This window comes from Engystomops pustulosus, chromosome 2, assembly GCF_040894005.1.
Source record: "Engystomops pustulosus chromosome 2, aEngPut4.maternal, whole genome shotgun sequence".
Taxonomy (NCBI): domain Eukaryota; kingdom Metazoa; phylum Chordata; class Amphibia; order Anura; family Leptodactylidae; genus Engystomops; species Engystomops pustulosus.
Genome location: NC_092412.1, coordinates 71,781,034 through 72,053,556, shown reverse-complemented (window position 1 = coordinate 72,053,556; position 272,523 = coordinate 71,781,034). Strand labels below are relative to the sequence as shown.

At 40.3% G+C, this 272,523-nt stretch overlaps 2 protein-coding genes across 9 annotated transcripts; both read left to right on the top strand.

Moving 5' to 3' along the window:
• The first annotated feature begins 29,351 nt into the window (after positions 1–29,351).
• Positions 29,352–166,153, top strand: DGKH (diacylglycerol kinase eta). Of its 6 annotated transcripts, none has more exons than XM_072135273.1 (31): positions 29,352–29,614; positions 48,008–48,169; positions 94,846–94,956; positions 102,614–102,694; positions 113,656–113,760; positions 114,964–115,096; positions 119,058–119,164; positions 119,933–120,058; positions 120,855–120,957; positions 121,994–122,156; positions 122,550–122,658; positions 123,513–123,652; positions 125,257–125,344; positions 125,690–125,781; positions 126,032–126,131; positions 127,753–128,032; positions 129,364–129,492; positions 130,743–130,877; positions 131,293–131,410; positions 135,421–135,531; positions 136,703–136,799; positions 137,908–138,015; positions 140,497–140,610; positions 141,567–141,701; positions 146,716–146,873; positions 147,801–147,906; positions 148,855–148,947; positions 149,988–150,107; positions 150,418–150,526; positions 152,644–152,774; positions 162,617–166,153. In XM_072135273.1, exons 1-31 carry the CDS (start codon positions 29,558–29,560, stop codon positions 162,704–162,706), a joined length of 3,711 nt encoding a protein of 1,236 aa, XP_071991374.1. In that variant the 5' UTR covers positions 29,352–29,557; the 3' UTR covers positions 162,707–166,153. The 6 variants fall into 6 exon arrangements, with proteins under 6 accessions (XP_071991374.1, XP_071991375.1, XP_071991373.1 ...); XM_072135274.1 differs by lacking the exon at positions 29,352–29,614 and adding an exon at positions 47,694–47,796; XM_072135272.1 differs by lacking the exon at positions 29,352–29,614 and having other exon boundaries at positions 47,869–48,169.
• A 40,362-nt stretch (positions 166,154–206,515) lies between these two features.
• Positions 206,516–237,931, top strand: AKAP11 (A-kinase anchoring protein 11). Of its 3 annotated transcripts, none has more exons than XM_072135270.1 (12): positions 206,516–206,718; positions 212,856–212,954; positions 216,306–216,416; positions 219,361–219,408; positions 219,624–219,749; positions 221,968–222,232; positions 222,800–227,102; positions 228,037–228,192; positions 231,111–231,194; positions 232,310–232,356; positions 234,324–234,484; positions 235,621–237,931. In XM_072135270.1, the coding sequence occupies exons 2-12, from the start codon at positions 212,892–212,894 to the stop codon at positions 235,753–235,755; spliced, it is 5,499 nt and encodes a 1,832-aa protein (XP_071991371.1). In that variant the 5' UTR covers positions 206,516–206,718; positions 212,856–212,891; the 3' UTR covers positions 235,756–237,931. The 3 variants fall into 3 exon arrangements, with proteins under 3 accessions (XP_071991371.1, XP_071991370.1, XP_071991372.1); XM_072135269.1 differs by having other exon boundaries at positions 206,516–206,819; XM_072135271.1 differs by lacking the exon at positions 231,111–231,194 and having other exon boundaries at positions 206,516–206,819.
• Positions 237,932–272,523: the final 34,592 nt, after the last annotated feature.

The window sequence follows — 272,523 nt, the reverse complement described above, 5'->3', positions numbered from 1 at the left end:
GGGATTGCACGGCTTTGACAGGTATTTAACAGGTGTCTGCGCTGGGATTGTATCGCATATGCAACTACGCTGGCTACGGTGCGTGCCTTCGTGATCTGACTGACTTTAATAGAAATGTTTTCACTTATGGAGCTTTAGGAAATGAAGGACAGCAACAATTGTGTTGTATATACAGTACTAAAAATCTTTAGAACCGCTAGGGTACCTATTATCAAATAAAACAGTTATGGCCTTCTTGTGTACCTGATGGTCTTGCACTTTCTGAAGTATGATGTTTTTGTTATTTTATACCATATCTGCCCAGTTTTTTTCATACTGCAGTGGTATTTTTATGATTTAAAGGGTTTTCTATAGCTTCTAAGGAAATGGTTCATCTTTTTGTCATCCTTTAGCTCTTAGCAGAGAGACCATTCAATGGCAGAACTGTCATCATAGTATCTGTGTAAACATTGCAAACAACATTTAGCCCAGTACTTTAATTAAAATGTCATAACATGATGGTTGGAATTTATCATGGCTTGTATTCCTATTTTCTAGGGTGTACAACCTACACCAGTGATGGCGAACCTACGGCACGGGTGCCAGAGGTGGCACTCGGAGCCCTCTTTGTGGGCACCCAGGCCATCACCCAGCACAGAGTTCACAATTCAGGACTCAAGACCCCTCATGCAGTACAGACTGTCCAGGATGTGCCACGTTCAGCATTATTTTAAAGTGACTTAAAGTGCAGGAGTAGCGAGGAGGTGTGGACAGAGCTGGATTATGATTGTAGACCATTCTCCGGACCTGTGATTCATCCTATTAAGGGGACCTTAGTGGGAAACTACAATAATAATCCAAATTTCTCCTTCTTTCTGCCGTATTGGTGTTTTCTGGACGCCAATACGTTTGAAATCTGTGAAAAACTTATGAAAAATATGTGGCTTTTGGTTGTAGTTTCGGCACTCAGTCCCTAAAAGGTTTGCCATCACTGCCCTACACCATACCCTGGCCTGGTGCATTTGCTATAGGGGCAAAGGGATTATCATGACTGGTGTTTATACACATATCAATTCTTTGTAAGACAAAACAATACTATTATGTTATGTTAAAGGGGTTTTCCCACAAATAAAAGTTAACTTGCTGATCAGTTGGGGTCTCAGTGCGGAGACCCCCACAGATCATGAAAATGAGGAGTTTGATGGGGTCGCATTTACCTCAGTCGGACCCCTCGTTGCTCCGTCAGACTTTTGGCGCAGACGGCCGCACATGACCATTCTGCTCCATTAATCTTTATAGAGCTGACGGAAATTGCTCAGAGCCGCAGACCCCTGGTCTGATCAGCAAGTTAGGCCTTATCCCGTGGATAGGGACTAACTTTTGTTCTTTGGAATACCCCTTTAATATAGATCCATTTTCTGACTAATATAAAATATCAATAAAATACATTTAATTCTGTAGCAGTAAAAATTAGGAAAAGTTTAAGGGATGTGAATACTTTTGTGACCCGCTGCATACTACAAAAGAAAAATGCAATGCATAGTTTAGAAGGAGTTAAATTGATAGATCTTTTCACTTAGGTTTGAGGCTGCAATCACTCTTGAGAGGGCTGTTAAAGCTTTATTCCTGTTATCTCTAGCCATTACTGGTGCTGATCTGCATCTGAAAGCTCTAAGCGGCTACAACACTGAAAGCATTTTGTCTTGCGTTAAGGGAATATAAGATTTCCAAGCGGCTATTGGAAATGGCTGGATGAAAACCTTTCCATTGCCCGTCTACAAAGGGCATCAGTTCAACACTGACATCACTTCATAATAATTTCAATCTAAATTATTCACATTACTCTATCATGAATGCTCATAGCAGTTTTCATATTACTGTAGTACCACAGTTGTCAAGCTTTCTCTATATTTTGTTATTCCCATCTTTGAACACACATTCTTGCTTTAGAAGTTGACAAACTTTGAAGTTATGTTGGTCTAATTTTTTAGTTTTATTTGGAGATAAAAACATTTTTCATATAAACTCAAAATGAACATTATTAATGAATTCTACTTGTTTTCAGTCGTTTTGATATATAATATGCATAGTCTCAGGTAAACGGGGTGACTATGGTGATGTTTTTCGTAGTGTAGCTGGGATTTTTTTTATTATATTGGGAAATGTAAATGTATCTTTCTGAATATTTATTAATAATTTTTTGTGTGTGTATCTTTATTTTATATGTCCCCCATGAGGTCATAAAAGATCCCTGGGGGACATTTTCACAGTTTTCTTTTTAAACACTCATGTGACTGCCAAGTCTATAGAGCCGGCTCTGCTCCTCTCTGCAGAGTGGAGAAGAGGTAATAAACCGCATCTCCCTTGGGTCCCTGGGTGTCACTGACACCCAGAGAACTGCTCCTGCGACTAGAAAACTGCAGCAACTAAAGACGTCACTGCAGACTCCGGCCCTGCGCCTGCTGACTTCTAGTGACAACTAAAGTCAGCGGGCAGTCTGAAAGAAGTTAAAAAAACAGTCACAGTTGCTCTATTTGTATACAAGTGTTATCTACTTTGAAGATGAGTGTACCAAAGTGTGTTTATTATGCTGTTATATAATATTTTTCTGTTTAAAATAAAATTTATAATATATAGAAAAGTCACATTTTGGTGACAAATTCTGCACCCCCCGTGTCTACACTAAACTACACTACTGGCTGAACTTTGCATCCTTGTATCTACCCTGTTTCCCCTAAAATAAGACATCCCCCAAAAGAAAGACCTAGTGCAATTTTGCTCTGGCTTAGAAATATAAGGCCTCCCCTGAAAATAAGACCTAGCGGCAGTCATTGCAAGAGCTCCCCCCATACCACATATTAGTATTAGGAAATCTTTTAGATGCTGCAAATGGTTGTGACATGGGGAAGAATTCAATCACCGGCTGTTACGCTTAAAATGTGATTCCAGCAGCTACCAGGATAAGAAGGCGTCATTTATGGAAAGTGCTTTTACTAAACATGAGAGATTGGGTCTAATGATTCTAAAAGTAATGGAGTCACAAGAAATACAGAATGAAATTCAGAGTTTGGAGAGTTAGAAGGATGTTGGAGAAGTAGATTTTTTGTTCAACGATAAATGTAAATTCTTATTCATGGAAAAATAAGACATCCCCTGCAAATAAGACCTAGTGCCTCTTTACAGCCAATCCCGAGTGTGGGGAGTTATTCATATATTTGAAAAGGTCACATGTTTCCCAATGGTGAGGGGGAACTGCTCCTTTCCAGCCCCTCCCAAAAGGCAACTGCCTAGTCACACAAAAGATGCTAATGAAAGGTACAATATAACATATCTTTTTTTTCTGTAAAACCAATTTTTTATTTAAAAAAAACGCTTTGGCAGTGTATGTACTATGCCCTATGGGGACTGGGGGAGTGCTAAAAATGGGTCTCCTGGTGACAGGTTCCCTTTAAGGTTAAAAAGTCTGACCTGGAGAGGGTATTCATTTTTACATCGGTGCACCAGAAAATGTAAACTATGTAGAAGAACCTAAATAATGCAGTGAAAATGCTCATGGGCATAGGCAGCATTTACTACTTCTTCATGCATTTCCACTGCGATTTACGGACATTAACTTGCTCAGGTTTCACTTTTAGGGGATAATTTAATGAAGCTCAATCTGCTGTACAGACGTTTATAGGACGAACCCCTGCTGATTTAAGTGACTGTTTCCGGCTGATAACATCCTGTAAATCTACTTTGGTTATTATTAAATTACTCCTCTACTGTAGAGGAGACACAGGTTTTTTCCAGTTACACATGACAATACTAATTGAAATCAAGCTTGATACATGAGGCCTGATGACAGCCTTACTGATTTATTTGGATTCTAGTATTTACATGCAGTCCTCAGGTTCTTTAGGTTTGTTCTTAAGTTGAATTTGTGTGTAATTGAGAACTGATGTATTTTTTAATTGTAGCTCTAGACAATTTTTTGGGGGCAACTGGTTTTTCTAAATTTGCTGCTAAGGGTGCGTTCACACGTTGCAGTTAAAACTGCATCGCAATCAGCTTTGAGGTGGTTTTAGGTGCAGTTTTGTCAATTGAACAGGTGAAAGACATGACTTGAATGAGTGAATGACATTTGTGGAGCAGGTTTCCACTTCAAAATTCACTCGTTCAGTTCATATCTTTCACCTGTTCAATTGACAAAACTGCACCTCATTGCGATGCCGTTTTAACTGCGACGTGTGAACGCACCCTAACATGGAAACAAGGATTATCAGTAAAACGTAATTACATACACATTACAGCTGATCAGTGCAGTCTGAGACTAAAGCAAACCATACAGAGAACTTCACAAGAGGGGTCGTCTGGAAGTCGGGTGTTCTTAAAGGACACCTGTCATCAGGTCTGTGTCACTAGTCCTGTCACTACTTCCTGTTGGAGCAGCTCACAAGGATCCCATCCCAGCCTTTATCTAGTCAATTCATACATTAATCATTGTAAAATCATCTTTTCTTTATTATGTAAATGAGGCTGGTCACATGGTCAGGCAGTGATGTCACCCCTGTTCCCCCTCCCCTCTCCTCCCCCTGCTCATGTCTGTGAGTAATGTATAGTAAAGCATTGCTGGTGTCTGTGCTTTATCTGCTAACATGCTGCATCCTCCTAATACACAAACATCAGCTACACAAGTACCTGACATGTTCTGCTATAACATGGCTGCCTGCAGCTGTTGCATCTCTCCTATACACATACAGGCTGCAGGGGGCGCCAGCACCAGGAAGCACATCATTATACAGCCTCACGTCATTATACAGGCTGTCAGTCATGCACTGGGGGTGTGGCTTTGCCTCCCACTCATGAATAAGCTGGACAGCTTGAATATGATAATGACTCATTGGACATTTCACAGGTCATTTGCATACAGCTTTAGGACCTCATTGCTTAGGTTTACAGGCATGTAGAGGGACAATGAAGGGATAGAGGCAATGCTTAGCTTAGGGGGTTATTTTGCTTGATGGGTTCTTTTTAAGTTGGGGACTATTTGTATACATTGTGTATTATAATGCACAATTTCTACTTTTTGTGATGTTGTATGGCAATTCTGAATTTACAAATACAAAAATGCTTGGGCAACGCGTCACACGGGTACTGGCTTGGGTTTTAGGGACAACTGTCACAGTCGCAGAGGGTACTAGGGAGTACCAGGATAAAGAGTCTGTGGACCCTCTGGTCCACCATGGGAAATGAGGATGGTACTAACCAACACCCGGGATTGGAGTCTAAGTGGCACCTGATCTTCACCAGAGCCCGCCGCAACGGACTTGCCCACGGAAGTGAGCTGGTAGCTTGGACGCGTCTGGAAACACAGGAGCCACCAAGAGCGTCTGGGACACTGGAGACACACAGGAGTGTCTCGGAATGCTGAGGACACAGGAGCGTCTGGGAATCATACCAGTTCAGGAACAGCTTAGGGAAGCTTGGTACGGAAACCATGGAAGTTCCTTTAGGCACAGAAGATAGGGCTTTCACTTACAGGGAACAATGCTGAAGATCCGACGAGGCAGAAAGGGAGGTGCCGGATTATAAGGGCTGAGCCGGATAATCCAATGCCACTCAGGAGGACCCTGGCTCTATAAGGAAAGTAGAGCCGGCGTGCAAGCGCTCTAGTGAGCAGGGACGTGTGCAGCCTAGTTGGGAAACAGGAGCGCTGGAGAGGGCCGGGGGGTAACCGTGCCACATGGAAGGGCACGGATGTACCCACAATCCGTACCGAGGATCGCGGGTGCAGCCGTGCGGCAATGTACAAACATTTTAAGTGCCCATTTAAGTAAACCAAAAAACAAGAGAGCTAGCCAATATAGAAAACAAATTCACTTTATTCAAAAATACCACATACAATATCAGTAGACCACTTTCAGGAGGGATTCCTGGAAATCAGAAATATAGGGGGAACAAAACAGTGTCCCAGATGGAAGTGGGACAGACACCTGTTGGTGTTCCTGTTGGCCCTCCCCCTGCCTGCCTCTGAGCCGCCTATACAATGCCCTTGGGTAAGTGTGGCCTGTTTTTCTGACTTTGTTCCTTGACTTGGTGTGTTGGCACCGGATGGTACCTCCGGCTGAACACACAGTTATTTTGACACATAGGTCCACTGCCTCCTACTATAGTCCTATTTTCGGACATTATACATTTTCGGACACATAACAATTTTTTGGCACAATTTCTGGGGCATATACAGGGTAGGGGGGCCATAGGTTCTCTGTGTCTGTCCCACTTCCATCTGGGACACTGTTTTGTTCCCCCTATATTTCTGACTTCCAGGAATCCCTCCTGAAAGTGGTCTACTGATATTGTATGTGGTATTTTTGAATAAAGTGAATTTGTTTTCTATATTGGCTAGCTCTCTTGTTTTTTGGTTTTTGTCAGTTTTGGATTTTAGAGGGCGATTTATATTATATATAGGGGTTCTTTTTCGGTGTTCCCATTTAAGTAAACCCCTGTACATCTATGTCTCTCAAATTTCAGATGTTTTATTGTATCAAGGGACAGATCAGTTCTGCACATATAAATTGTCGGAATTGTACATCGGTAGACAATGTGTATACACCGGAGATCAAAATTAGAGAACAACATACATTACTAAATGTCAAGGTCATTGTGTAGTCCTATGTGAATATGTGTAAAATTAGAGAACACTTTGATATTCTTGCAAGTTATTGGTGTTCATCTGGCACCTGGTGCTATATTCCTTACTTATCTGACATTCCCTATTTAATTAGCAGCCCAACTTTCCAGTGACTTTGCAAAGATGGTGTGCCATTCCAAAGTGACCAAAACCCTCCAGGAGGTTGTCTCGATGAAGGCCAAATGGGCAACTCTACCAGCCTTAGCAAGAGAAGTTGATCATTCCAAGTTTGTGATTTTTAGTATATTGCATCTTTACAACAACACAAACTCATTTAAGTCGCCCAAGAAGGCTGGTCGCCCTCAAAAGACAAATGCACAAGAGGACAGGATAATACTGCAGCTGGAATCGCCAGTTCAGTACTTAACATGGTAAGGATCTGTCTCATCATATAGCATCTTGACGTTTAAGAGCATTTGTATAGACAAAGGAGGCGTGATCCACAGTTCACTTTATTGATGAAAGCAAGTTAATTTATTTGTACCTGATGGGAAATATTATGTTCATTGGCAAATTGGAAAATAACTGAACCCAAAGTTTGTAAAGAAGTCAGTGAAAGGTGGGGGAGGTAGTGACATGGTTTGGGATATGTTTTCTACAGCAGGAGTTCGACCTATCATACAAGTATATGGCAGAGTGAATGCAAGTGTGTATCATAACCTACAACAACATATGGTTTCTTACTTGCATTATTTACTCAATTAGTCAGCAATTTTCATCCAGGACATTGCCTACATAGTCACATAGCTAAACAGGTAAAACATTTTAAAGAATGAAATGGCCAACCCAGAGAAAACATCTTGACAAAGTTAAGGCCAAAAAAACGCAAAACATATCAGCCAAAATTTGCCACTAAAATGAAGTACAACATGTGGAGAAAAAACAATCTCAGAATAGACTATGATAAGTGACACAGTTCCAAAGTTATAACCATATAAAGAGACGCTAGTCAGAATCCAAAAAATGGGACTGAGCCTTAAGCTAGAAATGGCTGCGACCTTAAGGGGTTAATCGGTCTCACTCACTCATTAATTTATTTATTAGGCATCACTGATATTGGTATAGTTGGAATTATCTTGCTAGACCCTGAGTAATCAATGTTTTTATTTTACCTAACAATGTATTAAAGCCAAGCAGTAAACTCTAGCCTGGAACCACCCATTTGACAGTAGAGAGCCCCTGAATTCACGGGTGCTCCTCTAATCCACGACTTTAATCTGACGAGCACCTGCCACCATTCCTATGAGTTGGACACGTTTATGTGCATGCGGCTTAAGTCATAGTCCTGTTTTTGTTTCCTTAGTACATATAAAGGGAACCCATCACCAGGAACGTCATTTTCACTAAAGACAGGTTGCAGAAGCCCATTTACCTTGCTTCCCCAGCGGTTGGCTTTGGTTTGCATGCATTTAAAAACAAAACGCAACTTGTCTGTGCTGCAGGCTCCTCAGCTCTCGGGCTCCATCTTTTTGCTCCTGTACAACTATTCCCTCCCCTACTGATGTCTGATCCCCATGCTGTGGGTGAGCAGCACAGACAAAGCACTCGTTGTTTTTTGAAATGCATCCAAACCAAAGTCGACCACTGGGACTAAACAAAGGATTTTGTTAGGAAGCCATGTAGGTTAAAACACACAATATATATTATATTGTAATGAAAATGCTTATAGAAATCAGAATAGGCATATTTGCAATGCAGGTTTGATTGGCTTCTGCAACCTGTTTTTATTGAAAATTAGGTCCCTGGTGACAGGTCCCCTTTAAGCAAAGCGAACCCATCACTACTCACAGGTAGCACATGAAATATCCTTTCTAGCTTTACCTTTTTATGTTAAATCTCACCCATTTAGCTATAAAGAGTTGTCTCAAAAATCACCTACAAACAAGTTGAAAAGAGTCACTTTTTTTCTCAGATGAGACCCTTCTAAATGCTGCAAGGGGAACATCAATTTAGAATTTGTAGCAGATTGGGTTTTGTAGCAGATACTCTCATCCTCAGTGCGCTGTTAGTTTAGTGGTGCAAAAGCTGGTGACAGGTTCCCTCTCCCTTTGTAGTTGAGCAGCACTAGATATTTTAAGCTTTCCCCCCAATTCACTGTGTTTGACAGCCTTACATACAAATGAGTAATATTTCCAATAATGCTAGACTTAGTGAAATGCTTCTGAAAGCATTTAGCTGATGGCACTATCAAGAATAGTAGTGTAGGACAGCACTGCCAAGGGATATGCCTAGTGCCCATTGCTCGCTTCTATTATTACCACTCTAATGCGGATTATATTTCTAACATTATGTCATTTCAATGATATGTGAGTTTTTACAAACAAACATGAGATTATAAAGCTTATTTCAGATGGACTCTATATAGTGTATATATATATATATATATATATATATATATATATATATATATATATATATGTATACTGATTCCAACAGCAGATAAATGTAATATCTCCCAGCAGCAACGGCATAAAATGTGGGAATATTATTGCTTTTCTCCAAGCTAAGGTAATTCAGTTAGATGTGCTTTGTTGTTATTATGAATGTTTCTTCCAGTAGACTTGAAAGCAGATAACCTCAAATCTTTTTTATAAATATTATATTAATATTATTTTTTTCCCATTGTTTACAGATTTTATGACTTTTCTCCAATGTTAAAGGAAACCTACCATTTCAAATGGTAGGTTTAAGCTGTAAACACCGAGCACCAGCTCAGGGTGAGCTGGTGCCGGTGCTTAGTTTCGTTAGTGTTAAAACCGCGGTATCGCGGTTTTAACACTTTTTAAACTTTATAGCATAAACTGCTTCGGCGCTGCGTGCGCGCAGCGCCGAAGCGGCTTCTGCTATAAAGTTTAAAAAGTGTTAAAACCGCGATACCGCGGTTTTAACACTAACGAAACTAAGCACCGGCACCAGCTCACCCTGAGCTGGTGCTCGGTGTTTACAGCTTAAACCTACCATTTGAAATGGTAGGTTTCCTTTAAAGAGAACCTGTCCTCAGGAGTCCTTTATCTTTCTCATGTCCTCATAGAGAATAGTTTGATAATAAAACTGGCTCTTACCAATAAAAATAAAAGATGGATGAAAGTTTTCCTTTATCTCTGCAGAGCTGTGTCCCATGGGAGTGGCCAGTGAAGACTGCCCCCCACCCTTGGGAAACCACTCCGTCATGCGTCTATCTCAAATAGGAGGGATGTTGGCGCTCTTTTCATTTGAAATAGACTCATGACGGAGTGGTTTCCCAAGGGTGGGGGGCAGTCTTCACTGGCCACTCCCATGGGGCACAAAACATAGCTCTGCAGAGAGAAAGGTAATCTTTCATCTAACATTTCTTTTTATCAGAAAGAGACAGGTTTTTGTGTGTTGTGCACACTATTCACTATGGGGGCATGATGAAACCAGAAAAATAGCTCCTCATGACAGGTTCCCTTTAAGGCATGTCATAGCTGTTAATATCTTTAGTGTGGCATTATGGTTAGTGTTGGGTGGCAACTGTATCAGCTGTATCATTGCCGCCTACCCTGAGTACCTGCCTGTTCCCAACCTCAGGACTGCCTATTGTTTCTGTACCTTTACTTTGGTTGCCACCGTGGACAAGTCGCGCCTGTGGAACGACCTGGTGGCACCACGCCGCAGCAAGACCAGCCTGCTTTGCGGCGGGCTCTTGTGAAGACCAGGTGCCACTTAGCCTCTGGTCCCAGGTGTCGGCTTGTGTCATCGTCTGCGGTGGTCCAGGGGGTTCACTACCCCAGAAGCCTGACACCATTTTCCCTAGTTCAACTTTTCCTTAGTTCCCACTAGGGATTCTGGGCTATTTACCTCAGTCCAGGGCAACATATATGATAGTAGACAGTCTGACTAGCACATTAAGTAAAAATAAAATTTGGAAAATTAAAAAAATTAAGTTCTTCATGCATTCACAGTAATTGATGGCCCTGCAATCACGGACCACACTACGGCAAGGAGAGCTTGACTGCAGGTTTGAACTCTCTGCCTCCATGACTTTATACAATCAGTATACATCTCATTTTCTGGTTGATGCCACCACGCTGGGACATGAAAGAAATGTGATCCTAAAGGTGTTAATTTACTGCACAACATACTTTTGCAGTGCCAGGCTCTCTATAATCTCACAATACACGAATACAAAGAAGCCAAAAATTTTCTTTTTTATCTCACATTAGTGACATAGAAAACAGCTTACAAAGTTCGCAATCACATACCTTCCACAAGGAACTATTATCTCTTAACCCCTAGGCGCACCAGGACGTTATAGTATGTCCCCGGGGCTAGATGTTTAGCGCATGGGGACGTTCTATAACGTCCTGCTTCTGGCTCCGGCTCACGAACGGAGCCGGTACCAGAAGCAGCGTCTGTCAGCTGTCTAGTACAGCTGACAGCCTGCGCTAACACCCGCGATCGGAGCCGGCTTCGATCGCGGGTGTTAACCCCTTACACGCCGCGGTACAGCATGACCGCGGCGTGTAAGGGTGTTTGCGCTGTGGATCGGATCCCCCGTGCCGCTTACCGGGGGATCCGATCCACTTCTGGGCAGCTCCGAGGACTGGCATGTGCCCCGGAGCTGCCCGGTCTCCATGGCAGCCAGACCCCTTCCGGGTCTGACTGCAAACTGTCTGAGCATGCGCAAGCTTGCTCAGACAGTTTACACTGCTCTACAATAAAATAGTATTGTAGAGCAGTGTATTGAACTTAAACCAGTGATCAGAGCATCACTGGTTCAAGTTCAAGTATGTATAAGTAAAAATATGCAAAAACACTTAACACTACACATTATAATAAATAAAAAATAAATACATAAAAATATAAGCCCCTAAAATGTCACTTTCCCATAAAAACACTTAATAAAGTATAAAAAACACAAAAAACCCCGCATATTTGGTATTGCCGCGTCCGTAACAATCTGTATAATAAAACAGAATCGTTACTGGACCCGCACGGTACACGCCGTAGAAAAAAAACGCAAAAACGTTCCGAAAAAAGATAATTTTTAATTAATACCCTATAAAAAAATGCTCTAAAAAGTAATTTAAAAAATGTTATGCAATCCAAAATAAGCCCACTAAAAAGAACAACTCTTCTCGCAAAAAATAAACCCCTAACTAGATTTGTCAGCCGAAAAATAAAAAAGTTATGCATATGAAAAGATGATGATGCTAAAATGAACAAGATTTTCTCCAAATTGGTTTTAATTCAGTACAATTGAATAAAATACACAAAACCCCCACATATTTGGTATCCCTGCGTCCGTAACAATCTGCATAATAAAACTAAATCGTTATTAGATCCGCAAAGTTAACCCCGTAAAAAACAAAACAAAAAAAGCTCCAGAAAAAAGATCATTTTCAATTAATACCCTATAAAAATGCTCTAAAAAGGGATTTAAAAAATGTTATACTCTCTAAAATAAGACCACTAAAAAGAACAATCCTTCTCGCAAAAAATAAGCCCTTAAACAGATTTGTGAGGCGAAAAATAAAAAAGTTATGCATATGAAAGACGGTGATGCTAAAATTAACAACATTTTTGCCAAATTACTTTTTATGCACTAAAAATGGGAAAAAAATAAAAAATCTATATAAATGAGGTCTTTTTGTAATCGTGGCGACCCATAGAATAAAAATAATATACTATTTTTATGGTATGGTAAACAGCCAAAAAAAAAAACCCATAAAAATCTTCCTGAAAAGTGATGATTTTCATTTCCTCCACCAACAAAGAGTTAATAAAATCTCACCAATTAGCCTATAAATTCCCCCAAATTACGTACCAGAAAAGTGCATCTCATGTGGCAAAAGAAATAAGCCCCTATAGGTCCACATTAAAAAAAGAAAAAAATTATAGCCTGTACAATGTGACATAGCAAATCTGATCTGGATGGCGCCTCCTTCCCTTCTATGCCCGGCCGTGCGCCCATACAGCAGCTTACCACCACATATAGAGTATCCGTGTACTCGGGAGAAATTGGGTAACAAACTTTGTGGAGCCTTTATTCATTTAATCCATTGTAAATGTTTAATTTTCCACCCAAAATGAGTGTATTGTGAAAAAATATTACAATTTGCAGACTGCACCTCCATTTTGTTTTAACCCCTATAAAACATGTAAAGCGTTAACAAACTTCTTAAAAGTGGTTTTTCATACGTTGAGGTGTGTAGTTTCCACAATGGGGTATTTTACGAGTCCCACTATTATTTAGGCCTCTCAGTGTCATTTAGAATTTGAGCAGGTCCATCTAAATAAGGGTTTTGGTGATTTTACAAAAAATGTGAAAAATGATACCTAAATTCTGAGCCTTATAACATTCTAGTAAAATATGTGGAATCTTAAAAAACCATGCCAACATAAAGCAGACATTTGGGAAATGTAAGTTATGAATTTATTTGGGTGCTATGACTATCTGCATCAAAAGTAGAGAATTTAGAACGTTGAAAATAAAGAATTTTTCCAAATTTTTGCCAAATTTAGTTTTTTTTCATAACTAAGCACAAAAGATATCATCCAAATTTTTAAACTAATTTGAAGTACAATGTGTCACGAGAAAACAATCTCAAAATCCCCTGGATATCTCATAGCGTTCCAAAACTATAACCACTTATAGTGACACAGGTCAGATTTGAAGAATGGGGCCGCGTCCTTAAGGCCAAAAGAGGCTGTGTCCCCTAGGGGTTAAAAATTAACTATGTAAGTAATAAATTGGAGAATATGATAAACACTTCTTCTAAAAAAAAACAGCCGACGTTATTTCTTTTAACATATCTGATAAAATAATGGCTAGAAGGGTCCAAAAATATGTAAGAAAGTCTGTACCACGTATATATAAGAGACGATCCTACTACCTATATACATTACCCAGCAAACATAGCAAATAGATTTTGCTAATTTTAGAAAAAACTATATGACCTCCATTATGATAAAAAAATCCCCAACCATCTGCAAACATCTCCAAACAGAAACAATTATTTCTTGTTTTGCTAACAAATGTACCTACAGACCACTGGAACCACTATGGGAACAGAAATGGCACTGTGTGGAAAACAGAATGGTGCCTTACAATATGTCACCGCAAAACACATACCCCACATACTTTCAACCTCCAAAACATGAAAGTGACTTCTATCCTTGCTTGAATCCTCAATCCTGACAATTACTTGGCCTACTGCTGCTACATTTATGTCATTTTAATAATCTGGACACATTATAAACAACATACATTTTATGAAATATCACAGAAAACATCCCACAGTAGTGACGTTTCGTCGTAAATCAACCTTTATCAGACTCAGTTTGCAGAAGGAGAAACCAGGAGATATTGCAATGGGTAGCACAGGAAATTGTCAGTATGGCGGAGATATCCGCTTGAAAAAAGCGATGGCCAAGAATTTTCCGTAAAAATATTTGCACAGCAACAGTGTGACTGGAATCACAATTTTTACAAGTTTAAGTTTCCAGAGCACCTGTGAAATTCATCATAGTTTGCAGCGAAAATCCCTACAATAAACAAGACATTGAGCTTATCTTACACAAGAATTGTCTTAGTGGACTCAACCATAAAAATTCTGAACAATTTTATGCAGAAATGTCACCTAGGAAGGGACAGCTTTTACCCTAAACTTATCAAAAAGTACAAAATCAACAGTAAGGCCATCAGATACAATTGTATATGTTTTAGTTCAACAGACAGGGACACACTAATCTGTCAGGATCAGGAGTAGTGGACCCACTGTACCACCCCGAGCGATGACGTAAGCTGACACCTGGGAGTCCCAGTGGCTCCCGGTTTACACCAGAGCTTGCCGCAATGCGGGTTGGACTTGCGCCAGCAGGATACCACTGAGTCGCTCCACAGGTGAGACTCTGCTCGTGGTGGGGGCCAAAGTGAGGTACAGAGTTGTATGGCTGAGACGGAGTCATGGATAGGTAAGAAGTCAGGACAAGCGGCACAGGATCGGAGTCAGGAACAAAGCAGAAGGTCAGGGCTCGAAGCAGAGGAGTGTAGTCAGGAACGGAGTCAGAGTCACAACAGGAAATCACACTAAATGCAGTAGGAAGGGGAGACAAGCTTTCTCTAAGGCACAAGGCACAAAGATCTGGCAGGGGACACAGGAAGGGGCTGTCAATTTATCAGGGCAGGTGGGCGGCAAGTGGCAATCATCGCTTTGCTAGCCCGATAAATCTCGCGGGGCGCGGGGACCGCTGGCGAAACAAGGAGATGTGAGCGACGCTGCAGCCGGGCACCAGGGACAAGGATTGCAGGGGGATTGGTGACATAATGTTCAAGGGGTATTCCCACGAAGACAAGTTTCTTAAATGTACTCAGGATAACAAAATAACACAGTCTCTAATTCACTGTTATTTACAAAAATAAAGCATTTCACAGATATAAGTCCAACCTGTCTCTATCAGTCCTGGTGTACACAATATTAGTGACCCCTACACGACCCTGTAACTTCTTACTTAGGGTCGGGCAGCCATCTTGGATTCCTGTTTGACGGCTGTGCAGCTGAGATTTCTGTCTCTCTCAGTTCCCTGCATTCTAACCCCGCCCCCTGCAGTCCAGGACGGAGCTCACAGACATCACTCACTTCCAGCCAGCAAACAGCATATCGTGAGGAGAGAGGATCTGCAAGCTATAGGCAGATAAGTTAATAGTATGAGAACTATTGTTGCAGAGCTGACAGTGTGTAATAGGCATCTCATGGATCTCATCATCTCTCACCTCTGATCTGTCTCAACTCTCTTTCTATGTGTCAGATACTTGTACAATGTCAGAATCCAAATGAAAGTGTATATAAACCTTGTACCCTGATAATCTAACCATATTGTCAGTTCACAAAACTAGATGGATCTTGAAGTATCTGCTTAGAGAGTCCCAAATCAACAGACCCACCAGTATAAACAGGAATAATTTTCTCCATTACAAATAAAGCAACCTCGTAAAGCAACCCATTACCATAGCATTTAATAGAATAGCGGAAAGGTGTGTGGGGGGCTCTAATTAACCGGTTAAGGACCGGGACCTTTCATGTTTTTTCTTTTCCATTTTTCACTCCCCACCTTCAAAAATCTATAACTTTTTTTATTTTTACACGTAAAGAGCTGTGTGATGGCTTGTTTTCTGCGTAACAAATTGCACTTCATAGTGATGGTATTTAATATTCCATGCCGTGCACTGGGAAGCGGGAAAAAAATTCCAAAATGGTGATAAAAACGCATTTGCGCCATTTTCTTGTCGGCTTGGATATTACGGCTTTCACTGAGCGCCCAAAATGACATGTCTACTTTATTCTTTGGGTTGGTATGATTACGGGGATACCAAATTTGTATAGGTTTTATAATGTTTTCATACATTTACAAAAATTAAAACCTCCTGTACAAAATGTTTTTTTTTATTTTGCCATCTTCAGGCGCTAATAACTTTTTGTACTTTGTTGTACAGTGCTGTGTGTGGTGTAATTTTTTTGCGAAATTTGATAATATCTTCAATTATATCATTTTTAGGACTGTACGACCTTTTGATCACTTTTTATATATTTTTTAATATTTTTCAAAATGGCAAAAAAGTGCCATTTTCGACTTTGGGCGCTATTTTACGTTACGGGGTTAAACGCATTGAAAAACTGTTAATATATTTTGATAGATCAGGCATTTTCGGACGCGTCGATACCTAATGTGTTTATGATTTTTACTGTTTATTTATATTTATGTCAGTTCTAGGGAAAGGGGGCTGATTCTAATTTTTAGGTTTTTTTATTATAATTTTTTTTACTATTTTTCAGACTCCCTAGGGTACTTTAACCCCTTCCCGACATTTGACGTACTATTAGCCGGTGCCAGAAGCTGCGGGTGTCGGCTATATATTATAGCTGACACCCGCGATCGGAGATTTCTCCGATCGCGGGTGTTAACCCTTAACACACCGCTGTCGCACTGACAGCGGCGTGTAAGGGGCATTTAGCTGGAATCGGACCGCTATCCCTCTCCATGCAGCGGGAACCGACGGGCGGGCGTGAACAAGTTAAAGAAAAGCTGACACAAAAATGTATCTTTCTCACAATAAAGGAAGATTGGGAGGTTAGCAGAAACAGGCCATATGCCCAGCTGTGTAATAAGCTGGGCCCCATACGAGACTTTTCCATGGGGCCGCCTTAGAAAATATACATATTTGTATAGTCACACATGCTAATACAATCACATACATTTAACTGTTACACACATATCTACATTTATACACTAATACATACAGTATATGCACATACATACAGTATTTACACATAGAAAATATACATCATATTATTACACATGTAGTATATACACGAACACCATAAATACACATCTATACAGTATAAACATACATGCATACAGCATATATGCACCATTTACATATACAGCACCACATACAGACACATAGCATATGCACACACCTACAGCATATACACCTATAGAGAATATATACATAATTTTGCTCCCCTCCTTTAAAAACCCATTACTTTTTTAAACTTTATGTTGCCTTGTTTTCTGCATATCAAATTGTACTTCCTAGTGGCTGTATTTGTATACTTCACGCCATGTACTGGGAAGCAGGAAAAAAATGTGGTGAAATTGACGAAAAACCGCATTTTATGTTTCATTTTCTTTACGACTTTCATTGTGCATTCTAAATGACACCACCTCTTTATTCTGTGGGTCTTTACGTTCACAGGGATACTAAATTTATATAGGTTTGATTGGGTTTTAATAGATTTTTAAAAATGTTAACCTTTTTGCACAAAAACAATTATTTGTTTTGCTATATTCTGAAGCTAATAACTTTTTCACACTTTGGCGTACAGAGTTGTGTAAGGTGTAATATTTTAAAGGAAGGACATTTTCATTTCTAACATTTTTCAGACTGTACGACCTTTTAGTTTCAACAAAAACAGATTGGTGTCTTACAATAGGTCACGGCAAAACACATACCCCTTGCAGGGGGAATTCACAGAGTTTGGTATGATACATAGCCAGCTACTGTATCAATCAAAAAGAGAGAGAAAATGGCAGGGTAGGGGTCACAGGGGGGTTGGAAACCTGGAAATAGGATTAGTACAAGATCAGTATAGTTGTATATGTGTCAGCATAGATAACCGGAGTAGCCGTGTATACAGATATACCATGTGGGATTACTAAAGTTATTAGGGGGATAGAACTAAAGTCCTCTCAAGGGTTGGCGAACAATGTGCTGTGATCTATGGGTTCCAAATAACTTCAAATAGGGGTAAGGTGTAGGTCCTGGTTGCCTCTATCCTTTCAAACAACATCAGTAAATTGATTCTATTCTTGACCGCTGTGAATGATAGTTCCAGTGACTTCCATTTTGCCGCTATATGGATTCTAGTTCCTTTTTTCCCAGCCCCCGGATTTTAACTCGCAACCTCCACACTCCACCTGCCATAGAGATAGAGAGCCTCTATCCACTAGGCTAGACTGTACAACCGTTTGATTGGTTTTTATTTCTATTTTTATGAGATGCAAAATGGCAATTGAAACATTTGGGCACAATTTTCCTTTAAGGGATTCACTGCTGGGAACATGTGTTTTTATATTACGTTAGATCAGGACTTTTGGGAAATGGCAATACCTAACATGTTTATGATTTCTGCTTTTTTCTTGATTAATACCGTTAAAGGTTGGACTTGATAAAAGTGTCCTGAAAAGTGGTCTGAAATAGGCAACAACTATTTTTCATTTTGAAGCATGATAATGCAAATCCAAAAGAGGATTTTAGAAATTTTTATTTATTTGTAGATCTGGATAATTAGTTATTGATAAAAAAAAAAGAGTTCCTGAAGAAGGGAAGAAGGAAATCTGCAAACTCTAAATTCTGAGTTACCTTCTCTTTTTTGTGATCCATTATTAAACATCACATATATCCTTGCGATCATTGCAATACTAAATAGCTAGATTTATTGCACCAATACTCCTCTTTTTCATTACAGTCTGTTAAGCTGCACTGAATAAGACTGCTGCCAAATCAGAGCAAATTAATCAGGCTTAATCCCTCTCAGCAAAGACATCATGTCACTGACACTGTCATTATTTTAGTTAATGGAAATGGGACATGGAAGACATTCTTCAATGTAACATTACATTGTACTGTTGTTGCCTTTGATCTGTATTTTATATTTCACATAACATCTTTGAAATCCTAGCTTTAAATTGAAGATATATTACACCACAATGGGGATAGATTGGCATTATTAGGTGCATTGGTCTACAAAATATTTGCAGATTTTTATGCATATAGATTTTTGTAAGAAAACAAAAGAAATCACAACAAACAAAACTGTATGAGAATTAAAGGAATAACCATAGCTAATTGTTGCAAGTTGTTAAGACATACCATTTGTTTCTCACTGGTGCTTCTCATGACTACTACAAACCCAACCTTTTGTATGTTTTTTTCTATGTGCATAGCTGTGTGAGGACTTGTTTTCTATGTAACCAATTGTATTTCCTAGTGTCCATGTTCATGCTCTGTACTGGGAAGCTGGAAATAAGTCCAAATGTGGTGAAACTGAAGAAAAAACGCATTTATGACATTTTCTGGTGGGCTCTGAATTTAGGCTATGCACTATGCAGGGGGAGTGTCTAAGATTACCAAAGCAAAGTGTGAATGCTCATGGCTGGTTTTAAAGAGAAGAACAGGATTCTTTTAGTAACCGGGGAGTTTTATTGAAGCATAACTTAACTTATGAAGAAATGTTATAAATCAATACTTCTTATGAGAATAGTCAGCTTTTTAATATACTTTATTTAATAAATATGTTTACATATCCTCTTTCCTTTCTTCCTTCTTTAAGCATTTTGTGTAAATCATCTTTCTTTCCTTTACACCACTGACAACTTAAATCTTAACAGTCACTGGAGAGTCTAATCTCCTCAGACAGTAAGGGAAATATATTATGGTTATGGAGTTAATCGTTAGCCTCCTTATCTGTCTGAAGTGGAAGGAGCTCTGGATGCTTTCAGATATATCGTTACTGACAGAGAAAGAGCAGAAAAAAGACACAGAGAAGCTACTTTCCTCAATGAAGAATATTACCGTCATGAAGTTTACTGTTATGACCTACACTATTCATTTCTGAAATTAAAAAATATTTATTTTAAAAATTAATTTCCGTTTTTATATTTCTGAAGCTGGTGTCTCAGCTGATCAATAGGTTAGAAACAAGGGACTCGGCAAGTGTTTCAATTTGCTGGAGATATTCCTTGGAGACCCTAGTGTGTGGGTAAGCATTATCAGTTTGGGAAATTCAATTTGGAAGACTTGCCATGATGGGAAACATTTGACCGTCTGGGAGGTACCATGTTTTTGATTCTGGCAATTATTATTGCTATTGTGCGCGGCCCAAATACAGCACACATTTTTGTGCATGTAGCCTTATTTTTTAGGTTTGCTTCTCGTCTTGGCTGACATTGTAAATGTGGCCAAATTTAAACAGGTTAACTTGAAAAGAAAAATACAGACTCCGCCAGATTTTTCATACCTGTGTCTGTTGCTAGGTAACAAATTAGGCTGTTTATATCATTAAGTGGGTGACAGCATTGGATTCCCTTCAGTTGGCGTCACTGATGCTGTTACCCATAAATCTGCTGAAATACAATTCTCAAGACACTTATTAGTGAAAACAAATCAATATGAACATTTATCATATTGGTTAATAAGATTCTCCAGTTCCTAGAAGGATACAAAAAAAACAATTGCCAATTGGATTTTTTATTTTATTTTAGGAAGATAGGGATAGGAATTGGGTTAGAGAATTTTTTTAAAGGATAAAGAAAAGGGTTCTCATTTATTGTAGTGGCTTTTTTCTTTCTTTTTTTTTTCATCTCCTGGGTTCACTCTTTTCTCATTGTACTGCAGCACACAGGTTGTACATCTCAGCTGTAACTCATATTTTAAAGCTGTTGAAGTGGTAGGGGCAGCCATACAGGATAAGTCATCTATAATCCAGATACTGATAATATGATACCTTGGTCTTAAACAAGAATATATTATAAAGACTATAAAGCGGTACTGCTAGCTCCTCCTTCATGTCCTGGAAAATAGTGGTGTAGCTGGATGTGGGTGGTGTAATGTCTTAGGAAAAGTATTACACAGAGGTCTACTGGAAAGAATGTGGCATAATATATCAACAGGAAACACTTATTCCACAATTGCACAGTTTTTTTTTAAATAAAGATGTTAGAAATAAATAGCATTTAGTGTAACTCTCATTTTCTCTGAAAAAAATATTTTGAAATTCAAAATTGATAACATTCTCAATAAGACATGGCAATATGGAGACAAGAGGGACGTCTATATACATTATGTTGCAGAGGGGATAGTTGGTACTAGAGCAGAAGTCATAGGTGAATCAATCGAAGAAATCCCGGCACTCGCACAATTCTGATGCTGTGATTATTTAATGTTGAAAGAAGATATACATCAGTGCAGTAACAATAACTGGGAACGCGTTTTCGGCTCCTACTATGAGCCTTTGTCAACCATAATAACACAACTGACATGAAGACATTTAAATACAAAGTGATACCTCACTAGCCCTGCCCACTGACGTCACATCCTTCCGGAATCCCGAGATCCGAGGTGTGACGTAGTGACATCAGGTGTTCATATCGTTAAGATTACGTTTCTAAAAGGAAAATGAGATCAAAGACAGAGAGTTAGTGTTGATATATATCTAAGCAAAGAACAAACAATATGAATTATAATAAGCCGGAAAGATCATAATCTCGATTTAACCCTTTAGGTTCGAGTGTCCCAAGTATATGTATCCAATATGCCTCCCGGCGCCGGAGCAACATTTTAACATTCCCACCTCTCCTTGGAACTTCAATCTGTTCCAAAACTTGGAATTTCAATTGGGCGATGGTATGTTTCCTTTGGAGGAAGTGGTGTGGAATTGGTAATAACTCATTTTTGCATCTAATAATAGACTTGTGCTTATTGATACGTGTTTTGACTGGTTGCATCGTTTCACCAATGTACAAATAACCACAGGGACATTTAATAGAGTAGACCACATTCTGTGAGTTGCAGGTGTAATAACCATGGATTTTAAACGCTTGTCCCGTGTGGGGATGGTGCACAACATCACCTTTAAGTACATTGGAACATTCAGAACACGTCAAACACGGGAATGTCCCTCTTTTCTGTGTGGCTAGAAAAGTTTGTCGAGGTAATTTTCTATTACCCCCTATGTCCGCACGTATCAGTCTATTATGCAGAGACGGTGCTTTTTTATTGCTGATCAGAGGTGGATTGTTAAACTCCTCTATGTCAGGATAAGACGTCCTGAGAATGTGCCAATGCTTTCTCACAATATTATCAATTTTGGCATTAAAGGGATGGTATTGATGGCTAAAGACAATCCTCTTATTGCTATTAGTTCTAGATGTAGTGGTGCCCCTTGTGGCTTCGTTACGGGTTTCTTTCAATAAATGAAGTGGGTAACCCCTATCGCGGAATCTATGTTCCATTTCGTCCAGTCTAATCCCTTTGGTGGTTTCATCTGAGACAATTCTACAGACTCTTTGAAACTGTGATTTAGGTACAGATTTTTTGGTTGAGTATGGGTGATTACTTCTATAGTGCAATACACTATTTCTATCAGTACTCTTCCTAAATAGATCTGTACCCAGTGTGCCATCTGCGTTTTTAAAAACCATTGTATCAAGAAAATTAATTTGATTGTTATTACTTGACATGGTGAATTGCAATTCAGTACGAATCGAATTGAGGTGCACCAGAAACTGGTCTAGTGTCTCATGTGGCCCCGCCCATACGCAAAAGATATCGTCTATAAAGCGACACCAGAGTTTGGCGTATTGGGTAAAGAGGACATTATTAAACACATGGTCTTCTTCAAAGGCTATCATATAGCAATTGGCGTAGGGCGGGGCCACATTCGACCCCATGGCCGTTCCCCTCTTTTGTAGATAATAATCATCCTGTATCAAGAAATAATTTTCTGACAACACTATGTCCAACATTTCAAGTAGAAATTGTCTCAGTTCCGCTGGAACGGTTGAATCATTGCGTAGCATTCTTTCAACTGCCTCACTACCCAATGTGTGTTTAATTGAGGTGTATAGACTAACAACGTCAATCGTAACCAGTATATCGGACGGTTCGATATCACCTAGCTCCCCAATAGTATTAAGGAACGAGGTGGTATCTAATAAAAAGGAGGCACTGCGTTTCACGTAAGGGGTAAGTATCTTTTCCAATATTTTTGCAGGATTAAGGAGAGGTTAATGACTTTGGCGGATTCAGGTGTGCAAAAGGGTTTGATTGATAATAAAATAGCCAAATTCATGATTAATTATGATCCAGTGGTACCTGTACTTTATATTTTACCTAAAGTGCACAAGACCTTGGTCAACCCTCCGGGGAGACCCATTGTGGCTTCCAACAATTCTATTCTTACACCTCCTGCAAAAATATTGGAAAAGATACTTACCCCTCACGTGAAACGCAGTGCCTCCTTTTTATTAGATACCACCTCGTTCCTTAATACTATTGCTGAGCTAGGTGATATCGAACCGTCCGATATACTGGTTACGATTGACGTTGTTAGTCTATACACCTCAATTAAACACACATTGGGTAGTGAGGCAGTTGAAAGAATGCTACGCAATGATTCAACCGTTCCAGCGGAACTGAGACAATTTCTACTTGAAATGTTGGACATAGTGTTGTCAGAAAATTATTTCTTGATACAGGATGATTATTATCTACAAAAGAGGGGAACGGCCATGGGGTCGAATGTGGCCCCGCCCTACGCCAATTGCTATATGATAGCCTTTGAAGAAGACCATGAGTTTAATAATGTCCTCTTTACCCAATACGCCAAACTCTGGCGTCGCTTTATAGACGATATCTTTTGCGTATGGGCGGGGCCACATGAGACACTAGACCAGTTTCTGGTGCACCTCAATTCGATTCGTACTGAATTGCAATTCACCATGTCAAGTAATAACAATCAAATTAATTTTCTTGATACAATGGTTTTTAAAAACGCAGATGGCACACTGGGTACAGATCTATTTAGGAAGAGTACTGATAGAAATAGTGTATTGCACTATAGAAGTAATCACCCATACTTAACCAAAAAATCTGTACCTAAATCACAGTTTCAAAGAGTCTGTAGAATTGTCTCAGATGAAACCACCAAAGGGATTAGACTGGACGAAATGGAACATAGATTCCGCGATAGGGGTTACCCACTTCATTTATTGAAAGAAACCTGTAACGAAGCCACAAGGGGCACCACTACATCTAGAACTAATAGCAATAAGAGGATTGTCTTTAGCCATCAATACCATCCCTTTAATGCCAAAATTGATAATATTGTGAGAAAGCATTGGCACATTCTCAGGACGTCTTATCCTGACATAGAGGAGTTTAACAATCCACCTCTGATCAGCAATAAAAAAGCACCGTCTCTGCATAATAGACTGATACGTGCGGACATAGGGGGTAATAGAAAATTACCTCGACAAACTTTTCTAGCCACACAGAAAAGAGGGACATTCCCGTGTTTGACGTGTTCTGAATGTTCCAATGTACTTAAAGGTGATGTTGTGCACCATCCCCACACGGGACAAGCGTTTAAAATCCATGGTTATTACACCTGCAACTCACAGAATGTGGTCTACTCTATTAAATGTCCCTGTGGTTATTTGTACATTGGTGAAACGATGCAACCAGTCAAAACACGTATCAATAAGCACAAGTCTACTATTAGATGCAAAAATGAGTTATTACCAATTCCACACCACTTCCTCCAAAGGAAACATACCATCGCCCAATTGAAATTCCAAGTTTTGGAACAGATTGAAGTTCCAAGGAGAGGTGGGAATGTTAAAATGTTGCTCCGGCGCCGGGAGGCATATTGGATACATATACTTGGGACACTCGAACCTAAAGGGTTAAATCGAGATTATGATCTTTCCGGCTTATTATAATTCATATTGTTTGTTCTTTGCTTAGATATATATCAACACTAACTCTCTGTCTTTGATCTTATTTTCCTTTTAGAAACGTAATCTTAACGATATGAACACCTGATGTCACTACGTCACACCTCGGATCTCGGGATTCCGGAAGGATGTGACGTCAGTGGGCAGGGCTAGTGAGGTATCACTTTGTATTTAAATGTCTTCATGTCAGTTGTGTTATTATGGTTGACAAAGGCTCATAGTAGGAGCCGAAAACGCGTTCCCAGTTATTGTTACTGCACTGATGTATATCTTCTTTCAACATTAAATAATCACAGCATCAGAATTGTGCGAGTGCCGGGATTTCTTTGTTTGTACTTCTTTGGCTCTGTCCGTACCCGGAGCACCGCCTGGTCCCAGACGTGCCGTCCATCTGCTTTATTTTGACTATAGGTGAATCAATGACTGTAGGTCCACAGATCCTCTCCTGGGCCTAGATGCTGAAATTACAACTGGAGATTTAGAAACTGACCCATGATGGATGAAACTGAGATAATGGTACAATCATCATTGCTGTCACTGATGACCATGGGAGACTCCTGCTACCCTGTTTCCCCTAAAATAAGACATCCCCTGAAAGTAAGACCTAGTACAAGTTTGTTCAGGCTTAGAAATATAAGGCCTCCCCTGAAAATAAGACCTAGCGGCCGCCATTGCAGCAGCTCCCCCCACGTCATACACTAGTATTAGGAAATCTTTTAGATGTTGCAGAAGGAAGTGACATGGGGATATGAAGGATAAGAAGGGTCCTTTACGGAAATTATTTTTACTAAATATGAGAGATTGGGGGCAATGATTCTAATAGAAATGGAGCCAAAAGAAATACAGCATGAAATTCAGAGTTTGGAGAGTTATAAGGATGTAAGAGAAGTTGATTTTTTTTGTTCAACGATAAATGTAAATTCTTGTTCATGGAAAAATAAGAATCCCCTGAAAATAAGACCTAGTGCCTCTTTAGGAGCAAAATTTAATATAAGACACTGTCTTATTTTCGGGGAAACAGGGTATGTATAGGCATCATGAGTCCCTATCTGTCCATGTTTTTAATAATAGAAAATATGTATGTATTGATTATATAATCCATATTGTGGCTTCACGATTATGCTATACATATCTATTGATGCAAAATAAAACAATTGTATGATAAGATTATTGTGAAATTTGAAGGTCATCTGGATCAATGAGAAATATAATGAAGAACATCACACACAACTATCCGTCAGGAACATGGGCACACATAATGAGATATCGAATTACTTCCCTCACCTGTGAAAAGTCCTGTATTATCAAACTTCGTAGCGAATCCTGGAGCCTTTATTTTTCAAATATTCAAAAAGCCCATAAATATGGTGCAATATTCTGATTATTTTTAACAGAGGTAAAATGTAATGCATATGTCCAGTTTTACGCAATATAATAAAGTCCTGCATCAGAGCACTGTACATGCTTTATTAGATGACCGATGGGATGTGAAGCTTCACCGAGGCTTAGCAATCTACGGTTGGTTTCTTCCATGGATATTACTGGAAATATATACTGTCTGCAACCAAAGTTGTAAAATGCATAAAAAGTCACAGCACAGACACCAGGAATGGAGTAGAGTGACTATACATGTCATAAAGTTCCATGCTTTTGCGATAGCCGTGCTTCTATGGTCAAGCCACTATATTTAAAGGGTGTGAAAAGTCCAGTATGACTTTTAAGCAGTAAAGAAGTAGCAAAGACGCAAGCAACAATTTTTATGCATAAATCAATGATAATAATAGTAATGTCACTATCCCTACACTGAGTGCACAGAAAGATGACAAAACACAGAGGAACATAACAACAGATATATACATGTGGCATATAGCTGCTTTAAATGTAAATTTAAAAAGGAAAAGCTACTCCCTGATTTATGCACAAACTATAATAAGAGCACATTGGTCTATTGCCTTGGGTCTTTGCCATCCAGAATAGAATACATTTTGTTCTGCATCCTAGCCACAAGCAGCATCAATAGTCTATTATATGCATATTGAGGCTGTATTCACAAATTGGGGCTTATTTACTAAGGGTCCCGCAGCCGTATTTTCGTCGGATTTCCTGGGGATCGCGCCAGGGATTGTGTCGCAATCGCACCGGCTTTCATGCGACACATATCGGGGGCGAGCTGTCGGACAATCCGAGGGATTCAAACTACGCGCAGGATTTAACAATTCAATTTGTGTCGCAAGCCAAGCACTTACATACACCGGGAAGGAGATGGTGAACTCCGGCGGACCTGATCAGGGAAGCCACGCATGCAGGAAATTGGGCGCATGATCCTCATGAATCGTGGCAGATGGGCATTCCGGCGGACATTCCGGATCGGGGATCGCGCAGGGACCAGGTAAGTAAATCTGTCCCATTGCATTTAGATTAGGTTTAGAAACCCAATGCATGTGGGTGAGGTTCAGCTCGAACGCATATGCATTTCCATTGAAATGCATGTTAATGGCAATTACCACCATGTAAAAAAAAAATAATAATAATTAAAAGTCCCCTAATTGGTACCAAAAGGATCCTGACATTTGTTATTTTTGACATCAATAGATAATTTTGAAAAAGTGTAAAGCCAGAACAAAAAGGTTTCAGGGTAAACTACATTTCGTGATAATATCTTTACATGACACTTATTGCCACATATGGCTCGAAGCTGGATACTACAACAAACTAGGTGGAAGAATGAAGGGCAGCAGAACTAGGCTAGGCAATACACATGTAAAAGAGCCAGAACTGACCTTGGATAAAATCAGAAGCAGCGATCAGCAGTAGGCCATGGACTGAACCAGGACTTGCCAGAAACAGACTGGGTTACATCACAGCATAGGGAGATGCTCAGTGTAGCTTGGGGGTGCACAACCTTTATTAGTCCAAGGGCCTCTTTGTCATTATTATCTGCTAATGATCAGTACCCTTGAAGCGCCAGCAAACACAATACACACAAAACGCACTCCATGGCATATGACAAATACTGGAGACCCCTGAGACATACTGCGTCCCGGATAGAAGGCAAATATTGGAGATCCCCAGGGCAGAAAGCATATACTGGAGACCCAAGACCAGATGTATACTGGAAATCCCCAGAACATCTATAGACTCGAGATCCCAGTCCAGATATACACTGGAGTCCCTCACATCAGACATAAATTGGAGACCCCCAGACCAGACAAAGTAAACAAATAAATACTCACCTCTTCTCCCACCCTATGCCATAAAGGACTTTATTTTAACCTTAAGACACTGCTCCGTTAAGGGTCCTGAAGTTTATAGTATGCACTGGCGTCAGGACCTAGAGCAGAAAGCAATGCCCAGAGCAAGAGAGCAAGCAGGAGAGTGAAGTACAAAACACATGACAGATTCTCATTGCTCACAGCGCCTCTCCTGCTCTAGGTCCTCATGCCGGCACATACAACCAGCAGCAGAAGACCCAGGAGTGGTGAGTATTTGTCAGCTGTACTCACTGCTCTGGCCTCCTGCACTGATGAGAATTTCCATCACTGCAGGGAGCTCTCATTAGTCTGCAGGACTGCAGGTTGAGGGCTACAACTGGTGGCGCTGCGGGCTGTGGGTTTTGACTCCCTGAAGTACATTTTTTCAGCCTAATTTTTGGCTCAGGTCATGTCGTGGATGATCATTGCCACAGCAGTCAGTCATTCAGTAGAGAAGTTTAATGTAAATGTTTTTATCAGACCCAAAGTTCAGGTTTGGCTGTGCTACCCTGACACATTGCCTGATAGGTGGACGGATAGCCGGACTGACGCCTTAACTTTGATCGGCCTGGGGTGTCCTTCTGGGGTTCAAGGCTATTGGTGGGTCAACTTACTGAAAGTAATTTAGCCAGCCCTGCACCTGACATACACGTAGCACACGGCTCAATTCACACTATTGTTCCTTACCCCTAAGTAAAGAATGGAGCTTTAATGTATCAATTAAAATCCCATTGTAAATTTTCTGTCATTCGTTATGGTCTGTTTTGCAGGAATCCGTTATCCATGCGTTTTTTTTCAAATGGAGGAAAAGTACTGCAACCTCTGTCCTTTTTTCCATCCAAAAAAAACATGGTTAACGGATACCTGCCTAAACGGAACGTTACGGGGGACATAAAATTTACATTGATGTCAATGGGATTTTTAATTGATACATTAAATCTGCGACAAACCTCAATTCTTGACTTTTTTAACGTAGGTAGGGAACGGTAGTGTGAACTTAGCCTAACAGGGTACACAAATATGTGTGGCAGCTCACAGCACGTTAATGTATAACTTTCGTTATGGCTCTATTATTTGAGAGGTGCAAATTGACACAAATGGAATCCATTAAAAGTCTGTATACATCTTTGGACATTTTCACAGATCCGTTAGTCTTCCGTTATTATCATTTTTGCGTCGGAATTTAAAAGCGCAGTTGAAACGCAGGTGTGAACTTGGCCATATCCTAGATATATGCTGACATTGTGATCTGTAGGTGTATACTATAAGATGCAATGTCCGGTACATGCAGAGACGATGCCCTCCGGTCATGTAGTGGTCAGTGACTGGATGGAGGAGGGAAGCGGCAGACAGTGCTCAGGACTGGGGCGGGGCGGAGGAGGAGGGAGGAGGAAGCAGCAGCCACTGGCGCTGAGGACTGGGGAAGATGAGGAGAAGGAGTGTCAGCAGTGGCTGGAGGAAGGAGCGGGAAGCACGGAGCTACTTCTAGCGCTGCCCTCATCTCCCCGGAGCGGGTGATCACCGGAGCCTGTGCCCTGCACTGCGGCCACTCTCTGCGCGGGACCCGCCATCCTTCTTTCTTCCTGACACCTTTTGGCGACTTCCTGGGGGGATGATGGAGAACACATATCCTTCCTACAGCGGCCGGAGCCCGGTGTGGGAGGAGATGGTGGGTACGGGTGACACCGGGAGGGGGGTCTGGCTTTAGGAATTTGGGACTGACTACTACACGGGACGCGGCTGTCAGGGACTGTGACTGGGGGTGCGTGCGGCTTCCGTGACCTAGTTATGTCTGCACAGGAGCAAATGTATGACATGCGTCCCGACTGCTGCCATGGGGTGTAGTGCTCTGCCACACTGGTGTGCTGTAGTGGGCAATGCTCATTGGTTTGTGGGGACTGTTATGGCATGGAGGAGGTTAACTGGCTATAGTAGTTGTACTCTTATGTTTATACTGATAAATCACACATTATTGTACAATGGTAATTGAACTAGTGCAGTGTGACAGCTCATAGGACTGATACAACATGCATGGTATATACTGAGTATAGAGGTTATAGTGGACCGGTACATCACACATATATATATATATATGTGTGTGTGTTATATTGGTCTAGAACCAGTACTCAGCTGGTTTCAAGTCTTGGTGTCACAGCATATTACAAAGATCTGCCATAGAGATGAGGACTGACTGCCAGTCACTTGGTTTTAACCATGTAGTCCCTGGCAGTAGTAATAATGGGTCATCCACTCAAAATATATCTTCTGCCAATGAAGTGGTAGACTTCCTACCAAATTCTGGGCAGCCTAGAACATTGTATGCTTACACCCATGGGCAGCCCGGAGCCCCGCCATTACTGGGCACTGTAGTATGGAAATACGTGTATTATGGGAGAGCACATATTTGTGGATATGCAGCAGTGATGTTTTTTTCCCCTAATTTATATACCATTGGGTTCTGCTGTGATAACTTTGTTACTGGGGCTAGAATTCATTGTCTTTCTTTTCCATCTTTGAAATTCAATACCACAAAAATGCCAAAATATGGGTGAGTTTGCACCATTGTTACAGCATTGCTAAGCTGTGGCAAAACCAACAGCATATGGTTGTATACTAGATGCTTAGAGCAATCTGTGCTGTGCGGTTTTATTCCAGCATCTTAATGAGACCCCATCAATTATTTATCCATTTAGAAGGTAACCGCTCCTTAGAATTGCTCTTGGCAATGATCTAAATATTGCTTATATTGTGACCAATCTCTGCTGTATGTAACGTAGCTACTGAAAGCTTGTGATGGCATATGGATTATATATATATATATATATATATATATATATATATATATATATATATATATATATGTGTATGTAATGCCGCCAACAAATAATACCGAGCGGACACTGCTTTTGTCTTTGTGCAGTTTGTTACTTTTTTATGGCCAAACCTGTTGCTTTCAGCAGAATCTTTCAACTAACTTTTCTATATGTGGGGGTTCTGACTCTCCTCTTACATTATCTATGAAAATGATGGAGCATATTGACTTTTTAGTGCCTGATCCATTTGTTTTCAAAGCAGATTATTCCCAGTCACAGGTGTCAGGCTATTGGAAGCATATGCCAGAGTGATAGTGTTTAGGGGTAGTCAGAATAAAAAATTGTTGTCAACAGAATACATTTGGCTGCAGATATACTATTAGGGGTTTGCCTTGAACCGGAAACCAATATGGGGCATTTTGGCAAACCTAATTTCAGATTGCATTTTTGTGACTCGACAAGTGGGTGTGGCTTAGTGGTTATCTAGTGTGACAAGAGGTTATATATTCTACCACAATTTATGTATAAAGCTCTGACCTAATAGTTGGTATAAACATAAATTAGACAGTGTAAAGATGCTCCAGATTTATTATCAGCCTCTGGAATAAATCTGCTGTAATTCAACACTATCTCTCTGTTTATACTTTCCTAGTATTAGTAAATGGGGGGCCTTAATTTAAAAAAAAAATATTTGTGACTTTATGCTATTAATAGTTACATAATGTTGAGGACACAGCAGTTTATCGCCACTAGCAGATTCTAGTTTGCAGATACCCTACACCTTGTGTTTTTAATGCACCCGGATAGTAATACAAATTAAACGGTTGTATAATTATGATAGATGAGAACCTTATTTTTCCTTAATGATAGTTTTAGTTGTTTTATATGTAGAAGGCATGTCTGGTGGATTCATCAACTGGGAGATGATTGATGATTGCACATTATGATAATCCAGTTTATAATAACAGATCTGTCATTTTCATAAAGGATCAGAAAGTGCATAGAGCTGATATTCATGGTAACAGTTGTTGATGGGAACTTTCTGAATGTTCCCATTTTATTGTTTTATAAATTAGTAACCAACTTTATAGTTGTTATAGAGCAACAAACTCCAGCACAACGGGTATTCAGGATAAAACTTTTATATTCTTTATTAGTGATCCATAAACGTCTTTGGCAGTTACAGCATGGTACAAGTACTACGACCTACACGTTTACAGTTGTTTGGAATGTAAAATCTATTGTTTTGTTATTAAGAATGGCTGAATATAGAGCACGACAGCAGTGGAAGATATTTGTCAGTAGGACAGCGAGGGACACTTGCATTTACATTATTCCACATGTATTTAGCTGTTTTACACCTGACCTATCTAGTGCCATCAGAAATTTAGAGGGGTAAAAACGCCAACATAGGGAATCTGTATTAATGTGTCGGTCTTTAAACCAGTGTAGAGTAGAACTAGACAGTTCTCTGCTGCGCCAGATTAATCATTGTGTCTGTTGATGGATGAGTTGTACCTTGCACCTCCTATTATTTGGTCTGGATTTCTGCTCCACAATATTGAATTTTCCGCTGCACAGACTGCATTACCGGGAAAAACATTCTATTTTGTGTGCCGATTACGTTTCCCTTTTTTTGGGAGGAGTCAGAAAACTGCTTAAAAATGGTCAGTAAATGTGGTGCACTGCAAATTACTCCAGTTTTTTTTTGTCCAGTAATTATTGGGGTAAGATGGATTCAAAACATATTTCGTACTTAATCAAACGCAATCAAAGTCATTCAGCAGTTTGATATTATGGCACTTGAATAATCAGCATTCTAGATAGTAATTTGCAGTGCACCAACTAGAGTTGGTTTGCTGTGGCATAATATTGAATTTTCCGGCACACAGGCTATTTTCTGTCCGGGCACACCTGCTAGATTTGGAGGAGTCTAAAACCTTTAGTAAATGTGGCGTAGGGCATTTCAGGTGTAAATTACTCCAGTTTTCTGACTGATTGCTACATCTCCCCCACAGTCCCCTTAAAATTACCATGCCCTCAATGTAAATGCTGATGGCTCTTGTCTGTAGTCACTGGTAATAGAATTGGAAAAAGGGGATATTAGGTAATAGTTTAGTTTATGCAGTTCTACGATATTTTTGTATGGTTCCTTGGAGTCTATAATCCTCCCTGTGGATCTGCTGGGAAGGGATTGCAGGGAACCCTTATTCCTGCACTTGTGATTGGCGGATGTCTTGGTAAACTTTCAGTTATTACTTATCATGTGGGTTGTTAACTTTTCTTGTGGGTCATTGCTGGGGACAGTGGACTCTGAATTGATGAGTGTAAGTAAGCCTTTTGGAAAATGCTATTGGCTCACCATGTTGCTATACAGTAGCGGCATAGTGGATGGCACTATTCCACTGCCTTGTTATATGCCGGCGATGAAGATTGTGCTCCTTGTTTCAGAACTAGAACAGTTCTCTGTGTACTTTCAATGGTCATATAAAACTACCGAAGAATAAACAGAGCGCATGTTAGGTACAGCTAAGCTTCAATTTTCTTCCTTTGATAAGAGATATACAAACCTTAGAACGCTGCTCACTGACAAGGTCAGAGTGAAATCACAAGAGGGTCTCAGGACTGTTATAATCGCCATGTGATCTTAGTATTTGGCAGGATTAGCTGCAACTGCAAAATCTGGAAAGGATGAAGCCCGGTTATGACTTGCACGCACACATTTTGTAAAGTTGAATTTAATATATTGCTGACAGAGCTTAGTTTTAAGCTACATGGAATGGGATGAGAGTCTGTGTGTGTCAATATTGTTTCTTCAATTGACCAGAGTCAGAAGATTTACGGTCGGAACCAGGGCAACCAAAATTGTGTACACCAGGACTGATAGAGACAGGTTGGAATGATATCTGTGGACAATGAATTAGAGAATGTGTTATTTGGTTATCCTTAGTATATTTAAAAATATCAAGCATGAAATATATTACCTCTAGCACCTTACCACAGTACTGGCCAGTAAAATAAATTGCAAATTTGCATGTAATTTTGAATTGTTGTAGACAGTTGGAAACCTGGTTAAAAATAGGTTAAAAATCATAATTGAGAAAACCACAATAAAAGTAATGAAATCTGCATAAAATGTTAAATTTTTTGTCATATTTTCTAGGCCATGTAGAAATCTAACCACAATATTAGGGCAGGTTTAAAGAGGACCTGTCACCCACACTACTAGCGTTATCGGAAACCTCTGATAACGCTAACAAACACTGCTGCGCTGTACACTACAAACGTCGGACTGTGCTTGAAGCGGTCCAGGGTGTTCATGGGGGGGGGGGGGTAGGTCCAAGGCGCTGCCTCTTCCCCAGACCGCCTCGGCCACTCCATAGCCAGTCACCCCCCCTAAACTCTCCCCTTAATGAATAGTTTGTAGTGCACACCGCGGCAGTGTTTGTTAGCGTTATTGGAGGTTTCCGATAACGCCAGCAGTGTAACACTGCTGCGTTTGTTTTGGCACTAATTTAGCAATCTACCTATTAAAGGCAACCTGTCACCAAGAATGTAACTTTTAGCTGGTGACAGGTTCCAATAGCCTAAGCTATACTGATTTTAAAAATGCCTTTGTCAGCATTCTAAATTATTTCAATAGTTTATTTCACATTGCCTGGCTTTCCGCCAGCAGCGTGTGGGGAATCCTGGGGGCAGCTGCAGCAGCCTGTGTGTGCCTAGGTCTCCCTCTCCTCCACACCATCCCTCACCCTAACCAGGAAGAGGGGGAGGGAGTTGCATGAGTGTGGAGGAGTGAAGACATATATAATGTGTTCCTTGAAAAATAATAAAAATTTATATCACCCCCATTTCCCTAGAACTGATATAAAACTTAAAAAGCCGTAAAAATTCCAAACTTGTTCGGTATCGCCGGGTCACAAAATGCCCCGGTCTATCAAAATATAAAAAACGGTTATTCCTGGCGGTGAACCGCGTAACGGATAATAACACATAAATGTGTAAAACGCCACTTTTACACCATTTTACAGCACATAAAAATTTTTATAAAAATTGACCAACAGGCTGTTCAATCTTCAAAATGGCAGCAATGAAAACATTGGAATACATTTTCAGAAATTAATAAAACCTACATAAATTTGGTGTCACTGTGATGCTATCGAACCAAAGAATAAAGTAGACGTAACATTTGGAGCGCACATTGAAAGTTGTAAAAACTGATCCCATCAGAAAGTGACGCGAATGTGTTTTTTTTTTTTTTTTTACCAATTTCACCACATTTGGATTTTTTTTTCCGGCCTCCCAGTACATGACATGGAATTATAAATAATGTCACTGAGAAGTAAAAATCGTTACGCAGAAAACAAGCCCTTACACTGCTCTGTTGTACATGGAAAGGTATAGATTTTTGAGGGTAGAGAGCGAAAAATGAATGAAAAATGCTGCAATGTGGGTTAGAACTATATACGACCATGACGACTATATTTGTATGATTGAAAATTTCATAGTCCTCCTCAGCTAAAACTACTCCTCAAAAATGATGAGGGGAGTATTATTACCCTTCTGGTAAAATGTTAGTGCAACCTCTGCCTGGGGCCAGGTTCGCTGTTAGGTAAATCTGATGGTAGGTTCCTTCTTCCGTTCTTAGCCTTTACCATGACGGGCAACGAGGCGGGACAGCAGAGGCAACTGAGCGAACCTGAGGCGGCTCTGGGGGCAAAGGCTACTCCAGGTCCCCAGTAGCCGCTTAACACCTGCCTCTCCCTGCTCGTGTTTTGAAACTTGCGGTGCGTCTCTGGCAGAAGCAGATCTCTGTGCAAACAAATAGCGCATCGCCAACCGAAGAAGAGGTGTTAAAGCGCGTAGCCTACTCCAATGCCGGCGCACCACCGGCCGAGGTCTGTGAGCTATCACACAAGCCCAGAGCTCAGCATAGTATGTTTTAAAACGCAAGTGGGGAGGCTCTGGGGGTGTGGTAGCTTTCGTCCCTGTAGCGGTCTTGGGCTACTCCATGCCCTCAGTGGCCTCTGAAACGAATTTGCATATTCAGCAATAAAAGTTTGTTGTCAGCAGCTGCATCCAGGCCAAAAACGGGATGCAGCTCCTGCAGTAATAGGCAATATGCAATGGGAACTACTTCAAAAAGTAGTTTTCAAACTGTGGATTTCCTTTTAAGGGTTCACTATACGTTGTCAATTGATGTTTCATAAGGAATATGTGAGAAAGTATATACTAAAACTAAATATAGGAGCCAGAGGGACGCTGCTAGTATGCTATAGACCCATGCTGTACCTCTAGCTTTATTCAAAGATTTTCTCAGATGCTGTGCAAATGCATAAGATGAGATGCCAGAAAAAGCAACTTGAAGGGAACGTACATTAGGGACTTATTGGTACCAGTGTGCCATCATTCCCAAGGGCATGAGTCCATTTGACAGAAAGAGCTGTATTTATTCGGAGTAGTTTTGAGAAATCTCAGAAAGATTGCAGGAAAGATTTCATGTACATGCCATCACTTTCAGATACACATTTTTTTCTGGTAATCTAAATTAATTGCATTGTAGCATGACTGACTTGTACAAACAGCACTAAATAAAGGTGCTGGCTACACAAGTAAATCAAACTGTATAAAGCAAACAGAGTGTAGTCAAGTATGTCAGCGGATTGCACTGAAGGTTCACATATTTACCTTTTACAGTTAAATATATTCTTGGAAATATATATATATATATATATATATATGTCTATGAAGTGTGTTCTAATATATTTTGAATAATAAATTATAAGAATAATTATATGGAGTACCTAACGGGTATGATGATGATAGATGAACAAAGCTTGACTTTTCTTATCTGGGAAGAATAGTTATCATATCTGGATAAATCGGTACCTTTTTGTAGCCAATAAAACTGAAAAACCACATGGATCCCAGTGTGATGAAGACCAGATAAGAGTGCTGTCACACAGTGCGTTCTTGATCCATTCTTTGTACGTTTTAAAATGTGTGCATTTTTGCATGTTTACCATGCGTTTGGCTGGTTTGAATCTGTTTTTCTTCATTTGTGGATATGTAAGCAGCTGTGAAAATATTCATACCAGATTAAAATCGCCCAAATACGTGGTAAACATACCGCACCAAGAACGCATCGTGTGGCAGCACCCCTAGAAGTCTAGAAGTGGCATAAATGATGCTCCGCTGATATTTGTCAGTTTTAAATGTTTTGTTTTTGCTCCTTACCTAGGTTACTATTCTGTTTTCCCTATATATACTGACTAGCTGTAGCTTCCTGCGTTGCCCGGGATAGTAAATAACCCATAGAATGGCTTAACAAAATATGTATATTATACATACATATAATATATGTATTGGTCTCAGTGAGTGTCTCTAAGTGAGATTGCGCCTTGCCTTAGTGGATGCCTTCAGGCCTTGTTCTTTTACTTCTTTATGTGTTGCTGATTTACCTGCAGCAAGCAGAAGCCATCCAGTCAAATAACGGAGTAATATAAACCTTTATTCTCCTTGTAGTTTTTCATTTTTATGGAAGTTCTATGCAGAATCCTGTGTTGGTGGACAAGTTTCTGCGCCTTGGCACAATGAAGCTGCTCTGTAGAGTTTTGACTTGTTGAGCTCTTTAATTATGTCTAATCTTCAGTGTTGTGAACGTCTTTCGTAAATCCGGTGTGAGTGAGACAACGTGTCAGGGCTTAAACACTAGTGCTTTTATTCGTCAAATACCATAATTTCTGCTTCCTCATAAGCTTTTTCCACATGTAAAAAGCATACTTCCTGTAGCCCAAATGGATTATAATAAGAGGCGTTGCTTAGACATAAGGAGTTCTTTTAGAGCCAAGGAATTTTACTGATTAAATCACAAAGACTGTACAGAATAAATAGTGTGAATGTATGTCGTGTTAGAATATAGAAAATAGATTTTTAGTAAAGATGAAGTCCATACATGCAAATGTCAAAAGTAGCTGCGGAAATCCTGGTAACCTCTTACAGCTTTGCCTTACATGTATTAGTGTATAACCCCTGGGCACATAGGGAAATATAGATTTAAATTGGTAAAAAGGAAAAGTAGAGTAGTAAGGTGTAATTTGATTGGTTGGACGCAGGCAAGTTTGCTATGGGTCAGCTGCAGTGTAATAGTCTTTGGCTAATTTGCAGAAACTTGCAATAGCCGCAGAATCAATAGTTTTTTTTAGAAACTGTGTCAGCCTGATACCAAAAACTTTGCTTTTAGCCTTGGCAGAAGCCACTGGTTTCTGACGTGTCACCAGCTCTAAAGAGCCAGTTATCACTAGATATCCAGCAATCGGACAATTTTTCTGTTAGGGGATATGCTCAATCTATAGGCAGTTTTCCACTGCATGATACCTGATTATTTTGGGTCTCTTAATCGCTTTGGATGCTTGTCCATTGCAAAAAAGGAAGGAAAAGTATCCGGTAGCAGGTACTTTATTTATTCCTACTTCAAAGTAAGTACCAAGTACTCCAAAGCGGTACTATTGTGTCACATATCCAAAAAGTTTTTTAACGCTAGCTATGTCATCAGAGGGAGCAGCAAATATCTTCTGTAGTGGAAAACAACCACATAGTACCTGATCCAAGTTGAAACTTTCCAAACCAAACAGCATTGATAGTGTCAAAGTCATGAGATGGTATAAAAATAGTTGGAGGACTCTAGATAGATGAAAGACTTAACAAGAAGGGCATCATAACGGCATTACATTATAAGTGGTGGCTACCGTAGAGAGATGTATTTACTGTCTGAGTTACAGTTTACTAATAGGAAATATGCAAATACATTTTTCAGTATGGAATAAGGAAAGTTTCGGATCTGTTCCTTTAGAAATAGATATACTGGTTTAGCTTTAAAGGACATCTACCACCAGGATAAAGGATTGTACACCAAACACGCTGACTTACTAGTGTGTGCCCCCTCTGGCACAATGAGATTTTCTTTAAGCTTCTTACGCCCTGGTTTTAAAAACCAAGTGTTAATGGACCCTGGAGCCCCTCAAGCTAATTTGCATAATTTTAAAGCCTTTTGCTGTGGGGAACATACCAGTATGTCAGCGTACATGGTTTACAATCTTTCATCCTGTTGGTAGATGTCCTGCATCAAGTGATTCTTCTTAAAAGTCATGCTTGATGTTAAGGAAGCTAACTTACAAGGTACTCAAAAGAGGCAATGTTTTCCTTCTACCATCCAACCATCTTCTACCAATGTGTTTGCATATTTCCCAGAGTGGATTATCACTACAGGCCTGCAATGCGGCATTAATTGGCAAAGTCTCCGTAAGGAGAGCTCTTACTGCCCAACCCACAATCTACTTAATTATTGAATATAACATTTCCTCCCAATTCTGCCCAGATTCTGCTTCCTGGGTTGGAAATTATCATTATAGGTTTCAACCTTGGCTTTCAACTTTTGCAGTGCAAGGGGTTATACCTGCAACTAGAGATGGGAAGTCGGGCTCTTAATGAGCTGGATCATTCGCTTACTAAAAAGAGCCGTCTCTTCTGGTTCCTGAATTGCTCCCTGTGTATGTATAGTATAGTAGGGAGCCTCAGTCAGCCATTCACCCACTCCACACCACTTTTAACCTTATATTTACGGTATATTAGTCCTGACGTTCCCTCGGAAGAGCCGGCTTGTTTGCAAACGACCGATCACTACTTGCAATAATTCAGCATATCTGTTACACCTTAGCAGTTTTATGTTTGGTCTGCTAAATCCCGCACATGCTCAGAGTAAGTTTGTTGGACTAGTATGGACCAGTGAGTATGTTTTGGTCAGTATAAATCATTTGTTTGCAGTCATAGTGTCATCCAAGTTATGTCAGATTTTTTCATCTGAGCTACTAACCCCCCCCTTTTCATAGCATCTCATAGCAATGCATTTGTGAAAAACTAACCACATTAGGGTGAAATCGGAGTGTTTTTTTTTTTTTTTAAGCAGCCGTTGACATATGACTAATGCATTCTGCAATTTTAACAGATGATCAACTGACCATGCAAAACATAGTCTGCTGTGCTATGTGCACATCCTATCAATGGGCTTCTTTGCCAGAAAGCTACCATGAAGAGGGGGCATGGATGGCGGAGAAATACATACTGAGCTGACACCCTGCTGCATACAGCGGGAGGCCTATGCCTCTTGAAGTATCCAGAGCGGTGCAGGGATTTCATCATACCCTGGCTCAAAATAATCTCCCCCCAATAAATCAGGGTAGACTGACGTGAAAATCGTTTGTGTTGCAGGCCTATACTTGTGGTGAACTGAAACTTTTTTATAACTTGCATTAGACTTGCTTGGATGGACGCTACTCTTACATCACCCTTCTATATTAACAAACTTAAAATTAGCACTGCAGCCCAAAAACAAAATGGAAAACTTTGACCAATGTTAATAACAGTGTTGTGTGAACTGGGCTTTAAAAATGTAAATGAATGTTTACTTTTGGCTGACAAAAATATTTTAGTAGTAATCTAGGGATTTTGTTGAGTTTGTAAGTTTTAGAACTTTATGATTTTATCTCTTTAACATCTCTATGTTATAGATTTTTTTTCCCCTCAACAGACGGCAGTTGTTAAATGCTTAACTGTTGTGGTAATGATCACATACCACCAATTTTGGTTTTCCTCAAGGGAAACCCTCCATCAACACTAACTGAAGACAAATACTTGTTTCTTTCCAAAAGGAAGTACTGTAAATAATTTTGTTGCACATTGTAGAAGAACAGGAAATACAGGTTGCCTGCTACAGGAAAAAACTTAATGCTCTTAAACATTGCTATAATTGTTATATATAAAAAGCCCATAAAGATATATGCTGCTAATTTGAGTTTACCAACTCATGTGCAGATGTGCAGATATGCACATAGTTTAGGGCAGTGGTGGCGAACCTATGGCACTGGTGCCAGAGGCGGCACTCGGAGCCCTCTGTAGGCACCCGGGCCATCGCCCCAGCATGAAGTTCACCGGACAGGACTCAAAGAATCTAAATCCTAAAATGATAGGTGAATTTGCTCTCCTCCTTTCAACTGCGTTGTTGTCTTTAGGAGGCTGAATGATTGAAAGTTGTCAAAGAACAAGGAGAAATAAATTACTGCTTAAATTGCTGTGCTGGCACTTTGCAATAAATAAGTGGCTTTTGGTTGAAGTTTGGGCACTGAGGCTCTAAAAGGTTCGACATCACTGGTTTAGGGTATTGAATGTATAGCAAGATTGTCAGCTCAGAAAAAAATTAATGCCATGTAATCTATTGGAAACATAAACCTCAAATTCAGAACCCATAAGGAATATATAGGGTCTCCTGCCGGTGCTCAGTGGGAGAGAAAAAAATTCTGTGAATTTTTTTTTTTTTTTTTCTGTGGAGTCATAAGAACATACATCTCTTTTTATTCATAAGGAGGCAGAAAATTGACAAATTCAAAACGGAGGGACCCAAATTTATTAGCAGATGAAGCTGAGACAGAGTTTCCATTGAAAATGGATGAGTGCATTTGAATCCATCCAGTGTTTTTCATAGAGTGCAGTTAAACTAATTTTCTTATGCATTTAATGCACTATAAGACACACCCCATATATTAGTCATCCCCAAAAAAAAGACAAAAATTAATTTCACACCATTTAACAATTTCTTGTTGGTCACATACAAGTACAGCACACACATTTACATGAACACACACAACACCTACCTTTTCTTTATACGAACTCCCAGTTGCAACTTTTTCTCATTAACTCCTCGCACATTCCTAACTATGTACAGGCAGTTACATACAAGATGGGTTGTATGTAAGTCGAAACTGTATATTTGTAGATCCAGACAAAAAATTTTTTTGTCCCAGTAACAATTGGAGTTTTAAAAATTTTTTGCTATATTTGGACTAAGGATTATCAATAAAGCTTTACAGCTGATCATTGCAGTCTGGGACTATAGTAAAGCTTCCAGAGAGCTTCACCAGAGGTCACAGTGGGCAGTGGGGTTAGTCTGTAAGTTGGGTGTCCTTACATAGGGGACCGCCTGCATTTAGTCATCTTTATCTCTGGTGGTGTAGCTCACAGAACCACAGCCCTGAAATTATACACAGGCAGTCCCCGGGTTACGAACAAGATAGGGTCCATAGGTTTGTTCTTAAGTTGAATTTGTATGTAAGTCGAAACTGTAAATTTTATAATTGTAGATCCAGACAAAATTTTTTGTCCCTGTGACAATTGGAGTTTCAAAATTTTTTGCTGTAATTGGACCAAGGATTATCAATAAAGCTTCATTACAGACGCCTTACAGCTGATCATTGCAGTCTGGGACTATACTAAAGCTTTCAGAGAGCTTCATAAGAGGTCACAGTGGGCAGAGGGATCCGTTTTTAAGTATGGGTTGTCTGTAAGTCGGGTGTCCTTAAGTAGGGGACCGCCTGTATTGTTTTGGTTTTAAATGATGTCAGAATCATGGTTCTAGGTACAACAGAGCCCAAGATAGGGGTGACGCTCCCCTTTCAGCTTCTAAATATTAAGGTAGTTTCACATTAGCTTCTGTTGCGTTTTGTCTCAATTAGCATTGCTTTAAAAACATCTCGCCTAGTTTTTCAGCCTCATTAGTGAAAAAAATGAATGTTTCATCAGTTTTATTTTGCGGGCACAGACTTATATTGCCTTCTGTAATCTGTGAAAACAAGAGGACATATTTGCTAAATTTTTTTTACCACGGATGGGTCAGTGAAAAACCATGGCTCTGAGAGGTATCAATGGAATCGCTGAAACACGGACCTGAAAAACAACGCCAATGTGAAAGAGCCCTTACTCTTCTCATTTTTAATTTTTGAAATGTGTAAATGGAGATGAATTTGTCATATAAGAGGGAATTCTAGAAAGTATATTTCATAACCTGTCTGAGGATGCTGTTAGTTTAGTGGTGTAAAAGCTGATGAGTGATTCCTCTTTAAAGGATTAACTGAATCTTTTTATTTTTTAATAACAGAAATATAAGAATCTTTTCTTCAAACTGCAAAGGATCTTTGAAGTACAGCCTGCGGGTATACTTGATCTTGAAGGTGCACTCACGGGTCTTAAATATTATTTTAAAAAACTGCATTTTTAATACCAGCCACAAACTTAATCTTTTACAATAGAGTAGGTAACGTTTGCAGGGAGATAAAGTTCCACTAAGAATGTGCTCTCAGGCAGCCATATGGTGGCAGCACAGAGATCACTTTTTAAGCTGCTGGCTTCCTTCTTTTTTAATGAATTACGGTAATCTAAATGAAACCTAAGCACAAAGCATACAGAAAAGTGTTTTTTTATTAAGAAACTTATACGTTGTTTACAAGCTCCATACTTGGCTCAAAATTTGAGTTCTGCTTATAACTTTTATCTTATCAAGCTGTATCAGTGACTAGTCAATCACTCAATCTCAAGTCTCTAACACTAGGCCTGAATGGAATTAATTCAAAGCATTAAATATTTTTTAAATAAATGATCATGAAAATTATGCTTTGGGATTCCGTCACATGTTTTCAAAATGCAGCAGGTTTCTCCCCGCCCAATGTATAGAAAACAGGTCATTTTCTGGTGATATCTTTAGCAGAGCATCTTCCTCATTTCAAAGAGAAGAAAACAAAAAAACTGAAAGCACAACTATTGTGTAGTATTTCTTGGGTTGTTTCCTTAGTCTGTATAATAATAGTTGTATGCTCAACTTCTCAGGTTGTGCAATAGCCACAACCAACTCTTTCAGCTTGTAAGTCAATCCACGGGGCAGCCCTGGGTATTTCCCACTGTCACAAGATTCAGTGGGTGAAGTATATCCAAAGAATGTGAGTGTATAACTCATCAAGAAAAAATACTAATTTTATTACCGTATAAGCCGAGTTTTTCAGCACAAAATGTGTGCTGAAAAACCCTAACTCTGCTTATACTCGAGTCTATATTAAAAAAATGAACATTATACTCACCTTTCTGACATCCTTTGAAGGTCCTCTTCTGCTTCCGATGCTCCGGTGCCGCCTAGGGTCCTTCGGATCCTCTTCGGGTTCTTCCGCTCCTCTTTGGTTCCCCTCGCGATGCCAGCGGCTCAGAAACAATGACGTCGGCAAGAGGCTGACGTCATTCGTTTTGCCGGCTGAGCGCAAGGACCCGAGGAGGCACCGGAGCATTGAAAGCAGAAGAGGACCTATGGGGGACGTCGGAAAGGTGAGTATACTGTTAATTTTTATTTATTTTTTTATATACTGCAAGGGGCTGGCGGGCTATACACAGGCGGTCTCCTACTTAAGAACACTCGACTTACATACGACCCCTAGTTACAAACGAACCTCTGGATATTTGTAATTTATTGTACTTTAGTCCTAGGCTACAATAAACAGCTATAACAGTTATAATATTGATTCTTATGACAACCCAACATTTTTCAAATCCAATTGTCACAGGGACCAAAAAAGTTCTGTCTGGGATTACAATTATAAAATATACAGTTCCGACTTACATACAAATTCAACTTAAGAACAAACCTGCAGACCCTATCTTGTATGTAACCAGGGGACTGCCTGTACTACAGGGGGCTGGCTATATACTGGGAGGCTGTGACCAATGCATTTTCCACCCACGGCTTAGAGTATATACGGTACTTCTTTTTAAAAAAATTGATTAAATATTACTAAAAACTATTTAAAACCGTTTACTCTACAGGTTAGAAGATTACACCACCTTAGAAAACTCTATCATTATATCCACTATTGACAATGTCACAGCTTATCAAAACCTTGTAACAGCAGACGGCATAGAAAACACAGGTGGCAGTCCCCATAGATATGGACAGAGAAGAGAAGAAACAAAATATTTTGAATAAACAAAAATATTTTAGAAAAAAGTAATACATTTTGTTATCTGGATTTAAAGGAAACCTACCATTTCAAATGGTAAGTGTAAGCTGTAAACACCAAGCACCAGCTCAGGGTGAGCTGGTGCCGGTGCTTAGTTTCTGCTATAAAGTTTAAATAGTGTTAAAACCGCGATACCGCGGTTTTAACACTAACGAAACTAAGCACCGGCACCAGCTCACCCTGAGCTGGTGCTTGGTGTTTACAGCTTACACTTACCATTTGAAATGGTAGGTTTCCTTTAATGATTTAAAACAAATTGGCAACACTTTCCCCATCCATAAAGAAAATCGGCTGGGAATTTACCTGTTTTACATGGACAGGTATGGCCGGCTTTACAGTATATATTTTTAACACTTTATAATCTCGCATAACTAATGCACATTAATGTTCATTTAGTTGCGTAATGTTTTGACTGATTTTATAGTTTATTTTGATTTCAGTGACAGCCATTACAGCAGAACATGTAGTATAAAGAACCAGTAAGCCATATCCACAAGCTGGGGTGAGTTGTATCCATTTAGTTCATTAGTAAAGACGCCAGTTATGATAATTTCGCCATCCTGGCTCTCTGCTTTCTGAGAGATGTCCTGACTGCATTATTGCAGAAACCTGAATCAATATGAGATTTTACCACCATACATTAAAGTGTTGATCAATAGAAGTCTGTGATAAGAACCATTAGATATTTGAGCCATTCTAGCTCATAGCCTGAAACTACAGCATAGAAAATGACTGGCTTCTGTTAAAGTGCCCAGTTGATGATTACCGGGTAGGGCCCGTACATGTTTCCATTATTTCATTAGCTTTTTTCCATTAAATTATTTGGAGGCAAAACCACAAGTGGTGTAACATGTGCAAATCTTTCCTATAAAATTCCTCTCTAGTCTCCACTCTGGTTTCGGCTTAGATTGGTTGTTTTGATGTTGTAGAAAGGGGGGGTCCTGCGTCACACTCATGGAGTTGAGATTCGTTGCTTCATATCGATATATATTAAAAAAGGGTCACGCCCATTTTCCTAGACAAAAATAAATATGAAACTTCTGCACAAAGACATTTAAATTAAGTTTATTATATGGAAAGTAAAAATTGTTCAAAAGCCGACAATATTTTACTGTGTAGCCATGACTTATAGGGGCAGATTTATCATTGGGGAGGAATTTTACTCCAGTTTTTTTTTTTATTTTGAGCTTGCAGGGCCAAGTTTACACCTTTTTTCTGTCACTAAAATAAAAAATAATGGTAGTCTTAATGATCAGTTAATTGATGCCAATTAACTTTTAATTGCTTCCGTTAGTGTCCGTTTGCACCACTTCCAATTTTTGAGAAGGAAAATTGGAATGAAGCTGCAGTGCTATTATTTCCTGTCTCAAATAACGGAACCACTAATGCAAATGTTGCAGACCGACACTAATGGAAGCCATGAGTACTCAATTGAACATCAATGGACATTTTAAAGGAACCATTAAACTTCTGTTATTTTCATTCTAGAAAAATCCAATATCTGCATCCAATATGTACAATTTTTTTTTTTACAATCCCTCTAAAGCGCTTTCACATTGCCGTTGTTTTTCACTTCCGTGGTTCAGGCTGAAAAAAACCCCCAGGTGTGATGTTTTCAATGCAATGTTAAACCTTCATATTTTTTTTTCTTCCACGCGACTGATACGCAATGGAAGCTGAGCACCAACGCCAATCAGAATGAGGGAATTTTGCATGAAAACCACATGCTAATGCAGATTTCCACTCTCCTATAGACTTCAAAACAAACGCAAAAGACAAAAGTGACTTGGTCATCATTCTAATCTCCGCACTGAGCAACATTTGCACCTTAATTATGACTCCATCTACTACATCTGGGTTCATGTGATAAATCTGGAGTAAGTTTTCTGAAGTGAAAAAGGGGGTGTGAAGCCTCGCTGTGGGCGATGTATCAAGGGCATGTCCTCTGTGTGTGTATGTATAATATACCATGCGGCAGAAAATTCAATATTGCGGGGCAGCAAACTAGACTAGAGGTGCAATATGACTCCCCAGACTTATGGTTGGCGTTTTTTTTTTTTTTTTTTCGCATCAGGGATTTTAGTTTATGGACACATACTGATTGTTTTTCTCTTCTTGGCTTCAGCGATTTTTCACTTGTACAGATTGGTTCAATAACGCATATGTCCATAAGCTAAAATGGGTTCTGTAAAAAATTACTGATGGGGAAAAAAAGGGTCAGTGTGATAGTCCCCATAGATGCCTGTGGCAATCCGGAGGTGGTACACATGTGTGGCACCGTATATGTGCTTTATCATTCCCATTGTTTGTGGGTGTGCCGCCCTATTTCCGATGGAGAGGGGAGGGGTGAGCAGCGCTTCAGGGCCCCGACCCATGTTCACCAAAGCTACGGCCGGGCGAGCACACGTTCGGCTATGTTTGTCTGCATGTAGCCTTATACTACACCAGATTGATTATCCATCATCCAGCAGAAAACCTTCTAGTAGAGATGAGCAGACCTGAAGTTGCTGGGCTGAACCTGAACTGATAGTAGAGGTCCACTCCTTTGCTGTCTAGTTGTGGCTGTAGAGCAGCACATTACTACATCTCCCTCATTGATCATCAGGTGTGACTGCTGCATCTCCTGGGATACATCCCTGACATAGTATGAGGAGTGTCAGTGTAATTTCCTCTGGGCTAAGGACATGTTTCTGCCAGCACCTCACCTGTCCCCTGTAATACCTCCCAGGTATGTGTGCAGCACTGGTGTTAGAGGAAAGCAGCCATGTCTCTCAGCCAGTACTCGGCTTATTACCACACACTATCAGCTCTGTAAACTTTCTTAGCTAAGGGTGTCCTAGTGCAGTGATGCGCCCTGCACTGAGCACACATGAGGTGCTGAGGGGAGTGCGCACTCAGCAGTGTGAGGCGCCTCCCGGCTGTGACTCCGCTCAGGCTATTTATAGACACACACTATTGACTTTAGAGATGCCGGGATCCGGGGATAGCCTTGACATGGGCGGGGTCGGGATGCTGTGTGGGAGGAGGGGGTGACACTTGTCAGGGCTGCTGCTGCCGCTGTGCGCCCGACAGAGAAGTGAAGGGGCGGACGGCTCGTGTATGAGGAGGCGGTGGGTGGTCGGGTGTTCGCGGAGGAAGGGGCGGGCCCGGCGGTGAGTCCGGGAGGAGGGGGCGGGGTCGCTCCAGGAGGGGAGGTGTTGGGTGGTCGGGTGTGATAGTACGGGGAGTAGTAAGAGGGGGCGGTGTCGGTGGAAGATGGCGGCCAGGCGCGCCACTGTACCCGGCACCTCCACTCTGTCCCCGGCTGCTAGGACGGGAGCTGACGGCCTGGCTGACACACATTGGTTTGTTTTTCCCCGGCAGGAGTGTGACAAGATGTCCGGGGGCGGCATGCTGAGGGACCCTCCAGCCGGGACAACTTCAGGGACTGCTGTGGGAGACGAGTCCTCAGACAGCGAGGGCGAACACGAAGGACCCCAGAAACTCATCCGCAAAGTGTCCACCTCCGGCCAGATCCGCAGCAAGGTGAGACCCCTGCCCCCCAATGTCATGTCACATACATGTCACCTGCACTTGTGTCATGTCACATACATGTCACCTGCACTTGTGTCATGTCACATACATGTCACCTGCACTTGTGTCAGCTGTGCTGTCCATGGCATCACCTTGTCAGTCTGAACTGTGCCAACTACCAGCACTGTGCCAACTGGAGTGACTGCACTGTATCCATGTGCTGGGCACTGTACTGTGCCAACTGGCTGACTCTCATCACTGCACAGTATTCATGTGCCCGGTACTGTACTGTGCCAACCGTACTGACTGCACTGTATTCATGTGCTGGGCACTGTACTGTGCCAGCCTAGACTGACTCTCCTCACTGCACTGTATTCATGTGCCGGGCACTGTACTATGCCAACCTACACTGACTCTCAGCATTGCACTGTATTCATGTGCCTGACACTGTACTGTGCCAGCCTGGACTGACTCAAAGCACTTCACTGTATCCTTGTATTGGGCCAACTAGGCTTACTCCACTGTATTCATGTGCCAGACACTGTGCCAACTGGACTGACTTTCTGCACTGTATACATGTGACGGTCACTTCACTGTGCCAGCCTGGACTGACTCTCAGCACTGTACTGTACCAACTGAACTGACTGCATTGTATTCATGTCCCGGGCACTGTACTGTGCTGAGAGTCAGTCCAGGCTGGCACAGTGAAGTGACCGTCACATGTTTACAGTGCTGAGAGTCACTCCAGGCTGGCACAGTACAAAGCCAGGCACATGAATACAGTTCAATTCTGTGCCAGCCTGGAGTGACTCTCAGCACTGCACTGTATTCATGTGCCAGACACTGTGCCAACTGGACTGACTTTAAGCACTGCATTCATGTGCTGGGCACTGTACTGTGCCAACCTAGACTGACTCAAAGCACTACACTGTATAAATGTGCCGGGCCAACTGGGCTGACTCTCGGCACTGCAATGTATACATGTGCTGGGTACTGTGCCAACTGGACTAACTGCACTGTATTCATGTCCTGGGAACCGTACTGTGCCAACCTAGACAGACTCTCAGCGCTGCAGTGTATTCATGTGCCCAGCACTGTGCTGTGCCGACTGGACTGACTGCAGTGTATTCATGTGCCAGGCACTGCACAGTGCCAACCTAGACTGACTCTCGGCATTGCACTGTATTCATGTGCCCGGCACTGTCCTGTGCCAGCCTGGACTGACTCTCAGCACTGCATTCATGTGCTGGCACTGTCCTGTGCCAGCCTGGACTGACTCTCAGCACTGCACTGTATTCATGTGCTGGCACTGTACTGTGCCAGCCTGGACTGACTCTGCATTGCACTGTATTCATGTGCCAGCACTGTACTGTGTCAACCTAGACTGACTCTCAGTACTGCACTGTATTCATGTGCCAGACACTTTTCCAACTGGACTGACTTTCTGCACTGCACTGCATTCATGTGCTGGGCACTGCACTGTGCCAACCTAGACAGACTCAAAGCACTACACTGTATGTGCCGGGCCACCTGGGCTGATTCTCAGAACCGCAATGTATTCATATGCCAGACACTGTGCCAACTGGACTGGCTCTCAGTACTTCATTCATGTACTGGGCACTGCACTGTGCCAACTGGACTGACTGCACTGTATTTATGTGCCCGGCACTGGACTGTGCCAACCTATACTGACTCTCAGCACTACACTGTATTCATGTCCCGGGCACTGGACTGTACCAACCTATACTGACTCTCAGCACTACACTGTATTCATGTCCCGGGCACTGTACTGTGCCAACCTGGACTGACTCTCAGCACTACACTGTATTCATGTGCTTGGCACTGTACTGTGCCAACCTGGACTGACTCTCTGGACTATATTGTGTTTGGGCACTGGACACTGTTCTGTGTCAAGGTGGTTTGATTCTCAGAGTTGGCGGGGCGCTGTGCCCAGCACATGAATCCAATGAAGCACTGAGAGTTAGCCCAAATTGACACAGAATCACTGCCAGGCACAAAATGAAGACCTTAATACTAGACAGCAAAGCCCAGTACATGGCTTATAACAGTCTAGACCTGTTTGGCAGCTTAGGTTGGTTAAGCTAAGTATCCAGGGCATCATAAAACTTCTTGTCAAGCCAGGCTAGAGGAGCACATCCCCCTCCCCCCCCCCCCCCCCCCGTACAGTACTGTGCCGAGCATCTCAATGCTAAACCAATACAATACAGGCGGTCCCCTACTTAAGAACACCTGACTTACAGACGACCCCTAGTTATAAACTGACCTGTGTTAATTGGTAATTTACTGTACTTTAGCCTTAGGCTACAATGAGCCTCTATAACAGTTATCACAGGTGTCTGTAATTAACCTTTTATTGTTAATCCTGGTTCTTATGACAACCCAACATTTTTAAAATCCAATTGTTACAAAGACCAAAAATAGTTACAATTATAAAATTTAGTTCCGACTGTCTATGATGGCACAACACCATGCCTAATACAGTACTGTACTGAGGTGCTGTCTATGATGGCACAACACCATGCCTAATACAGTACTGTACTGAGGTGCTGTCTATGATGGCACAACGCCATGCCCCATACATGATATAGTACTGTATTGAGGGTGTGTCTATGATGGCACAACACCATGCCCCATACATGATATAGTACTGTATTGAGGGTGTGACTATGATGGCACAACACCATGCCCCATACATGATATAGTACTGTATTGAGGGTGTGTCTATGATGGCACAACACCATGCCCCATACATGATATAGTACTGTATTGAGGGTGTGTCTATGATGGCACAACACCATGCCCCATACATGATATAGTACTGTATTGAGGGTGTGTCTATGATGGCACAACACCATGCCCCATACATGATATAGTACTGTATTGAGGGTGTGTCTATGATGGCACAGCACCATGACCTTTACATGATACAGTCCAGTCCAGCACTGTGGCCTGTATAAGATTAGTATTAATGTACATAGTACTTTACTGTGCATCTATCCATGATGGCACACTAGTGTAGATATGAATGTAGGATGCACAGCCTACTTCTCAGCACATAACTGTGTGTATCGGTCCAGGTTTGCAGAGTGCTATGCCCAGCAGATGAATAATGTCTCAGGTCTACACTGTTATCGTGGTCTGAGCAGTGCTATGCTCTCTGTCCTCAGCTATAATAATGGTGGCCTGGCACAGTTTGCCATGTTCTGTGAATAAGGATGAAACAGTCAGTCTGGCTATGCAGAATTATACATTTATTCATCAAAGACACGGATTTGTCATGCAATACTTTGGATTGGTAGACTACTGTAGGTTGGACCTCCTCCCACTTGACAGTGTTGGTATACTTTGTGCTGGTGCCATGTGCCACCTCTGGTCCATAAGGCTATATTGTACGTCTGTGTCCTGCTCTAGGAGGGGTATGCTCGTTGTCAGATGATGGTTCTGGTGAAGCTGCTTGTTTCCTGCTCTCTGATATGTTGAGCGGATTACACGCTGTGAAATCTAGCAGCAGGGCTGGATGCCCTTTTAAGCTGTGCACAGCATCCAGGGTTACAAGCATTAACATAAGCTTGGGTAGCTGTGTTGATCCAAGAGCAAATCCAATTCACAACTGGATGATGGAAAGAAGTGGTTTTTTTCCCTTCTCATTTTTCCCTTCTCTTTTACATGTGACTTGTCATGTATAGATTAATATAAAGGTTCAGTAAATATTCTGTATCTAATGACTTGTCCTGACGTCGGGGCGCAGCTTGTTTTTTGTTCCAGAGCTGCAGTCGCGGTTCTTCTGATGGTTATTGGAAACGGCAAGCGTGTTGATAGTCCCATCCGTGACAGCTTTGCTGAACTCCTGTAATGCAGCAGGATGCTTAGTGTTTTTACATGAGTCCCTGGTGTATAGATTACACTCAAATTAAAAGCTTCATAACAAGGTATAGAAATTTTGAGGGATTTAATATCTGAATTGTGGAAATGGTTCTGGAGCCTTGTGTAAGGTTACATAACTTTTCCTGTACAGGATAAGTTTTTAATATTTTTATGTAGGCTGCTTTATTTTACATACATTTATTTTAAATGGGGGGCACCCTTGCTGCGACCATTAATGAGAACTGGACCGTTGGGGTTCCAGCAGTAGGACCCTCACGATCTGTCTTGTGAGTAAGGGATAGCTTGCAAAAGTTGGTACAACCCCTTTAATTGAATAGAAAAGCAATTTCAAACTAAAGCACAGACTTAGGCTGGCTGCAGATGAACGTTTTTCGTCCCTGAAAATGGAGGTTTATGCCAGCTGCGGGAGTCCTTGCATCATCCAAAAATATGATGGAAGGATTCCCTATCCTCTAGCTCAGTGATGGCGAACCTTTAATGCACTGAGTGCCAAAACTACAAGCAAAAAAGAGATATTTTCATAAAGTGCCAAATGCCAATTTAAAGTAATTCACAGGTTTCAAACGTATTGGCGCTCTGATTACACCAATACAAGAGAAAGAAGGAGAAATTTGGATTGTTAGTGTATTTTCCCTCTAAAGTCCTCCTAACAGGATGAATCATGGGTCCGGAGAAGAGGCTACAATGATAATCAAGCTCTGTCCACACCTCCTTGATTCAGGTCTTGAGTCCTGAATGTTGACCTTTGTGCTGGGCAATGCCCTGGGTGCCCAAAGAGAGGGCTCTGAGTGCCACCTCTGGCACCCGTGCCATAGGTTCGCCACCACTGTTCTAGCTGAACTTTGGAGCTGGTATCTTAAGACCTGTTATAGTTTGGCTGTCGGACAAGGAGTCCTTGCATCATATTTCTGTATGATGCAAGGACTCCCATCCTGTGAAATGTGTTCAGTCAGTATGAAGATACATGGGTTGAACACGTACTTCTAAGGATGTTTTAACATCTGCCCAAATTATCCAGACCGATGACCGCATAAATTGGCATGTAAATGCCCCATTGACCCCACATCTGCCAGGGAAATGATTTGTCGTATCTGATACTTTTATTTTTCTGATTTTTAATTCAAATATATATTTTTTACAGTTTATAATTGGGAATATATGGCAAATACACAACAAAAGTTGCTGGTCTGAACTACTTTTTTTCCTCAAAAATATAACAAAAAAGTGTGTGAAACCATCGTTGAAGTGAATTTCTTTTTGTTAAATGCACATTTATCTATATAGTTAGTAAATGAAGAATGAATAATTCTAGTTTTTGTGTCTTTGTGTTTTTAATTTTTTTTTTTGTCTTTTATAAACTCTGCCGCTTATAAAGTTGGTGATACCCTTGTTTTGCTTGATGTAGTGTTTATTGTGTACAGATGTGGATAAGCTGGTGATTCAATTCATTAAAGGGTTTTCAGATTTATAAACCACTACAATGAATTAGGATATAGAAAGGGCGGAGGGAATAGAGAAACAAGGTATAGTATATTGATAAATCCACCTCTTTGTCAGTCTGTATTGATCTGATCGATGTTGATGGGTCATCTACTTAATGTGACTATTGGTTTCAACCACTTCATAGATGGGGAATCAGGACCCTTAGAAGTCTGTGACTGTGAGAGTGTAGGATATACTACTATAAACCCAACATCCACTTTGTGCCAAGACCCCAAAATACACCAGAAGTTAGAAAACGTCTTTAGAATAGTTGTTCTAGAATCCCCATTTCCTTACCGCAGACGTGTTGATCTGTGTCACCACTTTAGATTCCCGTTTTCTCTTTATCTGCTAAGTGATTATTCTCTGTGTAATATAATAGCCGGCACGTCTGGTTATTCAGCAGTGAATACGTCTAAGCTTTTTCTTCAGGTTATCAATGTCATGAGTACAAGTCAGTCTGGGTACAATGCCGCACTGACTGAGGTTATCACTTCTAGTTCAGGGCTTGATCACAAGTGACCTATACTTGGCACTGTGTGTTGACCTGTACCTGCCCGCAACCTGTCACTTGAGGTTATAGTTATTATACACCTTGACACACAGACCATTCTTCCAAGATCCACATTAGTCTTTAAATCAACTGACTTTTTTTTTTTTTACATAAACAGTGGATTAAATATTTTCCTTTTATATCTGTGATGCCTAACACATTATTTTCTATTCTTTTCTATTCTTTTCAAGGTTTTTTTAAAGTGTCTTTTTTTATATTTTCTATGTTTCTTTCCCTTGAGTTCTGAAGGCTGTAGATGTTCTTAATCAAGGACCTAGTTTTACAGTGCAGTATTCTGAAGATTGTTACCAACCTCACACAAAAAGGCTGCTTATATATTTTTGTATATATTCATTTATATTGTATGTTTTTAAGTCTGTTTTATATTTCTGTAATTTCATCAGTTTTTTTAAATTTGTTTTGCATCAGTAAGGCTAAATTCACACTATACTTCCCTTGTTAGGGGGGTGCGGAACGGTAGAGGTTTAACGTATTGGTTCAAAATACCATTGACAATGATTGTAAATTTTATGTTGTCCATTATGGTCAGTTTCGTCATGGATCTGTTATCCGTGCATTTTTTTTTCAAATGGAGGAAAAGAACTTAAGAGCGTCATTTTTCCTGTCCAAAAAACACATGAATTATGGATACCTGCCTAAACGGAACATAACTGATGATATAAAATTTGCATTGATGTCAATGGGCTTTTGAAGCGATATATTAACCTCCGTTAAACCTCATTCTTTTTTTTAACTGATTTAAGGAACGGAGGGAATGAACGGTAGTGTGAAATGCTAAAACTAGTTTTGGAGATGTTCACCTGTTTTTTGTGTTTTATCACTCCTGAGTTTAGTTCAGAATCTCTAAAGTAAAAAATAACTGCAGACCCCACTCCCCACCCCCACTTTTTCTTATCTAACTTATGCTGTAGGATTTTTGAGCACACACAGAATAAAATGCAGGAGAAAATTTCATGTAGAATGCAAAAATGAAAACAAACCTGTCGCATTGAGCATGGTGTCTGCTGGCAGCATTATAATGAACAACGGGAGCTAAGCAGAATGCTATATACAGTGGGTACAGAAGTTATTTAGACCCGTTTCACTTTGTTTCATTGCAACCTAATGGTAATGCCCAGTTATGTACACTCTGCACCGAAAGTACAGAGTCACAGAAATGTAGATATTTTTTTCTAATTTATTAAACAAGAAAAACCTGAAATATCACATGGTTATAAGTATTCGGCCCCTTTTGCTATGACATTCATATTTGACTTGCATGCAGTCCATTTTGTCTGATCCTCAATGCGATGGTTCTACTCCTTCATTGGAGTCCAGCTGTGTTTAATTCAACTGATTGGACTTGATTAGGAAAGGCGCACCCCTGTCTATATAAGACCTCACAGTGCATGTCAGAACACTTGAGAATCATAAGGTCTAAAGTCAAGGAGCTCGGAGCCAGAATTGGGGCAAGGCACAGAGCTGGCCAAGGTTACAAAATAATTTCTGCAGCACTCAAAGTTCCTAAGAGCACACTGTCCTCCATAATCCTTAAATGGAAGAAGTTTGGGACGGCCACAACTGTTCCTGGACCTGACCGCCCAGCTTAACTAAGCAATCGTGGAAGAAGAGCCTCAAGACCACAGTGGCTGAGCTCCAGAGGTGCAGTAGGGAGATAGTTGACTTTGTGGAACTTTCTCCTACCACTGCATCCCTCCACCAACTGGGGCTTTTTGCAGAATGTGCGTCATTCCTAAACAGACTCATGGCTGTACTAGCGCAAAAGCTACTTCAACTCAGTACTGAGCAAAGGGGCTGAATACTTATGACCATGTGGTTTTCAGTTTTTCTTGTTTCTTCTTGAAGTATCTTCCCCTCTTGTTGAAAGGGTAAGAACCAAGGATAGTTGTTAATAATGGGACATAAATTCAACAATACAAGTAATTGTCTACAGGTCTTCTCAGTAAATTCAGCCAAAAGTTAAGGCAATGTGACAGGTTCCCATTAAAGGAAATCTACCACCACGAACCAGTAATATAAACCAAACACACATTACATATGTTGCCCAGCTCTTGAAAATTCCTGTGGAATTGCTGAGAGCCGGTCGTGCGCTGTTGAGCCCACAGCGCATGCACAGGAATTGCCAATAGCTGGGCGACAAGGCAGTACTTTGGCGGAGGGGGGAGGTGGGCAGTAAACCTGCCAAGAGCAGTCCATAATTGATCGATGACTGAGCCATTAGGCTCATTTGTATAATTTTAAAAATACTTTGGGGGGTCTAAACGAGGACTTAACCAGCACGTAAGTATGTTTGGGTTTATATTTGTGTGCTTGGTTTACATTACTGGTTCCTGGAGGTAGATTTTCTTGTGTTCCCAGTGGGTAAACAATTTAGCAGGCATTATCAGACATTTCACTGCTTCTGTTTGATACTTTCCTTGTTCCTATGTGTTTTTTTTACATTTTGGAAACAAAGGAAATTCTACCGAACTTATCACTGGCTAAAACATATATGAAATAGGGACTCTCGATCAATCAGAATGGGAAGTTATAGGTGAGGTAGTCCCTTGGATCTCGCTCAATAGAGGACACTAGAGCTTTAGTACTTATATAGTATAGAGCTCCCTTTTACATTACATGTAAAGAAAACTAAATCATATTATATATTAGATTAAAAGCTCAGAGCAGCAGATGCATTTGCTGTATAAATATAATAAGCAGTATTGTCAATACCTGAAATAGCCGGTATTGATAATACATCTGTTACAAGGATGCACATCCTCTGGAATGAGGAATAAAGGAAGTAAAAGAATTAAACTGCAAACAAACTTCCTGAAAGTTTTGTTCAGTTCTTTACCCCACCCCTCCGCCTGCTGTATGTGTTGTGCTAAAGATTTACTCAAGAGTCCTTCTCCGTTCTCCATCTGTCTCTAAGTACAGAAATGTTAATTAATATAAACACTTTAGTAAAATAAACTAATTTGGCAGAGTAGATTTTATTCAATTTTTTTCTGAAGCTAGAAACAAAAAATCCTTTTAAAACACTTTTTAAAAGACAATTTCACTGCAATCACTTTACATAGATCAAGTTGTAAAACAGTAGAAGGTTTTTTTTATACGTCAGACTTGCCTTAAGACTAATACTTGCTTTTATTTATTTTAGTCAGATTTTTATTCAACAATTTACAAGATATATGAAAAGAAAACAATAACATAACAATACAGACAATCACAAAAAAATAAAACAACCTCCCACTACCCATCCCAAAGAAGTAGGCAAGTGGAGACCATCTGGCAAACTGTAATAGAATAAGTTGATACGTTAGGGTAATGATGCATCATACAGACTTATTTTGCAGAAGCTCAGTACCTGTGTGAGAACAAAAATGCTAAATGTGAGGAATGGAGAGAGCCATAGACTTTCTATACCGAAGACTCATACATAGATCTAGTAAAAGCATGGCTGGGTTAATCCAGGGTCTCCATCCATCTCCCCCCACAGTAGTTAAAATTTCTGTGGAGTTTTGATTAGACTCAAACATAACAATATTATTCACCTTATCAATCTATTCCTGGATTCAACCTAGATCCATCTGGTCTCAGTGGTCTTACTGGCCATATATAGTAAGTTCTGCTTCCACAACTGTGCTGTTATTTTTAAGGTTTTTCAACCACAGTCAAAAGTGGTTCCAGCAGGAAGGAGAAGCAGAAATCCTTCCTATTGATCCCATTTCTTTTGATGGTACTTCTGGCTGTGATTCAGACAATACTGTAAGGTTGCATTTACAAGAGCGTATGAGGGACTTGGCCGCAAATTTGGGGCGGTATATTCATCCCACTTGGGCGTCTATGGCGCACTGGCACAACATATGCTCCATCTTTGGCTGTAAGAACAGCCGTGCGGCATTATTGTCTATGGAGAGGAGAGGGGTGAGCAACGCCTCTTCTACAGCGCCTGACCTGTGTCCTCCTTAATGTGACTCCATGCTAAAAATATGTCCAGGTCTTCATGCTAAAAATGTTAATGATAGAATAGACGACAATCCTTTCGATGTTTACACATTTTTATGTCAGTATTTATCAACATGGTTGTCCAACTACTAGAAAATCAGGTCTGAGAAGGATACGATGAACAGCATTTCACCGGTTTTGTTGAAACTGTGGTTTACAAGTTATACAATAATCACAACCCTAACTCGTTGTACAGCTGAAGCGGCACGTCACAGGCAAGTCTCACAATTTCTGGTTGCACAACTCTACATGCCGTGTGCTTATTCATGGCACTTGAGTCTTGACGTTTGGGGCCCCTGGGAATATTCTAGAGCTGTCTGACAATTCTAGATTGAATGTCATGTTGTTACTGGATTAGCAGAATTTTTGGTGAACATGAGCAATATTGAGAAATGTAATTGTGAAACATAGATTTACTGGTGGGAACACATCAAGCAAGGGAAACTGTACATTTGTATCCATAATTGAGGCGATTCATCTCCGTGCTATCTTTTTTACATTTTGGAATGCTCAGTGACAACAAGTCCATATAGTCCTGTGTGGTCCGGTGTTGTCACCCAATTTACTCTGTTTTCATGTAAACTTTGGTTATCAGTCCTAGTGCTATCTGAGTATCCATTTTTGTAGTCCACGTGTCATTGAAGTTGTTAGATTTTCACAGCAAAACATCATGCACCCACTGACTTCAATGAGGGATTCTGGTCAGAGTAGTGCATGCTGAGATTTTCTCCGTTAGGATCAGATTGGCTCAATGTGCCATTCAAAACATCAGATTTGTGCGTAGCACAATCGGTATATATTGACATGTCTGCTCTGTCCTATGAAGAGTCGGACAGCACGTGGACTTGAAAATCAATCATGGGCAAGGGAGCTAATGTGGATTAAGATTGACGCTACATACATTACCTGAGCCAAGTTTCACAGGCTGTCTATTTAATTTAATGGTAATCTTTCAAAATTAAGCATGATAAACTAAGGACACTTTCTCATAGATTCTGTGACTCTGGTAATCTAATATATGTTATCCATGGCCCCCTTCCTTCTAAAATCTAATTTTAAAATTATGCTTATGTGTCAGGCTCTGGGGTGGTCTTACCTGAGTCCCTCTGTGCTGTAGCTTCCCAGGCTGTTACACTGTGCAGGAGCACTTTCCTCTCCCACTGTGTGAGATAGGTGGTGGGGGATGCTGAATCTGCAACATGGAGGGCCTCTGGTAACACCCACTTCAAGACCATTAGCATAATTTAAAAATTTGATTTTAGAAGGAAGGAGGCCATGGATAATAAATGTACAATTATTACCACAGTCACAGTGCCTGGACCTATGAGCAAGTGCCTATGATTTATCATACTGGTAGATTGATGGTAAATTTTCTTTATCGTAATAGCCCAATTTAGTCCATTGGTCATGTAGGGACCCTGCTACTTTTGATACTAATGGTACATGTAAATTATGTGGAACAGGCCATAGATTTGTGAAAACAAGATTGCAAGTAATTGTTGAGTATTTTGCATCTGGTCACTTTTAATTTTGTATTTGTGTATCTGATATGGTACTTCTTTATCCTCTCCTCTACTTATTACAAAATACAAGATAGCGCTTTGTAATTTGTACCCAGGAAACTGATATTTAGATAAAGATCACGAAACTCCGATCCCATTTCATTTAGTTGGTGCTGAGTGAAATCCTAAGCAAACATTGCCTTTCACTTTAGTTACAAGTTGTATCCATTCCATGGAATTAATAAGTCTTTTAAATAATGCACTTGCACTTTATTTTATAGTAGCCAATGAATTATTTAAAGATGTTTATTCTTAGGCAGACAGTTCCTGGTCATGGCTGGTGAATGCTATTGTATTGCCTTTTCGGCATAAGTGGATACATGAAACCACCAGTAAAGCAAAGTATAGCGACTGGAGAACCTCTCCACTTTGTTAGTTTGTAAAGTTTATTTAGACTTTTATTTTATAAACTTGAGATATAAAAAATTTCTATATGAAACTTTGGCATTGGATATATCCGGTTCTGTGGCACGTAACAACATAATCCTGAGATTCTGCCCTGAAAATGACCAGTTTGTTTCTAGGTCCATGGTTGGGAAGATCTAGCCATTTGCAGTGGGCCACTGTCTATACATGTACTATCTGCTTGGGGGATGTGCAATAAGGGCATTTATAGCCGTCTAGCAGTCATGAAGAGGTTAAGGGTATGTCAATAAAATAAGAAAAATGGTGCGATAATAAATGTGGGAAAAATGGATATCCTGGGAAAATACAGTAATGTGCTCACCTCCTGATGTTGTGCAGGCACAACACTGTCAAATGCATGTAGAGTGCTGCCTCGTCCTTGCCTCCGAATGTAGGCAATATACGGTGACCTGAGGTGAAGATGATATACTCCGATCCTTCCGTGTAGTTCAAGAGAAAAATGGACTTGTGTTCCGGCGCAAACCCATACATTTTTTTTAGTCATTTAAAGGATCTTTAAAATGCCATTTTATTACAAAAAAAGGTTAAAAAGATAAAAGTATACAATAAGACAATATGTTTCGCGTCACACAACTGGACGCCTTGTCAGGTCTATCGATCTATGATGATAGACCTGACGAAGCGTCAGCTGGATTTGGTCTACCCATGTTTATACCTGACAGAAATACTATAGCCTGTTTGTAACATAATGCCACTATCCTTTGTCGGATGGAATTGATGCTCACTAAATCTTATGGCAAACTCTTTTCTCAGAAACTCCTCAAATGACAATACATATACATATCTTCACTCATCCGTGTATATTATAATGTGAAAACCTCCCATTTAGTAGCAGTGCTGTTAAGATGAAATTCTATTCACACTGATCAGAAATCCCCCCCCCCCCCCGATTTTGTAGAATTTACATAAAAATAAACAAACATTACAACCGTGTCCCAAAATGTCCAGTCTATCAAAATATGACTATTATTTTTGGCGTTTAACCCCGTAATGGAAAATAGTGCCCGAATGGTCGAAACGCCACTTTTGCGTCATTTTACAACAACATTTTTTTAATGAAAAGTGATCAAAAGGTCATACAGTCCCCAAAATGGTAGGGTTGAAAATGTTAGCTTAACTTACAAAAAATGACTTGTTACACAGCTCTGTACACCGGAGTATGAAAAAGTTATTGGCATCAGAAGATGGCAACACAAACCATATTTATTTATTCATTTATTTTTTATACACAAGCTTTTTAAATGTATTAAAACACAATAAAACTTGCTAAATTTTAGTTTCCCCTTCATTGTACCAAACCAAACAATAGTCTGCTTTGTCCTTTCTTATATACACAAATGGGTTTCACCAATTCAATGGGTTTCTGTCCTGAGGTATGCCATTGTCCTGGGAGTGGTGTGTTGTTCATTTATGCATTCATATTTTTATTTCCGAGTTAGTGTTGACCAGAGTTGGTAGAAATGTACCGACTTTGGCTTCTCTGCTGTTATTAGTTGTTGCCACATTTTTCACAGTAGTAAGTTCTTCCTCTAAGACCAGAGAAAGAAGGTTTTACCACTGGGTATACCTGTAGTCATACCAGAACTGCTAGAACTTTTGGTACTCTGGTTATTTTTTCCTATACAAAACTGAGTGTTCATTGCATGTGGCTTTGCTTCTGCAAATAAATGGGGAGGAGCTACTATAAAAACAATTTTTTGGCAGCTGTTTAAGTTGAGGCAATGCATTGGATTGGAATCATCAGAAAGGATGAACAGAAGGATAAGGAGAAAAAAAGAATGCGGTCATCCTATCACATCCTCACTCTGCGGCCCCTGTTATGAGCCATTTACCAAACCTTAAGGTTTTTCTCCTTGCTGAGAATTGTCCAATCAGTATTTTCATGGACCCATTTACTTCATTGGGAGCATAGGTCTCGGGTCCAGAAGTCACAAAAAAAAAAAATCCCTATAATTTAATTTTTTTTGGCTCCACCGCTTATCACAGTGATGAGAGTTGATTGTACCTTTTCTTCTTTGACACTTTTTTTTCATGAGCTAAAACCCTTGTTTAACAGTCTTTTGAGACTTTTATTGTGTTTTTTTTTCCCCACCAGCCTTCTTTTTGGAGGGCTCTGTAGGTTTCCTTTAATTTACTACTAGAAGCTGTGGAGTCTGCAGTGTATAAGCAGACGGCTCATTCCTAGAGAGTTGCTGGCAGAGCAATGGTTTTGGAATTTCTTTAGCAGGTAATTAATCATCTAACCCTGCTTTTTATACCTCTAAGGAAAATCTTCAAGTGTCTATTGCCCTGGAAGTCTGGCCTGTCTGTGACCCTATAGTATGCTGCCTGGTGAGAAGCTTCGATGTGAAATGCTGGGATTTTAAAAAGTTGCTTGTTCAAATGATTGTCTGCCGAATTTGTGGGGCTTAACCCACATCATTGTGTCCCTACTTTGATTCCTGCAGTATATATCCATATGTTACCCTAATGTAATCAGTTAATATTTGTGCTAAATGTAGATTCTGTTAATTGTATATCTGGAAGTGTTCTTATAATGGAGGGCTTGGTTACTAAGGGAGGCTCTGTTATCAGGTTTTCACCATTAAACCTAATAACTAATTCCCACAAAAGTCTTAATACTGTACCCATATTTTATTTGTATAAAAATCCATAGTTCAGATATAGCGGAAAACACTGAGGGAGTCAGGAATTAGCGAGCTGAAGGCAATGTTAATTGACTTGGCGGAAGAGAATTCCTGAGGGAAGGGGGAATGAGGGGCTAGGGAGACATTGGCTGAGTCACACAAATATGACTCTTCTCGCATGGGAGCAATGCCCAATGATCTTTGCTTTCGCTGTCAGGCTGAAGTCGGATCCTTCCTGCATTGTGTCTGGTCCTGCCCTAGGGTTCATGTCTTCTGGTCCGAAGTGCTGGAGTTCCTAAATGTACACTTTGATTTCCCACGATTACTGTCTCCCTCTGTGTGTCTCCTCGGTATCATAAATGAAGTCATCAATGGCCACTATGACAAAATCTTCTTTAGGTTTGTATTATACTACGCCCGAAAAGTGGTGGTGATGACCTGGAAGGACCAGGAGCCCCCTCCATTAAAAAGATGGATATTACTTATTAACAGCGTCATTCCCCACTACCGGTCCCTGTATGTCAACAGGAAGTGTCCCCAGAAGTTTGACCGCATCTGGTCCAGATGGTGCGAGACTCCCCATACAGCCTTATAACCACATGTGATATATACTCCTCTCCATGATGACGGAGACTGAGCGTGCTGGTATGTGTGTGTGTGCGTGACTGATTGTCCCTGTGTCAATAGTTATTTGTGTTGTATCAAGATGTCTGGTTACAATATCTGCTGTCACTTATCGCGGTACATCCCTTAGTTAATATTGGAACGCAATAAGATCCTGGTCATTACCACGGATGCTATTCAATAATTCTGTATTGTGGGGAAGAAAGTATGTAACAGACAATCTTGTTCTTTGGTTTGTTTATTGCAATTGTTAAAAAAAAAATTTTCCAAAAAATTTGCAAAAATAAATACTTTTAAAAAAAAAAATATGACTCTTCTCATCCCATTTTCAAATGAGAGTATTCAAGTTTAGTGGGTGCTGCGATAGTGTCAATTCAGAAGTTGTGAGCTACAGATCCAGGGATCTAGAAACATATCTGGAAATGCAAACTACAACAATCCTGATGCGATCTGAAAGAGTAGAACCATTAAGTTTATTTTTTTTTTTATAGGTAAACAGGTGAGATTTCACATAAAAGAGGCAACACTAAAAAAGGCGATTTCATACCAGTTCTGAAGACATATCACCAGAACTTTATCCCTCACACTAGTAATACCTGCTGGTAAAGTCATATCACTGAAAATGATCTGCCACTGATGCAATGTACCATAATTAGAGCTGTTTTTCGGATATGCAAATGAGTAGACAGTTCAATTTCTGAATAGAAGAGTCATGTTTTCTCCAGGCTGCCAGTGAACCATGCCTCGTTCTTTTGATTGACAAATCTGTGTCTCTTCAAATCTTAACCTGAGTAGATAGGAAGTCCTCTTCCTGTCTACTTCCTGTCCTTTTCAGAATGCTGTTCCTCTCACTGAATTGTGAATTTAGCAGTGAGCACTGTGGGTGAAACTGCAGATCTTCTCACCTTTTCACTCACCACGCAGTGGTCGAAGCCAACATAGACTAAGTCAGAAAAAGTTTTTTTCTCTGGAGGAAGATTGCTTGAGGAGATGCAGACACGCACAGGCTACAGCTAGCCCAAACCTCACACACACGCCGAATTTGCCACACGCTAGTGGCAGGGAGACAGGTAACGTGAATTAAACCTGTATAAACTACTATAAAGATTCAACATGCTGACAAAAGCATTTTTATATTTAATATAGTTTATTCAAAGAATATTGAGGTTCGTATAGAGAAATCAAAAAGTCAGAATCATTATAGGTCGCGCAGGACCTGAGCAGTGCTAATGAGAAGAAGCGTCCGTCTTATACGTGGCTATACCACACAATGATGTTTGACAAAGGCATTTTTAAAATCTCCATCATATAGGCTATTGGAACCTGTCACCAGCTAAATATGACATTCCTGGTGACAAGTTCACCTTGAAGGGGGTTTCCCATCTCAATCCCCTATGGATGTTAACACAATAAAGATAATTTTTAACCCTTTACTTCACAATTTTACTTAGGAGCTAAACAGCAATAAAACTATCATTCCCTAGGCTGGTCATTAAAAATTTCCAGAGTGTGGGCAGGGACTTTCTAAGCAGACACATTATGATCCATCTAGTTCTGGAAAGAGAACATGTGGTTAGATTATCAGGGTACAGGTTTATATGCACTTTTATTTAGCTTCTGAACTATTTACTAGTATCTGACACATAGAAAGAGAGAAGAGACGGATCAGAGATCATGAGATCCATTAAATAATAATAATTCCTTTATATAGTGCACACAGATAACGCAGCACTACACAGAGTTTGCCAAATCGATCCATTAGATGCCTATTACACGCTTTCAGCTCTGCTATTCCATAACACACTAGATGTGTAGTGCTCTCCTGCCGTCCCTCCCCAGATAAACAACTTAGCTGCCTGTAGCTTGTTGTCCCCATGCTGCTGCGGTTAGGACCTCAGATTCTATGTATGTGTGCAGAAGTGAGTGAGCTCTGTGCTGACTGCAGGGCGCAGAGACAGACAAGCTCCGTGAAGCCTCAGGCAAGATGGTGTACCCGAACCTAAAGTCAGAAGTTAGAGTCGTGTCTAGGGGCAACTGAAATTGTGTACAGCAGGACTGATAGAGACAGGGGGGACTTATATCTGCGACATGCTGTATTTTTGTTAATAACAGTGAATTAGAGTGAGTGATTTTGTTATCCTCTGTACATTTAAGAATCTTGTCTTCATGGGAATACCCCTTTAACCTTTTCAACAAAGGTTTATTGTGTCTGTTTTTGAACCGGTTCCCCTTTTAAGAGATCTGACCAATGGATTTCTATACAAAAAAAAGTATTGAGCACAGTATGAAGCTTTCTGTTGGAATCTGTCATGGTGAAAAGCTGATGACAGGGTCCCTTTAAGATGAAGCAGTGGGGGGTAACAAGGAGCTTCCATGCTCTGAAGACCTAAGCATGTTCGTAAATTAGCTCTTGTATTTTATGAAATGTGAGCAGAAATATCTGCATAAGCATAGCATATAATGTTTTCTATTGATTTTAATGTTTCTCTGATGATTGTCGGCTGTTTGCAGACGCGGCTGTCACATTAGGATATTTGACAGAAGACATGTGGGTTGGGCATAGGCTTTGATCATGGCTCTGCAGATTGCCCCTTCTGGTGAGCCCTTTATGTTTCTGATGGACTAGAGCTGCTATGGTTCGTTCCACAGATGGAGGAGTAGATAAGGGCTGGAAAAGTTGTTATCTCCATCATTTGCTACTACTAACAATTATGGAGGAAATGACAGGCCGTCTTTCCCTCACTAACAGTGTAATTTACCATATTTCAGGATCGATCCCATCTAATTACAAACACTGTCTGTCTGAACTGTAAATGGTGTAAAAGCTTGTTTAATGGACATTAGGAAACTCCAGGTAAATTCAATTTGCAAATTACATTTACTCAGCAGATCAAATGTACACAAACCAGATCTAAACGTCAGATGATGGCAAATTGGATTTTGGATACGATACCCATCTTGTGGCTACAGCTCCTGATTTGGGTGGAAGAGCTGAAACCTTGTATTCCCCATAAAGCTCCCTGCAGATGAGAGTGCTTAGTATTAGCTTCTATGCTTTGCTCTGGGACTCTTGTTCCTTCCCATCTTGGTAGTTTGCCAGCAAAACTTCGGTATGCAGAAGACTCCTTCCCTTGCCTCTTCCATAAAGTACTTGGGCACTGACAAGAGCTCCTCATAGAGCTCCGACCCTGGGGCATGTGTAAATGTGGGATCAAGCTATACTTTTCTGGAATTCTTCCACCCAGACAGTAAATGTTTGTCTTGAGGTACGTACATTACTGTATGGTGACTCTTGATGAATGAGAGTTAGTGTCTACTTATTTATAGCTAGAATACATCCTCCTAGTAACTTTGCTGTCATGTTTTTGTAGTTGCAGAATATTTTTCCTTTTTTGTTTGTTTGATTGTAGTGATACTCTTAAGTGGCTTTACTTGTCTCGGTGAAAAAATATATCTGCTTAGATCCGCAGCAAAGTTTTATGACTATTAAGGAAACTTTGAGTCAAGTTTCTGGTGCTGCTGCTTTCTTTACTATAGTTTCTTGCATAAAAATATTTTACATCTATCTCGATCCCTTTGTGTATGTTGGATACATTATAGAATATAGCTAAATGATATCTCTCCACGCTTCAGGTTTACACACAATGTAATATCCCTTAAGCCCTAGATCACAAATCCAGTAGCAGAATTATGTTCTACCATCAACTGTTTTACTGATATTGAAGTGTTATCTAACGTCATACTTTGTTAGGTTATTGGATTATATCAGGATGTCATTGTTAGCTGTTTCAATCAATATTGCAATGTTATCAGCATTATGGATTCACTCTCTTATTGCTCCAGGACAGGATACTGATCCAGGATCACCATGGATGGACCCATGTCAGGGTCTTTTGGGTGTGCAAATCAATTACATTATAGAGGCACTTGTGCTTTACATCTGTATCCACTCTATTGAAGTTGCGAATTGATCAATTTTTGTGCGTATGTAGATGTATAGTATTGTTTACTTCTAACTGCCTCCAAATGTTATTATTGTAGCTATTAGGCTTTAGTTCGTTGTTTAGTTTACTGTCGGATTGTTCCATGTTTGGGAATTCTTGCTGCGCATAGCATGCTGTATAATATTCACTATTCTGTGCACAGTCATTTCATTTTTAACCAAAAAGTGAATTAAGAGAGAATTGGTCTATAATATTAGGAGATGTGTTGTACATATTTTAGTCTGATAGTGACTGTGAATACCAGGTGGAGGATGAAATCTTTCTAAGAATGTTCTGTGTACATAATTCAAAAGAATTTGAATTCATTGAAGAAGATTTTGACAGTAGTAGGTGTCTTTCCAGATGAGGACTCTTATTGTAAAATGTCACCTGTTGAATAATAATAATTCCATTATTTATATAGCGCACACAGATTACGCAGTGCTGCACAGCGCTTGCCAAATCGGTCCCTTTCCCCAATTGGGATCACAATCTAATCAACCTACCAGTATGTTTTGGAGTGTTGAATGTTGTTTGGTTGGTATTGTCAATTTTCATGCACTTTAAATGATGTATGGCTGCCTTGACAGATCTATAGTTATAATTTGTAGCTTTTATTTGGGGGCACTGCCTTCCCTGTGCTGCTGAATCGCAAGCCACCAGTTAGGGCAGGAGCTTGTAGGTAATCTGGCACTACTTTCCTCAAAATTTTGTTGTGGTTGGGTATTACATACAGCTAGGGATACGGCTGACCCCAGTTATCTGCTTGTAACCCAAACCCATCTCAGTACATTAATGAAGAGATCCCCATAAGGCAGTGCTAGAAGGCAGAGGATGGAATTAAGCAGGGTCGGTAAATCGTTCTGTAAAAACACCAGTACATTGGCCAAACAGAATTTTATTTATTTTATTTATTTTTTTTTTGTCATTGTTTTTGGAAACTACAAAACATTGCAAGTCCACAACAAAGTGCAGTGTTTGGACTTAACAGTTGGTGTTCATAATGCAAATTAATAATAATTGTATTAAAGATTTATTAAGTTTATACACTTTGAAGAAATATATGAAAATAGTTTTTAAGTCATAAAATGTTGCTCTCGATCAAATCAATTGTATGGTTTTATATGTCAATAGAGATTTACTGTAGATATGCCCATCTTTCTCTTTTAGTCCATTATGATAAATTCTGTGAAGGGACTTTCGCTTTGTTCCTCACCCCCCTGAACCCCGTGGATTTCAGCTACTTTCAGATAAACATCCAGATTTCTATTTAAGGAAGTAAATGGTAAAGTGATGGAAAAGTACTAAAAATAGTAACGGCTAAAAGTTTTTCATCCAAATACAGATGATGCTGAAAACTACGTTTGCCGGTCGGTCTGGAGCTATGGGAATAAGATTTGACAGCGTATAGCTATCTATACATCAAACAACAAAGCAATGATTAATCTCTGTGGTGGTGGTTGCGGCTACTCCAAGACATGTGGAATATGTTATTATGTACATAAGATTAATAGGATTCTTTGTGAAACTGGTACAGTCTTTGAATTACAATAGATTTGCTGTAATATCCTATAAAGCTGTATAAATCCTTAAAATCAATCAATACAAAGAGCCTAAAAATACATTAACCTGCAACATAGTCTACATAGGAGAGAAATGTGCCTACAGATCTCAAAGCCTGTGGCTAACCAGATACTGAGGCGGCTTCTATCTCCGAAATGAATATTTAGGGGTTAATGCACATAGTTTAGTGAAGCCATGTAACTGTTCCAGGGGTATATATTTACTGGATTACACATGCACATAATTACAGAAGTGGAATACAGTAGATTTCCATGATGTCGGCAGATGTCTTAAATAAAGAAATTTGGTGATGTGCCTTTTCTTGTTTCCTTCCAGCAGTTTTATTCTCATGACTTATTTTTAGAATGGGCTTGTTCAGTACTTTCAAAATGTTTTAAATTAAATAACCCTTTTTTCCTCTTCTTGGGTAGGTGGTCACTTAAAGAAAAGTATTCTGTTATTCGATGATCCATTTTGGCCCCTCTCAAGGAGATTGTTTAGTGGTTGGTTTAAATGAACTCTGCCACCAGCTTTTTTCCCCATTATAGAAAATCTACCATCATGGATCTACCTAATAAGGTAGATCCAAAGGTAGGTTCTTGCTCCTCATATGCACAGTAGCAAATGAATCCGGTTTTCCCACTGGGTATGGCTGAAACAGATGCCATAGAGGGGGTTACTTTATGTATTTGGCACGCAAGTCTATCGTGGCCCGGTGGATACAGACTTGGGCACCAAAGGGCAGGAGTTCATATATCATATTAGAATGGAGATTAGAATGAAGGGTATACTTAAAACAAAAATGTCCCAAAAAATGTGAAAAGCTGTGGGGGAGGTGGCTGGGTATGGCAGGGCTCCCGAGTAGATCCCTGGTGGATCTACAAGTCGCAGGTACCCTGTAATTTCATATTTCTCTCTGTGTGGTTATCAAGATGATTATACTGAGATTGTATGGTTGCATGTATGTCCCTTACTTTTTAGGTATGATTTTTATGGATTTATAGACTGGTATTCGTAGAAGGATAAAAATTGGACTCCTATCTGTATGCCGTGGGAAGGAAGGGGGGGGGGGTGTTGGGTATTTCTGTATTGTTCTGTCTATATTTTTTGTTGTTGTTGTTTTGTTACGTGTGTGTGTGTGTGTGTGTGTGTAAGTGTTTAAAAAAAAAAACACAATAAAAAAAAATGTTTTTATCAGAAAATAAGGGAATGGTACGCGGATCAACTCTGGTACTAGGGCGTGGAGTTTACTCCAGCTTCACGACGTGGCTACACCATGCCCCTGTAGCCTCTGCTGATCATTTACATAAAACAAAGGTAACATTTTATATGAAATTACTGAATGTCAGGCTTATCCAAAAACTTGGGGTAAGAATTAGAGCAGGAACCTGCCATCGGATCTAAATTATTAGGTAGGTCAGTGATGATGGCAGGCATCCTATAAAATAATAATCCCTCAGGTAGGGTATGAAATGCCTGTTCTAAAATCCCTTCTTTTATGCGAGCCAAATTTAGAGGCTTTGGTTGTATAGTACCTAGTAAAAATATTCTAATGATCTGCCACTGCTCGATGACATGGATTTTTGTTTGAAATGTCAGATCAGGTGAATAAAAAACGCATTTAAATCCACATCACAAACTAACACAAATCTGCAGCAAAAATGCACATAAAAACTGCACTTGTATAAAGCAGATTTTGTGCAGATTGTCATGCAAACTTTCCACATGACAACCGGCAAAGTGTGCTGCAGCAGAATTGTGACATTTTTCACATCAGAAACAAGACAATTGCAACTGGTTTCTTGTGCTTTCATATTGGATACAGGATTTCTGCTGGGGTAAAGGTTTCGTGATCATGTGCCTGATACCCTTCGTGTTCACCAAGTAAGTGATCATGTGCAAGTCCTCTTGTTTTCACTGACTTTACCCTTAGGCCACTTTCAGTGCTAAGTGTTTGGTTAGACTTTGAAATCCTGAAAGTAATCCAAAACCTAGATCTCTCCATTTATTGGGGTCTCCGGTCTGGCTTTTGCAAAGAACTAGCTAAATACCGAATATGTGAAGATTGTGCACCAACAGTGAAGCGTCTTTAGAGGTAGATTTCTCCTTGTGTGTTGCCTAATGATGAGTGAACTACTTATTTCTGTTGTAAGGAATCGTGTCTTGTTACTTTACTATTAGGCTTTGTTATGGTTAACTCTTTCATAATGGAAACGATGTAGGTTCTCCAGTCTATTTATAGCACTGTTTATGGCAGTATAAATTGTGTAATCCTGTTTATTTTTAGCAGCTATTATAACATTAAAGAAATAGAAATCTGCCGGTTCTGCTTATTCCTTGTCTTCCAGCAGCAGGAGCAGCTACTTTTATCTTGAGCTGTAATAAGCTTTTCCGCTGGTTTCCTCTTTTGCAAATCTTCCCGAGCAGTGTGACAATCTGTGACAAACACACATGGCTGGCTGGGTACATCCCTTGTATGTGCTGGAGGAAGACGCACCAATGTCCTCCTCCTCTGCCCACAAAGAGATTTCCGTATTTCAGAAGGCCGGCACAGTGTAGACCATTTTAGGGCTGTGTATTTTATCGCTCAGGCACAACACACCACGCTTTGTTATTAATTTAGTTTGATGTGAAGGAAATTAATTGTACTACTTTTCCTTCCAGTTTCTCTTATTGTCAATTTGGCAGACTACCAGGGACTTAGGAAGGGTGGTTGCTTAGGAACAGGTTGCAAGCCGTAAATGTTAATTCAGCGTTCTTAACCCTTTTCCTACCACCATATATTAAGTTTTAGGGCGGAGAAAATATATTTAGTTTGACATTCAGCTGCTGGAGTTTTTTAAATATATATATATATATATATATATATATATATATATATATATATATATATATACCGGTATATTTTTTTTAGCCTGACAAATAACATCTTTTGGTAAATCCTAGCGGGTTACGATTGGATATTTTACTTGGGGCCATATTTAATGAATCGATGTCCCAGCATCAGGGTTGCCTGCCTAATTTTTGTTTTGTATACATTAGAAATCTATAAATGCAACTTTTATTTCTTAAATAATAACCTGCTTGCAGTGCAAGTATAAGCAGCCTCTTTTTATATTACTACAGTTTCCTCCTACACACTTTTTCAGGTCAGAACCACAATGGAAATGTGAGACTGGGACTTGTATTTGTTCTTAAAGTTTAATCATCATCTCGTGTTGAACTGAAGAGGACATATAATGGAGGGCATTAAAAAGGTGGCACTGTGTAACCAGTGCGGCTGAGGGCAGCTGTCTACAATACTGCACCAATTGTCTTCCTGACCATGGTGAAGGGTAGGTTAGACCTACCCTGAAAATACACATTTAGGCTACATTCACACGAACGTATGATTTCTCCAGTCCCGTATTTACGGGCCGTATATACGTGACGTTTTTCATCCGTATACAGCACGTACGTAACCTGTATTTTATACGTCACCATAGACTTCTAGGGCATACGGAACTGAAATACGGGAGAAAATAGGACATGCTCTATATTTTTATACGGCCAGTATACAGTACGGTACGGAACGGAGTTAACAATGGCAATATAAATGGTCAGACGTATTGTCAATTGAAATGAATGTGGCCGTATGTAATCCGTAAAAAAACGGTACGGTACGGATACGGCCGTTTTCATACGTCCGTGTGAATGTAGCCTAACACTGTAAGCTCCACATTGAAAATAATCCTAGTTACAAAATGAAAAGTTTAGCACAATGTCGCCTAGAAACTCAGTTCTGGGGTTATTTTAAAGTGGACCATCTCCCTATAAATTGTGGATATTGGCATTTTTCGGGAACCTAGAAATACAGTTTGAGGTACAGTTAAAAGAGCAATTTTCCTATACAGCTCAAGCTCCCAACTATAACTTTAACTGTGGATATCTCCTTGTCTGTGGTGCCTAGAAACAAAGTTAGAGTGCCTAGAGTTATGATTGTTATTTTTTTATACTAGGATGTAGATTTCTGTTCATGTGGGGAAAAAAAAGACATCCCCTGAAAATAAGCGCTAACCCATCTTTCCATCACAAAATGTAATAATAGCTAAAAGTATAGAAATCAGAACTCTGTAACATTGAAAATAATGTATATAATGTGTGAATAGTGCATGGACTAAAACAATGTACCAGTAGTATCAGAATGAGATTTTTCACTGCAGTTTGCAAAGGAAGGAAATGGATGATGTTGTGATTGTGTTGCTCCTTATGTATTCTCGCTGTATTATTGTTTTATAAAAGAGACCTCAAAATAAGTGAAAAACATGGTTGCCTAGTGGTTATCACTGTTGCCTTTCAGGAGCATTGTAGACCTAGGTTTTAAATAGACCAAGGAAAATATAATGATTGAGCTTTGTTTCTTTATCCTTCTACCTAACAATAACCTGAAAATTACACAGATAGCATTCTGCCCTCATTTGGAGTCCTGTCTGTATGTGCTCCAGCAACCCCAATTATCAGTATCTTCACTTCCTTACACTGTACTACATAGTTTTACTGTGAATACATAGTAATATGAGTTTACGTGCATGTGTTTTTTTTTGGGGGGGGGGGATTTCATAATGATTTAACTCCACAAACTGCCTCCAATCTATTTATCTATGGCTGTGCCTAAAGATTAGCGTACCCCTTAGGCCAATGGTAGCCATTATAAGGGGTGTCAATTTGCCGGCAATATGTCAGAGTCAAGCAGCCGAATGGGAACGTTTGGTCCGCTGTTCTCTTGTTGTGACCATAGAACAATTTGTCGTCTTTTCTATTTTGAAGATTCGCCATTACACAGAAAACTCACTTTAAAGAAAAAATATATATATATATATATATATATATATATATATATATATATATATATATATATATATATATATATATAATATTATAATATATTTAAAATGAGTCATTAAAAGGCAATTAATTGGTTATTCTTTACTCTAGTGGATGGCAATGTCTTTATTATCTTAAAGGGGTATTTTCACGAAGTCAATCTCAATCACTGATCTGTCTCATCCCTATTTGTGTCAGATAATAGTACAATGTTCAAAAGCTAAATGAAAGTGTATATAAACCACATTGTTGGCTTATAGAACCAGATGGATCATAATGCGTCTGCTTAGAAAGTCCCCGCCCACACCCTGGAATCTTGCACTGAGCAGCCTAGAGAGTAATAGGAGCTAAAATAGCAAAACAAATGAGTAAATTGTGACGTAAAGGGTTAAAAATGATCTTTATTGTTTCATCATCACTAGGGAATTGCAATTTGAGAATTTTCCTTTCGTGGGAAAATCCCTTTAAGTATTGGCGCATTCCCCTTAAAGGTTTTAATAAAAATATGCAGATGAACTGCAGGTGCATTGGCTATGACATCGGAATGCCTCTTGATCCATCTGATTATTTATGCACGCCCTTGCGCCGTACTTTGCAACCCGGTCCCGGGTGTCGCTCAAGCAGACATCCCGTGACTTCATGATCGACAGGCGGGACCAGGCCGCAGCTGCCTCCCAGCCTCAGAAGAGGGACATGACATATCAAGTGTTCTGTATTTCTAACTCTCCAAGAATATTGGAGCACATCAGTGTGAGTCTATCATGGATTACAGGTCGTGGGGGGTTGTGGGCCCAAATCCTTATGACTGGTTATACACATATACAGTAGTAATGATTGAGCTATCGCACCATCTTTACTCCTGTATTACATTCTGGCCTGTTATAACACCATATAATCTAATTGTATAAGTTGTCTGTTATTTTACGTAAAAAAAAAAAAAAAAAAAATCCATACATGCAGACGGTAGCTCATAGAAGGTGCAGAGTCTGTACAGGTGATGCCTGACTGTGAAGAGCAGTTATACTTTCCTTGTTTATTTACAGGGAGGCTTGGCACCGAATACTTGAATCTACAGTAAACAGCGCCTTTTGTTATACTTGGTTTGCATGAACCTTTAGGTAAAGCTGCTATTTATAGCCATAAATTCCGATTGCATTGGAATGGAAAGGGGTTCAGTACAGGATATGATCCAGCAGAGAAAGCGGCTGTGTTCCTCTTGGTTAAACTGAACGCCTGCAGACTCTTTCCTGTCATGACATCAGAACAGGCTTTATTTAACCCTTTGCTTTCCAGCCATCCCACCCTTTCAATGACTTGTAAAATCCAAGCTCCCATCTGCAAAGATATTTTTTAGTAATGTACTTTAAGCATGCTCCCCAATTATTGTTGTTGGATCCTGTCATATCAGAAATTCAGGTATTTTAAAAAATTGTTTTACTAAAATAATGGCACAGATCGCAAATGTAAACGGCTTTAATAGTTCGGTAGGCTGGATTATAGTACTTAGATTTCATGCAAAAGTATTATTATTAGTATTATTTGCTATATTTGTACAAGGAGGCATATAGAACTTTTTCGTTTTCGTTTTGTGCGGCACGCACATATCTTTCTGTTTCCAGCAGTGAAAGGCTGAGGTAGAAAACCTAGTTCCTAATTATAGGTTTGATGTTAATTCTGAAGTGTGAAAATAACGGGTTGTCATGAATAGTTGGAGACAACACTGTGATCTGACAAGATATAATTGCTAATGTGGGATCTAGCATTCGGCAGTGCTGACTTTACAGAACAGGCTTCAGGGCTGCTCCAGAGCTGTGGCAGGCTCTCCTGTGCCATGGTCATCTTCTAGCTTGGCTTTAATAATTTTGGGAGGTAGGTGCATTGTCTTGACATCCTAATTTTGTACACTTCTCACTACTAACCAGCATCTTTCCTACTAAACTTTTATTAATCCTTGTAGTAGTAAATCCTTTCTTTTTTTTCTGAGTATTTGGGTTATTGCAGTTGGTAAATGATGTATGTTTCATCAAGTAAAGGATAAAGAATGCATTTTACTTTACTTTTAGAACTTTTATTCCAGTTTTAAAGTAATGTAGACTTGTATGAGAATGCCGTATCTAACCCCAAGTTACGTAACTGGAAATTATTTATAAAAAGCACTGGTTAGACTTGTGCATGTAAATATAATGAGATTATAATTGTACACCCACTAGCATATGAGACTGAACTTATCCTGCAGTAGGCGACACAGACTTCACTGTTAACTTGATGCCTGCGGATGAGTTGGCATAAAGTGGAGTGTATTTTTTATTGTTTACTATATCCTTCAAGTTCAGAGTTGAAGACTTGAGTGTTCCCTGGAGTCCAGACTCCTTATAAATGCATGCTCACTGTCTCATGTTACAACAGGTCACATTGCAACCTTGGCTCCCTGCTTCCTGTGACCGCTGTGACTTCAGCAGCAAAGTGAGGATGTTTTATCATCCTGTCATATCCCTGCATTGCTGGCAGACCTCCAGCCATGAAGGATCTGCTTCTAAAAATAGACCTTGCTGGGGTTTGTTTTCCCCACCGGGATATGACAGCAGAGGCTAGGTCATGCCAAGCTGTCACTCTCCTGATATGTTTTTATTCACATTGTCCTAATTAGGGGGAGGCAATGGCGAGTCTTACTGATACATAGCTGGATGCCACTGAGAGCCGGCTGATCTATTTTCTGGATTCCCCCGGTGAAGGATTTGGGGATATTTGCATTAATGAACACACACTGCGTTTATATATATTCTGCTTTAATTACAGCTAATTATTTATCCTTATGTATACCAGATATAACATCATAATTAAAATGTATGTGTGGCATGAGTGCTAATGATATAAGTACATGGAGTGCACACTGCTAGCTAGCAGTTGTTTCCTGTGGAAGCAAAAATAGACATTTCAGCAATGTGTGGTCTTGTAGGAGACCAAATTGTATCCAGTCCTTATGCCATAAATTTTCAGTGAAAAAAAATTGTTTACGGCACTCTGCTAATTTATACTCACACCCGTTTTATTTATATACAGTTCCACTAATTTATTTATAACAACCCCTATATACACATTCCCAAATTAAATTATATGCAGAACTGCATATAATGCCACACAGTTTAATTAAAATCCAGACCCTATATTCAGATCCCCCATAGACAGTATATAGAGCCATGCCTCCCCCAGTAGTTACATATACACAGCCATGACACCCCCCAAAAAAATTAAAAATAATGGTAATAATAAAATATAATATTTATAAAAATAAAAGGTGCCACTATAATGAATTTTTCAGGTAGTATGGACTTGCCCGCTTTTGCCAAGTCCATACTACCGTTGGTGATCTGCCGCCCTTCTCAAGGGTCCACGATCTGCCTCCTGAGGCGTGATTTTTATTCAGCTTCATGGCACATGTGGCCCTGTTATCAAGATGAGCTGGAGACATGTTATCAATGGTTTTCTGACTTACTAAAGTATAAAAATGAGTTTGAGAATTGATACTTTTCTTATGCTGCTTTGACAGTGTCACTGAGGAGGAATAAAAAGGTTCCCCCGACTAATAAAAATAACAATTCCATAATCATTTTTTTGTTTATATAAAAGTTTAAAGTCCTTTTCATCTCCTGCTTTCTGTGTTTGTATATTAAAGAAGTAATGTTTATGTATCAGTAATTGTGTCTAGATTTAAAATAAGTAGTAGTAATATGGTAGCATTAACTCTTTAACCCCTTAAGGACCAGGCCCTTTTTCGTTTTTGCGTTCTTATTTTTCACTCCCCACCTTCAAAAATCTATAACTTTTTAATTTTTCCGTGTACAGAGCTATGTGATGGCTTATTTTCTGCGTAACAAATTGCACTTCGTAGTGATGGTATTAAATATTCCATGCCGTGTACTGGGAAGCGGGAAAAAAATTCTAAATGCAGTGAAAATGATGAAAAAACACATTTGTGCCATTTCTTGTGGGCTTGGTTTTTACAGCTTACACTGTGCGCCCCAAATGACAGGTCTATTTCATTCATTAGGTCAATACGATCACGGGGATACCAAATTTGTATAGGTTTTATAATGTTTTCATACATTTACAAAAATTAAAACCTCCTGTACAGAAAAAAAATTCTTCATTTTGCCGTGTTCTTGCGCTAATAACTTTTCCATACATTGGTGCACAGAGCTGTGAGTGGTGTCATTTTTTGCGACTTCTGATGACGTTTTCAATGCTTCTATTTTTAGGACTGTGCGACCTTTTGATCACTTTTTATAGAATTTTTTCTATTTTTCAAAATGGCAAAAAAATGCCATTTGCGACTTCGGGCGCTATTTTCCGCTACGGGGTTAAACGCAGTGAAAAACGGTTATTATATTTTGATAGATCTGGCATTTTCGGACGCGGCGATACCTGATGTGTTTATGATTTTTACGGTTTATTTATATTTATATCAGTTCTAGGGAAAGGGGGGTGATTTGAATTTTTATGTTTTTTTAATATAATTTTTTTTTTTTTACTTTTTTTTATTTATTTTTTTTTACTATTTTTCAGACTCCCTAGGGTACTTTAACCCTAGGTTGTCTGATCCTACCATATACTGCCATACTACAGTATGGTAGTATATGGGGATTTTGCATACCATCTATTACAATGTGCAGATCGCACATTGTAATAGATGGCCTAAAACATGATAGCCTCGGATCTTTGTGTGATCCGAGGCTGTCATGGCAACGGATCGCCGCTCCCCGGTGACGTCACGGGGAGTGACGATCGGAGCCAAGATGGCGGCGCCCACGCGCCGCCGGCTCTTTAATGCCGCCGGCAGCTTTGCCGGCGGCGATCAAAGGGTTAACACCCGCGATCGGTGCAAGCACCGATCGCGGGTGTTAGCGACGGGCATTTGCTTCATTATGAAGCAAATGCCCGGTGAGTATGAAGAGGGCTCAGCCCGTGAGCCCTCTTCATACTCCCCCATGCGCAGTAAGATGTAAGGGTACGTCTTATTGCGCTATGGGGTTAATGACGTGTGACATATTAGTAGATCACAAAGCTGTTATGGGAGTATAAAGAGGGCTCACAGGGCACTGCCATCTTTGTTCTGATTGTCACTCCACTTGATGTCAACGTGGAAACCATACTTAGATATTTTTCTTACGTTTTACTAAATTTCTCACAATGAAGCCTAATATGGCGAAAATCTATATTGTTTTTGTATGCAGAGCTGTTTTTTTTTGTGGGACATGTAGTACTTTCCAATTTTTTTTATGCATTTTTTGTGGGATGAAATGGCTACAAATCAGTTTGTGTGGTGAATGTGTTATGATTTTGATATTTTTTACATTTTATATGTCATTTTATGTTAATGGGAATCTTGGGCATTTTTGTTGATTTTTATTAATTTTAAACTTTTTTATTAGTTCCACCATTGGACATGAACAGGCACTTATCTGGCAGGCACATTAAAAGCGGTTGCAGTGCATCCAGTATGGCCAGTGTTTTGGTGAGACGTCATCTCAGTGAGGTGATGGCAGTTACACATCATTACTATGGTAACAGAGCAGGACAGTCTGTTACATCATCACTGGGAGCAAAGTATAAGCGAAAGGAGGAGTTACTGAGAACTAAAGGCTCATGGGACGTGTAGTTTCTAGTTGTGCCCATTTTGGTGATAACTACACCTCCTTTAGAAACCTCATAACCCTTTTGTGAATCATAAAAGCAAACTATTTAAGTTCAATTTTGTGACTGACATTGGGTTTTGTTAGAGTCCTGTATTTATAGCATTATTTTAGCATTTTATAGGCTTTTCTATCAGACATTCATATTCCTGGAATACCCCTTTAAATAGGAGTGTCACAGCAAAGGGTCTGAATACTTATGACTATGTGATATTTCAGCTATTCAAAAATATCCACATTTTTTTTTATTCAAGATGGGTTGCAGAGTGTACGTTAATGAGCAAAAAAATAACTTTTTTGATCTTGCCAATTGGAAAATTATAAAATTTAAAGGGGTCTGAATACTTTTTCGAACCTGCTGTTAATAAAAATAACAACTGCAGTAAAAATGCACATAAAACCATGCGTGTTTGATGTAGATTTTCCATATGACAATATAAAAATAGGGTTTTTTTCACTGTGTTTAACCCCGTAATTGAAAATAGCGCCCAAAGTCACAAATGGCATTTTTTGCCATTTTGAAAAATATAAAAATTTCAATAAAAAGTGATCAAAAGGTTGTGCAGTCCTAAATATAAAAGCATTGAAAATGTCATCAAAAGTCGTAAAAAATGACACCACCCTCAGCTCCATACACCAAAGTATGAAAAAGTTATTAGCGCAAGAAGATGGCAAAATTAAGATTTTTTTTTTGTACAGGAGGTTTTAATTTTTGTAAATGTATGAAAACAGTATAAAATCTATAAAAATTTGTTATCCACGTGATCATACTGACCGAATGAATGAAGTAGACATGTCATTTAGGGCGCACAGTGAAAGACGTACAATCCAGGCCCACAAGAAATGGCGCAAATTTCTTTTTTTCATCATTTTCACTGCATGCAGAATGTTTTTCCCATTCCCAGTACAGGCGGTCCCCTACTTAAGGACACCCGACTTACAGACAACCCATAGTTACAGACGGACCCCTCTGCCCACTGTGACCTCTGGTGAAGCTCTCTGGATGCTTTACTATAGTCCCAGACTGCAATGATCAGCTGTAAGATGCCTGTAATGAAGCTTTATTGATAATTCTTGGTCCAATTACACCAAAAATTTTGAAACTCCAATTGTCACTGGGACAAAAGAAAAAAAATTGTCTAGAACTTCCATTATAAAATATACAGTTTCGACTTACATACAAATTCAACTTAAGAACAAACCTCCAGACCCTATCTTGTATGTAACCCGGGGACTGCCTGTATACGGCATAGAATATTAAATACCATCACTATGAAGTGCAATTTGTTACACAGAAAACAAGCCGTCACACATACATGGGAAAGAAAAAAAAAGTTATAGATTTTTGAAGGTGGGGAGTGAAAAATAAAGATGCAAAAACGAAAAAGGGCCTGGTCCTTAAGGGGTTAAACACCTATATGCTGGCGTGTGCCTCCTGAAACAGGATGCATTCTTTTTGCATCTAATTGCTTGGTATTTGAGAAAAATGCTTTGGATTTATTTAATTAAACTTTTTCCTCAAACGTTTACCATGTTTTATATAGTACCATCATTCTGCAACAATTTTGGATTGTGGGATACAAATAAAAACAAATCGGGCCCTTACAGGTAAAGATGGTTAGATGAAACAACAGGATTTAGGGCCCTGATTGCAAGAGCTTACAGTCTATTAAAATCATTACACCTCATTGATTGGTCGTGCTACTATGTATCTAGGGTACAGAGATTAAGATATACTTTTGTGTTTGTCGTTGATGCCCAATGACATGATTGTGAGTCTTTCCATCAGGCATGGTATACTTGGAATTTGTCATTATTGCTTTTTAGTTGTCCAGTAAACGGTATCTGTGTTTGAATGTGCTCAATTTTATCCCCTCAAAACGATATATGAATTACGAAGGATTTGTTCAAAATGAGAGATCTTTATTAAACAAACAAAACCTGCTCTGAATTATTTTTTTCATTGTATTGATACAGCAAGTCTATTCTATTGAGAGTCTGTATAGACTGATAATTATTCATCATAAAAAACAGAATACACTTCGTTGCATTTGTAAATGAGTGTGACCTTCTGAAATGCTGGAGGAGGGGACTGTGGCAGGAGGCATGTTGCTTTATTTAGTATTCTATCCCTGAATCTAAAAATATGCGTAATTCAAAACATCTGCTTTTTCTTGTTTTGTGGCTTAGTTTTCCAGATTTAAGCAGCTACATTATGTAGTTACAGTGGTAAGAGACCAAAATACCTTCCAGACACTGAGAGACTCCCTCCAGGGTAGACAGTGTTTATTCTTGTTAAATATTTTAATGTGTTTTTTTTTTTTTTCATAATTTTTGTTCCTTTTCTTTTATAGAAAAGATCTGCACTGTTACATCTCTGGTCTATCAGGTCACTGGTTACTCTATTGATGCACTGCTTCACTTGCTTAATCTTCAGCTTATTTTATTGTTGAGATGCGTGAAGTAGAGCATAAAATGAATGTCGTTACACTATTCTATACTAGGGGTTGCCTACTGGAGGCTTTGCCACCTATCCATGGGGACCCCCCCATGAGAGTTTAGTGTCCAATACTTGTTTGTAGCAGTTGACACAAGTGTGCCAGAGATACAGTAGGAAAATACAGTGGTGGCCAAAAGTATTGGCACTGCTGCAATTCTGTCAGATAATACTCGGTTTTTTCCAAAAAAAATGATTGCAATCAGAATTTCTTTGGTATTATTATCTTCATTTAATTTGTCTTCAATTGAAAACCACAAAAATAATTGCCAAAAAAGCCAAATTGGATATAATTACACACCAAACATAAAAAAGTGGATGAACATAAGTATTGGCACGGTTTGAAAAATCATGTGATGCTTCTGTATTTTGTGTAATTAACAGCACCTGTAACTTACCTGTGGCACCGAACAGGTGGTGGCAATAACTAAATCACACTTGCAGCCAGTTGAAATGGATTCAAGTTGACTCAACCTCTGTCCCGTGTCCTTGTGTGCACCACATTGAGCATGGAGAAAAGAAAGAAGACCAAAGAACTGTCTGAGGACTTGAGAATCAAAATTGTTAGGAAGCCTGAGCAATCTCAAGGCTACAAGCCCATCTCCAAAGACCTGAATGTTCCTGTGTCTACCTTGTGCAATGTCATCAAGAAGTTTAAAGCCCCTGGCACCTGCGGTCGCACTAACGCCTCACCACGCGTCATAACGCGTGATGAAGCGCCATTACACCCCAAAATAATTGCCATGCTGCAAAAGAGGTAAGTGTCTGTAGCGCGATCACAGCGCGCGCCGGGCCGCTCAGCGGGACACGCGACACAGTGATCTGTGCCAGCAGCGCTCCAGAGCAAGAGCGCAGGCCCCGGGGGAGACATGTGGACAGCGGGGCTGCTGCTCCCTGTCCTGCTCCATCTCCCTACCTGCCCGCAGCTGCCTGCGTTTACGTCGGGACTTAAGAGCAAGGCCGGGTGAGTGTGTGGAGTGTGTGCTGTGTGAGTGGAGTGTGCGCAGTGTGAGCATAGTGTGCACGGCGTATTACCAAAATTTTCATACTCCTCCTCGGGTAAAAATACTCCTCAAAAATGGTGAGAGGAGTATTTTTACCCTTCTGGAAAAATGTTAGTGCGACCTCTGCCTGGCACTGTGGCTAACCTCCCTAGATGGACGGAAAAAAATTGACAAGAGATTTCAACACAAGATTGTGCGGATGGAGGATATAGAGCCTCGACTAACATCCAAACAAGTTCAAGCTGCCCTGCAGTCCGAGGGTACAGCAGAGTCAACCCGTACTATCAGTCGGCATCTGAAAAGGTACTGTATGGTAGGATACCCAGGAAGACCCCACTTCTTACACAGAAACATAAAAAGCCAGGCTGGAGTCTGCCACAACTTACCTGAGAAAGCCTGAGAAATTGTTTTGGGAGAATGTTCTCTGGTCAGATGAGACAAAAGTAGAGCTTTTTGGGAAAAGGCATCAACAGGGAAAAAAAGGCCTTCAGACAAAAGAACATGGTCTCTACAGTCAAACATGGCAGAGGTTCCCTGTTGTTTTGAGGTTGCTGGACTGCTTGACCGTGTGGATGGCATTATGAAGTCTGAAGACCACCAACAAATTTAGCAGCATAATGTAGGGCCCAGTGTGAGAAAGCTGGGCCTCCTTCAGAGGTCATGGGTCTTCCACCAAGACAATGACCCAAAACGCACTTCAAAAGGCACTAGAAAATGGTTTAAAAGAAAGCACTGGAGACTTGTAAAGTGGCCAACAATGAGTCCAGACCTGAATTCCATAGAACACCTGGGGAGAGATCTCACAATGGCAGTTTGGAGAAGGCGCCTTCAAATCTCAGGGACCTGGAGCAGTTTGTCAAAGAAGAATGGTCTAAAATTCCTGCAGAGCAATGGAAGAAACTCATTGGTTACCGGAAGCGGTTGTTTTGTCTACCAAATTGTGCTACCAAATATCAGGCTGAGGGCTAACGGACTTGTCTTGAAGAACGGACTTTACAACCACCATTGTTATAAGCTCCCTTCTACGACCGTATGTGGCCAAATAAACGGCAGCTAGCATGCAGCCTCCATATAAGTGCATTGTTCATGGCACATGCGTGTCACCGTGGCGCCGCCAGAAAAAAGATGGAGTGTGCCCTATCTTTTGCCCAGCTGCACTTCTCCCTATGGAGAGCACTCCTAACCCCCTTAAATATAATTAGTACATTTTTTAATAGATCTTTGTATTTTTCCACATACTGTGGATCTTCATAATTAGTTGTTTCAGCTTTGGTGGTGTGCTCTCTGTGCTGTATGCTATATTTTGCTACCTGTCATGGTTCCTATCTTTTTTTGATAGCCTCGTAGAACTTTATCTGTGAACGTTTTTCCATTGCTAATTTGCATATCTTGACTAAGTACACATCTGGTTGAACAATGAAACTTGTTATTGCCATGTGAAGTGTATTGGCACCAATAGTAAAATCCTTGAGACAGATATAACATCCCTTTTGAAGGCAACAGTATTCTATCCACATTCTTAAAGAAAGGAAACCTGCATATACATGGTACATGGTATGCCAATGATTGCTTTCACTTTTATAGACTAATGGAGTCTTTTTTTGACTTGTATTTAAGGTGCATTTTAAGCAGTGACAGTTGTTTTCCTTATATACAAATGTAACCAGGATATTCAGAAGAATGACCGATGAGCAGTATTCATGGTCTGAGGTTAATGTGTTACAGAAAGTATGAAGTGTTTCTTTAAACATCCCATTACAATTTATTGGCCGGTCGTAGATTCGTGGACTCTTAGAACTTCATGCCAAAACACTTCACCAACTGTTGACAGCTTAAGCTAATAATATTTGAATTAAATTTAAAACATTTATAAAACGCAGGGCAAGGACAGCAAACAGCCCTTTAATCTTAAAACATTAACTAGCATTGCTTCTCCGACTCCTGTTTATAAAGTAGTGCATCAACACAAATTCTCGCACTAATGTATCCCATGACCTGCTCATCAGCTCTTCTTATTATGTGCTATATGGAAGACATCGGATGGAAACTGACAGGATGTAAATATACAATGGTCTTGTTTTCCCACACAGTCTGTTCTAGATGAGCACCCAACGTTCCGAAACCATTGTAAACAGCCTTGGTTCCCAGGTCGTCTTGTAACTGTCTCCTTGTATCTTTCGATCACCATAGCTGGAATTTTCTAGACACCTCATGTCTTCATCGTCAAGATTTTGTATTGCTTCTCTGTCTATATGTTGGACTTGCACAATAACCACCTGCAACTTTTAGTTGAAGTGCGTTCAATCATACCCCCATCTTGTTGCTAGGGATACCAGGAATATTCGCCTTCTTGTCTGCTTAGTCTTTCTGCCTGGCAACAAAGATTAAGTATAGCACTTCATTAGTGCGGAAAGTTTATCCAGTTTTATTACATGAGCGAAACTTGTACAATCCTTATTAGATATCTTACTCTAATTATCACGATGCATGTAGAAGACTGCAAGTTTACATTCATGTGTCTGTATGCTTATATTTGTCATAATTTCCCACTTCTGCTGCCTTATTAGAAACAATGAAATGCATGGCAATTAATGATCAAGGCTTATCAGCTTCTCTGCTCTCCACGTTCGGCCAGTAGGACTGATAATATATAATTTTTTTTCTACGTTCGGAAAAAGACACCTAGATTACACTTTGTGCCAAACACAAAATTTAGTGGTCAAATAAAATAATCCAAGCACTCCTTTTGATTTTCGGATGCCAGAAAGTGATATTTATTTACAAGAACGTGATCAGTTGGTGATGTTTCGGCCTATCACAGGCCTTTGTCAAACACGATCACTGAGATGATGCAAGAGAGGGCTGGCTGGTATGGCAGGCGGCTGGTATGGACACTGTGTGTCTGTAGGAGTGCTTGGATTATTTTATTTGATTACATTGGGGTGGGAACCCTAATCCTTATCAGCACCCACTGTCGATGTGCGACCGCACAAATCAGACAAAATTTAGTGGTAATTGATTCAAAATTTCCTGTGTAGGATAATGCAGATGTTCTATTATTCATTGGTTATTAGACCATTAGAAACTATAAGGATGAATCTTTGTACATAATAGTCGTGTCAAGAGCAAGTGGATTTGTCTTTTCTGGCAAGAACAGTTTTCTGCACTAATAAAAAGGATAAGTCCGATTCTTTCAGAAGCTAAATCTCCCTTTGCTGAGTCGAGGCTCAGAGTACGTTTACAACGTAAAGATATGTTGGGAGGATGTATCCTTACAATGGAGGGCTACAACATATCCCGCTGTAAGCCAAAAGTGAGAGGAGTGAATATCGTCTTCTTGCTGCGTTTTTTCATCCAATGTTTTCTGCTGGATGCAATGTTACTGTGTGGACGGACTCTGCATGCCTATGGACAGGTTTAGCATGTACGTCGGGAGTTTTCCTGACATGTCCTATCCTATGTGGCATGGCCTCACTGCTCACAGCACCATGACCCGGTGCCTTAGAACTCTATTGAGGCCGTGATTTGGTGCGGCCAGGCCACAGTAGTGTCCACGAACTACTGCTGTAGCAGGTGCCCTGCTTTGGGTCTGCACTGTCGGACTCTGTAAACAGAGTCTAGGATTTCTGTCACCTTTTTTGTTGAAGGCGAGCGTTCCAAATGATTATGCTTCTGTTATTAATATCGAAGAAAAAAGATGCGGACCTCTGTATTTTTTTCCTCCGCTATTAATTATGGAATATGTAACAGAATCTGCCAAACTCAATAGAGAGCTTAGCCTAAAATGGAGAATTACAATTTATCAACAGCAGCCAGTGTCCCCTCCCTGACACTCATCCCGAGCTCACTCCTCCTCCTGTATAATCCGCTACCTCTATGCGCTGCAGGGAGAACAATTTATTAGAGATTTTAGGGGATGTGTTAATAGGGAGTAGGATGGATGAGTAAGTAATTACAGAAAGTTTATAGTAGAGTTTTTGATACTGACCTGTAGTATTTTTGTTTAGAGATTTATATTTCTCTTTCTTGTATTATGAATAAAACACACTAACCCATCCTGTCACCTGCTGACTATAAGCAGGCCACACATGCAGATCTAAGCGTGCTCTGTGAGTTACCAGCTACATCAGCCATGCCTTCTCGCTGCTCACTTTTGTTAGTTTGTCAAATTGCTATTCCCTTCTCTCACCCCATTGGCAGTAGATGGTATTTGTTTGTCTGCGACCATTTGTAGAATGTAATAGGTGACATCTATAACAGCGCTTCTCCTTTCAAGCGCTCTGCATTGCATTGCTCACACAAGAAGCGAGCCTGTGTGAACGCACACAGAGAGATTTCTGTGGTCGTATGAAGTATTTGCTAATTATGTGTGAGAGCGTCTGTCTTGCTCCAGTCCTGGGATAGTTATGAAGGTCAATACTTCTGATTTATTAAATGTCTATATCTGAATATGCTTAAAGGAAGCACTTGGTCAGACTGTATTTACTCTGTATTTTATACTTCGTATGAGATGTTAGATTAGTTAATTGTTCAATATATGGCTCAGATCAAGTACATGGGTCTCAAAAGTTGTCCTTCTTGTCTACAGTGTATTTTCCTTGTATGAGGATGCAGGTGTATTCAGTACTAAATCCTGGATCTCATTATTATCTCTAGGTTAATTTGTGGATTTATAATAGAATAGAGAATTCTGAGCTTATTCAAACAGCAGATTTTGTGAATAATACCTTTAGGGCTCAGTACACTGTTTATTACTCCATCAGACTCTGTGTATGTGGAAATATTGTCCCCTAGCAGCCATGCTAATATGGCTCATTATATGTATTACATTCTGAAACCATCTGTCTAGGCAAGAGCAGATAGAGCATAACAAAATGTCTTTTCCATATGATCCATGCAAAATCTGACAGCAAAATCCTCCATATGCCTCCATGTCATGCGTCTCTCTGGATCCCTATTACTTGTATGTATAGAATGGAGGCATAACATGGCTGCGTGCATGAGCCTTAAAGATCATGCATGTGTAAAATTGTACCTATTACATGCTGTAATGTTGTAAGTATGTCCTTGTGCTAAGTGTTGCTATTACGCCTAGTGCTGCAGGAGCTGTATTACCTCATGAATTCCTTTTGTCTTGTTAAAATCTAGGTTTTAAGTGTTTTTTTTTACTCTAATGGAAAGCGCACAGAACATGTTTTTCCGGTAGTGGTCTGGCCACTTTATAATATTGAAGTTTGACTACTTTGTGTCATTTTTAATTCATATGAGCAGACCTGCAGTTATCCACCTCTACCACTACATAGGGAATGAAGAAATGATTCCAGCTACCTTCTCTGTATGTCCCGGTGCCAGCTACGTAAAGCTGAATGGTGGGCATCCTCGAGTCCTACTCGTCTGATCTTAATGATTTATCCTATCAATAGATCATTTATATAAATTACCCCAGAAAACCTTTTAATGACCATTATGTGTAAACTTCAGCAAAGGTGTTTAAAAGTAATAATTCTACAGGGTTTTTTTTAAATACTCTTCCCCTCCGTTTGTTTTACCCTGAGCGGGGGCGTTTTTCTCTTTTTTTACTCTTCTTTCCACGTGCCATATATTCTTTTTTATTTTTTTTTCGTTTGCAGAGACATATGAGGGCTTTTTATACGCGGGACATATTGAACTTTCTAGTGGCAGCATTTAATATTTTGTTCAGTGTTCAGGGAAGATGGAAAAAGATTCCAAATTTGGTAGAATTGCCAAAAACACAGTTGTACCATGTTAGTATGGGTTTCGTTTTCTTTTCCTGGGTGGTCTAAATAACACATCAAATCACAGAGATACCATATTTACCAAATAATGCTTTTAGTATGTTTTAATACAAAAAAAAAAAATGCAAAAGAAAATTCTTAGTTTTGCCATAATATTTAGAACTGTGTACCTCACCTCGGGAGTTCTTGGAAAGACTCTTATTTTGTCTTTTCAACCGCTCCTGCTTTTGCCTTACATTAACTCATGCAAATAACTGAAGCCCTAATGGAGATGTGAATTGGGCCTTACTTTATTGATCTATTTTCTGGCTCAGGGCCCGGGTCAAGTAATGCAATCTGCAGTCAGACTTGTGGATTCACACTGTCTGTTATATGTGAATCTGAAGCAAACTTGCCTGCTTATTTTCAGAATAGTCACTTTCAGCATTAGAATGGAGGAACTGGCACACACATAACAAGCAGTTCACATCCACAAATCTGTTTGCCAATTGTGCAACGCGGCCAGTGACTGGATTGAGCCAAAAATAAAGAGCAACAAGCATTACACCACATACCAAAATTGCCTTCTATATCAAAGCTGCAAATATGTTGGATTTCCAACAACTTGCGTTGATGGTTTGTGTTTTGTCATTCACTGCCGTCCATGTGTATGAATGATGGTTTCGGTTTTTCAGGATATCAGTTTGTGTATCTAACATTTACACAGTAACCTATAAAATGTTCTATGTGAAATTGGTTTTAGCCTTGTGTAATATGAAAAATGTGTAAACATTTTTCTTAAACGGCCGCTATATTTGGAAATTGTGCATATCACAATGTGATTTTTTTTTTTTTTACCCAATGTGCACACTATACTGTTGCTAAGATACAAAAAAGTTCTACAACGGAACTCATTCTTCACCAGAACAAAGGACACATTCCCAGAGCTTGTTACAAAATTATTTACCTGTCCCATACCTAGATCGATGGCTCTCTCATCCCCCCCCCCCATTAATTAATAATGTGGCTATAGCAGACATATAATGCAGTAAATATGACACAACTATTGTCTAAATGCTGTAACATCTGGAATGTATTTCCTATCAAAAGAAAATAGCATATTCCTGCATAAATCCTTTATATACAGCACACATATGTAAACTCCCAAGCAAGGGTAGATGGCAGTATATAAAAAGCATTTACATGAAATGCAGTTAACAGAGCATGAACCTAGGACCCAGTGTCACAAGCACGGGTGCTCCTGAGACCCATATCCCGTACCGTACCATTTTCAAAGGGTAATGTTCAGTACATTGCGAAAGTATTCGGCCGCCTTGAACTTTTCTACCTTTTGTCACACTTCAGGCTTCAAATATAAAGATTATTGTAATAATTTTTGGTGAACAATCAATGAGGGGAATATTTTAAACTTTTGTAAAAAATAATAAACTGAAAAGTTGGGCATTCAATATTATTCAGTCCGCTTAGGTTAAAACTTTGTAGTGTAGCTTGGGGTTTGTCAGTTCTGAATATCGAGATACTAAAATTCTTGCCCATTCTTCCTTGGAAAACAGCTCAAGCTCAGTGATGTTGGATGAAGCAGTTTTCATCTCTTTCTACAGATTCTTAATTGGATTCAGGTCTAGACTTTCACTTGGCCATTTTAATACCTGGATATGTTTATTTGTGAACCATTATATTGTAGATTTTCCTTTGTTTAGAATTATTGTCTTGTTGGAAGAGAAATCTCCATCCTAGTCTTAGTCTTTTACAGACTCCAACTGGTTTTCTGCTTGAATGGTCCTGTATTTGGCTCCATCCATCTTACCATCAATTTTAGCCATCTTCCCTCCCCCTGCTGAAAAAAGCAGGTCCAAACTATGATGTTGCCACCACCATGTTTGGGAATATGTGTTCAGGGTCATGAAGGGTGTTGATTTTTTTTTCACGCCAAACACATCGTTTGACATTGTGGGCAGAAAGTTTGATTTTGGGTTCATCTGACCAGAGCACCTTCTTCCACATGTTTGATGCGGCACAGAGGTGGCTTGTGGCAAACTTTAAGCAAGGCTTTTTATGGATATCTTTGCGAAATTCTACTTGCCACTCTTCCATAAAGGTCAGATCTGTGCAGTGTAGGACTGATTGATTGTTGTCCTGTGGACAGACTTTCCAACCTCAGCTGTAGATCTCTGCAGTTAATCCACAGTGGTCATGGGCCTCTTGGCTGCATCAGTCTTCTCCTTGTTTTGAGATGAAAGTTTAGAGGGACAGCCAAGTCTTGGTAGATTTGCAGTTGTCTTGTGCTCTCCCATTATGATCGCTTGCACAGTGCTCCTCGGGATGTTTAACCCCTTAACGCTCTGCGCCGTAGCTCTACGGCGCAGAGGTATAAGGGATGTATGAAGAGGGCTCACGGGCTGAGTCCTCTTCATACAGAGGTGGGGGTTTTTGCATTTTGCACAAAACCCCCACCGCTAATAACCGCGGTCGGTGCTTGCACCGATCGCGGCTATTAACCCTCTAAACGCCGCCCGCAAAGTCGCGGGCGGCGTTTAAAAGACAGCGGCGCGTGGGCGCCGCCATCTTTTTTTCGATCGCCACGCCCCCGAACGTCATCGGGGGGCGGCGATCGGTTACCATGGTAGCCTCGGGTCTTCTCTTGACACGAGGCTACATGGTTTATGCAGGTTCGTTACAATGAGCCAGTGGCTCATTGTAATGTAAGACCTGCAAAAACGCCATATATTGCAATACTGTAGTATTGCAGTATATGGTAGGAGCGATCTGATCATCTAGGGTTATTGTACCCTAGATGGTCTAAAAAATAGTGAAAAAAAAAAGAAAAAAAAAAGTTTAAAAAATAAAAAAAATTAATAAAATATTAAAAGTTCAAATCACCCCCCTTTCCCTAGAACGGATATAAAACATAACAAACAGTAAAAATCACAGACATATTAGGTATCGCCGCGTCCCAAAATGCCCGATCTATCAAAATATAAAAACGGTTACGGCCGGCGGTGACCTCCGAGGCGGGAAATGGCGCCCAAATGTCCGAAATGCGACTTTTACACCTTTTTACATAACATAAAAAATGAAATAAAAAATGATCAAAATGTCGCACAGACCTCAAAATGGTAGCAATGAAAACGTCGCCTCATTTCGCAAAAAATGACCCCTCACACATTTCCGTGCGCCAAAGTATGAAAAAGTTATTAGCGTCAGAAGATGGCAAAAATTTTTTTTTCTTTTTTGTACACATTCGTTTAATTTTTGAAAATGCATTAAAACACAATAAAACCTATATAAATTTGGTATCACCGCGATCGCACCGAACCAAAGAATAAAGTAGGCGTGTTATTTGGAGCGAAGAGTGAAAGTCGTAAAAACTGAGCCCACAAGAACGTGACGCACGTGCAGTTTTTTTTCAATTTTTCCACATTTGGAATTTTTTTTCAGCTTCGCAGTACACGGCATGTTAAAATAAATAACATTACGGGAAAGTAAAATTTGTTACGCACAAAATAAGCCCTCACACAGGTCTGTACACGTAAAAATGAAAAAGTTATGGATTTTTGAAGTTGGAGAGCGAGAAATGAGCCGGAAAACCCTCCGTCCTTAAGGGGTTAACATTTGTGAAATCATTTTGTATCCAAATCCGGCTTTAAACTTCTCCACAACAGTATCTCTGACCTGCCTGGTGTGTTCCTTGGTCTTCATGCTACAGAACCCTGAGACTATCACAGAGCAGGTGTATTTATATGGAGACTTTATTACACACAGGGGGATATTTCTCATTATCAGTCATTTAGGACAACACTGGATCATTCAGAGATCTGAACTTCTGGAGTGAGTTAGCTGCTCTGAAAGTAAAGGGGCAGAATAATATTGCACGCCCCACTTTTCAGTTCATTATTTTTTACTTTAAAATATCCAATAAATTTTGTTTCACTTCACAATTGTGTCCCTCCTGTTGTTGATTCTGCACAAAAATATTACAATTTTATATCTTTGTGTTTGAAGCCTGAAATGTGGCAGAAGTAGAAAAGTTCCAGAGAGACAAATACTTTCGCAAGGTACAGTATGGCCATATTCATTTGCCACATAGAAGTCAATATTTTAAAATATGTGCTACATACAGTTGTAGACCGTATACTGCCGTATACACATGCAGTACACAGAAAGTGGGAGGTGCATTCTGTCAGCCATCCAGCAGCCAGCTCACCGTATTTTATACGGATACAGTGACCTAGGTGCACGTGCCGAGAAAAATGTCAAGTATTCATACAGCACATAAATTGAGGGCTGGAGAAATTATACATTTGTATGAAAGGGGCCTTAGGCTTATACTAAGAATGGCCTTTGTTGCATATATCAACCAATCAGAGCACATATTATTGACCTGTAGCAAAATGGAAGCTGAGCTGTGATTGGCTGCTATCTAGGCCAACTGCCACAACAGACAATGGCTCCTGTAAGTTGGTAGTTAAGCATATTTTGGAAAGAACAGTGTTATAATTTCCGCTCAAGACATAGTCTGTGACGTTCTCTAAATCACAGGTGGTCGTGTGCAAACTTGTGATAGTAAATGCAATGGTGTGTATTCTTTCAGCCGGCATAAGCACACACGCAAATGCACACACCGCTGGCGGTCACTTCTACCTGTGCCATTGGTTTCAGACTGTAGCGAGTGCGCAGGTGGGGGGCAGAAATGTCCTATGCCTGCCCACATGAAACAATTGTGCACTGGTTCTCCCGTCCTTATTTTCCCAGCTCTGAGCATGATCTGTTCTCCTTGTCTTGTGAACCGTACCAGGTTATTAATGAGGTGAAGCACCCAGGGTGCACTCTGCTACGGCAAGGCTTATGTCTTAGTTTGGCTAGCAGCTTCCAGTCTAGTTCATGACTACAGCTCTCCTCCCCGCCGCGCCATCACTTATGTGAGCAGAATAAATGTTATGACACAATCCTATTTCAGCTAATTATAACTACAGCTGTCTGCTCTGTTTTTAATCACAATGAATAATAAAAATCATTTTGTTAGTGACTGTATTACATGTACATTTTTGCCGTGCGAGTGGTTTAATGTCTTATGTATGTTCTCAAAGTGTTACTTGCGTAGATTACTGCTCTCTAAGGTAAGGACTTGGCCCTTAGCTGTGATTGATCTGTAACTATAGCTCTAGTGGATAAGGCACATTACACAGGGTGCCATTACCATGTTGGCAGTTTTGTCACTGTATTTGAGTTTTCATTTTACAGGTGAAAGATGAAATAAATTCACTGAAAACTGCAATAAAATCCCCAGCTCAGGTCTTTAAAAATATATAGAGTTTTCCTTTGCAGTAAAAAGATAATAAAAAAGTTAATGTATTGTACAAAATTCACATTCCAAATTGTACCCTCTTATCCTTTTATCAAAGGATGGAATGCAATGTAAAAAAAAATAATTTAATGTGAACATAACCGAATGCAGTCTCTGGGAACTTTTTGCCAAACATTTAAGAATAAATAATTGTAAATTACCTTTTTTTTTTTTTTTTGCTTGTCATTTTAGTAGAGGGGTTGTTACATAAATATACATGAATTAACTTAACCAAATGTGTCGATTTCTACTACTAGTTTGTGGACTTCCATGTAGGCATACCTCTTAGCTTCCTTTGTGTTTGGGCTTCACCTTTTAAGCAGGTTTTTTTCATCTTTATTGATATGTCTATATTAGTAAATACTTGTTTTCCCCATGAAGCAATAATCCCACAGAAGTTGCTATAGGTGGGGTTCTCCTCTTCATTTAGTTGTAGTTAGTAGTAGTATCAGTCTCACATGTTGCAGGGTCATCTCCACATTGTATCATTGAAGCTCAGGATGATGAATCTAGATCCTTTCACACTTTAAAACCACTGAAATACATGGTTTATGAGATACATGAGAGAATTTAAATCTCTCACGTGATGGACATGTTTACCATGTTTGTTTTATTCTTGTTTTGGTTTCATCTTCTGATTTTGGCCATTCTGAAAGTTTGGAAAGTGATTCTTGTTGGAGCGTGTAACATTCGCTCCATGCTGTAATACGCTGCTGACCACTCATACTCTGGAGGCAGAAGAATAATGTGCTCATTCCTTTTTGACAATTGTGTTTTTTTTTCTGTTTACTTTCCAGACAAGTATCAAAGAAGGATTATTACTGAAGCAAACCAGTTCATTTCAAAGATGGAAAAAACGCTATTTTAAGCTTCGGGGCAGAACCCTTTACTATGCCAAGGATTCAAAGGTAAGAGAATTGACATTTGAGTATTTTTTCCAATAAGCAGTGTTTATATGTGAGAACTTGGCTGTATAATCCCATTGCTTTTTAAAGCTGTTCGTCAGCCGCTCTTGTTGGAGCTTATTAAGTTTTATTATGTAGTTAAAAATCTACTAAAATATGAAAGTATGATGCATGGGGCTTTTCTGCTTCCTCTCCTCACCCTTCCATACATTAGTTTTGCTCAAAGTGACATAACTACATACTGTGCATTTGGAAAGTCTTCAGACCAGACCTCTCATTAACCCCTGTTGTTTGCTCTGGAGCACTGAATTTGAGAACTGTGTATTTGTCTATAACAGAAGCCAACTAATCTCTGCTGTAGTTGCTGCAAAGAAGTTGTATGTACGCTAGTGTATGACTTCTATAGTATATTTTAAGAATTATAAATGGCCAATGCTCAATGTGCTGACTAATGCCTGGGGCTCCTGGCTATTAGGTCTCTTCCTTCTTGCTGTATCCTCTGCCTCTGACACTAAATGACCATTCTCTATTACTACAGATCCTTTGTTCCCCTTGCTGTCACTGATCTCATCCTTTCATGGATCTCTTCATACCTCTCCAACTGACCAGATTTTCATTGTTTCACTTTTACACCCCCTCTTCACCGCGCACCTCTCTGTTGGAGTCCCCCAAGCTCTTCTCCATCTATGCCATCTACACCTAGGACAGCTCATTAAGTCCCACAGCTTTCAATAGCACTAACCTCTAATAATATTTCCCTCCCACCGCCTCCATCTCAAGAACATGTCTTGCATACAATCCTTCCTCAACCCAGAATCTGCCAAATTGCTAGTCTGTGTCCTCATCATCTCCCACTTAGAGATACTTTCTGTATCTTGCTGTCATTCTATAGAAAGCTTCTATGTTTACTATCAGTGGACAGAGAGTAATCAGAGCCGTGTATTATAACGAGCCACACACCTGTGTGACCATGGTCACAATCAGAGATGTGTGATATAACGAGCCACACACCTGTGTGACCATGGTCACAATCAGAGATGTGTGATATAACGAGCCACACACCTGTGTGACCATGGTCACAATCAGAGATGTGTGATATAACGAGTCATGCACCTTTGTGACCATTGTCAGATTTCTCTCCACTGGAAATGAAGATAGAAGCTTTCTATAGAATGGCAGCAGATAGAGATCTAGAAAACTGTGAGAAATTGATACAGGAAGTATATTGGAAAATTGTAAATTTTTTTTATAATACAGACAATAACATTCACTTGCTGAAATGGAAATACCCCTTTAACTCTGCTGCCCAGATAATCCATCTTTCTCCTTGCTTCTCCTCTGCCTCTCCTCTCTGCCATTCTCTCCAAGGGTTACCCATTGTACAAGGAATTCCATTAAAAAAATTAACAATGACTTGCAAAGCCATTCACGACCTGTCCCCTCCTTACATTTCTGAACTCATCAGCCAATACCATCCTACACGTAATCAGCTTTCCGCACAAGACCTTATGCTTCACTCTCTTACCATGCGATCTGCTCTGCTCCCTCACGTCATGTCTCCATCTTCCCTCCCATAAAATATTATTTTATATATGGGGAAATGGGTGATTTTCTTTATGGTGGTTTTTTTCTATTTCTTTTAATTTTTCTTTTAATTTTAATCTTTTAACTTTTTTTTTTACTGTCCCGCTATGGTGGGGATAACTTGATCTCTTAGAACATAGATTTCTGTATTGCAATGTATTTGTCAGTGTATTACTGATGGTTTGACTATTAGGAAGGGAAACTTTTTTGGAGAAAAGTGGACAGACTATTAATAGAAAAAAAACGTGACACTTTCCTACAACTTTTTACAGTGTGATTCCTTCAACCTCTTCTATAATTGTAAGCAGCAAATTAATAATTACTCAAAGCCTTTTTGGAAGCCTGTTAGTGGTGTAGCATAGCATGCAGCATAGATGAGCTATGAAGCTTTTTGTATACTTTAAAAACCTCTTCAATTGCCTTTGTGACATGATTCCCTGTATGCTATAGTGCCACACTTTGATACTTTGATTTTGTCCCCACACACATTGCATATGAATATGCTCCGAGCTTTCCAGTTCAGAATCATCTGTGCTCTGGGAGGCTTGGAGAAGCCGCACATTTTTTAGGGTTTCTTATTTTAGTATCTTTTTATGCAACTCCTATGGGAAATGTTATTTTGGCAGCACAATTGCAGATTACCACACACAGTACAGGCACACAGTGTATTTCATATGAGGCAGAAACCTGCACTATTTTTACTCTCACTGTTTGACGTCAAAGAGCACTGTAGAGCAGAATTTCAGTTTCACAGTTTTTCAGCATTAAACCAAATAAGGCAGTTTAACCAGTCTTTTACAGCAAGTCTATGGCCTAATCCCTAAAAATGTAAATTGTCAGCTCTACAATTATCCATTTTAAGAAAAGCATTTTTTTATTTTTTTTTTAGACAAGCTCACTTACAATTTCTAGATGTTTCAATACTAAAAAACCCCTGACATTTAATTGATTGTACTATTTTAGTTTTTCAGTACGTCTTTCCCGTTATAACCTGATCCATCTCCTGGTGGGAGAACATTCAGAAACTCTCCATAATTTATTAGTGCTAGTGTTATATCTAGAAAGTATGGCCTGGATTATAAATTTACATGTAAAAATCTGGATCCACACTAAAATAGATAAACTGTGGGTACGGAAAGTATTCAGACCTCCTTAAAATTTTTCACTCTTTGTATCATTACAGCCGGTTGGTAAGATCAGAAATGTTGTGTTTTTTTTTTTTTTTTTTGCTCATTAATGTACACTCTGCATCTTATCATGAATTAAAAAAATAGGAATGTAGATATTTTTACTAATTTGTTAAACAAGAAAAACTGAAATATCACTATCAATATTCAGATCCTTTGCTCAGTTCTGAGTGGAAGCACCGTTTGAGCTAGTACAGCCATGAGCAGAGGCCGCACTAACATTTTTCCAGAAGGGTAATAATACTCCTCTCACCATTTTTGAGGAGTATTTTTAGCCGAGGAAGAGTATGGAATTTTCAGTAATACAAATATATAACTCCAAGTTGTATAAATTGTTAATAGCCAGCCCCAAACCCCCTACCTCCCCACACTGAGCAGGCTGAAGCTGCCGCCTGTAAATTTATTTGATTTATTTTTCGGGGGTTAAGGGCATAACTTTTTTTTTTTTTTACACTGTTTATTTTTTACTAGATAGTCCTTCCCAAAAACATAAGCCTTCTGACCAATGCACTTGCGTTCACCAACTAGCAAGATGTGTTTGGCCGCGATAAAGTTGCTACTTACTGAGCACAAGTGTTTTAGTTCAGAGAGGATTTTTTCAATAGAATGAGTCTCAAAAGAATGTGAACACAGCCTTAGGGTCTTTATTTTATCCCTTATTTGAAATGCCTGGATCATTGTACAAGCACTGTCACCTCCTGTGCCTCCTCCTCCTCATAGATTGTAAGCTCTTGTGACCATTGGACAAGCACTGTCACCTCCTGTGTCCCCTCCTCCTAATAGATTGTAAGCTCTTGTGATCATTGGACAAGCACTGTCACCTCCTGTGCCCTCCTCTTCCTCATAGATTGTAAGCTCTTGTGACCATTGCACAAGCACTGTCACCTCCTGTGTCCCCTCCTCCTTCTCATAGATTGTAAGCTCTTGTGACCATTGGACAAGCACTGTCACCTCCTGTGTCCCCTCCTCCTTCTCATAGATTGTAAGCTCTTGTGGCCATTGTACAAGCAATGTCACCTCCTGTGCCCCCCTCCTCATAGATTGTAAGCTCTTGTGACCATTGTACAAGCACTGTCACCCCCTGTGTCCCCTCCTCCTAATAGATTGTAAGCTCTTGTGATCATTGGACAAGCACTGTCACCTCCTGTGCCCTCCTCTTCCTCATAGATTGTAAGCTCTTGTGACCATTGGACAAGCACAGTCACCTCCTGTCCCTTCCCCCCTCCTCATAGATTGTAAGCTCTTGTGACCATTGGACAAGCACTGTCACCTCCTGTCCCTTCCCCCCTCCTCATAGATTGTAAGCTCTTGTGACCATTGTACAAGCATTGTCACCTCCTGTGTCCCCTGCTCCTCCTCATAAATTTTAAGCTCTTGTGACCATTGGACAAGCACTGTCACCTCCTGTGTCCCCACCTCCTAATAGATTGTAAGCTCTTGTGACCATTGTACAAGCACTGTCACCTCCTGTGCCCTCTCCTTCCCATAGATTGTAAGCTCTTGTGACCATTGGACAAGCACTGTCACCTCCTGTGCCCCCCCTCCTCATAGATTGTAAGCTCTTGTGACCATTGGACAAGCACTGTCACCTCCTGTCCCTTCCCCCCTCCTCATAGATTGTAAGCTCTTGTGACCATTGTACAAGCACTGTCACCTCCTGTGTCCCATGCAGTCCACCCATGCATAGAACCTCAATCAACTATTTTGTATTAAATACATCTTGTGTCAGGCTCGGGTAACCACTATAAATCAATTGAACTCCCTGGGAATAGGTCAGTCACACAAACCTGTGAGAGCAACCCAGCAGGCACAGGTCCCCCACCACAGATGACAACAAACACCTTTGAAATCAAACGCTCCCCCACTCTCCTTCTAGCTTTCAGACTTTGCCAAATCTGCTAGTGCGCATGTGCAGCTGTATCTATTAGAACTAGAGACGGGACAGGAGGGGAGGAGGAGGAGGAGCAGAGACCCCAGTAAAGGTCACATGTCCCGTCCTCCTGCCTGTGCCTTGCCCTGCCCCTTTTTAGTGTAATGTGATTCCCCTGCTGCTCCCTATATGTTAAATGACACAGGACACAGCAGCCTGGAGAAGACAGTGACAGGCAGCAGAGAGTTCTCAGGGGGCGTGGCTTCAGCTTCCCTTCTGCAGGCAGAAGCAGAGACCTCTCTGCAGTGTAGTGGGCTCTGGCAGGAATGGTCAGAGTTGTTCTGAAGCCGCTGCTTTGTTATTTTAGCTGTGTGCTTAGGGTATTTGTTTTGTTGGAAGGTGAACCTTCGGCCCAGTATGAAGTCCAGAGCACTCTGGAAGAGGTTTTCATCCAGGATATCTCTCTACTTGGCAGCATTAATCTTTCCTTCTATTGCAACCAGTCGTCCTGTCCCTGCAGCTGAACCCTCCCCCCCCCCTCCCTCCCCCCATAGCAGGATGCTGCCACTACCATGTTTCACTGTTGTGATTGTATTTTGCAGATGATGAGCAGTGCCTGGTTTTCTCCATACATACTGCTTAGAATTAACACCAAAAAGTTAAATTTTCGTCTCATTAGATCAGGAAATCTTATTTCTCATAGTCTGGGAGTCCTTCATGTGATTTTTTTGGAAACTGTATGCAGGATTTCATATGTCTTGCATTGAGGAGAGACTTCCGTCGGCACACTCTGCCACAAAGACGCCACTGTTGGAGGCTGCAGTGATAGTGATCTCCCTTCCTGTATCCCCGAAGCTCAGCAACAGTGATTGTGGGGTTCTTCTTAACCTCTCACTATGGGGAAGAGTTGTGGTCGCCCCAAACTTTTCTATTTGAGGATTATAGAGGGAAATGTTCTCTTGGAAACCTTGAGTGCTGCAGAACCTTGGCCCGATTTGTTCGTTGCCACAATTCTGTCTGAGCTTCTTGGGCAGTTCCTTAGACTTCACAATTCTCATGTGCTCAGACATGTACTGTGAGTTGTGAGGTCTTGTATAGACTGGTATGTACCTTTCCTAATCAAGTCCAATCAGTTTAATTAAACACAGCTGGACTCCAATGAAGGAGCAGAACCATCTAGAGGAGGATCAGAAGGACATGGACAGCATGTGAGTTAAATATTAGTGTAACCGCAAAGGGTCTGAATACTTAATCATATTCAGATATGTGATATTTCAGTTTTTCTTGATTAATAAATTAGCAACTGGCTGCAATAAAACAAAAGAGTCTGAATACTTTCTGTACCCATTGTATATGTTAAATTGGATCTGTCACCTAAGTATGTTGCCATATGTGTGAGAAGATATGTTTGCACTACTAGTTGCAAAGATGGTATAAAAAGCTTGTGCCAGTTGGCTATTTAGTGCTGAAAGGTTATACCAAACGGTGCAAAGTGTAGCCTTGTGGATCTAGTATACTCGATATAATCCATATGCTGCAGTCTTCTGAATAATCTTTTACTAGGAGGACTGAAAGAATACACTGGACACACAGTCTGGCCAATATATTTATAACCACGGTGTTCTGCCATCCTTGAGGGCAGGGAATCATAGGTTTTTATTTATACAACCAAACACACCAGTCAATGCCCTGAGGAGTGGAAGGTGAAGCTCTCCTCATGAATACAATGGACTCATAAACTTTGGTAACAACAAATTGTCTTTGCTTGATTGGCTGCTAATAGTACAGAACTGTAGCTGAAACAAACCTGCCTTAGCACACTTTAATAATAACATGTATGCATGACATGACATGAGACCTGTAGTTTGTGTGCAATGGATTAAGTTTTTTTTCTGATCTGCAGTCAGGCTTGCCCTGGAGGTAGTAGAATAATAGAAGTAAGTTTTCTAGCCATTACATGACTGTCCATTATATTTTCCTCACACCACTGCACATGAGAACAGATGAGTGGGAAAAGTATTCATTGTCTAGTAACTTGTGAAGTGTGAGTCTGTGTTGTTCTTGGATGTACCATGGGTGATTTGGAGCTATAATTATTTTGTTAATACATGCAAATCCTTTACATACAGCATGTTATTATGGGCTATGATTACAGGGGAGTGGTGTATTTATACACCACAATGCAATCTATTTGAGTATACATCGACAATGAATGACCCTTATTGCACAGTGTATTAAAGGGGTATTCTTATTGCAGCAAATTAATCTCATTCTTTTTACTATAAAAAGTTATAAAATGTTCCAATATACTTTCAGTATCAATTCCTTACAGTTTTCTAGATCTCTGCTTGGTGTCCATTTTATTCCAACACGCTGATTTTCTGTGAGTGTTGTGTATATGTCTCCACTGATGGATACAAATACACCAAAATAATCTGAAGGTTGCATGACCAAAAATGTTAACCATGAATTTATGCATAGGTGGTATCAAAATCCTTTGCATTGCATATGGGTGTCTTTAGTTTCCCTTATATATATTTTTGTAACAGTTTTCCCCAATGGCGCCTACCAGGAATGCAGCATTCAGTATAAATCCATTCATTGCCCTGGCTAAGATGGAGCATCATCCTGTGTCCAAAAAGCTAAAATTAGGACATTATTTTTGCCAACAAAAGATCCAGCATGTGTAATCCACAGCTAAACCATGTATTTATGTTATGCCTATTAAAAGTTTAGATTAGTATAAACTGTTTACATGTTTCTGGCCCAATATTCAGAAAAATTCAAAAGCCTGCTTCTAGATCTGTGTTATTGTATTCTATGTGCATGTTCAGATGTCTGTATTTTTCATTGAGCCTCTCCAATTGTGATGATCTTGGCATATATCTAGACATTCTAGTCTTTGGTTACACTGTCTAATTCTTACTGGGAAAGATTTATGAATTCTACTTGTTTTTTTTCCATATGCATAATCAGCGATTCAATGACCTAAACATACACTTTTTTTTTCTTTGCATAGTCTCTAATATTTGATGAAGTTGACCTGTCAGACGCCAGTGTAGCAGAATCCAGTACAAAAAATGTCAACAACAGCTTCACGGTAAGATGCGACTTGTGAAATATCTGAAACACTGAAAAGCTTATTTGTTAGGTACAAATGCTAAGCGTCAAGAGTGGGAGAACTTTTAAGCTTTGCAGTCATGTGGTTTAAAAGGTTATTCAAATTTTATTAATCTACCATGTTCATACATTACTGTACTTCAGTTTAATGTTCCTAATAAATAAGGTATTCAGTTGGTTCCTTAAAAAAGGAGGACCAGTATTCTTGGATACGACCACTGCTGCTGGAGTGATGAAGAAAGTAAGAAATTATTTTTACTTATTAAATGATCATGAGATGCTACATAGCTGACCGTCATCCTGTGGTAACAAACACGGAATCTTGGTGGCCATGCCTCAATAATTCATGAATGGGCACTTCTGGAAGAGCGCAATGTTGGTCGTATCCAAGGACAGCTATCATGTTTCTAAAGGATAACTTGGCAACCGGTTCTTTTTTTTCTTTCCATGCAATTGAAGAAATGTATATATTTGGCAGACAAATTAAATTAAATGTATATGTCCAGGTGGGACCACCCCTTTAAAGATAAATGAACAAAAAGAAAACTGGAGGATGCCTCCTCTGGAGTACAATTAACCCCCAAAATGTGCCTCAGAAAAATAGGAACAAATTACATAGAAAAAAATCGCTGGAATGACAATGCCAATTATAACACCAAAATGATCATGTATAAATATAGTATAGTAGCAGAGTCTTTACTATTCCATCCATAAAAATTGTGTTGATATATCTGCTGTAAGTCTAAATGGGTGAAGTCAAATATGAGGAGGTAGAAGAAGTAGGGGGCTTCTTTCCAGGGAGGGATGTTTGGTTTCATTATCATTGTCTTTTTTTATGAGCAAGAATTTCCATTTATGCCTGTAAGTTTTTAGTATGTTTTGGTATATAATACATTATCAGATTATTCCATGAAGATACTATTGTTAGAGAAAAAAAAATCTGAGTAGAAATTTAAGTAACAGGGTTTTTACATCACAAGGCAAAGAAAAATATTAAAATATAAAAAATGTTATTTCACTTGAATAAAGCCGTAAACCTCCGTATCTATTTATATATTGCTTTATGGATTTGTACAATCTTGCCTTTTATATTAAAGTTAATGTACATGTCAAAAGGATTAGAAAATTGAGTGCTGTAATGATACACGTTTAATCCGATATCCCCTAGGCTTCATTTATACAGCTAAAATGTGTTCACCCTTTAGCTTCCACATTTTGACCAAAAATCCCAAACTGACCATTGTTGTCTGTAGATGTTACAAAAAAAGACATTTTATCCTAAATCAATCTATTTAAAGTGATAATATTTTGGGACATTCGACCATCAGCATCCTCTTCCCTTAAGGAGGTACAAAATAATTTACTTAAAAGACAGCCTCGTTATAGGCTTACCAGCTTCTGCATTGCATTAAAAGTGGTGAACAATATGGGATCATTTGAGTTTTCAGAAATAATGTAATCTCTATTGATCGACTTTTGATGGGGTTTTGGTAAGGGGTACACCATGCCACAAAATTACCAAACTACATCAACATAGAACCTTTATTTAAAAAAAAAAAAAAAAAGCAATGATCATAATTAGTAACAGACTTGGAACAACCAACTTTTCTTGCTATGACTTATAGGGTCACCCCTTTGCCCTTCATCTGCACCATCTGCTGGAGGGTTTCAGGCACTTTGTAAAAATGATGCCATGATGCAAGTCAGTGAAACTGGAAAGTTGGGCTGCAAGTTAAATATAATTTGTCATATAACTAAGGAAATTAACACCAGGTGCCAAAATAACACCAATAACTTACAGGTATCTGAAAATGTTCTATAATTTTGATCTGTGTTCTTTTTTGTTTCTCATTTACAGTTTTATTCTGTGCTTTTGAATATATACAATTTATGAAATAAGCTTAAAATGCTGCTATTTTACTCATGTTAGGATATATTCATATAGGACTACACAGTGACCTTGACATTTAGGAAATAGCATTTTCTCTAATTTTAATCTCCAGTGTATACATAGATGTGTTCATATACAGTAAATCACCAGCATCCAGAGAGCTTCCTCAGCGGCCCTAGAGGTCCGTCTGTAAGTCGGATGTTCATAAGTCGAATACTGCCTATATATTTGAGATAGATGGATATATAACTAGGGCATTGCTAAGAGTTTTCTATGTTTTCAGAAATCCTGTGTTGTCTTTGGCGACTTGAATTTGTTTTCTAAAAACAGATGGACTTGTAACATCCTCCCTCGCTGCCAGTTCAGTGGTGTAAATGCCTCAGATCTGCATATGTTGCTGTGTGATGGCAGACAAGATATTTTTGGAGCGGAGCAGATTGGATAAGAAACTGGAGTCTCATGACATCAGTTGGAACGATTCTCCAGATTTTGACAGTTTTTTTTTAATGTTAAAGGGAAGTGAATGTGTGCCCATGGGAAAGCTTCATACTGAAGGCTGTATAAGTAGTCGCTCTGTGTTTCCAGGCTTACTTTTGGTCTAAACAGCTTCGCATCATCCGCTTTATTATCACTGTGAACATGTTCTATAATAATGTATGTCATATGGTCTTGCAATGAGAAATGTAAATGAGGATAATACAGTGGTAAAAGCTTTGCAGTATAGGGGAAAGTACTTGCGGTATATTAATGATGATTGAGCAATTATTTTATAAAGGGCATTTACATGTTCTTGTGCCTTTTTCCTGCTTTCCAAATATTTCAACTATAAATTCTCACTGTGTAATTAGACTCTGTTAATGTGATGTCTCACCATTGATTTTGTGAGGGTTTTTTTAATAGGGGTTCTCATGTAGATTAAATCCTTTTGATAGCACAGTTTAACTTGCCGTGCACAGCATACACAGTATACCCTTCTCTATAGTGGAGTGTAATGTACCGTGTCCAGTGTATTTATATCTACATATGCTGCACGTTGCTTCTGCTTATTACTCAAGTCGCTCAAACAAGACACTTGAGAATAATGTTCATGTTAGCCAATAGTTCCTTGTATATGACGTTAAACCAGTGGATTTATACTTTTGCTCCCTTTTACTGTCTGTAAGTTAGTGTGGAGACTCCGTGTAGGAGCTTGCTAAATTACTTAGTGCAAAGTTGTATATACTCTTTATTTTTTGTTACTTAAGTGGGTTAATTTTGTTGACTCCAATATTGTTTTGTGGGTTTAATGGAAACCTTTCACCAGCGGCATCCCTTTCCAGTGCCTTATTCCTCTTATCTATATAGCAGTCCTATAGCATTACTCCTGAGCATGTACATGAAGTGCAGCCACATTCATCTCAACTTAATGGGGGATCAGGGGTGTACAAGCCATACAGACAGGCCACATGCAACCAGTCAACCATGAGTTGTTGTCCGCACACTGCTGACAGTCCAATGAGCACTTCCAAAACTGATGTAACATAACTGATGGAAGTGTTTATTCGTGCAGGAGGCCAGGTAGCGGTGAGTGCAGCTGAGAAGTTCTTCCTGCTCCTGGGTCCTGACATTGGATGTATGTGTCAAGGTATTAGTTATATGCTCTGGGGGTTAAAAGTATTTGTCTTCTCTGGGGGTCTCCAGCATTAGTAGTTTTATGTTCTGGGGTCTCTAGTGCTATTATTGTCTGCTCTGAATGCAGTATTTGGTTTCTGGTGTGGTATTTAATACTACACTGTAGCATTTATAATTTCTGGGGTGACATTTTGTGCTGTACTGTAGTAGCTGCATCTAGGGTGCTGTTTTTTTACGTGGCCCCTTAAAGTTGATCATTATAAAAATATGGCCCTAGGGCCAATAAATGTCGGTCGCCCCTGGCCTTAATCCTTAGTTCTGGAATAAAACAGACATTTAAAAGAAATTTTTTATAATTGATCATATGTTTGCAAAGTCAGTCCGACTGCACAAAAATTGTCACCGACTCCAGAGCCCTGTTTAGAGTTGGGGCAAAATGCTACGTCAGCACTTCACCAGATCTCCATTACAACGATCAGGAAGATGTAGCGGTGCTAAAACATCCTGGTTTTTGGACTATAAGACACAGCTACTTTTTAGCAAAATTTTTTCTTATAGCCCCCAAAAATACACAATCAACTTTAACCTATTCATCACAGGCAGTAATGAGACTGCTTCTTCAACTCCTCAATTAATAATGTCAATTTTTCACTTCATATCTTATATACTGTAAAACCATCTTTTTTTCTTTTTTTTCCCTCTTACAATGGAAAGCATTGCCTTTGGTCCATCGTCTCCTTTTTTAATCAAATAGTGATTTTAAAAAATATATTTTGGCTTCCTGAAAATTTGTTATGGATATAGATGACTTTGTTGCTCCAGTATTTGTGATGTGAGGAGGACTACGTGTGTCGGCTGTGAGCCAGTGACTATAAACCCCAATATTATTGGGAATGGCAATAAAACACAGTCGTTTGTGGTGCACAGTTTTGCCCCTTAAGGAGCTACTCACGGTATAAGACCGGTCCACACAGTCTTTGAAAAAGTCCACAAAATAGAGAAAAATATTTTCACTATGACCGGAGCTCCAAGATTTCTAAAACTTCGATGAACAGCACCAATCTTCAATTTCTCCTGCTGAAAGTATGTCACCATTCAGACTAGCACCATCACGTTCTCATTCTCCTCCTTTATTATATTGTAACTGGAAGAAAATATTCAGGCAGATGGTGTGGTACGTTCCAACAAGGTTAAAATTTATTCCAGTTCATTATACTCACAAAAATCCAATAAAAATGCGCATATCACAAATTCACATAACGGGACGCTAGCTTTCTCTCCGCCCGACCCAGGGTTTCGCCGGCAAGGCTTCTTCCGGGGCGTCGCCCCGGAAGAAGCCTTGCCGGCGAAACCCTGGGTCGGGCGGAGAGAAAGCTAGCGTCCCATTATTGGGAATGACTGATTTATATTGTCAGCGCTATTTGTCTTCTGTATTTCTCTCCGCTGCTCTGATCCAGGCCGTTCTCCAAGCTGTCAATGAAACCATAGCAGTAAATGTTAGTCGCCAAGTAACAGGCATACAATATAGCAGGCTGTGCAGTGTCCTTTACAACCTTTGAAATGGAAATCCCTAAATTTGGCAGGGTGATCTTGTACAGTACTTTGTACTATTTACATTTTAATGCCAGCTCCAAATAAAACATGCTTGTAGTATTACAGCTAGATCCCTATTTGGGCTGATAGTTCTTACGGAGCAATAAAAATGATTGTAACTGCACTTCATTATGTTATTATTATCACTTCTAATATGGCCTGTCGTATTCCAAGAAAGCCCAGAAATTGTTCCTCAGCAGTGGACGTATGAGAGCACATTAACTACGTAACTGAGGATGCAAATAAACCATTAAAACAGTAAATTTTAACTTTTTCACGTATTGAAAATGACACAACTGCCGTATGTATGTGATGTCCTCTTTTCTGCTTTTTTGTAAACCACTTTATTACCTAGTGATGTCGGTGTGTGTTTATATATGTATGTATACTGTAGCATCTACAGTATATTCACTGTATATATACTGTATTTATACTTGCAGACAATACAGCAGGTAGTATACATGCCATTGGTCGTTTGTTAGCTTCTGAGTTGATTTGAATGAATTCTATCATGTCTTCCATAGACAACACGTGGAGAAACTAGAAATACTTACATTTTCTCTCTAATTTATAGAAACAGAATAGAGGACATTATACAGCAGCACTGACCAGAATAAACCATAAACCTGCATTTGTTTCTGCTTCAGCTTTTCGCTGCTCTTCATAGACCTCTGTGTACTGTCAGTCTGTTTCCTCTAAAAAGCCCATTTAGCAGATAATATGAAGTAAGCATTAAGGAGCCCATTAAGTAGAGAAGAAATATTATTTTCTCCATTATGCCTTTGTTATATCATGGTTCTTGTATGGATTTAAACCCCTAAATTACGTGTTGCTTTCTCATACATTAAAAACCCTTAAAAATTTTTTTTTGCAGTTCTGGTCATGCCCCGTGCCATAATTATTCTGCAGTGCTGGCCATGCCCTTCTCAATTTGTAATATTGCTCATACCCTTCTCCCATGCACCCTGACAGAATCCTCTGTGTAGTCCTAGGGGTTGGCTTTGGTTTGGATGTATTTGAAAAAGAAAAAAAAAAAAGGGATTTGTCTGTGCTGCAGACTGCAGCCCCCATCTTTGTGCTCCTGTATAGCTCCTCCCTCCCCCACTGATGTCAGCTCATCAGGCTGTGACCTCTGTGCAGGAGAAGGAGGGAACGCTGTACATGAGCACATTCTGCAGCACAGACAAATCACATGTTTTTTTAAATGCACCCAAAGCAAAGCCCAACCCTAGGACTACGCAGGATTCTGTCAGGCTGCAAGGTAAGTTATAACACACAATTATATTGTACTGCAAATGCTTAGAGAAAGCAGAAAGATATATATTTGCACTGCAGGTGTAATGGGCTTCTGTAACCTGTCTTTAGTGAAAATGAGGTTCCTGGTGACAGTTTCCCTTTAACATCTTGGTAAGTATAGGGAAAGCTTTCCACATGACCACCTACCTCACTTTCCTGGAAGACAGCTAGGTGTTTATTTTTCAGTGTTGTTGTGCCTTGTGGTTTTATACTGTCACATTCAAGAAGTCATTGTGTATAAATGTTTTCTGTGTCTGGGTGACATGTGGTGTTTGGCTGGAGCACGGGGCAGGGAATCCTTTACATGATGTCATCCTTGTCCATGGATGACAGTGTTAAACATTGCATTCTCATTAAGGAAGCGGGATTAAATTGTGATTTAATGACTCCTCTGTGTTCTGCCTGATGAGCTGCCCATTGGAAAAAGAATAAGACTCAAGTCATAAAGCATACATTTGCCTCTCATCTAATGAGGAAAAAATGTTTCTTTGCATTAACAATTTATTGGTAAGAAACACAATCTGCTCTTATTTAGTTGAGCCACAGGCTAAATGCAGACTCAAATAAGTCATTTTTGAAATCCAGATGAAGAGTCTCTTGTAGTCTTCATATGCTTTTGTTTTACCCAGTGGTAAGCAGCGTGACGTCTTAAATAATGTGTCTATCCTTTCCTGGAAATGCTGACCTTATTTCCTGGATCTTTAAATAGCAAGCATATAAGCGGCTACTAAAGTGTGTAGTTTACAGCACTAAATAGACCTGAAAACCACTTCTTAATATTTTAAAAGCCACAACCCCAAAACATTTGTGTAATAGCTTTCTGTACTTCCTATGACAGTAACTACAATACAATCATTTTGGCTTCCTCCCTAGAGAAGAGCTTGCTGTGAAAATGTAACCCTTCTATCACAGATCGTCTATAACACCTATATTCTGTCATTCCTAAGTGTCCCTTTAAGAACTTTTTCACCTTCTAATCTGTACAGGCCAGTGCTGCCTTCTGGTCCTACCTGCTGGGGTTTGGTTACATGGCTGCACTGGGGAGATGCCTTATACACACCTCACTGCTGCATCCACTGGCCTCAGCGGTGGGTGACAAAACACCACTGAGGCCAGTGACTGTCTTCAGTATTGACATCTGTGTATATAGACGCTGCCCTACAGCAGCCATCCAAGCAAATCCCTGTTGGGAGGGGGGGGACCACATCTTTGCTTTACTGGCAGAGTAAGACTAGTGAAATTTAGGGTTGTAGCCAAAGTGTATTTTTTTAGGGGTATATTGTGTTGTAACCTCTTGTAAATACTTATAGAAATGTAGGCGAGCAGGTTGTGGCGGGTGGCCACATGCTGACAGTATTCCAGAAGAGTCCCCTGCAGCCCTTGTGCCACCCACGTTTCTATGCATCTCAATTAGCTTTTACATGATCTGCTTCCTGTTATGGCTGTAATGAGCTCTCAGCTTTTCACATTACACTGCACATTTACCAACTCTATTATTTCCGTTTCTTCACTTTCTCAAAAAAAAAAGTGTGATTTTTTTATTTCTTTGGCCAAACAGTGATTCAATATTACAGTTAAAATAATCATAAATGTAATTATTATCACTGGAGACTGTTGTTATTCTTTTTACATTTTAGATATAGTTTGTCCTCTTTCTTCTTTAACTATCTGTTAACCTTTACTGCATGCTTTACTACTCTTACTTTAAAGAATTACGGTATGTGTTGCTCTTATATGAGGTTGTAAGTGTGTAATCCTTATAGGCAAGTTACTCTGAGGGGAAGTTCTCTATGAGTGACACTACAACATGTGGATGTTTAGACATTGAATGCATGGATCATCTTTTATATCTTATTTTTCATCTTGATTTCTAGTTCACCTATGGGACATCAGCACTTTCTAGTATTCCAAATAACCATTGCTTATCCATTACAGATATATTTTTCACTATTGGTTAACCTGTTCCCAAACCACCCCAAAAATGTGTTTTTTTTCTTGCATGGTGCTGATGATTTAGCAATTTTTAAACATATGATATAGAAGTATTTTGGCCCTGGACACCAAGGAGTGTCATATTGTGGTGTCATATAAGGATCACAAAGTTTTAAAGACTACGGTAACTAACGAATAAATAGAACAGGTGATAATAAATTAAATTACAAAGTTTATTTTGAAGGATAAAAGGTTCTCTGTGTCTTTTTTTTTTTTTTTTTCTATTACTTTTTTTTCTCCTTTGTTGAGAAGTGTTTCTGATAGCCTTCTTAGGTCTATACACATCAGATAGATAAGGACAGGCTAAAGATGAACTCTTTTCACATGTAGATATTATTACCCTTGATAATTCAGTTCTGTAAGGAGATAAATCTATCAAGCTCTGTAAAGACCTAAGGCTATTCAGCTCTGTAAGGAGTTAAGTCTTTCCAGTGACTGTCATTGCAAACTTCTTGTCAATCAGCTGTCAGTGGAAGAACTTGAGAGAAAGCAGATTTGGAGAAAAAAAATGGAGCATTTTTTCTTTCATAAAGTTATCATCATCTTCGTGGTTTATTATTGAAGTTTTGTTAATGGTACAAGGCTAGGCAATTAAAAGTTTGGCATCTTGCTTCTTGGAGAGAATTTATTACAAGAGCTGCCATGCTAGGCTCTGGGTATGTTAATATTGATGTTGTTGTAGGGTTTGTTATTACTGTAGGCATTTTATGGTTTATGCCTAAAGGTGTGTATATTGATGCAAATATTTTTATGACGGAAATCCAATCTGTACATAAGTACAGGGTTATTTTTGCCGATTTCTGAATATTGTTCCATCAGAATCTCCCACGCAGTTTTGATTCAGTCCCCCATGCCACCTTCCAGTGAAGTAACCAATTTAATGTGGTTATAGTCTGTGACACAATGTACAGAAAACCCTCTCTTTGTGTAATATCAAGCATGGAAGCTTTTTAAAGTTTCTATTTCTATTTTTACTTTTTAGTATTATTCAATTGATGGTTTCAGTTCCTTCACTATGAAGATAACTGCAAGCAAAGAGTATGAGACTTCCTAGTTTTTCATGAAATGGTTTGACTAGAAGGTATAAATGTAACTCTATCGTAAAGAAAACTCCATAGCCATTTCTTTTTCCCTCCTATAATTTCTATTATGGTGCATTTTCCACTTAATAGTAACAACCTACTGAGCCTTTCAGGCTAATTAGCATAATTTTAAGAGTTGGAGGCCTTTGATAACAAGTATAAGAAGTCACTATTTAAGAACTGTCCCTGGAATATCATACTTGATTTTAATGTCAGAGTTCCTTTAAGTGTTGAGTGACTGACTGCAAGCCGTTCTTACCAATCCAAAGCACCGATTTAGCACCGTCTAAGCTCAGAATAATGTAAATTAATAAAATACAGGTTATACTGAATCTTTAGTGGGGTATTCCATGAATAAGCATAATTCATATTCAAATGGATAGTTAAATTATAAACTAATATTTAATTAGTTGTTATTTAAAATGTTGCTTTCTTTAGCAAAAATATGTTGTGGACATACACTATCATGTACAATTGAAATGCTACTGGCCCCTTCTCGAAAACTTAATAGCATATTTTCCCAGAACCCCCTACAAGTCTCCACACTCCTACATGGCGGCCTTAATTGGCAAACTCTCCATAAGGAGAAGTGTTGCTTCCTGACCCTAGTCAAAAGCCTCTCACTCAAACCTGTTCCCTACGCTGTACTGAAGAGACTCAACCAGGTCTAAACAGCGCTGTCTACAGTTGGGAGTCTGTTCCTTCTGGAATAGATATACTGGTTTGGTTTTAACCCCGCATCCTGCCATAAGTGCATAAGAATACACTTGATGCTGTTGTTCCTCACTGCGGTTACAGTCTCACAGGTTCAGTACTAAGAGATGCTGATGAGTGATTGCTGATATAAACAGGGCGGATGTAGATGCACTGGGAAAGTCCTCCTTACAGGGATTTTCTGACCCTGAATCCCTGTGTCACTGTCACAATGGCTCTAGGTAGAATTGTGCAAATTGTGCCTGCTAAAATTGTTAATAATGGGCTAAAATAGTGCTCAGTTTGCTGGCTAAAAAACAAAACAAAATTGCTGGTCCCTGTATAGCTGAACATCTCCGTGTAAGTATACAGGTTATGTCTGCTTTATGGTATGAAGCCATTTGTATCCAGGAAGCTAAGTGATCATCCAGCTTCTTCCATCATAAACCTCTGGAGTTTTATCAGGGAAGACTTTTTTTTTCCTTCTGTAACAAAATCTTTTAAATGAGTCTGCCGGGATCAGGAAAAGTCTTGCTTGCGGTGGTTTACAATGAGATGAAAGTCCCCCCCACTCCTCACACACAGTATTTTTCATCAAGACAGTATGCAAAGCTTAAATGATTATGCAGCTCCGAAGAACATCTGATCAGAGCAAGCGAAACCCGTTCCCTGGATCTCCACGCGGCTTTCACAGCTCTCACACTCTCTGTTGCTTAGTACAGTTACATCTGCAGTTTTAAAAATTTAGCTTTTTTTTTTTTTGGCTTTGTTTTTCTCCCTTAGATAATAACTCCTTTTAGAAGACTCATATTGTGTGCGGAGAACAGGAAAGAGATGGAGGATTGGATCAGCTCATTAAAGTCGGTGCAGTCCAGAGAACATTATGAGGTAGGTCATTTACATCTTTATGTAGTCAATGGAAACTTGTGTGATAGATCGAGCAGAGACTTGAGACGGTAATTGCCATTTTATATGCATTTTGTGGGAGCCTGATCATCTATCATCTATGACCATAGAGTGGCCGGCCAGCTGCTTTACAGATTACAAAGTCCTCATTTTGGGAGATTGAGTTGAATCCTTAGGAATATCTACCAGACATGTGAAATAGCCAATGTTATTCCATAGAAATTATTTCAGCTTTACTGTTTGCCCAAGAAAATGTCACTTTTATTTACTACTGTGATGGGGAGAGAAGAGCCCAGAATCTTACACATTGGACTTTTTAGGGTTTAATATAGATTTTGTTAATTGAAGAAACAAAGAAATTAACACCAAACATAGAAATACTTATAAAATATTTTGTTCTAAAGTCTCTGTGGTATGAAAGATTCTGTATGAAGGCTTGTCTTGGAAGCATTGATCTGTGATACCTGCATTCATCTCGCCTCATTCAGGGTTTGTTCACATGTGTATGAATGTTTGTGTTATTTGTTTCTTAAACCTTCCTATGTATCTTTTTTCTCGTCCATGTGTCGTCTTCTCCTTTGCTATTTTTTCAGCATTGCTTAGCAACGGATCAGTGAAAAATCGGACGGCACACAGAAGTCATCTATGTGCTGCCATTTTTGTGGATCCATTGACTTAAGTGGACAAATTCTGTCAGCAAAGTAACAGCTGCTCCTTTAAAAAACAAAAAAAACAAAACAATGGTCATTATGATAAAAGTGACTGGAGATGTATGACTGAGTTTCTCCAATGCCTGATGAAAATTATGAATATCTGAATAAACCCTGAAGTTACATCCTGACTGTCCCCTTCATATTCACACATACCGACATTTACCAACAAAATACAAAGAACATTGGGGGAAAAAAGTTGCATAATTATAAACTACCTTTTACAGTTTTTCATTGTTGTGAGCCAACATAAGCCTTACCTTTCACTATAAAATATTAGAATGAATATTACAATTATAAATTTACAATTATAAAATATAAAGTTCCGATTTAAATTCAAATTAAGAACTTATCCTGTACATATCATGTTTTGTGACGTTTCCTGCTGATAGTGTGCATTTTAGATTGTCAATGAATAGAATTGATTTAGCTGTAGCTGTACTGCCAAATTTTGTCTCAACTTCTCCCTTGTTAGACCGCACAGTTTAATGTGGAACATTTCTCAGGAATGCATAACTGGTACGCCTGCTCCCACGCCCGGCCTACTTTCTGTAATGTGTGCCGAGAAAGCCTCTCTGGGGTCACCTCTCATGGACTGTCTTGTGAAGGTAGGTAACAACTTCATTAGTTTTGGTAAGGAATCTTAAAATGGTTTTATTGATTTATGATTATCTGCCAATCCCCCTGATAACATGATGGGGAACCCACCTTTAGAACCCTGACTGTGAGATTATAAATCCTCTTCCCCCAAATGAATGGAACTACAGGTTGATCATGCATGCTCTCAACCCATTCACTTATAGTGTCATAGAAAAAGGCCTGAGCCACCATTCACACTTGTTCCCTATCCACCATAAATTTCTAAAGGACCTCACAGAAAGTTTTCTTCCGCAGCCCCATAGACTTTAATGAAGTGCTAGTTGACCATTCACACTGATGCTTCATCAATTGTCTATTGCACTGCTAAATTAATGTCCCTTCCTTAGATCATTAATGCAGCAGTCAGGCTCATGCTAGACGTTTCACTTGAAAGTGAAAATCCCTCCCTCTGAGGATGAGTGAGAGCTCCAGTTGTTGGGGATCCTTTAAAATCATAATGGAACCCCTTTTAAGTTCCTCAGAAATATTATGTAAGATTTTTCTACCCTTATTAGATAGAATATACTGGCCATCTATATGTGTGATGTGCATTTTGAATTCTATGTATTAGTTAAAACAACCCTCCAAACAATGATCCAAGGCTATTTTTTATTAGTATATTTAGAGAACCAACCTCTGACAGTCATCATTTTTTCCCCAAGTTGTTTAGTATTCTGTATTGTAGAATAATATTGCCCTTTCTGTAATTGGTATAATCCTGTGATCTAATTGTATAATGCACCACAGACAACACTGCCTGGGGTAAGGGAGAAGCCAGCAGCCTCAAGAAATGGTACATCTGACTACCTTAGGCACTTCTAGCTAAGTGGTAGTCACAAATACAGCCCTGCCCTATTGGAACTTGGGAAATGGCAGCCAAGAACAACTACTGATGAACATACACTGTAGGGAATCCTTCTCTGCTTTTATGCACTTGCATTTTATTTGTAGGGCCTGTCTGTAACACTATGTTTTTACTTCTTATAATGTGCTGAGGTATGGGAGGGTGATGGCCTGGGATATGTCCACTTGACTTTATAATGGATTTATCACTAAAAGCTCTCTGATGTCCTCAAGCAGCAGAAGTCTTGGCCTATAGAATGGAAGTATTTGAGTGCTTTTCCATATTGGCAATAAATGGTCTTTGGATTTTAATAAACTGATGTTTTGATGAATGACTTCCAATCATGTAATGTACCTAGGTAGTGATTGAGACAAGACCCTCAGATCAGAGGCTGATAACTTTATTCTTTCTTAGATAGATATATATAAGAAGGCTACAGGCTAATAGAATGAATGGATTTCTTGTAGAAGTTTCCTTGTTTGTTTTTACACCGCTGTGACAACAGTTTTATCCTCTATTCCACTAACTATAGATAAAACCTGTTTAGCTAAATTTTTGCCTTCATGTTTTTCTTGGGGAAATTTCCGTGCTGTCAATCATTGGCTATAAATCTTGATCTTCCACATTCTCTACATAAACTTAATTGTCTAAAGTTTGTCTATTTCTATTAATGGTACAAGGGAAAGTACAAACTATATAGACGTTAAGCATGATGTGAGCGTTAGTGTATTTTAGTTTTGAAGATACGGTAGCCCATACTTATTTCCTTTTATGTTGATATATCACACATACAATTCTTGTAATATAAAATAAATCCAGAAATTAGGATTTATCATGTTGTGTTTCAGCATGTCCATAATTTGTTGGCAGGTGCTGGGCTACGAACATAAACTTATTATGGTGTCATCAAAGTCCGCTCATACACGGAGTACATTTGAAAAGATTGCAGAGCCACAAACTTATGCAAGAATAGGATCTGCTCTGAACTTTGGAGTTTGGGCGTTTGCCTCATACACTGGGCCATGGAAACCACTCTGCATGTTTCAGACCATAGAAATACATCTGCTGTCTGTTAAATCACATATAGCACACAGACAAAAATAACATTCGTATACAGACAGTCTGTTGGTCAATGGCCATCTATGAGGTTTATCACAAACTTTTATGCTTAAGATGGCCAAAAGCAATGTGGGCCCCAGATCTGGGTCTAAGGACTTGCCCCAGAAGTATATATAGGTAGCTCGCACACATGCCCCAGCAGTATATAGGTAGCCACTAAACATGCCCTGGCAGTACATAGGTATTCCACACACATGCCCCAGCAATATATAGTAGCCCCCACACAAGCCCCAGCAGTATATAGCAGTCACCACACATGCCACAGCAGTATATAGTTAGCCCCCACATGTGCCACAGCAGTATATAGTTAGCCCCCTCACATGCCTTAGCAGTATATAGTATCCCCCACAAGTGCCCCAGCAGTATATAGTGGCCCCCACACAAGCCCCAGCAGTATATAGTGGCCCCCACACAAGCCCCAGCAGTATATAGTGGCCCCCACACAAGCCCCAGCAGTATATAGTGGCCTCCACATATGCCCCAGCACTATATAGTGGCCCCCATTCATGCATCAGTTATAGAATAGCCCCCACACATGCCCCAGGTGTATATAAAGGCACAGTCCAAAAAAGCTATACTTACCTGCATGCGCTCCCTGCAGCCGGCTCCGTGGTGCAGAGATCATTTTCTCCATACAATGGGCACAGGCAGTGGTATTGTCGCTGCCTGCATCCAGTGATCACAATGTATGCGTCTCAAGATGCACATCGCTGATCACTATGTAGGGCTGGGACAACTTGCCTATAGTTCGCCTGGCTCTGGGGCCATGGGTTGTACACCCCTGCCATAGAAGTAAATGTGTGCTGAAAGCTGAGAAAACGGCTAGTAAACCTCCCCATTTCACTTTTGTAGGCAGTGGACCTTATTCATAGGAAATCCCCTCAAAAAAGTTTGATTTCCTGGATATTTATAGAAAGCCATTAGTTATATTTTGTTAACAAGTAAAAACTAATGCAACTTTTAATGCTTTTCGTTTGTTACTCAAATCCATCAGATTGATGGAAATGTACAGTTGTGAAAACAGCCAGTGATTCATTTGTGTTTTGCCATTGATCTAATCTAATTTTTCCCATTATGACCGATGCTTTTCACCCCTGTGCTGAGCCCGATACAGGTGAAATGCATTTAAGATTTCACAGTTTAAAATAATTAAGTATCAGTTTGGCATTGCTTCAAACATGAAGCATTTCCATAGAGAAAATCCAATTTTCTTAAATGTTTACTATGTTGCAACCAAATGAGAATGTGTTTAAAATGAAATATAACAAGCTGCCGCTTGAGAGAGCCTGTTTATGCAATGATATCGGAATCGGTGAGGCAGGAAAGCCGCTATCTGTACACAGCCCATTACAAACCCAGCCCGCTCCAGCAGATAGCTCCAAAGTAATTGCTTGTCACTCTGTCTCTCTGATATATGTGCACTGCAATAGAAAGCCTTGCCTGTAGCATCCCCTATGGATTCTTCAATAGTCCCTCATGTACCTGTTCACATTACACATATTTGTTGAAGTCTGAATAGCTGCTGCTGGAGTTATACCACAATATAACTGGACAAAGTTTGTTATCTTTATATCTAGCCCTAGAATTCTTTATAGTCCTATTATATTTTTATGGTGTTTTATAAGAATTTTGCTTCCCATGTCTGTAAATAAGAGTCCTGCTCTGCATATCTCCTGCACATTGTCCTTTACAAGGATTGTAGTGTTCTTGTTGTAGTCATTATTTGTAATAGGAAATGTTCTATGAGTCTTGTAGCATTTCCCCAGTGCAGTGCATCTCTGCAGGACAAGACAGATTTGTTGTTTAGTTACGTAATGATCCTTACATATGTATGCCTGGGGCTAGATAACAAACAGCTGGATCGGACGTAGCAGTAAATATTTAATGTAGCATTTCGTTTCCTTTATGGGATGAATGTAAGTGAATCGTCTTGTACTAATATTGTTTTTTCCTCTCCATGTTTTTAGTATGTAAATTTAAAGCTCATAAGAGGTGTGCTGTCAGAGCGACAAACAACTGCAAGTGGACTACATTAGCTTCTATTGGCAAAGATATTATTGAGGATGAGGATGGTGTGAGTATAGATGTTTGCTTGTGCCTTTTGTGTAAGTTTAATGTTTTCTGTGTCCCGCAAGCTCTACTGAGGAAAGCGTTTTAATTTTGGAGATATAGCTCTTTTCCAGTAAAATACAAACTGAATAGTGCGTCTCAAAGAAATATACCACGGTGGTAGACCAGTTTTCAACCAAATACACCTACTTGCGGACCTGCTGTGCCGGACCCCGGGACATATCTTGAAAAGTCCTGTGATTGCTGTATACTGGAGAAAAATTGAGTTTTAAAACATGCCAATTAGCACAGGGCACTCTTGTGTACCTCACACACATGGCCCGGCTCTCTTTTGGTTACCAATTATGCATGCCTAACATTGCCAGCCACTCCCACCCACGAGCGCATGTGTCTGCTTGCATTTGCACAGAGGTCACCGGCTCTCCTGCAGGGGGTGGGAGTGGCTGGCAATTTTAGGAGTGCATAATTATTAGCTACAGGCTTGCAGGTCGGTTTATTTGGTTAAAAACTTGTCTACCCCAGTGGTAGATTTCCATCTGCAATTTTTACAATTCAAAACCGTTAGCATTAATAATTTTGAACTATATGTTTTGTTTTTTACACATGGCATGGATGTAATTTGTACAAATCCATTCACTGTACTGTGACTATGACCAGCTGTAGGTGGTACCAGTTTCTCATATTTGCTTGTCCTTTATGGATGTCATTTAGTGACTAGAGCCAACTTTACAATATTAACATGTTTTTCTGACCTTTTTTTTTTTAAATTCAGATAGCAATGCCACATCAATGGCTAGAAGGAAACCTTCCGGTCAGTGCCAAATGTGCGGTTTGTGATAAAACGTGTGGCAGTGTGTTACGCCTACAGGATTGGCGGTGCCTTTGGTGTAAAGCAATGGTGAGAAATATTCATACATCACTTTTATAAATAAAAACATACTATATTTTACAGCTCATGTTTAAAGCAAGATTTTGGACAACAATCCATTTAAAGTTTTTTTCCACTAAAAATGTTATTGCAGATTGCATGTTTTCATGTTCTTCATTCGTTTCATTTTCATTTTTTTTTTGCCAGATGTGGAACTGAATGCCTTTAATCCTATAATGATTTTTATTCAGTCTAGGAGTCATCCCTTATATCTAGATCTGTCAGACACTAATGCTTTCATTATCTGATCACCCCCCTATTCTAAGGCCTTATATTCACTTTATACCTAGCCTGTGTGATGTCTACCACTGCGAACTTATGAGCAGATAAAACATTTAACAGGGTTTTCCCACAAAGAAAAGTTAGGCCATATCCATGGGATATGGCCTAACTTCCTGATTAGTTGGGGTCTCAGTGCTGGACCCCTCGTCGTCTGTGAGAATGATGGAGCAGACTGCCGCGCATGACCATTTTGCTCCATTAATCTCTATGAAGCTGATGGAAATTGCCTACGTCAGCTCCATAGAGATTAATAGTGCAGAACTGTCATACACGGCTGTCTGCTCCATTAATCTGACAGGGCGACAAGGGGTCCGATGGACCACTTGTTTTCGTGATCTGTGGGATCTCAGCACTGAGACCCCCACTGGTCAGCAAGTTAGGCCCTATCCTGTGGACAGGGCCTACCTTTTCTTCGTGGGAAAACCCCTTTAAAGAAAACAATGCTAAGAACTCCATAGGACTATGTATGTTTTATGTTTTTCAGGTACACACTGCTTGCAAGGACCAATACTCTCGAAAATGCCCCCTTGGCCAATGTAAAGTATCTATAATACCTCCTACAGCACTGAACAGTATAGACTCTGATGGTATGTGCCTACAGAATGGAGTTTTTATTTATTCCTACAATGTATACAGTGTTTAGCAATGCATTAACAAAGAAAATCTTCCACTTGGAAAACCACTTTTTAAATCAAGCATACATATTTGTATCAAATCATACATTATTGTTGCTATTTGTACCCTTATACTGGATCTAATCTTGATTAACCATGGGTGACCCCACCATATCTCAGGAACTTCAGAATGTGAGAGTGTATTACACAGCATGAAGGAGGCATGCATAATTAGGAGCAGAGAGAGCGCCTTGGGTAACATGTGAGGAACTCCTGGGCATAAGTAGCAGAATTTAAAAACAATTTTTCTCAGAAATGAGAAGGTTTTATGACTAATAGGGATAAGATCTGCATCAGAGTACAAATGGCGGTAAGTAGGTGTGGTTTAAGTGGTGCTTATCCAAATGTTAGATTTCCTTTAAGGTCTTATCAGTAAAGAGTATAGAATATTTATGACTCCTAAAAATACAAATAATAGAAATATAATAAAATGGATGAACCCCAAAAGAGTCCAAATAAAAACTGCAAATGGTCCTTTAAAAAATTTAATTAAATGAAGTCTTGATATGATGTTGAAATATGATCATGAATTATGTGTGTGGTTTTCAACATGAAAAAGTAAAAAAAAAAAAACACAAAAACTTTTCAGAACTGCTTTACTTTCACATTTTCAAAAAAGTTAAATCAATTAAGTTTAGAGGTTAATGTTTATCCATGCATTGATATTGACCTTTAAATGGTACCATAAAAAAATAAATCTAACCCACAGAAACCGCCTTCATAAGATAAAATTTTTTTAAAATGAAGGCTTTTACTAGACAAGAATAAAAAAAAAAATTTTTTAAAAAGTACAAAAAGTGCTTTGGTATTTTGACCCTTAACCGGCTAAATTCCTAGGGGCAAGTATTTAAAGTTTTAATGTAATAACGTAAGCTGCCTGTATGACAGACACACACTTCGTACACATTACAGTATTTGACAGATTAACCGTACATTTTTCTTGTGCCAGGGTTCTGGAAAGCGACCTGCCCTCCTTCCTGTGCTAGTCCACTACTTGTCTTTGTGAATTCAAAAAGTGGAGACAACCAGGGTGTGAAATTCCTCCGAAGATTCAAACAGTTGTTGAACCCTGCTCAGGTGTTTGACCTGATGAACGGAGGACCTCATTTAGGGTAAGAAGCTACAGGATTAGATTTTCTTTACTGAAAGGAAAGTAATAATTACTCTTGTAAGATATTTCACTTTAAATCCCTTGTGCCACATTTTTTAAGGGTTTTAGACCACTTTTGGGCAGGTTTTTTGCCTACAAAAGTGGGTGTGCACCAGCAAATTCAGCTGGAGGATCCCCACCAATCCGTATGTTGTGACTTATCTTTTGGCTGTTCCTTAACATTGATTAATGGGAAAATCATCTCCCGCAATGCTACATGGGTAGGTTAGGAGTATTTCTAGCAGCCTAGCATAATCTCTATACATGACATAGAAATCTAGCACATAAATCTCCTTTATATTTTACTTGTATTGCTTGATGATCTTAACCCTCTCTATCTGTTTTTATTTTAAAGTTTACGATTATTTCAGAAGTTTGATAATTTCCGAATTCTTGTGTGTGGTGGTGATGGAAGTGTTGGCTGGGTTTTGGCTGAAATAGATAAGCTTAGCTTGCATAAACAGGTCAGTATCTAAACTTTCCCAAAATATTGCCACATTGTTTCTATTGGATAACTTCTACAGTATGGCTTGTGTTAACATGAGTAATATTTTTCTATTGTATTATCTTCTAGTAAACGCCTACTAAAAACTGCACATTTTCTGATATCCAGTTAAATCCTTATTGATATGCTGACCTCAAGGGCATCTTTCCTATGAAAGTGGGGTTAAAACCACTTGGAACATCATGAGGGAGATTTATCATACGCAGCGCCTGATACATCAAAGTGCTTAGGTCCTAACTGGCATAGTTTTGCGTAAAAACAACAGTTTGCTGTATTTTCAAAAGAAAGCATGCCCCTTCTCCTGGCCGCTGTGCCCTGACCGTGCCCATATGGTGTGGAGGTGGCGTATTCACAATTTTAATTGTAAATTCTTTCACTGTGCAGGAATTTGCGATTATTTTACAGCTCCACGTCAGAAAACTGGTGTAGAAGCAGTGATAAAACTCCCCCCATGGACCTTGAATTACCTTTTTAGTAAGCCTTTTTCTATCATGTTTACTCACAATTACAATGTTCCCACCTCTACCAATCATGAGAACAGGGGTTCTCCTATGAGTAAACATAGCAATGTTGTGCAGACATGTTGTTGCTGTATACATTCACATCTCTGAAAATCCCTTTATAGTTAAATGGAGCAGTGGTGCATCTGCATGGCTGTCACTCTATTCAGACAGGGTACAGGGAAATGCTATTCTGATGAGCCGGGCGGCTTGGGTCAGTGAATTTACTGCTGAGATATCTGCATTTAGAAGGCTGCACTGCTATCTACTGTGTTACATAATACTATATCCCGCTTTACACCCATAACTATAGTGCCAACTAGGAGTCCTTCCTCTGGGTACTGGAAATGACCTGGCACGAGTTCTTGGTTGGGGTGCTTCATGTGATGATGACACACAGTTGCCTCAGATTTTGGAGAAGTTAGAACGTGCAAGCACTAAAATGTTGGACAGGTAAGACTTCATTTTTTGGAGCAGATCAAAGGCAATTTTGCCCCCTCGCTTCCTTCTCCCAAAGACCCTTTTTTCTTCCTTTTGTATTAGAATTGTATCAGTCTTTAATACAGGCAGTCCCCGGGTTACATACAAGATAGGGTCTGGAGGTTTGTTCTTAAGTTGAATTTGTATGTAAGTCGAAACTGTATATTTTATAATGGAAGTTCTAGACAATTTTTTTTCTTTTGCCCCAGTGACAATTGGAGTTTCAAAATTTTTGGTGTAATTGGACCAAGAATTATCAATAAAGCTTCATTACAGACATCTTACAGCTGATCATTGCAGTCTGGGACTATAGTAAAGCATCCAGAGAGCTTTACCAGAGGTCACAGTGGGCAGAGGGGTCCGTCTGTAACTATGGGTTGTCTGTAAGTCGGGTGTCCTTAAGTAGGGGACCGCCTGTACTTGAATGACTCGCCCTTGTTTTAGCTTAACATTCTGCACAAACCAAACAAATGTCAGGACATACATAGTGGCACTTTTCATGTTCATATCCGCTAAAAAGAACATTGCTTGTATGTATTTCATGTTTTGTACAAACAAAGTCTGGAAAAATCACCAAGCCAGGTTTACTAACCCTTGGTAATACTGACACAGACTAGAAAGACCGAAAATAAAATGCACCAGCCGGTCTACATATATGCGGATTATTGGTTTACTTTTAGCTATGCTATCACATCTTAAGCCATGTTCCTTCCTTCCTTGTTTAAAATAGTATGTTTTTCCCAAATTTGAACATCTCATTAAACGTGTCTTGACAGTCTAATCGAAAAACCTTGCCTATTTTACAATGGATGTATCATTCTTGCCAAAATGAAAGTAACCTTGAAGATGTTCATCTTACTTCTAGGAAGTATATGTTGTGCTTCTTTCGCAGACTTCTTTACAGTTCTAGAACATGTTAATAGTGAATGTTTTCTGCTGCCTCTGTTGTTATGAAGGCACCATAGTCTAGTCTTGTTTGTATGTGTGTTTCTCATTAATCATTAACACTCATTGCTACTGTTTTGAGTTATACTTATTGATTGTATTGTGGCCACTTTACATTAAATATTAAGTGCCCCTACACACAGCTCTTCATGGGTTACATTTCCTAGTCTTTAGTGAGTATGGCTTTTACAGTAAAGCAGACTTTCTACAGAAAGCAACGGCAAAAGTAGTTGCTGCCAGAATGTGCCCAACATGGAAATCCTATAATACATTATATTAACTGCAACAGTTTAAAAAAATATATATTATTTGCTACTCTGCCTTTGTCATTTGGTTCAGTACTTATTATAAATAAAACTAAATAAAACTATATATACTAGTTTTCAATCTAATTAATATATTGCAGCATAGACACCTGAAAAAATGTTTCCATTGACTACAAAAAATGATATACACTTCTAGGATTATACTTTAGGTTATTGTGAATGCAATATAATATGTGTGTGTAAACCTATGTGAGTATTTTGTCCTTTATCCAGCGTCTCTGACAATATTCCATATGTTAGCCTGTGCCATACTGTACATTTAAATATGCATTAAACATTGTTGTCAATTTTCATAATTAATTGCAGGTGGAGTATAATGTCGTACGAGTTGAAGTTACCATCAAAAACCTCAATACTTCCCATATCTCCAGAAGAGGAGTCTGAAGATTGCCAAGTAAGGCTGCATCTATCTTTTTCTTTGTTTTTTACTGTATTGTGAAAAATGTTGCATGTAATGGCCATTGTAGGTAAAGTCTATGTTATATACGGTAGTCTAAATTATTTGTTAAAGAAACATTTTATTCAATCCACGTAAATGTCTTAATGCTTATGAAAGTTTGTAAGGAAATATGTGAGGAGAACGTGATGTATTGTGCTGTGGTCTAGCAACGCTGGAAGGGTCTACCCCATAATAATGAAAAAATAATATATATATACACACACTGTAAACGTATATATATATATTTTTTTTGTGGGTGTTGAATATTTATTGAACATTCATGCCTCCATTTGTAACTAGTTTCAGATATCTGCATATGAAGACTCAGTAGCCACTCATCTGGCCAAGATTCTTAATTCAGACAAACATTCCGTAGTCATATCTTCTGCAAAGTGAGTTATTTGTACATCCGTTGATAAATACTGTACTAAAATGTAATCTAATTGTGATCTAATGTATATGTGATATAATGTAGGCTTTAGTGTCCCTCAGAACTCCCAGATGAAATTTATAGTTGACCTTTTGAGTTCTTAATTGTGTTTTTGATATTTGTGCTTCCCTGGTTTTGGCTTAACTGATGACTCTTCGTTAACCTTTTTGCGACCCCTTTTTAATTAATGGTTCATTGTATTCTTTTTCAAGGGTTTTATGTGAAACTGTAAAAGATTTTGTGGCAAAAGTTGGAAAGACATATGAGAAACCACTGGAGAACTCAGAGGAGGCAGAGGTGATGGCAATGAAAGTAAGGATTGTTTTCCATTTAATGGTCAAAAAGTATAATGAAAAGGTATTAATAAAAATAACACCGCCCACCATCTAATCTTCATATATGATGACAGGCTGAGCTCTCTGCTCTTTTTACTGTCTTAGTTGGTTTTCCTCGAGTGTTTTTGCTATTTGGGATGGAAAGCATAAAGTAGTAGAGTATACAATTATAACCAAGACCATTTTAATATATTTGTGGGTCCTGTATAAAAATTGGGTTCCTCCTTCCCCAGGGTGAAAACCATATATACAGGAGAAGGGTAGTATTACTGTGCTATGCCTGTATATACAGGATAATATTTATGTGCATTGTCCATTTATACAGTATACAAGTAGAAGAGCAGCTATACTATATACAGGCAGTCCCCGGGTTACATACAAGATAGGGACTGTAGGTTTGTTCTTAAGTTGAATTTGTATGTAAGTCGAAACTGTATATTTTATCATTGTAGTTCCCAACAATTTTTTTTTTTTGCCCCAGTGACAATTGGAGTTTCAAATTTTTTTGCTGTAATAGGACCAAGAATTATCAATAAAGCTTCATTGCAGACAATTTTAAGCTGATTATTGCAAGCTGGGACTATTTTAAATTATCCAGAGAGCTTCACCAGAGGTCACAGTGGGCAGAGGGGTCCGTCTGTAACTATGGGTTGTCTGTAAGTCGGGTGTCCTTAAGTAGGGGACCGCCTGTACAGGATAAAAGTAATACTGTGCAGTGCTTACAAGATAGGTGTAATAGTACTGTACTCTACCCATGCATACATAATAAGAGTATACATACTGTGCTGTGTACAGAATAAGAGTAATAATGGTGTCCAGTGGTTATATTTACAGCGTATGAGTAGTGGTACTGTGCTGCTGCCTTAGTCATACGGCATACAATGTAATGCTTACGTATACTGAACAGGGGGAGTACCTTACTGTACCCAAAGAGGATAGAGCTAGAACATTGGTAGTGCATTTATTTAAAGGTACGGTAAGCATTTTACATATGCTTGATAAGAGTAGTATGATAAAATCCCTACACTGTATATGACAGGCCACCTGCTGCCAGGGGCTTGCTACAGCAACACCCTATCCCCTATGGTTAAAATGACCCTCACTATTACGGTCAATGACACTGAAAAGCTTACTTTCTTTCTTTCTGAAAAATCTAAGGGATCTGTTAGGCTTCACTTAGATATATTTCAAAAAGTTCTGTTAAAGGTAAAGAAATTGTACCAGTGTGAACAAAGCCATAGTTAACTAACATAAAGCATTACACAACTAAATTTCCTATGTTGGTATAGTCGACTCTCAGATAGGAGTAGCAAACAGAAACACGGTTATTATAGACGTCACATGTCATTAGTGGAAACCATTATTTGTAGTCATTCTGAATTATTCAGAGAGGTTAAAATGCTAAATAAAATCTGATAAGGTTGTGTAGGTGAATACATGCCATGTTGTAACCCAACAGCAACATGATATAGTGACATTAGAATATAGTACTGATAAAATATTTAACATGTATAATTTACAATATTGTTTATAATATGCAGAGTCTGGTCGACTTCATACAAACGTTAATGTGATGTGAATTTATGTTTGTTCTCTAGTGTTCTACATTGAATGAAAAGCTTGATCTGCTACTTCAGACGCTTCATGCAGAAGCTCAGGCAGCACCACTGTTGGCACATTTAACACCGCCTATTGTAGAGGAGGAGGTTGAGGAGGAATTCTCCAGTGAAGACTCCCTCTCCGAGAGCAAGGAGCAGTTGACTGACAGCATTGCAAAGTCTTCCACGCCAAAGCTCTTCAAACCGCGGGAGCAACTCATGCTGCGAGCCAACAGCTTGAAGAAAGCAGTCAGGCAGATCATAGAACAAGCTGAAAAGGGTGGGTGGTGTGTTGGGTCTAGATTAATATGACAAAATGTGTCATGATTCATTAGAAAAGCCAGGAATATATTTTAAGCTACTCTGATATTGGTTTTCTGCTGTATTGTTCTCATTCCCTAGAGAGGTTGCTCCAACATCTTCTATTCAGCTTTTTACAATAATGGTTTGGTTATTGCAGCAGTGTTGATTAGAAATGCTCCCCAGATTAATGTAATTATAGAATAAAGCAGCGTTGAATATTCACTGTTATAACGGGTATCACAAAATACACTCCAATCTGGGGCAACCCGGGTATGTGGGAACATTACCAAGTGGAAGGGTTTGAGTCTTGGATGCAGAAGGGAGCGCTCTGTATTGCTCAGTTATATCAGAAGGATCTCCTAAAATCTTTCTAGCAACTGCAGTCTGACTTTGGGCTTCCACAAATTTTACTGATATGCGCAGCTGAGACATGCCGTGGAGGACTTCTCCGGAGCTGCACTCGTCCTCCATAGACAGATACTCCGTTTTATTATACCTACATCACTGGTGGGCTCCAAGATTAATGAGCTAGGGACAGTGATGGACTAACTGACAAGGCTTAGAAACGTATACTGGAAGCAGTTTCTACTATAACCCTGAATGTAGCCCTGTAAGAGTTCTCTACAGTTTCTAGCGCACCATGTGTAGTACTCCTGTACTCTTACACAAAATGTCCCCACTGCCCCGCTGAGCTAATTGATCTTATGCACATGTTCTGGGCTTGCCCTGCTTTACAAGATTTTTGGAATCAAGTGTTTAGTCTTTTACAAACGTTTTACTTCTACCATCCAGCTGTCCCCTCTTGTGGATATATGTGCATATATGTGTTGTATCAGATGCATCTTCTTGTAAATATCAAGAACTGCTAAAGCATATTAATCAAACCATAAAAATGGAAAAATATATTTGTTTCAAGTTAATTGCATTGATAAACTTTGAGGGTCACTGAGGCTCTCGGTTGCGATCTGCTATTTTGCTTAGGAAAATGACTCTGCTATTCTTCAGATTTCAGAAGCCAGCCATCTCTAGAGCTGTCTATAGATGGAGAAACATATGCTGAGACTTCTAGGCCACACTGGGAAGGTCCCAACGGTCTGGCTCAGGGGTGGTGTAGTTGCAGATGTCTACAATATGGACACTTGCTTTGGAACCTATGATGTTTAAACCTTGCAGAGATTTGTCGCTAATTTTTTAATACATCTGAATGATGCCTACTATATATCTATATTTTAAAACCAATCTGATGTGGATCGTTTTTGCATATTCAACCTGTAAAGTGCAATATAGTAACATCGATCTCTATCCTAGTGGTGGATGAGCAGAATGCACATACTGAAGAACAAGAGAATCAGGCTGCAGAGGAGTACAGGAAAGAGTTAGAAGAGTCAAAAGAGGAGGAAAAGGATGAAGACACCAAAGAACTGGATTCTCTATCAGGTGTGAATACATATGCATAGACTAAGTAAGAATTCATGTCTTCAGTAGTTAGGAATTCTGAGTTAACTTGAAAGCCAGTGACTGACTGCATAAGGATTCTGTTTGGCCAAGATTTAATTTGCAGAGGAGAGCGCTGTACTTTTAGACTGTTTCATTACAGCAATTCATCTGAGATTCTGTAACCCATTTCTTTGAGCCAACGGCTTTCATCTTCTCCCTCTGTGATCTCAACACACAGTCCCAGTACTGTTGACCTTTTTTTTGTATTTGCTCCACTTAAGAGATGATGGAAGAGCAGATTCCAGTATTTCAGAGCTGGAAATGTTATAGAGCAGAAGTCTTCCATGTATTTGTACACATAAGAGCTGCCAGTACAAGCTGGTGTTTCAAGAGGAATAATGAAATAATATAAAGTCAGGTACCTGCAACAAGACCTCATTTTCAGTTATTAGGACTTTGTTGGTTTTTATCAGAGCATGAACAGCAAAAGGTTATTTTTAATGTAGCCTAGCCCCAGGAGTCCCATCTGTCATAATAAAGAGCAGCTGTTATACAGCGTACGCTTGTTTTGTCACGGAGTACAGATGAGGCGAAAGATGGCACTTCCAAATCCTGAGTGACAGTGTAGTACAAAGGTTACAATGAGAGTGAATGAACGCTTCAGTTTTCACTTCCTAGTTAGTAAAATAATTACAAGACCGTGTAGCCCACGTGTCACAATGTCACTAGAGCTAGTCACCTGGACTGACCGCTGTATGCATACATTATAAAGAGTGATGTGGCGGTCAGTATCTGAGTACTGCGCTTTAGAAAATAAAAGAATATTAAAGGCAGAATAGCAGCAACTTGCTGTATTTTTGGAATAAGCTGAGATTCTCTTGTTTCTCTCTGAGATTCTTTCAAATACTGCCTTTGCTATTGGTGTGCCACCAGTTTTTTTTTTTTTTTTTTTGAAGCACTATACTCTTTTATCTAGGCTACATTTTCACACAGCAGTTTTGTTGTATATTTATAGCATAATCACTGTAGAACACAACATTTTTTTCCCCAAAATTTCCCAGTAAAGCTGCAGTAAAACCACTGTGTGAAAATGTAACCATAGGGTCAAATAGGGCATTGCCTGTCCCACCAATATCCTCCGTTAGGCCCAGTTCACATATCTGTTTTGTTTTTTTTTTTAGAAGGAGAGCTAATTTCCATCTTATGCTTTAATACATAGTTAATTAGATGGTGTATTCTTGTCACAACAGTAAAAGTTGCTCCACGATCTCCAGACAGACGTGCAAGTCGCAGCGCTCACTCCCAGAGCGGCTCATTCTCCAGCCCCCCTTTGGCATCCAGTAAGGAAAATCTCCCTGTGTTAAACACAAGAATTATCTGCCCAGGTAATAAACCAGAACGTTTCAGTGTTGTTAGGCTGTCTCTATGCTGATATAATATATATATATATATATATATATATATATATATATATATATATATATATATATATATATATATATATATATATATATATATGTATATATATATATGTATATATATATGTATATATATATATAATATTGGACGTCATACAGTAATAGCTGTCTGTTTCCTTTTTGTTGAGGCTTGATAGGTGTCAATGACACATCTGTTTTTCGGTGGTTGTGGAAGGTGGGTAGCTTGAGGTGTAAGGAAAAATTAATTTGGGGCGTTTTAGATTAAGACTGCCAGGAAAATGTATTTTTATTTATGTAATATTTAAGCCTCCAGGTATATTTGCCTACAAATCTCACATAACATATTTCTTATGTTTAACAGGTTTAAGAGCAGGATTGGCGGCTTCCATAGCAGGCAGCTCAATTATTAATAAAATGTTACTGGCAAATATGGATGCCATTGGTGCTTCACCTTTTATTGATCCAGATTTAGACTCTTTGTAAGTAATATGTAAATCACTGTTTTTAAAAGCTAAAATTGGTAGCAATGGGAAGAAGCTTGCCCATGTAAATACTGTCTGTTGAATTCTAGTTTACGGCTGAATTTAATGTTATAAGTGGTTTCAATTTTCGGCTACACCTTAGCAATATATATAGTTATGTTTTGTATGTAACTGTACATGGTAATAATTCAGTTATTGCCCGATTATTTAGTTTTTTCCCTTTCAGTTGTATCAAATGTCACTTATAAGAATGTACAGTATTTCAGCAGATTTTGCGGCATACAATACAATTTTATACATATTTATTCCAGCTATTGTCGAAAATTAGGGACTGTGCCAAGTTTACATGATAGTCCCTTTCCACTGGATCAGTGAGGGTTTCAACTGCTGTAACCCCCACTTATGGATCCACAGTGGATCCTCTGAAATCCTGAGATTAGTCGTCCCAATCTCACTAATTGGAGAAGCAGGTTAAGCATTTGTCATTCTGCTTTATTCAATAGTAAATAGAGTGAATGTCGGAAATTCATGAGCAGAGCGCTCGCCTATCTCCAGCACTCCCAATCGCTGTCTTGTGAGTGCTGGAGATTGCCATGCGTATCAGCTATTTTCAGGACACTCCTGTACTGATGAAAGGAACGTCTGAACGCGTGCTCAACCTGCTGATTCAACTCAAAGTTGGACTCCCCTTCTTGAAATTGCTCCATCTTTGTGGGGGAACTGCACATCTGCTTCAATTGAGTACATTTAGGTAGGCCTTATCAGTGAGTGTATTTTAAATATTTTTCATGCAGTATTTTGAAAGCAGAACCAAGTGTGAATCATGGACGGAAAAAATAAAAATACATATACAGTACATACCAATAGTTTGGACACATGTTCTCATTCAAAGAGTTTTCTGTATTTTCAGGACTATAAAAATTGTAGATTCACACTGAAGGCATCAAACTATGAATTAACATGTGGAATTATATACTTAACCAAAATGTGTGAAACAACTGAAAATATGTCTTATATTCTGAGTTCTTCTTTGATTACTGCTTTGCACACTCTTGGCATTCTCTTGATGAGCTTCAAGAGGTAGTCACCAAAAAAGGTTTTCACATCACAGGTATGCCCTGTCAGGTTTAATAAGTGGGATTTCTTGCCTTATAAATAGGGTTGGGGCCTTCAGTTTTGTTGTCCAGAAGTCAGGTGGATACACAGCTGAAACGAATTTGTATTATGGCTAGAAAAAAAGCAGCTTAGTAAAGAAAAATGAGTGGCCATCATTACTTTAAATGAGACAAAGAGTCACCTCTGCGGAGGAGGAGAAGTTAATCCGAGTCACCAGCCACAGAAATCGCAGGTTAACAGCAGCTGAGAGTAGAGACCAGGTCACTGTCACACAGAGTTCTAGCAGCAGACACATCACTACAACAACTAGTAAGAGGAGACTGTGTACTGCAGCCTTCATGGTAAAATAGCTGCTAGGAAACCACACTAAGGACAGGCAGCAAGCAGAAGAGACTTGTTTGGGCTAAAGAACACAAGGAATGGACATTAGACCAGTGGAAACTGTGCTTTGGTCTGATGAGTCCAAATTTTAGATCTTTGTTTCCAACAACCGTGTCTTTGTGCCACGCAGAAAAGGTAAACGAATGGACTCTCCATGCCGGAGTCCCACCGTGAAGCATGGGTGAGCAGGTGTGATGGTTTTGGTGTTGACTCTGTTGGGGATTTATTCAAAATTGAAGGTATACTGAACCAGCATGGTTACCATAGCATCTTGCAGCAGCATGCTATTCCATCCGGTTTTGCGTTTAGTTATACCATCATTTATTTTTCAAAAGGACAATGACCCCAAACAAACTCCAGGCTGTGTAAGGGCTATTTGACCAAGAAGGAGAGATGGGGTACTATGCCAGATGACCTGGCCTCCACAGTCACCAGATCTGAACCCAATCGAGATGTTTTGGAGTGAGCTGGACCACAGAGTGAAGGCAAAAGGACCCACAAGTGCTAAGCGTCTCTGGGGAACTCCTCCAAGACTGTTGGAAGACCATTTCAGGTGACAACCTCTTGAAGCTCATCAAGAGAATGCCAAGATTGTGCAAAGCAGTAATCATCCAAAAGGTGGCTACTTTGAAGAAACTAGAATATAAGACATTTTCAGTTGTTTCACACTTTTTTGTTAAGTATATAATTCCACATGTGTTAATTCCTAGTTTGGTGCCTTCAGTGTGAATCTACAATTTTTATAGTCATGTAAATACAGAAAACTCTGAGAAGGTGTGTCCAAACATTTAGACTGTACTGTAATAATTTTTTTCCCCTTTAGTTGATGCCTTTTTGACTTCAAAAAGGTGTCAAACAACCTGAATGTGAAAACTTATAGCTTAATAGACTATTATGATTCCTAGATGGTCAGAAATCTCAGTTTTGTCTTGAGATGTCTGGGCTGCTGCTATACACTTCTGTTTCCACTTTGGTTTACACTACTGTTACTTGTGCTTAAATTGACTGCTGTTAATAAGCTTTATGCTGGCTTTTAATTGACTGGATAGAATAATTATAAACTACAATAAGCTAAACCACCAGTTTGTAAAAGATAATTATTGGTTAATAGTCACACACACAGTGCAGCAGATGAGCCTTAGTGATGGCACATTCATGCAGCTGTATTTTCAATCAGTCTGTTGGTTGCCAGAAAAGGGGAAAGTCTCTTATTAGAGGATTACACTTACAGCAAACAGACCCTGTCAGTATTGGTGAGACCTGACAGAAAACCTAAGTTGTTTTTTTTTTAAGTCCACCTTTCAAGAATTATTCAAATAAGACAACCCCTTAAAGGAAATCTCAATCAAGCATGATAAACTACTGGCACTTACTCTTCAAAGGAAGCACATCTTCCCTCTGTTCCCTTTGCATGTCCCCTTCCCCCAGCCTTCTGTAAGCTCACTGCAGCAGATAAAGTTTCAGAACACAGTGGCAGGCGGAGGGAGGCTTCTACACAGTATAAAAGCCAGTGAATCTGCAGCACATGGGGGCTCTATCAACACTTCCAGAGCCCTTCTGGCTCATTAGCAAAATTTTAAAACTTGATCTAGGGAGGAAGGAAGCTATCGATAACACATATAAGAAGATTACCACAGTCACAGTGAATGAATCTATGAGTAAGTGTCACTGGTTCATACTTGATTTTGATGGTAGATTTCCTTTTAAAGGGGTTGTCTGAGACCTATGAAAAACGGCTATGTTCCTAAAAAAAAAAAAAATAAAACTTGTATTTACCTCCACAGTCCCTGGGTGTGCCCCGTGCTGCAGTCTCTCTGGACCGAGCCCCTGTTTGTTTACAGGGGCATGGAAGCTGAACTCAGACCAGCTTCAGGTTGGCCATGGCCATCTAACACCATTCCCAGCACTGTATCGGGCAGCCTCCGGCTACATATCTGTTTTTTTATAGGTCTCAGACAACATCTATAAAGTGAATAGACCTTTTTACTTTTCAGTTTCTACTTTGGAAAACATATTACACTGCTATTCCCTTGAATAAAATTCCTTGTGTCATCTCTGAAATACATGATAATGGCCAGAGCATAAATACACTATAATTGTCTAAAAAGGACCTGCCATTGTGTCAAATCAGTAGGGATAGAGGCATACTTCACTCTCGCTATTTAATTGATTAGTATATTTTTTTTATTATACTTTCCCCCCATCAACCCTTCAGTGTAGTTTGCTTTGGCACTCATGGCAATAGTTATCCAAGTGCAGACACTACTGCAAACCACACTGATGGGAGGTGGTGACAGGATTGGAGAATATGATACTTGTCCCAGACCCTGAGCATATGGGAGGTCACTCTACATTTTTACTTGGTTTCTTTTTATTATCATATAATCATGTTTTTTTGTTTGTTTTTTTTAATTATTCTCCAACAGTAATAATTTATTTGTCATAATAAGTTATTTGTGTTGCCTCATTTATTTTATAGTTAGGTAACTCTTCTCACCTTTCTTCAACAGGGAAGGATACTCAGAAAAGTGTGTGATGAACAACTATTTTGGTATCGGTTTAGATGCGAAAATTTCCCTAGAATTTAATAACAAACGTGAGGAGCACCCAGAAAAGTGCAGGTAATAGGAATTAATTGCTTTATACATACAAAGTAGGGAATTTATAAACCTGTTTACTGTAAAACTGCACCATATTTATCCAAAGGTTTAAGAAACTTTTGCAACTGGTGCACCAAACTGGTGCTAAAAGCAGGAGTGGCCTAAGATGTGTCATAAAATCTAGACAAAAATGGTAAATTTTCTGCACCAAGTAATAGGAGGCTCTAAGTACAGACTACTAAATCTGTCGCAGCAGAAGACTGTCTAAGCTTATGGCATTTTTGATAAATCTGCCCTAGTAAGTTTTGATTAACTGCATAAGTGCAGTGAGGCAGATACCAATCTGTCTTATAGTTAAATATTGTAAAGTTGGACAACCTACCAAATGCTAAATCCTAGTGACTCTGTGGTGCACCTCATATGGTGTATCTTTTAACCTGACTGAATTTTCAGCATTTATTCGACTTCTTATTTTACTTTAAAATATTTTTATTTATTTTTTATATATTTATTTTACATTTTTTTGCATGTAATGCTGCATCTAAATCCATGCCCCTTCTAAAACAATATAGCATAAAGCAGTGGTGGAGAACCTATGGCACGGGTGCCAGAGGCGGCACTTGGAGCCCTCTCTGTGGGCACCCGGGCCATCACCCCAGAATGAAGTTCACCAGACAGGACTCAAAGAATCTGTCTGCAGAATCTTCCTAAAATGATAGGTGAATTTGCCCTCTTCCTTTCAACTGCGTTGTTGTCTTTTAGGAGGCTGAATGATTGAAAGTTGTCAAAGAACAAGAAGAAATAAATAACTGCCTAAATTGCTGTGCTGGCACTTTGCAATAAATAAGTGGCTTTTGGTTAAAGTTTGGGCACTGAGGCTCTAAAAGGTTAGCCATCACTGGCATAAAGCATGCACATCAGAATTCTTTGCTCAAATTGCACTAAAAGTGTTTCACATTTTCTACAGTAAACTGTTCAGATTAGGCAAATAAGCATTCCCTGCATAATAATTTCTAGTAGTATAAATACAAGCATTCCAGTGACAGTCCCCAATATACTCTACACGACTACAGGTTGTATTAGTGAGATTAATTTATTTTAATACTGCTAAAACCCAAAATCTGTGACTTCCTCTAAATTAGTTTAATGATTATTTCATATAATGACTGCATATTTTCTTTATTTATTACAGAAGCCGTACAAAAAACATGATGTGGTACGGAGTCCTAGGAACCAAAGAGTTGCTACAGAGAACTTATAAGAACTTGGAGCAAAAGGTTCAGCTGGAGGTAACAGGGAGCGGATCAATCTTAAAGGAAATAACCAATTGTGCCAGAACTTTGAAGTCAAATTATATGTAACAAGGAATAAGTGGATGAATTTAATGAAATCCTCAATTTTTACTTTGCAAAAAATTTGGTAGGATCCCCGGAGAGCTGTTTAATCATACATTTTGTGTGTTTTGTTTACAGCAGCAGAACTGTGCTCTTTGCTCTCTACATTTAGCTGTCCTTCTGCTTTTGAATACTTCAGTAATCACCAGGGGAGGTATAGATTTTTAGAGGCGGTTTGACATTGCCTTTTCTTCACTGAACCCATTTTGGCTTATAGACACAGAGATTGGTTTCCTCTTCCTGGCTTTAGTGATTTTTCATTGGACCATTCTTTCCAATGTACTTATTAACAATCCAGTTTTTCTCCACTGAACCTGACCTTTTTGTGTGAAACAACACATTCAAAAGAATGAAAAATCACTAAAGACAGGAAGACCAAATAAATCTGTGTGTGTCTATGAGCCAGAATGGTTTCAGTGAAAAATGATGTGAAAAAAAACGCCAATGTGAAAGAGCTTTAAGTCAGAGAGCTAAGAACACAGCAGTGTGAGCACAATGCAGGTGCACTTGTAATTCACAGTACTGTACTGCTGCTAGTAACAACACACACAAAGGTTACATAGTTTCCCAGGGCTGCTGATTTACTTGTCTGTAGTTTTACATGGTTAAAATCTTGAAAGATTATATATAAATGTTTATTTGGCTTATTGTAATTTGTTTTAGTTTTATGGCACTTTTTAGTCTGACCTCACACTGCAAAGTGCAGAGGAATCAGTGGTTTTCATAGTCAGAAAGGGCTGGCTGCTGGAGAAATCTTTTTCATTCCTCGCTATTGGGAACATTAGCATGGTGTAAAATGTGTATAAAATATGTACTGTACAAACACTATACAGTGTCACTACAAAATGTAGCTGTAACAAGAGTAACTTTTTGCTGTATTTCTAGGGGTTAGGGTATGTGCTTCATTTTTGGTCTACTTACGCTATGCATAGTCTGCAAGACCAGAATTTATTGAATGCACAGCCTCATTTGTTCCTTTTCTCCATTGTTTTATGCTTGGCAGTGTGATGGTCAGTACATCCCTCTTCCAAGTCTCCAGGGCATTGCAGTGTTAAACATCCCTAGCTATGCTGGCGGCACCAATTTCTGGGGTGGAACTAAAGAGGATGATGTAAGTAGAACAGAGGAAGACTTTATCTTTTACATGGCTTTTTCATGCTGCGTCATTTGAGATCTGGTTACACTTTACTTTCCTGTTGGTATTCTTAGTCTAGTAGCTTGCTGCAGATTCCACATACTGGGGCTATTTTCGGCGTGGGAAATTCTATGCCTGCAGAGCAGGAATCTTGTCGTACTAGAAAAAAACTAAAATAACAATGACTTTTCCTGGTCTCATGATGACGTTGTAGTTTTATAGCAGATTGCCCAGTGATAAGAAAACTCTTTATGAATGTCCTGTAATGTGGTATTCGATATACGTCCCCCATACACTCTTATGGGCGCACGGCACCCTACGGGAGCGGTACGGTGCAGCACGTGTGCTGCACCGTACCGTTCCGTACCCGGGAAAAAGATAGGACCTGTCCTATCTTTTCCCGTAATACGGGGCCGTGCGCCATAGGTTCCTATGGAGAGGGGCGGGGGTGAGCTACGGTACGGTACGGCGGGCAACGGCAGTGTGAATATAGCCTAAGGGTTTTAGATGTCTGCAGGTTAAAAGAAGCAAGGGGCAAGCCTATAGCAGTAGAAAAATGGACCAACCCATTAACTACGAACAAAGCTTTACAAATCTAAATATAGCTCTGTAATTGTATGCCTTATGGTATCATTGGCTTCCTTTGTTAATAATGAACTTTTGTCCTTTTGACTACTTAAAGCCGCCCTTATTTTGTGGTACTGACAAAAGGTGTGCTAATGAGGTAATTTGTTCAGCAACGTTCTGTCCTTGGCTCCTGGAGCACTGCTATTCCGGTCAGATTAGCAGGAGATTTGTCATAAGGTGGCACAGGAGTAAGAGGGAAGTTACGTATTTAGGTTTGAATAGCAGTGCTCCAAGCGCTGAGAGCCTTAGTGCACCAATTGCCTCATTGGCATTGGGATTAAAATGGGAATATCTCAGAAATAGAATAATGGACAGATATAATACATGTATGCTAGAAATCACATCGCATTTCTTAATAACATGCTGACGGCAGATTATAACTCTTGGTGAAGGTGGTAGACTTCCTTTAATTAGGATTAGTTGCCTCTTCTAGCTTGTTTTTTTTTTTTTTTTTTTTTTTTTGGAAAGTGCATCTTTATATCATAGGACATTTTCTGCTTTGTGAGCCGATCCACTATCATTCCTCCTTTATATTAATTAACTTTATAAGGAATGTTAATGTCTTGTCATTTTATACAGAAATAACACAACACAAAGTGAAAGACACAATTTTAAGAAATGATTATCAGAAAGTATGGATTTTTTAATTATAAATACATACTATTATATTAGCTTGTGAGCTTGCTCCATTTCTCTTATGATTTCATGGCTCAGTGTTTTGCTATAATATGACACATCGCTTTAGTCATCTATATGCTATGTCACATATTTATAGTATCAATCTGAGAATAGTTTACTCAATGAGTAATTACATTTATATATTTCCTGTTCCTTCCCAGCATCATTGTTATTATCATTCATCACAATTGTTGTAGAATGATATAAAATTGTATATAAATATCTCCCAAGTTTTAAGACTACTGCCCATTATATTTTGTCCTCTCACTGTCATTTTCTCAAAAGATTAGTGAAAATGGGTCACTAGTGCTGACAATTTAATGACTGCTTTGTGGAGGTCCAAAACATGAAGCGATGATTTGATTCCTGATGAAACCACTAGTTTCGGCTCCATTCACACATTCCAATTGGGGCCTGTGATCATGGCGTACAAATTGTGGTTAGATCACAGCCCCCACAGAGGACTATGGCAGCGGGTCACTCCATGCTGAGCACAAAGGCCCATATTTACTGCAGTCGTAAGGAAGACTGCACTACATGCATTTTGCCTTACTTACTGTGCAGCGAAGACACATTCATGAAGACTGGACCAAAGTGCAGGAACTCTGTGCACCAGATTTTTTCAAGGGGCGTGCACCACATTTCTGGTGGACTTGCCGACATAAATTTAGCGCTCGGTGCGAATGCGCAGCAAGACACCCCTTTCTGTGCACCGTATTGTGCATAGTTCAGCCGCGACACATTAGCGCAGATACTTCCTAAATAAGTTCTGGCGTGGACTGCATAATAAATGTGCCCCAAAGAAACTCGCCACACTGTGACCGAGTTGGACAGCAAAATATAGAGAAGGTCCTATTGCGGTAGGTCCCAATAAAAGGTTTTTCCTTTAATAAAATGACAATTTTTCTACTACTGTATATTAAGTTTGAATATTTAATTGAAAATCTAATTCTTATTTCAACCTCCAGTTAGATTAATGATACAAGGATTTCTTTTTGTATCTTCACAATTAACCTTTTAATGGTGCTCCCTGCTGCTAGCTGTCAGTAAGGGTACATTGCTCTCAAGGTCCAGAACTAAATAAATTGGTAAAATCTTTGAGAATGTTGGAAAATATATGTGATAAAATACATTACTTTTTGCTCACCCCAGATATTTGGTGCTCCTTCATTTGATGACAAAATCTTGGAGGTGGTGGCAGTATTTGGGAGCATGCAGATGGCGGTATCCAGGGTAATCAAGCTTCAGCATCACAGAATAGCTCAAGTAAGTGGGTAAAAGGTATTAACATGCTCATATGGAGATTCTCGTAATCTTCATAGCTAACCTTCCAGAGATGAATGTACCCTGAAGAAACCTCAGTTAGATAAACTTTCAACTCAGTATTTTCACACTCTAGGGCTTTGGGTTTTTCATAAATCGCTAAATATTGGATGCAAATTATCTTTGGAAAATGGTGGTGAAAAGCCAGATTTTATCATTTTATTAGCAGGCTTCTTCTAACTCGCTGCATCCTTTGTTGTGTCTTTTTGCTTTGACTTCACCAACCATATTTTGCATACAGCCCCTGTGAATCTTTCCCATCGATTAAAGCCTAGAGAAGCGCGTGGGTCAACTTTGTTAATTTTGTAGGGACTACAAGTAAGGCTAAGGCTCACAGAGTGTGTCTGGGCTTTAAGTTACACTCTTATTTTAAGGAGAGTGTAATAGAAAGTGAAAACTGTAACCTTCTGCACTTTTTTTTCTGTTAATAATGGAGTATGTAATCTGCAGGTGTAAACTATATAGAGATACTAGATTTAAATGGGATTTTGGAGTTTTGGGGAGGCATGCTCCAATAGGATGGACATAGAGACAGGGATAGATTATAGGGAGGTCTCCCCGGACCCGCCCCCATTTTATAAGGGGAATCCACTAGCAAAGTTTGACAGTCAGCTCACAGCTCCGGGATGGAGGGGCGTGTGGGACTGGCCGCTACCACGAGTAGTTGGTACTACTGTCACTGTGCCAGTTTAGAATGTTAATGAAAATTTAGAATGCTAATGTGTACCACTGTCTGGGCTACATTCCCCAGAGTTTGTACAAGGGGTCTCCACCTACCTTAATTCTGCCCTTTATGAATATAATCTGTCCTAGAAGCATTGGTTCTATAGATAGATGGGTAGCCCCATACAAGTTACCGTAGTACATCCGTTATTTTACTTGGTTGTTTTCCCTTCCAGTGTCGATCAGTGAAGATCACAATACTTGGAGAAGAAGGTGTTCCTGTACAGGTTGATGGAGAAGCTTGGATCCAGCCTCCTGGGGTGATTAAAATTGTGCACAAAAACAGGGCTCAGATGTTAACTAGAGACAGAGTAAGTCCATAAAATGTCATTACTCTCTGTGATAAATATCTGTTTCATTACCATTTTTTATTGGTTTGATGGTTATTAATCTTCCTTTAGCTGGATTCTCTCAGTTTTGAATAATGCCGTAATTTCTTGTCTCATTCTAATATCCAAGGCACATAATTCATGAGATAATTTCGTTCTGGAACAGGCTTATGCCTTTGCTTCCATAAATGGATAGCTAGTACTCTTCTGCTTTAGTTAGCAATCCATAATTTGCTATGTGATGGTGTAGATATGTACCAATATGGCATCAGAAATTCTATACATTTCAAATATATTGAATTTATATGTTCTGCTACATTTTACCACTTTTCATAAAATGGATGACAAATGTCCCAATCTAACTGCGTTTGGGATATCTAACCTGTTTAATGGGGTTTGAAGAGAAAGAAGGAGTCAAAATGGCCTAAAAACCGAACACGGTGCTTCTTCAATCCCTGTTTTTCCTACTATTTTTTTATTGAAAAAAAAAATTGTAACCCTTTTGGACCTGCATTATATATTTTTTTTTTCTTCTGGAAAACCCATTTTGAAATAATTATTCATCAGCACACTGAAATATAGTGCCAATCAGTTAATGTTAAAGGATTTTAGAACCCAAACCTATCTACTAAGAAGTATTTTCCTGTATGCGGTTCCAGTAATTGAATCTCGCAGCAATGTCATCAATCAATGTGAGATGTTATTTTTCACTCTGCGTAGTTATAGACCGCTGAGCAGTGACATCTGTCACAACGTGTTCAAAACACTGACGTCTTGCATCACTGTGGATGTGTGCAGGACTGGTATTTTCAGTAGGGTTTATTGGGGGAAGTTATAAGATAAAGTGAGTTGTGTGCTATTAATACTGAAGGTAATATGACGCTAAGTGATGGATAGAGGGAGGAAGAAGTTATATATGGAGAATGGACTCCACATGACTGGGTAGATTAGTGCATCACTTCACAGTGAACTCATTGTCATGTTCAAGAAACCAGTCTGCGATGATTCCAGCTTTATGACATGGCGCATTATCCTGCTGAAAGTAGCCATCAGATGTTGGGTACATTGTGGTCATAAAGGGATGGACAAGGTCAGCAACAATACTCAGGTAGGCTGTGGCATTGCAACGATGCTCAATTGGTACCAAGGGGCCCAAAGAGTGCCAAGAAAATATTCCCCACACCATGACACCACCACCACCAGCCTGAACCGTTGATACAAGGCAGGATGGATCCATGCTTTCATGTTGTTGACGCCAAATTCTGACCCTACCTTCCGAATGTCACAGCAGAAATCGAGACTCATCAGACCAGGCAACGTTTTTCCAATTTTCTACTGTCCAATTTCGATGAGCTTGTGCAAATTGTAGCCTCAGTTTCCTGTTCTTAGCTGAAAGGAGTGGCACCCGGTGTGGTCTTCTGCTGCTGTAGCCCATCTACCTCAAAGTTCGACGTACTGTGCGTTCAGAGATGCTCTTCTGCCTACCTTGGTTGTAACGGGTGGCGATTTGAGTCACTGGCTCGAACCAGTCTGCCCATTCTCCTCTGACCTCTGGCATCAACAAGGCATTTCCGCCCACAGGACTGCCGCTCACTGGATGTTTTTTCTTTTTTGGACCATTCTCTGTAAACCCTAGAGATGGTTGTGCGTGAAAATCCCAGTAGATCAGCAGTTTCTGAAATACTCAGACCAGCCCTTCTGGCACCAACAACCATGCCACGTTCAAAGGCACTCAAATCACCTTTCTTCCCCATACTGATGCTCGGTTTGCACTGCAGGAGATTGTCTTGACCATGTCTACATGCCTAAATGCACTGAGTTGCCGCCATGTGATTGGCTGATTAGAAATTACGTGTTAACGAGCAGTTGGACAGGTGTACCTAATAAAGTGGCCGGTGAGTGTATATATATACACACCATATATACTCGAGTATAAGCCTAGTTTTTCAGCACAAAAAATGTGCTGAGAACCCAAACTCGGCTTATACTCGAGTAAAAAAAATATGAAAACTCACCTTTCTGGCTTCCCCCGCTGCTGGCTATATACTGGGACAGGGGGCTGGCTATATACTGGGACAGGGGGCTGGCTATATACTGAGGGATATGGGCTGGCAGGCTATATACTGGGGGACAGGTGCTGGCTATATACTATGGGGCAGGGTCCGGCAGGCTATATACTATGGGACAGGGTCCGGCAGGCTATATACTGGGGGGGTCTGTGACCAATGCATTTCCCACCCACGGCTTATACGCGAGTCAATAGGTTTTCCCAGATTTTTGTGGTAAAATTAGGGGCCTCGGCTTATACTTGTATGTATATTCAGCTGCAGCTTTTCACTAGCAAATCTTTCTGGTTGCATTTTAATTTGGCCATAAATCTGCTTAAAAGGCTTAAAAAAAGATCAGAAAGACTAGTTCAAAAAACCCAAGGTTTTCAGAAAATCTGTCAGATGGATTTTCTGCCGTATTTTGTAGCTTGTTATGTAGTGCAGACACGCAAACTGTGAAGATAGACAAACCTAAGTGTTTTTAATTATATCCAAAAGAAAGATGTTTTAAGCAAAGAATACTTGCGTATCTTTGCATCATTTTTTATATTTTGAAATGTGATACTGGGGCAAAGCAGTCAATGTTCTCATAGTTCCAGAATACCCCTTTAGGACATCTACTATTTAATGCAGTTACATGGTTTCATTTGGTATTATAGACCTTACCCATAGGCAACCCCTTAAGGACCAAGCCCTTTTTTGTTTTGGCATCTTTATTTTTCACTCCCCTCCTTTAAAAATCTAAAACTTTTTTTATTTTTCCATGTAAAGAGCTCTGTAATGGCTTGTTTTCTGCGTAACAAATTGCACTTCATAGTGATGGTATTTAATATTCTATGCTGTGTACTGGAAAGCGGGAAAAATAATTCTGAATGCAGTGAAAACTATGAAAAAACACATTTGCGCCATTTCTTGTGGGCTTTGATTTTACGGATTTCACTGAGCGCCCCAAATTACATGTCTACTTCATTCATTGGGTCCGTACGATCACAGGGATAACAAATTTGTATAGGTTTTATAATGTTTTCATACATTTACACAAATTAAAACCTCCTGTACAAAAACAAAACTCTTCATTTTGCCGTCTTCTGTCTTCAGACTCCCAGGGTACTTTAACCCTAGGTTGTCTGATTGATCCTACCATATACTGCCATACTACAGTATGGCAGTATAAGTGGATTTTGCACACCATCTATTATAATGTGCAAATCGCACATTGTAATAGATGGCCTTGATCATGATGGCCTCGGATCTTTGTGTGACCCGAGGCTGTCATGGCAACGGTTCGCTCGGAACCAAGATGGCGGTGCCCACACTCCACTCGCTCGTTAATACCGCCGGCAGCTTTGGCAGCGGCGATCAAAGGGTTGACACCCACGATCGGTGCTAGCACCATTTGCGGGTGTTGGCGACGGGTGCTTGCTTCATTTTGAAGCAAACGTCCGGTGAGTATGAAGAGGGTTTAGCCTTTGAGCCCTCTTCATACTCCCCCATGCGGAACAAGACATAAGGGTACATCTTATTACTCCTTCATTTTCAGGGAGCTTTCACATGTGGTGTTAATGCAAGCATTTTGAAATGCATTACAACAGCTGAGAGGAGTAGATTTGCCTGATTTACATTGCTGTTAACATTGTGTTTTACAGAATGCATGCATTATCACAATGTAATTGCAAAATCTCCTCTTCTTTACTTTTGCAATGCGTTTCAAAATGCATGCGTTGCCATGTGTGAATGCACCCTCAAAAGAAGCATGTCAGGACATTAAACCACCCGTTGGTCCTGTTTAATTTTTAGTTTGCAGTGACACATAATGCTTTGATTCCGTTTAGGAGTGCAATGAAAGCACATAGCGGTATGCCATGGCCTGATCACATGGGTTTCCCAGAATGCATATGCGATCGGTAACCAGTACCTGGTGTCTTGATTTTAAACAATACAAGACACCAGGTGCTAAATACCAATCACATGTGTTTCCATAAAAAACACATATGCGATCTGAGCGTGACCTCCAACCCCCCCCCCCCCCCCCCCCCGTGCGCGTTCATTGCACTTTTAAACGTAAACTGCAAAGTGCTACATGTGACCCCACCATTAGGCATTTGGGAAATACACCTACAAACTTAAAGGGAACTTATCACCAGGTTCCTCATTTTCACTAAAGACAAGTTGCAGAAACCCATCACACCTGCAGTGCAAATCTGCCTTTCTGCTTTCTCTAAGCATTTGCATTACAATATAATTGTTGTGTTATAACTTACCTTGCACCCTGACAGAATCCTCTGTGTAGTCCTAGGGGTTGGGCTTTGGTTTGGCTGCATTTAGTAACATGTGACTTGTCTGTGCTTTAGTCTCCTCAGCCCTATACAGCTCATCCCTCTCCCACTGATATCAGCTCTCCAGGCTGTGAGCTCTGTGAAGGAGCAGGAGTATCTGTAGTTTAGTGGTAGAGCTGAAATTGTATGTAAGTCGGAACTGGTATATTCTATAAATGTACCTGCGGACAAAGAAATTTTTTTCTGTTACAATTTGATTTTCTAAATTTTGTGCTATCATGGGAACAAGGATTATCGATAAAACTTCATTACAGACACCTTACTGATCATTGCCTGTAAATAAAATAAAGTAGAGAGCTTCACCAGAGGTTAGTGGTCAGAGGTCCATGTGTAAGTTGGGGACCGCCTGTATCTGGTGCCTGGTTGAATTCTACGCCAGGTGCTGCCCAATATGCAGGGCGCTGTGCTCATGTGGCGTGAAGCTTTTATAAGTGACAACTCCTGCCCATGCTCCAGGAGTTGTGACTTTTCCATTGTTTTTTACTTTAGAAAACTGGCATACTACCTATGATAAATTTCCGCCTTTGAGACAAATTTCAAGTGGCTTATTAATTGTTCTAGATATAAAAAGTAACTCCAGATTTCTAAGATTATACATTGTTCTCTGAACAGGCCTTTGAAAATACATTAAAGTCTTGGGAAGATAAACAGAAGTATGACACCTGTAAGCCTATCCTTCGCCAGCACCTGTACTCAGTGGACTTGGCTTCAGAAGAAGAGGTTACACTCATAAATCTCTGCTCACAGGCTGCCGAAGAGCTCATTTCAAGGTAGGCTCCATCTACTGGATTAAGTTCTAGATTTAAAACAATGCAAGACACCAGGTTCTGGTTACCGACCGCCTTGGTTTCCATAGAAATGTATATGCGTGTGTATCTTCCTCAGCCCTTCCCCGAACACTAGCACAGCGTTTTTAAGTGCAGTGCTAGCGATCCTTGACTGCACCCTAAACGTTTTAATTGGAAAATGTCAGTACAATAACTTAAAGGTAAATCTATATAATACATTATATAATAATAATAATAAACCAACTTTTATCTTTGGCTCAGTTTTGGCTTTTTAGGCAGTGTAACAAGTTATGGCATTTGGGCGAGAATATGCCCTATAAGGTAATATACATGAGCAGGGGAAGAGTACGTGTCTGTACAAATACTGTAGTAACTTGGATAATGCATGTTTAGCTGAATGTGAATGTCTGCAAACGTTATTTGCTGTATTCTCTATCATCTGTTTCTAAGGAAATCTGTCACATTCACTGGTAGCACACATGCATACAGTATCCGTAAGACAATGAGGAACTCTAGTGGAGATTGTTGGTATTGCCATTTGATAGTAAACTAAGCTTTAAATACTATTTATTTCATAAGGTGCTGATTTTTTTTTTTACATTTAACAAGTTTGTTTTATTACTGTTATAATTCCAACAAGTTCATCTGTTTCCATGAATTATTTTGTTGATTTTCTTTCTTTTTTTACAATTTTTTTTTAGGATATGCACAGCTGGACATATTAGCCAAAATGATGGCTGCCATTATTTTCATTGAACAACATATTCTAAATAAGGACAATATATTTTTCCAAAGCTAATGATGCTAAACAAAATGAAACATTCTGTTAATCCAAGTCCACAACTTATTGTAATGTCAGTAGATGAAGATCTGCAAACCATTACAACTAAACTATTTTTTTCTTCCCAGAATATGTGAAGCTGCAAAAACCTATGCTTTACTGGAGCAAGAGCTGGCACATGCAGTGAATGCCTGCTCACATGCACTAAACAAAGCAAATCCCAGGTTTCCTGAGGTAGGTCACTAGAGGTTATAGTCTGATTTGTATCTTATGGTCCATAGTTTCAACTTCCAAAATGTGTCCCCATATATTTATAAATGTTCAGTTACACCACTGTATTGATGTGGTTCCTATGGATTGGGTTAGCTCCCCCAGTCTGCAATAAGGCATCACTGTTTTCTTTAACTCGTGACATTTCGGCTTAGTAATCCTGTCCTAGATCTTGTAACAAGTATTTGCCTCTGTATCTATATGTTAAACACCAATGCCTGTAGCACATATGGAAATTAGTGGAATGGTTAGGCTCTGGTAGGCAGTACAGCAGACCTTTTCTTATCGGATTCCAGGTACAGCAGTAATTTGCTTATCAGAACCTAACCATTCCACTCACTTTGTATCTGCTAGCTGCATTAGAGCCATATACAAGGTTAGAGGAAAATGCATGTTCTAAATCTAAGCAATACCCACATTTAAAGTGGTTGTTCACTTTGAACATTCCTTTACATGAACTCTAAACCTTCTCTTAAAGGAAACCTACCACTTCTGAAGGTAGGTATGAGATGTAAACACCGGGCACCAGCTCAGGGTGAGCTGGTGCCGGAGCTTACATTAGCTAGTGTTTTAAACCGCTATATCGCGGTTTAAACACATTTTGATTTACAGCCCTGAGGTAGCTTCGGCGCTGCGTGCGCGCGTGACGCCTCCGGCACTTTCTATGGAGGTGCGCGCGGGCACGGCTGTGCGCAGCGCCGAAGCTACCTCGGGGATGTAAATCAAAAAGTGTTTAAACCGCGATATAGCGGTTTAAAACACTAGCTAATGTAAGCTGGTGCCCGGTGTTTACATCTCATACCTACCATCAGAAGTGGTAGGTTTCCTTTAATGAAAGCCGCTATCACATTTGACCTTATTTTTCCCACAAAGCTGTTTTAAACTAATGTTGTTGTACATTTCTAATTCTAGAATCTCACTAGGAACACTGCTATAGAGGTAGCAGTGAATGTGAAGGCTTTGCACAATGAGACTGAATCTCTCTTGGTTGGGAGAGTCCCACTGGTAAGAGATTGGAAATACAACCAATAGTTACTAGGAACCTAGGCACTCTTTTACAATCTTATCCTGTATATGATTTTGTGAAACTGCTCATACTATATAGTAGAAAGATTTAACCATACATTTTTTTAAATGTTCTTTAATCATTCTAAGCTCTCCGAGGACTAATGTAATGGGAGTCCCGATGTAATTCAAAGCTAGCCTTCACTTCACCCATCTTCACCACTCAAGTGTAGTAACATTATACTGAATATAGAAAAAGAAAGAACAATCAGGAATTAATCCACCATAATCAAAAAATATTTCATAGCCCCATTTAATAAAACATGTGCCATTCCCCCCAGTGCTGCAAAATATAGAACATCTTATATAATTGTCCAGACTTATGACGTGGCCTCTCTGCTTTGTATGCAGATGGGGAGGAGTGAGGGTGCTCACTCCCCCTACCACCTCTACCTGGCCCTCTGTTACACCCGGGATCGGCCATGGTGAGCACACAACCATATGAATGTAGTCTTGGTGTGGCAAGACTGGTCATGAAGTGCTGGGTTACTGATAACTCATTTGACCATCTTTTACACCCGGGATCCAGCCTTGGCGAGCACACAGCTATATGAATGTAGTCTAAGGCTACATTCACACGACCATTAGGAAACGTATATATGGCCGCAAGCTTGCGGTCGTAAATACGTTCCCCATAGGCCGTCAATGGGCGCACAGAGTGGTACGGTGCGGCACTGTACCGCTCCGTACACTGAGAAAAGATAGGACATGTCCCATCTTTCCCTGTGTTATGGCACCGTGCACGATGCATCACAATAGAGAGGGGAGGGGTCACCACTCCTCCTCTCCATTGTAGTGAACGTATGCCCGCCGAGCTACGGGCATATGTTAATGTGAATGTAGACTTAGTGTGGTAAAACTGGTCATAAAGTGATGGGTTACTGATAAATTATCTCTTATTAGAAGAGAATACCACTTAAGATCAGTTGTACATCTTTTTGCAAATTTTTCATGATTTTTTTTTTTCTTTGGTTTTGCAGCAGCTGGAAGCCAATCATGAAGAGCTTTTGTCCAATGCACTGCATGACGTGGAAGTAGAGTTGACTAAGCTAGCGGAGATTCCTTGGCTTTACTATGTCTTACAGCCCGATGAGGAGGAGGTACATATGATATTATTTCGCAAGAGCCCATAAAGGATTACTTTTGAGACATTTAGATTGTAAAAATGGCGTATGTATACAGTGTTGTACCTCATGAACACGACCGTATTTGGGCGCACAAATTGTGGCTAATTCACAGACTCCATACAGCAAGTGCGTAACCGCAGCGGGACTGTGCGGAAACACAAACATCCCACAGCCACTTGTTTGCGGCCTGTATTGTACACATGTTTGTGTGCATGAGGCCTTACTATAATGTGGAATATCAGCCCTACTTGCTTTCCTAATTGTAGTATTTTATTACAAACAGGATCCTCCAATGGAATATACAAAAAGGAACAGTAGAAGCACAGTATTTCGTATAGTGCCAAAGTTTAAAAAGGAAAAAGCTCAGAAGCATAAGACAAGCCCACAGCCTGGTACGTTTCGGCCAGTCTCAGTAGTGTTTGGCAGATGGCACACTGGGTTTATGTTGTCTTCTCCATTTTACATTGTTGTTTGATGAAACACAAACAATTGTGGTTTGTGATAATATCATACCCTTTAATACGCATGTGTAATATGCTTATTTAACATTAGAAAAGCTGTGCTGTATTATATCGTTTATTGTATTAAATATCTTGATTTCTTCATGCCTGCAATTTTTGTGAAATCCATAAAGAACTTCCATTCAGGTTTTGTAGGTAAACCCCTAGCAGTTTGAATTATGTGTAACTTTACTTGTCAGTTTGTAGATTTACGGTAATATAAGTTCTGGCTGCATATTAGGATTTGGATTTACTTTACATTCTTAGTGGTTTACAGTATTAGTGGATATTAAATGGATAAAAGTGGTTGATAAAACAACTGCTACTTGGTGATATTAAAGTGGCTTCTTCTATACAGAAGATATACAGTATATATGCATTGGTGACATGGTACTTCCCTTTAAGGAGCACTGTACAACAAGAGAGCAGACACCTGTACTGTTCTCCTTATTACAATGGTGAGGAGAAGTCCACCTTATAGTTACTCCTCTCCTCTTATATACTCTTCCCCTGGCTCTCCATTCATAGTTTTCATTCTGTTCCACTCTTGGTAGCAATCCCAGTGAGGTAACGTGCAGTCTATTAGATTTCCCTTTGTTTTTCCTGTTCTATTGTGTTATCAGTCCTTGGCACCTCTTCTCAGAAGCCTTGCAGGACCAAGCTTATTGAGACCTCAGTAAGGAAAATGGTTTGCCTATCTGATACATTCCATGTGACAAGTTTTGTTTTCTTTATTCTTATTTCCAAATGTTTTGTTTAGATAAATTTCATTTTAAGAAGACGATCTGTGAATATTGTTGGCACTGATTATACTGTGTGAGTAGAGAGAGGATCCATGAACTATAATAAAACATCAGAAAATTATAAAATATGTCCTATAAAGGATCAAATTATTATTTGCAATAATACTCTCCCTCTCCTATTTTATGTAGGACTAAGTTTATTTTCAACTTGTCATATTGGTTCAAAGTGTAGATATTTTTCCAAAAACAATAGTCCCTGGACCTCCTCAACCCAGTCTACCCAGTTTTATACAACTTCCCAGCTACTCTACTCTGCTATATTATCTTGATACTGTATGTTCTGTTAATGGCAGAAATGTACATATATACTCAATATTATAATATTTATTCAGATTATGTATTCGAGTATACTGATTTCCCTCCATGTGTATCACAGGTACTATAAGGAGTGCTGTCACAACCTGCCATTTGCTTTACAGATGGTGCTTGTAGAGGTTCCTTCCTTGTAATGGAAAACACCTTAGACTCTGGAGTTAAATACTAAAGCTTAAGTTTTTACATTTTGTAGAAAATTCACCCTATATAACGATGCAGTCAGATTGTTCCATTCCAGCCCAAGATTTAGAAGTGAATTCAGACAAGTCAATGAACACTTCTCTATTTCAATGGGCAGTGGAAAGTAAATTACTGACTCTGACAAGATCCATCTATTCTTTCCTTGAACCCTTTTGAAATGACCCAATACACAGAAGACCATAATGCCAAAAGTGACAATTTTCTTTCTTCACTACAATTCTACGCTAATACTTCTCTCTGCTCATACCAGTAATACTTGTATGGATAAAGTATGTTATGCACTTGAGTTCCATACTGGAACCCACTCACTGAGTTTGTATAAGACTGTTCTTACAGTAGAGATTTACAGCAAAAATATGTACCTTGCACCACTGATCCTAACCTGTAGAGCAAATTCTTTGTTGTTCACGGATGGTTTACTATTAGTTGACAACTTTTCTGTATTGAGAAATGAAGCTGAAAGCACGGCTGCAAAGCAACAAACCCAGTCCCTTGTACAGACATTTGTTTGAGTTACTGTCGATTTTAACCTGCATGCACTAGAGATCAAACCATTAGGTCTGTTGATACCTTTTCTCTTTTCCCTTTGCTAGCACTGCATTTCTGTTTTCCACTCTTTGGCCTAACCTATGCTTGTTATGCATTTGTGCATGTTAAAAATAAAGGGGGTTTTGCTCTTAACTTTGTTAGTTCAAAAATGGGGCACCGATGAAGTTGCAGCTTGGCTGGATCTGCTCAATTTGGGAGAGTACAAAGAAATCTTCATCCGTCATGACATCCGAGGTTCAGAGCTAGTGCATCTGGAAAGGCGGGATCTTAAGGTATTTCCTTTGTGCTACTTTTTCCGCTCTTAAGATTTTTTCCTTCTTGTGGGAATTCCACCTCTTTCCTTTCCCCTTCTTGTTATGTGCTTGTAGCTTGGCTTAAATGACAATCTCTCTGTAACTAATCTGCACTGTCCTGTGGCCTGCACTCCCTGTGTGTTACACTGCCATTGCAGCCTTCAACATCAGCATAACCGCTACCATGAACACAGCCTTTACAATGGATAATAAATTCATAATTAATCTACAGTATCATTGAAACAATTGGACAATTTTAGCTAAAGTGGGATCAGTGTGGAAGGTGAAAAATCAAGTTAGTGTTTTATTACAGTCTTCACATGTAATGTGGCAATATTTTCCATCCATCAACTAATGCATCCATCATGTTGCGCTATATATTTTATTATTTTATTTATTTTATATTTTATTCATGTTCTTCATCTCGTAATGCTGATACAACTTCTAATCTAGTTTGGTACTGGAATTATTATGTTTCAGATTTTATAAATTTTTCAGAATTTTCAACCCATTGACAAAACAGGACATTATACATATGCACTAATGATACTGGACTCAAGGGAACAATGGCACCCACTAAACGGTGTGGAGCTTCCAAAAAGTTGTGGGGGGACGACGACAAATATTAGAGCAGCCCAATACCCCTATAACTGCAGCAACTTGGTGACACTTTTGACCCCCTAAGCCAGCACAATAGGGAGATAACTCTGTACTGGTCGATGAATAGACAACACAGTCTTATTTTACACCGGGTACATCATGCTGGATGATTTATCTGGAGTAGTTGAGAACTGTGGAGTCGTACGTTAGACCAACTATTATAAAACTGTTGCACAGACTGAGTTTTCTGGCACCCGGGCTAGGCCACATTCCGTGGTCGACCAGAAGAAAACTTCTGGAGTGGGTGGTGCCAGTGTGGTTCATGCATTCTGTAATCTACTACACTGGCTGAATATGGACATGATCCAATCTGAGCTCAATAAAATAAATGTGTACAAGGCTCTTGGTCCAGATGGGTAACACCCCAGAGCCCTTAAAAACTCAGCTCTGTTATTGCTGTGCCGCTGTCTAAAATCTTCAGAGAGTCCCTAATGACTGGTACAGTGCCCAGTGACTGTTGCAAGGTGAATGTGGTGCCAATATTTTTAAAAGGGCTCTAGAACTTCACCAGGCAATTAAAGGCCTGTAAGTTTAACTTCCATTGTGGGGAAAATGTTGGAAGGGTTACTAAAAGAACTATATACTGGAGTATGTGACATCAAATAGTATAATAAGTGACAGCCAGCGAGGGTTTACTAAGGATAGACTAACCTGATCTGCTTCTATGAAGAGGTGAGCAGATGCCTGGATGGAGGAGCAGCTGTGGATATTGTGTTCTTGGATTTTGTACAGGCATTTGACACTGTCCCTCATAGACACTTGATGGGTAAAATAAAGGCTTCTGGTTTGGAAGGAATCATTTGAATTGGAATACTGTCTGAGGGATCGTATCCAGAGAGTTGTGGTCAGCGATACCTTCTCAGAATGGTCACCAGTTACAAGTGGTGTACCCCAGGGTTCTGTGCTTGGCCCACTATTATTTAATTTATTGATTGATGATATAGAGGTAGGAATTAATAGAACTTTGTCTATATCTGCAAATGGCACCAAACTATGTAGGACTTGGACTGAGTGTTTGGTCATCCACTTGGCAAATTAGGTTCAATGTGGATAAATGTAAGGTTATGCACATGGGGGCTAATAAATCACAGGCAACATATGTCCTTAGGGGAGTAAATCTGGGAGAGTCCCTTGTTGAGAAGGACCTGGGGGTACTAGTAGCTCACAGATTTAATAACAGCATTCATTGTTTATCAGCTGCCTCTAAAGCCAGCAAGATCATGTCGTGTATCAAAAGTGCCCTGGACTCTCGCGATAGGGATGTACGGTAATATTACCACTGTATAAGACATTGGTTCGGCCTCAGCTGGAATATACCGTCCAGTTTTGGGCACCAGTCCGTAAAAAGGATGCCCTGGAGCTGAAGAGGGTAGAACGAAGAGCCACAAAAATGATAAGGGGTATGGAGGGTCTCAGTCATGAGGAAAGATTCAAACTAGATTTATTTAGTCTGGAAAAGAGACGACTAAGAGGAACATGATTAATTTATATAAATATATGAATCGGTGGTAAGTTGTTTCATGTTAAATTAAATCAAAAGAAAAGGGGGTGCTGTCTTTGTCTGGAGAATTCACCAAAGACGACAGGGCTATTTTACTACGAGAACTGTCAATCTGTTGAATAGCCTGCCTCAGGCGCTGGTCAGAGCAGGGAGCGAAGAGTTTGAAGATGGGCCAAGATCCCTTTTTACACCTAAATAACATTGATAGTTATGTTATATAGAATTGTTTTCCCTAAATCCCTTCCTCATCCAATCCCTTCCCTTCCTTGGTTGAACCTGATGAACAAGTGTCTTTTTTTTCAACCGTCAGGTGTCTGATATTTTTGTGAAATAGAGTCCATTGATATGGATCCAAAACTTTGACACCAGCTGCAGACCAAGCTGCTTATTGACTAACTTTTATTAATCCTTTTTGTTATAGAAAAATAATGCATTCCCCACATTTTTTTTTTTTTTTTTTACCTTTTTAGGTTAACCGTTCTCACAGTAGTAACAACATAGGCTTAGGCGTATTTGCAGGGTCATTACAATTCTATTCTGAACATAGAAAATCCAAAACACTTTTCAGATCCCACAGTAATAAAAAATTTTTTGCGGTACCATTTTTATGTGTTTTAATTATTTGAACAGTTCTTTTTTTGGGGAGGTGGAGCATTGTTTTTAATTCTATTTATAGGTATAATTATAGGTTTTTTGCTGTGGGCTTAAAGGAAGTGTGGCTTATTATTTATGTGTCCCTGGGGGTATAAATAATAATAGTCTCCTCTCTCCAGCGCTCCAGTTTAGTGCAGTGCAGCCAGTCATTTTTCGCCTCTGTTAGTACGCAGAGGCTAAGCAGTGATGCTGTGGCAATAACTGAGCACCCACTACAGCAGCAGTTGCAGGCTGACATCACAGATGATCTCACAGCTGACTCTCTATATAAACTGAGGCCAGCAGTGATTGGCTTCTCCACCTGAACAGGATGCCAGAGAGAGGTGAGTATATGCTCTTTTGAATTTTAATACTCGCTCAGGACTATTTATATCCTTAAAGGAAACCTACCACTTCGAATGGCCGGTGTAAGCAGTAAATACCGAGCACCAGCTCAAGATGAGCTGGTGCCGGTACTTACTTTCGTTAGTGTTATAAACCGCGGTATCGCGGTTTTAACACTTTTTAAACTCTAGTGCAGAAGAGGCTTCAGCGCTGTGCGCGACCGTGCGCGAGCAACGTCTCCGTCTCCATTTCCTATGTAGGCGCACGCACCATCGTGCGCACGCAGCGCTGAAGCCTCTTCTGCACTGGAGTTTAAAAAGTGTTAAAACCGCGATACCGCGGTTTATAAAACTAACGAAAGTAAGTACCGGCACCAGCTCATCTTGAGCTGGTGCTCGGTATTTACTGCTTACACCGGCCATTCTAAGTGGTAGGTTTCCTTTAATTGAGTTATACCTTTTTGACCCAGGCAGCCTCTTTTTCTGGTGTCCACAACAGGAAGAGATTATACAGCACTTTCCAAACTTGTGTGTTCTTTATTTTCAGAGAGTGTAGGCCCAGTTTACACTTCAGTTATTCCATAATTTATAGTAAGCAAATACAAGGGTCAGAAAGTTATGACTGCCCAAAAACTGAGGAAGCGGAGGGATGGTGAGACACTGTTACAGCCTGTAAAACCAAAGCACAGAAGGACTGTTAGCATAGGTTCAGGCTAATCAGCATAATTTTAAAAGTTGATATTAAACAGAAGATCATGCAAAAAATTACACCTTGTACAGGTTCATACACCACAGTATGAAAAAGGTATTGGCGTCAGAATACGGCAAAATTAAGAAATTATTGATATTTTTTTAATATGAGATTTTTTAAAAAAACTAATTTTAACTGTATTTTTAAGCTTAGGAAACTTAATAAAACCTTTTAAATTAGGTATACTGCTATTATACTACTATACTGCTGTACTTTTGTATACTGTTGACACAAAGTGAAAGCAGTAAAAATAAAAACCCACAAGAAAATGCTGCAAATTTTCACAGTATTTTAAGTACTGACACTAGAAAGTGCCCTATATTATGCAAAAAAGCCCTTTTCACATCTCTGTAAATGGTGGAAAAAATAAAAAGTTATGGATTTTTAAATGTGGGCAGCATAAAAATGGTTGATAGCAGAGAACAAGTTTTTAAAACAGAGGAGGCATAAACAGTTCTATGTTGAGCCGGTTGCTGCAGATCACTATAGATACTTGTTACAGTTGTATGGAGCGAGACTTTGGCTTCTTACTCAATCATAATTAATAATAGCACCTCTTTTATCCTTTAATATTGGATATAGGGCTGGTTCCCATCCCTACTTTCCGATGGGCTGTATACTGTGTGTGAAGACAGAACACACAGCTAAAGCTCAGTCTAGTGGCCATGAGGGGAAAGTCTCTCTATGACAGATAAATGTTTCAATGACAGAACCAAACCTATCACACTTTGAGCTTTTTATTGCAAAAAAATTGCATGGATAATAAAATAACTCCTAAGAAAGTTTATCTTTATATACTCGAGTATAAGCCGACCCAAGTATCAGCCGAGACCCCTAATTTTACCAAAAACTGGGAAAACCTATTGACTCGAGTATAAGCCGAGGTTGTAGTATACAGCTAGCCAGCCCCCGTGTAGTATACAGCTAGCCAGCCCCCCGTGTATCATACAGCTAGCCAGCCCCCCGTGTATCATACAGCTAGCCAGCCCCCCGTGTATCATACAGCTAGCCAGCCCCCCGTGTATCATACAGCTAGCCAGCCCCCCGTGTATCATACAGCTAGCCAGCCCCCCGTGTATCATACAGCTAGCCAGCCCCCCGTGTATCATACAGCTAGCCAGCCCCCCGTGTATCATACAGCTAGCCAGCCCCCCCGTGTATCATACAGCTAGCCAGCCCCCCCGTGTATCATACAGCTAGCCAGCCCCCCCGTGTATCATACAGCTAGCCAGCCCCCCCGTGTATCATACAGCTAGCCAGCCCCCCGGTGTAGCATACAGCTAGCCAGCCCCCCCGTGTAGCATACAGCTAGCCAGCCCCCCCGTGTAGCATACAGCTAGCCAGCCCCCCCGTGTAGCATACAGCTAGCCAGCCCCCCCGTGTAGCATACAGCTAGCCAGCCCCCCCGTGTAGCATACAGCTAGCCAGCCCCCCCGTGTAGCATACAGCTAGCCAGCCCCCCCGTGTAGCATACAGCTAGCCAGCCCCCCCCCCCGTGTAGCATACAGCTAGCCAGCCCCCCCGTGTAGCATACAGCTAGCCAGCCCCCCCCCCGTGTAGCATACAGCTAGCCAGCCCCCCCCGTGTAGCATACAGCTAGCCAGCCCCCCCCCCTGTGTAGCATACAGCTAGCCAGCCCCCCCCCGTGTAGCATACAGCTAGCCAGCCCCCCCCGTGTAGCATACAGCTAGCCAGCCCCCCCCCCGTGTAGCATACAGCTAGCCAGCCCCCCCCCCCCGTGTAGCATACAGCTAGCCAGCCCCCCCCGTGTAGCATACAGCTAGCCAGCCCCCCCCGTGTAGCATACAGCTAGCCAGCCCCCCCCCGTGTAGCATACAGCTAGCCAGCCCCCCCCCCCCGTGTAGCATACAGCTAGCCAGCCCCCCCCCCCCGTGTAGGATACAGCTAGCCAGCCCCCCCCCCCCGTGTAGCATACAGCTAGCCAGCCCCCCCCGTGTAGCATACAGCTAGCCAGCCCCCCCCCGTGTAGCATACAGCTAGCCAGCCCCCCCCGTGTAGCATACAGCTAGCCAGCCCCCCCCCCTGTGTAGCATACAGCTAGCCAGCCCCCCCCGTGTAGCATACAGCTAGCCAGCCCCCCCCGTGTAGCATACAGCTAGCCAGCCCCCCCCCCCGTGTAGCATACAGCTAGCCAGCCCCCCCCGTGTAGCATACAGCTAGCCAGCCCCCCCCCGTGTAGCATACAGCTAGCCAGCCCCCCCCCCCGTGTAGGATACAGCTAGCCAGCCCCCCCCCCCCCGTGTAGCATACAGCTAGCCAGCCCCCCCCGTGTAGCATACAGCTAGCCAGCCCCCCGTGTAGCATACAGCTAGCCAGCCCCCTTACAAGCACATAAAAAACTTAATACTCACCTTTCAGTGTCCCGATCTTCGGTGCGGTTCCCGGTAGCTCCTCTTGTCTCTACTTTCTTCTCTAGCCGGCAGGGTTGCGTCCATGCGATCTGCTGGCGGGCGCACACTATGATGGGGCAGTGTCGCCAACGATCCAGACACCAGAGGGTGAGTATTAAGTTTTTTATTTTTTAATTGATTCGTGTATAAGCCGAGGTGAGTTTTTTCAGCACACTTTTTGTGCTGAAAAACTCTGCCTATACACGAGTATATACGGTATATCCTATGCACCCGACACAGTAGGGAATTCATATAGGCTGGCATTTTTAACGTCTTAAAATCCCCCCCACTGGCGGTCCTGCTCCCATATTCCCTAAGGGGCTACGACCTCTCACTAAATGTGGGTGCAAACTCCAACAGTTCCGACCTATAGGCCAGATCTGAACTGGCAGAGTTTTTTTTTCTGCTATAGTCTCTGACACGCCCTAAGTGGCATGTGGGTCGGAGAAGCCAGAAAACTAGCGGGATCTGTTTCTAATGAAATTGTAGGCATTAGTCATGTACTAGCAGTATTAGAGCTGCATGTGTAATGCTGTCCTTGCCTCTGCTGGTTACACAATTTGGGTTTTTCTTCAGGGAGAATGCAGAATTACTGTTCACAAAATCAAATTGAAATATTGTACCTTGTTTCTTGGTGCCTCAAATTTGTGTGCTTGTATGCTGTTTCTGTAGCTTTGCTGGTATTGTGTGCTACCTTAACCGCTGAAAAGTTTCCACTATACAATAATTTTTTTTGGATAGTCGAATATATTATGTTTCCTTCTTAGCTGGTAGCTGTAGTAGCCGTTTTTAACTTAACTTGTTTTTTTTATAAGCCTTTTGTGACTTTATATTGTTTCATCGAACAGAGTCATATTTCTATCCATTTACTAAGCTTTCATCTCCATTACCCTGCATTGTTCCATCACCTTGACACATATCCATGGACACTGTCTGTTGTGCTGAAGAAATTAATGTTCTATGCAATCTCCAATAATATAATCCTGGTTGCTCATTTGAATGTTGTTAAAAAAGAAAGTGAAATAATAATATGCTTAAATAGAAGATACAATTTACTAAGGTGATGTTTGTCTTTTAAATGTATTATTGATAGTTAAGAAGCCACTGTGAGTTTAAAAAACTTTACAGTGGGTGCAGAAAGTATTCAAACCCCTTTTTAAATTTAGAGGGGTATTCTCGTCTGGGCATTCACATTCAGTTTCATCTTCCATATATAAACATTTCTTCAATTGGATGTTATTAAAAAAAAATGTTCCTGTGTGAAGATAATTTCTCATAAATGTAGTCATGTTGTCCCTTAGAAACGAGATAGCTTCCTCGGATACGACCACGTCACACTCTGGCAGCGGTGGCCAGACTTGCGCTATAGGGTCCTGCCGGACCACCAGGATTCAGCGATCATTACCACAGGACGGCCGTGCGACATGTAGTAACTCCAGGACATTTTATATACAATAACCTTTAACAGCAGAGATGGCCGTATCCGAGGAAGATATCTCGTTTCTAAGGGACCATATCACTACTTTTATGGAAAATTATCTTCACACAGGAACATTTTTTTAAATAACATCTAATTGAAGAAATGTTTATTAATTGGCAGATTAATCAAACTGAATGTTAATGCCCAGACGAGAATACCCCTTTAATCTTTGTTTCATTTCAGCCAATTTTTTTGCTCAGTAATGTACACCCTTGACCGAAAAAACCCCAGAAATATAGATATTTTTGTTAATTTATTAAACAATAAAAACTGAAATATAACGGTCCTAAGTATTCCGCCCCTTTGCTCTGTATTGAGTAGAAGCACCTTTTGAGCTAGTACAGCCATGAGTCTTCTTGGGATGATGGAACATGTTTTTCACACCTGGATTTGGGGATCCTCTGTCTCTTCCTTGCAGATACTCTCCAGTTCCCTCAGGTTGGATGGTGAATGTTGGTGGGCAGTCATTATCAAGGTCAGGGCTCTGGCTGGATCAGTCAAAAATAGTCAGAGTTGTTCGGCAGCCACTGCTTTGGTATTGAACTGTGTGCATAGTGTCATTGTCTTGTTGGAAGGTGAACCCTTGGCCCAGTCTGAGGTCCAGCGAACTGTGGAACTGTTATCTGTACTTGGCCACATTCATCTTTCCACATTCATCTTTTCTCTGCCCCCATAGCATGATACTGCCACCTCCATATTTCCCTGTTGGGATTGTATTTGACAGGTGATGAGGAGTGCCTGATTTTCTCCACACATACTGCTTAGATTTAACACAAAAAATTCAATCTTCATCTCATCAGACCAGAGAATCTTATTTCTCATAGTCTGGGAGTCCTTCATGTGTTTTTGTTTTTTTTGCAAACTGTATGCAGCTTTCATATGTCTTGCACTGAGGAGAGGCTTCTGTCTGCACACTTTGCCATGAAGCCCCGACTGGTGGAGGCTGCAGGGATAGTTGACTTTGTGGAACTTTCTCCCTAGTGCATCTCTGGAGTTCAGCTACATTGATCTTGGGGTTGTTCATTACCTCTCCCACCAAGGCTTTTCTCCCACAATTGCTTAGTTTGGCTGGACAGCTAGGTCGAGGAAGAATTGTGGTCGCCCCAAACTTTTTCCATTTATGGATTATGGCGGCCACTGAACTTTGAATGCTGCAGATATTCTTTTTTAACCTTGGCCATATCTGTGCCTTGCCACAAATCTGTCTCTAAACTATTTGGGCAGTTCCTTAGACCACACGATTACCATGTTCTCTGCCATTCACTGCGAGCTGTGAGGTCTTATATAGACAGGTGTTTGACTCTCCAAATCAAGTCATATCAGTTTAATTAAACATCTGGACTCCAGTGAAGGAGTAGAACCATCAAAAGGAAATGGACAGCATGTGAGTTAATTATGTCACAGCAAAGGGTCTGAATACTTCTGACCCTGTGATATTTCACTTTTTCTTCTTTTATTAATTAGTAAAAATATCTATATTTCAGTTTTTTTCTGTCAAGATGGGGTGCAGAGTGCACATTAATGAGCAATAATTTTTTTTTTCTTTTACCAGTTGCAATTAAACAAAGAGTGAAAATTTAAAGGGATCTGAATACTTTCTGTACCCACTGTAAGTGGTACAGTAACATGAAGGTGATCTAAAGGAATCTGTCACCTTGATTCACCTACCTGAACTGACCGCTGTGTTATGTAGAGTTACGCCCACACATCACCCATAGCTTGTGTTTTTATTTTGCAGCTGTTACTTCTGTGCCAAAATTTGTAAATTTGGCCGAAGCGCTTCTGGGGTTGTTGGGAAACAGCCTCTGCTCCATGAATGAAGGGTGATGAGTGTTCAGGCACCTCAGATTTTAGAGGTCACAATGCCAGTTATCTTGAGGATCCATTTGGGTTGCATGGGTTAGAAGAAACTAATAATATGGTGTACTTTTCTATAATGTATTTAAAGTTTTGCTGAGGTTTCAGTTCCTGTTTTAGCTTTTAGGAAATTTTTGAAATTCTCTCTGGGACAGGGTAACACGTTCTTTGGTTTTCCTTGCAGGATCTGGGGATAATGAAAGTGGGTCATATGAAGCGAATTCTACAGGGAATTAAGGATCTCGGCAGAAATGCATCCTTTTCTGAGGTGTGAAGGCGCTGCTGGTGTCCCTGCGTGGAGCAAGGCTTGGACAGTGGCTGAAATTCTTTCGAGGCACTATGTGGTTTTGGTTAACTGTTTCAGTAAGCGGTTGTGTATACAGCCAGGTAGAAAGTATTGCAAGCTTGGTTTTGAGTTAGTAATTTGTGCCAAAATTTGCAACAAAAAAAGCTTGGTAAAGTTTGGATCTGTATTTGAAATGTATGCCTTGCCTGATTCCAAGAGACATTTGGTTGTTGGCCACCTCTGGTTGTGTTGGCACGTTTCTAAAGCTGCCATCAGCACTCTGACAACATATCTTTTTATGGCAAAAAGTCAACATGCAAGCTTTGTATGAGGCTCAGACTTCCAAATAACTGGGAAGGCCAAATTGCAATGGAGCCAAGCCTTTTATAGATCGTCTTGGCTCTCGCTGCCTCAGGTACCGCTCATTCACTGGCCAAGGAGTTACATCAGAAAACACTTTGTATAAAGTGAATGCAATCTAAATGCATGGAGCGCCTGTTGAAATTGTATTTCAGTTGCATGACATATCTGATACAAAACCAGAAAAAAAAAGAAAAAAAAAACTTGAACAACTTTTATATTAATTTTAATATGAATTAATTTATTACTACTGATGTGTCTGTTGGTTCAAGGCACTTTTCTATAAGTTGTTGGATATTTTGCATGACTATGTTCAGTGGCCGGGGGATTGTGGATGTGAACATGTAGCCTATGTGCCATGTATCCTAAGAAAATGATGTGCATTATGTATGTTCTACATATTTATTCTAGCTAGTCAATATTGTTTAGTAATTCTGATATAATTAGGTTATTACAAATTTTCATTCTGCAAAGATGGTTACCTCACAAAAGAATTTGTCTTGGAGCAATTTCCAATGCCTTATATCATTTTTAATGTATGGGAAATATTGGTAAGATAAGCAGCAGTCCTAAGATCCTAATCCTCAGTGTAGCAATAGAATACAATGACGGTGGTCTTCCCACCAGCTTTATGGTAGCATAGACACAGCACCCACCTGGAGAAAAGGCTTGGGTGCTGCATGAACCACATTTCTGTATCACAAACTCTGTATGGCTATAAATATTTTTTGTTTCTTTTTGGTAATCTTTTACATTCCAGATCCCAGTCACCCCTTTAATCCTTGTAGTCTGCACGCAATGGAATATGAGATTGTTGTTGCGTTGCCCATAGGATAGTTCCTGGGAATTGCTGCTGTTTACAGTCATTTGAAGCCTATTGTACTTCAGTATTGCCAAGTCCGGCCGTGTGCTGCAGTAAAAGTTCCATTCATCCCAGAGACTATTTGCAATTACAGTAGTAATAATCCTGGTATATGGTCTATGCAGGTAGAACTTTGGGACCTGCAAATAATCTGATTGCTTATCTATTGCTAATCGGTCTCTTAGGGTATCAAAGTCTCTTAGATCAGTGCTAGGAAGGTGGGAATTCGATAACAAATTGGGTTGCTTTCTATTGGCGTTTAGGAACGCCAACCTTTTTTTCCTGCCAAGTAATAAGATCGGTATGTAGTTAAGCTTACAAATTCCCATAGTTTCAGCTAGACCCTAGCATTGAGATTTTGTCGTATGAGGCATAACTGGCTGCTGCAAGCAGATTTTTAAAGGGAACTTGTCAGGGCAATTTGGACACTAAAACAACCACCGGTCCTAATTGAGTCCAAAATTGACCTGTCACAGCTAAGTTTGTGGCCACTATATAAAAAATAACACTCAAGCACTTATACTTGCCTGCAGTTGGGTCCAATAAGGCTCCTCTCACTTACCTTGTCCAGAGCTCACAGCACCTGCGCAGTGATTCAATGAAGTCTGTTCAGTCCACGCACTTGTGTGCTGATGACGGGGTGTGCTTCATTAAGTCACTATGCAGGTGCCAAGAGATCTGGGCTAAGATAAATATAAACTTTTGGGGCTTTTTTTTTTTTTACAGCGGGCACAGAGGAAATATAGGGATTTAGGCTTCCAAATCAACCTGACTGGTTCTCTTTGTATATCTGTGAACTGAACAGCCAAGTGTAAGGTCTTCTAGCAACCACAATAGATACCATCTTCTATGGTCACCTCTTGGTGTGAAATAGAACATTGCCTAGTACCTCTCTAGCTGTCTCTTACTCCATGTCTAAATGGCATTTGCATTTTTTCCTAACTGGTATTACAACCCAATGGCTATTTTGTACACAGACCCTTAATTTGTTTTTAGATTATTTGGTATAAGGTATTAGTGAATACTTTTACATTCTGTAAATTTTCTGAACTGCCTTCTTCAGAAAAGTTCTGTCCACGGATGGGTTTCTCATTTGTGTGGGCAATAAGTGCACTTTAAGTGGTCGCTGAAACACTGCCAGTCCAGGCTTCTGCGTGGGTACACCGATGTACAGAATATTAACACAATGGTGGAGATAAACCTTGGTGTATTCAGAAAAGGTAATTGGTGGCTTTACTCTTGCCGAATCAGGGTAGTTTTGATATAAAGTTCTTATCTAGGAAACATTTCAAGATAACACTTCTTACAGCTCCCACCTCTCCCCATGTTCATCGTCTGCAGCTTACAGATTTCTGTCCATATTTCGAAAGTTTGTCCCCTCCATGATGGATGATTTAGCGAATAAGAACATCCCTGTTTTCTGGAAAAGCAGGACAATCTTTGATGTGCAATATTTCTATTTTATTGAAGCGCATGTTATGTTTTTGTGGGGTAACGTATCACACAAAGCCTATAATAAAGAGGTTACCAGTGCACTACTTTAATACTGTATGTTTTGAAATCTAAATATCTCACTATTTATGCAGTTGATCTGCATATTTGTATATTATGTTTCAGCACTGTATCGACATATAAAGTTTTATGAAACTGTGTATGTAATTGACTTTTTAAAATTTGGATGTTAAATTTCAGTGTTAAGAGATGTGAGCATTTTGCTTTTATCCATTTTACTATAAATTAATATTGCCTCACTAAATATGAATTTGCTGGTATTTCTTCTGAACAGTTCTGTCACAATGTCATTGTCTAATTGGATTCTTCACCCTGTAGGCTGTTTCATTGAAGCATTAGGGTAGCTGCATGGAATGCATATCATGGATTGACTTCATGGGAAATTCTACCGCGTAACACAGAAGCAAATAATATGTATATGCCGTGTACTATTTTAAAAAGATAAATTTACATACGGCACAGATTTTTTTTTTTTCACAGCAGGATGTAAATTTTCTTGCAGCAGATTGCATTTTTTATAAAAGGAGATATTCCAGGAATCTGCTGGGTATTGATTCATGGCAAGCAAAAAAAAATTAAGATTCCTCATGGTAGGTTTCCTTTATTAGATGTAGATCTGATGGTAGATTCTTCCTACCTGCCTCTGCCCTAATCTGTGATTTAATAATATTGGATCCTAACTTGTTGTGGTAAAACTTTATTGTGGTAATATGTAAAGTAACTGCAGAGGCTACTGGGGCGTGTACTAGCCTGGCCGGGTACTGGGAGCGAAGGTTACTCCACACCCCAGTAGCCTCTGCAGTTACTTTACATATTGCTAAAATAAGGTTTTTAACAAGTTAGGTTCCAGCATTATTAAATTACAGATTAGGGCAGAGGCAGCAGGAGGAATCTACTTCTGATACTAGATTCCTCATGGTAGGCTTTCTTTTAAAGTGTACCATCCCTGCTCCAGTTTCAACCTCACATGGGTCAATGGCAATCCTGGCAGGGCTGGACACATTGATAGTCATGGGACCTGCTGAGGCCATTCAGTGTAGGTTTTGGGCACCAACACTACAACCTATAATTCCAATGCATCAAAAAACATTCTCTGTTTTACTCAAAATAGAAATGTTTTAATCCACCAGGTGGCAAACTCATACCACTGTTAAAAACCTCGAAAGGTGAGGGAACAGGATTTGGTTACTACAGGCAGTAAATCCTGCACAAATGACTTCCACAAAGTCGAGTCCAATAATACCGATGTTAGGTGACTATTCCAGAACTAACACATAACAGTTAATATGAAATGGGATGGGTAACAACCTGTTATTGTTGAAAAGCAATGTGTGAGCCTGCTGCGTGTCTCCTCAACGCACCCTTCTACGCTCCGTTAGCTTAGTCAGGTAGTATTGACCAACAACTAATGCAATGGTGGAATGGAGAGCCGGATCATGGAAAATACACTTTATTATTTTCTACTTGCCTATGTGAAAACCCATTTAAGTCAATTACTGACTTCCAAGTTGTGAGGTTTTCCCACCTGAAGATCTGCAAAGTCTGCAGCTAGTAAAATAAGGGTTTGACAGTTGCTTATACAAAGCTTTATTTTACTTCTCGCTGTTGTCATTATGCAGGTATCCCTTTACTATAATACATACCGTACATACATACATACATACATACATACATACATACATACATATTATATCATAACAGTGACTTTTATTCTAGCAAATTGTCAATTGTATACCATGTGCAGCTCAGGCAGCCACAGCTTTTCATGTAGTCATGTTTACTCTTAGATGAATCCCTTGGAAGATGCTACCTTTGTGTTCTCTTACCATTAAGCATGGGAAAATTTATTTGACTCACATCAGCAAGTAATAGACATGGCAATAGCTGCATGACGACTCTGGTGTTAAAGTATCCCCCAATATTATACCTAATCTAGGGATCGAGGGACGGACTGCGTGTGACCCTGAGCTTTCATTAGAGAATACATGTGTAATACTTCAGCCCCCTAGGCATTGCACTAGATATCCACTCTTTGAAACCACTTTTCGCTGAGTGTTACCTTTAGTAAAATGTTAACATTTGTACGATTTCTGTGCAACTGTGCCTTGTGTGAGTAGTGAGAAGCAAGATTGTGCTTTTAAAAGAAATCTGCCATCATAATCAAGCTGTAAAAATAAGGAATTATTATTTTGATGAATCAGGGGCACCTACTCCTAGATCCAGTCACTGACTGTGGTAATTTAATTTGGTATCCATGGCCTGCTTCCTTCTAAAACACACCTCCATGCTTTAGCTTCACAGGCTTTTACGCTGTGCAGGAGCAACTCCTGCTCTCACTGTGGCCTGCTCCTGTGAGATTACAACTGAGAAGTGCCGAGTGAGCAGGGTGCTCTGGTATTGCCCCCTAGAACCTTTCTGGTTCATTAGCATACAGTATATATACTCAGGATTAAGCCGAGTTTTCCAGCACAAAAAATGTGATGAAAAACCCAAACTCTTCTTATACTTGAGTCTAAAAAAGGAAAGTTAATAACTCCCCATTCCGGTGCCCCTGAAGGTGTTTTGTGTGATCCCTCTAGTATTGTATATTCTGGCAGTCTGATGCCAGATGGATGGAAGAGAAGACCTGCAGAGGGAGGGAGGTGCCAGAAAGGTGAGTTATTAACTTTTTCTTTTTTTGTTTAATAAATTGGGCAAACTGGGGCTGGCTGCATACGGGGCCAGACTGTATACTGGGAAAATGCTGGGTGGCTATATACTTGGGAAAACTGTGACCAATGCAATAGGTTATCCCAGTTTTTTGTGGTAAAAGTAGGGGCCTTGGCTTATATTCGGGTCGGCTTATACTCAAGTACATACCGTAATTTTACAAGTTTATTTTAAAAGGAAGTAAACCATGAATAACAAATCTAAGATTACCACAGTCACACTGCCTGGATCTATGTAGATCAATGTAAGTAAGTATCATGTTTGATTTTGATGGTAGATTTCCTTTAAGGTTAACATTTGGCACTTGACAGCATCATCACATCAAACATTTGTATACTGTTCTTTCATGTATCAGTCATATAAGGTTGTCCATAGAATTGGTGATAAGTGATCAGTGGGGATCCAGACACTAGGGCAGTGGTGGCGAACCAATGGCACGGGTGCCAGAGGTGGCACTCGGAGCCCTGTCTGTAGGCACTCAGCACAGAATTTACCAGATAGGACTCAAGCCTTCCTCCTGCAGTCCAAGACAGCCCAGGACGCGCCATGCTCCGTGCTATATAAAAGTGACACCTACTTAGCTGCCAGAAGGGAAGCTACAATCCTGCATTCTATTGTATTGGTGTCCTCAGGACGCTAATATGATTGAAATTTTATGATACAGCAGAGATCAATAGGTTACTGCTCAAATTGTCATGTTGGCACGGTGCAACTTAAAAGTGGGTTTTGGTTGTAGTTCTGGCACTCTGTATCTAAAAGGTTCTCCATCACTGCACTAGGGCAACCTGAGTTTTCATGATTTGGAGCAGTATTGGTGAAGAAATCCTGATGGCACTCCTAGCAGAGGTGGTGAGAATCCTGCCTATCGCACCCACATAAAGTGATTTACGGCCATCTATCTACATACTTATGTGTGGGTTGACTGAATCACCTCTACTTGTAGTACTGTTTAGAGCTACCTCAGAAATCCTGCTCTAAATCCTACAAACCTCTTATGTATGTGTATCATATCCTGCTCTTTGATAAGGTGACATGGTCCTGATAACTACCTTTTTTTTTTTTTTGGAGAGAGAGGTTATGTGTTCGCCATTTCTTTCTATATTTCTCTTCGCATTTATGTAAATAATTATTAATATATTCACTATTCATAGTTCCTACTACTTGGATAAATCACTAGAGTCCTCCGTTCTACCAATGGTATTTCACTACAGATTTATGATAGATCTGCATTAATGACACATTTGCACAGGATTCTCAGGAATAAGAGCCAATATATTGTGTTTTTCCATATTTCAATAAATAGCCATGAGGCTGTATTGTTTGCGAGTAGAAAAGGTCTCTTGCAGAGGACATACACCATGATAGGTCAGTGGAGTTTCCAAATGAGATTCTCGGGTCTACCATATCTAATATTGGCACCCATAGAATTCATGTTTACGAAGATTGTGCCTTCAAATTAACACTGCCTATGATGTTTGCCACTTGTTATTTATTATGGACCAATTATTCTGATTGTTTATAAAGAGACTATTGCTAACTATTGACTTGACTAAAAGGAGTCTTAATGTAAGAAAACACAGACAGAATTTTATGCAGATCTTTTAACAGATTTATAGATTTAGCATAGCCACACCCCAGTATCCTTTGCTGTCCCATCTCCTTGAGCTTTGAGCGTGTGTATTAGCCCCTTCAGTGCTAGTATCTTCCATGATACGTGCATGTGCTCTGCCTCCGGCACTGAGCAGGACCTACTGTGGACAGCAGAGGCTACTGGGGCTTGGAGTAGCCTTTGCTCCCTCAGCCCGGAGATGCTACTTTACAACTTAGTAGCCTCTGATTAAAATTAGCATTTTAATAAGATAGAGTTTAGAACAGGTTTGGCAATATAAAAGGATTGGAGAAAGATAGTTTGGTAAGTTACCTTTAATTATTGCTCCCAGGACATTTTTCCAGCATTTTTCTTATTCCATATAAGGCACTTTCTCATTTATAAACTAAATTTATAAAGACCGGAAAAAGTGTGAACTTTTACATTCCAGTGTAACAGACAGATACAAGACCGGATATGTGACATATCTACCAGATTGATAACTTTGCATCAGAATGATTTGGATCAAGTAGTATAGAGAGGGGGTTCTTTGTATGATGATGCCTTTTGTTTACTCTCTTAGCTTTTCTGTATTTGATGAATTTAGATAGAAAGTTGTGTAACTGTTACATACACTGGTACTAATTCTTACTCAGGTGAGTTGCATTCACAATTCTTGAGACTTCCAATTTGGAACTCTGAGAATATTTTGCTAACTCAATATCTGAATAAATATTTCTGCCGTTACATACAGTAATGATGTAAGCTAATCTAGAAGGGTTCATTAAGAATGACCGAATTGTGAATTCAGCTCTGAACTAGATTGGCTTTAGGTAAGGATTAGCAAATCATTCCAGGCATGGCAACAATTCTACACCTGATTGATACCTTATAAGAAACAAAATATTATCCCAATACATGATGATCATTTGCCAAATTAAATTCTCCATTTACCAAAGGTTACTGACATTCGATATGGATTCTGACATGTCAAATTAAATATACTTTAAAAGTTTTGATTATTGGTGGGTCCCAACAAATGTTATCAAAGGAAGCAGTGCAACATGGGACTGTGCCCCTTCCACTACGGTCTGCTTTGTTCATCTCTACTAAGTATTTCTGTTTTATATGGATAGGTCCATTGTCCCAACAACTTTGGTTGTTTTAGTAATAGAGTGCCACCAATCAAAACCTAAGAGATTTTAGTATAATTCACCAGACCTTTTTATACTTTAGAAACTTTGAACAATGATCCAACTTCCTCTGGCTTGGAATTAATAGTTGTGTTCCCATAGCCAAATAAAATTGTGAACAAGTTGTGAATTGTGAGTAAGTTCAGGTATTTGTAATGGTAATGTCGTGGTAATGAGTAACTTATGGCTTTCTTTACGTCTTCACTAATATGTGTCTAAAAAGTGCCCAGGAAGGTAAGTGAAATTGCCTTGGTAATGTCCACTATACAATACTACTTATATGCAAATGTTCTTGTGTGATTAGAGCTTCCTAGGATTTTCGCTGACTGTTGCAATACAGAGTACATGGAAGGAGTTTTTTTCAGTGAAGCCAAATAACCTTAAATAAATATTGTACATGTACTGACTGCACATGGAAGTGCCAACAGTAGGTAAAACATTCCTTTTTTGTAGGGCAGCCAGTAACTGTTAGACTTAATATATATTTATATGCACAAAGCCCATGTTGTAGGAATATGTAATTCAGCACACATAGAAACTGTAAAACAAAATGTTCCGTGATATGGATATTTTCTCTTTCATACAGAACCATTTGAAAGAAATACTTTAGGTAATAAAACATCTTACAGAACAAAGTATCACTGTTCAGAATTACCTTCCAGCTCCATAATAGGCTCCCGAAATGCTGATATTTGAACTTGCACATGACTTTGCTGTAGTAACATACAGCAGCTTGGTTACTTTCTTGTGGCCCTGCCCAAATGTCTGAAATCTCTATATAAATGTATTCATACATGCCATTAATATCACTCTGAGCCCCCCATGTGCTGTTTGAATGGGTAGAGCACAACTTCCCTTTTATTGTTTTACATCCACACTTATATGCTTTTTTTTTTTTTTTAAGTGCTCTTTACCTGATATTTTGAAGGGGTCATGGTGCTTCAGCAAAGGGGAACCCCTCACCTCACTGATTTTGATATCAACTCTTTTTTTTTTTTTTTAATTTTTTTTAGCATTTATCAAATTACAAAGGCTAAGGTCGCCTGTAGACAAACATGTTCAACCTGTGAAAATGGACCCATATGCTGGTTGGATCCCGACTGAACAAATTGCACAGGATGGGAATGTTCCATTATGCAAAATATAATGTAAGCACTCAACGTCAGCCAGCTGAACTGTAGCACCAATACTGTAAGAACTGTTTCAATGCTGGCGCTGCTGCTGCATATTTCTGTAGGACACAAGGATTCACATCCTGTGCACTATGACCAGTCCATGCAATTGGACAAACATACAGGACTGTTTCCACAGGCTGAACACGGTCGTCTGCAGCCAACCTAAGAATATATTTTGTAAAATTCAATAGGGTAAAAAGATCCCTACGTACACAAGAATCAAAAGTGAAAGCATTTACAAAAATTATAATAAACAGTCCATTAGTAGTACTTGGGTTTATAGTTGTTCTCCTAAGTTATGTAACTTTTATTTTTATAGTGATGCATTTAACATGTGAATATATCCGATCCTAATTTATTCGGTCCATACAGCCCTTTATGGGGTGCAGGGTAGTTGGTGTGAGTGTTGGAAGGATAAGGTATCTGTTTCTTACCATATTATCCTTACTGGTGTAATCTGCTCCTGCATTATTGTAGGACTGAACTGGCACCAGCCATACACTCTGGATGGCTGTTGGCCGAATTTACATTTAACCGACAGCCATCACCGTTATTTTGGCCAATCATTGAACTTGTTTAATCCAAGCATTGTTCTTGGATAGAAAACTGCTGTCCGTACAAAGGATTTGGCAGTGGAAATTCTTATCTCTTTTGGCAATTTGCCTTTTAGGGCACCATATACTAGATTGCAGGTCAAAGTTGTTGAAATTGTCAAGTTTGGCCAATATACTCCTAAACTAAGGAGTACCTGAGTGATGCTGGTTTTCTACACATAGAAAGAAAAGAAATTCTGTAGTAATGGTTGCTGCCCATTGCACAACTGCAACCCAAATTTGCCAACATTGTAATCTTTTTGGCTTTATTAGATTTAATGTTAAGAATAAGGTGAGTCTCGTTTGTTTACATACTGTTTACAATGGCACAGTTTTTATTTTTTTTTAATAGACTGTGTACAAATTTAAGGTATTTATTGCATACAATGAAACAATGTTTTGTGGTTACACCTTTGGAATATAATGTTACATTTCCCTGTACAGATATTGGGTGGCTTTGTAAACGTAGTTAGCAATTTTTATGACTACTAAGTGACCAGTTTTCTGTGCCTTTTTGTTGGATGCATTACCTATTTATTATTAATGTGTGGAAGTCACTGAGATGTGTATTTTTGTAAATTGATGGAGGCAATCGTTGTTCATGTTATAAGCAATTGAGCTGCTGCCTTTGTTAGGCACTCAGTTGGATCTTCCTTCTTAAATAAACATATACATTCACTATATGGAATTAGCCCTGTGTTTGTTTTCGCCTGGATACTACATTTGTAATTAAAACAAATGGCTCACCTACATTCCAACACACAACTAGTATAGCAATGATGCTTCCAGTAACAGTAAACGGAGTACAAACTGACTTGGGCACTTGACTTGCAGGCGACCTCTAGTTACAGACGGACCTCTCTGCCCACTATGACCTCTGGTGAAGCTCTTTTGATGCTTTACTGTAGTCCCAGGCTGCATGGATCAGCTGTAAGTTGTCTGACTTGCATACAAATTCAACTTAAAGGGGTTGTCCCATCGTAGAAAGTTGGTCCCTATCCCCAGGATAGTGCCTTACTTGCTGACTGTGGGGGTCTCAGTGATGGGGACCCCCATGGATCATGAGAATGGGGGTCTGATGTACCTCCACCGCACAGAAATGACCAGAGCAGGCAGTCATGTTTGGTGGGCTGCCCCATTCATCTCTATGAAGCGAATTACAGAGTACGGCCCTTAGCAATCTCCGTCAGCTTCATAGAGTCGAACGGGGCAGCCCATGCATGCGCAACCCCCTCCTCCGGTCATCACGGGGTACATGCTAAAGAACCTATCTTGTAGGTAACTCAGGGGCTGCCTGTACTGGTGTATGGGAGAGAATGTAAGCTTCACATTCCAATAAATATGTAGTTGTCTGTGTATTGCCTTCTATCTGAAGTGGAGGAGCACTTCTACAGGGACATCTGATCTTTGGGTTGACCTCTGCTATAGTCTCATGATGACAACTTTGCACACTAAATTATGCCCTACAAACTTTTTTTTGGGGGGGGGCAACCATGTGCACAGTTAATCTGCACTCAATACCCTCTCATGAGAATGTGAAACCCAAATTTGATAAAGGATTTACTGAAGGTAGACTAGTCCTACTCCATTGATCCTTAGGATTTATTCTGCAAGAAACCTCTTTTATTATCATCTAGAACGGCACATTTTTACTGAAAAAAGAGTTTGAAAAACTGTTGAAATTAGCTCCGGAGTGCCTCGACTTATCATGTTTTCACTTCCCCCTCCCTTGTGAGTAGGACCATTCAATCTGAAGGTAGAAGTCAGCTAAAGGTGTTATCCAGGATTTGATAAAATGTTAAATATGGCTGGGGGGGGGCTATAAAAAATTGCTGTAACAGGTTCTCCATTCTCTGAGTCATACAGTGGAGGGGGCAGGGCCGGATCATAGGCGGGGCTCCCGGGGCGCGAGCCCCGGGGCCCCCACCACTTAGCCCTTTAAAGGGGCCGCCACCAAATGTGGGCGATTCGGGCGGTCACACGACCGCCCGAATCGCCAACAGTGTAGTTGGCTTCGGGCTCCCCGGCCGATTCGCGCGATGTACCTCACTTTCGTCTATGGCAGAGCGAGGGAACAATAAGTTCCCTGCTCTGCCATAGACGATCGCATATAAACAAAGATGGCGGCCCCCTGCCGCTAGCGGCGCAGTGCGTGACGTCTCAGCGTGTGACGTCACGGCGCCGTGACGCCGCCGCGCTGCCTGTAGCAGGGCGCCGCCATCTTTGTTTACATCCGACACCGAGAAGGAAGATGATGACGGCGCGCATCGGGGGAACGCTGGAAGGTGAGAACAATTTTATTGTGACTGTATATAGTTAATTATAGGGGGATTGTCTGTATATATTTATTATGTGGGGAGGGTGTTGTATATAGTTGTTATGGGGGATTGTATGTAGTTCGTTATTATAGGGAGTCTGTATTTAGTTATAGGGGTTGTATATAGTTTAAGGGGGGTGTATAGTTATTATAGGAGGACTGTATATTGTTATAGGGGGACAGTATATAGTTATAGGGGTATATAGTTACTATAGGGGGCTGTATATAGTTATAGGGGTCTATAGTTATTATAGGGGACTGTATATAGTTATAGGGGGACAGTATATAGTTATTATAGGGGTGTATAGTTATTTTAGGGGGACTGTATATAGTTATTATAGGGGGGCAGTATATAGGGGGAGCTGTATACAGTGATTGCTGGGGGAGTTGTATACAGTGATTGCTGGGGGAGCTGTATACAGTGATTGCTGGGGGAGCTGTATACAGTGATTGCTGGGGGAGTTGTATATAGTGATTGCTGGGGGAGCTGTATATAGTGATTGCTGGGGGAGCTGTATATAGTGATTGCTGGGGGAGCTGTATATAGTGATTGCTGGGGGAGCTGTATATAGTGATTGCTGGAGCACTGTATATAGCGATTACTGGGGGAGCTGTATATAGTGATTGCTGGGGGCTGTATATAGTGATTGCTGGGGGAGCTGTATACAGTAATTGCTGGGGGAGCTGTATACAGTAATTGCTGGGGGAGCTGTATATAGTGATTGCTGGGGGAGCTGTATACAGTAATTGCTGGGGGAGCTGTATACAGTAATTGCTGGGGGAGCTGTATACAGTAATTGCTGGGGGAGCTGTATATAGTGATTACTGGGGGAGCTGTATATAGTGATTGCTGCGGGAGCTGTATACAGTAATTACTGGGGGAGCTGTATATAGTGATTGCTGGGGGAGCTGTATACAGTGATTGCTGGGGGAGCTGTATACAGTGATTGCTGGGGGAGCTGTATATAGTGATTGCTGGGGGAGCTGTATACAGTGATTGCTGGGGGAGCTGTATACAGTGATTGCTGGGGGAGCTGTATATAGTGATTGCTGGGGGAGCTGTATATAGTGATTGCTGGGGGAGCTGTATATAGTGATTGCTGGGGGAGCTGTATACAGTGATTGCTGGAGCACTGTATATAGTGATTACTGGGGGAGCTGTATATAGTGATTGCTGGGGGCTGTATATAGTGATTGCTGGGGGCTGTATGTAGTGATTGCTGGGGGAGCTGTATACAGTGATTGCTGGGGAGGCTGTATGTAGTGATTGCTGGAGCACTGTATATAGTGATTGCTGGGGGAGCTGTATATAGTGATTGCTGGGGGAGCTGTATACAGTAATTGCTGGGGGAGCTGTATACAGTAATTGCTGGGGGAGCTGTATACAGTAATTGCTGGGGGAGCTGTATACAGTAATTGCTGGGGGAGCTGTATATAGTGGTTGCTGGGGGAGCTGTATATAGTGATTGCTGGGGGAGCTGTATATAGTGATTGCTGGGGGAGCTGTATATAGTGATTGCTGGGGAGCTGTATATAGTGATTGCTGGGGGAGCTGGATACAACGGTTGCTGGGGAGTGGTATGTAGCGATTGCTGTTCCTTGTCTGGACTACATCCGATGGGGGCCCCCACCATATTTTGCGCCCAGGGGCCCCCACCAACCTTGATCCGGCCCTGGGAGGGGGGCCCGTATTTAGTCAACCACCAACTGTGCAAGTTGCACAGAACAAAACAGAACTTAACACTTTTTTTTGTAACCACTATATAGAACATTTTTTAAAATCCCAGACACCCCTTTAAAAAGGTAAACATGGACATGTATTCAGACCTTTGCTATTGCACTTGACACTTTGCTTGGGGGCCTTCCATTTCTCATCATCTCTGAGATGTTTCTACAGTTTATTCTACCTGTAAATCATTTGATTAGATGTGATTTGGAAAGATGCAAAGCTTCCTGTGTAGCTGTGAGACACTGCTGTAGAGATCTATATACAAGAGAGGTGTGGACGCTTGACTGAGTCCATATATCAAACTATTCACAAAAAAGGCCTTGGGCCTCACTGAGACTCATTTGTCATTAAAATTTCACTTTTATTGGTACTTTCTTTAAAAGAAAAAATCAATTTGGATGGGACAAATTCTAACTTCTATTAAAATTATGCAGGCCATCGTGGAGACTTTATTGTGTGACCCATAGTGAGATGAGGAAGACTGATGCTAGGGTCTTAGTATGAGGTTCTTAACACCACCAGGTGTCAGTGTAGTGCCGTTAGTCTGACGGTTATACACAGTATTGTTTTATTAATAGTAAAGCTACAATGTTGCAGCTTGTAGTGTATTCGTTCTCTAAATGGATACAGTATCAGTGCATTTTCTAATGCACTGACTCGTGCACCCACCTAACCCTGGTGGTGGTTCCTTTCATGCATGTACCGTCTCATGCACACTAGTACGCTTCAACTGAACTAGCGATAGTTTTATTAGCAGTTATGAATTCAATGCCAGTCAACTCGCTATTTAATAGAAGCGCTGGGGTTATTGTAGTCACTAGGATTTCTAATGAGTATGGCTATGCCTGACAATATCCCTCATTCTATACTGAACTCTCCCTCATCATCATTCACTCATTTAGGGATCACACACACTCTTTGCCTGCTATCTAAAAAACTTTTACACACTAACGCCCCCCCCCCCCGACATGTTTCGCCACATAAGTGGCGTCCTCAGGGGTGCCGGGGCTAGAGTGTGCTCGCCCGTGCAAAGCTCCGATCTATAAAACCTCCGTTTATGTCGTCATAGTGTACTCCCACTTAAAGTCAACCAGTATAGTAGAGAATGAGGGATATTGTCAGGCATAGCCATACTCATTAGAAATCCTAGTGACTACAATAACCCCAGCGCTTCTATTAAATAGCGAGCTGACTGGCATTGAATTCATAACTGCTAATAAAACTATCGCTAGTTCAGTTGAAGCGTACTAGTGTGCATGAGACGGTACATGCATGAAAGGAACCACCACCAGGGTTAGGTGGGTGCACGAGTCAGTGCATTAGAAAATGCACTGATACTGTATCCATTTAGAGAACGAATACACTACAAGCTGCAACATTGTAGCTTTACTATTAATAAAACAATACTGTGTATAACCGTCAGACTAACGGCACTACACTGACACCTGGTGGTGTTAAGAACCTCATACTAAGACCCTAGGATCAGTCTTCCTCATCTCACTATGGGTCACACAATAAAGTCTCCACGATGGCCTGCATAATTTTAATAGAAGTTAGAATTTTCCCATCCAAATTGATTTTTTTCTTTTAAAGAAAGTACCAATAAAAGTGAAATTTTAATGACAAATGAGTCTCGGTGAGGCCCAAGGCCTTTTTTGTGAATACACTGCTGTAGAGAGGCACCAGTCTGGATAATGCTACGAAAACTTTCTGAAGCTAAAACGATTTCATTATTTCTTAAAGGGCATCTACCACCAGGATGCGGGACTGTATGTAAATGAGCCTGAGGGGCTCCAGGCTTTATATGTGTTAATGGAGCCTCAGATTCATTTGTATACAGTCTTTCATCATGGTGGTAGATGTCCTTTAAATAGAATTTAGTTTGAAACCAACAGGACTCTTGCTGGAACAGACTGCCCAACCAAACCTAATGAGAGGGGGGGCTTCATAGGGGATGAGACGAAAAGCCAAATGGTCACTGATGTTCAAAGATTTCTGGTTGTTTACAGTAAAAGAAACGTCTAAGTCTGCCCAATGCCATCTCTCTACAGTGAATTGTGGTGACAGATGTCCCCCGTGCAATGGTAGTGACATTACTGACAGCCCTTCAGGAGCGGAAGAGATGTCAAACAACAAAATAAGTAAGCACATTGAAAAATGAATTTCCACATGATCTCAACATGACAGAGCAACATTGAGGAACTGCGGGGAAGAATGTGCACACCTTGTGTCATCAATAGCCTCCCTGTCCCAGGGATACATCAACATAGGCCTCTCAATGTATCCGTTGTGCAGCTGTGCCACCAGGTCAAACATGGCGTAGAACCGGCATAGAAGCACTGCTAATCTCCTGCTGCAGGCCCCTCCTATTCATCAGATCAAAGATACGTATCAGCACTGCTAAATCACTTGATGAACATTCACTGATTATTTAGGCAGTAAAGGCACATGGGCAAGTTATTTAAAAGAGTGACCAACCCCTTTTAATATATACCTATAGAAATGTACTGTATATACTCAAGTATAAGCCGACCCGAGTATAATCCGAGACCCCTAATTTTACCACCAAAAACTGGGAAAACCTATTGACTCAAGTATAAGCCGAGGGTGTAGTATACAGCTAGCCAGCCCCCATGTAGTATACAGCCAGCCCCCTGCCAAGCGCATAACAAATAAAAAACGTAATACTCACACTCCAGTGTCCGGATCTTTGGCGTGGATGGATGTGACTCTGCCGGCTAGAGAAGACAGAAGAGTAGTCGCCGGAAACCGCACAGAAGATCGGGAGCCTCGCGACGAAGATCGGGACCTGCGCCAACGATCTGGACAACGGAGGGTGAGTATTAAGTTTTTTATTTTTTACTTGACTCGTGTATAAGCCGATGTGAGTTTTTTCAGCACATTTTTTGTGAAAAATTCAGCTTATACACAAGTATATATATGTTAGTGTGGGTTGTATGTAGCAGGAACATCACGGGTGTTAGTATACACAGTTGTCAGATAGATAGCCATGAGTTAAAGGGCATCACCTTTTACTGACCACTGTAATTGACGTCGGACTAGGATACCTGGGGCCATCCAGTGAAACGCTGAAGGTACGAACGCTGAAGGTAAACTGTGAGTGTATATGGTGTGTGTGTACTTGTATAAAATGTGTGTATATGAAAGGGTATAAATGTGTGTGATTGTATAAACATGCACAAATATATATATATTTTTTTAATTTTAATTTTTTTTTTTTTTTTTTTTAAGGGAAAGGGGGTTCCCATGCAGAAGTTTGCCGTGGGGCCCAGCCTCTCCTAGTTACGCCACTGCTCACGGATGATATGTCTTCTTCTTCAGGTCCAGAATCGTTGTAAAATCTGGTTGCTGAATGTTCCAGCAGATGTGATCAGGCTGTACATCCTCACTGAGCCCCTAAAAATATCACAGTTACTTTGTGTTATCCAGGTGACATTATACTCTATGTCCCACACTGTGAATCTACATAACAAAACTACTCTGTGCCCCCAGCATAAATCAAAAGTTACATTGTTACCCCCAAATATATTACTATACTACAGTCCCTGAACAAATAGTACTGTACCATTAAAAAAATCATGTGTGCCCCCGCCCCAAATAATACAAACTATATGGTTTCCCTGTGAATTATTTTATACATGGCCCTTTTAATGTATTAATTTACCTATTTAATGTCCTTTTTGATTATTTTTATACACTGCCCCCTACTAAAGAATGTGTTATATAATAATCTACTTATTCTTTTTATACACAGTACTGCCTAATCAATAATTTTATACAAAATGTACTACTACGTTTTCATACCGTGTCCTTATTTGTATATATAATATAAATAAATCCCCTTCCAATTATTATTGTGCATATAACATCCCTTCAATAATACATTTATACTATGTGCCTCCTATTTATTAATTTACACATAGTATCCTCAAATTTGAGTCTATTATTATATAGACTATATATTATATAGACCCCAAATTATGAAAGGGATCTTGTCAGCACAGATGACCCCAGTAACCAGTAGCAGTGCCTTGTGTAGTATGTAATCTGATCTTCTTATAACCACTTGCCATAGTTAAAAGCAGAGATCGCAATAACGCCTCTACAAGCGTCTATGACGCATGCAGAGGCTCATTTACGCTCCAAAAAAACCACCAAGCGTATAAATACGCTTGGTGATGTAATTGTGTAAGCGCTGTCTGGCTCTCGGCATTAGTGATGTGCAGATGCCGCCTGCTAGTGTGTAAGTGACAGAGCGGACAGCGGAGCTCAGACACAGAGCAGTCACGTGCCCTGCACACTGCCCCACTACACTGCAGAGATGTATCTGCTCCTCCCCCGCAGAAGAGGAGCTCAGGCCACGCCCCCTCAGCACGGAGCTCTCACTGTCTTCTCCCAGCTGCTCTGTGTCCAGTGTCACTAGCATATAGGGTGCAGCAGGGGAATCACATTACACTGAGGGCAAGGCACAGGCAGGAGGACAGGACATGTGACCACTACTGGGGTCTCTGCTCCTCCTCCCCTCCTGACCCGTCTCTCTAGTTCTAATGGATACAGCTGCACATGCGCACTAGCAGACTTAGGAGAGTGAGAAAGAAGGAGAGTGGAGGAGCGTTTGATTCCAAAGGTGTTTGTTGTCATCTGTGGGGGTCCTGTGCCTGCTGTGGTGGTCCTGTGCCTGCTGTGGTGGTCTTGTGCCTGCTGTGGTGGTCTTACAGGTTTGTGTGACTGACCTATTCCCAGGGAGTTCAATTAATTAATAGTGATTACCTGAGCCTGACATAAGATGTATTCAGAACAGTACAAAATAGTTATGATTGAGGTTCTATGCATGGGTGGACTGCATGGGACACAGGAGGGGACTGTGCTTGTACAATGGGCCCCAGAGCTTACAATCTATGAAGAGGGGGGGGGGGTGCAGGAGATAACAGTCCTTATACAATGGTCACAAGAGCTTATAGTCTATGAGGAGGAGGGGACACAGGAGATAACAGTGCTTGTACAATGGTCACAAGAGCTTACAATCTATGAGAAGGAGGAGGACACAGGAGATGACAGTGCTTGTACAATGGTCACAAGAGCTTACAATCTATGAGAAGGAGGAGGACACAGGAGATGACAGTGCTTGTACAATGGTCACAAGAGCTTACAATCTATGAGAAGGAGGGGACACAGGAGATGACAGCACTTGTACAATGGTCACAAGAGCTTAGAACAGTGGTGGCGAACCTATGGCACGGGTGCCAGAGGCGGCACTCAGAGCTCTTTCTGTGGGCACCCGGGCCATCGCCCCAGCACACCAGACAGGGCTCAAAGAATTTTCCTGCAGTTACAAGCAACTTGGAAGCAAAGATGCTGCTTTCAGTGATATTTTAAAGTGATACTTACTTGGCTATTTGGGACTGTAGGAAGAGGGAGAATGTGTAGAAAGGGCCTAATTATGTTTGGAGGAGCTCCTGCTGGCCCCATGATTCTCTTTGTACAGAGGGACGCTGGAAAGAAGCTAAAATAATGCAAATTTTCACCCCTTCTTTCTACTGTGTTGGTGTCCACAGGAGGCCAGTATGATGTAACATTGTTGAAGAACAGGTTACTGCTTTAATTTTTGGTTGGCAATGTTTGGGCACTCGGTCACTAAAAGGTTCGCCATCACTGGCTTAGAATCTATGAGAAGGAGGAGGACACAGGAGATGACAGCGCTTGTACAATGGTCACAAGAGCTTAGAATCTATGAGAAGGAGGAGAGGACATAGGAGGTGACAGTGCTTGTACAATGGTCACAAGAGCTTAAAATCTATGAGAAGGAGGAGGGGACACAGGAGGTGATAGCGCTTGTACAATGGTCACAAGAGCTTACAATCTATGAGAAGGAGGAGAGGACACAGGAGGTGACAGTGCTTGTACAATGGTCACAGGAGCTTACAATCAATGAGAAGGAGGAGAGGACACAGGAGGTGACAGTGCTTGTACAATGGTCACAGGAGCTTACAATCAATGAGAAGGAGGAGAGGACACAGGAGGTGACAGTGCTTGTACAATGATCCAGGCATTTCAAGTAAGGTATGAAATAAATAAATACCCCAAAGACCTTAAAGGAAACCTACCATTTCAGATAGTCGGTGTAAGCTGTAAACACCGAGCACCAGCTCAGGGTGAGCTGGTGCCAGTGCTTAGTTTCGTTAGTGTTATAAACCGCGGTATCGCAGTTTTAACACTTTTTTAAAACTTTATAGCAGGAGCTGCTTCGGCGCTGCGCGCGACCGTGCGCGCGCAACGCCTGCGGCATTTCCTATGTAGGCGCGCGCACGATCGTGCGCACGCAGCGCCAAAGCAGTTTCTGCTATAAAGTTTAAAAAGTGTTAAAACCGTGATACCGCGGTTTATAACACTAACGAAACTAAGCACCGGCACCAGCTCACCCTGAGCTGGTGCTCGGTGTTTACAGCTTACACCGACTATCTGAAATGGTAGGTTTCCTTTAAGGCTGTTTTCACATTGTATTGAAACTCATTCTATTGAACAAAATCCTCCCCGAACCAAAACACTTGTGCTCAGTAAGTAGCAACTTTATCGCGGCCAAATACATCTTGCTAGTTATTGAACGCAAGTGCATTGTTCAGAAGGCTTATGTTTTTGGGAAGGACTTTTGCCCAATACACTCAAAAAATAGTGTAAAAATTTACTCAACACCCCAAAAATAAATATTAAATAAATTTAGAGGCGGCAGGCTCGGCCTGCTCAGTGTGGGGAGGTAGGGGGTTTGGGACTGGCTATTAACAATGTATACAACTAGGAGTTATATATTTGTATTACTGAAAATTCCATACTCTTCCTCGGATAAAAATACTCCTCAAAAATGGTGAGAGGAGTATTATTACCCTTCTGGAAAAATGTTAGTGCGACCTCTGGTTAAAAGGGTTGTGGCTGGGAGGGGGCTGCTTTAAAAAAAAAAAAAAAAAAAAAAACATTTACTGACCTCCCTGGTCCCTCCTGGTGTCCCAAGCCGCCGTCTCTCCCGTCTGCAATACAGCTCTTGGAATAGGGACGGGCGCAGCTTTTGTGTCCCTGTAAACAAATGAGGGCATGGGTCAGAGTGATGTGGGACACAAGGAGGGACCGCTGTGGTACATATAATCTTTTATTTTTTTTAGCTCTTGGACAACACCTTTAAGCTCAGCGTCCCCCTCCATTGTTATTGATGTCCCGCATTTCTGTAGTGTTTAGAGTTGCCCAGATTCAGACATGTGACGTGTCTGATGGATGCATTCTGGTTGCAGTGTGTGAACCGTGCATGCGCAGTAATCCAGGGTTCACAACACATCAGAAATGCTGAACACTGGCTCCCCTCTCCCTGACTATGATGGAATCCATGACATACCGGAATCCATAATTAGGCAGGATGATAATATATAAAAGCCATCGGAGGTGTAAAAAGAAAACAGAACAAGGGATGCCATATGGATGCAGATGCAAATCAGATTACATTTTATCTGGCGCTCAAGGGAGTGTGTGAATATGCCCTGAGGTAAAGAAAATTTCCTTTGCAGATCAAAGTTTTCAATTCCTCCATTAGTGAATAAATGTGAAATAAAATGATAGCCCAATGCTAGCTCTCCAGTCCGTTCCCCATGTAAACAAACAGGGGCACAGAAGCCGCACTTAGCTCAGCTTCAAGCTGACTGAGGTGGTCAGCCATGCCCATCCTTCCCGCATGACACAACCCTGGGAATAGGGATGGGTGGGTGTAGCCCGCCAGAAGCTAAATGTAGCACGGCTTCCGTGCCCGTTTGTTTTCATGGGGCATGGACAACAGAGATCGCAGCGCTGGGCATCAGAAGGTAAGTACATGTTTATTTTTTTTTTAAGTGGCCCCATCCTGGCTACCCAAGGGTTTTTTTTATACTGTGGGATAACCCCTTTGAAAAACTTGTTGTCCTAAAGCTCCCACCAGTAAATGGCACCTCAACCTGCCTGAAAAATGCCTTGGCACATTCACACGGGTGACCATGTACCTGTACCACAATCACAGAAGGTACATAAAATCAAGTGGACATTTGCTTGCAGGTCTTCCAATGTGGTATATCTTATTTTGTGACCAGTGTCCCACTCCAGGTCTTTACGTGTGGAAAACAGACCAGAGACTTCATTGCATTCACATTGCATTCATTGAATTTGCACTCATCCAGAAGAAACGGAAGAAAAGATCTCCCAATGACCATGTATTTCTCCAGAGAGGATCACACTACGAAAGATTACTGCAGATTACTGTTTTACCGGGACATTTCAAAACACAGAGGTCAGGGCCCGATTATAGGGGGCACCCCAGGGCCCTTAAAGGGGCCCTCAACAAATGTGGGCGATTCGGGGGGTCGCATGACCACCCGAAACGCCAACAGTGTATTTGGCTCCGGGTTCCCCGGGCTGAATCCCACCATTGTGCTCTGAATCAGTCTGACAGAGCAAGGGAACAATAAGCGAGGGAGCTGTCGGCCGGCCCATCCATCACCATATCCCAACGTCCTACAATGCCGAGAGATAGGGACGGTTAGGAGTGGCCGGCCACCTCTCCAGGTCGGAAGCTCCCAGAGCACAGCTTTCATGCCCCTGTAAAAAAAACAGGGGCACTGATCAGATGGACCGTGGCGAAGGACATCAGCAATGAAGGTGGAGGTGAGTACACAGTAATTTTTTTTTAAAGCCCGCTTGCACATAGTACACACTGCACTGGTCTTAGTAAATGTGCCCCATAGACTAAACACAGTATTACCCCTCATGTACACACACTGGACTAATGACTGCTCCAAAGTTTTTTTCTTATTAAGATATAAAGTTCAAATCATTCCCTCTCCCTAGGACTGATATAAAAATCGATAGATTTGGATGTGGTGATACCTAACATGTCTATCAAACTCCTTCTTTGGTGTACCAAAGTCATTATTTTAGCAATAATGCCCCCCTGTACTCAATTGAATATTAGAGTAACATAGTCCTCTGAAGTGCCATCAGAAATAACTTTGAGATATGACCATCTTGTTCTAGGTGGAGCAGCACAATGAAATTGGCACCTAAATGCCCATTCTATAGATGGCCCAAGGTCTTATCATCTGAGATGTCTCTTTGGTCTCTGTGACAAGAGTCATATAATCTCCTGGTCCTACATTATAATAAAATAAACAAGACCCACCAAGCACTAGCAGGATCGCAGCTGTAAATGCAGCATGGAGGCAGTTCCTGAGCTTCATATTGATGGAAAGATGATCACCACAGTGAAGACAAGGAAATAAGTGAGACAATGGAGATATATGACTGTAGAAATCATAGGACTGATATCTAAAACACAATAATCAGTGGCTAAAATTAGCTCATACCATAAAGATAATTCCATATGTACCAAAATCAATGTAGCCAGACCGGGATATAAAGTCATGCTATAGACTTCATACACACATTTATTAAACAGTTTTTGGCAGTATTCTGTCTGACTTTGTCATAAGGTACAGATTAGTCTTTTATAATACAATAGCAATTTCAACAGTTGGACTCATCGTTATATAAAAGAAAATGTTCCACTAAATTGAAGCCTGAAAAAATGGCTCTTCATAATAAAGTTTTGAACTCTCTGGATTATTGCTTTCATCGGTGCAGATTACTGTTATGTGCCATTACTTGTCCAGCCTTAGAGAGCATTAGTAACAGTGGGCTGTCCGCCATTTTAAATAGAATGTTCCAGAATGTCTGGTCAGTACTATCTGTACTATGGCGCACTATCCCTGCCATAGACAACAAGGCTGGATCAGTATCTGGTGCTATGAGCGCCTATATGTCAGGGATTCCAATATGGTTGCACAGAACTAAATCATCCTCTTTGACTAGAGCAGTTCTGAAATCAAGATTTGCAAAACCTTGGACATCTGAAGATCCTGCCATAGCCCAACATTGATTAAAGAGTTTGTGAGGAGACGACTTCCCTGCTAACCGCACTCTGGTCACCACATAGATGACACAACAGATCTAGTCACGGTTTCTACCTTGGCTATGACTGGCCTTTTTGTTGACAATGGCTTAACTTGAAGCGGATGGGCCCAAGGGTGAAGTCCGTGCTAGGCCCCAAACTATAATCTATGGTTTATAGTACAAGTCTTTTCATATGGGAAAGTGACACCTTTTGGGCCTCCTAAGCCTCTTGGGCCTAATTGTGACCGCACTCTCGACACCCCCTCAAATTACACCCCTGGTGACATCCTTGGAGAAGTCAACACTACATGAAAATCATAGTTGGCCATATTGCTCAAACGAGCCAGACTCTCTGAATGTGTCCCAGCTTTATTCATTTTATTGAATATGGATTGTGCTGCCAGACGTTTCTCTCTGAGAGGAGTGCTAACTCCAGCCAGGCCTCTCCTTAGGATTTCAGTTAGGAAAATCCTGCCTTTCATCTTTCTTTCTGCACAGAGCGGGGGCACTAGTTCTGTACAAGGGGCTACATTATAATGTAAAGGCCTGAAGGGGCATGTATACTCATTGGGGGAGCCATTAGAAGAACTGTCTAAGGTCTAAAAGTAAAATATTCCTTCTTTTAGTTTTTTATATTTTTGTGCTGTGTTTTTTCCTTTGGTTAATACCCCAAAGGGTTACATTTCTTGTAGACTTTTCTGGAGCCTTATTTCGGGACTCCGCCCTGTGAGGTGGCTTGGTTAGCAGAGGGTATGTCAGACAGGGATGGTCTAGTAAGGGACAATTCTGGTAAGCAAAGAATAAAACCGAATCATAATTGTTTTATTTTTATAAGGTGGGGGGGAGGGGGGAAGTAGATCGAGGCGGCCTCCTCTTGATGTGGGCTGCCTTCAGGGGTTATTTTTTGCAAGGAGATTAATTGCCGTTTTGTTGTTGAAGGTCATGGAGGTGTTCCGGAGAACTTTGTTCTCAAGGCAGTCCTGCTGGCCACCTAGCTCAATGCCTTCCATTGAATGGGACTAAGGTGACACATCTATCATTGATTACTTATGACAGAATAGTGGGACAAGGTCTGATGGTTCATCTATTTCATTTCTTTAGAGCCACAGCAACATAACAGGAATCTAAGGGAACCTGCAGAAAACATGAGCAGGGGAAATTATGGTGAAATCAGAGACTTGATCTCATAGGGTAGAAGTAAAGAGGATTTTACAAAGTCATGTATTTACCTTGAGGGTCTTCTATCACCTCCAGTGTTTCTGCTGCAGAAAGATAAAAAAAATTATTATTATTTTTAATGTCAGTGATGCAAAATTCAAGGTGAACCTGAGGCATGAAAATGTAAAGAAGATGGAGAAACATTTATTTTTGCATAGGTATGTGGATCACACTTTTGAATGAGCGCCCCCTATTCCTCACCTCTTGTGGTTACTATCTCGGCTTAGAAACTTCGGCCTCCACCGTCGGCAAAGAAAAAAAGTTGATAAATGATCTTCATGTGGAGGAGGAATCCTAGAATCAGTCTATAAGGTTCTATACATTAATATTGTTACGGGTAGGGGAAGAGGTATGTGACCCCCACTGTGGACTCCAGAAATGTAAATGCAGTACTATTTATTCTTCATACTTACTGTAGAGACTCCTCGCTCGCCCAGGCCTCAATCACTTCCAGTACTAAAGGTCTACAATAGAAAACACTTCAATATAATATAATCAATATAAAAACTAAAAATCTATGATGATGACTGTATATATTCATAATGTCTGTGTGTAATCAGCTGAGTGAATTTTGACTCTACATTTACCTTCTAGGGAATTCTGTGATGTAATAGAAATGAAATCTCTATTATAAATCAGTGTTATATTCTGGGATCAGATAATATGGAGACTGGTGGGAAGGGATTGTAGGACACTTGTTCTAGATTATTCTATAACTAAATGGGATAAAGGAAATGTTCAAAACAGTTTGTATACTCACACTGTATCAAATAGGTAAAAATATCCTAATTTCTTTACTGTTGTTATCCTAAGAAAGAAACACAGCGCTGGTAACTGGAACTGCAGTACACATTCCCCCATATACCCCTTATGTCCTTAAATATACCCCTCATGTTCTCCATATACCGCTTAAACCCCCAAGTACACCTTATGTCCACCATATAACCCTTATTTCCTCCATATACCCCTCGTGTCTCCCATATACCCCTCATGTCCCCCATTTACCCCTTAGATCAATCATATGCCCCTCATGTCCTCCATATACCCTTCTATGTATCTCTAATGTCCCTCATTTACTTACCCCTCTTCACTATCCCCTTGCTTATAAGGTCAAAAGAGTATATAGAATAATAGTATTGTGTAATTACCGTACTGGGGAGCCTGATCCCCTGACACTCCGCCACCACCGGCTGTTAGGAGAATATGATGGGACACATGATATATACAGTTCCGGATATTTATACACATAGTGATATCATTATACATGATCACGGAGACAGTCAATCAGATCACTTATGTATAAGACCACTGGTCCTCCATGTCCTTGGCCTCCCTCTTTCTATACACAATGAGCAGATTGATCAAAGCTACAGGATTCAAATCCCATCCAGGTCAACATCTGCAAAGCGTTTGTATGCTCTCTCTGTGTTTGTGTGGGTTTCCTCAGGGTCCTTCAGTTTCCTCCCACACTCCAAAAACATACTGGTAGGTTGATTAGACTGTGAGCCACATGGGGGCAGGGACCGATTTGGCAAGCTCTGTGTAGTGCTGCATAATCCGTATGTACTATATAAATAAAGGAATTATTTATTTATTAAAGGAAAGTAAAGGTGGAGACCACCATTAGTCTTTAGCCGACTGGAAAATGTAAAATGTGATCTGATTGGTTGCTACGGGCAACTGCTTAATTTCATTATTTTTTCCATTCTAGGTAAATCAGTAAAATACAGTGCCTACAAGTAGTATTCAACCCCCTGCAGATTTAGCAGGTTTGATAAGAAGCAAATAAGTTAGAGCCTTCAAACTTCAAACAAGAGCAGGATTTATTAACAGATGCATAAATCTTACAAACCAAAAGGTTATGTTGCTCAGTTAAATTTTAATAAATATTAAACATAAAAGTGTGGGTCAATTATTATTCAACCCCTCAAACCACCAGAATTCTGTTTGGTTCCCCTAAAGTATTAAGAAGTAGTTCAGGCACAAAGAACAAAGAGCTTTACATGTTTGGATTAATTATATGTTTTTACAGCCTTTTCTAACTATTTAAGACCCTCCCCAAACTTGTGAACAGCACTCATACATGGTCAACATGGGAAAGACAAAGGAGCATTCCAAGGCCATTAGAGACAAGATCGTGGAGGGTCACAAGGCTGGCAAGGGGTACAAAACCCTTTCCAATGAGTTGGTCCAACCTGTCTCCACTGTTGGGAGCATCATCCGGAAGTGGAAGGCTTATGGAACTACTGTTAGCCTTCCAAGGCCTGGACAGCCTTTGAAAGTTTCCTCCCGTGCCGAGGCCAGGCTTGTCCGAAGAGTCAAGGCTAACCCAAGGACAACAAGGAAGGAGCTCCGGGAAGATCTCATGGCAGTGGGGACATTGGTTTCAGTCAATACCATAAGTAACGTACACCACCGCAATGGTCTACGTTCCAGACGAGCACGTAATGTACTTTTACTTTCAAAGCGTCATGTCAAGGCTTGTTTACAGTTTGCTCATGATCACTTGGAGGACTCTGAGACAGACTGGTTCAAGGTTCTCTGGTCTGATGAGACCAAGATCGAGATCGTTGGTGCCAACCACACACGTGACGTTTGGAGACTGGATGGCACTGCATACAACCCCTAGAATACCATCCCTACAGTCAAGCATGGTGGTGGCAGCATCATGCTGTGGGGCTGCTTCTTAGCCAAGGGGCCTGGCCATCCGGTCCGCATCCATGGGAAGATGAATAGCACGGCCTACTTGGAGATTTTGGCCAAGAACCTTCGCTCCTCCATCAAGGATCTTAAGATGCGTCATCATTTCATCTTCCAACAAGACAACGACCCAAAGCACACAGCCAAGAAAACCAAGGCCTGGTTCAAGAGGGAAAAAATCAAGGTGTTGCAGTGGCCTAGTCAGTCTCCTGACCTCAACCCAATTGAAAACTTGTGGAAGGAGCTCAAGATTAAAGTCCACATGAGACACCCAAAGAACCTAGATAACTGGGAGAAGATCTGCATGGAGGAGTGGGCCAAGATAACTCCAGAGACCTGTGCCGGCCTGATCAGGTCTTATAAAAGACGATTATTAGCTGTAATTGCAAACAAGGGTTATTCCACAAAATATTAAACCTAGGGGTTGAATAATAATTGACTCACACTTTTATGTTTAAAATTTATTTAAATATAACTAAGCAACATAACTTTTTGGTTTGTAAGATTTATGCATCTGTTAATAAATCCTGCTCTTGTTTGAAGTTTGAAGGCTCTAACTTATTTGCTTCTTATCAAACCTGCTAAATCTGCAGGGGGTTGAATACTACTTGTAGGCACTGTAAATGGGAGCCTGAAGGTCCGTATAATATATATAAGGGCCTGTAGGTCCGTTTTCTACTGTACAAATATATACAAATACCTGAAATATTTGCAATTATTAGCAAACCCCCAGTAGTTACAATTATTTCCCCCTTTCAATTACACAAGATTATTTTCCCCACTTGGGCTTATGATAAATCCCCCCAATGACTTGTTGCATCATATACTGTAAACCTGTGCAATGATAACTTACCTCATCTCTACATCTTCTTCCTCCTCCTCAATGTTACTCTGACTATCCTCCTCCTTCTCCATCACCTCCTCAATCTCTTGCTCGATGTTATCCTCCATTTCCTATATTACCTCCTCCATCAAATCTTCCACCCAGATGTAAACAACCTCCTCCACTATCACCTTCTCCCTCTTTTCCATCTCTTCATCGTCCTCCATCCTGTAAGTAAATACAACATTGAGTGTCTGGGACATTCTCTATGATTTCTACTGATTGAGACATAATAGACATTAGACATTAGTAGACAAGCGAAGAAAAGTCTAATTTACTAAGCCCTTGTAACCAGATCTCATCCCCGGACCTGAAGACCTCAAGATTCCTTCTTCAATACTTCTCTTCCTACCCCTCCTATAACTGTACTAGATCCCAATCTATAGAAATCTCTATGGACCTCCACAGTACCCAAGACCCTCAATATTAACTCAATGGTAACAATAACCCCACATATAAGTGCCCCCCAGATCTATCCTGTTATACAAGACCAGTCACACCCAGACCAGAAGCCATCATCTATAGCTTATTCCTATACTTCGACTTCTGGGAATCCTATAGACATTGGCAACATATGAGATATAACATGTAATCATGAGGCCTCCTACAGAAGCCGCTTTACTATATAGCACAGGGATAATGCACATAACAATGTCGCCATGACAACCATATAATTTACAGGGTAAATGGAAAAAGTAATATTGCAGAGATGAGATGATAAACCTAACAAAGGTAACAATGGAGACCCATGATACAATATAGAATAGGGTGACATTCTGTTTCCCATTATTCCTTCCATTCTCTGTATATATCACTAATATATAGGAACCTATAGCAGGGCTCCTCAAAAGGGTAATAATTCCCAATCTACAGCTGGTATTAACCACTAGGTGCACTCTTTACAAATGGATTTATACAGGTACGATCATACTATATGGCAGCTGTATACACTGAGCTCCCCCTGGTGGTGACTGTAGAAAAATTCTTAAGAGGCAGATTGTTACTTACCTCAAAATCAATCTCCCACTCACTAGCACCAAATCTGTAATAGAGGAAAAGTAAAGAAATGTCCATTATTGATAAGTAGGAAACATGATAGGAGAGAATGAAGGACACAACTGGAGCTGAGGACACCGGAACTTACCTCTATCTCCTACAACAAACTGCTAATATCTTTGTCCAATATAGGTATCTATTGTAATATCCTGTTGATCCGTGAATAAAAGATCCAGCACGATCCGATGCAATGTTATATTTATTAATATGATGGACATATGAAATATATAAAATGGCAGAACGCGTTTCAAATCCGGACTGGATTCTTCATCAGTTGCATTACACTGTCTCTTTGGAATTTGGATATTTAAGGAAGAGTGTTTTGCCGTGTAGAGGATCCGGTGATAATTGGTCTTCAAAGGTTTGCTAGATTGTTACCGAGGAACTGGGGCCGGTCCTCGTTTAGGTATAAATGTAAATTAGCTCAAAATATTGTAATCTATATAAAAATTACATATTACTATACATACACACTTGATACAGTAAATATATTGCAATATATACAAAAAATGTATCTATATGTATCTCATCGTTAAAGAGAACCCGTCAGGCAAAATAACTCCCCTAAACTAAATATATTTTCATAAACTGCCATTAGAAAGCATTGCCTCTGTCCCTTCATTGTCCCTCTACATGCCTATAAACTTAATCAATGAGGTCCTAGAGCTGTATGCCAATGACCTGTGAGATTTCCAATGAGTCATTAACATATTCAAGCTGTCCGGCTTATTCATGAGTGGGAGGTACAGCCACACCCCCAGTGCTTGACTAACAGCCTGTATAATGATGTGAGGCTGGCGACCCCTGCAGCCTGTGTGTGTGTATAGGAGAGATACAACAGCTCCAGGATGGAGCCATGTTATAACAGAACATGTCAGGTACTTGTGTAGCTGATGTCTGTGTCTCTGTGAATTAGGAGGATGCAGCATGTCAGCAGATAAAGCACAGACACTAGCAATTCTTTACTATACATTAAACGCAGACATCAGCAGGCAGAGGGGAGGGGTAACAGGGGCGACATCACTGCCTCTGACCATGTGACCAGCCTCATTCACATAATACAGAAAAGATGGTTTTGCAATAATTAATGTATGAATTGACTAGATAAAGGCTGGGATGGGATGGTGACAGGACTAGTGACAGAGAACTGATGACAGGTGTCCTTTTAGAGAATAATCTATTCCATCATTGTTTCCTCGATTCGGTATTTGTCTACAAAAGACTACAAAAATGGATTCTCGATGGAAGCTGGGATTACAACTATGGCAACCTTCGAGGGTCAAGAAAAGACATTTTCTATGAACTGCAGCGATGGCGTTAAGCCTACAACTATGAGTGCCTCAATGGACCAGAGATGTTTGCGGTGGATGCAAGTATTATGTAGGTTGCGTTCCGAGAAGAATTTATGGATCACAGGTAAGTAGGAAGTAGAGAATAATATCTAGTGTGTTAACGGAAAGGATACATGCTTATACCAGGATGGTTTCAGTGACTTCGTTAAGACCAAAGGGTTTTAGGGTTTTTAATTTATTAATCTAAAAGATTTTCCTTCTTTTTAAGATTTCAAATCTGTTGGGGAGTTCTTCTCCTACATGATGTATTGGTGTAATGTTGAAGATTACATTATTTTAGTGTTTTAGTTCCATTTGTCTTGACAGACCATGTTTTTTATTTGCATGGTTGATGTTAAACCGATGCTGATTTAACCGGCAATGGATGGGTTGGGTGGTTCTCCCCACATATTGCATGCCACATTGGCATCCTATAAGATATATAATGTAGAGGGATTGACAATTCATACTGATTTTAATGTTAAATAGCTCATCTGTATAATTTGAGCAAAATGTGTTGGTGTTATGTTCAATAACTTTGCAATAGAGGCATCTATTTTTTAACATTTGTATACTTTTGGGTTAATGTCGTTTGTTGACAGGATTTTTTTTTTGTGTTGTTTTGGTACACTGGGGGCTAGTCTTTGTTTCATTGTTCTTGCCCTTACATATGTCAATTGAGGATGTTTGGAAATGTTTTTTTCCTGATAGGGTCATTTAAAGGTATGTGCCAGTGTTTCTTGATGATGTCTTCTATCTTTTTATGATCGTTGGTGTATGTTGTAATCTTGATCTTTCACATTATTTTATTTTACTTTTCCGGTTGGTTGGAGGCACCCATTTTGGGAGTGTTTGCTTGCTCTGGATTTAGCGTTAGCCACAATATTTTTGGGGTATTTCTTTTCAAGGAAACCATTTTCCATGATCTCCGCTTATTCTTCGTATGTCGAGGTCTTCATGATGTTTTTCCTTATACTCAGGAATTGGCTGTAGGGTATATTATGTAGCCAATTCTTGTGGTGGTTACTGTAAAAATTGAGGTAGCTGTTTATGTCTACAGTTTTAAAGTATGTTTCTGTAATAATTTTATTATTTTTATGTTTGATTATTAAATCTAAAAATTCAACTTGATCTTATTGCATGTTAAGTGTAAATTTTATTCCCCAATTATTATGATTTTATTGAAAAAACTGTTTAGTGAGGTATGATCTCCTCACCAAATACAAAATAGATCATCTATAAATCTATAATATGCAACTAAGTTGCCGTTGTGATGTTGCTTTGGGGTGCTGTAAATATTTTCAAAGACCCCCATAAATAATTTAACGTATGTTGGTGCTACTTTTGTCCCCATCGCCGTTCCGCGGGTTTGGTGATAAGTCGATCCATTATATACAAAGTAATTATTTTGTAGGATAAAGTGTAAACATTCTAGGAGGAACGATCTTTGTTCAGCCTTGATATAGGTGTACGCAAGTCCAATATAATGGTCAATGTTGCTATATAAGGTCGTGACATCCATTGTTATAAAATGATATTGCTCTTCCCATTTGATGTTCTGTAATTTCTTGATGAGATCACCTGAATCTTTTATGTAGCTAGATAGATTGACTACATATGGTTGGAGATATGGTAGGAGAAGAACTCCCCAACAGATTCGAAATCTTAAAAAGAAGGGAAGTCTTTTGGATTTATAAATTAAAAACCCTAAAACCCTTTGGTCTTAACGAAGTCACTGAAACCATCCTGGTATAAGCATGTATCCTATCCTATCCTTCACACTAGATATTATTCTCTACTTCCTACTTACCTGTGATCCATAAATTCTCCTCGGAATACAACCCACAAACACTTGCATCCACCGCAAAAACATCTCTGGTCTTTTGAGGCACCCGTAGTTGTAGGCTTAACGCCATCGCTGTAGTTCATCGAAAACGTCTTTTCTTGACCCTGGAAGGGTTCCGTAGTTGTAGTCTCGGCTTTCATCGAGAATCCATTTTTGTAGTCCTTTGTAGATAAATACCGATCCGAGGAAACACTGATGGAATACGTAATTCTCTTAAAGATGAGATACATATAGATACATTTTTTTGTATATATTGCAATATATTTACTGTATCAAGTGTGTATGTATAGTGATATGTAATTTTACATATATTACATTTATACCTGTAATAAAAATGGATTTGGAATGCACCCTGCCTGCCAGTCATGTTTTGAGATTCACTGGGCCTTATGAGATAACCAACATCCCCCATCCCCCTCTGTGAGTTTCCTGCTCTAATCGATAGAATTGGTAATTGGTTTTTTCTGTCCCTTCAATAGAATAGTAATTGGCCCAGAAAACTTACAGTAGTCATAAGGCAAATATTTCAATTTCTGTTCAACGGATCTGGATCAGAATCCCCTTATAGTCCTGGAGTGTCAAGCCCAAAGGATTTTAAAGAAAGGAAGCCAAGAAAACGGCTATTAGACAATTGGGCCAACATTTTATATTGGTGTTTGGTCTTGTTATATTTGTTAATTAATGCAGGAAAATGTGGTGGGTATATCTTTTTCTCAGGCGACCCATGTGGAAAGATATAACATGAATTAGGAATATGTCCTTAACTTTCCGGATTGATTTAGGTGTAGCCACGCCCCTCTCACATGACCGAGGGGGGCGGATCAAGTGTGTAGTTAAAAGTAACATGCCAGCATTGAATTCTTGTTGTCCACGGGGAATGCATTCAAGCTTGCAGGACTTCCAAAATTTTCATCGGTTTTCTCCACCGCGGATCTCTATACCAATCCAATTAGTATGAGGTCTGTCTTTTCTTTTATTACCCTTTATTTTACCCTTTTTGTAACTATTAAGCACTGTGCCTATTTTGCATATTAAATAGCCCTTTAATAAGTTTTTCCTTGTGCTCTAAATGTTCCCATACCTCTGGAGAGGGGAATTACTGCTAAGCCGTGTTACCAATGTCTGAGTGTGAATGTCTGTGTGCTAACAGTAGATATAGGTAGTGAGTGTCTGTGTGCTGGTAGTATCTATAGGCAGTGAGTGTCTGTGTGCTGGTAATATCTATAGGCAGTGAGTGTCTGTGTGCTGGTAGTAGCTATAGGCAGTGTGTGTCTGTAAGTGGGCAGTAGCTATAGGCAGTGTGTGTCTGTAAGCGAGCAGTAGCTATAAGAAGTGTGTGTCTGTAAGTGGGCAGTAGCTATAGGCAGTGTGTGTCTGTAAGCGAGCAGTAGCTATAGGAAGTGTGTGTCTGTAAGCGAGCAGTAGCTATAGGCAGTGTGTGTCTGTAAGCGAGCAGTAGCTATAGGCAGTGTATGTCTGTAAGCGAGCAGTAGCTATAGGCAGTGTGTGTCTGTAAGCGAGCAGTAGCTATAGGCAGTGTGTGTCTGTAAGCGAGCAGTAGCTATAGGCAGTGTGTGTCTGTAAGCGAGCAGTAGCTATAGGCAGTGTATGTCTGTAAGCGAGCAGTAGCTATAGGCAGTGTATGTCTGTAAGCGAGCAGTAGCTATAGGCAGTGTGTGTCTGTAAGCGAGCAGTAGCTATAGGCAGTGTGAGTCCAGGTGAATTGTACTGCATCTAGAAGAGTGTATATCTGGGTGTTTGTGTGTGGTCCTGTTGTGGGCATCTCTTAAGCCGTAATTACGAGTGGTGGCAGCTGTGATTAGTGGTATGGAACGGGTGACTTTCGGGGTGCTGAGTGGCCCTGTGTAGTAGCGTTCCATAGGCACGTAAGTGGTAGGGGGTATATAGTGTGGTTGTGCGATCCCTGGGCTGTGCGTGTGTAGTGTCTGGGATTCAGATGTGTTTGGTTTCCCTGACATGAGAATTGAGCTGAGTGGGTTTGCTGTGTGCTAGGGGCGTAGGAATTAGCTTAAGGACGCCATTTTGTGTGAATGGGCGGAGCTTAGGGCTAATTTGCGTGGTACCCTGGCGTAGGCGAACCCCGTGTGTGGACTCCGGTGACTGGGGTTCGTGACAATACCTAAAAAAGGGCCGGCCCCAGTTCCTCAGTAATCATCTAGCAAACCTTTGAAGACGAATTATCATTGGAACCTCTACGCGCCAAAAAAAATCTTCCTTAACCCCTTAAGGACACAGGGTTTTTCGGCTCATTTCTCGCTCTCCAACTTCAAAAATCCATAACTTTTTCATTTTTACGTGTACAGACCTGTGTGAGGGCTTATTTTGTGCGTAACAAATTTAACTTTCCCGTAATGTTATTTATTTTAACATGCCGTGTACTGCGAACTTAAAAAAAAATTCCATATGTGGAAAAATTGAAAAAACGTTCTTGTGGGCTGTTTTTACGACTTTCACTCTTCGCTCCAAATAACACGCCTACTTTATTCTTTGGTTCGGTGCGATCGCGGTGATACCAAATATATATAGGTTTTATTGTGTTTTAATACATTTTAAAAAATTAACCGAATGTGTACAAAAAAGAAAAAAATTTTTTTGCCATTTTCTGACGCTAATAACTTTTTCATACTTTGGCACACGGAGATGTGAGAGGGGTCATATTTTGCGAAATGAGGCGACGTTTTCAATGCTACCATTTTGAGGTCTGTGCGACATTTTGATCATTTTTTATGTTATGTAAAAAGGTGTAAAAGTCGCATTTCGGACATTTGGGCGCCATATTCCGCCTCGGAGGTCACCGCCGCCCGTAACCGTTTTTATATTTTGATAGATCGGGCATTTTGGGACGCGGCGATACCTAATATGTTTGTGATTTTTACTGTTATTATTATTATGTTTTATATCAGTTCTAGGGAAAGGGGGGTGATTTGAATTTTTAATATTTTATTAATTTTTTTTATTTTTTAAACTTTTTTTTTCCACTATTTTTTAGACCATCTAGGGTACATTAACCCTAGATGGTCAGATCGCTACTACCATATACTGCAATACTTCTGTATTGCAATATATGGCATTTTTGCAGGTCATACATTACAATGAGTAACGAACCTGCATAAGCCATGTAGCCTCGAGTCAAAAGAAGACCCGAGGCTACCATGGTAACCGATCGCCACCCCCGATGACGTTCGGATGAGCGGCGATCGTAATAAAGATGGCGGCGCCCGCGCGCCGCCGTCTTTTAAACGCCGCCGGTGACTTTGCTGGCGGCGTTGAGAGGGTTAATAGCCGCGATCGATGCAAGCACCAACGGCGGTTATTAGCGGTGGGGGTTTTGTGCAAAATGCAAAAACCCCCACCTCTGTATGAAGAGGACTCAGCCCATGAGCCCTCTTCATACATCCCTTATACCTCTGCACCGTAGAGCTACGTCGCAGAGCGTTAAGGGGTTAAATATCAGAATTCCAAAGAGACAGTTTAATGCAACCGATAAAGAATCCAGTCCAGATTCGAAAAGCGTTTTACCATTTTATATATTTTTATTTTATATATATTATTATTTTATATATTTCGCATGTCCATCTTTTTAATAAATATAACATTGCATCGGATCATGCTGGATCTTTTATAATTCATAATAATAATTCTTTATATAGAGCCTACAGATTACCCAGAGCTGCACAAAGCAGGGCAAATCAGTACCTGTCCCCAATGGGGCTCACAATCTAAACAACCTACTAGTGTGTTTTGAAGTGTGGGAGGAAACCGGAATACCCGGAGGAAACCCACGCAAACTCTTTGCAAATGTTGACCTGGGTGGGAATAGAACCCAGGACTCCACCGCTGAAAGGCAGAAGTGCTACTCACTCCACCGTGCCTTTATTCACGGATCAATGGGATATTCCAAAAGATACATATATTGGACAAAGATATTAGCATTTTTCACTGTCTGTGTGCCGCTGAGCCTATCCCACTACAGCAATGTTCCGATTTTATCCATACAGCCTTCATTAGAGTTGTGCCGGGGACCCCCTTTTTTTATGTCTACAGCCAGATGCAACAAGGAGCAGTGAGGTTATAGCTCTAGGCTGTCACAAGCCGCAGTTATCGCCCATGGTAGCTGTTACTTCTGCCTCAGAAGCTTAGGTACGGATTTTACCCAGCTCTTCCTGACACCCCTCGTGTCGGTGGGGGCCTGGGTAATTATTTATTATTTTCTGGCTAGCACTAAGCCCCAGCCTTAGTATTGGTTGCTGTCTACAAGGTAGTGAACATTACTACGATTGCAAAGTGGTAAAAGAAATAACACCCACACAGATTAAAAATATTTTTTATTGAAATAAAAACTCCCCCAGTGCCATTTGACCATTTTATTTTTTGTATTAAAGGACACCTGTCATCAGGTCTGTGTCACTTGTCCTGTCACTACTACCTGTTGGAGCAGCTCACAAGGATCCCATCCCAGCCTTTATCTAACCAATTCATACATTAATCATTGTAAAATCATCTTTTCTTTATTATGTAAATGAGGCTGGTCACATGATCAGAGGCAGTGATGTCACACCTGTTACCCCTCCCCTCTCCTCCCCCTGCTCATGTCTGTGTGTAATGTATAGTAAAGCATGGCTAGTGTGTGCTGTATCTGCTGACATGCCGCATCCTCCTAATATACATGTGTGAGACACAGACATCAGCTACACAAGTACCTGACATGTTCTGCTATAACATGGCTGCCTGGAGCTGCTGTATCTCTCCTAAACACACACACATGCACACACAGGCTGCAGGGGGTGTGGCCACCAGCACCAGGAAGCACATCATTATACAGCCTCACATCATTATACAGGCTGTCAGTCATGCACTGGGGGTGTGGCTGTGCCTCCCACTCATGAATAGAGTGGACAGCTTGAATATGCAAATGCTTCATTGGACATTTCACAGGTCATTTGCATACAGCTTTAGGACCTCATTGCTTAGGTTTACAGGCATGTAGAGGGACAATGAAGGGATAGAGGCAATGCTCTCTAATGGCAGTTTATGAAAATATATTTAGTTTAGGGGGTTATTTTGCATGACGGGTTCTCTTTAACTAACAATCAGTAACAATCATGGTCAAGATTAAGAACGTTTTTCTCATTTGAAACGCGTTGGGCATGATTATCACTATGGATTTTACAATATTACTACAATAAGGAATGAATTGCCTACAGTTCAGTTGGACCTTGAACTATTTTTTGTCAACTGCACAGTATACAGTTCAGAGCTGGGCTAGCAGTAACTGTAACTGCCCTAGCAGTAAAGTCAAGCGCCACCCAATGCTGATTGTAAGCTGTATGGGCAGGGGACTACACAGTATTCAGCATATGCAACACCCCTGCCGATGCATAGGGTTTGGTAGATGTTGCAAACTTATACCTCCACATGTCCGGAGCTTCCTGGAGAGAATGATCACCTCACTAGGTAGTCTTTAGCAAAGGAACCTGGTAAATGCAGCTGTAAGCAGGCCCTCGCCTCCCATCCTTGGGCACCATCAAGACCCCCCATAGTGAACAGCGACATGTGCATTTTTAAGATACACATATTGCTGGTTGCTATGCACAGCCGGCGCCCTCTAGGACCCAGGCACATGGCTGACAACATTATTGCTCAGGCGCTGCCTGTCATAGAGTGAGAGCACGCTGCAAAGCAGGACGGACAATGTGGTTCCGGGGTGCCCAGGTAGGTGACTATTATTTCAGTCTTTTTTTGGGCATGGCTATATACTACAGGGGGGCAGGCTGGCTATATACTACATGGGGGAAGGATGGCCATATACTACAGGGGGCAGGATGGTTATATACTAAAGGGGTACAGGCTGGATATATACTACATGGGGCAGGATGGCTATATACTACAGGGGCAGGCTGACTATATACTACAGGGGGCAGGCTGACTATATGCTACATGGGAGGTACGGAGGGCATCTGGACCTATACTGTCCCTATGGACCCCCTCAAACTCCTGCCCTAACAAGGGCAGTCCACAGCTGTCCTTAATGTAAAATATGCATGCCCCCTGTATTTTACATCAAGGACAGCTGTGGACTGCCCTTGTTAGGGCAGGAGTTTGAGGGGGTCCATAGGGACAGCATAGGTCCAGATGCCCCTTTTCACCCACCAAAAGACGTCTGAATCACGGTAGGATTTGGTTGCCGTCAAATGCAGGTAGTGACATGGTTACCTTTAATTGCAGGTGGTGACATTTTCCTTTCCAGTGGACGATTAAGATTTTTGATTGCACATTTCCGCACTATGAATCACTTTGTATAGGTGTTTTTATTATTATGAATTTTTGCATCAACTCTGATGTGGTTTTACATGGCTATCAATTAAAGGTTATGTTTTATACCCTCTATTATCCCTAATTGCTGTTTGGCCCTTAAGGACGCAGCCATTTTACAGCTTAAGGCTTAGCCCCATTTTTTGGATTCTGACTTGCGTCGCTTTATATGGTTATAACTTTTGAACACTGTTACTTATCAAAGCGATTCTGAGATTGTTTTTTACCCCACATGTTGTACTTCATTTTAGTGGTAAATGTTGGCTGATAAGTTTTGTGTTTATTTTCCAAAAAAAGAAAAAATGATACATTTTTAGAAAAATTTCACTTTTTTGAAATTCGAAATCATTACATTTTTAGGCAGATAGATGTACCACCTAAATAAGTTGCTGAATAACATTTCCCATATGACTACTTTACATTTTCATGATTTGGATGATTTGGATGTCTGGATAATTTATTTTGATGTTCGGTGGCTTACAAATCGAATAGCGTTTTTTCCGTATTTTCAGAATTTACTCTTTTGCAGATAAATACCGTTTTGAATGAAATTTTACATATTTAGCATCAAAACCCCGTATATAATCAACCCATTTTCAAATCTGCACCCCTCAAACTATCAGAAACAGCTTTTAGGAAGATCGTTAACCCCTTGAGATCTTCATAGTAATTGAATCAAAATGGATGTGAAATTTAGAATGGTCGAATTGTGTCGGTTATACGTTCATTTAGCCCTAAAATTTACACATTTCCAAAAAATAAAAATAGAAAACCCACCATACAATATTTTCTGCAATTTCTCCCAAGTACTGAGACCCCCCACATGTGGCCGTTACTTGTTTTATGGGGCAGAAGGGAAGGAGCGTCCTGCAGCTGCCAGGATTTTAGTTTTCTCCTTTTGTAGGCTATACAATTTTTGCTTTTTCGTTATTGGGGCCATGTGATGACATTTTTTTTTGCGGGATGAGATGCTTTTTCCAGTGTTGACATTTTGGGGTTGGTATCTGATAGGGATTTTTTATGCAGGGCCCCAACAGCCCTCTTGACTTTTGTAAGGTGAGTCCTAATTACCCCTTTCATGATTGAACATAAAGACTAAGACGTACGTCAGTCTCTAAGTCAAGATCTTCTTCCGTTTAATAATCAAAATGCATAATATATAACAGACAGAAGAGTCATCAAAGGGGCGTGAATAGTATACTCCAAAACTATTGGTCATCAGCACATTCTGGGAAAAAAGTGAATTAATTGTGCTCAGTTCTCAGAGACCTTGTACACAGATATTGTTTATACTAATTTCCTCTGCCAGAAGGTGATAAGTGGACTCCAGAATCCTAATATCATGCAGCATCAAGGACAGACTGGCTTCTCATTAAATGTCAAAGGGTATTAGCTGACAGGCGAGCAAACAGGTTACATAAAATGAAGTTTGAATGATGACATTAACTTGACAATGGTCAGGGAACATGGCCGCTGTATCTAAGATGGCGGACAGTAGTCAAGATGGCGTTCGAAACCAGTGCGACCTCCTTAACAGTATCACCTATTGTTTGAAAATTTAGGAACTCTTTTTTGAGGGCAGGAGTAGAAAACCATCAATTCTGTACTGGATTTTTGACCTTTTTTTTTCGTGTTCACCGTTTAGCCTAATAATCATGTTATCTTTATTCTGTGGGTCGATACGATTACGGGGATACCATACATGAATATATTTTCTTACATTTTACTAAATTTGTCAAATAAAACCGTAATGTGGGGAAAAATCTATCATTTTTGCATTGCCGTCTTCCAAGTGGCATAACATTGTTACTTTTTTGGCTACATAGCTGTTTAATGTTTTTTGTGGGACATGTTGTACTTTGCACCAGTATTATTCTGGAGTACATATGTTTTTTAGATCACTTTTTATTGCATTGTTTGTAAGATTGAATAGGTAAAAATTATAATTTTTGGTGGGTTTTCAACAGGTTTTTTTTAACAGCGTTCATCGTACGGGTTCAATAATGATTTACTTTTATTCTACGGGTTGTTACGGACGCAGTGATACTGCACTCCGTGGCGGAGCACTAAGGGGTTAAAACACAATTCAGTTGCATCTTATAAACATGGGCAAAGGCTGTGCTCTCACAGTGGCCCAAATATATTATTTTATCTGCACCAGTTTTTTTTTTTCTATGTTTACACTAAAAAGCACACTTTCCACAGCCAATTGCGCCACAATTGAATTAGCTGGGACTAAGTACACATGAGTGAGGCAAAGTGCACATATCTAGGCCAATGTGTTTGCACCTTAAATACTGCTGCACGTTTTACCATCATAAATACTGATGCAATTGCAATGCGGTTTTGCCTGATGTATTTGCTGTGCCTTTAAAAACACAATAAAAATGCATTGTCTTAACGTGGCCTATAAACGTACAGGTAATATTTCCATGTAGCAATGATAGCTCTATCCCTTTTTGTTCAGCCCAGGCTCTTATTATTATTATTTCCTGATTTATGTGCAACATCCCCCACCGGGGCCTAGCCTTTTCTCGGGGCCTGGAGTCAGCCGGGGCCCGCAGTACCTGAGTGGCTGGCGGTTACGGCCTAGGCATGCTAGTGTCACGGTGCTTGGTATGGGGAACCGGAGGGCTGTCCTACAGCCTGGCAGGTCTCCAGCAGGGTGGTGTTGGCAAGAAATGATGAGGGAGAGGCTGCTATAGCGGATCTCCCTGGGGCAACCCTTTGGTGTCTAGAGTATAAGTCTCTGTGTAGTGGACAGGGTGCCTGTGTTGGTGACAGCCGAAGTAGCAGGGACCAGACGGAGGCAGAGGTTGAACAAAAACAACTTACAGTTCTTTATTGGAACCGACAGGAACCGCAGCAACGTGCCTTTAACAGAATGGTGGATTGCTGAGATGTAGTTTGAGGAAGCCACAGGATGTAGAGCGCCAGCCTGGATGCAGAGGGCAGGCTGGGAGGTAGCTGTGTCCTAATAGGATGCTTCAGCTTGTCCTGGAGTGCTTCAGGTATCACCCTTAAACGTAGGATGAAAACCCCTTTCCTCACTAACTCTTAGCTATTGGCTCCACTCTTCAGGCAGGGGCTAGGCTCTTCCTGCTCTGGTCTGGTATGCTAGCTGTATAGAGTTTAGACTGGAGTTACTCCAGTCTGCTTCTGCAGACTCCTAGTCTGACTACTCTTTTCTCTCTCCTGAGAGAGAACTGACTTCTTCTGGAAGTTTCCAGGGATCTTGTTACTCCCCTGGTCAGGTGGTGGCTACTCCTCCAATTACATCTCAGCTTACATCTCAGCTCACAGAGACAAAGTATAAGACATGTGATTGGCTGACACATATGACATCAGACAAAACACTTAAAGGAAACCTACCACTTACAAGTGGTAGGTTTAGACACATATACATGGCACCAGCTCAGGGTGAGCTGGTGCCAGAGCATATTTTTGTTAGGGGAATAAAGCCCCTATCGCCGTTTTATAAGTTATATTAACTTATAACTCGGCGCACCGCACTTGGGCACGGCGCACCATGCGCGTGCCCGTGCGTGCGCCGGATTCTAACGTGCTGGAGAGCCGGTGACGTCACCAAGCTCTCCGGCACACGCGTGCCTGCGCAACTTAGCACGGGGAAACAGGCCAAAGTAGCTCTAAGGGACAACATGACTACATTTATGGGAAATTATCTTAACACAGGAACATTTTTTTAGATAACATCCAATTGAAAAAAATGTTTACATATGGTAAATTAATTAAATGTGAATGCCCAGATGGGAATACCCCTTTAAGTGAGCCGGTAGTTCACTTAACCCTGCCCCTAATCGGCTCACTATGCCCCCTTTAATCCGATAAAATTGGGTTAAGAGTGGAGAGGTGTGACTGGCTGGACTGAGGCCCCCTATAATATAATGTATAGGGAACCGTTCCGGAGCCAGTCGTATGATCCAGTTTAAGAGGAGCCGGACTTCCCATCACTACTCTCAACCACAAGTCCTAGAGCCAATGAGGATATGAATATTAGGAAGTCTGAATAAAACCTGTAGACATTTTGTGAGGTCACTTCCATAACTGAACCTCCTTTACTGTCACTGGCTGCACACAGCATCACATGTTGTGGCCAAAGTTGCTGTTGAAAGATTGCTTCTACTTTTCTGGAAAATGCGCAAAAACTGAACAGTATCCGTAGGAAATAATTAATGTTATCAATGTGACCAATCTGTTCAGGAAGCTTCAGACTAAAGAGGGGTTAAAAAATGATAAGTGCACCCACAGTAACTTCACGAAAGGAGGATGACTATTTGTAAAGGTGATAATAAGGCCCATGTCCCCGGGTAGCGTTATACAGTAGATTCCTTCCTCTGACAGACCGCCATTACCTGCCAACCATTCTATCCATGCCAACCACTGCGCCACGAGCTGCGCGCCGGCTGATGACGTCAGAGACGTCAGTGGTTGGAAGCACAACAGCTCGTCAGCTGCGCGGCGGAGCCTGCACGGTGTCGGTGTCCGGGCTCTGCTGCTGCCGATGATGCCGCTCACCAGCGCTCCGGGACCCTGAGACGAGAAGAGCGAGCCGCAGGGCTTCACCTCTGCTGGGCCGCAGCTGTCATCCAGCACCAGGAGGTGAGGCTGTGGGGGCCTGAGCGGATGTTCCCCGGTGATGATGGTGACAGCGGATCTGTTACTAGTCCTGTCCGGTCTGGTCTGATCGCAGCCTCCATCAGGTGTGTGCTGCCTCTGCTCTACATGGTGTCTTCTGGTCCCCACCTCTTCATGTACATGATACATACAGGCCGGGTCCTATGGCTGCACATCTAGGCTCTGCTCACTCCTATGTCACAGGTCACTCCTCATTACAGTCCTATAACAGATCAAAGTGTGAACAGTGCCTTATGGCAGCAGTGTGTGAGCTGATGACACCACACTGTACACTGATGACAGGTTAGATGGAGGGCTTGATGTCCAGTGGGCAGTGTGGAGGGTCTGTCTGTATGCACTTCATGTAATGGTCTGTGTATCTTTCTGCTCTATATTGTGGGGTGTGTTCTATAGTCTGGTAATAGTAATATTCGCCTGCTGTATACAATATGTGTGATTTCTACATGGCTATCAGATCACCTAATCACCTAAATCTTGTACTTTTATTCTAATGTCTGCAATACGAGTCAATCTTGATCCATATTTTCCTAGACTGCCTCTGGAGTGATCACAAGTAAATAACACAGGCGGATTGTTAACAGAGTCTTCATATCCCTTCATATCTCATCATTAATCTTAAAGAAAATTAGTGACAAAAATTTGTGTTAGCGCAACTGGAGAAAGCCATTGACAAAAATTACAACGATACCTGTATCAAGCTGCTGGCTTCTTCCTAGCCTTGGGTACAGCCTGGTATATCAGCTTTTCCTGAAGTGGGCGGCACTTCTTCGTTGTGACATCAGCTAAGGGCAGTGAGGCCAGAGCACTGAGGGCATTCATATAAATCGGGGCAGCATGTTTGTAATTGGAGCACCTAAAGCATGGGATGAGTCACATGCTTGTGCCATCACTCCAGATCCTGTTTCCTTGTACACCTCTACTACTGCCCGCTCACAACAAGCCTCCTCCAGCTGTACTATACGGATTCCCTTGATTACTAGGAAGCATGGCAAATGGAGAGTAGCCTGGGGGGGACACGGTGAAACCTCTGTTAGCAGCTAAATGCCTGCAGTTGGCTAACTAGCGTAAATTAAGAATTTCTTAATTGCACAGTTAGGCAAAAGTTCTTTTACTTTACAGTTGTTCTTTGAGTCTGTAAAAACATGTCTAGTTTTTGGGATGTTTATGTAAGGTTTTGGGCTTGCTTGATTTATCTCAACAGTCGATAAATGAGGCAAGTGAGTTGTTTCTCTTTTTTTTTTTTTTTTTTTTTTTTTAGACTTTTGTCTGAAAAGCTGCACATGTTTAAGCAACCCTTTGTCTATGCCTGCTCTGGAAGTTATTTGTTCAAAAAATTGTGAATTTTGACTACAATTGTGCTTTTTTTCCACATCGGGTTTTTTTTTTTGATAACTTGTACGCAGCAATATAAACCTCTGTAGCGACAAAGTTTGCAAATAGGGTGAAAAAGATGCAAATTTAGGAACAACTATGCTAAAAAGTTGCAAAAAAAATAGAAAAAAGTTTGATAAACTAGTCTTTCAGTTGTGTGTAATAGTGGTAAAATCCACTCTCTCACATTGTTCTGTTCTTTCTTAAAGAATCTGGGTGCAATTTCTACAGGGTGCATTGAGCACTGGGACACACACTTATAACAAGGATTGTGGTGTTTCCATTTATTTTTGCGCAAAAAGGGTCCAGGTCTTCCAATCAGTGGTTTTCTCAAATAGTTATACCCTACCCTGTGAATAAGAATAACTAGGACCAAACCCCTTTAAAGGGGTCTGACACTTACCTTCAGATCACTGCTAGAATCGCAGACAGAAGAATAGGGATGCAGGGTGCAGGGGGCAGGCCACAGTCTGATCACATATGCATTTCCAGTGAAATTATACAAGGCATCGGGTGCTGGTTACTGATTTCACTGGAAACGCATATGTGATCAGGCAGAGACCTGTCCCCCGGCACTAGTGTTCCATTTGGCAGGGCATCGCTAGCACCATGTGCGACCGCTTGGTGCAAGTCTTCAAGTATGCACCAGGTTATAAAGTACTTGTGTGCACAAAACACATAGAAGTGAATGGAGCATCGGCTACTGGGTGCATTCAAGGAAATATTTTGTCCTCGTTCTCCTGCGGTCAGATCCGAAGCAAGTGAATACTAATCTTATGGAGAAGCCCTTCAATTGGGACACACCCTTTAATACGACACATGGTGTAAAACATTGAGGTAAATGCAGACACATCAGTATGGACACATTTGTATGGTCTGCAGGTTACTGCTTCGGAATTATGTAGCCTTTGGAGTACAGTGCATCTTATGTCTGTTTCATAATTTATCACTGACAGCCCGGGATGACGTCCTATGTAGGACACGCCGTGTTTGGTGTCGTGCATGTAAAATGAATTTGTAGTGTGTCAGGTTCTTACATTCAGTTCTGGCCGGTCTGGAAACTAGGCCAATCCAGCATCAGTGCTCAGATCACTTACTGGATTAGAGACGTGTTCCTCCATAGTCACTTTCTTTTCTATAGGCTTTCATGTACCTCCACAAGTATGTTACCGAGCTGACATGGTGATGCTTCAGGTGTACAACACATTACTCCCGTCAGGTGTGAATAGGACCTTATAAGGCACAACCCCAACTACAGAAGGAACTGCATTACAATAATTGAGCATTGATGGACATGAGGCTTTCCTATTGTCCAGAAAGTTCATGGGGCTGTGAGGCTTCATTACCCCATTCACTGTTTGTAATGGTGTCAAATCTGAATGTGAGAACGCAGTGTAAGACCTTATGGTGTAAAGGGCTGTAATTTCTGGACTGAACACCGTGAAGAGAGCAACATTCCAGGCCTCCTACTCCTCTTTCAATACAGGGCAGTAGTTTTATTATTTTTGCATATGTCATATACAGGTTTAATAATGAAACCTGACTTTTCATAGCAACTGAACCCCTGAGGATTGAAACAGTTGATGGATAAAAAATATATTCGAAAAATCGAATATTTTATTCAGCTTTTTCCTGTGTTACCCTGTTAGGGTTTCAGATCCCCAACCTCACTTTTTCACGTGTGTAAGATGGTGATGCCCTCTTAACATTATCTCTGGGCTTTATTAACATCGAATTAACCTGGAGCCCCTAAGGCCGGCGCCACACGTGGCGCTTTTGTCTGCGCTTGCAAACGCAGACAAAGTCGCGCCCACCGGGGCGGGCCTCGGCCCGATCGCATCGGCGTTTCTATGGAAACGCCTGCGATCGGGAACAAGCCGCCGGTGTTTCGCGTTAATTTAACGCGAAACACCGGCATCTCGTTCCCGATCGCAGGCGTTTCCATAGAAACGCCGATGCGATCGGGCCGAGGCCCGCCCCGGTGGGCGCGACTTTGTCTGCGTTTGCGTTTGCAAGCGCAGACAAAAGCGCCACGTGTGGCGCCGGCCTAAGGCTCATTGCATAATTTTCAAAGCCTTTTTATTAATTAAAAACAAGGGCATAGGAAGCTTAAAGAAGAGCAGATCCTGTCAGAGGGGGCACACACCTTTATGTCAGTGTACTTGGTTTACAATCCTTCATCCTGGTGGTAGATGTCCTAAGTCCTCCTTAGTGCGATATTTGGCTGCAAACAATGGCCCGTGGTCCGCTTGTATTCAGCCCGTGTGTTATCAGCACGCGCAGTCTGCTCATGTGCCGATGAGAAGAGAAAAGACTTTCCGAATTGCAAACACAGGCAAGGCTAGGATCTGCTCTGTGGTTTGCAGCCCAGGCTGTCATATATGGGTCTGAGCACAGAAAATATACATTTTCTAGCTTTTAAAACAACATCCCCAAACTAGCTCTGTGTGCATGAGGCCTAAGAAAGAACATTTCATACCCTACCAGAGGATGGTATTAGTTTAATGGGGTAAAATCTGGTGACCATTTCCCTTTAACAAAGACATAACTTTGTTAGATGATTGTGTTGTGTTAGAAAATAAACTTATTAGTTTCTGATCTTGGGGGAATTCTTAGATCTGTGGCCTTAAGGAAAGCAGAATGTCTCAGCAGCAAGTTGAAGAAGCATGAGCTAATATTTCGGCCTCTTTCTTCTGGCTGTTTAACCAGAGTCATTACCCGTCCCTCCCAGAGCTCCTTTTCTACCACAGAGGATTGGAGTGTAACGTTATGTTCCCTCGTAATGAATAATGCATTCCTGTCATAGGGCTAACAAGCAGGAGGCCATTGTGCCGTTTTAATTGCTCGGTAGGGAGGAGATTTCTACTCATTTGCTTGGGGCTTTTTATAAATCGGAATTGTTTAGGGAATAGAGATTCTAGAAAACAAAGAAACCCAGAGGGATAGTCACAGGTCACTAAGTGTGAGAATACTTTATGCAGATAATAATAATTCTTTATTTATATAGTGCCTACAAATTACGTAGCACTGCACAAAGCATGACAAATTGGTCCCTGTCCCCATGGGTCTCACAATCTAAACAACCTACCACTATGGTTTGGAGTGTGGGAGGAAACCCACGCAAACCCGGAGAGAACATACAAACTCTTCGCAGATGTTGACCTGGGTGGAATTAGAACCCAGGGCCCCAGTGATGCAAGGCAGAAGTGCTACTCTCCCAGGGCCAGAGTGCCGCCCAATGGGGACTCTGAGGTAATGGCTCGTTGTTCTATAGGCCATCCCTATATTTCACAGAAAATTGCAAGTAAATAAAAAGGGTATTTTTACCATTGACTCGCTGACAATCTCCCATGGGAGAAGAAGGACTGAATCAATTTTTTTCCCATTTGCCTATATAACAAATAACACTAATGAAACAAAATGAATATATTACAATAAGTATTGCAACCACTCTAGTAGGGACCAAAGTTGAAACATGTAATGAGCTTACTAAAAGAAAAGTAGTGAAGTATATAAAAGAAGAACAGGTAAAACATTTTATACAGCGATTACTCGTCTTATTAAACAACACTTCTTGTAAAAAAGATCAAGAAAAATCAAGATTTTCAGAAGACAATGTCTTGTACAGGCAGTCCCCGGGTTACATACAAGATAGGGTCTGTAGGTTTGTTCTTAAGTTGAATTTGTATGTAAGTCGGAACTGTATATTTTATCATTGTAATCCCAGCCAGAACTTTTTTGCTCTCTGTGACTTTTGGATTTTAAAAATGTTGGGTTGTCCTAAGAATCAGGATTAACACTAAAGCTTCATTACAGACACATTTGATAACTGTTACAGGTGATCATTGTAGCCTAGGAGTAAAGTACAATAAATTACCAATATCCAAAGGTCCGTTTGTAACTATGGGTCGTATGTAAGTCGAGTGTTCTTAAGTGGGGGACCGCCTGTATAGAAATTTTCCCTACAGCATTGGAGTGGTGAACTTCATCTTGTTTTTAATGTGAACTTCAAAAAAGAGCGGAGGCTCTGCTACCAGGGACAACAACCGAGGCTCTTCTGAGAATCCCTTTTCGTGTTAAAGTAGAGGAAACTGAGGTTTTAAGAGCTTCCTGCACACAAACCGCGTATCAGAAGTTTCCTATAAGATAATAAAAGGAAACTTTCTCCTTGTTCCTTCACAGCTTGTCACCTGTTATACTTGATCTCCTTGAATTCATCATACATACCTCTAGCAGGTGATTGACATCCACCCAAAATTGGGCCCCATCGCCGGTTTAGAAGTCCATCCCTATAAAGTAGGGATCAATTCGATCAAAATAAGTTGTGATCATCCTATTTTGTGAGGCTGCATGCACACCTTCCGGTTGGATTGCGTTTCTAAACGATGTTTTTTACCTGTAAATAATGCAAAACATGTGCTGCTCCTTCCACTTATGCAATCATATCCAACACATATGCAATCGGGCCAATTCCCTCCGGTTCCGCTTGGATTGTATTTATAAATAAAATCCAACTGGAACATGTGAATGCATCCTAAAGCATTTCCAGGTAATGGTAACATGTAATTGGAAATTCTTGATGATATTCTGGTGACTTTCTACTGACGGACAGTACACACATCTATTTTCTCTACTATTGATGTACTTGGTAGTATTTTTATTGTTGTTTCCAATATCCATGACTGAATGCAGAAACCTGAATTTTCTGATGTATTTATCTGTCATTACAGGTATGCCGACTCTCTGAGACCCACTGACCGGTTATCATGGACGCTTGTACTCAAAGCCAGTGTTGCCCGATGAAACATAAGTTATCTGTGAAGAAAGAAGTAAGTCACAAATGTTATTATGATGCCCAGTAATAATAATAATCATTATTTATATAGCGCCATCATATTCTGTAGCGCTTTACAACTCATAGGAGACATATACAAATATAATATTACATAACAGAGTACAAACAGTCATATAGAACATTAGGATTGAGGGCCCTGCTCACTAGAGCTTAAAGTCTGTGACGTGACGTGACGCGAGAGATACAAGAACTTGTATTGTGAAGGAAATGTATGGCATGTTCAACAGTCCTTACTCTTCCAATGATAGGCTAATTTCAAGGAAAAGTCCCAGGTTTTAACCGTGGAATACATGCTAAAAAAAAAAAAAAAACAATGCTCAAATTAATGCAGAGTATAGGTGAAAAGATTAAATATAAACTAAGCCACTACGATAAAGTTACTGCGTTTTTAATAAAATATAATATTGTATATGTTCATAGAAATCAGTTGTAATTTGGGTGTAAAAGAATATTGCACCACATTTATCAAGGGTTATATAAATATTTGTGATTGGCACGACAAAGGTGTGCAGTATCTGTAAAGGGAGATGTGGTCTTAAAGGAAATCAACCAGCCAAAAAAAAAACTATAAAAAAACGCCTATAAATACTTACCTTTGCTTCTCTTCACCTTGATCCTGGATCTTTCTGTCGCTAGTCTGGACACGTGGGGATCACCAAGAAGATAAAGTTATAATTAGCAGCAAGGAGTGCGGGGACAAGATGCTCCGGGCTGCAAATTATGCATGCCCCCACACCAGGGAGGCAATGTTACGTGAGGGCCATGAATTCTTTGATCTATAACCTTATGATCTATATGTCATTCTGCTCTTTAGTAACCCTACAAATAAATAAATTACTAAAGGGTTAACAACAAATTCTTGAATAATCCATCTTTATTGATAAATACCATATAAAAATGCACACTGAAAGAGCAAAATAAGGGGAGGGGGACCTTTTGCTCCTTGTAAATAGAAACTTCAGTTTCACCTATCATTGTAGTACACATGGCATCACACACAAAAAAAGGACAAAAGGTAGAAGAAAAGATGAATACAAACCAGTAGAACATCAGGACACTGACACGTGTATCACTGTACATCTGGTATTGAGAACCCATTCTATCATTATAGAAAGAAAGGGATGTAAAGGGGCACTGCTAATCCTTTCCTCTAAATGGCATAATTCCAGATCTTGGAGCCGTATTTTCGCCTGATAATTCTAACGTATATAATTGTATGGTGGTGCTCAAACCTGTGTAGACAAATAGTACAGAGTCCTTTAATCGTCATCAAAAAATAGAAAGGAAAGGTTGGCACTCACCACTTCTTTAAAACACATAGTCTTTTCTTTATTCTTTACATTCTTAAAATTGACATGCGTTGCAGGGAGGGGAGAATAAATGCATTTGGTGCATTTCAGGGACGTATTGTTTCGCGCTAATCTTAGCGCTTCATCTTGCCTAGATCTTTTGGCGTTCTCACCTGGTTTTTAAACCAGTCTGCCAAAAGGTGCTACCGCATGGCTCCTACACCTTAGAAACACATGATTGGTTAAAATCAACCTCACTGACTTAGTTTTAAGTAACGAATGAGTGTCTGCATTGTCAAAAGGCCTAAATTTCGGCCTCAAACTAAACTTTGTCCAGGTCATCTTTGAGGTTGACCTGTTCAAGGGTTAGAAAAAGGAATTTTAAAAAATGGTTTGCAAATCAGGAAACCTGTCAGGTTAAAAAAAGGAAAAAGGTGAAATCCCCGTTAATAAAGGTCCTTTTGGGTTTTTTGTACCCAATCTCACCAATCCCAAAGAAGCTCAATGCTTAATGGCCTTGACTGAAATAGAAGACCAAAATGAGAATGAAATAAAACCATTTAAAGTTGGAAATCCATCCACTTTTAACTCTCCGTTAATACCAGGTAGCTCTATCGATATTTTTCAACAGGGAGTTGTACAAGATATCAAAGCATTAATAAATGAAAACGATAAGGATTATATTTATGCAAAGGAAAGGGAGGCGTTAAATTGGTTAAAAGAGAATAAGGAAATAATTGTCAAAAGGGCAGACAAAGGGGGGAATGCAGTGATAATGACTGAAACTAACAACTGAAAAACACACACAAGATTATGAACAGCTCAATAGTGATCCCACTCAAAAAATCAAAAACAAATTAGGATCCCTCCTGAGAGACTACGTCTCAAAAGGTGTAATATCTCATACTACTGAAAAACTGAAATGCACCCATGCCCACAAAAACCTGGGTGATACGGACCCACCAGGGCGCCCTTTAGTCGCCAGGATCGGCTCTATAACTGAGCCACTGTCAAAGTACTGTACATAGATTGGATGCTCAGACCCCTACTATCAACAATTACGTCTTACCTGAAAGACTCTAACGATTTTCTAAGAGCTATAAAAAAACAGTACATGACAGGGCGAGATATATTTGGCCACAATAGACGTGGAGAGTCTATATACCATAATTCCACATACAATCGGGATAGAAGCCATCAGGAACATCTTAGTTATGGCAAAAATAAGATCCTGACATTATATCCTTTATATGTGAGGCTATGCATTTCATCCTGTCAAACAATACATTTCAATTTATGGATATATGGTTTAAACAGCTAGTAGGGACAGCGATGGGTACACCGGCAGCCTGCACATATGCCAACATCTTTTTAGGCTATCTTGAAGATAAGTACGTGTACACATTACAAAATCCATATCTTAAACTCATTCAGATTTACCACCGCTTTGTGGACGACATATTTATAGCATGGTCAGGAACCCTGAATTAATTCATTAAATTTGTATCCTACTTAAACCAGAATTCAATGAATATGTTTTTTACTCACAAAATTGAATGAAAAAAAATAGAATTCCTAAATGTAGAGGTATGCATAAAAAATAACAATGTATAGGAAACCAATTTATACAATTTACTGCTTATTAAAATAATTTTAATGGAAATAATTTTTTTTTAATTTGTATACTAACGCTATAAAAAATATCTTTTTCTATAAAGGTAGCCTCACATGTCATGAAAAATACAATGAGTATGATAAGTAAAGTTGTACGAAAGAAATTTGTCTTTTAAATAAGAGCAGAACAGAAATGCCAAAATTGACCTGGACATTCAGGTGCCAATGACCCTCAGTCATGTCATGTTTGACATGTTGGTTTTGCGCATATGTCCTGACTTGGAGCAGGTGCGATTATGAAATGTCTCCCTATGATGGATATATGTATTGTTTATTGTCTACCATTGGTGCAATGTATAGAAGTGTTGATAATTTCCTCACATGACTTCCTTTGGTGCTTGCTCTCACTTTCTATTCTGCAGAGTGTCGGCGAGGGGCTGCTGACTTCTATCAAGTCATTGCTACAAAGCAGGAAGGAACTCTGTGCCATCTCAGACAGTGCGAAGCGCAGCAAGACAGGGGAATTTATTGAGGTTGGTTCTTTCCACACTTTCCAGTTATAACCACACTTCATACATGATGTAACTTATTACAGGCTTCGTAGATGAGAATTAGATGATCGTGTAGGTTTTTATTAACCTATTCACGTGGTTTATAGCAGCCAGGTCTAAAGTTTTTTTTCCAGAGGCGGTTTGTAAAGAAACAGACTGTAAAGAAATCCAATGTTTACAGGCCAAATATGCAGCTAATAAATGATACTATATTTTAGTATACTATCAATACTTCTAGATAGAATTTAGGAGGAGAGCAATATTTCTTCAAATACAAAAAGAGCCACAGATAAAACGACAGCCATATTGTTTTTGGATTTAGTGAGAGCCGCACCCGGATGGTGTCGTCAACATTGATTTAGGGATCAATATTGATCCCTAAATCTAGTGAAAGAAAGACTCAATATACCAAGATAACAGACCTAGGTGGGGGGATTTATCACACACTGGCACACCAAGATGTTCCTCTCGGGTCTCCTGAATGCTGGATATATCGAGGCTCTTGATCTATCCTGCAGGAGGCGGCACTGCTGGGCAGTTCTACGCCGGGTCCTGCCTAGTGCAGGAGTTGAGCCATAACCTTCACCAGAATTTGTGTATGCTATAACTAGTGTGTGGGGCGGGATTGCATGGTGCCGCCCAGCACCACCCCCTTCACTTGATGTGGAGGAGGCTCAAAATAATCACAATGTCTGGTGCTGAAATATGAATTGCAATTATTTCAAGGCTTGTACCTCAGCAAACTGGCATACACGCCCTGATAAATCTTCTCCATAGGGATCCCATCAGTTAGAGAAATGTATCATGTAGCTCCTCAATATATTTTCCTGAAAAGTTCAAAGTTTGTGTATTCAAGTGATATTCCAGGATATATCAGCATAGTCTATTGACACTATTGGATAGCTGTGGTCCATTCAGCTGATTAATTGGGATGTTAAGAATTAGACTCCACGGAAGTGACATTGATGGCCTTTCATAAGGGACAAATAAGTTCCCCTTGAAGCATGATTCACTTTGAAGCATCCTTATTTTCTGTAATACTGTACTGTAACTTTTGGTGGTGCTCTTGATCTGTTTAAGTTTTTTCATAATAAAATATTCCATGTGTAATATTTCAAGTGTACTACGAAAATGTCACCTCTAGGTGGTGCTCTGTCTGTTCCTGTCATGTAGCTTAGATTGAATGTAACTGCATTGACTGTTAGAGACAGAGATGATGGATACATGTAAGGATGCTCACAAATTTGAGACAGAGAAAGTTCTGTAGAATCACATACTGGGTTTTAGGAACTGATAGGAAACAGGGGAGATCTTGTAACTTGCTATTCTGTGCAGGAGACATCTGTATCCACAGTTCTGAACACATCCACCTCTGCTACATACACAGAGAGAGCTCTGTCTTATGACCTCCTCTGTGAGCAGGGAGCAGCAGCCCCTCCCCAGGAGTCTGTAAGTGCTGATAAGCAAAGTGAACCCATAGTTTATTTATCTGTCTGAGTAACCAGCTACTGCAGCAATGAGGTAATTTGATTGGTATAGCAAAGAAACTACTGGATATAGGTAACAAAGATAGTAGGCGAAGTTGTTTTAATTCCCAAAAGCTATTAATTTGTAGGAAAAAGAACTTTACAGTTGCTCTTTAACCCCTTAAAGGAAACCTACCATTTCAAATGGTAGGTTTAAGCTGTAAACACCGAGCAGTTTATGCTATAAAGTTTAAAAAGTGTTAAAACCGCAATACCGCGGTTTTAACACTAACGAAACTAAGCACCGGCACCAGCTCACCCTGAGCTGGTGCTCGGTGTTTACAGCTTAAACCTACCATTTGAAATGGTAGGTTTCCTTTAAGGACGCAGCAAGTTTACAGCTTAAGGCTCAGCCCCATTTTTTGTATTCTGACATGCTTCGCTTTATATGGTTATAGCTTTTGAACTCCGAAATAAGTTGCTAAATAACATTTCCCATATGTTTATTTTGATGTCACACTGCTTACAAATTGAATATCGCTTTTCCATATTTTCAGAATTGACTATTTTGGGGATGAATACTGTTTTGAATTAAATTTAACATATTTAGCATTAAATAACCCCTATACTGTATATCAGCCCATTTTCAAATCTGACGTATAGGCTTATAATCATGTTATCTTTTTTCTATGGGTCAGTACAATTACGGGGATACCATACTAAATAAATTTGCCAAATAAAATCCTATAATGTGGGGCAAAATCTATCATTATGCATTTGGCTATAGAGCTGGTTGATGGCTTGTTGTACTTTGCAACAGTATCATTCTTATAGCATTTTTTGTGAGATTAAATAGGTAAAAATCATAATTTTTAGGCTGTTCTTTGAATGTCTTTTTTACGATGTTCATCGTACGGGTTCAATCATTTATTTTTATTCTACAGGTTGTTACGGATGCGGTGATACTAGATGTGTGTGAATGTGTTTTCTCATATGTCATTTCATGTGTTTATGGGCATTTGGGACATTTTTATTAATTAGTGTATAGTTTTTATTTAACTTTTTACTTTTTTTTTAATTTCTTCCACCTTGGGATATGAACAAGCAATCATCTAGTGATCATGGGGGAAAGACCCCCGGAAGGCAGTTTAAATGCTGCAGTTGCACCGACCATGGCATTTAACGGGTTAAACACCCACGATTGGAGCCCACTCAGGGATGTCAGCGGTAGATTATCGCTGACACCCCGCGAATCCCAATGCCGACTCGGCTGCAGTGCAGAGCCGAACTGGCATTGGCTCAGAGCCGTACTAGTACTGCACTGAGCGTGAATAGAGGGAGCCCGCGCCGTACTAGTATGGCGCTGAGCGCTAAGGGGTTAATATCTGTGTAAATATTTACAATCCCTATGAAAGGTGTAGTTAAAATAAGTTCTAATCCAGTGAATCATTCTGTTACAGGTTACTTTCCTTGGTCTTTCAGAGGAATCAGAAACGGGAAATATTCAGGTATTGCATGCATGAATATTAGCTATGTATTACAATCTTGTATGTTTCAGTGTATGATCCATTTAGGTTTATTAGAGAATTTACACAGTGGAATTTCTATGAGCTCTCGGTTGCTTTTGAATGATTTACCACTTTGATTTAGCTATGCCTGATATCTACTACATGTATAATACTGATCTTCTTGCAAACAACAAGTTTTAACTCTGTTTATGTAGGGAGTGGCGTCTTTTAACTTGGACATTCCAGAATTGGTTAAATCTCTTCATCTGTGCAACCTCAATGAAAATGAAGTCCTTCTGTTAAAAGATGGAAAGGAAGCGGCTAAATCAAATGCGCCACAGGTAGGTTGTAAATCAGACCTGTGCTTTTTGTCTAAAGTTATGGGCTAATTTTTACTAAATTCTTTCCTGTTGCCATAAAATAAAAAATGACCTTGGCTTCCTCGGCAGGCTTAAATAGTGGATTCCTCTAAAATGATTCTGTTTTTTATTGCAAGAGATTGTCGATCCCCAAACACAGACCACCTATTAGTACCAATGCTTTCTAGGTGGATTACCTACATGTCACTTTTCCTGCACTTTTTTTTAATGTAGGAAGAATAAAGTTTTGAAGTTTTATGGGATGTGCCACGCATACTCTTTTTTACTTGGATTGATTTCTGGCTGATGATTTAGTGAATTTTAAATGTTGCTGGTGCTTTAAAGGACACCTGTCATCAGGTCTGTGTCACTAGTCCTGTCACCTCTACCTGTTGGAGCAGCTCACAAGGATCCATCCCAACATTTATCTAGTCAATTCAATAATTGTAAAATCATCTATTCTTTATTATGTAAATGAGGCTGGTCACATGGTCAGAGGCAGTGATGTCACCTCGTCTCTCCCCTTGCTCATGTCTGTGTGTAATGCATAGTAAAGCATTGCTAGTGTCTGTGCTGCATCTGCTGACATGCTGCATCCTCCTAATATACAGGTGAGAGACACAGACATCAGCTACACATGTACCTGACATGTTCTGCTATAACATGGCTGCCTGGAGCTGTTGTATCTCTCCTATACACACACAGGCTGCAGGGGGCGCCAGCACCAGGAAGCACATGGAGGAGCCATTACACCTCACAACATCATACAGGCTGTCAGTCATGCACTGGGGGTGTGGCTGAGCCTCTCACTCATGAATAAGCTGGACAGCTTGAATATGCTAATGACTCATTGGACATCTCACAGGTCATTTGCATACAGCTTTAGGACGTCATTGCTTAGGTTTACAGGCATGTAGAGGGACAATGAAGGGATAGAGGCAATGCCTGACGGGTTCTCTTTAACACTCATGGTAGCATTAGACGGACTCTACAACCCACACAGGTGACTCAGGTAGTGCAGCTCATCCAGGATGACACATCAATGCGAGCTGTGGCAAGAAGGTTTGCTGTGTCTGTCAGTGTAGTGTTCAGAGGCTTGAGGCACTACTAGGAGACAGGCCGGTACACCAGGAGATGTGGAGGGGGCTGTAGGAGGGCAACAACCCAGCCCTGCCTTTGGGCAAGGAGGAGCAGGAGCAGCACTGCCAGAGCCCTGCACAATGTCCTCCACCAGGCCACAAATCTGCACAAACTGCTAGAAACCTACGCCATGAGGATGGTATGATGGCCTGACGTTCGCAGTTGGGGGTTGTGCTCACAGCCCAACACTGTGAAGGACACTTGGCATTTGCCAGAGAACACCAGGATTGGCAAATTTGCCATTGGCACCCTGTGCTTTTCACAGATGAAAGCAGGTTCACACTGAGCACATGTGACAGAGTCTGGAGACTCCATGGAGAGCCATCTGCTGCCTGCAACATCCTTTAGTATGACCAGTTTGGCAATGGGTCAGTAATGGTGTGGGGAGGCATTTCTTTGATGGGCCGCACAGCCCTCCTTGTGCTTGCCAGAGGTAGCCTGACTTTAATTTTGTGGGTGACTTGAAATCCAGGCATATAACAAAGTATTCATTGAGAATATTTCTTTCATTCACATCTAGGATGTGTTATTTGAGTGTTCCCTTTATTTTTTTTGAGCAGTTTATTTAAAATATCATATTGTTACATGTTAAAACTGATTTGTATTTGGATTTGACTGTAACAATTGTCAAATTTATCGTGGAAGGTAAAAAATGATGAATGAAATCTGCAGTTTAAAGTGTCCAACTCCTATAGAGAGGTTTTGACATTGTAGGGCTTAAAGCATGAGAACTGAGCTAGCCACTTTTCTAAGTAATTCATTAAGCTCTTTTGGACTCGGGTGACTTCCAAGCAGGTTCCATGTCCAGCCGTCATTATCGTTGGACATTAGCGGGGTCAGCAGCGCTCAACCGATGATGGCAGATGGGCCGCACGCAGGAGCATATGTTCCCCAGCTTCTGGCCTGCAAAGTGCATGAGGTCTTATAGCAACATTATATTGTGGAATTTAAGTTGGACTGTTTTTTGTTTGTCCATGTATCATACATTTTTCTACTATACTTTTTACTAACTATGAGCATAGTTTTTACTTATATTTTTCCTGCATTGTTTCCCCTGCAGGGTATTTTTCCAGGAACTGTGTGTTTAATGAGTACCACATCATTTCCCTTCTTTAAAAGTGATGCACTGTATGTAATGCTGGGAAAGTATGCAGTGGGGGTAAAAAATGCAGTGGAGCAAGAATGCTTAAACTCATTAAATAAGAAGTCAGAGCACCACGAAGACGATGATACAAATCACTCCGTCTCTTCAATTGAGGATGACTTTGTAACTGCATTTGAACATCTGGATGAAGTGGAACCCACAAATACAAATGACAACCAAGGTATGTTACTGTTACAGCTATAAAAGATCACGGTTCAATTTTAAATGTATAACAGAAGGGGACACACATAATGTAGTGTAGGAAAGGAGTCCATCGGCATCTGGCAAAATGTATCAGATCTATGCGGGTGGGTCCTTATTCATACCAGGAACCAGGTTTGAATATGGACCCACCTTCATAGGTCCAAAACTAGTTACTTGCTCCCTTCGATGGAATTTTTAATGTTTGTCTGAATAAATGTGTGCATACTCTTCTTTGGCTGAAAATGCTCCTGTGTATTATCACTCTTATGGAAAAATGTTAGGTGTGGGCAGAAGTCAAGAATAGAGGGCTCTTGATCACATACTCAATGCTGGCTGGAATGAAGAAATTATAGGCACGGAGTAGGCATGCTCAAACATCTCCATTCAAGTCAATAGGAGGGGTGAAAAGTTGCTTTTTGGTCTTTATTATTATTTATGTTTTAGATGAACCTTCTGTAGTCACTCCAGTCTGTTATATCTGTGTTAGAGAGTTTTTCTGGTGTAAGTTACTTATTTAGTTAATTTCAATGTCTTTTATTTCTAGGGATTGAATGGGAAACGGTGAAGAATCAACGTGATGCTTCTTCTCAAACTCAACCAAACCATTGTCTGGACATCAGTGGATCAAAAATAATATTTAGCTCAGTGCGCCGTAGATCATCTATTAAATCGGCAGTTTTGATGGGTTTCTTAGGACTTCCTGAAGTCTCATCTTCTGTTAAAAATACAGTCACAACATCAATATGTAATACCTGGACCCAGCGAAATGTTTCCTCCCATGATAAAATCATATTTTCTCCTTCCCCTGTAGAAACCTCTGAATCTGAGTGCTCAAGTCCAAGTCCAATAATTTTCTTAGATGAAGAGGGTTACCAGAAGAGCTTAAGGGCCAAGCTTAATTTGCCAAAGATCCCTGTTGGCAAGGATGGCATTGAGGATTCGGACTCTGAATTAAGTGAATTCTTCGATAGCTTTGATAGATTTGATGAACCATATACGTCACTAGAAGACCATTTCCAAAACAACCAGACAGCTGTTGTAGAAAGTCCACCCAAAAAAAGAAAATGTGCCAAAGGAAATATAAGTACAGTTTGTATGAATCCACAAAAGTTTAAATTTGATCGCCCTACACTTTCAGCCAGCGTCAAGAAGCCTACCCCTCGTAAAGCAGAATCTCCTTTTAGTAATATAAATGATGTACCAGACTCTCCTCGACCAACAAAGACATGTTCTGAGGATAACGGTACATTGTTTAGTCCTATCCGATCATCTGCTTTTAGTCCTCCTGGAGTTCCCTCTGCAACAGACTGCACATCTAATTTAGTAAGCCACAGTGATTTTCCTGCATTTAAGGAAAGTTCTTATGATCGGTTAAGTGAATACGCAAACCAGGTGTGCAGCAGCATGTTTGATACAGTCCTAAATACCAAGCATCCCTCAAGCGTTGTCGAGAAAACTCCAAAACTAAAACGTAAATCTCATGGCAAAGAGTTGGAACGCAAGTCAAAGTCCAAACACAAATCCCTCAAGGGGGGAATTCAGAAATTCGCAGCAGACCTAGTAGAAAAAAGTTTAGGCAATGCATTTAAAGACTTGCAGAGAGGCGTTTCATCTTGTACCAGTGCACTGTGCCACTTGGCTGCGAGGCTAACATCGTATGTTTTCCAAATGGCTTTCTATGAAATAGGAAGGAGGCAGGCATTCTCAATTAAGAAACGAGCTATTAATGGCTTGGCAAACCTCATGGTAAGTGAAGTTATTACAAGTGCACTACACGAGCTCCGATATATAAAGAAGCAGATGGTTACTAATGCGGTAACTCGTTTTGCTGCTGACCTTGCTGAGGAGCTTGTTTTTGAAGGAATTATGGAAGTATGTCAATTCTCCCACCCACCGACTCCAAATGTTTCTTACTGTCAGTCATTTGAGTATGAAGATGTAGTAGTGAGTTCCTATGCTAAAGACTTATCAGAATCTGTAATTCAGGAAGCTTTTATTGAACTTTCCCAGGTGAATGTTGGTTTTACACAAGAAGCTGCTATAAGTGTTTCGATGGATAACCTAAAATATGTAAGTTCTGAAGCTATGATGCAGACAAGTCCGGTTTCCCCCACATTTCCTGCTCCTAGAAGTCAAGAACTTTCACCTGTGGCACAGAAGTCTAAAAGAGACTACACTGTTCAGTATGCTTTGTTCTTCACTTCTGGTCTGGTGAGCTCAGTTCCTGTGCCTGTAGCTGCTAAAGTTTTGAGACAGCAACCAATATCAAATGACCAAACGGATATCTCAGCAAGCAAAAACTTGTGTGCAGACAATGCAAAAAATTATCATATTTCCACAAAAAGCATTACTGATATGTCATCTGACAAAAAGATTATACTTGGTAATAGCCAGCAAGATGGAGACGGAGTAAAACCCTACTCTGTAACTATGGTGGACATGATTGTCAATGAAGCATATGATGTCATAAAGTCAGCCAAAACTGTTGATGATTATGCTGAAATGATGACAAAAAGGATCATTGACGTGCCCTTCCAGGACTCTCTTTTAGAGGGAAGTACCGCACAAAGTCGCAGTGAAGACTCTGCCAAGGGCATTTTTAAATATTCCCTAGGTAAGAACACGCACACATTTTTAAAGAAAGAAATGAAATCCAACAATTTGGTTGACCACAATAATTACTTGCTACAAGAAACCGATATGATTTACTACTCGCCAAAATCTTCAGAGCAGCAAAGAAGGATTTTTAGATGTCCCCAAGTGGTGGAACAAGCCACTTCAAGCCAACACTTTACTGGTAAGCATCTGGAAAACTCCGGGAAGTATGATCCTACAGAGAAGCATGGCTTTGGCACATGTTCCGGAATATCAAATGCTTCATTTAGTAAAGGAGAGTCAGAGACTATAACATCCAGGAGGAATGTACATGGCACTGATGGATCAGACCCTTCCTTGTTTGGTCTTCACAGCTGTCTCCCTCATATTAACAGTTTTTCCTCAGTAATGTGTAGTTGTGGGGATAACTTCTTTGTTGAAGAAAAAAGGAATCAAAAAGAAAGCTCTAATTTGTCTGCAATGCCTGGTACACCACCTCCAACACCCCTGACAACTTATGATATAAGTCCAGAAAGAAGTATGCGAAAGCTAAACAAGAGACTGAAAGGACAACTGGCAAAAGAGTTCTATCCAGCCACCCCACCTTCTACTCCTCATCTGTCAGTACAGGAGCATGATAACTGTAAAAAAGATGATTTCATGCTCCGGCTTATGAGATCCCTATCTGAAGAAGTGGAGACCTCTAGCAGTGATGATAGTTCTGAAGAATTTGAGGTATCTGAAGAAACCTGCAGATATGCAGACTACTTATCCAGTAACATCATATCCATAGCCACTGACATGGCTGTTTATTCATTAGGTGACGACTCTTCACAGGGATCTCCTCCGAGGAACCTGTCACAGTTAAGTGTGCTGAGTGATAAGTGGGGTTACCCTGCCTACATGAGAAATATCACAGACGAATTATTAGAAACTTTATGCAAATATGCCAACAGTGTTGCTGGTGAGGTAATCAGTGAGGCAAAAGAGACCATCGGAAGCCGGAAGAACTCTCTGTGCGATGTAGATTATCCTATACCTCAAGCATCTGGTAAAGATTGTCGACCGAAAGAAAGTACCCTCAAATATTTAGGTATGAGTTATAAGGCATATGATCCTAGCACTCTTACCCTGCCTCACTATAACTGTGGCACTGGTTTGACCTCCAAGTATCCCAGCTGTGAGAGTGTGACTGAGGAATATGCTGATCACCTTATCAGAGTGCTAAAGATGGAAGGGGGAAATAGTGAGTTAATTCTAGACCAGTATGCAGGCAGGTTAGTTTATAGGGCTATGAAATCTGGCCTCCAGCAAGCCTCTAAAACCATTAAAGTGAAGTGCAACCGAAAGTTTGTGTCTAGAGTGAAGCCTGATGCCAATTCTAGCAAAGAAATTCTTCGATTGTTGAGTAGGACCAACCGTTCAGAGAAAGACAAACGTAGGCAAAGTAATGTTACCCTTCATTCATTTCCTGAAGATTTGGCACAGAAACCTGACTTTACTGGACTTATTCACTTTGCAGAGTCTCTTTCACAGACTATAACATGTGATGTTAAGAGAAAGCTCAAAATGTCTGCTGGGTCTCTTCCCAAGTCCCTGACGGATTCTTGTCTCTACTCTAAATCGAAGAACAATTATGTAACTGGTGATATTATCAAATCCTCATTTCCCAAGTCGCTCCTTCCTTTACCCCATAAGCAGAAACTGTACCACAGCACCAGCAGTTTAAATGACTACAGTCTGAATGATGGGATACTAAAAGCCATCGAGCAGTATGCATGCAAAGTTGTAGACCGCACCTTGGAGGTTAGCATGGAAGCAGCCAGAATACAGGCGACGGAGAATAAGAAGAAGGCAGAGAAGGTTCCACAGGGGGGGAAACTTATCCATTCTTATGGGACTGCATGTAGGTTGTGTAGTGCGATAGAACAGCACCGGAGCTCTGTATCGTCTTGTCACTTCTTGCTGGGACATGATAGCTCCAGAAAAAGCAAACCATGCTCCAAGTCCAGACAAAGTGCTTGTCAGAAATCAAGATTATTTCATCTCAACATCCCCAAGATCCACATTGACCTTGATAAAAGATCAATATTTGCTGATAAAATAGTAAATGCAGCTCTGGAGAAAGCCGAACGGGAGCTGAGTAACACCAGTCTGGGAGCAGATAGTGGCATTGGACACAATGGCATAAGCTTTGCAGAAAGTCTTACTACAGAAATTATGATGTCTGCTATGAAGAATTTCAATATAAGGTATGGAGGCAAGACAATTGTTACTTACATTTATTTTTTGGAAACTGTCTGCATGACATTGTTGAGATTGTAAAGTGGAGCATACTGGGTTAACAAATCAAAGCATGATGTATCTCCTGTATACTCTTACTGCTATTTATACTTTGTCTGGAGTAAGGTCCTGTTAACATCATGTTTAGTCTTGTACTAAATCCACGGTGACAACAGCGTGTTATAAATGGTGGTTGTAAGTATACATCGGCAGGATTTCTGATCTGTACTTACAGGAGAAGACTGTAAAACATCCCACTGCATAGAGTGGAATAAGCCTTCCATAGTCTATTATTCTATTCGGTTTTTTTTCTGTAAAGATGGGATGCAGAGTGTACATAAATGAGCAAAAAAATAACTTTTTCTGACCTTGCCATTTGGCTGCAATGAAACAAAGAGTGAAAAATTTAAAGCGGTCTGACTACTTTCTGTACCCACTGTATGTTGCACAAGATTCCTATAAGAGTGGATGGATGATTAATCTGTCATAGTATTAAACTGTCTAGCCCTGCTTTGACTTTCTATTGGTTTGCTTACTTTACTCCAGAAAAGTAGGAAAAAATTCTGTCGGGTCAGCAGTATTTTTGGCGCACAGACCTTTTTGACACGATTCCACGCCACCCTTTTTTAATAGGTCAAACTTTTTGTCGACTAGTTGTAGGAAAGGCAGAAAACTGTATAAAACCCTTTATAAATGTGGTGCAGACAGTTTTTTTTTTTCCTGCAAATTATGATTCTGTCGTAGATACATAAATCTCTTCTTGTGTGTTTTGGGAACATTTCTGGTCAGGTGATGTTGCTGTATCTGTACTATGAAAACATGGGTTATATAACCTCACCCTCCTGCCTTAACTATTGTTGGCCTAAGACTATTGTTGATGGTCTTCTATTTCCCTGTATTTAGTTCAATTGGCAAAGATGGCTTTCAGTCAGTGGACTCGGTAACCAGCCAACATACCAGTGTCAGCATGGGTGACGACAGCACGGGTAGCTGGTCTAATCTTAGCTTTGAGGATGAACACCAAGATGAGTGCAGTAGCTTTCTACATCTGAGTGACAGGTAAGATACATGAATAATAGTTAAAGGGGTGTTCCGGGAATATGATGTCTAATACAAAAACCCATGATGCTATAAATAAATGAATATAACAAAACTGAATGTCATTAATCACAAAACGGAGCTTAGTTTGATTTTATGATTTCATTATCATGTGTCTATACCACTGCAACCTTTATTATAGTCCAGAGCCACATTCATAACTTCCCATAACTGTGGAAAGTCTACAGCAGTAGACTAGGCCTATTCCATGGCTAGATCTGCACGTGTGTAATTTGCCTAATGCCATCTTAGTCTGATCAGCTTAATACAACTGTTCTTGCCAACCTGAAATATCACAATCCATTATAATGTATGAAATTTAGATGTTCTGTCAAATGGTAGAAATTTTCTGTAGGAAAAAAACTCCTATGGAATAAAGCTATCTCCTATTTGAAGACTTGATTATCCAAAGCATGTAAATGAATCAAGCATTTTATGCCTTTATGTTTTGGCCTATAAAAAGCACTTTTTAGCAAGAGAAAAATATTAAAAGTCGGTAGGATTCAGCACTGCCAGACCTTCCAGACAGCTATCCTATAGGTCGGGTGAAACGCTGACAAAGCATTTCACCCGATCTCCGAGAGATCAGAGCCAGCTAACCCTCATGAGTCTGTCTCCAAGTACAAAGCAGTGTTATCTAGAAAAATGGTTTCAAACAAGATCATGTTTGTTTATTTATTAGTTGTTAAACTAAAGCACCCTCCACATCTATAGAACCCAAAGTAATCGACTGATCGCTGTATTTATAACCGCTGTCTAATATGTTTCCTTCTTAGCTGCCCCTTTTTAGCAGTCACATGCTTTAATAGAGCAAAGGGTCAGAAAGTAGGAGTTCTCCTTATGGACAGATTGCCAATTAAGGTCACCTTATAGGTGTGTGGAGACTTTAAGCCACTGATGCTCCACTAGGGAATTCTGTGAAATATGCAAATACGTTTTCCAAGGTGAGAATTGAAAAACAATGCCTCCTTTTGCTACCTTGAAAGGCAGCCCCCTTTAACACCAAACATAACCTATAAGAAGTCTAATACCATGTTGTGGTAGCAGACACAAAATGGAGGTAGGGGGGAAGGAGAGGATTGTGAGTCTTCTGCTTCCTGGATGCCTCAAAGTCCCATAACTCCCTAAAAAAGTCCACAATCAATGAATGGCAAAGTCCACAAGAGGAAAAAATGCAGAATTGGGCTTGTTAGTCTTCTTCTCTAGTGTCCATCCAGCTGTCCAATTACGTGTAGTCTCTGAGCTGGCTCTTGACTATCCGATGACAGTCCTGGATAGACAAAGTTTATCTGTGCAGGGTGAGGCCCAAGATACCAGGCATCTTGGATGGCACCGCTGTGTGGGTGTCTTGGAACAGTCCATAAAGAGCAGCATGGCAAGTCATGGAGTTCCTAGGCACAGAAAGAAGAAGTTCGAGTTCCAGGGATTTCAACAGGCCCTGAGCAAAGAGACCTTCCCAGAACAACTCTGGGTCTTGCTCAGGTTGCGGGCTGCCATAAATGACCCGGTGGGGAGAAGCCCCTGGATGGCCATAAATGACAAATCCTTGTGCCAGTTGTTAAGCCTTTCACACGACATGTTGATCCACATGGAGTCCATGGTACTGGAGGCCAGCTACGGAACACTGTTTAAGTCCCTCCAGGTGTTAATCCCTCACAAATTTCACTGCCCTGGCATATGTACCAGAGAAGGTAGCAGTCGTAAAAGAAGGAACCGATTCCCAACTGTCCACAGCACTGTTACTGGTTGGGTCACCTCCGTACAGCGTAGAGAACTGGTTTGGCTGAGTGAGAGGTTATTGACTAGGGTCAGAGAGTTCTCCTTATGGAGTAATTGCCAATTTAGGCCGCCTTACAGGTGTGTGAAGACTTAAAGCCATTGATACTCCACTAGGGAATTCTGGGAAATATGCAAATACATTTTCCAAGGTGAGAAATGGAAAACTATGCCTCCTTTTGCTACATTGAACAAGCATAACCTACAAGAAATCTCCATAGAACTCTTACTTCCTTACCCTAGTCCAGTGGTGGCGAACCTATGGCACGGGTGCCCGAGGTGGCACTCACAGCCCTTTTTGTGGGCACCCAGGCCTTCACCCCAGCACAGACTTTGCTAGATATGACTCAAGGCTTCCTCCTGCGGTCCTGCTTCTCCTCGGCCGTCAGGACTACACGAGAAGGTGTGGACAGAGATGGATTATCATTGGAGCTCGTGCTCTGGGTCCCCTGATTCTTCCTCTTCAGGGGATCCTGGAAGGAAGCTACAATCCACATTTCTCCATCATCTTTCTATTGTATCGGTGTCCTCAGGAAGCCAATACGATTGATACAGCTGGGATCACTAGGTTACTGCATAAATTGTCATGTTGGCACATGGAGACATAAAAGTAGGTTTTGGTTGTAGATTGGGCACTCTGTCTCTAAAAGGTTCGCCATCACTGCCCTAGTCAATAGCCTCTCACTTAAACGAGTTCCTACGCTGTACTGAAGAGACCCAACCAGGTCGAAACAGTGCTGTTTACAGTTGGGAATCTGTTTCTCCTGAAATAGATATACTGGTTTAGCTTAATTCCACATCATGTTAATCCCACATCAAGCATGTAGGTCATGCTTGGTGTTAAGGGGACTGCTTTTGAAGGTAGCAAAGGAAGGCATTGTTTTCCATTTCACACCTTGGAAAACGTATTTGCATATTCCCCCTAATAGTGCAAACTGAGAGATCCAGAAAAATGTGACTCCTATAAACACAATCCTTTATTGTACATAGCATATTGCCGCCTCTTCTCTACGACATCTGCTTTGTTTTAACTTAAGCTGGTGATGGTACCATGTGATTTATATGTTCTACATCGAAAATGTGTTATTATCTTCTTCTGGTAGTAATGGTAACAGCAGTAGCTGGAGCAGTCTGGGATTGGAGGGAGACATGTGTGAAGAAAATTTATCCTTCCCACCTTCAGACAGGTTGGTTTAGTTACAAGCTGTGCATGCAAATGGGTTATTTTCAGAGTATGCATGAAATATTATGTTATCTAATGCATGAATCCTCCTCCATTGAATCTAATTAAGTGCATGCTTCCCACCTATTGATGAGTAGCTGAGATAATTATCCTTTAGATTGGTTGTTTGTTTGTTTCTAGAATTAGCACTTCTTCTAATTACTGCTGGTGGCTAGGTGCAAATACACTTATTTGACTCAAAGTGGGATATGTTTTGATGACATTTATACATAATGTGCATTAATGTGTCCACAGGATAGAGCAGTGGTGGCGAACCTATGGCACTGGTGCCAGAGGCGGCACTCAGAGCCCTTTCTGTGGGCACTTAGGCCATTGGCCCAGCACACTAGATAAGACTCAAAGAATTTTCCTGCAGTTCCAAGCAACTTATAAGATGCTGCTTTCACTCATATTTTGATACTTCACTACTTAGGACTGTAGGAAGAGGGAGGATAAATAGACAAGGTCAAATTATTTTTGGAGGAGCTCCTGCTGGCCCCATGATTCTCTATGCACAGAGGGACACTGGAAAGAAGCTAAAATTATGCAAATTTTACATCTTTCTACTGTGTTGCTGTCCTCAGAAGGCCAATATGATTGAAAGTTGTTGAACAGGGAGCAATAAGTTACTGCTTTAATTTTTGGTTGGCACCTCGCGATAAATAAGCAGGGTTTTGGGTTGCAGTTTGGGCACTCGGCCTCTAAAAGGTTCGCCATCACTGGGATAGAGGATAACAATGTTAGTGTTGGTGGTCAGCTAGGACCGATATAGATCAAGAGAACAGGGGTTATGTTCCCACCAATAAATACTGTCCAGTAAAACATGCATTCTATTCCTCAATGCAATATCTACCCAAGTGGCAGAAATACACGAGCACACCTCCATCAATTAGCGAGACTCCAGTTCTCTTAATATTACATTATGTTACTGGGTGAAAACTTGCTGCAAAACTTCAATAGTCATCAACCATGATGTTCAGCAACCAAATTGTATATTTTATAATATTGTTAATTCCATTTGTCACTTGAAAGTTATTTTGATATGTCATATATTTATTTATTTGGCTTTTTGTGACTTAGTGACGGCACAGAAGATAAAGAGGAAGACCCCAAAATAATTGCAGAAGGTAATTTATACACTGTCACTAGCATATTTTTAGTTATTAATTTAAGTATCTACTCATTTTGCCTGGTTGTTATTCCAACATCTTTTTCTGTATAATAGAGAGAGTTGTCATTAGCTGCCAAAAATTTGCAGAGATAGAAATGAATAACTAAAGTTAGTCTCACACATTGTATATCAGTCTGCTCAGCTATATATATATACGCTGCCTGTAGAATGAATTGCATTTTCAACATGAAAGGTTCCCTTTAAGTGGTATACGACTGGGGATAGCTAAACAAAAGTACTTGGGTCGACTGGATAGCAGTGGGCTACACTGAAGGACTTGGTCTCAAGCAACAGGTGGAAAGCACATACACTCACTGGAAAAAATGTAATCCTTTTTCTTGGTGAAAGATTGCTAGAGATGCCTCCAAGGTGCTATTAAAGTAATTTAATTTTCACAATTTGCCTACCATGTAGGCCATTTTGACCCAGTTGCAAGTAGCCCTGAATATCTAAGGACATGCTCCATGCCAAAAAGGTTCTAGAAATCTCAGATCGACAACCAGTAAGGAGAATAGTTTGACACCGGTGAACTCTTCACGCACTCCTCCCTGTGCCTGAACATTTCCAGAAGGAACGCTTTACATGTCGCTAACAGCCACCGTTACCTTAGTTTGTAGTGGTGTGGAGAGCTAGAAACTTGGACAGCTACACGTTGGAAACGTGTTGTCTGCAACAATCAATCCAGGTTTTGTTTTTGCTCTGGTTGTTCGATTTTACTATGGAGGCCTTGTGGTGAGCATTTTAATCCAGCATTTTACTCCTTCCAGTGACACAGTGGGGAACATTTACTAAGAAAGTCGAAAACTGTACTAAAAGTGCTATCTCCATGTCTAAGAACGTGCGCCAGAAATCATGAATCTGTCGCTTCCCCGCACTGGCCCTTCATAATTCACCATCTTTTGTGGTGCACTTTTAGCATACGGCGTGCGACACAATTTGTAAGTTAAATACGGCGCTCAGTCTGAATCAGTCGGACCGTCCAACCGACCGTGCAACCCGTTTTGGCCTAGAAGAACATGAGCAGTCCGACAAAAGGCGCAAAGCCCTTAGTAAAAGTACCTCAGTTGCTATTGCCATGATGCGAAGAGCCATCATATACAACAATCATTCATTCTTTTCAACTCTGCAATGTGCAGGACACCCTGCTCCCCATATCTGTTCGCTATCACAGTGCTTACAACTGGAATTTAGTAGGATATTGCTTTCTCAGGAATGTCTTCATCAGATTGCAACACTTTCTTGGCGTGTATAGTCCCCAGGACAAGCCAATATTCACAATGGACCTTTTATAGGACCAGCTGAGATGCCAACTTTAGAAACTTAGAAGTGTACAGCACCTATGGGTCTAGTTGTAGCATGTCGGATAATATATGTATGCCTCCATAGCCAATCATATCTTATCCAGGCTAGTGGTGGACCAACCAGATACAATAGCCTCCATCTGTACTGCATTATTTTCCCCAATAAACTTTTGCTTGTCACTCTGTTATTGAAATCGCCTACATATATCATTACGTTCACACATATAAAGCTTCATTAGACTCCAGCAACTCCTTCGTTAACCGTAAAAGGAACAATACAAAAAAAGAGCAGTAGGTATGTGGGAGATCAAAGGTTCCCCAGCTAATGGGTTGAAAGGTCTATCTGTTAACTAATTTAGCTTGGAAAATTGCTTAATATAAAATATACAGTGTATTTTACAGATGGTTCTAAAGATCAAAAAGGACATAAAGATAGAAAAGGACTTTTAAAAGTGAATGTCCTACCCAAATAATGAATTTTCTTACTGGAGAAAAAAAATGAAAGTTGAAAAAAAGGAAGGAAATCTGCCTAAGGGACTACAATAATTACTTTTGCAAATAGCCACTAATGATGTCTTAATTGATTTCTTATGTACAAATATATTCTGTAATTGTCTTCCAGTTGTCAATCAGCGCTGCAAGACTCTACACATTAGAAATGTGGACATGGGACCAAGCCTAGTGGAGTCACAGATCAGGATGATGTTACAGTGGATCGCTGCCTCGGAGTCTGGCATTTCTGAGATCCAATTTCTCGACCACGCCAAACTAGAGCTATTGCCTGTAAGTTCCCATATACTGCCTTTCATATACAGTAGACTTTTAACAAAAAAAGATTTATTAAAAGCTGTACGCCAGTTTTCAGTCTTACTTTGCACTATAAAGAACATGCAAACTGCTTTCATGTGTATTTATACACAAATTTCTCCACCTATTGGGTGGTCACAAACTATTGCAACTTTTTTTAAAATCCAAAATCTAACCACTTGCACTGGCTCTCATCCTTCTTCCTTCTTAATCTGTTTTTCACTCTGCTTAATTCCATCTTGCTAACAAGATGGACAGAACTCAATTTAGGCACTAGATTATTGGTAGGGGGGCAGAGAGTCACAGCAGCTAGATCAACATCCACTCAGAGACCTCTGCAAATTACAGAGGAGCCGCAGATAGAAATCCAAGAAAATTAAGATCACAAATGCAAATTACAAAGATCACAAATAATTATAATTTCCAGAAGTTTTGTTATTCCTCGTGTAGACACGCTGTACTTTTTTTATGCAATGTTTATTGAAAGTTTGGATCTATTTCAAGTTTTCTGTTTTGCCGTTCTCTGTACATACAGATGTGCAGAATTATGATAATGATTTCACAATGTGTTTTCTCTGGTTTTCCATTGGAGCCTCCTAATTTACTGTAAGAACTTCTTGTTTTGCAAACAAAAAGTAGCTAAATGACATATTCGGAGCCGTTACATCAGTAAAGTGATTGCCTTTCCATTCATGGCTACTGACTTGCTAAACACTATTAGATATTGTTGTTTGCAGGAAATGCACAGAGTGTGAAAGCCTAATTCCAAAATATACAAGATATTTTGGTTTAAGGTGGAGCAGTACCCTCAAAAACCTCTGCCACAATAGGAAAATCCACATCAATAATTAGGCTTGTGTTACTATGTGTGGTATTAGGGTGCGGTGACAAACCTATTACCTTCTTCAAAATTTCCTGTTTTTACCCTATTTTTTTTAAACCCACAAACCACTAAATTGTAAGTTTTTCTAAGTCAAAATATTTATCTTGTCAATTAAACACACATTCTGTCTAGGAGAAGACCTAGGTTAGGTTGACATTGAGTTTAATGTGTACTTTCATGGCTATAACCCATTTTGTGGAATTATTACAATTTTTTTTTTCTTTTTCAGCTTTATAGATGTGTTCGAGAAAAAGGCTGGAAAATCGGTGACCTCTTACAAGCTCTTCTACAATACTGTGAAAATGTGGATATGTCCTCAGATATACCCAGTCCTTTGTATGGTTGGCTTCTGGAATATTGTTAACAGGCACTTTATAACTAGAGACAGATGTGAAATTATCTGCAAATGGTTATTTTAACCATCGGCTTATTCTCTTTGGTTTCTATATTGTAGCTTTGCATTGTGGAATATGTGTGTTTACAAACCTCTCTATATAGAAGTGAAGCATATCTATGTGATGGGTACCACGACAGTCTGAGTACCTGCAGTGTTCTTGGCATAAAGTGAAGAGTTGTTTATATAGCACTTGTTGTGTCAGCTTGAGGACGCTATTTTTATGTCACATATCTGTATCTCATAACTGCTTTTAGGATTTTTTTTTTTTTCTATATTTTTTTTTTTTTTTTTTTAACAAATGTTAGTTACAACACAAGTGAAGTTAGATTGCAACTTTCTTATTTAGAGGATTTTTAAGCACCGCACACAAATATTGTGAGACACGTGATTGTATAATTTCTCAGCACTTCTCAATATAATGTAATGCAAGTGACTTGTATCACTATCTATTCACAACTTTATACAAAATTTACCCTGAGGAGAAAATTCAGACATAGAACTGTCGCACATCTACGGTATATAGAAACACAGACTGTTAAATACTTTCATAGGTGTTTCTGAAATCATAAGCTGTTAGCGTGAAGGTATGGGGAAGAGGTGAGCAGCTGCCGGGCACTTCTGCTGTTACTAATTCTCTAAAAAGCATGTCTATTCCATATCACCTTCAGACCATTGCTTATATACGGTTTGTCAGTCCATAGTGTATTTAGTTTTTGTTTTTTTAAGAAAAGTGATCATAGTGAAGTTTTTACACGTTCAGAAAAAAAACTTCTGTCACAATGTCACGTCTGTTCATGGCATGAGCCTACTTTATTCAAATTAAATAATTTATTATTATTAGAAAAAATAATATACAAATTCAACTCTCCCATCTTCCATGAGAATCCTTATAAAATTTAACAAAAAATAAAGAAATTCGGTTGCTCCACATTCAAAAATACATGATTTATTAAATTCTAAAATAGTTTATTCCGTAAAGGCTGAAAATGCAAAACATATACACACTATATAAAATGTTATATCTCCATGGTTAGACCAGTAGAATAAGGAAAGTCGGGGGGGGGGGGGGGGGGGATTTATCATACTCCGGTGCTCATGCTATGATATAGGTGATACCCCCCCCCCCTCTCCCCCTGTCCCGTCGGATGCATAAAGAGGCATTGGCCTTTTGATACAGGCATCCGCGCTGCCAGGCAAAACCACACCAAGTCCGACCTGGCGTAGTTTTGCGTAAAAACCTGCAAACAAATGTTTGCAGGTTTTTAGAAAGTATGCAGGAACGCAAAAATAATCTCACTTTCTTGCAGTGTGAAAGAAATTGCGATTACTGGCAAAGAAAACTGGCGTAGCAGCACTGACAAATCTCCCCCAATGTTTTTGACCGCACAGGAAAAGCTGTAAAAACATGTAATTGAATTTAAAGAGTGATGCTAGGAAGTCAGATTTTATCCTGTCAGTATGCCTCTATAAATGGAAAAGTAAAAAGATAAGGTTATGGCATTTGAATGGCGCAAGTAAAAAAGGAAACGAAAGACCTAAAACCCTGAAAGGGTTACACTGCAATCCCACACAAAAGCCACCGTTTTTTTTTTTTTTTAGAAATCGGCCACGTTTTTCTAATCCGGTACCACCCTTTTAACCTATGTAGCCTTTAGGTTGACAAAATAAATTTCTTGTTCAGCAGCAGAATTTGTCCTCCTCGCTTTATAAAAATTTTTTTTTTAACAGCCTCTAAGTAAACGAGGGCAAAATTCGGCTTCAGCTAGTCAGAAGAAGGTTGAAACATTGTCCATGCCTTCTCATTGGTTCAGGCTGTTGCTCTGTCTTCTCTCGCCTATTCAGATTGGATTCTGTGTATAAGCCCTAGCCCCTCACATGCTCACTAGTCAGTGCATAGAGAGATGAACTCTTTTATACTATAGATAAGTATAGACTACTTTAAGTTAGCACTTTCTATCGAGTTGCAGAAATACTAAGGGGAAAATGTCAGATTTCTTTCACTAGACATCCTTGTTTTTCAGAGCCTTACATAAACTGCTGACTCATTAGACATTGATATGTGCAGTGTATTAACAGTTGTTACATATTTTGCGTGTTATCTTTGCACAAAATGTACATATTAATAAAGCTATTATTGTAAAGATGTTTGTGTTTTTGTTTTTCACTATTCCTTGTCTTTAAAAGGTTTATTGTTGTTTGTCAGCTTTTAGCAAATAATTTTTTATTATTTGTATAATGAAAACTTTCCAATGTACTTTCTGTATCAATTACTCACAGATTTCTAGATCTCTGTCTGCTGTCATGCTATAGAAAGCTTCTACTTCGTTTACTTCCAGTGGATAGAAATTTGTCCCTGGTCATGTGATGTCACACAGATGCACAGCTCGTTATAACACACAGCACTGATTACGGTCTGTGACATAACGAGCCGTGCACCACAGATTTCTATACACTTGAAGTAAACCTAGAATCTTTCTATAGAATGACAGCAAGCAGAGATCTAGAAAACGGTGAGGAATTGATACAGAAAGTTTGTTATAAAAAGTTCTAAAATTATTGATATTGTTTATTGCAAAATTGTATAACTAGAATGAAAAAATTTTAGTGGCACTTATCAAGTTAGCATCCAGTCACATGTGCCACCACAAAAACCTTTTACACCAAAAAAGGGGACGCAACTTTAACAAAATTATAAAAATGTAGCCACCATAGAGACTGGATCTCTGACTACTTATACACAAAATTTATAGTATTTAATTTCATTACCTAAAGAATCTATATAATGCAACAAATCACATAAAATGCATAAATTTCTAATATCTTTATTTAGAATCTACTAGATATTTATGCATTTTATGTGATTTGTTGTAATATATATTTTTTTTTTTAGGTAATGAAATTAAATACTGTATATACTCGAGTATAAGCCGACCCGAGTATAAGCAGAGACCCCTAATTTTACCACTAATTATACAGCCAGCCCGCCCCCACGTAGTATACAGCCAGCCTGCAGTTTGTTTGTTTTTTATGTGCTTGGCAAACTTACATACTCGCCTTCAGACAGTCGGGGCAGTTCCGCGATGCTCCAGTCCCAGCGGCTCCTCTTCTTTCTTCTCTTTGCTGTAACAGCCGGCAGAGACACGTCCACGCACTCTGCCGGCCATCAGCGGTGACACTGCCGCATCATGGTGTGCGCCGGCCTGAAGATCGCATAGACTCGTCTCTGCCAGCTAATACAGCAGAGAGAAGACCGAAGAGGAGCTGTGCCCACGGATCAGGAGCCATGCCGAGCATTGGGGCGCTGGAGGGTGAGCATATAATTTTTACTTTTTTAATTTATATGTAAGCCAAGGTGAGGTTTCTCAGCACATTTTTTCTGCTGAAAAACTCGGCTTATACACAAGTATATACAATACTATTAGTTTTGTGTTTAAGTAGTCAGAGATCCACTCTCTATGGTGCGCACATTTTCATTTACCATGTGAAATTTCCAGTTCCAGTTTCGGTCAGCGGTTATGAGTGGTGTACCCCAGGGTTCTGTGCTCGGCCTCTTATTTATTAACGATATTGGGTAGGAATTAAAGGACATTATCACTAGGATCAAGGATTGTAAACCAAGAACACTTACATACTGGTGTGTTCCCCCTCTGTCAGGATCCGCTCTTATTTTAGCTTCTTATGACCTTATTGTTTACAAAAAAGGCAATCCTATAGGCTGGTTGTAGATTTCCTGTAACCCCTTAACTACCTGGCCCCATTTTTGTTTTTTTCATTTACATTTTTCACTCCCCACCTTCAAAATCTATAACTTCTTTATTTTTACATGTAAAGAGCTCTGTGAGGGCTTGTTTTCTGCGTAAAAAAATTGCACTTCATGGTGTCGGTATTCATTATTCCATGACATGCATAGGGAAGCTGGAAAAAAAATTCAGAATGTAGTGAAAATGGTGAAAAAACACCCCAAATGACATGTCTACTTTATTCTTTGGGTCGTGCGATCATGGGGATACCAAATTTGCATAGGTTTTATAATGTTTTCATACCTTTACAAACAATAAAACCTGTACAAAAATTTTGTGGGGGATTTTGCCATCTTCTGTTGCTAATAACTTTTTTATACTTTGGTGTAAGAAGCTGTGGGTGGTGTCATTTATTGCAACTTTTGATGACGTTTTCAATTTCTACTATTTTACGAACTGTACAATCTTTTCACCACTTTTTATAGAATTTTTAATATTTCTCAAAATGACAAAAAAAGTGCCATTTTCAACTTCGGTGCTATTTTCCATTACGGGGTTAAACACATTGAAATGGGTATTCCAGTGCACAGTTGGACCATGCACTATATTTAACACGCAAAGTCTGAAAGAATTGTGTCGCATGCCACGTGTTAAAGGTGCACCAAAAATCATGAATCTAGCACCCTCTGCACACTACACAGGCAAACTTCACATGGTGCAGTCTGCACTGTTTCTATGGGGCATCCACTTGGAAAATGAGGTTCATTGTGAATAAATGTAAGGTTATGCACCTGAGGGCTAATAATTCACATGCAACATATGTCCTTGGGGGAGGAAATCGGGGATAGTCCCTTCTTGAGAAGGACCAGGGAGTACTAGTTGATCATAAATTAAATAAATATGCAATGTCAATCAGTTGCCACTAAAGCCAGCAAGTTCTTGTCATGTATCAAGATTAAAACAACTAGATTTATTTATTTTGGAAAAGAGACGACTATGAGGGGACATGATTAATTTATATAAATATATGAATGGTCCAAACAAAAACTAAGGTGAAAAGTTGTAAATCTGTGGAATAGCCTGGGACAGCAGAGAGCTTCAAGACTGGCCTTGACATCAAAATAACATTAATGGTTATGTTATAATATAGAATTTGTTCCCATAAAGCCTTTCCTCATCCTATCCCTTCCTTTCCCTGGTTGAACTTGATGGACGTGTCTTTTTTTTAACTGTATTAACTAGGAATAACCTGATGTGATCACTGTCATAAGCGGTCTGCTTTGAGGGAGGGGCCCCTACGTGGCTTCTGAATGAAGGGATAGGGTTGTCATATGCGGTAAAGGTGGTTCTCCTGTTAATACACGTGGAAAAGAATGTACAGTATATACATGCAGTGTGAAAGGGACCTTAAAGTCTTTATTAAAGTTTCTGGAAACAGTCTTGTCTACATTCAAAGGCTTAAAACCTAGTCATGAATCATAGATACAAGCACTAATATACACAGCAAGCCCATATTTGACCCTTCCTGGTGTAGGTTATACCTGGAATTTATGAAGATGGCGTGTATATCGTAGCATTTATTGTAAAATATATATCATAGCATTTACCATGTATCAAGATGAGACACAATAAACATTTTAAAGAAGAAATATCACTGCCAGTAAACACGTATTTACAGAAATTGTGCTCAGTGTTTTCACTAATATTTCATCGAGAAGTCGCACTGCTGTCTCAGTCCAAATAGTGTAGTTTACAACAAATCAAGGTGAGTGATATGTCATAAGCAGAATGAATAATGATTCATCATACACATATATGTGGGAGACGTGTACAGGTTTCACTGCATAATTGGTTTATTTGCATTGTATTACTATACGGAGAACTTTCACTAGTTGCCCACAGACTGGAAAGGGAAACCACTATAGCACATACTCATCAAAAATATCAAGTCTTGCAGGTATAACTGCTGCTTCAGAGATTTGCAGTTCTGGTGGTGGCTACTCCATGATGGGATCTTAAAGGCACAGTGTCAGCCTATGCAAGTCCATAGGCTGACTAAGCTAACATCCTATAATACTTCAGTATTTCTGGGTATTATCATGAACAAACAATCAGATGATTGTTTTTTCATGTCCCATGGTGGAAGTAATAAAAAATAAAAATGTATTAATAAAAATGCCCACAAGCCACATTTTTATATAAAGAGATATATAATGTGAAATTTATATAAAAGTCAAAATAGTAACAAACCCCACATATATAGCATCATCCATCATATCTACTTCATAATGATACTGGTGCAAAGTACATGTACAACATGTTCTGCAATACACAACCCATCAACCAGCTCCATAGACAAAAAAAATAAAAGTGTTATGCCACTTGGAAGACGGCGAGGCAAACATGATAGATTTTTCCCCATATTAGATTTTATTTAGCAAGAAAAAATATCTAAGTATCGTAATTGTATTGACCCACAGAATTAAAGGTAACATGTTTATTAGGCTCCCCAAAAAAAGTTAATACAACCCCCAAAATAGTATCACTAGAAAATGCATTTCATCCTTCAAAAGGGGGCGCCAATGAGGAAACTTAAATCCACTAAGTTCTATAGGACAAAACTGGCAGCTGTCCAAATGTGGGGGTCTCTGTACTCAGGAGAAATTGCATAACAAATTTTAAGATGGATTTTCTCTTTTTATCTTTTGGAAATGTGTACATTTTAGGGCTAAATGAATGTATATCCAACAAAATTAGACCATTCTAAATGTCAAGGGTTAAAGATCTACCTAAAAGCAGTCTCTAGTAGTTTGTAGGGTGTACTTTTGAAAATGATGGGGGGAAGAGTGTTCATAGGGGGATTCTATTAATTTATGTTTCAAAATTTTTCAAAAGCTATCTAATGTCATATAAGAATAAAGGGACTTTATAAAAACTATGAAAACATACAGCTGAGATATTAGAAATGTTAGTAAGTTTCCCATTTTGGCAGTAAAACTATCAATCTTAAGCAGAAAATGTAAAATTTTGAAAATGAAGAATTTCTCAAAAAATGTTTAAACTCAAATATATCAAAAAAATCTAAAAAATAAAAACTCAAAACATATCAACCAAAATGTACCACTTACTTGAAGTACAATGTGTCAAGCAAAAAGAATCTCAAAATCATTTTGGTAAATTAAAGTGTGCAAAAGTTATAAGCATATGAAGTCAGGTCCAAAGAAAGAGACTGAGCTTTAACATACAAACTGGCTGCGTCTTGAAGGGGTTATCCTTCACTTGTGTCTAACCATGATAGCAGTTCTGAATGGTTAAAGTGAAGCCCATTTCCGGCCTCTTTTCTTCTTCACTCATTCCTGCTGTAATGTATAACAAAGATTATAGCAGCTTCCTCAATAATCTAGATATATATTAGACATATGGGAATTTGATGTTAACTTGGATCTTAGAATTATTTGAAGGTAACCTGTCACAAGCCATACACCCTACAAACTCCACACAGTACCTCATAGTTGACTGTATGTGTCTTCCACTCAGGGATTTATATAGTAATTTGATGCCACTATTCTTCTAAAAAGTACAATTTCTGTCCATTGATAAAGTCAAGAAGGCTTGGAGCTCCGGCATGCAGCTAATCTACCCTGCCACCTCTCCCACTCTTAACCAGGCTCCCTCACCTCCTCAACTTTATCAAGGGAATGAATAAAAGTGCTTACTTAGAAGAATGGTAGCATCACATTACTGTATAAACCATGAATTGAAGACATATGCAGTGAGCTATAAGGTAGATGTATAGAGTTTGTGGGGGTTATGGCTGGTGACAGGTTCCCTTTAAGGGCCAAAATATGTTACTGAACAGTTGACCAAAGTGAGCATCCTTCAAACGATTATTGCAAATGTAAAATTTAAAAGATCCGAAAAGAAAGTGGGCCAGAGGATGAGAATGTACAAAAATGACCTATATAAATTCACTGTGGGAGGGTTGTGATGGTTTTTTTAGAAAATAATACTTTGTGCTACAAGATAGACATTTCCTGACAGGTTTCTCATTTACTGTATACTGCAATGAGGCCGTGCCACATATGGTCTTCTGTAACCCTCTCCAGCACACTGTTTACTATAAACCCTATGGAAATTCAGGGTCCAGAAACCCCAGAGAAGGATCTGAACATAGAGCAGATGCAACTATAGGTTTTGTCTGCAGGTTAAAGGGTGTTTTGACTGAGAAAAATGTAACTTCAGTTTGTTTATTCCAAGGTCTTTCAGTCAAATTTAGAAAAGCAAAAAGACACTAGAGTCCATCCCGCCCGATCAACAAAATATTTCTGTAAGCTTATAAATAAAGATTCCAACCTTGAACAACAGAAAGATATTAACTCCAACATGTAGTCTATGACAGCTGAGAACTCTGTGCCCTGTTTGTGGTTTGGGACAAGATTTTATGACTGCTGGTTTTCAGAGGACAGTTTGAGCACTGTCACACAAGAACATATTTTTCTGTCCTAAAATAATGTTGTTAAAAATAATGCAAACCGAAGCAGATTCCCTATTTCTACAGCAATTGTGGCACCAAACATGAAATCATACATCGAGTTTTGATAATCTTGCCATTTCAATTTACAAGAATGCAAATGTATGAAGGATTCATCCTATATGTAGTGAATTCAGTTCAACAAACTGTAAAATAGCAGAGAGGTGCATGGGATAAAACAACCACCTACAGTGGGGGAAATAAGTATTTGATCCTAGGCCGATTTTTCAAGTTTTCGCACCTACAAAGAACGGAGAGGTCTGTAATTTTTATTGTAGGTACACTTCAACTGTAAGAGGCAAAATCTACAAAAAAAATCCAGAAAACATAATTTTTAAATAATCAATTAGCATTTTATTGCATGAAATAATGAAATAAGTATTTGATCCCATAGAAAAACAGAATGTAATATTTGGTTGAGAAACAAATTACACAGGGCAGACATTTACTTTATTTCTTGACAAAGTTTGCACACACGGCAGCAGGAATTTTGGCTCAGTCCTACTTCTCCAGATCTTTCAGGTTTGTGGCTGTCAAAAGGCAAAATTGAGTTTCATCTCCCTCCAAAGATTTCTCATTGGGTTCATGTCTGGAGCCTGGCAATGAGTGAGGAGAAAAAAAAGGACACATAGACGACACATCCACATTTAGTCCGAAATTTTTATTTAAAGTTCAGATAATGCATTTAAATGGAGGACTTCCCTCTTCATCAGATCCTACATGTTCCAGGGAAGCCGGCAGCAGATAGAGGTCTTGGTGTGTGGCTGGCATTTTGATATCCGGGAACTAGACTGTGAATATAGGCTTACTCTTTAGCCTGCACCAGATACCCTCCACCCTTTGGGATCCTGGAAACTGGTGGGCTTTGTTTTTATCTTTTTGACTGATCTACCACAATCCTCTCTTTTTATTTCATTGGAGACTGGCTGGTCAACACCAGGACCTTGAAATGCTTCATACGGACCCACTCCATAGTTGTCCTGGCTGTGTATTTTCGGTCGTTTCATACTGGAAGACGCAACCACGACCCATCCTCAATGCTGTTACTGAGAGAAGGCGTTTTTTGTCCAAAATCATGGCCCCATCAATTCTCCCTTCCATACAGAGTAGTCATCCTGTCCCATTTGCAGAAAACCACCCCCAAATATGATGTTTCCATCCCTTTGCTTCACCTTTCTTCTTCTTCCCAAGCAAGGAAATGGATTTCATACTAAAAAGTCCTATTTTGGTCTCATCTGACGACATCTAATGTTCTCCCATGTCTCGGCTGGATCATCCAGAGGGTCAGTGGGAACTTTAAACAGGCCTGGACATGTGCTGGCATGAGCAGGGTATATTTTGCGATTGTAAAACTGTATGGACATGGATTGTAATGTAACAACTTGAGACAAAAAATATGCCACAATTTTGATTTTTTTTTTTGTCAAGATCTTATATAGGCGGTGTAAATTTAGTCTAAGAAAGTTATTTATCATCCAGCGGTAGCCTCTGTGATAAGTCTAGGGTAATTTAATCTGACCTGTCACCAGAAATGTCATTTTTAGTTGGTGACAGGTTCTAATAACCTATGCTATGCTAATTTGAAAAATGCCTTTGCCACTACTTAATAAAACTTTAATTTCACATTACCTGGCTCCCTGGCAGCAACGTGTTGTGAGTCTCATGGGGTGAAATCAGGGGAAGCTGCAGCATCCTTTGTGCCTGTGTCTCAGCTTCAATTCCTCCTCACTCATCCAGCTCCCTTCCCGCATCTTGTCATGTACATTGAGCAGGCAGGGAATGGAGAAGAAGAGGAGAGGAAGAATCCAGGGAACAGACTGAGGCACAGGAACAGGCTGTTACAGCAGCGCCCAGGGGACCACATGCTGCCAGCAGGGAGCAAGGTAATGCGAAATGAAGTTTTATAAAGTAGTCACAGTATTCAGAATGCTGACAAAGGCATTTTAGAAATCAGCATAGCATAGCTAAAAATTCTTGGTAACAGGTTCGCTTAAAGAATATAATATACTGTGTCTAGGTATTAGACAAAATAAGTTAATCTGCACCATTGTAAGGACAAATATGATTTCTATGCTCCTTTTACAAATTTTGGATCTGTTATGGCACAATCTGTATATCTTTTGTTCTAATAACCTTTTTGTGATTTGTGATGCATCCAGGATATGGACCATGCACTGAAAGTTACAATAAATTTTTTGAGGTAAATAAATATATATTTAATGACTCACTGCTTATGGCAAGCACCATCCTACACAGAAATCTCATTACAGTCCCGGATACCTTTTATTTCCTTATGTTAATATTTTAATTGCAAACTATATTGAAATAGTTTATATATATTTTTTTATAATTTTTTTCTCTTAAAGATACCTCTTGTCTTCACATTCAATCATCTCAACAAATGATTACAGGCGGTCCCCTAATTAAGGACACCCAACTTACAGACGACCCCCAGTTAAAGATGGACCCCTCTGCCCTCTGTGACCTCTGGTGAAGCTCTCTGGAAGCTTTACAATAGTTCCAGACTGCAATGATCAGCTGTAAGGTGTCTGTAATGAAGCTTTATTAATAATCCTTGGTCCAATTACAGGAAAAAATTTTGAAACTCCAATTGTCACTAGGGCAAAAAAATATTTTGTTTGGAACTACTATCTTATATGTAACTCAGGGACTGTCTGTAGTTTTAACTGTATTTTACTTAGACTTCTCATTTAAGATAAGGAAATATAAGATTTGATCTGGCCTTGTTGTTTAATTTATAAGTTTTCTAAATGAATCAGAGCAAATCTATCTTTCCCCAGGCAGAGTGCCCCCTTGTTTTCTGAAGGGATTTAACATTGAAAAACTTTTCTACATACTTTTTGTATTGACCATTTATATACATCATGTCTTAAGATTAATTAGATCTAATTCTGTTAATCTTTACTCATAATTACAAAAAAATATCAATTTTGTGGCTTTGCTTTGTACCTTCTCCCACTCCAGGACATCATTATTTAATTAAATGGTGCCTAAAACTGAACTGCATATTCTAGATGTGGCTGAAGTGGCAGAGTTAGTATCCCATCCCTATCCCTACAGTCCATATTTATTTTAATACATGACAAGTTCCTGATGGCTTTAGCACACAATAAGTCGGCCGCGTGCTCCCTAGGTTGGTACCTGGGCGTAGCACACAGCCGGAAGGATGAGTGACTGGGTACCATAGACCTCAATGGGGGCTGTGATCTGGCTGCAAATTGTGACAAATGTGTTAGAAAGTAATAGAAACATTACAAGATGCAAAGAATGAATTGTAAATCTATGTGTGTGGCATTACTACCCGAACTCTGACGTAAAGTATTGTACTAAAAAACTGACCTTAAATACCTCTTGCATAAAATTTTGGCCATAAGGTTGTCTGAATGGCGCTGAAACAATAATTGTAAATACAGTTTTTTGGCAGCAATAAATGTGTTGGAATAAAATAGAGGACTTTGTGATTAAAGACATCAGTGTTTAAATAGTGCAATGTGGTAGAGATTTATCTGAAGTTTATAAATGACCATTAATATTTCCAAGTAGTAACACACAACAACACACAACAAAACCATAACTTCTAGGCAAGTGATGAGTCAGAAACCTTTTACCATGGTTGAATGCACAGGACATGAGTAACCATAATAACAGTTTGAGATTCATGATGAACTGATGCAAATTTCCTACATGGGAGGCCTTGATAAAATAAAAAATCTGTAAGTACCAAATTGTTCACTTGAGGAGAGACTCTGTGAGGCTTATTTACTAAGGGTTGCATTCACTTTCGTTGGACTTTCCGACCATTTTGGGTTTTGCACAGCTGGGACAGGTAATTAACAGGGGTCTGCGCTGGCATTGTGTCGCACGTGATAGGATTTTGGCACAGTTGCACTGGGCATGCCGTCGGACAATCCGACTGATTCAGACTGAGCGCGGGATTTAACTTTCAAATAGTGCCGCAAGATCAAGCACTTACATACACCAGGAAGAAGAAGGTGAACTCCGGCGGACCTGAGCGGGGAAGCGACACATGCAGGATATCGGGCGCACAATCTTAGTGAATCGCGGCACAGTGCATTCTCATCGGACAATGCACTTTCCATGAACTCCCCGGACTGGGTAAGTAAATGTGCCCTTGTATGTCCTTTTAAGCTGTACATTAATAGAAACAGTGTACATGTACATCCTGGCCAGGATCCAGGGTTGGGTTGGAGGGCCAACCAGTGGCATAGATACGGCTACATGGAAATATTACTTGTGTATTCTTAGGCCGCATATATAGAATGCGTTTTCATTGCATTTTGAAATGCACAGCAAATGAATCAGGCAAAAAGCATTCCAAAAAAAAAGAATCTGTATTAATGATAGTAAAAACGTGGATGTATTTTCAGGTGCGTTTTCCCCAATGTGTTTGAATGTGTTTTAAAACGCAATGGAGAAACATAATAAGAACGCAACTTAAGACCATGTGCACAGGATGTGGTTGCATTGCGTCTTAAAATACATTTCAGGTGTATCTGGAGAATCTCATCCCTGATCGCAGATTTGTTTATTCCTAAATGCTTGTGTTCGGTAAGTAGTAACATATTGCTACTTACGCAATGCAAGCATTTAGGTCTAAACATGCCTACATTTAGACGTCAGGGAGGGGATTTTCCAAATATAAAAAGCAATTCAATCTTGTGAACATGGATATAAGGTCCAGCATTAAGTAGGACCTATTAAAAGAAACCAGTTTTTTTGTCAGCTCCTATTGTGGCCCCTAACCTCCCCATCATATTGTGGCCTCTCGTCTCCCACTCATATTGTGGACCCTCATCTCCCCCTCATATTGTGACCTCTCATCTCCTCCTCACAGTGGCGTAACATGAAACTGATGGGCCCCAGTGCAAAGTCTGTGCCAGGCCCCCAACTGTAAAGAATGGTTTACATTACTAGTCTTCTTATGTGGGAAAGTGACACCTAATGGGCCCCCTAAGCCACTTGGGCCTGGTTGCAACCACACCATCTGAACCACCTCAAGTTACGCCCCTGCCTCCTCATATTGTGTACCCGCTCATCTCCTCCTCATATTGTGGACATACTCATCTTCTCCTCATATTGTAGTCCCTCTCATTTACCCCTCATTTTGTAGCCCCTCATCTCCTCGTCATATTGTGACCTCTCGTCTCTCCCTCATATTGTGAGCCCTATCATCTCTTCCTCATATTGTGGCCTCTTACATTTCTCATATTGGGCCATATTGTATATTAATACCGGACAGTTTCTGTCAAGGCAGAGAAGGGGGTGCAGGCCTTAGGCTCATCCACAACCCCTGTCACCTACCTAACAAGCCTTGCAAACCCTATTGGTTAGGGACTTCTGGTCAGCAATCCCTACACTGATTAAGTGCACTGGAAAGGACCAAACCAAAGGGGAAAAACAACTGATAAAAGACAAACAGGCACAGTCAGAACCAAATCCAAGATGGCAGTGAAGCACAGAATGGAATAACAAGGAGAATAGTCAAATAAGGAAGCAGATGTAAGATACACAGTATAGCAAAGCTAAAGAAACCAGAGATAGGGATAGGTATCAGGTAATCAGTCACAAACTAAGCCACAGTTCATACACACAAAACACACAGTAATATCCACGCCTTCTAAGTTGCAATCTGCGGACAGAAGTCGATGATGACATGAATGCTACATTTCCTACTATCCTCAGGTATGTAATATGTTATATGTGTGTAGTCTGTTCCTTTTGGGACCAGTATCTGCACCACTTGGTATTAACTGTAAATATTTTTAGCAGTGCTACAGATCTCATTTAGGGTTGAACACCTGTATCAATAAACAATGTACATTACATCTTCATTGTGGCTTAAAGGGTTTGTCCAAGAATATTCATTTTTTAATATATGTCTGGGGTCTGGGCTTCTTTAAAGTAATAAAGAACTTATACTTCTTTCCTTAATCCCATTTTCCTGTGGTACCGCCCATAACTGCCCACCTTTGTTTGTATACAGAAGCGGGCAGCAACACATGTTTACAGCCTAGGTTTTTGTATTGACTCCGGCAGTGATGAGTGTTTACAGCCGCGTTCCTGCTACTGCATGAGTTTCTGTGTAGTAGAGGGTGCATGGCTCCCCACCTGCCTCTGTATAGAAACAGAAGACTGTAGTGACGTCCAGCACCACAGGAAAACGGGAGCAGGAAGATCAGTAAGTAAAAGTTATTTTTTTCATTTATTAAGACCCACCAATTGTAACCAGAGCATCCAGGTTCTTATTTTGTTCTGTTCTCCCCAGTTTAATTCTATGTAGTATATTATTATACTGTATTCTGTAAATGCTGTTTATGTGCATTCATTAATGTTGGAAAACATGGCTGTTCTTTAGCAAAAACAGTGCCACACCTGATCATTCAGCAGTTCAGCACTATAGAAATTAAACTTAGGAAGTTAATGGAAGAAAAAAGCCATATTTTCAAACCCTGGACAACCCTTTTAATATTTTTGTACTATAAATATTCAGTTGCCATGTTCTCGCCTATGCCGGTCAGTTATCAAGGTAACTCGGTATGTTATAATCATGTAAAATAGCGTAATCAGACATTTCATATTAATGCTTCTGTGTAGAAGCCACATATTTGCCTTGTAGCCATAGATTTTGTTTGTACAATGATATGTTAAATTATGTATACACTAAATAATGTGGAAATAATCAGTTGAAAAGTGGATATTGTGTGTCATATTCTAAAACACAGTGGGTGAGACACTGACTAAAGGAGCTGCTATGTGGTTTAGAGAAAAACCCTCATAATGCTGCATATGACTTATCCTACAGTCAAAAACACAGGATGACAAATAATGATGTAGTTTAGATATTGGCAGAGTCAAGCTTTTCACTATACTACTGTTGGAAAAAAATCAGTTTATTATTATTTATATGTTTTTAAAAATTACTTTTCCATTCGGTATCTGTGTGTAGATTCCAGTTGTGGTTAGAAGAAACCATTGCTAAAGTTACGATTCTTCACTGATGATCGGAATAGTGGAAGAATTTACTTCCCCACCTGTGTACTGGTTAATCCAGGCAGACAGACTGAGGTACTGGGCATGTGTGACCACTGATTCTGGTCAGTTTAGGTGGACATTGTGAGATGGAATACAATAGAACACCAGGGAGTGTCAAAACATTTCTGTAATCACTATGTTTTTGTCTTGCAGTTCTAATAAAAATATTTATATTTTGCATAATTTAACAAAAATATGTCAAAAATATGTCATTTTCAGCCACGGGGCATAGATAATTGTCATCATACTCCCCATTCTGGCCTACTTAATTATATACTGAACATTAATTCTGATAACCATGAATTAGTCATTGTCCCAGCTTCAACAACATAAAACAGTATGGTACATTCATAACTGTTGAGGAACCCCATGGGTAGATTTGCCTGTACTATGTGTAGTTTGCCTGTGTAGTGTGCAGAGGGTGCCAGATTCAGGATTTCTGGCGCAATTCTTCATGAATCTGGCGCCCCCTGCACTACCCAGACAGAGTGCATCACTCTGGAGCACCTTTACCCTAGGGCGTGCAACACTTTTCTGTCGTACTTTGCATGTTAAATATGGCGCACGGTCCGTCTGGGCACCGGAACGCCCCCTTCAGTGCAGAAATTTGTGTCACATGAAGAACAGTGCAGCCGTTACACAAAATGGTCATGTGTGACACAAATGTGGTGCGGACCTATCTTACAAACATGTGCGACAAGCAGTTTGCACATGAAATAACGTGCAAAGTCAGGCTTAGCAAATGTGCCCCGATATTTTTATAGCTACTGCACCACAGGCATTCAAAAATTGTTGGAATTTCAGGGTTCTACTATGTATAACATATTTATGTATATTTTCTGCAACATTCTCAAACAATGGACACATTGCAATAGTGAAGCCTTCTACATGGGCATATTATAGGGCAGTGGTGGCGAACCTACGGCACTGGCGCCAGAGATGGCACTCGGAGGCATCTCTGTGGGCACACAGGCTGTCTCCCAGGCACAGAGTTTGCCAGACATGGCATCTTCCTGCAGTGTCAAGTAGTCCAAATAGTGCCCTGCTATTGTAAAGTGACCCATCCTGTGCTGCTTGGTCCTGTCCAAAGAATGAAAAGGTGTCGGATTGGAGCTCAAAGATTCTGGTAGCAATAAGTTTGTTACTGCCTAAATTGCTGTGTTGGCACTTTGGGAAAAGCTAGTGGTTTTTGAGTCTCACTTTGGGCACTCGATCTCTAAAAGGTTCACCATCACTGTTATAGGGCTTAGTTGTGTGTACTTTATCCTGTATTTAACCCTACACACGAATACATTATCCTTTATATCATTTGATTTGATGATATTGGAATTTCCTCTGTTTTATAATTGAACGCCCACCTCAGTTACAATGTAAATGGGAAAACATCTGAAAATACAGGAAACGTCTGTTGCATCGGTCAGCTCGATGGAGTAATTCTACAGTGAATCATGGCAAGTCTAAGAGCTGTGGTGTTTGAAGTCACCACATTAAGTACAATTATTACATCAATAGGATACTGTCCAGGGGCTTACACAAACAGATTTTCCTAGGCCCCAGTCAGCAGAGAATATTGTTTTGACTGATGGCTATTCATTTTATAATGCTACACAGGGAGGACTGGATTCCTTCCTATCCAGTTTCTCGATGGTACTACAAATGGACTAAAGACGCTTCAAAATTTGGTTATGTAGAATAGTAGGAATAATAGATGCTGTTTCTCATTGTGACCTCTTGTAATAATAATATATCACTATATAAACTATGTTGGCACTTATGATTTTATATTGGCAGGTATTTCCATTCCAGGTCTTTTTTACAAGGCTAAACTTTCTGCCACATTTGCCAAGCTTCTGACGTCATTGTGTGGTTTCTGTGTTCGTAGCGGTGACTGTGCCAGATTCCAGCTACTCCATATTAGGTTAGTATTTGTGGTTAGCCTGGCACTCTCAGTTCTAGTAGAAACCCCTTGATTGTGTAAAAAGTGGGAGGAAGGTGTCAACTCTAGTTTTTTCCTATCACAATGTTCATGATTAAAGTATTCAAGAAATATTGTAGCAGCTGGTTTCAAAACATGTTGCGCCATATAGAAATTGTTCATCCATGGTAAATGCAGATGTTATCCATGAACTAACACTAAATCAAAGCTTATGTTTAAGTTTTCTGATTGATAGACAACCTTTTCCTTGTTTTTAGAATACAGGCGGTCCCCTACTTAAGAACACTCGACTTACATACGACCCCTAGTTACAAACGGACCTCTGGATATTTGTAATTTATTGTACTTTAGTTCTAGGCTACAATGATCATCTGAAACAGTTATCAAATGTGTCTGTAATGAAGTTTTAGTGTTAATCTTGATTCTTATAACAATCCAACATTTTTAAAATCCAATTGTCACAGAGACCAAAAAAGTTCTGGCTGGGATTACAATGATAAAACATACAGTTCCGACTTACATACAAACTCAACTTAAGAACAAACCTACAGACCCTATCTTGTATTTAACCTGGGGACTGCCTGTAGATTTAGCACTGGTTAACATCGCTGAGTTAACTCATTTAGTAGTAATAGAAAATGGGCAGTTCCCTAAATTCACTTACACTGCAGACTGTGTTATCACATCTGGTTAATGGATTCAGTCATGTTATTCATGATCATATGTACATCCAGTAGTGCTGTGTTCCCCAAACACCTGGTTCTTGGCTGCTGCCAATCTCTGTAAAACAAAATAAAACAATACTAACCTTCCCCATTTCCCTACAGCAGTCATCTCTTCCTTTGCTTCATTTTCACGTTAATGCATTGCTCTATTGCCGGTACACGTGATGAAGGCATCACATCGTGTTTCCTGACAATAGAGCCATGCACTATTGCAGAAAAGAAGTGAAGGAAGAAAAGACTGCTGAGGAACGAGTAAGGATTGGATTGAGTATTGGATTTTTTTTTACCGAGTTTGGCTGGGAAAGGGGACATTAGAAGGAGAGGGTGGTGGCAGTTTAAGAAATGGGACATGGGAGGGGGCATGCTGCAGGAAAGGAGACATGGAGTGGGCATGCTGCAGGAAAGGGGACAATATAAGCTGGCACACAGGGGCATGCAAACATACATTTTCTGGCTATGAAACTATGACACCAGACCTCATCCCCCCACCCACCAGTCCCTAGAGAAAATTTATGTTCACAGCAGGTCCATAGGCAAAAAAAGGTTCCGGACCACTGCAGTAGTGGATTATAATATAGGTGGTAGTCCAGGGCCCAAGCCTTCTAGGGGTCCATACCCACCCATATGTAGGTGAAGACTTGTAGGGGCTATAATATTCATACAACCCAGGGCCCAGGGCAGTCTTAGTCCGCCGCTGTGTAGTGACTTGGGGTCCAACAATCTTTTTTCAACCATTATGAAGTCACTTTTAAAACCACATTGAACTTACAATACCACAGATAGGGCTGCTGTTATGGGTGCTTCACTAGGAACCAGATCCACAGCAAATACTAAAATACACAATAAAATAGCAGACACAATGGGGACGATTTATCATAAGTGTCTTAGAGCAGAACTGTTTGAGTTGCCAATGGCTACCAATCAGAGCTCAACTTTCATTCTCCCACAGGCATTTATAAAATTAAAGTTGAGCTCTGATTGGTTTCTATGGGCAACTAGAACAGTTTTACCTCAGAAACTAGATGATAAATCTCCCCCAATGAATGAAACCTAACATTCATTTGTCACTGTTCTGCAACCTCCTCTTGAAGTACTGTTGTTGGCGGATAAAACACAGAAGTTTACTTTTCAAGCTCATAAGTTGTGTCAATTTATCTGTATGGCAGCCCGGACTCACATTGCAGCCCACTGGAAGTCGTTGAGCCTGTCAGTAGACCAGGTGAAGGTAAGGTGCGCAGATGTTGCTATATGAAAAGATCTCAGGAGTACAAGAAGATAACAAAGAGGCGTTTTATAAAACGTGGCAGCCCTGGATAGACTACGTACAGCTGCCGTCATCTTCCATCCTACTAGCTCCTTAGCTCAGTTAGCTTTGTGCTGACGTGGATTCGTAGATCACAACTCTGACTACACTACACTTTTAGGTTGTTCAGGGTTGCTACTATCCCTCCTTTTCCTTTCCCCTTGTTGTCTTTTTTTAATGGTTTTTCTTTTTTATGGTTGTACTGTGCAACTCCCTTCCTTTTCTTTTTTATATAGACCCTGTCTTTGTCTTTTTGTTGGGTCGGGTGGAAACTTGTATTAGACCATCCCCTGCGTGGGAAATGTATGCAGCAAATTGTGCTGCTGTTTCATATCCCCCCTGCGTAGGCAAACTATGCCTGATTTTTTCTTTAGGTTTTATCTGTATTTTTTCTTTTCTAATAATTGCAATTGAGTAGTTTTATGTGAGCTTTAACAAGCGTACCACTATTGGACTGCTTAGATAGTATCACCTATGCAATACGGTCTCCTGCAGGGAATTCTTCTGTTTTTTCATTCAATAAAACTGTTTGATTGTCAGCACCCGTCCAGCAAACGTGCAACCACAACCAGACTTGGAGCTAGCTGTCAGACTACGTAAGTGATGGCGAACTCACCCTGCAACGTCCCTGCGGGCTAAGGCCCTGCCTAAAGCGCGAACCCACTATCAGGAACCTAACTGACGGTCCCTGAGTGACCCTATAACAGGACAGGGGACACTTACTTTGTCTGGCAGCTGCTGGATGGTGGAGCGGACAGGTAACGGAAATACAGGTATAGACCAGTGTTCACACTGGCGCACAGAAACCAACACAGGACTGAACAGGAAACCGGAATACAGGAATAGACCAGTGTTTACACTGGTGCACAGAATACAAACACAGGACAGAGACAGGGACAGATATATACAGGTCTTCAGGCAGATAATCACAGGTCAGATCCAGATACAGATACAGGCAGGCTATACACAGGTCAGGTCAAGATCAAGGTCAAGCGGGTAATATACAGATCAGGTACAGATACAGGCAGACAAACAGAAACAGGCAAAACTGAACTAGATACACAGGTAAGACAAGACTCAAATAAACCAGCACAACTGATGGATACAGGTACAAGCGGGATATACACAGGTCAGGTCAGGTCAAGATCAAGCAAGATATACACAGGTCAAAATAACCAGCAAGGTATGATGGGAATGGGCAGGTATATAAAGCCGATCCTGGACACGCTTCCAACAGCACACTGGAGGAACTGTCCATCAAGCTAGTAACCCTTGCTGGGCAGGACAGAAATGCAAGGAGCAGGGTGTGGCTCAGTTAATCCAAACACAAGAATTAAGCCACAGTTCACACACAAATACGCCATGTATTCCGCCAACTGCGGATAGAGCGACGTTCAGGCACGGACGTTACATTGATATTCAGGGCCGGCTCCAGGTTTCAGTGGGCCCCTGGGCGACAGCGCCTCACTGGGCCCCTTAGCAATGAACTTATGTGGTGGCATTAAAAACGCAAAACCTTAAGATACCAATATTAATATACAGCCCCCCATGCTCCGTTAATATACAGTCCCCCAGGCTCCATTAAGTAATATACACCCCCCAGCCAGAATACAGTAATTATTATACCCCCCAGCTCCATTAATATACACCCCCCACCCCAGGCTCCATTAATTAATATACCCCCCACCCCAGGCTCCATTAATTAATATACCCCCCAGACAGGCTCCATTAATTAATATACCCCCCCAGACAGGCTCCATTAATTAATATACCCCCCCCCCCAGACAGGCTCCATTAATTAATATACTCCCCCCCCCCCAGACAGGCTCCATTAATTAATATACCCCCCCCCAGACAGGCTCCATTAATTAATACACCCCCCAGACAGGCTCCATTAATTAATACACCCCCCCCCCCCCAGACAGGCTCCATTAATTTATATACCCCCCAGACAGGCTCCATTAATTTATATACCCCCCCAGACAGGCTCCATTCATTTATATACCCCCCCCAGACAGGCTCCATTCATTTATATACCCCCCAGACAGGCTCCATTAATTTATATACCCCCCAGACAGGCTCCATTAATTAATATACCCCCCAGACAGGCTCCATTCATTTATATACCCCCACAGACAGGCTCCATTAAATAATATACCCCCCCCCCCAGACAGGCTCCATTAATTAATTAATTAAATATACATTATTAGTGGCCAGAAAAAAAAAAAAAAAAACGCTAACTTACCTGAAGGGTTGCACACATCTTCTAAGTGACAGCAGCATCTACTGTGCAGCAGCAGGGACGCTGGCCGCGTGACGTCATCACATCGGCAACGTCCTGCACAGTATTAGACGCTCCCCGGCAGAAGTACATCGGCCGCGTCGATGTTACTTTGTTATGTGCGCGTCCGCTTGTGGTGCCGCCCCCTGTCAGCTGCGCCAGCACTGTGAGTGCGGCGCTTCTCTCAATTACATCGGCGACAAGCATGCCGATGTAATTGAGTTTTTTATGTTGCCAGTATGTGCCGTGGGCCCCTCTGGGACCTCTGGGGCCCCGGCACTTGCCCGGGTAAGCCGGGTGCTGGCGCCGGCCATGTTGATATTAAATAAATAAAGGGAACACTTAAACAACACAATATAACTCCAAGTAAATCAGATATCTGTGAAATAAAACTGTCCACTTAGGAAGCGACAATCAATTTCACAAGCAATTAGCAAGACACAGTCAATAAAGGAATGGTTCTGCAGGTGGGGACAACAGATGTACCGAAATGAGATCCTCAGACTCTTTATGAGACCATATGCTGTTGTGCGTGGCCCAGGGTTCCTCCTAATGCTAAACCTCATTAGACTGCAGTGTTTTAGCCACTCTGACTGGCCCGCTCGTACCCCAGACCTGAATCCGATTGAGCACATCTGGGAGATCATGTTGAGGGGTGTACCTACAGTGGTAGCAGCCATAGTAACTATGAGGCTTGCAGTGTCAGGGGGTCCCCCTACATCCAACCTGACACAATTAGGAATGGAGGATGTGCACGAATAAATACATATTATGCTGCACATTGTACGGCACAGTATGTATATAACATTGCATATCTTCACAGTACAGGCAGTCCCCAGGTTACATACAAGATGCGTTCTGTAGGTTTGTTCTTAAGTTGAATTTGTATGTAAGTCGGAACTGTATATTTTATCATTTTAGCCTGAGACAAAATGTTTTTGGTCTCTGTGACAATAGGAGTTTAAACATGTTGGATTGTCATGAGAACCAGGATTAACAATAAAACTTAATTGAAGACACCTTTAATAACTGTTGTATCTGATTATTGTGGCCTAGGGCTAAAGTACAGTAAATTACCAACATCCAGAGGTCCGTTTGTAACTAGGGGTCGTCTGTAAGTTGGGTGTTCTTAAGTACATAGCACAAATTGGCAGCTCAGTTAAGAAATAATGGGGGAGAGGGAGAATGACAGGACTAGGGATCTCTCATCTCTAATTCCTGCCATCTACTTCCCCATGAGGTCAGCAGGTACTGGGACAGATCTGTGTAAGTGTATAAATGTATATATCAGTGCATAAATGTGTGTGCATAAGTATACAAATGGTAGGGGACCCCATTCAAAAGGCTGCAATGGGTCACTGCCTCTCCTACAGTAGTTACTCCCCTGAACATGATACAAAGGAGTGCTGCAAAGTAGAGTTATGAAGACCTTTAATTAACATATACTTATAGGATATTAATTCACTTATGTAAATTGAATTGTAAGATCTTGCAAGAAATGCCCTATGTTACGATGTTACTATGGTTTGCAAAATAGGACGCTCTGTATAAATAAAGATTATTATTATCACTATTTTTATTTCTAATTGTTCATGTTTTTTTAACACTCACCACAAGATGGCAGTGATTATCTCAGATATTAAGAAATCTCTCCATAGAAAAAAAATATGTTCATAGCTCCCCACTGTCCCTGGATTTGGCGGGATATTCCTGTTTTTTAAGGTCTGTCCCTCCGTCCCAGAAGTGTGGTGGTTGTTTTTGACCCGAATCGCTTGTGGGGACAAGGAGGAACAATGTTGCTGCCAGCTCCTCCCACAATACTCCTCCTGTCACTCCTACTAAATCCTGTGTCTCTGGCACTACAAAGGGGAGTTGTTGCTGGGAGGGTACACTATGAAAGTGAGCTGCTGCTGGGTGAGGCACTATGAGGAGGAGTTGCTGCTGGGGGGCACTTTGAAGGGGATCTGCTGCTAGGGGGGCATTATGAGGGGGAACTGCTCCTGGGGGGCACTATGAGAGTGTGCAGTTGTCTGTGTGGGAACTATGATGAGGTACAGCTGCCTGAGAGGGGGCACTATGAGGGGGAGCTGCTGCTGGGGGGCACTTTGAAGGGGATCTGCTGCTAGGGGGGCATTATGAGGTGGAACTGCTGCTGGGGGGCACTATGAGGGGGTGCAGTTGTCTGTGTGGGAACTATGATGAGGTACAGCTGCCTGAGGGGGGCACAATGAGGGGGAGCTGCTGCCTGTGGGGCACTATAAGGGGAGCTGCTGGGGGACCCTATGAGGGAGAGCTGCTGGGGGGTACTATGAGGGGGTAGATGCAAGGGGAAAACTGGAAGTGGAGCTGCTGGGTGGGCACAGTATGAAGGAGCACTGCTGGGGGTGGACTATGAGGGGTAGCTGCTGGGGCGGCACAATATGAAGGGGCACGATATAAAGGGGTGCTAATGGAGAAGCTACAACATGAGGTAGGTCTGAATATGAGGGAGTCATAATGTGGGCTGCACTAAAATGTGTGGAGGTGGAGTAAGTGGTGGGGTAATGGGCGTGGCTTAGTGGGGAATTAGGGGTAAATTTTTTGCGGTGCACATAGCGCGCCAAAACTTTTGTCCCTCTTTCACCACTCCAAAAGTTGTGAGGTATATATGTGTACAACAGGGTTTGAGCACTTGTCACTAAAATAAGACTCTGAATGGACACAAATATGGGAGTCTTCATGTACCAATGCTCAGAACTAGTGCTGAGTGGACCTATTAAAATTCGGTTTTGGTCGTTTGCTGCCATTTTAAGGAGATTCATTGCTCCCAATGGCATTTTATGAGTTAACACAGTGATTGCAGGTGTTAACGGTGGGTTGGGGGTGGTGGAGCTGAAACTAGTGCTAAACCCACAATCCTTTGTGGTTTGGGTCTAATGGACACTACTCAGAAAATGTTGATGCAGTTGGGATACTCTCCCAACTGCTTTAGAGGCTGCTCTGTGGCAGGAAATATGCTTCACATTTGGTGGCCTTGCCCTAGAGTCAAACAACGAGGGCTGGGAAAAGGGGAAGGCGATCACCTAGGGTGCTACCCCGGCCTTCTACCCTTTGGTTTACCGTCCTGGTCTACAATAGCAATCAGTAGTATGTGAATCTTTAAGAGCGATGTTACCAAACCTACCCTCTCTGTTTGACCAAGGTGGCGCAGGTGGCGTCTTTGCTTAGGGTCATAGAGAGGACACCAGCACACTGGAAGTGGAGAACATGAGAGGAGGGGGATGCTGCAGAGAGCGCAGGTAGGTGAGTATTAATTCATTAAATTTTGCAGTGCTACATATATAATGGGTGCATACGTTGGGCTACTTAGATCCGAGGACATGTGCTGGTTTACCTATATCCAGGAGCTTGTTCTGGGCTGACTATATCCAGGGGGCATTTTCTGGGCTACCTATATCCATGCGGCAAATCTTGGGCTACATGTTTTCTGGTACCATGTTCTGGCTACCTACGTGTAAATTAGAATATCAGAAGAATGTTATTATTTACCAATTCAAAGTGAAACTCATATAGTATATAGAGTCAAACAGAGGGAATGTTTTCAAGTGTTTATTTCTGTCAATGTCAATGCTTATGACTTACAGTCAAGGAAAACCCAAAAGTCGTTATCTCACAAAATCAGAATAATCAACCCAAAACACCTGCAAAAGCTTCCTAAGCATAAAAGGTCCCTTAGTCTGTTTCTGTAGGCAAAACATTAATTGGGAAGACTGCTGACTTGGAAGATGTCCTTTGACACACTCCACAATGAGGGTACGCCACATTGCTAATGAAGCTGGCTGTTCACGTAGTGCTGTATCAAAACATATTGATAGAAAGTTGAGTGGAAGGAAAAAGTGTAGTAGAAAAAGGTGCACAAGTACCTGGGATAACCGCAGCTTTGATAGGGTTGTTAAGATTCGCAAGGAGTGACCTGCTGCTGGAGTCAGCTCTTCAAGAGCCATCACACAGATGTATCCAGGATGGGCTACAAGTGTCACATTCCATGTGTTAAGCCACTTCTGACGAATATATAATGCCAGATGTGTCTAACCTGGGCCAAGGAGAAAAAGAACTGGACTGTTTCTCAGTGGTTCAAGGTGTTGTTTTCAGAAGTAAATTGTGCATTTAATTTGGAAATCAATGTCCCAGAGCCTGGAGGAAGAGTGGAAAGGCACAATCCAAACTACTTGACGCCTAGTGTGAGGTTTCCACAATCAGTGATGGTTTAGGGAACCGTGTAATCTGCTGGTGTAGGGCCACTGTGTTCTATCAAGACCAAAGTCAGCGCAGCTGTCTACCAGGACATTTTAGAGCACTTCATGCTTCCCTCTGCCGAGAAGCTTTTTGGAGATAGAATTTTAATTTTCCAGCAGGACCACAGTATCACTGTGCTTCATTGGCCACCCACATTAAGAATCTATGGGGTATTGTCTAGAGGAAGATGAGAGACACCAGAACCAACAATACATATAACTTGAAGGCTGCTATCACACAACCTGTACTTCCCTAACACCTCCACAGTGCCATCATCTGATTCCTCCATGCTGTGCCACATTTATACAGTCATTCATGCAAAAGGAGCCCTGACCACTTTTTTAATGTTGGGCTTATATAATATTCAAATTTTTTGAGATAATGGGGCAGATTTACTTACCCGGTCCGTTCGCGATCCAGCGGCGCGTTCTCTGCGGTGGATTCGGGGCCGGGGTTCATCAAGGTAGTTCCTCCGCCGTCCACCAGGTGGCGCTGCTGCTGAAAAGCATCGGGATGCCCTGAAATTCACCGACCCGGAGCAAGTGAAGGTAAGCGCGTCCCAAGTGACACATTTTCCGTTTTTAAATGCAGCGGTTTTTCCGAATACGTCGAGTTTTCGTTCGGCCACGCCCCACGATTTCCGTCGCGCGCATGCCGGCGCCGATGCGCCACAATCCGATCGCGTGCGCCAAAATCCCGGGGCAATACAGGGAAAATCGGCGCAAATCGGAAATATTCGGGTAACACGTCGGGAAAACGCAAATCGGGCCCTTAGTAAATGACCCCCAATGACTTTGGGATGTTACTTGGCTGAATTCCACAATAATCAGCATTAACATACATAAACACTTCAAAAAGTTTACTCTGTTTGTACTGGATCATATATAATATATGAGTTTCTGAATGAATTACTGAAAAATAACTTTGATTTTCTGATATTCTATTTTTTGATAAGCATCTGTGTATTCAGGGCGCATGTGCTTGGCTACCTATATACAGGGGGAATGTTCTGGGCTACCTATATACTAGGGGGCATGTTCTGGGCTACCTTTAATAGGGTTTCATTTTCCCTCAGGTTTAGCCCTGATTCTGCTGCATTTTTGTTAGAATTTTACAGGGGGAGCCACCCTTTTGTGTGTCTGCCTATGGATTAGGATCTACAATTGATCACAACCTTTGTGAGTGCCCTTGGGAAACATCGTTGCTACTTGAAATTGCCAAATTACCCTGGGTTTTTGATGCAGCTCATCTACTTAATTCTTAGCCACCAAACCAACTAAAGATGGGGCTTGGAAGAAGCTGGGTCTTGATTTTTCCAAAAACTTAATGGTACAGTACATGATCAAAGAAAAACTCGCCTTAATCTTAAAAGGAACCTGCCAGCAGAAATTGACCTAAATAAACAATTACCAGTATGTTGTGAGGCAGCTAAACACCTTCCTAATCATGTTTCTTTTATGTGGTGGCATCATCCAGAAAATCAACTATTACCGGTAAGTGAAATGTAAATTGGTTGCATAACATTATGGGGGTTTAGAATTCAGCACTGTAGTCAGATTCTCCCGCTCTCAAAACTGTTAAATACACACAAAGCAGCCTTGTTGCACCTAAACAGTACTGTTGCAAAAATATTTACAAAAATTCTGAGAATCAATCCATTCTTCAGAGTTTTATAATAAGCCCTCATACAGCTCTGTACATAAAAATCAAATTATGGCTTTTGTAAGGTGGGGAGTGAAAAAATGGAGATGCAAAAGCCAACAAGGGCATCAGTGACATATTTTGTATATAATTTGTAACTTATTATCATAAAATTACACCAAGAGCTGTAAGTGATTTAAGGATTGCTCTTAAAATCCACAGCTTGACTTCTCTGTCCAGCTCCAGTTCTTTGTACCTACACGTTAACAACGAAAAGTAATTCCCACACAAAGCTGCAATAACCCACACAACCACAAGCATTCAGTTATTTCCTTTTCACATGGATGGGTATCTCCCACATGCTAATAGTGGACCACTTTATTTCCATACCAAAATAAGCATGTAAGGGGAATGACCTTTATGTGTGGAGACTTAAGGTGGGCCCATGGTGACTATTGATGTCTCTGTAGAGAAAACGGAAACAAGCAAGAAGCAAAACATAAGGGGTTGTCCAGAAACTTAAAATGTTGATATATTACTTATTACAATGTAATATATCTGCAATTGCGGGTGTTAACCTCTTGCACGCTGCAGTCAAGCATGACCACGGTGCGTAAGGGGCTTCTGAAGTGGATCAGGCCCCCCATGCCGCTTACTAGGGGGTGGGGGTGGGGGCTTCAATACTCCAATGGCATCCATGGGATTCAACAAGTGCCCCGTGACTGTGCAATGTCTCTGTGCATCGGGCCCTGTCTCCAGGCAAGACCCAGCTGTAACATACTGAGCATGAGCAGCATGCTCAGTGGGCTACAGAACACACTGCAATACATTAGTATTGCAGTGTGTTAGCTTTATAAGAGCTTGAGCAAGGCAACCTGTGGAAAAAAGGTTTTAAAACAATAAATACACATTTTTAAATAAAAATAAATAATTAAATAAAATGAAAGTATGATAGCCCTGACACTGCACCAGCACAGCTTGATACATCAAGAGGCTTTGACCTGAGCAGCCGACAACTTCTCATATGTGAAAATTTGCCTGCTGCAGTGAGTGCACAGGTCTTGGGACAGAACCGCCTCACACCGGCCCATTCCCCGCCGGTTGCGCCCAACACCTGGCAGGCCATGACCCCTCCTTCACACCCCTCCACTCCCATCTGGTATAAAGGTGGTGGATTGGGGAAAATAATCGCAACTGCTAGCAACTCGTTACATGTATCACTAAGGGAAAAAACTTCAGATACATTGCAATGATTAAGTATGCCAACTATAGGAAACTTGAAAATGTGGCAGCCAAAAAACTATGATATATGTGCACCATAGTTCCTTTTGGTTCAAACCTAGAACAAGGATTAGGGTTAATGAACTTTCTCTTGCCTCGATAAGAATTAAAACATCACTTTAATTCTTGAAGTAAAATACGTGGCTTGTAAGAAAGTAGGCTATGCTTTACCACTTCCACCAGCAATTAACAATTCCAAACCACATGCTTACGCACAGATTGAGATTTTGAAGCCAGTGAGGTAATGGCTGGAATCCAAAAACCAGAAGAAAAGTACTTGAAAAATAACCATATGATAGAAGGTAGTGTTTATTTACCTGAAACGGAGGAAATCCCCACACGGTGTTCTGTTTCTTGAAGAAGTAACTTCCTTCTTAGTAATACAGAATTTCCACCTTTATAAACAGTCACTGGTAGGTTACATTTACAAAGATCACAACTAGAGTGGTTTATAATATCAGTGAATTACCAAATAGTATCTAGTGAAAGTTACCATTTTGTACTTGTTGTACAAAAATTCCAATATTGCTTTCTTAAAACAAGTAGGTAGTCTCCTCTTTGCAAATATTACCCAGAATTACAATAGTCAGTTACCATTTCATGAACAACACAATTCAGTCATATGGAAGTAATTTTCATTTTAGAAAATGTCACCTCAAATGATGTAATCTTTGAAAGGAAAATATCTAGCAGCATAACATGTTGGTGTCAGGACCATATTCAAGCACTCTCAACGCATATGCCCCCTATAAAGCTAACGCCTCTGCCCATAACCTACAGCACGTTTATAGAAGATAAATATATGTATATATATGTATAAGTACATGAAAACAGAACCAAAACCAAGCTCAGTGTTATGTATTGAGTGCAGACTTGTGAGATACTGTGTAATGCCAGCACTTGCTGTAAATCCGGCACCTCACATGTGATGTCTTTGGTCAGAGGAATTCCTTTTCATTTTCTTCTTCTATCTGGAGGATCTGGCAGCTTCTTCCAGCCAGAACTCAGCTCAAAAGATTTAGAAAGACAAAAAGTTAGGTTCCTTATTTTATCATCCTCTCCTCCACCTTCTTATGACAAAGTTAATAGTGTTCTATTGTTCCCCTAGAGATCACAGTTATACCCCTACAGTGGTAATAGTCACAGCGCCTACCCCCAAGTTTTCACAGTGCTGCTCCCAGTAGCCAGTGCTTTCCCCAAGTAGTCCCAGTGCTGCCCACATGCCTCATTAGCCAGTGCTTCCTCCAGGCAGTCACATTACTACCCCGATGTCCCAGTAGCCAGTGCTGCCCTCAGTTAATCACAGAGCTGCCCCCAGGTAGTCACATTGCTGCCCCTATGTCCCAGTAGCCAGTCCTGCCCCCAGGTTTTCACATTGCTTCTCCATGTCCCAGTAACCAAAGCTGCCCCCAACTATTTACAGCACAGCGCCCATGCCCCAGTAGCCCCAGGTAGTCATAGAGTTGTCCCCATGCCCCAGTAGCCAGTGCTTCCCCCAATTAGTCACTTTGCTACCCCCATGTTTTATTTGCCATTGCTGCCCCCGAGTAGTCATAGAGCTCTCCCCAAGAACTCAAAGTGCAGCGCAGACAACAGTTTAGTTGTCCTGCTGCATTCAGCCTGATTCTTGTGCTGTATGTGTAGGATAAGGGCCAAGTTAAAAGTTTACTATGGGGTCCAGTCATTATGCCCCTGGAGAAACATCTTGAATAAGGATATCTAATATTGAAAAAGCGTAGACTGTTTTTGCTGTCTGTATCCCTTGGCAATTTTTTTTTTAATCAATTCTGTTTTTATTAAAATTTTTAACCAAGAATAGATACAATATACATTGGCACATTGGTTTGTACATCTCAGAGGTACAGAGCATACCATGGTAAGAAATCGACTATTACATCTAGTCATACATATTCATTGTATACAGCATCTACATAGTATGAGGTAAGAAGAGATGATATCGTCCTCTTGTGATGCAAAAGGTATGACCCGTAGTGAAGTGAAGTGCTCAAGACATTGTATTATACAGTAACCTAACACAATTTTAACACACTAATGTAAACAAACAATAATCAATTAAATTTGGTAGGATGGTAGCGATAGACAGGGGTGGGGTAAGTCAGGGGGAGGGAGGCCAGAGAGAGAAAGTTTGCGATAATGTGTGTGTGGGGGATGGTTGGGAAGTGGTCAGGAGTTTAGATATTTGTTTGGTGAGTGCAATGCTTAATTTGCTAACTAATCGGAGGGCATGTGCTCCTGCTGCTCTCTTTCTTGGCAGTTCGTTCTCTGTTAGCTTTTAGCTTTGTAATCTAACCATGATTGCCATGTTTTTACGAATTGCTCATGTGTGTGAGATGCCCAGCTTGAAAGTTCCTCCATTCGACAAATCTGAGCCACCTTCTCTTCCCATGCCTATATTGGTGGCACGCAAGTTTGTAACCAGTATATGGGTATCAGTGCCTTTGCTGCAGCAATGAGGTAGGTGCTGATAGATTTTCCAGATAACCTAGTGTCATCAGGCGCCAAGCCCAATCAAATTAAAGGCAGTGAGATTTGAAGGGAAGAAGAACAAATGGATCATATTCTACTTTGTATCTCCAACCAGTATGTTTTGATTAGGGAGCAGGACCACCACCACTACAGCTAATGATATCTCTAGAGGGGTTGCCTCCCTCACTGCACTGTGGACCTTTTGGAACTGCACACTGACTTGAGCTGCATCTTGATAAGTGTCAGACAACCCTTCCCTTTTGTTCTATTCTTAAGTTCTACGTCCTGCATATTGTCTGCTTTTTTAAGAAATTCCCCTAGTGTGAGATCTTCAAATCCCATCCACCAGGTGGGTACATCTGCCCACTTCTTAGAGACTGTGTATGGGAGGAGGCTTGCTGGCATTATAGGGGACGGGAAAGGGAATATGTCAAATCTCTTATTCACTTCATGCCACATCTGAAGTGTGTGCCTCGTCAGTTTGTCCAGACAATCTAGATTTTGCCTCCAAGGAGGAGGAATCCAAGCCCCCCCCAGTGTCAGAGATCTCTCCTTCTGCCCCATCGATGTGGGGAGTACTGAGGAGCGGTCCGGGGATCTATATGCTACACCTCTTGCCGCCTGTGCGGCCCAGTAATAGTATCTCACGTCAGGGACCCCCAGTTCCCCCTTCCACTTCTTCTGCATCAGCAGAGTGTGTTCTAACCTTGGGCGTTTCCCTCTCCATAAATAATTTGAGAACATTTTCTTGATTTTGGAGAATAGGTTCCCTGGTACAGTTATTGGGAGCATCAAGAGGGGATAGAGTATTTTAGGCATCACATAGGCTTTTAGAAGGTTCTTTCTACCCATCCACGAGATGTTGGGCAGATTATAATCTGTCAGCATTTTTTTTATGGTGTCTATTAGTGGTGTAAAGTTCAATTTATACAGGTTACGCGGTTCCCTTGCCAGTTTGACGCCCAAATATTTAATAGTCTTTCTGTCAAAGGAACTGAGATGTTGGTTTAATCCTTTTAACCTGATAAGCTGGTAGCGATATGTTCAGGATTTCTGACTTGCTCATATTGACTTTAAAGTTGGCTAACTGGTTAAAGTACTCAAAGTGGCGGCAAAGTACTGGCAAAGCATCGGTAGGGTACTTCGCTTGGAGAAACATCTGGATTGAAAGACAAGCCTGGCTGCTGCATTAAGAATAGAATAGAGGAGAGAGATTACTAAGTAGAAGACCGATTAGTAGAAAATTACATTACATTAGAGGCAATCAGTATGATGATTACGGTTTTATATATTTCCTTTTGGTGGATTCTGTAAACATTTCTGTGGTGCATATGGCAAGAACGTGGAAGTGATTGAATGCACAGTGCAAAGGAGAGGTCAGAATCAAGCACAACGCCAAGACAGCGGGCCTGCTGACTCAGGGATATGGAGATGTCACAGCCGGAAATGGGGAGGTCAGAGTTGGGTTATTTAGTATATGGCAGAAAGACAAAAAAATCAGTTTTAGAAAGATGGAGCTTTAAGTAGAGAGAGGTCATGCTGTCAGAGGCAACAGAGAGACAATCACTAGTATTCTGCAGTAAGGCAGCTATTAGGTTCCATGCAGAAATACATTTTGTTGGGTATTATCTGTATAAAGATGCTGAAACAATTTTTTAAATTGTTTTATTCAATGGGACACTGACCCTGAGGTACACTGACAATAAGGAGATGAGAGGCCCAAAAAAGGAAATGCTGAAAGTTTGGTTAGAGAGATAGAAACAGTCACTGAGTTCTCTGATTCCTGTTACAAGGCCTGGCCGACAGTTCTCCTTTGCATACACTCATCCCTCAGACCATTGATTGCAAGACTTCTTATCAATTGTCTCATCAACCATATCATTACTATGTTCATTTCTGTATAAACTTGTGATGAAGAGACCTGAGTGGCCTCGAAAACTGGCAAAATGATCTTTTTTAGCCAATAAAGGTATAAACAGGACACTTTAAACTTTAATCTATTAAACCTGCTCCCTCTTCTTTCATTGATTTCTTTTTGTCGATCCCAGACACATGAAAGACACATATGTATAAGGCTACAACTCATCCTTCCTTGTCATTTGTTTGTGACCCATAAGCTTCCATTGTCGACCCTTTCCCTTCCTTTCTCTCCCACCCCTGCCATGTTGGGAGTGTTTCCATGGTTTGTCTTGCAAAACATGTTTTGCTTTGTTTTATTAAGAAAAGGGCCTTGTGTTCGATCTATACTTCTAGGCATATCCCTCGCGCATCAATGTGCCAAATCTTGAAAAGGGACGTTTTTAAAAAAAATATTGTATGTAGTGCAGCAGTGAGCTGATATAAAAAAGATAGCACATTGATGTGTTCATTGTTGTGTGCGTACTAATATTTGGTAATTTTTACAGTGTGGCCGAAATCACTTTCAAACAATAAAAATTCTGTTTTATTTCTATGTTGAAATTTTAGTTCCCTATGGTGTTCTATTTTAATAATCTCTTCTGTAAAATTGAACAGAATGAACTTCTCTTTCTTTCCAGTGATTAATTAATTATGATCTAATAAATTGTATATACCGGTATATAATTATAAATTTTGTCTTTTACGCTCTAAAATGTAATTTTCAGTTAAAGAAAGGTAATTTTTGTCATTTTTACTTTTACAAAGCATTTTTGCCCTGAAATAGGGTTTAAAAAATGAAGCAATGCTTTAATGTGGTAACATAACCGTATTAAAGGCAACCGCTGAGCCACTGAGCTTTGCCCGTCTTAGTGCAACAATTTTTAAAATGTTACTTTTTAATGACATTTTTATTTCACTTTTTGTACGCTGTAATAAACACTGACATCTTGCCTAAGATGCTACTCTGTTAACATTAGTTTAGGAATATCAGGGGCAAAACTTGGAGAAGCAGGGCCCCATAGCAGACTGCTGAAAATATACATATTTGTATGCTCTCACATTAAAACACTCTTCCACACATACACACATTTATGCACTGATATCTTTATACACTATTCATACATTTATACACTTACTCAGATCTGTCCCAGTAGCTGCAACCACATGGGGGAGGTAGACAGCAGGAAGTACAAATAAAAGATCTCTATTCCTATCGTTCTTCTGTTCTCTTCCGCTCTCCAGACATTTGTTATCTAAGCTGCCGATTCGTGCTGTGTACTTTTGAAGATGTGCTCGGTTATATACATATTACGCTGTAAGATATGCAGCATAATATGTATAGAGTGGTGCACATCCTCCATTCTTTAGTGTGTCAGGTCGGATGCCAGGGCCCCTGACACTGCGGGATCCATGGCAGATGACATGGCTGCTAATGCTGTAGTTACGCCCCTGAAAGATATGCAATACAGCAGTCACACGGAGAGTGGACATTAGTGCAAATAATCTTTTATTTTTGTGGGGGAGTGTTCTGCTAAGGAACTGGAAAAGGTTTGGGAAAGACACGGGTGTGTAATGAATGTGCCCTCCTAGGCAAAATGACTTTGAGTATGCCATGGAGACTGTCAAAGATCTTTCAGAAAGAGCTAAACTGCTCAAAAGTGTCTTCTAAGAGTCATGACCCTGTGCAGACATTTCCCCCACTAAACAGCCCTGTTGAGCGGCTGTCTGATGAGGTATTTTGTAGGGCTATGTTGAGGTGACACTTATAAGAAGTGCTTTGATCAGTTCCAGCTTTAAGGCATTTAGCTATTAACATACAGTAAAATCATTGTGAAATTAGAAGAACTCACCAAACAGGAAATGTTGAGTTCTGGGGAAAGTGTTGTGTGGTTAATATACTTTTTATCTACAAAGTGATTATCTGTAAAAAAAATTCTAACATTTATTGTTATTATTATATATATAGCACATTTGAAAATACATTATATACAAATAATTACAAAAGACTAAATGGAACTGGTGAAAGTGGAAGGGAAACTCTGCTTGTGAGGGCTCACTAACTTTAAAGGAGCATAGCAGTGGGGTTCTGGCCTGGACTGGCCCACCCAGGAGCATTTGATCCACAAATGGGCCCCAATATCTGTCCCTATGGCAGGGGCCTATGTCCCCATCTCTGGCTTATTCCAGTAATAATAGATATGTGCTTATTTGGTCTCCAGGTGCCAAACTCACCAAATTCGGTAGGGACCCAAAATTTGAAGTTCGGGTCTGCTCATCACCTTATGTAACCACTACAGCTAGGGAAGGAGAAAGGGTTTGCTTTCTTCTATTACCGCCTCTGCTGCCAATGCCTAGAAATCCCCTGATCACAGGTAAAGGTAACTTTAATTTATTAACTATTAGAAGTGAGTGGAACCAGTAATGTTATTTATTAAAGTATAATGAGAATTAGTATTAAAAAGACTATGGGAACCTGTCATTAGGTGAAAATGTGAAATCATGATGACAGATTTGCTTTAATATCAAGTAATGGAATTTCACTTACTGCCATAATTTGTTCAATAAATAATATCTTGCTTGTCATTTCAAACCTCAGTAGAACAGAACTTTTACAGTTGGTAAAAGGTACATTAAACTTCATAGATAACATTATATAATGTATTGTATATTAAAATCTGTTTTAATTATTACTGCAGCAATTTATTGTTAGCTTGAATTCTAATTTATGATTATGGTCTGATTTATGATTAAGTCTTTATTGAAGTAAGTGTATGGATACATTTTGTTGTCCTAATTAGGACTTTGAAGACAACCAGTGGAAAACAAAATTTGTTTTATCTTACTTTTCTCTCAGGCAAAGAGGTAGAGACACTTGAAATATCCGTAATAAATTAACCAACTTTTGTTTACTTGACCCATTTTGAAAAGGGCTTTAAAAGGACACTATATGTGAGCTATAGAACATCTGTCATAACTTGCTTTGAAGTTGCGGTTCCAATGCTCCACTGAACTTAAGGATTACGTTAAAAAAAAAAAAAACAAACTACTCTTTAGTTGAAAACTAAATTTTAACTGTGGTAGCACCTAATTCTTTTCAATGAACACAAATACATGAATATAAGGAAACCTCCTTTAAATTCAAACAAAAACAGAGGGAGAATTCCACATTTTTAAACATTACTGTACACTTTCAAGTACCTGCCATGTTAACTACTATTATAGTGATACTATTATTGGCTAACAACAATTTGCAAGGATTTGGGGCACCAAAAAGTTTGAAAAGCTTGCAAATATAATTTTATTGGTTATCCCAATAATGGTATTGCTTCCGTAAAACAATTGATATTGTTTTATCATCACATTATTCTAAAGGGAAAAAAGAACGTCCTAAAATATAACCTTTATTAAATTCACATAAAACCGCACTCAAGTAACATGTGCAAATAGTGTAATATAAGGAAAGCAGTAGAATGTAACCTTATTAAGATAAAATATCCTCACGGGTATCTGTACAAGCTCGACGTCAGAATATAGGGAAACCGTTACCCTTAGCGTGGTTCTG

Coding starts and splice junctions, on each gene's coding strand:
- DGKH (XM_072135272.1), top strand. CDS start 47,900: ATGGCGGCCAGGCGCGCCACTGTACCCGGCACCTCCACTCTGTCCCCG. Junction 128,033..129,363: donor CATAGAACAAGCTGAAAAGG/GTGGGTGGTGTG, acceptor TCTCTATCCTAG/TGGTGGATGAGCAGAATGCA. Junction 136,800..137,907: donor AGCAAAAGGTTCAGCTGGAG/GTAACAGGGAGC, acceptor TATGCTTGGCAG/TGTGATGGTCAGTACATCCC.
- AKAP11 (XM_072135270.1), top strand. CDS start 212,892: ATGGACGCTTGTACTCAAAGCCAGTGTTGCCCGATGAAACATAAGTTA. Junction 219,409..219,623: donor CAGAAACGGGAAATATTCAG/GTATTGCATGCA, acceptor CTGTTTATGTAG/GGAGTGGCGTCTTTTAACTT. Junction 219,750..221,967: donor CTAAATCAAATGCGCCACAG/GTAGGTTGTAAA, acceptor TTTCCCCTGCAG/GGTATTTTTCCAGGAACTGT.